At 44.7% G+C, this 288,358-nt stretch overlaps 4 protein-coding genes and 2 long non-coding RNA genes across 13 annotated transcripts; 2 read left to right on the top strand and 4 right to left on the bottom strand.

Annotated features, from left to right (window-relative positions):
• Positions 1-485: 485 nt before the first annotated feature.
• On the bottom strand, positions 486-16,321 carry RANBP1 (RAN binding protein 1). 5 transcript variants are annotated; one of them, XM_079957144.1, is made up of 7 exons: positions 16,055-16,321; positions 13,041-13,177; positions 12,049-12,206; positions 11,084-11,212; positions 9,653-9,715; positions 7,876-8,067; positions 486-2,644 (listed from the first exon to the last, which is right to left on the bottom strand). In XM_079957144.1, the coding sequence occupies exons 1-7, from the start codon at positions 16,067-16,069 to the stop codon at positions 2,526-2,528; spliced, it is 813 nt and encodes a 270-aa protein (XP_079813270.1). In that variant the 5' UTR covers positions 16,070-16,321; the 3' UTR covers positions 486-2,525. The 5 variants fall into 5 exon arrangements, with proteins under 5 accessions (XP_079813270.1, XP_079813269.1, XP_079813271.1 ...); XM_079957143.1 differs by having other exon boundaries at positions 486-2,647; positions 16,055-16,320; XM_079957145.1 differs by having other exon boundaries at positions 486-2,647; positions 7,876-8,058; positions 16,055-16,320.
• Positions 16,322-18,547: 2,226 nt separating this feature from the next.
• Positions 18,548-35,997, top strand: TRMT2A (tRNA methyltransferase 2 homolog A). 2 transcript variants are annotated; one of them, XM_079956669.1, is made up of 12 exons: positions 18,548-18,642; positions 24,335-24,964; positions 25,850-25,958; positions 26,301-26,482; positions 27,439-27,553; positions 27,869-27,984; positions 28,762-28,873; positions 29,307-29,429; positions 30,527-30,602; positions 32,857-32,973; positions 34,457-34,553; positions 34,999-35,997. In XM_079956669.1, the coding sequence occupies exons 2-12, from the start codon at positions 24,336-24,338 to the stop codon at positions 35,261-35,263; spliced, it is 1,941 nt and encodes a 646-aa protein (XP_079812795.1). In that variant the 5' UTR covers positions 18,548-18,642; position 24,335; the 3' UTR covers positions 35,264-35,997. The 2 variants fall into 2 exon arrangements, with proteins under 2 accessions (XP_079812795.1, XP_079812794.1); XM_079956668.1 differs by lacking the exon at positions 18,548-18,642 and adding an exon at positions 23,664-23,980.
• A 175-nt stretch (positions 35,998-36,172) lies between these two features.
• On the bottom strand, positions 36,173-64,160 carry DGCR8 (DGCR8 microprocessor complex subunit). The gene is made up of 14 exons (XM_079956629.1): positions 63,885-64,160; positions 56,350-57,350; positions 55,782-55,941; positions 53,283-53,425; positions 50,731-51,013; positions 49,906-50,103; positions 48,394-48,495; positions 47,671-47,769; positions 46,349-46,431; positions 44,074-44,174; positions 43,198-43,304; positions 41,849-41,976; positions 40,860-40,973; positions 36,173-40,094 (listed from the first exon to the last, which is right to left on the bottom strand). The coding sequence occupies exons 2-14, from the start codon at positions 57,067-57,069 to the stop codon at positions 40,011-40,013; spliced, it is 2,322 nt and encodes a 773-aa protein (XP_079812755.1). The 5' UTR covers positions 57,070-57,350; positions 63,885-64,160; the 3' UTR covers positions 36,173-40,010.
• Positions 64,161-80,461: 16,301 nt separating this feature from the next.
• TANGO2 (transport and golgi organization 2 homolog) lies at positions 80,462-186,131 on the bottom strand (the record flags this gene model as incomplete). Of its 3 annotated transcripts, none has more annotated exons than XM_079957057.1 (10): positions 80,462-84,374; positions 84,848-87,414; positions 88,841-88,945; positions 90,460-90,613; positions 108,511-108,581; positions 128,135-128,249; positions 134,258-134,380; positions 137,730-137,818; positions 149,486-149,608; positions 186,040-186,131. In XM_079957057.1, 9 exons carry the CDS (start codon positions 186,129-186,131, stop codon positions 87,294-87,296), a joined length of 993 nt encoding a protein of 330 aa, XP_079813183.1. In that variant the 3' UTR covers positions 80,462-84,374; positions 84,848-87,293. The 3 variants fall into 3 exon arrangements, with proteins under 3 accessions (XP_079813183.1, XP_079813185.1, XP_079813184.1); XM_079957059.1 differs by having other exon boundaries at positions 134,258-134,377; positions 186,040-186,128; XM_079957058.1 differs by lacking the exon at positions 186,040-186,131 and adding an exon at positions 162,630-162,755.
• Positions 100,039-101,861, bottom strand: LOC307205110. The gene is made up of 2 exons (XR_013833875.1): positions 100,899-101,861; positions 100,039-100,560 (listed from the first exon to the last, which is right to left on the bottom strand). It is a non-coding gene; the product is annotated as an uncharacterized lncRNA (long non-coding RNA).
• On the top strand, positions 103,875-257,714 carry LOC307205152. Its single transcript, XR_013833918.1, has 3 exons — positions 103,875-103,927; positions 104,824-106,092; positions 257,682-257,714. It is a non-coding gene; the product is annotated as an uncharacterized lncRNA (long non-coding RNA).
• Positions 257,715-288,358: the final 30,644 nt, after the last annotated feature.

Below are 288,358 nucleotides of genomic sequence, written 5' to 3'. Positions count from 1 at the left end.
GACAATGTAACCCCCTCCCCCCAAAAAAATCCAGTCTTGGTTCAACACTGGAAACCTCCAGATTTTACACTGGAGGCTCACAAAACTCTTCCTTCTGCGTAGTACCGGTAAGTTAACACACTAACACACACAAGCACACCTTCCTTCCTCTCTGCTATAAAAAACAAAAATGTGAAATACATTTTAACATCCAAAAGGCGCTCCAACCTCAACATGTTTTACAATCAGCAAATGTACCATATAAAAATCATGTCACCTGAATGTTTTAAACAGTTGTAAACAATCACAGGTACAAGTCAGAGGATGTGAAGAAGTATACAAATGTGTCCTGAGACAACATATTTGAAGAAAGGCTTGGTTGCAGCAAAGAGGGTGCCTTAGCATTGAAAAGGTCACATTGCAATATGGCTTGTTGCCATTTTCTGCTTCTGTAACATCAATGTATATCTGATGTTATAAGAACTAAAAAAAAAAAAAAGCAAGAATGATGATTATAGTTAAATTTATTTTGAAGTTAGTTTGGTGAGCAAAATTTCTCCCTTTGACAAGATAAATCAGAATCCACTTATGGTGACTTTTACAGACGGGAGGATCTGAAGAGCAATAGACAATGCCCTTTTAACCTTCAAATGCATTACTATCATATATACTGGCAAGAGTCCTTAATAAGGGATTTGTTGAGGTATTTCTGCAGGTCTTATTCCCACCCCCACATAGAAAAATCCGAAGAAATTCTAGCAGTCTTGACAGACTCAGCCATAAGAATCAAACATGACAAGGGCAAAACGCTACGCAGCTAACAGTATGCACAAAGAACAGGGGGGGAATTAATCATAGAATCAAAATCCAAAACAATTATTGGAAACAGAAAATCCAGGGAATGTTTATAATTGTAGGTAAAGACGAAGAGGACGCATTCTAAATCCATTATATTAAGTGAAAGATTCTGCCACCCAGTTTCACGTGAAAAGGCTTGCGTTTGAAGTGTTGTGCATACCATTACGAATAGGAAAAGCAACGTTTCACATCTACACACATGCACACTCAATATACAGTCGATGTGTACCTGGGAGGCTCAGACCTTTAAAGACTGCATCAGTTATTCTCACCTCTCAAGTACGTTAGACAATCTATGTGTTTTGAGGAGAGCCACACAGTTAACAGAAGTGGGACAGTATAAATGTATAAAAAATGGACTTGGACTGAGACAAGCCCCAATCCAGACACACACACTTGTGCAACAAAGACCTGGATACAGGAATATCATTGGCATTGTCAGCAATCATTGCCTATTTCGCAGTAGAAGTGTAAACTTGTGTGCCAAATGCAGTCAGTCACAAACACCCTTGGCTGTTCACACGTAGAGATCGAAAAGGACTTCCATGTGGAAGTAAGCTTCCACATAAGACTATCCTTGCAGCAAATCCTGCAAGATAACCAGTTTTTATTATCAGTGGCAGAACAAGCGGTAGAACATTTTAGTTTAGGTACATGGCATTGAAGTTTAACGCTACATCTGCCCGAGGTTCTATCCCTATGAGTGATGCAGTCCTTAAATATTGATGCTTTCCCCCAAGGATGCTAAGAGATATTCAACTTTCCCACAGCCTGAAGCCCCATTAAGATTAAGTCAATTCCCCCACCTGCAAAAAGCACTAGGGTATGCTATCATTAAGACAGCAACAAATAACAGGATATGTAATACACTAATCTTAATACCTGTGTTAAATGGATAGCTTAAACTGAAGATTTAAAGAGATCATAGTGAACTGGGCTTCGTGTCCCATCTATTCCACAAACCGCTTGTGATCCTAAAGTTTTCCAGACAGCACATTCTTGTTCTGCATGGAGAAATATTTGAAATGTAGTAAGGTCTTAAGCTTCATGGTTGCCAACCAGCATCACTTTCAGCCATGGCAAATTCAGAACGTATGTTCTGCCATGCTCGGTCAACTACAAAGGACCATTAGAAACCATAAGTATGCTGAAATCCATTGGAGGATTATGACATTATATTCTAAGGGGTACGCCATTTTCCGTAACAAAGTTTCACGAAACACGTACGTTCACTCAAACCCCACTTACAAGGAAAATATAGAGTATCTTGTTTCATTAACAGCTTTCAGTCACAGTATATGAGAAACATCTTTATTACCTGCACTTTTTCTACTGGTATAATTCAGTTATACTACATCTCATCTAAAGATATGCACTGAAAAATATAACCCAAGGTAATAATTGCAGCCACACATCAGAAGCATACAGAAAATTCAGTTCTGTCCTTTGACACCATTTTCAAACTTTTATTCACTCTCTTGGATGACTATAAATAAGTGTTTCCACTATGGAAAAGAAAGTTTAGCACAGTACATTTTCATGACTGGGGAATGGATTTTTTCTGAAGATCTCTTCAAAAAGGGCAAAAAGTTAGAAAAAAAAGTGAATGTTGTAATACAGTTCTTTATAAAGTCCCTTGTAAAAATTAAAAAATTAAGAAAAAAATAATACACAAGGCCCAAGATGATTTATTGCTTTTCTTCAGTTTTCTCCTTGACTTCTTTCTCCGATTCTTTGATCTCCTCCTTTACAGAAAGTTCTTCTAGTTTCTCGGCAACTTTATCAGCACTATCATTTTTTTCTGTTCCTGCTAAAAAATGTTTAAAGATATTATTAGACAGTGCAGTAGGTAATATGGAAACATGTCAAAAAGATCTGAGAGAACAATATAGTATTTTCTATGGTGTAATAATGCAAAACAGTCAGTGTGGCGAATGCTGTGATTTGAACAGATAAACCAGATTCAAAGCTCCGCTTATTGGGACAGCCTTGGGAAAGCTGTTACATTTTTGCTACATTTTTACTGTTGTAACATGCAATAACCCACCCTATGCGTACTGCCCCAAGTTATTTGGAGGAAGCAGGAAAAGGCATTGGTTGGTTCCTGACTTTCCAATTTCTCACAGGCAGGTCCTTATGGCACTCAGATCATAAGCAGCGGAGTTTTTTTAAAAGATACAGTGGTACCTCTGGATGCGAACGGGATCCATTCCGGAGCCCCGTTCACATCCTAAAGGGAACGTAACACGCAACTGCGCGTCGCGTTTCGCCGCTTCCACGCATGGCGTCATTCTGAGCATCTGCACATGTGGCAAAACCCGGAAGTAACGCGCTCTGTTACTTCCGGGTTGCCGCAGAGCGCAACCCGAAAATATTCATCCCGAAGCTACTTCAACCCAAGGTTACATTACAGTGGTGCCCCGCAAGACGAACGCCTCGCAAGACGAAAAACCCGCTAGACGAAAGGGTTTTCCGTTTTGGAGGCGCTTCGCAAAACGAATTTCCCTATGGGCTTGCTTCGCAAGACGAAATGTCTTGCGAGTTTTTCCGACTTTCCCCCCCTTTTTCTAAGCCGCTAAGCGCGCTAATCCGCTAAGCCGTCAATGGGCTTGCTTCGCAAGACGAAAAAACCACTAGACGAAGAGAATCGCGGAACGGATTCTTTTCGTCTTGCGAGGCACCACTGTATTTGAAAAGTAGAAGCTCTCTATTGCAACATGTCTATGTTTTTATGCCTTCAGGATAATCTGCAGGAAAAAGTAATGCTTCATAGTTTGAAAAACCATTAACTCAAAGGGGGAGGGGAGAATTTCCCCTCCTTACTTGAAGATTTTGAATTGCTAACCATTAATACAATTTTAATTACAAAGCAACTAGCTATTCCACTGTAACAAAATGCTGCAAGAAAGAAATAATTTTGGAATGTTCTGCTATATATATATATATATATATATATATATATATATATGAATTTGTATCCATGCAGAGCTATGGCGCAGCTATATGAAAACCAGACACTTCAGTGAGAATAACACTTCACGTCCTGATGAGTACATAAAAAGTCAATTGAATACTAAGAGTCTCTCTTAAAAAATCCCAACATCAAGATTTTTAAAACTGGTAACATTTCTATACCTCAAATTCATCAGTAATAACGAAGCACCTGGAATCATAGAATTGTGGATTGGAAAGGACAAAAAGGGTCATCTGTACCAAGATCAATTGAAACGGACTTCCACAAGTAGGGAAAGTGTTCACAACATCCTGGATTACTCTAGCAGGCCTAAAAAGCACCGTGACTGAATATTGCAGTCAGGTACAGAGTGAGCCTGCTATTAAGCATAAAAATGAAGATTGCTTACCTGTTAATCATGGCCCTGAACACTTGATGTAAGAGCCCTGTGCAATCAGACCAAAGGTCTATCTAGTCTAGCATCCTGTTTTAACAGGGGCCAACCAGATACTTATGAGAGGCTCACAAGCAGGACACAAATCCAACACCACTCCTGCGTAACTCCCCCATTATGACTAACAGCCATTGAGAGCATCCTCTATGACTGCCTGATCCTCTTCTAAAGGCATCCGAGTTGGTGGTGATTATCACATATTGTGGTAATTCGTGGCTACTGAGCTACTTATTGGTTATCTGCCATCAGGCTGCAATCACTCATATCACAACTTCATTTCCTTATCAGCTGCTTGCAGGGCAGAGACATCCAACAAGGTGACAGAGATCCAGGTGTCAAGTAATCCTGTCAATTGTGGCTGAGAGTTCCCTGGTCATAAGAAAACCATGTTTGATAGTGAACGTCCAGTTTGACTAGTGAGTGATGCGCAAGGAACTGAGATCAAGCACTGAAAACCTTTTCTTTAGAAGACTATAGTAAGCCCCACTTGTATCAAATGGAGAAAACAGTGAGTACAGTCGTACGTTGGTTGTCAACCGTAACCTGTTCTGAAAGTCCATTCGACTTCCGAAAACATTCGCAAACCAAGGTGTGGCTTCAGATTGGCTGCACTCAACCGGAAGCTGCGTCGGATGTTCGGCTTCCAAAAACATTTGCAAACCGCAACACTTACTTCCAGGTTTATGGCATTCGGGAGCCAAAATGTACAAGTACCAAGGCTTTCAGGAACCACGGTATGACTGTAACTGAGAAGAGATTCCTTTGCTTCCCCTCTCACATGTCAGAAGCAGAAACAAGGCACAAACACTGAGGGCCATTTGAAAAGCAGAAATCATGTACAGGCAAGCCAAGAGCATCAGAGCACAATGGAATTCCCCTAAGATAAAGAATGCTGTACAAGTCTTTCACTTCACGTGTAACATGCCATGCCAAGGTTATCATATGAAAGACCTGCGATACCCTGGATGATCTGTGATTTGGATGGCTGATGGCTTTAGCACAACTCAAAAAATACGACTAGCTTGTCAGAAAAGCTTATAGGATGCTGGAAATGGGAACTGCTTCAAACATACAGGTCCCCATTGTCTCTTTCAGCTACTGTAGCTAGGGATGTAATTTGCTATGTCTCTGTTTTTAACGCGAAAAGCTATTATCCTGCCTAGGGGTGGTGAAACTACTGGTTGAGAAACTTACTTTTTTGAAATATTCTGAACATAGAAGTCACTGTTTTTAAGAAACCTCAGGCTTTGAGCTGTGCTTAAATTTCAATAAATTTGTTATGTACTAGAATAATTACATGCCTGGCCAAGGGAAAAGGTGCTATCTATAACACATTCCTTAATTATATAGAATTATAGAATGCCATTAGTTGGTCATCCTTTTTCTGGCTTATATATTTAGGAAATGTTTTGTATTCTTCTACTTTTATACCATCATAGAATTTAGTTGGAAGGGATCCAAAGGGCCATCTGCTCCAATCCCCTGCGATGCAGGAATCTCAACGGGATCATACATAACAGAAGGCCATCAAGCCTCTGCTAAAACAACCTCCAAGGAAGAAGAGTCCATCAACTCTCATTGGAGTCTGTTCCACTTTCAAATAGCTCTTATTGTCAGAATTTTCTTCTTTTGTTTAATTGGAATTTCCTCTTGTAACTTGAATCCATTGGTTCGGATCCTAGCCTCTGGAGCAGAAGAAAACAAGCTTGTTCCCTCTTCCATGTGACAGCCCTTTAGGTATTTGAAGATGGCAATCATAACTCCTCTCAGTCTCCTCTTTTCAAAGCTAAACATACCCAATTCTCTCAACCATTTCTCATAAGGCTTGGTTTCCAAACTCCTGATCATCTTGGTTGCCCTCCTCTGCTTGTCAATAACCTTATTAAATTGTGGTGCCCAGAACTGGACTTGGTACTCCAGATGTGTTCTGACCAAGGCAAGACCAACAGAGCAGGATGAATACTTCCTTTGATCAGGACACTATATTTTGCCTTGGGAGATTTGAATTCATTTAAAATAACTAGGTGTTCCCATGCCACCTCTTTTCCTATTGTGGGCTGCAGGCTCCCTCCTTGCAACATTTATTATTCTGTTATCACCAGGTTGGGCACTGCTTTTCTTTTGGGTGAAGACAGAGGCAAAGTAGGTGTTGAGCAGTTCTGCCTTCTCTGTCACCCAATAAAATTTCTCAGTCTTTTCCATGCAGAGGACTCACTACTTGCTTGTTGTTCTTCTTGCTTTGAACATAGCCAAATAAACTTACTTTATTATTTTTAACATCTCTTGCAAACCTGAGCTTTGGCCCACCCGAGCTTCTCCCTGCAACTGCTGGCTACTCTCCTTTGTGATTGCCCCTTTCTTCCATTTCTTATATATGTCTTTCTTAAACCTCAGCTCATCTGTAAGCACCTTATGCAGCTACATCAGTTTCTTTAGAAGTTTCCCACTTTTCTTGTTGGAATGGTCTGCCTTTGTATCTTCAATATTCCACTTTTTTTAAAAAAAACTCTCATTCTTCTTGGACTTCCTTCTCTTTGAGTATTCCTTAAGCTTTTTGAGATCACCCTTCTTAAAAGTCCAGAGCACATGTCTGACTACACTTAGATTTCTCTTGCCTCTGTATCATTTGTCGATCTCTTCCTGGTAAGTAACAGGTCCAAGAGAGATGATCCTCTTGTTGCTTCTTCCACCTTCTTGCAGTTTCCTGCCCTTCAGCAGGTTTCTGGAGCAACACCTCCATTTCCTGTGTGCAAGTGAAGCTGTTATCCTCAGTACCAGGTGTCTCCTTGCAGTCTGCAATGTCCTTTCCCTCTTTCTCAGGGTTTAATTTAAAGCTTTCCTGATCAGGTTCATAAGACTCTTAGCAAAAGCACTCTTGCCAACTGCCATGGGGTACAACCCATCTCTTGCCAGACATCCTTCCTCAAAGAAGAACTGAACATGATCCAAGAAGCTACACCTTTCCTGACATCACCTGTGCCACCAATACTTTACTTCCAGCATTTTCCTCTTCCTGTGCCCCAATCTTCAACAGGAAAGAGTGATGAAAATAACACCTGTGCCCCAAGGCCCTTCAGCTTCCTGCCCAGAGTGTCAACGTCCCTTGCTATTATGCTGAAGACTACATCTAGCAGAATCATTTGTACCCATGAATCAGAAGGGGTTGTCACTGTCAGTGGGCTTTATAAAACTTGGCAACCTGTCTCTCACATAGTGAATTGTTGCGCCTGAAGACAGTTCACCACCCAATACATCCTGTTAAACCTGCACACTGCTGCCTCTGTCCCCCTCAGCAGGGAGTCACCTACCACCAACACACTTCTCTTCCACCTCTGGGGAATGACAGGAATTGTTCTGCACACTGCACCTTCCACCATCACTTCTATGTATTCTGAGGTCTGCAACTACTGTACTTGCTCCTCTAGCCCAGAATTGGTGTCCAAGTTGAGGGCATGGAATTGATTTTGCAGCTCCAGTGTCAAAGCATGGTTCCTGACAGTACTGCTTCTGTCTGTCATGTTCCTCCGGGCATTCGTTTCCTGCAATGGGCAATCTTCCTCCTTCCTAGGGGCACCCCACCTGTGTTGCTGTTCCAAGAGAGTCCACTCTGCTCTAATGAGAAATTCCTCACCTTGCCCAGTAGCCTGAAGTGTGGCTAGGCGGGTCTCAAGTTGCTCTATCTTCTCCTTCAGCAAGGGAATCCGCTTGCACTGCTTGCAGGTGTAGTTTTCCACATTCTCAGGCATGAAGACATACATGGCACAGGTGTTGCAGGTCACTTTAGTAGCTCCCTCGCTGTCCATGTCTCTTGGTCCTATGTACACTATAGCAAGTTAATTTTCTTATATACAGGTGTTAACAGAAAATTCTTTAGCAGTCACTGGCTGTGTTACATGCAACAATAAGTGAATAACCTTGGCTTAATAAATCATACTGTGTACACGATGCGTGCTAGTGCACAGTTCTGCTCCCGCTTCATTCCTCCCCTGACATGAACAGTTAAACAAACTAGAAAAGGAATAATTTAGAACTGTGTCCAAACCAGGCTTGTGGTTTGTTTCTCCTTATGAAAATCTTATCAGTTCTCAGCAATTTATAAAGGTAAAGGGACCCCTGACCATTAGGTCCAGTCATGGCCGACTCTGGGGTTGTGGCGTTCATCTTGCTTTATTGGCCGAGGGAGCCGGCGTACAGCTTCCGGGTCATGTGGCCAGCATGACTAAGCCACTTCTGGCGAACCAGAGCAGCGCACGGAAACGCCGTTTACCTTCCCGCTGGAGCGGTACCTATTTATCTACTTGCACTTTGATGTGCTTTCGAACTGCTAAGTGGGCAGGAGCAGGAAGCAAGCAATGGGCGCTCACCCCGTCGCAGGGATTCGAACCGCTGACCTTCTGATCAGCAAGTCCTAGGCTCTGTGTTTTAACCCACAGCGCCACCCGCGTCCCACAGCGATTTATACTGGCTAATTGGTTTCCGGGTTCAGTTCAAGCCTGAAAACCCTTAATGACTTGGGACCTGGATACCTTAGGAACCACCTTCTTTCGTGTGTCCCTTCTCACACACTCCAATATCATCTAGAACCTGGGGGACAAGACTGGTGTCTGCCAGTAGTAGGGCTTGATTTGTTTAACCATGCATGTGAAACAGATTAAGGTTGAACGCACTAGCACAGAGCTCATACAAGTACAATTTATTAAGTCCAGGCTCTTTGCTTGTTGTGAACACAGTCAATATGGCAAATGAGTTAGTCATCGCTGGATATGTAAACAATGTGTGCTGGACTTCTTATGCAAAGACCATGTATCTTGTTTATATTTCCAATTGTTCTCCAAGATTACATACTGTTTCTTGCAACTGCCATATTTTTAGTACCTTACCTGAAAGCCAGATTGTCTATCCTCAAAACAGCATATAAGTGAGTGCTAACAATGCACAATTTGCTTCTCGCTTTAGCAATAAATAGATTTGAATAAAGTTAACTAAACTTTATTTTGTACAATCAAGTGCCTGCCTACTGTTTCATAAGAAGGATTTCTTAAGTGTCTGAAAGTCAGTTGCTCTGACATGCAAAAACGAGATAGCATGTCACTTTCTGACATTGCTAAGCTGTGGGGTATGATCAAGAAATTCTAAAATTAGGTAAACAGCAAGATGAGACAGTAACGTGAAAGGTTCAGAGATGCATGTTGCTGAAGATAATGGAAAAAGGCAAGACCGCCTCAGTGCAAGCCTCTTTAACTCTTACATTTCTGCTGAAGTAAATGAGGATCTACAAGAGGGTCTAAAACGTGGCATATCGTACATATATAAAATGCTAGTTATTCTGACAGTTCAGGGGTTTTTGCAGAATTGTTTGCAGTCTCCTGACTGCAGTATTCCTTCATCAGAAGAAAACAAATTCTTACCTTTCTTTCCCTTGTCAACCTCATTTCTACATTCTTCAAATTTTGCCTTGAATTTCTGTGCATCTGTTTTAAGGAAATAAAGTATCATAAAATATGTTGCAATGGATCTAGACACAACTTAAAGTAAATAACGTTTTTTTCTCTGGTACCTCAGATTGCATAAACACTCATCCTCTTTGTATCAAGACCAGAGCTTTCCAAACTTTTGATGTTTGCAAGACACTTTTTAGACATGCATCATTTTGGGACACAGTAATTCAGTTTACCAGAAGTTAAACTAACCCATTTCCTGCCCCAGGAGGAACATGGAGAATGTTTGTGTGACACACCCACATACTGCAGCTGACACACTAACGTATCGAGAAACAGTTTGGAAAGCTCTGGTCTTGACAATGCCTATGATCTAGTAAAGCCACATGTACAAATGCAGTCTACAGAGTATCTGAGTTTCTAGAACTGTTTATACATTTCAGTGTAAAATGCACTCTTTGATGTTTTGCAGGACAAGTAAGTGCAGTGGAGATTTGTATCATAAGACCTACCGATTAACTAGATCTTAAACTAGAGTTCATGTACTAGCATCACTGCCAGATTTTTCTTTAATAGAGTTAATATTAGCAAAAAGGATTTCTGATAAAGATAGCATATCAATACTTTCATAACTATAATACAATGGAAGTTGTCAGGTGGTTTACTGTTACACTATATTAGCAAAAATGACCACTTGAGGTCACTGTTGCTCAATGCTAGATAATGAAAAATGTCATTCATCAAAAAAGGCATTTTTATTCCATAGGCCAGAAAACAAGAAACAAAGGCCTGTGTCTGATTTGCTTTCCCCCATCCCCGACTTCAAGTCCGTAAAGCCAATTTCACACTATGCACAGAAAGTAAAGTTGTGCTCCATTTCCCTGGGTTTACTGAATGGCTTACATGCAACAGCTAACTCCCCACTGGCACACCACGAGAAGGAATCAACACAGAACCTGAAGGTTGCTATGGTAGTAAGTCAATACTTTTTATAGAAATAACAGCTACATTTGGCCAGGACATATGAGAGCAGAACACAATAATCTTTGCTTCCACTTGTTAAGAGGCAAGGATTTAAGGACCTCTAAACAACAACAAAAATCCTATCAATCCAAAAAGTAAATCCAGTATACTTAATTTGCTTGCCCACAATTTGCATGTGACCTATAAAATTTTTCTGAAATAGCCCAGACTGCCTACTTTATAGAAGTCATGAGACGTGCTCTTTAGGCCTGTCAACCCTGTTGAAGTATTAACAGAGTACTAGCACAGAGGATAGCCTGTTTCATTACAGAAAAATGTGATGCAATGAAATACAAAACATTCAGTTTACACCCACTTCACGTCTTCATACATACAGAGCAATTTTAAGTGATCAAAGTTATGTTGCTTTTAACTTACTTTCTGCATTTAAAAACCGAATTGCCAGAAGTTCTGGCTTAGGACTCTCATCTGCGAAATCAGCATGTGTATTCCACACCCATGCCCTGTCACTTCCTGCATTGGGCTTCAGCTCCATTACAGGTGTAACTAGAAAGGAAAAGCCGGGGCAGGAAGAGAGAGAAAAAAGTAGCTGGGCACAGGAAGTACTAGAGCAAACAACACAGCCTCCTTAACTGTCTGCCTGAAGATATCTACCTTATCGGCAACATAAAAGATTGTTAAAAATGCATTTAAGTTCTAGTCTAGCCTATTTATCAATGAATGCATGGCTAGATTTTATTCACAATTAAGACTGCATTCCAGAATCTTGACACTACCCTTGACGCTACTAGTTTTCTGAAACCCTACTACATAGTGTGGCATGTTTTTCATGCTATTATTGTTAAGACATGTGAAGGTTTCACTGCCATTTTTGAACTAAAGAAGGTTGGACTATAAGTGACTGGGCCATGCTTAGTTTTCTTCATTTGCACAGCACGGTTCCCCTAGAATCATAGAATTGGAAGGGACCCTGAGGATCATCTAGCCCAACCCCCTGCAATGCAGGAATACGCAGGTGTCCCATACAGGGATCGAACCTGCAACCTTGGCACTGCCTTGCTTAAAGCTATTTGCATGCCTTTGTGAAATATCTCATGTCTGCTTGTGGCACACTGGATTATATTTGGAGGTTGTATCTGAAGGACATTTGCTAAGAGAAGGTAAACTACATAGCTTCTTCATCCTTTTAACCTCCAACATCGCACCAACTGATGATGCAGGCAGAAGCTCACTGTGCAAGTGGCCTTGGGTATAACGCTTCCTTAGTAACCAGAACCAGAAGGACCTTCACCACCTTCTGTCCCTATTATTAATTTCCTTTCTTGCTATTACAGCAAAATAAGTAGTACTGTACAACAAGTGCAGTGTACCAAATCACATACTGTAATGATTTGCACAGATTTTTAGGGTTTTATCTCTCCTCATCAAGAGACGAATGGTCCCCTTCTCTTTGTGCTTCAGAAGCTTTACATCACCAGTGCCTCGTTCTTTCCATTCGGGAAGATCGTTTTCCGATGCGAAGCGGAAGAGTTTTGCTCGCCTTTTGGGGAGGGAGACACAAAATGAAAACAAGGCATAGCTTAGTTTATGCATGGAACTTTTTACCAGATTTTTCACAGAACTGCGATCTCTTAACATGAATGCTCCATATGAATGTACATTTGATATGCTTCCCTCCCCTAGACCATTTGTTTCCCCAATATTTTCTCTCAAAAAACACACACAAGTTGTTGTGGGGGACATACTAATCCTTACTAAAGACAGTAGTACTAGGCTTCTAGTTTACTATAGGTACATTGGGAAGAAATAGCTGTTGGAACAAGCTAGTCTCTCTTTTCATATGTGTATGTATTTTTTTATAGTATTGCTTTATTTTACACTTCAAGTTGCTTTGGGGCATTCTGTTGTGGGATGTGATTCATGAATTCAATCTAACTGGCCTGAAAATTGACATTCCTTATATGATAGAAAACACTAGTTTCTGTCACAGAAAAGGAAACCAACTTTGCACTCCTCGTTTCTAGGTAAGTGGATGACTGTTCAGTAAAAAGAAAGAAAGAAAAAAGATAGCCCTTCTATCTCACCGAGAATTGCTACAGAATAAAGCCTTAAGTTGCTGAATACAGACTACCACGTTAAAAGTTTGGCCATTCGAATATTTACAATGCCATCTAGAAAAAGACAGTTGTACTGACTCAATCCCATATACCAAAGCTTGGACACTATTTTCTGACATTTTGGTGGCCTAATAAAGGCACTGCCCTAGACAACATGTATGCCTTGCCAATGTGCATATGCTGCAACCCATCAGCATATTAATATGCCCCAACCCAAAGTTTGGAAGTTACTGACGCACCATTCTTATTGTACTTACATCTTAAAGAGTTCTTCCTCATCTTCTTCAAGAGTTTTAATCTCTTGCTCAGGAAGAGAAACTATGGGCTCAAACTGAGGGTCATGGTTAGAATCATCTACGTTGTCAGGTGCTAAGTCATGCTCCTCATGTGTGTCCTGTGGAAAAAGTCACATGATGAACCTTAAAACAAAATTGCTAAGAGGCTTGTGATATTTAATTCAAAAAGACCCCCAATAATAAAAATGCAAGATCTTATGAACTTGCACATCTTAGCCATTTAATCCATTTTTTCTATTTTGGTCTGGAAGTGATAGTTGCATCCATTTTACTAATTAATGTAACAAGTATATACATCAGCCAGCCTAGGCAAGCAGGAATTCCATGCTGATGAATGAGCTGGTGGAGGGGGCTCCACCCCTCCTCTAGTCTGCTTGTTAGAGGTGGCTTGCAGCCCACACTTTCATCCTCACCAAAAAAAAAATAATGGGAGCTTTCCCCTCTTTGGAAGCCAGCAACTTTAAGGGCTGAGGACATGGTTCACTCATCCACATGCCTTTTGATACCAATGACAATGCGATGCTCATGGATTAGCTCAGTGTTAAGAACTAGTGGTATTGTTTTAAACTGTTTTTTTTCTATTCAAAGGACCAGTATCAGAGTTGCACTGAGTGACTTGGCCTCCTGCAGGGTGCCATCTTCTCTCCAATGCTGTTTACTTATATGAAGTTGCTTGAAACAGTAATTAGGAAATTGGAGCATAATGTCATCAATAAGCTGATGACAGCCACCTCTATTTCTCAGTAACATCTGAGTCAGGTGAGGCCATACAAGTCCAGAACCAGTGCCTCAATGCAGTGATGGTCTAAAGCTGAATCTGGACAAGGCAGAAGTCCTGTGGGCAGGTGGTTCCCAAGTCAGAGAACTGGAATGCTGGCCTACCCTGGATAGGGCTGCACTCTTCCAAAGGAGCAAGTGTGTAACAATGGGATGTTTTGTCAGCTTTGAACTGAAGGACCTGGTGCGCACAATGGCTAGGAGTACTCCCCCACCCCAGCTTTGGCTAGTGCACTAGCTATTATCATTTATGAACCAGGACAGCCTTGCTACTATGCCTCATGCATCAACCACCTCAAGACTGGATTACTGCAATGTGCTCTTAAGTGGGGCTGTTCTTAGGGTTGGTCTGGAAGCTGCAGCTAGAGCAAAATGCAGTGGCTGGGATGCTGACTGAGACATCCTACCAAGTATATACTATACCACTCTTAAAAGCAGGCATAGGCAAACTCAGCCCTCCAGATGTTTTGGGACTACAACTCCCATCATCCCTGACCACTGGTCCTGTTAGCTAGGGATGATGAGAGTTGTAGTCTCAAAATATCTGGAGGGCTGAGTTTGCCTATGCCTGCTTAAAAGTGTAGCAGTGGCTGCTAATATGCAACTAGAACAGGTTTAATGCTTTGGTCTTTACCTACGAAGCCATAAAAAACCTAGGACTAACTTACCTGAAGGAGCACCTTTCAGAAAATCAACCTGACTGGTCACTAAGATTCTTGGATGAGGAGGCCCTCCTAGTCATGTCACTGTCTACAGAGGCTCTTTAGAAGGTCAGTCTTTTTCAACAGTAGCACCCTCTCTGTGAAACCAGCTCCCTCTGAATACACCTACATTTATACAATTCTAGTGCTTGATGAAAAACCATTTATTTTCTGAAACTTTGGCTGGGCAGTAATGCCAATTTTTAACTTACCTGTTGTTGACCTAGCAGCTGCTGTTTAATCTGAATGCTGCCTGCTTGTTCTTTCATATAAAAAGGCAATATAGAACAACTAGGATGCCAAGGACAGAAGGATCCTCCCAAGGACAGGGGATTGTGGTGTTAAGTTAATGTGTCTATTAGCAATGTGAGGCGTCAGAGAAGGTACAGCAGCCCCAACGTTTTTACTTAGTGATCAAAAGATGGGGGGTAGAAACCAAACCAAGGAAATACAAATATCACTATTTTAAACACAGTTTTCTCTTTGTAGAGCGTGCACAACAAAGTTACTAAATTAAAACCAGTATTGTGGGATTTAAAGCAGTTTTACTGTGCTTAGTAGCTATTTTATCTTCTGGGCCAATTGTCAGATTTTTACTTATGCCCTCCCACTGTTTAGTTTTCTTTTCCTACCCATCCCATTTCTTCTATCATGCCAAATATATAAACGAGCAAATCCGCAACCCTTTTTATATTGTGAAGGCCTACGGCCTTAATGGATTCAACTGCCTCTTCCTCCAGCCAAGCGGGTGAACAGGACTGCATCCCTAGAAATACTTGGGTAAGCAAGGCAAGCAGCAGCAACAGCAGCAGCCACCTTCTGCATCCTGTTTGAAGCCTTATGACCCTGAGCGCGCTTTCAATGCGGGTGTTCTCCCTTATATTTTAAAAATTGAAATACTAACGAGAGGACATCGCAGTGACAAAACCGGGTTCTCTCCGAAGGAGAAGCGGGAATGGGCAGCCGAGCACGTGGGGCGGCCTCCTCCTCCAGCAGGCGGGGAGGGGGGGGAGATCTCAGCACACCCACACACCCCGGGGCTGGAGACAGAGAAGGGCCCAGTACACCCCCACTCCCCCCCCAAAAAAAGAGGGGGGGGAGGTTTATAGAAATTATCACAAACCCAAGGGAACGCCACGTCCCAGCAAGCGTGAATCGCGCGCAGCACGTTGCTGCGGCGGCGGCGGCCCTGCCTGCGCGCCTTGGAGGAGGATAGGAGGCCCCAGGCCTTGTTAAGACCGGGGGGGGGGTGGCGGGGAAAGAGAAACGGCTGCCAGGCAGCGCTGAGGCAGCCCGTGGAAAGCGGGAAGAGAAATAAGGGGCTTCAGCGGGTTAATAAACCTGAGGTGGGGGAGGGGGGATGAGTCAAGAGGGCGGCCTAGTCTCAGGCTTTCTCTCTCTCCAACCCCCCCCCCGCCCCCGGGACCTCCTTTAACTGCTCCCCGCTCTCGATTTCGAGGCTCGCCGGCGCTTTTCGTCAACCCTCTCGAGTCTCACCTTCGTCTCGGCCATGGCGGGGGCTGGCGTGGCGTCGTCTCTTTCCTAAGGCTCGAGTGAGGCGCGTCCCTCGTCAAATGTAGCCGCTGCTTTTCTCTCTCCCGTTTCCCGCCGCGACCTTTCCCTGCCTGGCTTTTCGCCCCGTCCCGTCCGTTCGACCGACCGACCGTGCGCCCGCCTCCCGGCCTACACTTTCTGCCTCGCACGCTCCCTCAGCGCCGCTGCCGCTCCGCCTCCTCCGTCGCTCGCGCTCCCCGCCCCCTCCTTCCGCCCCCCCTTCTTTCCCCTCATTCCCGCAGCCCGCGCCGTTGCCGCAGGGGCTGATGGGAAAACGAGGCTCTTTAGTTCCCTCACGAGGGCTCGTGGCGCCATTGCAATAAGAGAGAGGGAGCGGGTTGGTGTAGCGCGCCAGGCAGGCAAAGGGAGGCGCGCGGGCAAATGAGATGACGGGCTTTTTTTTATTGGTTTTCACAACATTATAAACAAGCACATCAAACAAACAAACAAAAATCATAGCCTTATTAAAAATTACACTTTTTAACATTGTTAAGTGACTTCCTCGCTTCCCCTTGGTTGAATTTCATTGCATGTCCTTTTAACGGTTTTCCAAATCACAGTTCTTAAAAAATAACTTAAACATTAACATCCTTAGATCTTCACATTATGAAATTAAACATATTGATTCATCAGTTAACTTAAATAAAATCCTAAGCCAATTAAATATCTGCAAGCTGTTTTCAGTTAATTTACCTTAATATATTTAACTAAGTGATCATTAAATTTGGAGATGACGGACTCTTTGCTGGGTCAGGCCAATGGCCCACCTATGTCCAGCATCGTATCGGCCAGCCGCCTGTTGTCCTCAAGCAGGACACGAGCGCAGCAGCAGCAGCAGCCCTGTAGAAACAGCCTGCGGGCATCCTGAATGAAATTTCATTTTGTGTAGCCGGAGCCATTACGAAAGATATAAAATACAAAAATACGCACAAAATAAAAACCAGACATTCTGTCAGATAAGAGCTTGGCGGCCGCCCTGCTAAACGCATTAACCATCCCCACAAGGAAAAAAATTATTGTCGCTCTAAAAGCAAAACAGGCCATTTTTCTGAGGCCTAATAAAAAGTGAATCAAATGCCCACTCGATCTCCAAACCAAGAGACCTAAATCTTTGAAAAAAGGCTGGTCAGAAATCCTCGCAGATTGGGCAAAACCAGTAAGTAGTGCGGCAAATCTGGAGGCACGTTTATCTCTACATGAGCAAAGTTCTAAAAGTACCACATTAAAACCCACTCCGTAATAATAATAATTTTATTTATACCCTGCCCACTCTGGGCGGCTTCCAACAAATCATAAAACCTCAGGAAAACATCAAAAAAGTTATGTAGTTCTCCTTGACATCTGGGTTTTCCACAGTGAAAAACGCACCTTCACTATGTTATTTTCAGCGCCTGCTAAAAACGTTCTTGTTTAGGCAAGTCTGCCCAGATATGTAGAAAGCTGAGGTGTGTTTAATCAGGTTGTTTTTTTAAAAGCTTATTGTTTTAAAAGCTTATTAACTATTTGTGAATGTTTTATGGAATTGATAAGCCGCCCTACACCCGGACGTCTCGGGCCGGCTCACGCCACAGATCCTCGGCGGCTCCCGCCCCCTTTACTTAAAATGGCGGCCGCGCGTGGCGAATCCGAGGCGGGGGGGGGGGCGGAGGCGGTTGGAGGAATGAGATGTTGCATGATGGGAAAGAGCGGGAAAAGGGCGGGAAAAGGGCGGGACGGCTCTGGCATCTTCGCTTATAACTTTTTCAATTTTAGGTTTTTATTTATTTTACGGGTGGATGCAATGTATTGAACACAAAAGTGTTCAGCGCATTTATGAGGCTACCCATGGATTCTCTCGGCAACCTACGGTTGTTGTTTTTTTAAAAAAAAGAAAGGCAGAATAAAACAATAAAAATCATGCTTTAATTTTTTTTAACGTGTTTTTTTTTTAAAAAAATTAATAATAAATAATAATGACAAGGTGGAATCGAACCAAAAGGAGGAAGATGGCGTGAGAGGAAATAATATAACCTAAAAACATAAAAACCATAGTTTAATAATATTAAAAAATGCTTCCAGTAGCACCTTAGAGACCTGCTAAGTTTGTTATTGGTATGAGCTTTCGTGTGCATGCACACTTCTTCAGATAGTAAGTTTTGTTTTTAATGTAATGACGATAATTAATAAAACAAGTTTTTGTTTAAGGTAATAATGACGAAAGGGAGAGGGGAAATCGAACCTAAAAAGTGAAAAAAACAAAACAATAAAAAGTGAAAAACACCAAACAATAAAAATAATACTTTAATAATAATAATTTAAAAATGCAACACAGTACAGCAATAATTAATAATGTCAATGACAGAGAAAGGAGGAACCGAACTTCAAACGGGAGAACCAAAGTATTTTTTTAAAACGGACGGCCTCCCGCGCGTGCGCGGCGGTGACGTCACCGGCGCTCTTCGTCGCCCCGCCCCTTTCCTCCACCCCCCCTCCCTCCCTGCTTGGCCGAGTACCGCTGCCCGACGAGGCCTCCTCCTTCGCCGCCGAGAGATGTGAGTAACGGGGGTGAGTGGGGTGGGGAGGGGGATGCGCGGCAGCTCTTACAAAATGGCTTGGCTTGCGCGAGGGGCTGCCTACGCGGGTTCGCACCTCTGCCGGGGGGAGGGGCGGGCGGGCACCGGGGGAATAAGTGGCCTCGTTTCAAGGAGGGGGCGGGGAGGTTTTTATTTTATTTTAAGGGTGGTCGTCTGCTGCGCGCGCACGGCGCGGAGAGCTGCGCTGCTGCATCGCCTCAGCTCGTGGCTCCCCCTGTGGTGGTGGTGGTGTGGTTTGGCGGAGGGCCCCCCCCCCCAAAAAAGCATGGGGTCATTTTCCTTAATCGCCATCATCATAAAAGTCAGTGGTGAGCTAGGACTAAGGTAAAAGGTAAAGGTACCCCTGCCCGTACGGGCCAGTCTTGACAGACTCTGGGGTTGTGCGCCCATCTCACTCAAGAGGCCAGGGGCCAGCGCTGTCCGGAGACACTTCCGTGTCACGTGGCCAGCGTGACATCGCTGCTCTGGCCAGAGCCAGAGCCAGCTCCGCACACGGAAACGCCGTTTACCTTCCCGCTGGTAAGCGGTCCCTATTTATCTACTTGCACCCGGAGGTGCTTTCGAACTGCTAGGTTGGCAGGCGCTGGGACCGAGCAGCGGGAGCGCACCCCGCCGCAGGGATTCGAACCACCGACCTTTCGATCGGTAAGCCCTAGGCGCTGAGGCTTTTACCCACAGCGCCACCTGACTAGGGAGCTGCAATGTTCAAGCACAACCCCCCCCCCAGCTCACTCTCTCAGGCTGACCTATCTGTTATCTCCCGCTTGGACTACTGCAATGCGCTCTACGTGGGGCTACCTTTGAAGGTGACCCGGAAACTACAACTAATCCAGAACGCGGCAGCTAGACTGGTGACTGGGGGCGGCCGCCGAGACCACATAACACCGGTCTTGAAAGACCTACATTGGCTCCCAGTACATTTCCGAGCACAATTCAAAGTGTTGGTGCTGACCTTGAAAGCCCTAAAGGGCCTCGGTCCAGTATAGCTGAAAGAGCGTCTCCACCCCCATCGTTCTGCCCGGACGCTGAGATCCAGCGCTGAGGGCCTTCTGGCAGTTCCTTCATTGCGAGAAGCAAAGCTACAGGGAACCAGGCAGAGGGCCTTCTCGGTAGTGGCGCCCGCCCTGTGGAACGCCCTCCCATCAGATGTCAAAGTGATAAATAACTACCTGACATTCAGAAGACATCTTAAGGCAGCCCTGTTCAGGGAAGTTTTTAATCTGTGATATTTTAGTGTATTTTTGGTTTTTATGGAAGCCGCCCAGAGTGGCTGGGGAAACCCAGCCAGATGGGCGGGGTACAAATAATAAATTATTATTATCATCATTATTATTATTATTATTATTGGGTTGTTGTGAGGGGATGAAAGGAGGGACAAGGGTGAGGGAGAACCATTTATTAGTACTTGTTGTTGTTCAGTCATGTCCGACTCTTCGTGACCCCCTGGACCAGAGCACGCCAGGCACTCCTGTCTTCCACTGCCTCCCGCAGTTTGGTCAAACTCATGCTGGTAGCTTCAAGAACACTGTCCAACCATCTTGTCCTCTGTGGTCCCCTTCTCCTTGTGCCCTCCATCTTTCCCAACATCAGGGTCTTTTCCAGCAAGTCTTCTCTTCTCATGAGGTGGCCAAAGTATTGGAGCCTCAGCTTCAGGATCTGTCCTTCCAGTGAACACTCAGGGCTGAGTTCCTTTTTTTTTTAATTAAAGATTTTCATGTTTTACAGAAGTAAGTGTAATGTCTCTCATATTTTTTCCATGTAACATTTTTACAAATCCGTTTCATTTGTTGAGACATTAGGGGGAGGGGGAAAAAGGGGTGGAGGGAGGGAAGATGGGTGGGGGTGGGGTCAGGTGGCGATGTTTCTGTTATGCTTAATGTATGTAGGGTTTGGGGTCTGCGTTGCTTGTGCTGTTCACTTGTGTTCCTTTGGTGGTTGAGAGAGGTTGGGGTTGGCCCAAGGTGTGGTTGTTTGTTTGTGATTGGCTGTGGTGATCTTTGTTTTCGTGTGTGAGTGGGGTGGGTGGGTGTTTTGGATCAGGTTAGCCATATTGATTTGTATGGTGTTGGTGGATTATTGTCATTGTCTTGTTGGGCTGTGCATGTGATAAAAGGGAGCCATACCAGGGTAAAGGCGTTTTCTTCTGTTTGTCCCCATGTCAGTTTCAGTTTATTGGTTAATTTTTCTAGTAGGGCTGTTTCCCATACTATTTGGTACCATTGGTCCATGCTTACTCCAGACAGGTCTCCAATGTCTGGTTATGGTGTTTCTGGCTGCTGAAAGTAGGTGGGTTATGAGTTCTTTGTGGTGTAAATGGACATTGTTGTCTTGGAAGATGTTTAGTAGGGCCAATTCTGGGGTGATGTCTAATACTTGCTTGGTTATTTTACATATTTCTCGTGTGGCTGTTGCCCAGAATAGTTGGATTTTGGGGCACTCCCACCACATGTGGAGGTATGTGCCTGTGGAGGTGCACCCTCTCCAGCATTTTGGTGAGGTTCCCGGGTGTATTAGCGCTAGTTTTCTTGGTGTTAGATACCACCTGTAAGTGAGTTTCAGAGTGAGTTCTTTTCTTTTCATTGATATGGATTTAAAGGGGGATTTAGACCACATTTTGGTCCATTGAGTGGGGTTAATCTCATAGCCTATGTCATTCTCCCATTGTTTTTTGATTGTGTCTAGGGGGTTTGTGGGATTTTTGAGTAGTATTTTGTATATTGCGGATACCGTCCCTTTACCGTTTCCCTTTGTTGTTAGGAGGAGGTTTTCGAAGGTTGTCAGGGGCCTAGTTGCTGCTGATTTTACTGTTGGGTTGTTTAAGAGGGCATGTAGTTGATGTTGTGTTAACCAGGGCATTTGGGTGTCTTCTAGTTTGTCTTGTATTTCTTGTGTTGACAAAGGTTTGTTATTTTTATAAAAGTCTATTAGGCGATATAAGTCTTTGGTTCGCCAGGTTTTTATCTGGAGGTTTTGTGCTGCACAGTGGAATAATGGGTGGTACGCCAGGGGGATTAGTGGGTATGGGGTTGGGGATAGTTTGCCTATTTCTGTTTTCCATGCTTTGAGCATGGTATGTGTGTACCTGTTAAGTGTTGTGGGAATTTTCTTTAGTTTGTTTGGGAGGAGTGGGTATGCTGTGGTGCAGGTATTTTCAATTGTGTCCCTCTCTAGGTGTACCCATTGTTTTGTCTCATCTTCGAGTATATATGGGCGTATTTGGTTGGCAATGTAATATGCTTCTATGTTGGGGATTCCCCATCCTCCTTCTGAGGTGGGGAGGTGCAGGTATTTGGGGCTTATTCTTGGTTTTTTATGTGAGAAGATAAGGGCTGAGTTCCTTAAGAATGGATAGGTTTGATCTTCTTGCAGTCCATGGGACTCTCAAGAGTCTCCTCCAGCACCATAATTCAAACGTATCAATTCTTCGCTGATCAGCCTTCTTTATGGTCCAGCTCTCACTTCCATACATCACTACTGGGATGTATTAGTGCTTACCACCCTTAAGACAAGCCTAGCCAGGCGCTTAGAAAGCCGACGTAATCTTAGTCTGCCATTTAGTATTTAAACTTTTGAATGTTTTAAAATAGGGTTGCAAATCTTCCTCAATTTTACCGTTTTATCTTTTTGCAAACTCTGTCGAGGCGTATAAACCTAACATAAACAAGCGGCGTATAAATTTAATGGAATGAACAGCGCTATAGACTTGGAAGGGGTCTCTGGTCCAGGGGGGTACCTAGAGGTTGGTTAAGTTGCCCCCTGCCAAGGGCACAGGTTCTGGGGTGGGGTGGGGGGGGCGCACAAAAATCGCTCTTCTCCACTGTCCAGGCCTCCCTGGGCCACTTCTCCGCTGCTCTGGGTGGCCAGACGAGGTGTGCAGGCTTCTCTGGGCGCCTCAACAGAGAGGTGTGGGCCATTGCACAGCCCTGCAGGGCTTCTCCCCAGTTGGCCCTAGTGGAAGAGTTGCAGGGGCGGAAAGGAAGGGAAGGAGGAAGGAGGCAGAAGGGGAAGCAGCAAGTGGAGGGAGGAAAGGAGGCAGGCCAATGGTTCCCCACACCTGCTCTAACACCCTCCAGGTGTTGTTGAATTCGCAGTTCCCATCAAGGCCAGGCAGTGTAGTCAACAGTCAGTGATAATGGAAATTGTAGTATAGCACCATGTTGGTCATCTCTTGTAATCTCTACTCCACATAGGTAAGCCCCACTGTGTTCACTTCTAGATGAGTGTGCTTAGGATTGCAGCCTGTTGGAGTGGGATGCCTCTTGCTTTTGAGACATTAATCATATTATTAATATGACAGATACCTCAGTGCTGCTATGTGTGCTATAACTTATTGTAAAACAAACCTTTGCTTAGACAGTCTCCTCCATCCTCCAATACACTGCTGGGTTGTTAGTGCACCGTGAGAGTTGGTGCTAGTTTTGCTAGTAGTGTTCTTGTGTTTTAACCTGTAACCTGATTATATTTCATCAGTCCAACTTGCCATGAGGCAGCCAAGAGATCTGATCACACTTGGGTATGGCAAGGCTTGCTTTTTAACATGTTAAAAGGTAAAGGTAAAGGGACCCTGACCATTAGGTCCAGTCACAGACGACTCTCGCTTTATTGGCCAAGGGAGCTGGTGTACAGCTTCCTGGCCATGTGGCCAGCATGACTAAGCCGCTTCTGGTGAACCAGAGCAGTGCACGGAAACGCCATTTACCTTCCCGCCAGAGCGGTACCTATTTATCTACTTGCACTTTGACGTACTTTCGAACTGCTAGGTTGGCAGGAGCTGGAACTGAGCAACAGGAGCTCACCCGGTCGTGGGGATTCGAACCGCCGACTGTTAGTTTCTGTTTCTCACTGTGCAGCTGCGTGGAGTCACAGGACTATGTTTACATTCCAGAGACCTTGCAGTCTCACGGGAAAGGGAGATGGGATGTGACGTTAGTGGTTTCATGTTTCCTTTGTTCCTTTGTTCAGTTGCTCTCTGCTTCCATAGAGAGAGGATGTATATTTCTTAGCTGTCTGTGTAGCTTAGAAATAAAAAATGTAGCTCATACTGTCTCATCCTTCCCTGTGCTGTTTTGATGCTCTGCTGGGAGGACGTGCCTTGGAGCCTCATCAAAGGCTTGAGGTCGTTAAACACGTCAGCTGAACGGAGTTCCGACACCGACCTTCTGATCGGCAAGCCCTATGCTCTGTGGTTTAACCCACAGCGCCACCCGCGTCCCTCTTTAACATTTTACCTGTGGATTAAAGCTGCCATATGTACATCACCCTTTAGTTTCTTGAAATTTGATTCTTGGCTGAGCAGGTAAGCATGGAGCCAAGCCTAAATGTGCAGCTAAAATAATAATATTGTTTTTCCCTATGTACCTCTGCCTCCACTTCTCTCCTCTTCCTTTTTTTCTTCTCCAAATTTTAGACTGTAAGATCCTTAAGGGCAGGGACCTGTCCTTATGCACACTGACAGCTTACAGAAGAAATAACTGCTTTGGCTAAACTTAATTCATCTGGAACTTGATAATTTCACCCTTTTGTCAATTCCAACACAGAGGAAAACCTAGTGGGCTTGATTTTTGCCGATGAGGCTTAACTAAACATGATTTGGCTAAGCATTTAACACATTTTGCCCTAGAATAATTAATTCTGTTACTGTTCTCTACAGAATGATGGAAGACATCAGTGGTGCGTGCTTTACTGACACACAAACTGCAGTTCCTCTTGTGGAAACGGAGAGTGCAACTGAAAATCTAACAAAGGAAGATGTGGGAGAAGAAAACAACACGGCGAACACTTCAGATACTTCCAGCATATATAGATATATTAAAGATGGCTTGTTTACGTCAGAGATCTATAAAGTAGAAATTCAAAACCTCCCCAAATATATTGGTTTTAACGAAGTAAAGAAGTTCCTTGCCAAATATGGCCTTATCCCTCACAAGATAAAACTGTTTGCGAGACAGACTTTTGCATTTGTCACCTTTAAGAGTGAGGAGGGTAGGGACAGAGCTATGAAGGTCCTTCATGGGGCCCAGTGGAAGAACCGAAACTTAACTGTGAGACTTGCAAAACCAAAGGCTGATCCCATCATAAAGAAGAGGAAAAGAGAAGTGGAGGAGGGAGAAGAGATGAAAGAGCAGACAGCAGCAAAGTGTTTGGCTTCAAATAATGGCAAAGAAGAGCCTCTGAGTAAGCAGATAGCAGATGTGGTGACCCCTTTGTGGAATATCCCATATGAGGAGCAGCTGGCAAGGAAGAAGGAAGAATGTGAGCAAGTGCTGCTGAAACTGACAAGGTAATTTTTTTGTTTGTAATAAATATTATGATTATCTCCATTTCTCTGTTTAGAATGGCAACACTCGTGTAGCCAGAATGGCACCATCCAGGTACAGGAGGGGACATATCAGCTCCAAGACTTGCAGAAGTGCAATTGGGGAGGGTGTGAATGGAAATGAACGGTGCACTGAGAACCGGGCCTGCTCAATAGGCACAGAATGCTGACTGCCTGCCTGCTTGGGAGAGTGGAAGCAGGAGTACCCTGAACAGGAACACTCCACACTGCAGCACTTTGTTGCAGGTCTCACTTGAATGTATTCAGAAAGCTTTCTGAGACAGCGCAAGCACAGTCCAAGAAACCAAGCTGGTTTTAGCCTCAGCATTAGTGGGAATGAAGCTGATAAATCTAGGTATTCTTCTGCTTCAGTGTGCTGAGATGTGGATTTTCTGGCTTCTATTCTCAAACTGCAGTTTGCATATTTGCAATAAATACTTTAGAAATGTGTGAGGGTTTTTTTGTTTTTATATTTCGTCCTAAAATGCTCTGAGATGCTCTTCTCATCACAGGCTGCCATACATTGTAAGACCAGGCATCCCCAACCTTCAGCCCTCCAGATGTTTTGGACTACAATTCCCATCATCCCTGACCCCTGGTCCTGTTAGCTAGGGATCAAGGGGATTGTAGGCCAAAACATCTGGAGGGCCGCAGGTTGGGGGTGCCTGCTGTAAGACAAAAGGGCTGAGCCTGTTCCATTTTTAGATTTTGGTGCAGCATCTTAATACTTTTAGGTGCTTTATAAATAAACACCAATGGTCAAATTCATCGGTATTTGTGCAGGGGAGGGCATAATGTTCATTGATTCTTTTTGCTCTGATTACCATGAACAATCAAATTGTTTTACAGGGACATAGGGAACAACAACCGAGCTCTTCTACCATGGCTTTTCCTGCAGAAGGAGAAGTGCGGTGGCCTGTGTTGCTCCCTGGAAGGAGTGAAAGCATCACCGTTGCAGGTCATACATCTCAGGAACTGCTTATGAAGTGTGATACTGTGAGGAAATGAATCATAGGCATGGAAGGACAGGGTTAGCCTTACTACTGCACTGTCCATAGTCCATAACCTAAGCTGTGTAATTTTTGGGTGGGCACCTTTAATCTGGTAGCATGTTGCAGTACTGGGCATAAAATTCTGGAATGGATAGCTTATTACCATATATATTATTTTAGTACTCATTTAGCGTAACCTGTTTTAATACTGTAATTTGCAACAAATGTTTATGGATGGAAGTAGCAAGCATGTCAGATTCCAGAGGAGTCGGATAGGCATTCTAAATTTTCCCTTACTTTACATTTAGACTGAGTACCGCAACAAATGTGAATTTTTGATCGGCATAGGCCCGAATCAAGAAGATAAAACTGTGGGCTTTCGCCTTGGCAAATACAAGGGTGGAACATGTGCTGTAGTGGAACCATTTGACACCATTCACATTCCGGCTGTAACCAAAAAGGTAGCAAAGGCTTTTCAAGATTACATAAGGTGAGTCCTCTGTTGGACTGGATGACAGAATCCTAAACACCTTGCCTGTATAAAATTTACCTTTTCTGTGAAACCTTTGGCACAACCTACTAGTTCCTGTGCTATACTGGAACTAAGCCTTTAGTATATGTAAATGAAATAATTGCCTGTTCTTCTCTTGTTTACCCCTGTCTCCATTGCCTTCTCTTCCTGCTGTTGTCTACTGTCAGACATCCTTTGAGACAGGGACCTGCCCTCTTGTGCTTTGCCATATATGTTAATGGCACTATATAGATAAATAAAGCCCAACTTAACCACAAAGCTCAACATTGCCTTTGTGAATTCCTTGAGGGACTGTACCAAAGAAGGCTAAGTGGGAGCCTTTTGATAGACATTAGTTTTTCCAAGGAGAGAAAGAGGGGAACTTCCAGTGTGTGTACATTTGCAGCAGTTAGTACATAGAATCCATTTTTGGTCAAGTGATGTGAGCAGATCACTGTGAAAATTGATGCAATGCAGATACAGTGGTGCCTCGCAAGACGAAAAGAATCCGTTCCACGATTCTCTTAGTCTAGCGGTTTTTTCGTCTTGCAAAGCAAGCCCATTGACGGATTAGCGCTATTAGCGGCTTAGCGGATAAGCAGATAAGCGGCTTAGCGGCTTAGAAAAGGGGGGGAGGGGAAAAAACCCGCAGGAACTCGCAAGACATTTTCGTCTTGTGAAGCAAGCCCATAGGAAATTCGTTTTGCGAAGCACCTCCAAAACGGAAAACTCTTTCGTCTAGCGAGTTTTCTGTCTTGCGAGGCATTCGTCTTGCGGGGCACCACTGTATTTACATGTCATCATCCAAAAAATTATAATGTTCAGGATCAGTCTCCTAGTTTAATGTGGCAGTTTCCTAGCAGAAATAATTTTAGCATTATGTGGTTATGCTTTTTAAAATCCAAGTTTAGTAACCAAGAATTTCAAAATTACAGGTCTACATCCTATGGTGTCTACAGCCCAGAAACCTACAAAGGTCACTGGAAACAGCTAACAGTTCGCACTAGTAGAAATGGCCACATCATGGCAATTGCTTATTTTAATCCACAGGTACTGAATATGATTTATGTAATAAGGGGAAACAAGTGCATGCTTGTAAAGCAGGCATTTCAGAAACTCTTAATGGTTACAGTTTTTCCTGATTCTGGAAATGTATTTTCTGAAACTAACAGTGACACAATGTTTTAAAGGGAAGTGTGTCCTCAGATGTGTTATGGAGGGTGCACTATTTAAATAAGTACAAGCATACATATGCTGTTATCCCATAGTTCTTCACTACACCTGTAATCTGCAGCAACATTTTTCTTTGAAGTTTATAAAATTAAGCACCTTAAGCATTATTATTATTTTTTTTTAAATGTCTAGAAACTAAATGAAAAAGAGCTTGCAGAACTGCAAACTTCTATGGCTAAGTACTTCACAGAAGGCACTGGAAAGGACAGTGGAATAACTTCTCTCTACTTTGTGCAGGAAGGTCAAAGGTGATTGTTGCATCTCAAAAAAGAAACTTAGTATGACTGTGTAATGCATGGTGTACCAGAGTTTTAGAACTTGAGTTGCAGTCTCGGCCATTAAGGCACTTGAATCGATGACAACAGTGGGTGACATCCAATACAAATAATTCTCAGAGTAGACCCATTTAAATCAATGGACCTAAGTTACTTAGCTTGATTGATTTAAATGGTCTACCCTGATAATGACTTGCGTTGGATGATACCCAATAAAAACTGCCATAAAAATAGTAAGATTCAAAACACTAAGCAGCCTATAAATCAGTATCCCAGGATCCATTAAACACTAATGGATATGGTCAAACATAATTCAGTAAAAATTAAAGTCGCCCATAGCAAGGAGCTGTTGTTCCTGGTGATTGTTTTTATGAGCATTAGTGCTGAGAGTCGATATTCCTTGCATGCTGAAAGGTAACTATTTGTATTTTTCTCTTACTGTTTTGTGTTTGCCATTCCTTTGAGTAGCTTTCTTGGATGATGACATCACACAGAGAAAGGGCATGTCAGTTCAGTCATGCATATCTAAATCCCATTAAGACCAGCGTTTTTTGAGCTTGTACAGCTGTGTGTTCCTGCTAAAGAAATACAGAATGAATGCATTCAAAAAAGTCCCTAGATCTTTACAGCTTTTTTGCTTGAATTGGTTATCTATACTATTGCATCTGAATGCACTTTAGAAGATTAGGATGCAAAGGAAGGATAATGATTTAAACACTGTTTCTTGCTCCCTCCCTCTTCTCCCGCAAGAAAATCACCCAATCGTGAAGATTTGACCTTGGAGCATGTTGCTGGTGACAAGTACATATATGAAGATCTTCTTGGGCTAAAGTTCCGGATTTCTCCCCATGCTTTTTTCCAAGTAAGCATTTAAAGCATTGGGCTTAAGTGTTTTGTAGAAGTTGAGATCTCTTGTTGATTGAGTTTTGCTTATAGCGAGGTACTCCATAAACAGTGGGAGAGAGTGGTAGAACCTCCTCATTGTCCTTCTGAAATATCCGGAAAGCCATTTGTGAAATCTGGAGTTCATTGTAAAAAACTCTGGAATCAAAAAATCAGCAGTGGTGTATTTTCAAACACACATTTCATCAACTTGCACACTTTTTAAACAGTAGCGTGTTCAGGCAACAGCACAGTCAGAGGTTTCAAGTGTAATGGCTAATCATGCTCTGACTTTAAAAAAATTAAAAACTTGGGTAAGGAGCAGTATATACTGTAATGCTGTAGAGTAGATTTTAGCCTTTGACATGCTACCTGCCTGCTGAATACTGACACCCTATGTTGAAATTCTGTAGGTAAACACACAGGCTGCTGAGGTTCTGTATTCAGTCATCCAGGAATGGACCCAGGTGAACGAGGAGACGACTGTGATGGATGTTTGCTGTGGAACTGGATCAATTGGTATTTCGCTTGCCAAGGTGAAATGACATATTTCATGGGACATATGCCCTTTGGTATTGCTTTTGTCTCTTAAAAGTACTAATTCAAAGAACAAAGGTCACCCAACAAGTAGTCTCGCCATGTGGGCAGCTAACTGCATGCCCTGTGTTCTGGAAAACTAAAAACTAACTAAATAAGTAATGAAATTATGACTACTATTGCAAAATGAATGATCTTAGAGCCAGCATAGATGTTACTTTAAATGTATGGCTTGTATCCAAAGTAGTGCTAAACCTCTCATTACATTAGCACAAATTTAGGAACAAATGCCTCCTAAATTTGTTCTGGGGGTTTTCACGAACCTTCTGCAGCAGATTTGGGGAGGGTGTATGTGGCCAGGTGGAGAGAGCGGGAGGTTCTATTGTGCAAGCATAAATCCTTGCACAAGTATAAATTGGATACCACTCTGTAATTGCACTCAATATATCTTTTTTCTTTAAACGTAGCAGCTGTGGGGGGGATCAGGGTCAAGAAGGCACATTAACCCCACCCCCAAAAGGTGTCATTAGTTCCAGGAGGGAAACTGCTGATGGTGTCAGTTGCAGATTTGGAGGGGGGCGTTTATTGGTATTGGGATATGAGGGGAAAGGTTTAAATTGTGTGTTGTGGTCCTGACAAGGTCACCCAAGTGTATTTTTCTTTTTGGCCCCTAGGCTCATCTATGATATGGTTTGATAGATTTTGGGGTGCAGTTTTCTTTGTGTTGCTGGGGCCAGGGTAAAGGCAGAACAACCAATCCTTTGCTCTTGCTCCTCCTTCTTTTCCTGGCTTCCTGGCAAACCTAATCTTTTCGTCAGCCTCTCAGGTTTAAAACTGAGACACTCTCTAAGGTCCCTCTAAGCATTAGCTCTGCTTATTTTTGCAACTATTTTTTTGTTTTGAGAGGTTTAGATTAACTGCAAACAGCCCCTCTGTAAACCTGTTTTCAAGTCTAGTTAAACTCTGTGGAGTGGGAACACACAAAAAGGTTGAAGTAGCCTAACAAGATAGCTCCTCAAGTTGCAATATCCATATTTATTTTGCTTGGTACTCAACTAAAAATGTAAAACTGTACATTATTGCTTTCGTTCTACAGAAAGTGAAGAAAGTTATTGGAATTGAACTTTGTCAAGAAGCTATTGAAGATGCCAAAGTGAATGCTGAGCTTAATGGTTGGTAAAAGAAAGCATAATATCTCAGACTTTAAAGACAGCTCTCATTATTAAGCAATTCAGTTTCTAGTCTCTTCTGTCCCAATTCTTTTTTCCTTGACTACTGGAAAGCAGCTTGTCAAGATGTTTTAGACGATTATTATTTGCCAGAACTGAGCTCTGTGTTGACCTTGAATAAATGTCAACTAAGGGATTGGCTCTTCTGGTTAAAATTCAGAAGGGACCTGCAACTAATTAGGAGCACCAGGTTTTCTCTTGGTATCCCCTCTTGAGAGCAGAGCATTTCTCCTTAAGAAATCTGACCAGTTTCCTTAAAAAAAGCATTATTGAGCTGTGTTTCAAGCGATGCCCACTACAGTCTTGGATGGGCACTACAACATACACAGACAGACTTTGTATTTGTGGTCAACCTCAGATGGAAGACCTCCATCATTATCTGTTAGTCTTCCCCTTATGTAGAGACCCAAGAGATCACTTTCTGAAACCTTTGTTCACAAAAGCAGGTACACACCAGCAGAAATGGTCTGGTTTCTGAGCAGGGCCGTCTTTACCCAGGGGTGTGGGGCACCTGGCCATTGAATTCGGGGGGGGGGGGGGCGCCAGGCGCCCAATCTCGCGCCGCCTGCCTGCTAATATTGCTGCAGGGAGAGTTCTCTGGAAAGTCTCGCTCACCAAAGCTGGGAAGAGGGGGAGTGACAGGAAAGAGGGACAGACAGAAAGAGAATGCGCTTATCTAGCAATGGGAGCACGCCTAGGCCCTGGAAGAACTCATATACGCGCTCTTGCAAGGGCCCTCCCAGCTCCTCTAGAAATAAGGTTGCTCCCACAATGAAAGGCTGCTGGAGATGGCTCTCCCACGCATGCACACAATGCCCGCCCATCTCATCTTTCAGACACCTCCCTACGATTGTAAGCACATGCGTGGAGTCTTTACACCGACTTCCAATGTGTTCTTTGTCTTTAGAAAAGTGTGTTAAAAAACACACACAAAAACCTCCCTTTTGGAGCCATGGAAGCATGAGTGCTATTTTATCAAATGGTAATAGTGACGTAAAGGTAAAGGGACCCCTGATCATTAGGTCCAGTCGTGGCCGACTCTGGGGTTGCGGCGCTCATCTCGCTTTATTGGCCGAGAGAGCCGGCGTACAGCTTCCGGGTCATGTGGCCAGCATGACTAAGCCGCTTCTGGCGAACCAGAGCAGCACATGGAAACGCCGTTTACCTTCCCGCCAGAGCGGTACCTATTTATTTACTTGCACTTCGACATGCTTTCGAACTGCTAGGTTGGCAGGAGCAGGGACCGAGCAACGGGAGCTCACCCCGCCGCAGGGATTCGAACCGCCGACCTTCTGATCGGCAAGTCCTAGGCTCTGTGGTTTAACCCACAGCGCTACCTGCGTGACATGTGACATAAGGCATAATAAAAGTTAATTTGGGAGCTAAACTAAATTTGGGGGCGCTGGGCAGCTCTTTGCACCCTGGCGGTGCATATGCTAAAGATGGCCCTGTTTCTGAGTGACAGTAATACCTTAACACAGAGTGGCCCTGTGTTACGAAGGTATTAAAATCACCAATTTTTTACAGGGACTGTCTGGTTACTGTACCCAAGCTGCTTGCAGTTATTTAGTGAGAGTATGCAGGCTAAAGGTAGTAGTTAATAAAGCAGAAGTTATGACCTAAAACTTTTACTGTAAAATATATTAAGATTTTTTGGTTACTAAATAAATCTATAGTCTGACCACTGACCCATCTTGCCAGCACTGTACAGTTTATTCTGACTAGCAACTTCTCTAGGGGAATGGGCAGAGCTTTCCCAACCCCGTTACTTTGGACTTTCTGTGTATCCCATTTTGGAACAGTAGATAGTGCCCCTATAGTTCATGCAGCAATGCATGTAGTTTAAATCAACCACCTGCAATCATGGCCTTAGCCATGTTTCTGACGGAGGTCTCTGTGCCTGAACAAGTTGCCTTCATCGTGAAACTGCATATTGATCCTGAAGTAGGTTACTTTGACTTGTTCAAAAAAATTTTTAATTGAGCGAATGAAACTCTGTATTTTAAGTGAGACTTGTTTTGCACTTAATTGTGGATGAGGTAAACATTTACTTCAGAGGAACTGTATTAATTTTTTTTTCAACCAGCATGGACATAAAAACTGACAGTTCCAAGCATCAGTTATTAAAGGAAATATTGATGGGGCATGTGTAAATAAGCAAATGTGTTATACTGTTTTGGATGTTTTCCCTCTCCAGAGCTGAATAATGTTGAATTCCACTGTGGAAAGGCTGAAGATCTTGTTCCTTACCTTGTTAACTTCCTGGAACTGCAGAATTCTATTACAATTGTAGATCCTCCTCGAGCAGGGCTGCGTGAGTTTTGTTTTGTGACCTTCTTTTAGTGGAATAGTTTGAATAGAGATGGAGGTGTGCAACATAGTGAGAGTAGTGACAAAAGTAAATGGGGAGATGTGCTAGTGGGCAGAATAAAACAAAGGGAAAGTGTTTCTGCTTCTGCAGATCAGCTGTGGAATTCCTTGGGTGCAGAAATACAGCATTAGCTCCTTTCAGGTAGGAAAGATTGGTTGATGACTTCAAAGAATATTGTTAGTTAAAAATAAACCTATTTTTTGCTAGCTAGCAGAGGGCCACATAACCTCTTCTAATTTCAATGTATACTAATTTCAATGTAGACTACATACTTTTCTGATGTCAACTATTCGCCACAGTTTAATAATATGGATCACTTGGGTCCTTTCCCCATTCTTTGTTATGATGGATGGGTTCAGGTTGGAGAAATATGGTTTGTATTGTAACTAGGGCTGTGCTATAAATGGATATATTGTCTGATATCAGGTTTTAGATCAAATTGTGCTAACGGTTTTTTTAAAAAATGACTTTGCAATTTATTGCAGATTGTGTTTGTGGCATTAAAATATCACAATACTGCAAAAACCAGGAAGCCGATGCTTCTTCCTGTGTGTGCAGCCCTTGCTAACTCCACCTCAGACAGCTCTTTCCTGCCTCCTGCAGCAACAATGTATAACACACCCTCTTGTATAAGACGCCCCCTATTTTAGGGGACTCAAACTTAAGAAAATGGGGGGAAGTTGCCCAGAGTTCTGCAAATACAAAAGGCATCTCTATAGCCAGAGAACGCCAAAATGCAAATTTTCCTTGCAAAAGATTAAATTTCATTTAATAATTTTTGTTCTGTAAACTTTTATCCATTCTTTCTGGTTTGGCTTGGTTTATAAAAGAAATGCAGTTTTTCCAGGCAATGAAAATACAAATTTTGTTTATATTTTGTACAGTTAAAATTTATCCATTCCATTCTTTCTGTTTTGGCCTGGTTTAGAAAATAAAATTAACAATCAATTTGGGGTTGTGCGATGTATACATTCAACTAAAATTCAATAGTGAATTATATTTGAACATCTAAAAGTGTGACACTGAATTTGTTTTTTTCTTGTTTAGTAATGTAATTAAATTTTTAGGGAAGGCTACTAATTACTTCCACAGCTTTAATTTTAGAGAAAATGTGCTATTTTTTGGTAAAGTAGTACTATAACATAACAGTTGTAATAAAATGTTAAAGGTAAGTAAAAATCTATCAGTTTTATAGATAGACCCATATGTAGTAGCAGTTGGCAGGACATCATTACATAGCTCCAGCCTTATTTCAGGTATCATGATATATCAAAATATCACAATGTTTAACTGGTGATACATCGTGATGTAGAAAGCCAGATATTGCCCAGCCCTAATTGTAACAGAGTGGAGCTGCTTCATGTCAGACGGTGCTGTCACAGTAAAGAATCTAATTTCAGTTTTTGTCAAAATATTGCCTCTGCAGATTCCAAAGTAATTGTTGCAATCCGAAAAGCAGAACACATAAAGAAGCTTATTTATGTAGCCTGCAATCCTCGAGCTGCCATGAACAACTTTCTGGAGTGAGTTTACAATGGTGCTGGTGGGATGGAGTAATTTTTAAAAAGTGTTGATCCCTTCTTTCCCCCTCCCCAAAAATCAGCATTGATTTTCAATGTTTCAAACAGATTAATAACCCATGGGATTAGGAGGTTAGTTAAATCTCTTACTGAAGTGAGGTGGGAAAGTCAGCCCTGGCACTTAAAAGGACTTTGAACAGAGCAAATGGCCTTTGCCCTTTTCAGCCACATCATCTTTTGGGCAACTTGGAGGGGTGAGCTTAGTGGATGTGGGTCTAGCAGTGGATGTGGCTTCATAGGTTTCTGAACCTATGCATTCCAGGAGGGCTGGCGAGGAATGTGGCCTGGAGTGATAAGATATTTGCCCCCCCCCCCAGGCCTGGTACCCCATTCCTGGCCCAATCAATTATAAAGAAATGTGTAAGACTAATACTGGTTTCTTTGGTAGCCTTTGCCGAGCTCCTTCGAATCGTGTCAAAGGAAGCCCTTTTCGTCCTGTTAAAGCAATAGCCGTGGACCTCTTCCCTCACACTATGCATTGCGAGCTGCTGTTTTTCTTCGAAAGAGTTCAGCATTCAAGTGACAAGCCTTCTGAAGCAGTCCAGAACTCAACTGAAATTCCAGAATTGAAATTGGAAACAGCAGGTTCTACAGAAGAAGGCGATGCAAACCTGCCTAAAGAAGAGGAAACCCCTGACGGTTCCAGCAATTGATATTTATGCCAACTGGCTAGGCTGTGCCTATTTTCATTCTTAAAATTCAAAACAGCTGCTGTACTGTTTAAGAAAATTGAAACATTGGTTGCTGGGACTTTGGAATAGTGGCCAATTATCAAAACTACTTGTACAATGCAATCCTGTATGTGTCTGCTCAGAAGTCCCATTAAGTTTAATAGGACTTACTCCAAGGTAAGTAGGTAAAGGATTGCATCATCATTGTGTAGCTCTAGAGTTGTCAAAAGCTTATAGGAGGCAGAATGTTTGTATATGTGTGTATATACACACAGAGAGAGATGAAATTTAATTTGTTTTTATGCCAAACGGATTTGTTTTTAAATCATGGAACAAGAAAGGTGAGGGATGACTAGGGAAGCTATACTGCTACCTTAGATAGTAAATGATTAACAAAACCAGATATGCCAATGGTGTAACAAGCTTTCTCAATAAATGTTCAAAATATTATTTTAAGATTAGGTGAATGCAAAAGCAAATACTGTACCACAATATCCAGTTCACACAGGTCTGAAGAGGAATTATCTGCAATGCGGAGGGAGACAGGGATTTCTAGCATCCCAATTCTGAGGCCTCAGCAATGCTACATTGCTTATGATATGTCTGTGTGCCTAGGCCACTTCAGCTTTAATGTGGAGTTCTGTCCACATCAACAAGGACTAGTTTGTATGTGCTTAAAATTGCTACTATATAATAAATGAAATAAGTTATTGATTTTTTTTTTACTCATACATTCAATATTAATGGGCTAAAACACAAAGATATTTAGTCAGGTGGCAGACCTACTTTAAAAGGTTACATACTGACAGTTCCATGACTTCCATTGAGAAAGTTATGATTTATAGATCTATTTAATGAAACAATGACCTGCAGCACCAGTTACTCACAGCATCTTATGCAATATCAAACTTTATTGCTCAAAACTAATGTTTGTGGGGGAAACAAGTACTTAAAAGACCTAACACACAGGCTCAACGATAGAGGCTTCATAGTTGTACCAACTGACCACCGGCATTGAGAAACTGCACTCAACATACAATCCATACAGCACCCAATAACATTGAGTTGGTCACATTAACTTTTAAAATACAATATTGTAATTGATCACTGCAAGTTGTTCCAAATGGCTGACTTAATTTGGAACCATTTCTACAACGGCTATTTCCATTTTCTGACCAGAACCAAAGAATTACAGACAAGGGCTAGAAAGGATACTTTTGTTAAGTGTGACAACCATTAGAACAGCATAGATAGATACTTGTTTCCAGCAGCTGGAAAGCCAAGTGCTAAAACAGTTACTAAAGCTTAATTGGATGTTTTAAATGGGTAGTATCCCCCCCCCACTTATGTTAGTAAATTTCCACTCAGTATCAAACATTCAAATAAGAACCAATTTTTATCTTTCAAAAAAAAAAAAACACATTTGTGAAGAAGCACATACTAATATGCAATATGGAAAGCAAAAGCTATCCCTAGAGGATGGAACAGCTATTAGTGAAGACCATCCACAATGATATTGATTTACTGAGAGAAAAAGAGGGCTTGAAACAGTTTTTGCTTTAGGCATTGTTAGGACTGAAACCATTACAGCTGACTAACTAGGAGGAAAAAAATCACACAAGTTACAAAACAATTTCGGATGTGAAATCACGCTGCATAAGTACTCATGCAGAAGCTGAAATTAATGTAATGATTTACCCTCTTATCATAGCAGCTTATGCTCATGTGCAAATGCAAGACTGTTACACTTCAAACAAAATAGTAAACATCATAAATACAATACTTCACAGTGACAACAGTAGTTACATTGTTTGTTCCAGCAGTTATTGCGCTTTGCCTGAACATTTTGCCAAAGAGGCTACAGCACATCAAATACTTTTTTAAAGAAAAATGCATAATTTGTACTAGCCTTTGGTTCACAATGACACATCTGGATGTTTAAGGGCAGTGGTCACCTTTTGCAGGATTCAAATCTTGGCAGACTGAGGTAAGACTAAAGCAAGATGGCCAGCGTGGCAAACACTTAAAAGAATGAGGCATCTATGGATATATATGTTGCAGGTACCCTGCAAAACATTCTGATTTTGGAAAATATATATGCAGAAATTTGTTGAAAAAGTGCAGTCAGAAGTAGGCTTTTTTTAAAAAAGCAAGGAATGCACAGATGTAAACACCTACGTTAAAAGGCATAGAAGAAAGCCTATTTGACTTTTAACAACTTTTTAAAGTACTACATCAGTGATGGACAAAGATGAAGACTAAAGCTAGATTTTCTGTAGAACAGAGGCAGTGCATTTAGAACTATGTCCTACTCATTAAACAAATTGCGACCATTTTCAGATGTGCTGAATAAAGTTCCAAAATAAATTCATTCTGTAGAGAACACAAGGATTCTTTGCATAAAAACATGAATGAAAACACTTAAGCTTGAATAAAGGCTGTATCTCAATGTTAGCATGGGCTCACTACTGCCAAAATTACCAAGGGTAAGCATAACATACTACAATAAGAGGCTTCCAGCTGGGAGCTTTCAAGTAGTCTGCTTCCTCTGGTTCATAAGACAAAACCCTATCAGCTGGGGCACACAGATGTCCAATAACATTTCATCAAGAGGTTTTCAGTATTACCAATTTATGCATCACAGGCTGCCTGCTCTTGGTAACTGGTGGCAAGAAGCTGGGTGAATCAAAATGGCTGTGCCAAGCGGTAATGTACAACACAGGGAGCATTTCAGCATTTTGCAAGAGAATTGGATTAGGATCAGAAAGGTAGCTTTGGTGGAACACTACAGATGAGTTAGCATATAGTACTAGACACCACCCAATTAAGTTACCACCTGGCAAATCTATGTATACCCAATGTCAAACTGAGCTGTGTAACGAATGTATGGCACTAAGAACTGTAGAAAATTTGCATTCCGAGTGGGAAGCAATGAAACTTTACATATAACTGGATCAGGCAACTCAATTTCTGGCACTCTAGAATGCCCTTTCATGGAACCTGTACAACCCATCTCAAGTGTGAGGTGGGACCCTGGGCCTACTTCCTCCTAAAAGGTCTTGGAACAAACCACTACCACTTCCATTTAATTGTCTCCTGCTGCATTATTTTCTTGTGACTGTTGCAGCAGACATCTAAAAATGAGTATAACTTAACAGATATCCACTGTAACATACACAGCAACATACACAGTACTAGGAGATACCTTAGCAAAGGGCCTGAACTGTAGTATTTCTGGAGTGTAAATCTTAAGTGTAGAAGTATTTCTGGACCACACTGTATGTTTTTTTAGGGCCATGTGTTAGCTATTCAGTATCTTGTAGCGGATATTGACAGCTTAAGAAACTATATAAAGACAACAACTTGCATATTCATATTCTTTATTTCAACTCAATACAACTTATGCAGAAGATCTTATTAAAGTCCTCTGATGTAGCCCAATTTACATTCTAATAGTTTCCATGCAGAAACTACTCTGCAAATGCTAAACATTTAATAAAACAAAGCCAGTGACAACTTTTTTTGAAAATGTTAAAACTCTTCCAGTGAAGAATGCTTCCAGTGATTTTCATGACTGCCATTAGTCAATCCACAAAGGAAAGGGTTTTTCATGTTTGTTTAAAGGTAACAGGGTGCATGAGATTGAAGTATCAATTAAATCTAGCTGCATTAAATAAAAATATATATACCATAAAGGGAGATGCAATTAAATCTCTATTTTAATTGTTAGAATTGTCAGTATATTTTCAAACTGTTTTCAAGTGGGGTCTTAAAAATAGAAGGAAATGCAAATTCCCAAGCACCATCACTGCTCACGCTCAGTTCATTCTAATTAATTGTGGAGGACTCTCTCAAGACCAGAATAAAAACAGGCTGCAGAGCACTGGTGCTTAGTCATCCACTCCCAATCACCTGTAATTAATTATGGTAAAAATAATTAGAAGCTATATACTCCTTTCCAGTTGTCTTTTATGTAAACTATTATGGTTTTTCCTATGTTTCCCTATCTTCTTCTTTTTTTTTTTTAAACATTTTAAGTAAATATAGCCAGCAATTTTGAAAACAGAGACACACTGGTGCTCAACACTGCAGGTGCCATTCTTACTGTCTAAAGACCACTGTACCAGGATATTAAAAATATTATGCCTGCCAAAATTCAAAAACAAGCAGCACTGGCCTAATCTTAATGGCATTAAGGAACATTGCTTTCCACTTTTCTTCAATGTAGTTGTCAAAAGTGTCTTATCAGTGCATATTATTTTGTGCTGAAATGCAACAAAGCTCTTTTTGAGAAAACAGTTGTCAGCATGTTCATACAAGAGTGTGTACAGCTGTATTCCTATATTATACATTCACTCCACTCTTTACATAGACATTCTGGATTAATCCTTAAACATATCCATTCAAAGACAGCATAATAGTTTCAAAAGGGGTGGGGGAGTGCTTGCTTCAGCTTATCCTGTGTGAACATGCTTTTCTGCCCACTTCTATACATTGACCCACACAGATTTTTGCTGTCTTGTAGAAATGTGTATCTCAGAGGTTTTAAAAAAAACCCCTCAAAAGTTCAGTACTATTGCCCTGATTATGCAAAAGAACAATGCATATTTGAAGCAGCTTGGATTGTTACATTATTTTGCATTCTGAAGCAAACCAATTATTAATTAAATTGGGTGGGGGGGACTAGCTTTCTTCACATGTTTTATTGCTCCCCAATTATTCTTTCTGATCACACATCAACAGTACACAGAGGCTCGCTGCCAGGTTGAGCAGATTCGACAATTGTCATCTTGGGTTTCTTTCGAGTTTCCTCCTTAAAGATATAAGAAGCCAACCATAATTATAAACAAACTTGTACACATAGACGGTGTCAACATTTTGAAAACATTTCAACAGATCAAAAACCAGAATTTTCTACTTTTAGCCCCATGGCACCCTAATTACTAGAAGGAAGAGATTAGCATCTATATTGTGAAAATGCAGGACACAAAGGCTACTTTTTAGTGCAAGTCTCTATGTTCCCTTTTGCAAAGGGAATCTGAAATTGATCACAGATGAAAATGTGGCAACTCCCCTTTCACACTTAACCCCTGATTTGGTGGGGGAAGATTTTCTTTTAGTGCTTAACAGCAATCAACCTATGCCTACAGAATACTTGCTAACAGAGAACTGAATTACAAAGATTAGAAAAACAAAGAGCAATAGTCTAAGCAAGTTGTTTATACTGATGGGCCGTAAGGGAAAACTGGCATGCCAACCCCCTGTGACAGTCACATTTCCATGCAAGAACAAAGACCAGTCATGAAGAAGAAGAAGTCATCACAGCAAAATTATAAACAGTCACAACACAGGAGATATTTCAAAGTGTTTGCATCCTAGATAACCATAGTGACCTTTGTTTGAACAGTAAGGAATTTGTTAACTGAAAAAGCATCACAGAAGAATAAAAACTAGTTCTTTTAAAATTTAACTTTAAATTTCTGCAATGCGTATGAAGTCAAACTGTCAAATATAAACACAGCTTTCATGCATGTTCTCAGAATTAAACAAATTTTAAAATTAGTAATCATGCACTTACCCTTTCTTGTGCCAACTTCTTCATTTCTTCCTGTAACTTGTTAAGAATGTGCAGATTTGGCTTGTTCTTTTTGGCATACTGCTGAAGCTCTATCACACTTTTATCAGACGTCTCCTGTATCACAAAGTATCAGAAAGACTAAAGAAAGAGCTCCCATTTTCATCTTCAAGAGGAAGGTTATTTTTATAATATATGTTTACTACTAAGGCTGACCAAATTGGCGAGTGCTAGGGACAGGGTTTTTGCAATGATGGCCCCAGTGTTGTGGAATTCCCTCCCCTGGTAACTTCACTTGGACCCCCTTTCTTGTAACCTCTAATTCTTTGAAGACTTTTTATTCTGGCACACTTATTGCTGATCCCCCCCCCAGCCCCTGTATATGCTTTTATCTATTGTTAATTATATTATTTCACAACTGTTTTGTGGTTTTAGCTGTTTTATTGTAAGCCACCTTGTGGTGGTTTGCTTATATATTAAGTAAATAGATAAATATAGGAAAAGAAGCCACGCTGGAGATTTTGTACTTTCATTTTGTAGAATGAAAATATTTTCATAAATAAATGGCAACATGATGGAAGTATGGTATCCCTCAAGTTGCACCAGTTCTTTTACACACAGGTAATGCTGTAAGGGCTCTTCCTCCTGATCTATTCAACCTGCCAAACTGTGCCTAAAACTTTAAGAATGTCAGGACACTAACTGTTGCAGCAGCTCATGTGAGGAACACTTTCTGGGTTGGTGTATGCATGTGGTCCCAGATTATTGCTCAGTGTAAGCATTTGCACTCCCTCATGGGTTTTTGCTGCATAAACTCAACTTATGGATCACATCAGCGTCTTTGCAACACAGCAGTCTCAATGTTAAGGAGTTTGCAACCACGGCATTTAAACAGCATCATTATGGGGAATTGAATTTAAGTATTGCATAGCTTTAATAAGAAGACAAAAAATGATTCAGAAAGTTTACAGAGCAAAGCATACATAACTTACCTGCTTAACCATCTTACTGCTCTCTCTCCCATACATGCGCAATAAGGACCCCCAGTTTTTCACATGCGGATGAAGCAGCTGAAGGATTTTCTGAGATGCCAACTGTTTCCCAACTCTCTTGTTTTTGCCTGCACAATCGCCACAAAACAAAGTTTTGGGAGGAAAAACAGGTCCACATCAGAGCTTTTTTAAACCCTTTGTAGTAATTGCTTCATAATCATTATGGAAAGTCAAGATTAGGTCCCCACTAAGCTGCAATCAGCTCCCATTTAAATAACTGCAACCCAAGACATGACTTTTCATACCAATTTCCACAGAACCTAAGTGTAATTATTTATCTCTCTATTTAAGAAATTTATACTTTTCCGTTATATATCTCAAAGCAGCTCAGTCAGAATGAAATTGAATTTAAAACATCAGAAATAGAAACATTAGAACTGCATTCATAGTGCAAAGATCTCCTGAAATAAAACCATTTTAACCTGGTATTTGAAACCTAACAGGGACTGTGCTTAATGGGAACAAGTTCTATAGAACTTGGCCCACTACATTGAAGGCATGACTCAATAGCAAGAGTCATGCTTCTGGCCCATAGGGGACCACCAAAGCCCTCCAAGCTGATTTAAACTGATCCAACCCAGGAAGATAAAAAATAAAGGTAAAGGTAAAGGTACCCCTGCCCGTACGGGCCAGTCTTGACAGACTCTGGGGTTGTGCGCCCATCTCACTTAAGAGGCCAGGGGCCAGCGCTGTCCGGAGACACTTCCGGGTCACGTGGCCAGCGTGACATCGCTGCTCTGGCCAGAGCCAGAGCCAGAGCCGCACACGGAAACGCCGTTTACCTTCCCGCTGGTAAGCTGTCCCTATTTATCTACTTGCACCCGGAGGTGCTTTCGAACTGCTAGGTTGGCAGGCGCTGGGACCGAGCAGCGGGAGCGCACCCCGCCGCAGGGATTCGAACCGCCGACCTTTCGATCAGCAAGCCCTAGGCGCCCTTAAAAAGGTGTGTGTGTATGGAAATGTCATCTAATCCTGGCAACATTTCACAACAAGATGCCTTTTCTATTCCTAATATTTGTGTATTTCCAATATACAAGTCCCGTATCTCAGGAAGAGCATTTCAGTCTCACAATGCCATGAAATTCCCAGGTGTAGTTCCTAAATACTTAATATCTAGATCCAAATTCCTATCTTAAGTAACAGTGGTGTCAAGGCCGTGAGACTGGTGTATACAAGAACACAGGTAAAGCACAAAGATCAGGAAAATTAGAAACAAATGCTACACAATCAAGCAGAGAATGAAGAGGAATATTCATCTCAAAGGCTTTCAAACCAGCCATCATACTTACACCAGCCACGCACGGTGTGCTTCCCACATGTCATGACATATTCACTCTTCTGATTTTTACCAGGAATCACTTCAAACTTGATGGATGTGTCACCCATTCCATGGTTTCTTACAGAGATGAAATGGTGTTAGCATACCAAACCACAATCTCTACTTATACCACATGTGGCTAACAAAGTTTCAAAAGTAAGAGATCTGGCTAATGAAAAATTATTTTTATTTCTATTTAACCAACAAATCCTGTTTTCTACCCAACATTCTACACATGCTCCTAATATTGAATATTGCTTTTGTGCAAAACAAACAACCGGTCAAAAATGAATGTTTCTTTAACATCTTAAAAAAACCCACAAAAATATTGCCAAAGTTAAGCACATTTGCATTTCTCAAGATTTCACTGGGGGAATTAACATGCTGAATGCTCTTCCATTTTAATTAATGTATCTAAAGTGTGTAATTTGGAAGTATCATGCCAAAACAAATAATTTTACATGCCTGCATTTGAGAGGGCAAGCTAAACGGTTTGGTTCAGAGTCAGAGTCAAACTTTACATCTGCTTTGTGAGCACTATCATTGAAAAGTATAGCAAATGTATAGGGGGCATGAGAGTTTGTGCTGACTTCTAAGCTAATGTTTCCCATCAGATGGTTCCATGGTCCCACTACTGTTGATGAATAGCTGTCACAGGTTAGGGGACTGTCTGTAGCATGAATTCAAGCATGAATTGTGCCATTGTAACATTAACAGAAAACAGAAGAACATATGAACATAATTTTAATTAGTAAAAAGCATCCCCCCTCACAACTGCTCAGGAGATTTGAATGTACAATGGGGTATCCGTAATTCTACTGAACACATTAGCAGTACCCAACCTTACCTTTTAAGGCACTCATGAAGGATTTGATATGGAGACAATAGTCCAGCTTTACTGGTCAGTTCGTATACCCGTGAGTCCTCAATACTGATATGGTTAAAATACTGCAACAAAATTGGTAGATCATCATTACTTAAATGGCAAAAAGGAATTCTGAGCCTTGACTTTAAAGTTTATGCCTGAAGGATGGAACTGCAGTACTAAGCAGAACACTCTGCATAGCATTGTGCCATCAAAATTTATTATTTATGCCATTTTGTGAAGCCTTAAATGAATTCACTGGGAAATAAATGTTTCACTATATAAGAATACCACTTTATGTTGCTTTGGCTCCACTTTAGTTAGCAAGATAATTATGCTTGCCACACACTCCATTTTAAGCTAGCCTAAAAGAACAGCAACAAAGATTACTACAGTTTTGGAAGACTATGAGTAAAGCCCTAGATACATATAATCCTAGCCTTAAAAGATAGTAATATTTGGAAAGAGGGGGAAATGACTGTCATAATCAGTTTATTACAAGTCACACACAGCAGTCAGACAATCTTATCTCAGATGAATAAGCCAAGAAAATGCCCAAGCCTTCTGCCAACCTGCTGCCTCAGCCCAGCACAATAAGCCAGGAACTCTTCAATTAACCATAATCTCTCATTTCATCTGAAGCAGAAAACTATTGCTACCAGATTTGGAAAAGGTCAGCTCATAAACTGGCTCCAAAAAGCTGCTAAAATCCAGTGTTGTTCTAAAACTGGTAACTGTAGATTCCCAACTGGTAAATGGTAAATGTTCAACTGAAGACTTCTATGCATAACTGCAATTTGCTAAGAAGGAAGGAAATAAGCAGTGATGTGCAAGACTCACTCCTATTTCAGCTTATTAAGCAGATCATTTCAGCTTCAAAATTTTGACAAGTTCAATGAAATTTCATATTACCCACTTTCCTCCATATTCTAGATAATCCAGGAAAATATCTAGGTTCATTGCTGAGTATTTCTAGAAGACTTTCAGTGTGAACATTTCCCACTGTCCTTAGGTTGATGTACATCTGATTTAGCATTTATATCTGGCTTACATTTAATAAGACTAAAAATGTTGTATTAATTTTATTTGCTGCACAAACATCTTCACTCTTCTGAAGAGCAAAGAACGACTGGAGCAAAAAATTCAATAAAATGTATTCAGTGTGATTTAAATATTATATTTAAAACAAATTCTAAGCTTTATTTAGAAATAATTTTATTGGACTGGTTGTTAATATTCCAAACCATGACAATTCAACAGCAGACACATACTGTTACATTTTAAGACACTGGAAATAGGTTATCATATGACATTGCTATCCTATGTATGTCTACTCCAAAGTTAAGCCCTTACTGAAATCAATTGAACTTGCCCTCAGGTGTGTATAAGATTGCAATCTAATTTTAGCATGTCTGAACAGCTATACTCATGAATCCATGAATTTATGTGTTGGCAAATGTTAATCACTAGTTTAAAAAAATATTTGACTACTAATGAAACTGGGAGATTTCCAACTAAGTCATACTCATTTAAATAAACTTTAAGTAAATTGATTTCAATGGGTCTACTCTTAAATGATGAGCATTTGGATATAATCCACTATTTCAAAAGTGTCAGTGTAAAACTTTTTGAAACCTTATCCTCAAAGCGCTTCCATACAGTCTACAATGTAAGATAATACAACTAATTATTAAAAGAACTGCAAAATGCTACTGTGTGGGTTAAGCTAAAAATAAAAAGGTAAAGGTAAAGGACCCCTGACAGTTAAGTCCAGTTGCGAACGACTCTGGGGTTGTGGCGTTCATTTCGCTTTACTGGCCAAGGGAGGCGACGTTTGTCCGCAGACAGTTTTTCCGTGTCATGTGGCCAGCAGGACTAAGCCGCTTCTGGCAACACCAGAACAGCGCACGGAAGCGCCGTTTACCTTCCTGCCGCAGCAGTACATATTTATCTACTTGCACTGGCGTGCTTTCGAACTGCTAGGTTGGCAGGAGCTGGGACCGAACAACAGGAGCTCACCCCATCACGGGGATTCAAACCACCGACCTTCCGATCAGCAAGCCCTAGGCTCAGTGGTTTAGACCACAGCACCACCGGCGTCCCTCAAGATAAAAATACACCACCACAAAAAACAACAATAATGTATCACATTCCATTAAAGTTGCAATCCTACACACACTGGGAAGCAATTCCCACTGAATTCAATGGGATTTACTTCCATGTTAAGATGTACAGGATTGCATTGTAAAGTCCATACCTCTAGTTCCTCACTATCTTTGGGCTTTTCCTCAGAGGTCTGTTTAACAAAATCAGGAATGAGGATTTCCAGTGTAGCTCGGGCTATGTAAAATAATAAAAGGGTTAGGGTCTTGCCAAAATCACGTATTGCACAAAATTACATTTCTGACAAATGTTGATGAACATAAAACAAAAATTCCCAACTGTTTTTACAGTAGAAAAAAAGACTTCTATTTTACAATCAACTTGTGTGTCAGGGAAGAGTTAGAAGTTTCCAGTTTATCAGAGGGAGGAAGCATTCCCCAAGGGGGGAAGGAGAGCAGTGAATCTAATAGAAGGGAGCAAGAGGAACAACAGGGAGGGACCGGCTGTTCCCAGGAAAGGCAAGGGTTAAGTTCTAGCTCAGATTCGGAGGGGAGATACAGGCCAACTCTAGCCAGGAGGGTAGAAAAAAGAGCGAGAAAACAATTTTGAGAGTGGCTGGAGAAGCAGAGCTCAGAAGGTATCTGAAAGAAGTGACTCGGAGGAATAATATTTAAGAACCATTTATAAGATTGTTTTGTTAATACACAATAAATAGTTTTATAAAAGAACAACGACCAGGCCTGACATTGTGTGATAAGCACAGGATGTGTTTATACAGCATTTACAGAATCAGTATTAAATACCACAGGCTCAATCCACCAAGCTCTGAGGCTATGAATTCTCCATACATTACATTAGGGCTCCAAGACTGCAGTCCTGCTCATTGTTAGAGACTGCTTGAATACCACCAACTTAAAAACATGAGAAGTAATACTGTACTGCAGCCCCAAGGCTGCATCTTTCCTCATGTGCCACCATCCTTTGCTTCTCCTGTTTAGAAGGTTAAAGGAGTTCTTCTAAATCTATTTAATCCATACATTGTAGAACTAGTACTATAATTGTTTCTTAAATCGCTCAAGAACGTTGTACTCAATATTATCTGTTAAAGAAGGGATTGCTAACCCATGACTCGCATATCCTCTCCAACCTGTCATTTTTTAAAAAATAGTAATTTTAATTTTTTTAAAAAAAAAATGGCTCCCCACTGTGATGTATGAAGCCCAAAGCTTTTTTGGTCCCCCTTCCCAACTGCATTTTAAAAAAAACAAAATTAATCATGCCCTCTTACATGATGCAGCCCCTGGATGAATGAAAAGGTTAGCTACCCCTGTATTAAAAGGTACATACACCCCAAACCTGCATGTATTTATTACGGACAGTAGAGCTGAAATGCATACATTCTTTGGATTGCAACCTTATTGGTACTAGCTATCAAGCAGACATTCAATATATGATATTTAAATATGTTTACATTACCAGCTTTATTCTTTGCAAGTTTCTTGCTGCTTGCTGTACCTGCCCCATAAGTCACTCCATCAATAATAACCGAGGCTCCAAAAGGCTCACTTGGGTTCTCTTTAAAGAGGAGAGAAAATGGGAAGCCACCAAATTCTAAACAAATCCTAAACCTACATGATTTAGGATGTCTTAGAACTACCAATTCTTTTTGTGTAAGATAAACAAAAGTGATTTTGACCAAATACTGCAAACAGGCTGCTTTCATCATAGGTTTACAGAATAAAAACGACAATTTCTTTATGTCATCTGTTTGTGACATATCTACTAAAAAAGAAGTTTTTGAAATGCTAACACAGTACTCAGATGCTATGTTAAAGTTCTAAGATGTAATCTAAAAAGGTTGTACAAGTGCTATCAATATGCAACTCTTAATTTAGTAGTTCTCAGATTCCACATTAGCTGGTCAATGACCTGCTATCTTAAGACTTTGATTTCCATTTGTTGGTGATTGACATTTTGAATGAACAAAACTGGGAATCTGCACATTACAATGAGTCAGTTTTTCCTTCAAAACCAACAAGGGACACTTCTTAATTTACGTTATTCTAGATGCAGTGCGTAGCCTGTCAATGCCTATACTGTTTATTTTCCTGGAATACTTGGCTCAAGCTTAGATCATGTACAGCCCAGAAACTGCAAGGAACTGTTGTCCTACAAAAAAATACTATAGTGAAGACTTACCACATTCAAAGAAATTGTAAACAGGTCGAACCTTTAGGACTCGTTGCATATATTCATGAAGGATGCAAACTTCAGACTTCCCATTGGGATTAATAACAAACTCTATTAAGAAAAACATTTTACAAATGCCTTTAAGGATTTTATTACCAACAGCATAACATATAGATTAGGAGCTCCTGATCATAAAGCAAAAAGTAAAATCAGTATTCTAATTCAGCTTAGACAAGTTTACGTACTACTCAGTTTGCCTGAAAGAGGGGCAGGTACATGCCCTCTTCTACTCCTCTCCAACATAACATTTCTCAAAGTGCAAGAATCACTTGGACATGCCTCTATAACTGAAACACCCACATTACACAATACTTTATGTGTGAGAGGGAAAAGGAGACACATGTCTATCATATGCAAAGTCATTGGCTGGGTGTGTGTGCACTCGCTCCTTAATTTCAGAGTGTTCATGTTGGAGAACACATATAGAGTATCTCCAATAAACAATCCCAATGACAATAACTAAGAAACATTCTATTTCACGTTCAATGATCTGCTTATAGGAAGCTGCTTATAAAGTCAGAGCTCAGTATTGTCTATACCAGCATTTCCCAAACTTGGGTCTCCAGCTGTTTTTGGACTACAGGTCCCAACATCCCTAGCTAGCAAGACCAGTGGTCAGGGATGATGGGAACTGCGACCTGGAAACCAATGGTTGGGAAACACTGGTCTACACAGATTGATAGCAGCTTGGCAAGGTTTCAGACATGCCTCTACCACCCCTTCCTGGAGATGCTCAGGATTGAACCGAGACCTTATGCATACAAAGCAGATGTTCTGCAATAGAGCTCTGGCCCTTCCCATTCAGTTTCCATCACTTCCTGCTCCACAAAGCAAAGTATTTCCGGTAGACCATTCTACACTTGCCAAGTACAGAATTAAGTTCAAGCTACAGAAGTACTTGGGAAAGCTTCCATAAACTGTAAGTCAGATAGCATGGCTTCACTAGCTCTCTGAACCTCTCCTCACATGGTCTTACAGCAAATTGGTTGCTGCACAATCAAACAAGGAAAGTATTATGTCCCATGTCCTTGTAAAAGGAAACATTACCTTATCCAAACGCAATTATCTGTAATGAAGACAAGCAGTTTTAATACTGTCATAGCAAGACATGACAGCTTATAAGCATTCAAAAAAAGTTTTTTGGCAAGAAAGTCAGTTTTATGAAAGGCAGGGAAATCACCAATTGAGCCCTATTAGAACTTGGCAAACCCAAATTTTCATATTTAAAGAGGAACCAGGTGATTGCAAGCAACCTGTTCTGCAGGGAAGCTAGGATCATTTTTACGCATGTATTTTGTTACTTCCAGTACTAATCCAACTCTGACAAAAACTAAGCACTCGTCTAATGAAAAAAGTTAAGAGTTCTTCTTTTCAAGCTCTAAAGTATATGCAAAGAGCCACCTAAAGAGCTACCAACCATAGTATCACAATACAAATGTTAAAATATATAAAACGGCATACCTTTTTTTGTGGGTGCATCTTGCACAGACAAAGTAATAAGTTTTTGATTGGCTGGTAAAATGGGTCGCTCAGATTCTGCTTGTTTCCTCTTCATCTCACGATTGAACTGTCGTCTCTCTGCCCAGGTTCTGAATTTCTTTACAGTTACTTGTTCAAAATCAAAACGCTTTTCAAGATAGTGTCTAAAATCTTCAAGATCTAGGAAAAATATTCAATCCTCATGGTCAATTAAAAGCTACCACCTTTACATTACAAAGACAGTGACAAAATGGTTAGCCTCAAAAGAAGCATTCTGCTGCTGTGCGCAAGCGTGCCCACTCAAATGTCCCCAGTTTGCAAGTGTGCCCACAGGCCTCAAAAGGTTGGCAACCCCTAGTTTTGATGGCTGGCAGGTCCCAGCTATGCTACAATTCTAGCATTTCACTATGCATGATGATGGAATATTTGAAGTAAAAATTTATACATTAGTTTTACTGCACATCCAATTTATTTTAACATGTGCTTCCATTGGAGAACTGAAAAAGGGCTGCAGCATACAACAAACCAACTAAATGCTTATAACTACAACTAAATACAATGGAATACAACTAAATACAATGGAATTGTATTTAAAACACACAAGCAGCAGCAGCATTTCATTACAAATTGAAGAAGAAATGGAATACCGAATTAGCATTTACTGTATTGCAATGGGTATAGTATAGTAATCTCCTAGGCTTGCAGCCCTCTGCGTTCCATAAGCCAAGTGTCATATTATCCACAAGGAAGCCTACATGCTTGAGTTAGATTCTTAGCGCTCAAGAAATCAACATTTTTGACACTTACCTACTGATTCATCTTTGCACACCTCAACCTTGGCCTTAACTTGACCTAAGGCTCCTTGTGCTGAATCTCCCCCGGGTGGGTCTTTCTCATCTAAAGTCCCAGAATCAGCAGCAGTGGAGTCCGGCTCCTCTGTTTGGCAGTCAAATTCTAAAGACTTATCCATGAGTTTTATAGGAGATACTTCCCTATTTGGGGTGATGTCATTACTTTGTTCCCTTTCCTCATTTTCCTTCATTTTCTTATAATGCAAACATGGAATGCTACTCAACGGGGGATCATGTTTCTGCAAATATAATTTTTTAAAGTTAAAATTATGAGAACAAATCTAAAATCCCAGATCTAACATCTTCTAGTAGTGTTCAAAGTTTGCCTCCCCTATCATACACCATGCTTTATATAACCAGCCACAGCATGTCAACCATTTATTTCCTTCAACATCTGAATGGAAGTTGTATGCATGTGAACAAAAGGGAATTGCACTTTGGAGCTATGCAAAGTCATGCTGAATTTATTATTTTATTTGTTAATGCAGTTATTCAATTATTACCAGAGTACCATGTAAACGTAAGTGCAATCCACTGGAACTGCAGTGCTCCTATAAAATGCCCAGTTTAATAAATGAAGATAATGAAGCAACAGCACAATATGATTGTGAAAATACAAAATTTTATAACATTGTTGAATTTGCTGTATGTTTCCAATTACGACTTAGATACAGCCTAGTAAAATTCTAAAATATATTTATACAAATGGCATTAAAAGAGGCAATATTTCCCCATACAATCTACATGATATTATTCAGATACCTTCATATTTAACTTGGTTTCCCAATTACAGATAGGTAGCCGTGTTGGTCTGCCATAGTCAAAACAAAATAAAATAAAAAAATTCCTTCCAGTGGCACCTTAAAGACCAACTAAGTTAGTTCTTGGTATGAGCTTTCGTGTGCATGCACACTTCTTCTTCTGAAGAAGTGTGCATGCACACGAAAGCTCATACCAAGAACTAACTTAAAGGTACCCCTGCCCGTTCGGGCCAGTCTTGCCAGACTCTAGGGTTGTGCGCTCATCTCACTCTATAGGCCAGGAGCCAGCGCTGTCCGCAGACACTTCCGGGTCACGTGGCCAGCGTGACGAAGCTGCTCCAGCGAACCGGCACCAGAGCAGCACACGGAACGCCGTTTACCTTCCCGCTGGTAAGCGGTCCCTATTTATCTACTTGCACCCGGAGGTGCTTTCGAACAGCTAGGTTGGCAGGCGCTGGGACCGAACGACGGGAGCACACCCCGCCACGGGGATTCGAAACTGCCGACCATGTGATCGGCAAATCCTAGGCGCTGAGGTTTTACCCACAGCGCCACCCGCATCCCTAAGAACTAACTTAGTTGGTCTTTAAGGTGCTACTGGAAGGAAGTTTTTTATTTTGGTTTCCCAAGCTACTGTGGAAGCTACCGTATTTTTCGCCCTATAGGACGCACTTTTTCCCCTCCAAAAATGAAGGGGAAATGTGTGTACATCCTATGGGGCGAATGCAGGCTTTCGCTGAAGCCTGGAGAGCGAGAGGGGTCAGTGCGCACTGACCCCTCTCGCTCTCCAGGCTTCAGAAAGCTATCCGCAAGCCTTGCAAGCCTGGCGGGAGGTCCCGCAGGCTCACAAGGCTTGCGGGCAGCAGCCTGCAGCCCACAAGCTCAGGGGACAGCGGAGAGGCGCAGCGCCGCCACCCCGCTATTCCCCGACCTGATCTGGAGGCTGGCGGGGGGGGGGAGAGAAGCAAGCTTGCTTCTTCCCATCGCCAGCCCCACAAGCTCGGGGGATAGCGGGGAGGCGGAACGGCGCCACCCCGCTACTCCCCGACCTGATCTGGAGGCTGGCTGGGGGGAGAAGCAAGCTTGCTTCTCCCCATCGCCAGCCCCACAAGCTCGGGGGATAGTGGGGAGGCGGAGCGCCGCCACCCCGCTATTCCCCGACCTGATCTGGAGGCTGGCGGGGAGGCTGGCCCCACAAGCTGATCTGGAGGCTGGCCCCACAAGCTCGGGGGATAGCGGGGAGGCGGAGCGCCGCCACCCCGCTATTCCCCGACCTGGACTGGAGGCTGGCGGGGGAGGGAGAAGCAAGCTTGCTTCTCCCCATCACCAGCCCCACAAGCTCGGGGGACAGCAGGGCAAGCCGCTGCCCCACGGAGGCTAGAGAAGCTGTCCCTGAAGGCAGAAGAGGGAGACGGAGCGCTCCGTCTCCCTCTTCTAGCTTGGGGATGGCTGCGCAAACCTGGGGGGGAAATAAATTTTTTTTCCTTGATTTCCCCCCCAAAAAACTAGGTGCGTCCTATGGGCCGGTGTGTCCTATAGGGCGAAAAATATGGTAATTCGTAGAAACAAGGCACATTTTTAGAAACAAACTGAACCAGCAAGTAAAACCCAAAGTAGGTCTTTAGGCAACTATATTCAGTAACATTTTGTCAACAGTACTTCTACGAATAATCACAACAACAGGCTACAGATATATTCAAAATCTAATTTCTCTAAATGACCAAATTTATTGAAGTCTGTTCCATACCCTTATGCTTCCTGTTCCTAAGAAGTAAGGTCTGGACCAGGTGACAACTCTGGATTCTCGGTGCAGATATACAGGAATGCCAGAGTTATGGAATGTCATGATCCATCCATCAGGCAAGGGCTCTGTAGGTGGACGGCCACGACCTTCAGAAAAAAGGAGAAACTGCTCAATGCACAAGATGTCTTATCACAACAAAAGTGGTTGGAAGGATACATAAGCAGTCTGAAGTTATATATCAAAGAAATATATCAGTGTAAATGATCAACCAAGAGGAGAGTAAAAGCTGCTGCCACCTCTCCCAACCCGTTTTTGAAGGCCCACAATGACATTCAATCGATGCCCCATACGTCCCGGTAATATTTTGAAGTGGTCAGATTGCATTTACTTCCAACCTGTACACAAAGTTAGCAATTTTCTTTCCAGGGTGAAACAGTATTTTGAACAGCAAGTTGCACATGAAAGCAAAATGGAAGTAAATATGAATATATTGTTTTCTCTCTCTCTCTCATCCTCAGTATTATTCAAGCTGCAACTTGTTTGCTGCACCATATCAACTTTTTAAAACCCTTACAAGCTGTTTACAAAAAGAACAAAATGATTAAATTATCAGTAAAAAACAGCAAAACAACTACTTAAAGCAGAGTTTTCCCAACTTTTCGTGTTGGTGACACATTTTTTAGATGTGCATCATTTCATGACAAGTAATTCAGATTTACTAGCAAACTGGAGGTTAAACTAACCCCTCAGCAGCACAGGGAGCATTCACGTAACACACCTACACACTGCAGCCGACACACTAACATGTTGTCACACAATTTGGAAAGCTGACTTAAAACCTTCCAAAAAATAATTAAAATTGATGATGAACTGAAAGCCAGATTTAAACATGGGTAGACTTCCCTAAAGTATGGCAGTGGGTGCTATCACACTGAAAGATTGATTTCTTACAAATACTGACCGCTGTTCAATATATTTGTTGCAGGCCTCTTTTTGTACCTCTCCTTTTTCATCAGAAAAAGAGCAGGGAATGCAAATCCCTAGGAATATGCACTTGCCCCCTTTTTGTGGCATCAGAAAGGACTGAAAACATTCCATCTTTATTGTAATTTATTAACTTCAAGAGAAGCCATGTGCATTTTTTTTTAAAAATCAAGCAAAAGGCAAAATATTTAATACTCTTTTCCACATCACAACCAGCTTGATTTAGGCTGCAATCCTGAGCACATTTATTTGACAGAAACTACCACTGAACAAAGCAAGACTTATTTCCAAGTATACATGCAATGAATTGGGCTACCAAGTACCACCAGCCTGCAAAACCTATGTGTGGCATTTTAATGAGATGTTATTTTTCCTCTGAGATACTGGTCCTACTGAGAATAAAAACTGCATATTCTCCACAAGTCTAGTACCCCTCGAAGATTTCTAATGAAGGTGTTCAGAGTTTACCTTCACAAACCTCACATTCAACATCTATCTAAAATATTCTCCTTTAGGATTCCACAACACTAATATACAATAAATGTCTATGATAGGGTAGAGCAGACTTAAGGCTTGTGGGATCTACTTTGGATTTTAATAGAGCCTCAAGATCAAAGAAGAGCTAGATCCAAAAGACGCACACTTAGATTTAAGAGTGTGTGATGTCTCTAAGCAGCTGCTGAGTAAATGGTTTTAAGTACCAGAACCAAGCAGAGTTCATCATTCTTCCACACATAAATGTACTTTTGGCACTCCAAGCTTTCCTTGTTTCATCAGTCTAATGGGACATTGGGGGGGGGGGGTCGGGTCACATTGCAGTTGATACTGTTCAGCAATTGAGACTCAGAAACCCTTGCCAATCTACTGCTGATCATCCAGATATCCCAATCTACCTGGGTTACGCAGCCTGTGTGAGCCTCGGGGCCAGCCCACCCATGAGGCAAGATGAAGTGACTGCCTCAGGGGGCAGGATCCACAGAGGCAGTAGATCCAACCCCCAAGGAATGCATTGCCCACTGCTGCCACTGCACCAATGGCAGTGACAGCTGTAGTACACTCTTTGGAAGCCAGATCTGTTACCTCCTCAGCAGCTACGGTAGCCACTGGGCAAATAGGTGCTGCTACTAGTTTCCTTCCACCCTTGCTCCCGATACAGATCTTTATTCTCCCCTCATTCCTGACGTGGCTCTTCACACCCCTTCTTCCCTGGTGGGGGGGGGCATTTTGTGGTTTGCCTCAGGTGCCAAAATGTATTGGGCTGGCCCAGAGGAGCCTACAACTCAGTATTTCTTATCATCTATGGTGGCCAACCAGGAACTTCCTGGTTTTGCTACCTGCTTCAGAAAGAAAAAAGAAGGCTGATATCAAGGAGGCCACAAGACCTGGCCGATGGACTGCTTTTGGACTAATATAACTAATATATTGTGGGTATGTTCAGACCATTACCTCAAAAATATTACTGCAAAAAAGAGTACATAGTAAACATATCTATAGTCATACATAATGTAAATAGCTTACTTTTAAGAACTGTTTTTATTTTGGTCATCATTGGCTGCACAGTTGTCTCTCCATCAGATTGATGGTCACTCTCCCCTGCATATTTCTCATCAATTCTCCTTTTCTTAGGAACAGAAAGGCCTTCTTCCAGCAAAGCATCCACATCATTATCAAATTCATCCTGAAAAACACATTGTGATATACCATGCCCCTATACCTATTCTCCTCCTCAGACAATACTGAAGTCGAAGCAAGAATGATTTGTACAGGGATCCACAAAACCCCATCCCCATCATAAGCCAACTAAGAATTAAAGTGTCATGTTTTAAGTAAATTATTAATAACTTGACACTTTCTTAGCATTCTCTAGAACAAACCTCACAGCCTTCATACTGAAACAAAAAAACAAATCACAACATATCCATTCTCAGTACTGTCTAAATGTATATTTCATACAGTTAAGCAGCTCTTAACACCACTCCTAAATTTAAGCATTTGTTATAAGCTGAATATTACTTGGTACAGAGACCTTTTAGTTAATATATAAAACCTGGAAAAATGTTTGAAATTAGAAACAGAATTTACTTACCTCGTAAGAATAGCTTAAGGTTTCTTCATCCACTTTATCTCTCTGAACGATTGCTTTAGACGTAAACCCTCCTTCTTCATCTATTTCCATCAAATTTTCTGTAAAATCTTCTAAATCATCCAGAACTGCATACTCAACTCGCTTTTCCTGATCTACATCATTTTCATCCTCCTTTTTGTCATCATTTTCACCAGCTACTCGTGTAGCTTGACCATTACTACCCCCACCCAGAGGACAAGCATGCATACCCCCATTAACATTATTAATACCTAAATCTGTATCTGCTTCATAACCATGCTCAGCTCCAGTGTACAGAACTTTTCTGTCTTTACTTTTGCAGCTCTCTGTAAAGCTAACACTAATCTTTACATCTTTAAGCAACTTAAGATCAGGGGTGAACTTTCTAACTGACGGCGCATGACGAGCAGTTCTTGGGCTTTGGTCACTATTAGGATCTACGATAAGACGACTTTTGTAGCATGACGATCCCTTTGTGAGAAGTTGTATTCTGCCGACAGTGTGTGCGTCCCCAGCAGGGGTATCTGACTGTCCATCACCACCAGAGCCAACGTCCATTACCTCTGCGTCACTGGACGTTTGCAGGGGAGGTGGTGGAGGCTGTTCATTAGGCGGCAGTGGTGGGGGACAAGAATGGTTCTCCACATTCGCTTCTGTTGCTGGCTCTTTTGGAAGGGGAGGTGCATTTTCATAATTCTCCATAATTAAAACTTACAAAAAAACAAGGCTTTAAATAAAAGGTATATTGATCTATACTCCTAACATGAAGAAGTCCATCAAGATCGGATTTGTCATGCTCTATTCAATATGCAACACTGATGATTCAATTAAGCTGACTACATTGTTCTTTTCATTAATGTAGACAGCTTTCAGAACCACTGTCTCAATTACTGGAAATCACAATGCATTCAGCTTAAATAGCTGATGTCGAAGTAAAGAGCATCTTCACTGGCCGCATGCAGGTGTCCTTTTCTTCTTTCAACCTACAAAGAGAAAAAAAAAAGAATAATCAGAGAAGCTTTCTTTCTATTGCTCTCTAATTCTAAAGGACAATTCTGCTACACAAAATTCAGAATGACATGTTTTACCTACATGCTGTTAAACAGAAACACAAACAGCAGTTTAATCTAAAAAATAATGCTTATGGTGACTGAACAAGCAGGTGGACTTGAACAAGCAGTTGAAGCATTAAAATGGGGCTATGCAAAAGTACCTATTCTTCTTTAAGTCAACAAACTGCTGAACAGACTACAACACACAGTTACTGGCTCACATGCTATTGAAAGCTAATATTGGCACACAGAAAATACAGTTTTATTTTTAATTCCAAGTTTTTTAAAAAGCAAGCTCCTTTCATATGAAACATTTGACTACCTATTATTAACTAAATGCTAATTCTAGTAAGACAGTAATACCTCATAAATATTAGAGTATTATTATTATTAGGTTTATTGTCTTTATCTAAATTAACAAAATCTGAAACCCAGAGACAACATAAAGGATAACTACAAGGATACTGGAATGATTCCAGTGATGTACACACAGTTACACCAATATGAGCAGTCACAGAATCTTAAGAATGACTTTACACAAGATGGTTCTCATACATGAACATCACTTCTGTGTAGCAATCTGCATGTTATTTTTCTCACACATTTTGACGCAACAAATGCATACATCTGTGCTGCAAGACTAGATAATGACAAGAGCAGGCTAAAAGGAAGATGATGCAGGGTTCAAATCAGCTGAGACAGGCACTCACTGGGTATCTTTAGAGAAGCTTAAGACCACCATAAATAACATATCTGAGGTTGGCATATTTTAGGGACTGCTTCCTTAATAAAATCCTAAATGAGGCTACCTATAAATGATATGTTATTTTAGCTGCACATACACACTTTTAATCTGGGCTTCATATATATCTCTATATCCCTATCTAATATATCTCTATTTAATATTATATATAAATATATAAAATAGTTTGTGTGAGAGAGCAATTTGCGCAGCTGGTAGTAATTAAACCTGTGAATAAAATTCTTATTGCACTGTGGTCTTCTCTTGCACTCGTAGGGTGAAATTCAGAAAACACAATTATCTCTATGTGTCCTACCCACAAGACAGGAGATATTAATCCTGAAGAGCCTCTCCCAAAATATTTTCTACAGCAAACCACCCTTTTACTGGCCATTTTTAAAACCTACATTAAAATCAAAGGTTTTCAAGTACATTATATTTTAAAGACATATATACCATATTTTTCTGTGTATAACACCCCCTGTGTATAAGACATCCCCTATTTTGGGGGACTCAACCAATCACCCAGCCCCACAATGCACGAGCCCCCCCCCCCCTAAAATTATTTTTGAGCAAAAAAACCCTAGTCTTATACACAGAAAAGTACGGTACTTATTTTCACTGCAGTGACCATGGAGAGATAAGATGGGAAATTCTTACCTGTTGCTAATTGATTTCTCCAAGTCCCTCTATATAACCCCCCAAAAAAATCCTACCAGCAGGGAATAAAGGAATTACTCCCACATCCCACAAAACCCAGCTGTTTGGATCAGCTCAATTCAAACTTCAAAGAAAACTAAATACTTCCATGCACTAAGGCTGGGTGATATATCAATATACTGTCCAGAACTGGTTTGATGTCCATATTGTGATATCAGTTTCATAATTTTTGACCTGGCAATATATCACCAATCATAAGGAGTGTGCGCGCATGCTATGCAAAAATATGGGAAAAACCGTGAAGCTAGCCAATGCCTCTGCATAGCTTCATCCTTATTTCAAACATTGTGATATATCACAATGTTTAGCAGGTGATATATTGCAATGGCAAAAAACTGGTATCATCCAGCCCTACCATACACAGTACTTTCAAACATTCACACCCCCAACACACTACATGGGAGATGCTATTTCAACACAACTCCCTCTCCCCATTGCTCCTTCCATGAATTAATAGATTTGCGGGGGGAAAGGGGGGGTGCAAGAGTTTAACTTTCCACATTAAGTTTATCTGAGAGGAGGAAGAGTACATAAATGCAGATGGATGGAAGTCTGGAAGAATACTTCTATTTCTTCTTTAAAAAGTGAGAATAGGAGAACCTAAAAAGGTAAAGGTACCCCTGCCCGTACGGGCCAGTCTTGACAGACTCTGGGGTTGTGCGCCCATCTCACTTAAGAAGCCAGGGGCCAGCGCTGTCCGGAGACACTTCCGGGTCACGTGGCCAACGTGACATCGCTGCTCTGGCGAGCCAGAGCCGCACACGGAAACGCCGTTTACCTTCCCACTGGTAAGCGGTCCCTATTTATCTACTTGCACCCGGAGGTGCTTTCGAACTGCTAGGTTGGCAGGCCCTGTTTGTATAAAATGGAAGGAAGACCCAGCTTACATAAACTTAAAAGGAGCAATGCTGTTTTGATGTGCAGATGTCACAATTCCATAAATGAGTGGTAGATGGTTATAACACAATGACTGTTTCCATGAATATTAAACTTGTTTTCTTCTAAACATCAGGAAGAACAGTAAGAGCTGTTCAACAGTAGAACAGACTCCTTTAGGAGGCTGTGGACCCTCCTTCAGAGGAGGCTTTAAAGCAGAGGTTGGGTGGCAATTTGTCATGGATGCTTTAAGCTGAGATTCCTGCATTGTGGGGGAGTGGACTAGATTACCCTTGGGGTACTTTCTAATTCTACAGTTCTATCATTCCATTCTTCTAGGGTACACATACGATACAGGCAAAGTACACGTTATGATTGTACCAGCAATGTTTCCCGCAGCAAACATATACAGTGCCGAAATTACAAAATACAGTCGTACATCAGAAGTCGAACGAAATCCGTTTCAGAAGTCCGTTTGACTTCTAAAATGTTTGGAAACCGCGGAAGCAGCACCAGGCATTCAGATTCCAAATAACATTCATACACCGGAACACTCACTTCCGGGTTTGCGGTGTTCGGGAGCCAAAACATTTGACTTGCAAGGCATTTGGGATCCAAGGTACGACTGTACAGAAATATCTGTCAAAAATGTATTATCTGGGGAGGAATTTAGACTCATATAAATAACCCTGTTAAAATGCTTTTTTAAAAAAAGTTTGAAAAATATATTGAATATGCCATAGTTCACCATCGCTATCTAGTGTCACAATTGTATAATGCACTTTACAACACACTTAAAACATTTTATTTGCAGCTGTATAACTGAGTCCAAATACACCAGGTTAACATGCAAGTACCATTTACCTATTCAGAAACAAGTTCCTCTGATTTTAGGCTCACAATCATAGTGTAAGTGGGTTTCAACCAGTGTGCCATAGTACCCTGGGGTGCCTTGAATGATGGTCAGGGGTACCACAGGCAACACTACCTCTGTTCCTCTTCCCTTCCTCCTCTGATGCCCTCCTGCATCTTGGCCTCCCAAAGGCTTGCGCAGCTGTTTATTGCAGCAGCCCTGGCTATAAGCTCCACAGTTGAATGGTTTCACTTGGAGGCACCTCTCTTTGGGGTGGGGCAGTTCAGAGACCAGGGAGGACAGCAGCAGCTGCCCAAAGGACTCCCAAGGAGAGCGGAAAGGAGGCTGAGGGAATACTCCACAAGGGAGGGTGAGAGGCAAGAGGTGACATAACTAGGCTCCTGAGCCCCAGGGGTGCCACAGAAAGAGTGTAGTTGGTCAAGGGAGCCATGGTCTCAAAAAGGTTGAAAACCTCTGGTCTAACTGACTGGAATGTGTTAATGTTAGAATGCTGAAATTAATGACCGAATTATTATTGACCAAAGACAGAGAAAATTACCAAAAACTGCAGACAGATCCACTATTCAAACTCTGACAAAGCAAACAGCATAGAGTAGTAACAGATTTTGTAGCTTAGTATGTTATCATTAAAACTTTATTGCAGTCGAAAGACCAACAAAACAATTTCAAATTAGTATGTTTTTGTACTTATCTCCAATATTTAATTAAGTTCCTGAAAATCCACTAAAGTTCATAGTGTGAAAGTGATACCAGAAAATTACAAAATACAACTGGTTCACAGACCCAGGCAAGCTGTCATCACCCCATAACTATGTCTGAAAGAGAAAGTCCCTAGACTTCATAATTTCTTTAGTAGCAAAAGAAGAGACCAAACAACTTCAAGCCTCTCTCAGCTGTCGCATGGATATTCCCAATGATTTTTCCAGTATCCACTCAGGCAATCCCTGAACGTACAAAAATAGCTTATAAAAATCAAAGTTCTATATTATATAGTAAAGCAGCTAAGCCAAATGTATTTTCTGTGCCTACTGGCCTCCCATTTGCAAGAACATGCTCCACTAAGTGACTTTGGCATATATGTTTTGCAATGGAGAAACTAAGCAACTAATTGGCTGATACATACTCCAAACTCCTTTGGGATTCAGAGGTGACAGGTTTTCCCAGCCCAGAGTGGTTCTCAGCCAAGTTGAGCCATATGTAACCTTAGGCAGCCACACTTCCCCCCTCCCCAACATGAAACATGACCCTAATACCAGCCTACCATGCAAAGCTGTTGTAGAAATCAGAGCTTTGAACACCCATAAAACACTATATACCATGTTTATTATTTTCAATTACTATCCAGTTATGAGGCATCAGTGTGCTAGGTGCTGTATACAACAAATAAATAAATCTCTGCCCAGTAGAACACACACTGTGATGCAGAAACTGCAGAATCACTTATGTGATGCTGAGCCACACCTCACCTAAATAAACACTGTCATTTAAATGCTAAGCCAAGGTTTAACAATGGTTAACATGTGGCAACACTTGTGAATACAAGCAAAGTTCTAGGATGGTGCGCTTAATAACAACAAAGAATTGGTCCTGCTACCATACTTTCAACAAACCAAAATCCAACGTCCAATAAACCAAAATCAAGTTGATTAAAGTTTCCCTCCTTCCTTTTATTTATTGGGGCATGAAAGCAGGTAACCCTACTGGAATTTAACAAGCCTGAGTTAAACAATTTCTTCCCTTCCAAACACAACAGCACTTAGATTACATAAGATGTTCTGTAGACTATAGACCATGCAGGATGCAAACATCAGGTGGGGGCTAGATCACAACCACCACACAGTTTTCTGTGTAGGGGCTGTCTAGTGTTACAGAATAAGGTACAAATCCTTTCAAAATGTAGCAAAAAAAGGGCTAAGAACAAGCTCCTCACCACCATCCTTTAAGAGAAGGCTGACCCTTCTTCAAATGCAGTAGGTAACAAATGATAGAATAATGAATGTGTGGGGGGGTGGGAGAGAGGATGATCAAACTGAAGTGGGATGCTGGACTAGAGGAAACTATGGACTGCAGTCTTTGAAGAAACAGGAAACTGCTTCATAAAAAGTCTGAGCAACCATTCTTCAGGATCTTACAAGGATCTTTCCCAGTCCAGCTTCTAGAGATAAGTTTCAAAAGCACAACGAAACCTGATTCTAGGGTGGTAGCAGTGTTAGTCTGTTAAACAATTTTTTTTTAAAAAAAATGAGACTGTCTTGGGCCATGATAAACACTGCTATATCTCCTAATCTTTCCTCTTAATATTGTTGTCTTGAGAAATTTTAGAAAGTAGAATATATGCATTACTTAAATAAATAAATTAAGCAAATAGATTATGGCACTACTTTTTGTTCTCTATGGTGTGGCAAAAGCTTTCCTCAATCAATCTCGACTTATCAAAGGCATAATAAAGCCTCCTTGATCACTTTCTTTGAAGACCAAACTGGCTCTAACCAAGGAAAGCACCTGCAAGTTTTTCAAAGGCCACAAGACCAGGACATTCTTTTTAGTGCTTTTAAAAAACCCCGAAGAAATTAAACCTCCTACCTGCACAACAAGTCATCAAGCCAGTACACTACAGCCCCCAAACTACTACCATAGACAACTGTTCTTAGAAGGCTGGGTGTATCCGTCCCATAATTTCACGACGGTGATAAGTAATAGTATAGCCATCTTCGGCCTCACTTTTGTATCCCGCCCTGCTATCCAATATATTTATTTATTAAATAAAAAAAAACCAAATCTTGAGGCATCGGGGGTAGCACGCGCTGGTCTTACTAAGGTTTCCCTCCCCGCCACCCCCGCCCAAAAAAAAAAAACCCATTTCGCACCCACTTCCATATAATTCCTTTCAACGTGGGGTTTTTGGTTTTTTTTGTTTAAAGGCGGGTGAGAGAGAAAAAGTAATTCGCCTCAGCCGCATCAACAAGGTTCCGCCACCAACCACGGAGCTTCCGCCTCCTCCGGGAACCGCGAGGCCCAAGCCGAATAAAAAGAAGGCCCGGGGGCTCCGCAGGGATGATTCCCCGTTATCATTCCGCGTCTCCACCACCCGCTCCCCCCCCCAGTAGCTGCGCAGGGCCTAGGCCCGGGAATGGGCTCTCTCGCACGCGTGCCGCTCCCGTCCAAGGACGGCGGAGCTGAGGCGGCCAGGCCGCGCCAAGGCCCCGTTCTCTCCTCGCCGCGCCCTGCCGGAGCCCACAGGCCCGGCACCCACCTGGGCCATGCCCGGAGTAGTCCCTGCCGCTCCTCGCTCGAGGGCTCGCGTTGGTGCTTTCTCCTCGCCCCACCTCCAAAGCCAAAGTGAGCGGGGAGAAACCAGCCGGGGTAGGAGGAAGGGGCCGCGCCGGCGTCGTTATCGTTTTTTTCCTTTTTCTTCTCCTCCTCCTCCTCCTCCTCCTCCGTCGCGGGAGCTTCTTTTCTTTCCCTTCCCTCCCACCCCCTCTCAGGGAAACCGCCTTCTCGTTGCCACGGCCGCCATCTTTAAACGTTCTCTCCCTCCCCTCCCCTCGAGGCTTTTTCTTTTTTTTGGCTGAGTCCTCTCTCAACCAATCGCCGTCGAGGGCTGGACGCGTTCTGGCTCCCGCCTTTTCTGCCCATTGGCTGAATGCCGGCTTTTTTGCGCGCGGCGGCCGTCGGCGTAAGAAACAACAGGCGCGAGAAGGGAGGAGGGGCGGGAGCAAGGAGGCGAAAGGCGGTTAGGTTTTAAAAACAACAACGCCAAAAGTGAGGTGTGAGGGAGGAGCCATGGGAGGCTTCCACGAGGCAGGCGGGAAAAGATGGTGGCTGTGAGGCAGCTTTCTGGATAGAATCCTAGAGTTGGAAGGGATTCCCCAGGGATCATCTAGTCCGGGCACCCCCAAACTCGGCCCGCCAGCTGTTTGGGGACTACAGTTCCCATCATCCCTGACCACTGGTCCTCTTAGCTAGGGATGATGGGAGTTGTAGTCCCAAAACAGCTGGAGGGCCGAGTTTAGGGGTGCCAGATTTAGTCCAACCCCCTGCAATCCAAAAAGCATCCCACAGCCATCCCTTGAAAAGCCTTACTGAAATCAGTGTACACTATACCTACAACATTCCACAAAGCCTGCAATTTTATCAAATAAAGAAATAAGATTCGGCAGACATGACTCGTTTTTGGAAAAACCCATGCTGGGTCTTAGTCATCGCAGCATCCTTTCTAAGTGCTCACAGGCGGACCACTGAATCTGTTTCTAGGACTTTTCCTGGTATCAGTCTCCCATTTGCCTGCCTCCAACTGCAGGGATCTTATCTGTTTTCCAAGAATGCTCAAATATAATAAACAAAGATCACATCTGCAAGCTGCTTTAGTACCATTGGGTGCAGCTCATCAGGCCCTGGAGATTTGAATACATTTAAAGTACCTAGGTGTTTCATTAACCACCTCTTTTCCTATCTACAGCTGCAGTTCTGCAATTGCAACATTTATTCTGTGTTCATACTGCTTTCCTTTTTGGTGAAGACAGAGGCAAAGTAGGTGTTGAGTAGTTCTGCCTTCTTGATGTCACCCAAGAGCAGGCACCCCCAAACTTGGCCCTCCAGCTGTCTTGGGACTACAACTCCCATCATCCCTAGCTAACAGGTCAGGTATGATGGGAATTGTAGTCCCAAAACAGCTGGAGGGGCAAGTTTGGGGATGCCTGCCCAAGAGCATTTCTGCACTGCTTTCCTTTTGGGTAAAGACAGAGGCAAAGTACGGTAAGTGTTGAGTAGTTCTGCCTTCTCAATGTCATCCAAGAACATTTCTCCATCCAGAGGACCTACTACTTGCTTGTGACGTAAAAAAGTATGGCGGTTAGCTTTGGCGGAAAAACAAATTAAAGCTTGTGAGGGTTTTGCAGAGAAAGGACATGTTTACAACAGTTTGGTATAGCTTCTTCTTTGGTGATCACTTGTAGCCAAGTAAGATTGTCTTCCATGAGCACGGTCTTAACAGTGAGTCCGTAAGTGACTGTGGAGGCCAATTCTGGATCCTTCCACAGTTGGGACATAGGTTTCTGGGCAGGAGTTGATCATGGTTTGCCAACCATTCCTTACTCATAGCTTGTTTCTCCTTTTTGCCCTGAGTTCGTGCCTCTTCAAAGTCCATGACATCTTTGTTAAAGGCTGTTCTCCAACTGGAGCGCTCGCAGGCCAGTGTTTCCCAGTTATTGGTGCTTATACCATATTTTCCTTGAGAGCATCTTAAACCTCTTTTGTTGTCCACTAGTATTTCACTTTCCATTCTTAAGTTGGGAATAGAGTAGCTGCTTTGGAAGACGATAAACAGGCAATAAAAAAATATCAACAGTTATTAAGCTGTAAAATCAGCCTCGCAAGCCAACAGAGGAGCCTGTACATACTAGTTTCAGATTTTTACTGCCTCTGAGAGGAATTTTGCTACAACTAGTGTAATAGTATCAAACTTATCCTTGACATGAAATAAGTCAGCAATTGCAGGTTGTCCCGTTAGTATTGGATTGATTAGATGCTGTCAAACCTGTTTGTACAGATTACAATGCAGTAAAATGTGTTCCATACATTCAGCATCCTGGGAACAGCCTATCTTGGTATATCTGTATTATTTGTACAACTAAAGAAGAAACGGTGGCTCGTATAACCTGTGACTGGTGTATAACCTGTCAATCATCTGATGCCATCGATTGACAGGTGGATTGTCCTGCCCAGCTGTCAAACGTAGCTCTCTCAGCAAGGAATACAGGAAGCTACCTTAGATCAAATCAGACCCATCTAGTTCAGTATTGTCTACACTGATTGGCAGAGGGTTTCAGACTGGTGACATTCCCAGCCCTATCTGGTAAAGCAGACATGGGGGTAGCCATAAATCAATATAAATCTGAGGTTCTGGCCCCCCCCCAACAAAAATCCTGGCTACAACATGAAAGCAGATGCTCTACTGCACACCAATCTTTCATCCCTGACTGCCTCACATTGCAAACTCGTCTTAAAACTATTACAAACTGTAATCCTAGGTTCTTGATCTTTCCTGGGAACTATTCTGTATTTTAAATTCAGGTGATAAAGAGTCAGAATAATTTTACCAGGCTTTTTTTTCAAACCCAATAGGGATATATTCCCCCGAACTGGCTAATGCAATTTCTTTTTCCTTTATTACCTTTTCTCCCCAACAACTACTTAGAGATTTTAAACAACGAGCCTATCATGTGGCAATGGAAATATCAGATTCCATGTCCTTGCCCACTTGATTGATTGAGGCACTTTGTATAGGGAAAAATAAAGGCAAAATTTGTATGGATGATCCAGCCAGGTTTTTATATTTAATCTCCTCTATAGATTGCATTCTTTTAAAAATTGGTTCTCTCTTGTATGAACCCTTACAAGATATCTTGCCTTTCCATGATAAAACCAACCCCAAAGAGGTAGCCTGGTCTCAGTGTAACACATTTAGCAAAGGAGACAGAAGTGAACCCACTCATTCATCTCCTAAAAGATCCAATGTGGCCCACTTTGTATTTGTCTTCTAGGAAGACAGAATCAATAAGCTATCAGTGGACTGAATTACATGCCAACATCCATGTGGTTTACCCCCAGATAGTCCCAACCCTTGAAGTGACATTCTATTAACTCTCCTCCAGTCCTTTTCAAGACTGCACAGTTCCTTTTTCTCCCACTCCTGTTGAGGCAGAAGAGTCTCTGAAAAATGAAGGCACCGTTGGGAGAAACGCAGCAGCACTTGCAATAAGTTACCTGAACTTGGTGTGTGTGTGTGTTTGTTTGTTTGTGTGTATGTGTGTATGTGTGTGAGATAGACAAGAAGGTGAAATATTCTCCCCTTAATTATTCCTTCTTGAATAGAACTTCCTGTAGATTACTTTTCCTCTCAGTGCTAAAAGACAACTGAAATAGGGAGCAGCCTCAAACAGCACATAATATCCAAGACAAAAGTTAAGGCCAAGAAAGTCCGGATAGATACCCCCCCTCCAACATGCAAGCAGCAAATAAGAGACAGAAACTCAGAACCACCTAATCAGTTTGATTTTGAAGAGTAGCCAGTTTCCTCCAGAGGCAGTAGCTATTTTTCCTTCTTATTCTCAGAGCCTTTGCCCAAGCAGATTAATAACAGAGCCTAATACTCTGCTGTACTGGATGCAAAGGACACTAGATCCATCATGTCCTATAGGCCAGCTGTATGTTGAACAGCAGTAAACAATCATTTGGTAGCAGCTATGTTCACAGGAGCAATCAGGCTTTGTAACTGCATTACAAAGCCAAGGGCAGGCTGTTTATTTTGTTGCATTAAAAAATGGCTCCGGCAATGGAAGGCCACATATAACACCTCTTGCTGCAATGGTCTGTTTAGCACCCACTTAGGCAGAGGAATCAAAAGCAAAGCCAAATAATCTCTAATTGTTAATAAAGTAGCAGAGGACAACACTCAGATTACAGGGGAAGAGGTAAGTGGCTCCTTAATAAAATCTACAAACCTACATAGTTCTGAAAATGTATAAAACTTGCAATGGGGCAGTTTCTCCCCTTGAAGGGCTAAGTTCCCAGCATTTGTAGAACCAGAATATAAGGATTATATTATTATTAATATTAACAATAATTTATGAATTATTGAATTATATATAATCCCATGAGGCTTCCTGAAGTAATTTCCAATACAGTGGTGCCCCGCAAGACGAATACCTCGCAAGACGAAAAACTCGCTAGACGAAAGAGTTTTCCGTCTTTTGAGGTGCTTCGCAAGACGAATTTCCCTATGGGCTTGCTTCGCAAGACGAAACGTCGGGCGAGTTCTTGCGAGTTCCCCCCCCTTTTTCTAAGCCGCTAATAGCCGCTAAGCTGCTAAACCGCTAATAGCGCTAATCCGCTAAGCCGCTAATAGCCGTGCTTCGCAAGACGAAAAAACCGCAAGACGAAGAGACTTGCGGAACGAATTAATTTCGTCTTGCGAGGCACCACTGTACAATAGCATATATAAAACTGTCAAAACAAATCCATATTAAAAACAATTAGAAACATTATAAATATAAAACCAGTTTAAAAGAACAGCAGGACCAACTGTACTAGATATTATAAGCAGCATCAACCGCCTTTAAGCAGTTGTGGCTTCCCCAAAGAATCCTACGAACTGTAGTTTGTTAAAGGTGCTGAGAATTGTTAGAAGAGAGCTGCGGTTCTCAAAGTGGTTTAAAAATCAATCCTGCTACCTGGGGAGCTCTCAGAATTGTAGCTCTGTGAGAAGAGTAAAGGCCTCCCATCCTAACAACTCTCAGCACCCTTAAACTACATTTCCCAGTATACACTGGGGGAAGCCACAGTTTTTTAAAGTGGTATGATGCCACTTAAAATATATAGTGCAGATTGGGCCTGAGTAGCTGTGTCTTGTTCAGTCCATGATGATGATGATGATAATGATAATGATAATAATAATAATAATTTATTTATACCCCACCCTCCCCAGCCAAAGCCGGGCTCAGAGCGGCTAACAACAGTAAAAATAACACAGTTTACATAATAAAATCACAATCAATTAATTGAAATACATTCTAAAATCAGTTCATTTTAAAATTCAGAGTCAGATTAATGGCAACCATTGGGCTAGAGTTCTATGAGGATTACAGAAGGAGGGGGTCAGATTGTGCCTTGGCCAAAGGCCTGGTGGAATGGCTCTGTCTTGCAGGCCCTGCGGAAGGTTGTCAAGTCCCGCAGGGCCCTAGTCTCTTGTGACAGAGCGTTCCATCAGATCGGGGCCACAGCCGAAAAAGCCCTGGCTTTGGTTGAGGCCAGCCTAACCTCCCTGTGGCCCGGGATCTCCAAAATGTTTTTATTTGAAAGCTGTAAGGTTCTCTATGGGACATACCAGGAGAGGCGGTCCTGTAGGTACGAGGGTCCTAGGCCATAGAGGGAGCTGTGCCTTTCCTTGCTTTTCTCCCCGTTTCATGCAGGCACCCTAAATGCTCAAAAAACTTTGTTCCTTGTCCATAGATGCAGTTGCACGGGGGGGGGGGGTAATACATTAAAAAAACAAAAATGAAGCTTCCTTAGTCACAGCAAGCATATCTTCACAGTGATGCAGCTGCCTGACATTGTAATCTGAACAGGTGCCAAGTTCAGGGTTATAAATTTCCCTGGAGCAGAGAATCCAAAGATTCTGTCAGTTCTGATTATTTCCCATTCCAGTCTAGCATCTCTCGCCGACATGAACGAGCCAACCTGAGCCTGCCCATGGAATACCCTGGACGTCTTTCCACTGGGCATGGTGCTTTCATCCAGAAAGACCTCCTCGCTTCTCGAGGTCAGCTGAGGAGACAGTGCTTCAGGTGCCTTGTCACTGCTTTTTCTTTGAGACAAAGGTGACTTCAGCTTTGAAATTGCCCCATGCATTCTGTTGGCGTACGCATAAAACAGAACTGTACTTTCCTTGTGAGTTAATATTTTACATGATTGGAGCAGCACCGTCATATTATGTGAGACAATGGAAGGTGCAGCCATTTCCTCCGTTGTCTGAACGGGAAAGTGTTATAAGGAACAATAAGAAATGCAGTCAAATTATAAAACTTAAATCATGAAAGATCAATGCAACATGTTCCATGTGCTCAAGGGAGAGGGGGAAATTGTTGATTCCTGCTCTGTGATTGCAGTCATGGGATTGTTGTCTATCACATGACAGTGTATATTTTGACTCCACAGTGTGGGAAGTGATGGAGACAGGATGTTTGTGTTACTGTGTTCGGTGAAGTGGGACTATTGTCCTTTGTTCTTTCTCTTTGCTATCTGATGCTAGAGAGAGATGGAGCCATGTTGCCATGCTCCATGTGTGTTTATATGTAAATAAAGCAGATTAGCCAAGTTCCTGAGTTGCTGAGGTCTGTTACGCAAGCTGAGAAGACTCTGCGGATCCCTAAGTGTGCCGATGTCTGTTGGCATCAGTCACTGCAATGTTCAAGCAGAAGAAAGCTTTTGAAGCTCCCGATCAACCAGAAAGGAGAGAACATGCCAGTCGGGCATGTGTCTCTGCCAGGGTCCTACTCAAGAGTAGGACGAGCTCATGACAGAAATGGCTGCTCATCTGGACTAACCACTTCACTTTCATGAAGACACTGGAGGACCTTGAATGCTCAGGGAGGCTAACAAATCTGTTTGCACGTCTCTGTCTGGTAACCCTACTGACCTTGAGCCCCCTCCTTTTTGTGTGCACCCATGTTTTTGCTCTGTGGCGACTGTGGTTAAGGAGCGGAAGTTCCTTGCTGCGGTGGGATGCTTGTGGGCAAAACTTCACTCCACGCAGAGTGAGAGCCTGGATGCTTTGGAGAGCTGGGGAATGCTGAAGGCTGTGAAGTTACTCAAAAGCCACAGAGTAGGGTCCTCTTTGTGTGAGACAGGAACTGTTGCAGTTGTTTAATCTGTTTCCATCTGCTTGACTGTTTTGCTGATTTTACACATGTATTTAGCTATTTAACTTTTGTTGATGCAGATTGGCTTATATGTACCTTATGACAGAATTGTTAAGTTGCTGTCACAGAGCAAGTTGACAGTAAATGACACCATTCAAAGTTGGAGTTCACTATTAGCAAAACCACAGTCTTCAGAGACTTGGCTGAGTGTCAAGCCTAATGAGCACAGCAGCTCATATCCCTGGTAGGTCTTGTCCCACGGATCAGTTGCTGGGACTGAAAGTCTCTGTCTCCTCACAGCTGTCTAAGTCCCCACCCTCTGCAAGGCTTTCTCCAAGCAATGAGAGATTGCACTGTCACTGCTGTTTCAGCCCTCTTCTGGGAGACAGGGGAGAGGGGAAACTTATCACAGCAGGAGGGGAGAGACATCTGTCACTCTTCACCAGCCTGACTCTTCTTTGCCTTTTGGCTGCCCTCTTCCCATTCTCCTGCTTCAGCTTCTGAGTCTGGACTCCTTCTGCCACAGACTCTCCCAGCTCACCAAGCCCTGTTACCTCCTCAGCTTCTCCCGACTCCTCCTCCTCCTCCCTGTCTTCTCCCCCTTCTTCCTCTGACCTCTCATCGTCATCCCACCACCACTCCCCGGGCTCTGAGTCTTCTTTCCTTAGTGGTTCCCCAGCTGGTCCCTCTCACCATTCTGGACGCGGGTGGCGCTGTGGTCTAAACCACTGAGTCTCTTAGGTTTGCTGATCGGAAGGTCAGCAGTTCAAATCTGCATGACAGTGGTGAGCTCCCGTTGCTCTGTCCCAGTTTCTGCCAACCTAGCCGTTCGAAAGCACATCAGTGCAAGTAGACAAGTAGACAAATCCCACTGTGGTGGGAAGGTAAAGGGCGTTTCCGTGCACTCTGGTTTCTGCCACCGTGTTTCGTTGCATCAGAAGCGGTTTAGGCCTGCTGGCCACATGACCTGGAAAGCTGTCTGTGGACAAACGCCAGCCCCCTTGGCCTGAAAAGCAAGATGAACACCCCATAGTCGCCTTTGACTGGACATAACCGTCCAGGGGTCCTTTACCTTACCCACCATTCCTCTGTGTCCAACAAGTCCACCACAGTTGCTAAATTAACCTGTTTATATAAATTTGTAATTTCTGTGAATTCATTTTCCTCTGCTCATTTTTATTACTTTGTTCCCTGCTTTGGAATTTAAAGCATTCAGTGAAAAGCTGGCTAGAAATACTGTGCACATGAAAATAATGAAGAAGCATTCTGAGGAAACACAACACAGTAGAATTTTTCATTTTCTTTTAAAGCCCATCTAGGAACTCCAGAAATTTGTCAGGCGGGTAGCAGGGCTGGACTCTCTGCCCCTTGTTGGTGTCCAAGCAATTGATCTTGCAGCACAAAAATGGCTTCCCCTAATAACTCCTTGGTTGTAGGATCTCTCTTGCCACATATGAAAGAGCTGTTTTTGTTTGGTGGCACAAAGAAAAAACAATTCTGAGATCTGGGATTCCAGTGTGGTGTAGTGGTTAAGAGCGGTAGTCTCGTAATCTGGGGAACTGGGTTTGATTCCCCGCTCCTCCACATGCAGCTGCTGGGTGACCTTGGGCTAATCACACTTCTCTGAAGTCTCTCAGCCCCACTCACCTCAGAGAGTGTTTGTTGTGGGGGAGGAAGGGAAAGGAGAATGTTAGCCGCTTTGAGACTCCTTAAAGGGAGTGAAAGGCGGGATATCAAATCCAAACTCTTCTTCTTCTATTTAGAACTGTTCATGTGATCTGTTCACAACAGGGGTTCTTGCCAGAGCCTCTTCCTTCCTTCTCCTTTCCCTTCCTGCTTCTCCTTCTAATTTGTTCCCTTATGTCTTTATTCCTCCCCCCCCCCCCCGAGCTTTGATTACATATGCCTGTTCTTCTTATTGGTGTTATGAACTGACATGCCGCTTGTTAAACATTATTGAATATGTTCATTACTTACATTGTTACAAAAAAAACCCCTATAAAAACCCTCAATAAACTATGCGTTAAAAAAAAAAAGACCTAGCGAGGAAGATGGCAGACATTTCCATCAACCTTCACAATGCGTGGCTGCCATTCCAGATTAAATGTGTCTCCTGCCCACAGCCTGTAACACTCCCAGTAGCTGCTCAAAACAGATATTACGCCCTTGGCAATAATTTCAGACAGCATTGTAAACAGACAACAAATTCTAGCAGCAATGGCTAACCAGGGCACCATTACAACACACAGATGAAAAACACAACTTGCAGAAAAGGGAACTTTGCCTATCAGAGATGAACAAATGGTGGTGCTATTGCATAAGGAAGCTTCAGGTGAGGTGGTCCAGACCATCACTGTTTTACCGTGAAACAGATTTTGATTCCAAGGTCCTGAAGGGAGGATGAAAGAAATCCAGCATATTATCCTACGAAAAATGGACAGCTGCATAAAACTATTTTTATTTGGGGGTGGGGAGAGAAAACCCTTGAATAAAGTACTGTCATATATATTTCAACCTTCCTTATTGGTAATTCACACCTTCAGGCACTGTGACGCTCACACAATGCCTCTCACAATTTCCTAAGGATGGTTTTGGAGCATCTGGATGACTCGAATGGGATCCAGTCCTGCACCCTCTCACACCACTTCTGGAACTAGCCATTTAGCAACTCCTCTCAATCAGCTGGCATCTATCAGAATATCACTGGGACGTGGCTGTAGCTCAGTGGTAGAGTATCTGCCTTGCATGCAGAATGCCCCACCTCTGGAATATCCAGGTAGGGCTGGAAGAGACAGCTGCCTAAAACCACGGAGAGCCGCTGCCAGTCACTGTAGACCAGTGATGGCGAACCTTTTAGAGACTGAGTGCCCAAAATGCAACCCAAAACCCACTTAAAGGTAAAGGGACCCCTGACCATTAGGTCTAGTTGCGGACGACTCTGGGGTTGCGGCGCTCATCTCGCTTTACTGGCCAAGGGAGCCAGCGTACAGCTTCCGGGTCATGTGGCCAGCATGACTAAGCCACTTCTGGCGAACCAGAGCAGCGCACAGAAACACCATTTACCTTCCTGCCGGAGCGGTACCTATTTGTCTACTTGTACTGCGTGCTTTTGAACTGCTAGGTGGGCAGGAGCTGGGACCGAGCAACGGGAGCTTACCCCGTGGCGGGGATTTGAATGGCCAACCTTCTGATCAGAAAGCCCTAGGCTCTGTGGTTTAACCCACAGCACCACCCACGTCCCCTCAAAGCCCACTTATTTATTGCAAAGTGCCAACATGGCAATTTAACCTGAATACTGAGGTTTTAGTTCAGAAAAAAACAACTCCTACATTAACCTATTTTGGCTTAAAAGAAAAACACAATACCAGAGCTTTCAATGATACAAACAACTTTTTATCGAAAGGTAAAAGTTTGCATTAACTTTGTTTGGGAAATAATGAAAAGGGGAATTACTCCCAGACAACATGGCTGTTTTGATAATTTCCCTTCAAGGAGCTCTCCTTTGGGAGATTTCAAAGCAGAAGCTGAATGGCCATCTGCCATGGATGCTGTAGTTGAGACCCCTGCATTGCCGGGGGGTTGGACTTAGGTGACCCTCGCAGTGGCGTAGCGTGGGGGGTGCAGGGAGGGCCGGCCGCACCGGGCGCACCATCGGGGGGGGGGGGGCGCGCTCGCCGCCTCCGGAGTCGCCAAAGAGCCTCGGGCGCAGGCTGTAGCAGAGCCCTATGTCTCGCGGAACCGATGAGCTGTGCACGTGTCCGGGCTGAAGGCGTCCGGCAGGCAGCGGCTCTCAGCGCTCGCCGCGGTCCCCGTGCGTCAGGGCCGCAGAGGGCGCGCCAGGCAGCCCCTCCTCACAGCCCCGCCACCGCCGCTGCTGCTGCAGCTGCTGGGCCATGTTGCATTTTCCTCGCCTCTCTGCCCTCCTCCTCCGGGCAAGCGGCGTCGTTTGGGTGGCAGCGCCAGCGGCAACTCGCCTCAGATCACCTGACACGGACCCGCCGCCGCCGCCGTGGCTACCTTACCGTAAATACCCCAGCCCAGGCAGCAGCAAGAAGAAGCTGGCAGCGGCGGCAGGTTAGGGGTTAGGGGCACAAATTACTTGCCTTGCCCCATGTGCTGACAACCCACGCTACGCCGCTGGACCCTTGGGTTCCCTTCCAACCCCCCACAATCCTATGGAGAAAACAAAAGAGTCTCCTTTGCCCTCTGCTGTGTGTCCCCTAGCAGGGAGGATCTTGCGCCCATAGCAATGGGAGAGAATTCAGCTTGCTGACCAAGCAGGTGAAAAGGAAAACCTGGAGTGAAGTCCGGAGATGCGCAGCGGTTCAGCGCTCCGCTGCCATTGGTCGCAGCCTGGAAGGGAAGGCGCTCCAGCACAGAGTTCGTAGGGGCGCATGCGCAAGTAGCTGGTTTGCCGCCCATGGGCTACAATTGAAACATGAACGTTCCATTCCGCTGTCTTAAGGCACCTTGGTACAGAACTGCCAGTAAGCCCGGCGGCATTTTGCTCCCTCCCGCAAGAGCGGGCTTTAGAAGCGCAGCCCGGCGAGCTAGCCATCAAATCATAGGATTGTGGGGAGTTGGAAGGGGCGACGGCATGCATGCCCACAGAGAGGGCTCTGAGTGCCCCCTCTGGCGCACGTGCCATAGGTTCGCCACCTCTGCTGTAGACAGATCATGGGTAGGCAAGCTAAGGCCCGGGGGCTGGATCCGGCCCAATTGCCTACTATTTTTTTAAAAAATATTTTTTATTAGGAATTTCAACATAACAATTTGTCAAAAACACATCATCCTCATTCCCCCCCCCCATTTTCCCCTCCCCAAGAAAGACCCCCCCTGCCAGGATTCCCTCAGCTCCTCTCTCTGGTTTTTCAGCACATGTTATTCTCTGCATATTATAAAATTGTAAAGATCCTTAATTTATCTATCTATATGTTACCAATAAAAAATTTGTGTATGTTTATTCAAAACCTGTACTTTGTGAAAGGTTCCCATTCTTTTTTAAAGTCACAGTTGTCCTTATCTCGTAGTTTGTGTGTCAATTTTGCCAATTCCGCATAGTCCATCAGTTTCTCTTGCAACAGTTCTTTGGTTGGGATTTCTTCATTCTTCCATCCTTGTGCTATTAAGACTCTTGCCGCCGTTGTCGCATACATGAAGATGTTTTTCAATTTCCTTGGCAGGTCTTTTCCTACACGGCCCAATTGCCTTTTAAATCCGGCCTGCGGACGGTCCGGGAATCAGCATGTTTTTACATGAGTAGAATGTGTCCTTTTATTTAAAATGCATCTCTGGTTATTTGTGGGCTATGCCCCTGCCCTAAAGTGAAGGCCTTTTGGCCTGCCCTAAAGTGAAGGCCTTTTGGGAAATGATATATAATGAGTTGAAGAAGGTATTTAAGTATACCTTTACTAAGAAACCAGAGGCCTTCCTTCTGGGTATTGTCGGCCAGAAGGTGTTAAAGAAGGACCGAACATTTTTTATGTACGCAACAACGGCAGCAAGGATACTCACTGCTAAGAACTGGAAAACTCAAGACCTACCCACACTGGAAGAGTGGCAGATGCAGCTGATGGACTATATGCAACTGGCCGAGATGACTGGTAGAATCCGAGACCTGGGAGAAGAGAGGGTTGAGGAGGACTGGAGGAAATTCAAGATTTATTTACAAAAATATTGTAAGTTGCTTGAATCTTAAGAAGGATGCTAGATCATAAATAATTGCCCACCACTGAATTAGATCTGATTTTGATGATAAGTGAGATTAAGGAAAATATAAATTTTTTGGAGAATTGTTAGATTTTATTTAAACGAGCGGAGATAAGATTGTAAACCAGTGGGTAATTTGCTTGGAAAATTTTTTTTGTAACGACGTAAGTGGGAGCGGGAGATGCGAGGGAGTCCAAAGAAGCGACGACGAAATTATGTTATGATATAAGAAATGTTGTTTAATATTTACACGTGTATTCAAAAAACCTTAATAAATATGCATTTAAAAAAATATATATTTGTGGGCTATGCCTGGCGTTTTTACATGAGTAGAATGTGTGCTTTTATTTAAAATGCATCTCTGGGTTATTTGTGGGGCATAGGAATTTGTTCATCCCCCCCCCTTCCCAAAATATAGTCCGGCCCCCCACAAGGTCTGAGGGATAGTGGACCAGCCCCCTGCTGAAAAAGTTTGCTGACCCCTGCTGTAGAGAATACTGAGCTATGAGTACCATTGTCTGGCTCAGAATAAGGTAGATTCCTATAGATCAGCTTTCTATATTTCCCACCTGGCTACAGCAAGGAGAGATGACAATACTGAATTAGTGTCAGGGATGGGCTGGATGCAGAGGAATGGTGGGTGGCACCAGTTGGGGAACCCCCAAAGAAAGATCAGAGCCCAGGGATTGGCGGTGTTATGCCCATGAGTGGTTACAGCAAGAAGAGGGAGCAGACTGGGAGGACGTGTCGGAAGCTGAAGAGGTAACAGGGTTGCTTTGGAATTCCTTTGTCGTGCAACATTAAAATTCACCAGTGCACTAGACTAGTGGATGGAGAATGCTGGATCTTCTAGTATTAATTTAAACCTGTTCCACGCCCCCCCCCCAATGCAATAGATGCTGATCTCTACCCTGGGCATTCCCTGCCCTGAAGCCGCTCAGATTATGAGCTCTACTTTTTTAAAAGAGGGTTTGCTGTCTTCCCCTTGTGTGCCAACACCCCCCCCCTTGCTAACAGGGGTAAAAATCAATTATTAAATGCATTCAGCACAAACTGTGTGAAGCGAACTGGCACTGTAGGAATCTTCAGCTTTTAAATAAGCAGATGACACTGATCCCGAGCTCGGGCTGCAGAAGGCTGATTTTAATTTGATAAAAGTGGAAGTTGGTAAGGAATATAATGAAAAGAGGAAGACATGCATACCTCCTCCAGCACACAACTTCCATTAAAAAGAAGAAGAGAAAGAAAGATAGATCACAGTATTTCACATTGGCTCCAACAGCAAGCCTTGCTTAATGGAATCCAGCTGCAGTCTCACTCACTTTTTTGCAGTTTATGGGATGAAATGCTCTACATCATTGCCACTGGAGATAGAGGCCACTTCATATTGAAATATTTTATTTATATGCTAGCTCCCAGACTATGCATTACGAAGGACAAATGAACTACATATGCCTTCTTTGCAACTGTCAGGAGCCAAACTGAGCTGAGAAAGAACTAAACTGGGAATTCAGAAGCATCCAAGTCTTATTTTTTGAGCTTGAGGTCGGAAATCTAAACTTATGCTATGTACTGTCCCATCCTGCCAACCAAAGCATCAACCATCGGTCAATACTACAAGTGTTAATTAATTTAGCAATGCTAAGATGTTATTTTATCACCATTTTTTGCTGTTGTGAATGGTCACTTGCAATGCAAATGGGGGACATTATGATCTGGTGCTAGGGGCGATTGTTTTTATATACAATACAATACAATCTTTATTACGGTCCAGAGACCAAACAAATCATTACAAAGCAATACACAATTCATACAGTGTACCTCCAGGTTAAACAAGCATTTTGTTCAGAATATAGGGATCATTTGTTCTTGCAGCCACTGATAAAAACTTTGCCACTGCTAATCTTCTAGCATTTGTCCGGTCTTCCAGTAGGAACCTGACATAGTGAGCCTCTGATTTTCCCGGGAAAGGTACCAGCAAGGGTAATATCAGTTCAGCCCTGGCTTGCTCATATTTTGCACAGTGCAACAAAATATGTTTTATGGAATCGATGTCTTGAGCACACGAGCAAAGTCTATCCTGGTAGGGAACTCCTCTCAACCTGCCATCCAACACTACAGAAGGGAAGACATTTAGTCTGGCTTTGGTGAAAAGCCTTCGATAGTTTGGTACTGTCAGGTTTTTAGTGTAACTTAAAGACATACCCATATTGTACTCCTACTGCCAGCGGACTACAGACTGCGTGTGACCAAGATCGCAAGTCACTGTGTGCATTATCCCATAATCTTTGCTTTAAAATCTTTTGGGCGCCTTCATAACCCAGGTAATACAGTTGGGGGGGGGGAGACAGACCAATAGAGGTGGCTTTTTAAGCCATGGTTTTCTGCCATTTGCTGACAAATTCCTCACTGGTCAGGTGTTGGTACAAACCCTTCCCTATATTAAACACTGAAATCCTGAGCCAATGTTTTAGAGCAGCCGTGGTTCTTTTTGCTGTTGTGAATGGTCACTTGCAATGCAAACAGGGGCCATTATGATCTGGTGCTAGGGGCGATTGTTGTTATATATTGCTTCATTTATATCTTGGCTGTGTGTGAGTCCTGGAAGACCTTGCTCCCTGCCTTGCTGGAGTTTTCCCACTTGGCCTGGAAGGGCCCTGACTGACTCCAGCTACGAAAGCTGAAGCTGCTGAACAGACTCTTGGCTTGGGGAATTGTTTGGGGGAGAGGTTGTTTCAGGAGGGGGCTGTTGCGGTTATGGATATTCATTTTTGTATCTTTATTTTAGATCTTGTTATGATTTATGTGGAAATTGATTTGGTTGTGTACTTTTTGATGTTTTATTTATTGTTTATGACTTTTGTTATGTTAGTAATTATGTATTTTTCATGTTCTAAGTTGCCTTGAGCATGGTTTGGACTATGGAAAGGTGGCATAGAAGTAAAATTATGTATGTATGTATGTATGTATGTAATATTGACTCCAATCACAAGTTCCCAGGGCAGCTTAGAGAACAAAATACAGAATTAAAGTTCAATGTATTCATTAAAAGCATCAACAAAAAACCCCAATAAATCAAAGGATGAAAACTGCTTTTGTTAAGAGACAAGAGTACTTTTATCATGTATCGGTGTAACAAAACACAAGATTATGCTGAGCCAGATATATGATTGGGAACACGGTAAGAACATCATGCATAAATGTGCTTTTCTTTAATTCTAACATTCTAAACTTAAATAAGTTTAATTTTTTTTGGTTTTTTTATTGTGCAAATGCATCTTTAGTTTGGCAATTTTTGTATTTAAACTAATAAACCATTTGTGGCAGGAACAAATATAACACAGTAAACCATAAAATGCAACCTAAACAATTAAAGCCCAGATTTCATTTGTTTAAAAATGCTAGCCATTTAAAAGACCTGGGTAGACAGTAAGATCCTTTACCTGGTGTTGAAAAGACAATAAAGAATGTGTCTAGGAAAACTATTCCACAGCTGGGTGCCACCACCAAGAAGCCATGCACTCTACCTCTTAGAGGCCTTCTGTAAGTTTCAAGCAAATTCCTTCTGACCCCATACATTCCTCACTACTCAATTTTATAACGTGCCAAATCAGCACAGGTCCACAAAGGATTGGGTCCTCATTAAGATCCACAGAATCCTGTTCTTTAAATGTCACATGGAGACAGTAATGCTACAACACAGTATTGGTCAAACAAGTTTATTGATTGCATTTGGACACAGGTGTAAGTGATAAAATATAAAACAATTTTTAAAAGAAAACAGAAATTATATATTTATATTCTTTTCTTTTTTTAAAAAAAAATCACTCTACTTCAATGGACCAAACAACTTAATCACTTCAGCACACACAAAGTTATGGCTTTTACAAGATCATTCAAAGCCACACCAAACCGCAGCAAGCTTTATTCTTAAGTCTGCCTCTATTTATTTATTTTTAAATACATTACAAAAATAAAGAAATTATTTTTCCTGCAAGTTTTGCCTTGTGACACATTTCTCATTTGCATTTTTTTTTTGGTGCACAGAAAGGAATAAAAATCTTGCATTGATCACACGTCACTTTGCCTCCATTTACTAGGCCCAAGTTCTAAGTAAACCAGGTACGGCTGCAGCTCCTGGTGGTGCAAACGTCAAAGTTTTAATTGTGCCTCCTGCGAAAAACTATTTGCACACTCAAAACCAGGTTTCCGGGGAAATATCCTTTGCTGCAGTCCTGTGTCTGGGCATCACATTTTGAGGGCATTATTAACAAACAAGAATACATCCAGACGAAGGCAACCTGGATGATAAGGTGGTCTGGAAACTAAGGTGATACCCCTAAGTGTCTGATACTCATAAGTGACCCACAGAAATCAATGCTAATAGCTACAAGGAATGGTCAAAAGAGCTGGGTATGTTCTGCCTGGTGAACCTTCACCAAGTTGAGGTGGGGGACACACAACAGCTGTCTTCAAATATCTGATGATTTGTCAAGAAGACGAAGCAGAGCTGAGTCCCGTCTGTGTCGTATCACACCACTTTAAACAGTCATGGCTCCCTCCCACAAATAATCGTGGGAATTGTAGTTTGCCAGTGGCACTGAGAATTGTTAGGAGACCCTGCTATTCCCCTCACAGAGCTACAATTCCCAGTGCTTCCCGGGAAGTGGGTTAAACCACTCAAGACTGTAGCTAGCTCTGCTGTTGGAGGGGATAGAGGTCCCCTAACAACTCCCAGCGCCCTTAACAAACTACAGTTCCCAGGGTTCCTGATACAGGATTGCCTAAACAGTGGTACCTCGGGTTAAGTACTTAATTTGTTCCGGAGGTCCGTTCTTAACCTGAAACTGTTCTTAACCTGAAGCACCACTTTAGCTAAAGGGGCCTCCTGCTGCCGCTGCGCTGCCGGAGCCCGATTTCTGTTCTCATCCTGAAGCAAAGTTCTTAACCCGAGGTACTATTTCTGGGTTAGCAGAGTCTGTAACCTGAAGCGTATGTAACCTGAAGCGTATGTAGCCCGGGGTACCACTGTACAAGATTGCCTCCAGATGGCTTGGGGCGTCGTATAATTCCATACAGTGGTACCTCGGGTTACATACGCTTCAGGTTACATATGCTTCAGGTCACAGACCCAGAAATAGTACCTCGGGTTAAGAACTTTGCTTCAGGATGAGAACAGAAATTGCGTGGCAGCGGGAGGCCCCATTAGCTAAAGTGGTGCTTCAGGTTAAGAACAGTTTCAGGTTAAGAACGGACCTCCGGAACGAATTAAGTACGTAACCAGAGGTACCACTGTACCCTCCAACATCTCTCCAATGAAAATAGGGACGTCTTAAGGGAAAGCGGGACATTCCTGGATCATATCAGAAACCGCAATGGCTTCTCTAAATCAGGAACGTCCCTGGAAAATAGGGACACTTGGAGGGTCTGTTATGGGATTATCCCAAATTACAAGAGGGGGAAGGAGGGGGGAATCCTAGCCACACTCTCCAAAACATGGCTATAAACCTCCATCATTAAGAACATGAGAAGAGCCTGCTGCTCTCAGTGGTCCATCTAGCCTAGTCCTGTTCTCACAGCGGCCAACCAGATTCCTGTGGAAGACCCACAAGCAAGACATAAGCACAGCAGCACCATCCCTGCTTGCCATTTCCAGCAACTGCTACCCAGAAGCATTACTGCCCCTGATCGTGGAGGCATTTAACAGCTGTCAGGGTTAGAAGCCATTGGCAGCCATCTCCTCCATGCTTTGGTCATGCCCCAAGCCCAACGAAAAAGCCCCAAATTATTGAGCTGTACCTTCGCTAAATCTGTGTGTTCATCTGGAGTGCATTCAAGCCTCTATTCGTTCATGGTTTAAAAGCAGGTCACATCTCACGTCCTATAAACCTTCCTTCTCAGTACTGTGTGCTATCAGTAGGCCTCCTACCGACACTTAAGAAATAAAAAGAGCCAACAGCGTCAAGTGCCAATACACAATATTGTACCAATACACCGAGTGATGTTTAAGGAGTGACGAAATACAGAGGTACTAAAGTGGAAACAGCAACAGTAACTGACTGTGTCAGCATTTCCCAAGCAACGCCAGGTGCATACTGCATTAAAAAATTCCAAAGTACATTCAGAAAGATAGCACATGCCTCACACATGGTATGTGTGTCCTTAAAACACACACACACTGCATAACCAACAAGACCCACAAATTCACGAATAAGCTTAATATGTACTTAGTTCTTGTCTTTTCCTGGGAAGAAAAGGGGAATGGCCTGTTTGTGTCATAAAAAATCCAATCTGCATTTCCAAGACTATAGTCTCTTGACAAAAAGGAAACTGATCTGTTAAATGAGTCCTTACCAACCAATGACGAACCAGAGAAAACACTTGGTTACACAAGAACGTTCTGAGAACCTTTCCCAAAGATCCCATATTAATTGTGGCATATTTGAAAAATAATTAATAATCAAATTGGACCTGTAACTGGCTGTTTTATTATTATCATGTATTGTCCTGTTTGTAGTGTTTGCTAACTGAAGTATAAGACGTATAGCCATATATCTGTGGGTCTTGTTTGGGCATGTTATATAGGGACTGTTACTGCACACAGCACTGCATTTTTTAAACAAAAACACCATCGAGATGATCTCCATGTTGTGAAAAATGGGTACACCGTCACTTTGCAAATGTGGAACTTTTTATTTCGGCAGAAGTAATGGCTTGTGAATGCCGGGCGTTTGCCACCCACTCTTCACATTGAGCCTGCATCCTGAAGGTCGGAGTTGCCAAACAACTGAAATCCCCTTATTAACAGTTGCGAGAAGGAAGCTGGAAAGTTAACACTTATTCCCTGAAGTTCACCAAGATGCATAGTCTCCAGGAGCTGAAACACACAAACTGTATGCATGGTTATACACCTGAACTCTGTTCGGGGAGCACATTTGTGAGTCTACCTACACAATATGGTCCAGCTACAGACACCACTGAATATTCAGCATTCAACCCTTTTAACATACCCCGATATTTAAGCAAAAGGGTTTGCTTTTGTTTATTTATTTCAGCTGGCTTTGAACGTACCAGTACCCGCAAAGGAGGGAGACACAACCCAAACCACATGCGAAGGCAACTGTAATGGAGGTGTAGATTTAGCAGGACAATGGGTCACAGCTCAGTGGTTCTGCTTTTTTGCATGCAGAAGGCCACGGGTTCAATCCCCCTCGTCTCCAGACAGGGCTGGGAATTTCCTGGGTCTGAAACCCCCAAAGGGCCACTACTAATCAGCAGACACCACTGAGCTACTGGGAACAACGGTCTGACTCTGTATAAGGCAGCTTCCTAGGTTTCAAACCCCCAGTCCATAAAGCTTGCTTGTAGGAGAGGCTGCTAGTTAAAAACTCTATGGCAGCTTCTTCTTCGCTTCCCCTGAAGTGCTTTTTGGGTTTGTAGGCCATCCAAGGCACACCACTAGTGTTTGCCAAAGCGAGAATCTAACAGACAGTCACCTCCGATGGGTGTGCACATCTTTAAATGATAGCGTCCAGGCATCCCATGCTAGCATTTGAAGATGCAAGTGTGGTGGTCTTTAAGGATGTGCACACCCATGTGTGACATTCTCACATCACCTGTGCATTGTGGAAAATGATGGGGTAATATCAGTGTTCCCTATGGCAGGCCTATGTTCCCTATGTTGAATGGTTTCTTTAAATGTAAAGGTTCATCATTGTTCCACCCCATGTGTATGTCTTTAAGGGGCCAGAGCAAGGGCCAGAGCAAAATAACGAGACCCAGCTTTACAGCTGTGAAACATAGCAGGTGCTGCTGAGTTGTACTGATTAAGGTGTGTCAGCATTTGGGTGTAGTATATAAGGAGCAGCACCTAGCTCTCCCATTACCCTGGGGGATGGGTTGGTGGTTGGGTCTGGTTTGTTGTTGATGTATTTAGTGTAAATGGAGTTTTTGTTTTTGTAATTAAAACCTTGTTTAAGTTATTTTTGAGTCCCTTTTTAATGCATGGTCTCCCCAGCAAGCTCTCTGCAGCGCTACCATACTGCAAATAGCCAACAGTGCACACCCATGTGTGACATTCTCACATCACCTGTGCATTGTGGGAAATGATGGGGTAATATCAGTGTTCCCTATGGCAGGCCTGATGCATGGACCTCCCTGCCCCCACCCCCAGACCAGCCCATCTCTTTTACTCATCACCTTGCAACACAACCCATTCCCACATATACTTCAGTGAGGATTCAGCTGCTGTAGCTCAGTGGAAGAGGATTTGCTTTGTATGTATGAATGCATGCAGAAGGTTCCAGGTTCAACCCCTGGCATCTCCAGGCAGGGCTGGGAATATCCCACGCCTGAAACCCTGAACAGCCACGGCTGGTCAGTATGGACAGAACTGTCCAATGGACCGATGGTTTGCCTTGGGGTAAAGTCGCTTCCTGTGTTCCTATAACTGCTCCTGTCCCAATCTGGGAACAGCACCATGCGATCCTGTCGCCGTTCTCCTAGCCACACATTTCCCAACGCATTACAGGCCATGCTGCAAGAAGCCTCACACCTGAAGTTGCTATCGAAGCCCTCGACACAGAGGCGAAGCGGCTGATGGAATCTGCAGGACGTGTAAGAAAAGCTAAAACTTCAGTCACTTATGCAACCTGCGGAATACTAATGCAGAAATTATATGCTGTACCAAGAGACAGAAGGGAGGGGGGAATGAATAGAAATCCATTCTTACATATAATGCCTTGTCTGCTGATTTAAATGCAGAGAAAACTTAACCGCAGACTTAAGACTCCTTCGCTTAAGTGACTCCTCCAAACTCCTGGTACTGTCTAACTGAAAAGCAATCTAGCATTTGCTCTGGAGGAACTGAGTTCAATGAGCTTCACTCCCTAGAAAGCTCACTCAGGATTGCAGGATTAGCGTAGCCCATTGGGACTGGTAGGGTGGAAGGCAGGGAGGCTGACGGTAGATGGACCCAAAGCCAATGGCAGGTGCAGCCAACTAATTTTGCTTTCGTCTCCATCGTAATTCTGGTATCGTCTCCATCCTTTCCCCTGCCGAGGTCTGCAAGGGGCGACACTGAGACTAAGGGGAGGAAGCTAACAGGTGGCAAGGGGGCTGGATGTCAGCAGGAAGGCAGGCAGGTAGGGGCTGGCTGAGGTTGGTGGGGCATTGCCCCATTCACCCAGCCTCCCACTGAATCCTGTATACACTGACCGGGTAGTAAGTATTCCCAGTGCACATGATTGCACTGGAAAATATGCACAATTAACAGCACTTGAGTGTCTGCCTAGAGGAGACAAGGAGACTATGAAGTTGCAGAATTACGAATGGCAATCGAGAGTCCATTTTTAAAGGCCCTCCCCAGGACCCCGCAAAGCAGGCATTAGCAGTGCCGCACATATGGCTCCATGGGGCTTGCTCCCAGCTAAATGGGTACACTAGAATTGCGGCCCAAGGCTCAACTTCCTGCGTTACATCACTCAGGTGTTAGATGCAAAGCAAAATTCACGTTAACCCCCCCCCCTAGTCTTAGCTTTGTTCTCTTGGAGAGCGTAAGATCGAGAGAGCAATTGCCATTTTGCCTATAATCACACGTATTGCAACACTGAAACATACATATATTCACACATCAAAGGCTGCAAAATTATACATTCAGTTATAGTGAGAAAAGGGGGTTCCAGCTCTCCCCACAACTCTTTTTTTTTTATCTGCCTTAAAAAGCAGACAGGACACAGCTTGATTTCTTTTACAAAGACACGCTTAACTTAGAAATGCTTGACAAAAGAGTTAAAATCAAAGTGTGTTGATTTTAACCTTTCTAGGCTAATTCATTTTAGCAGTCGGGGGGGGGGGGGCAGGGGCTGGCTTACTGAAGAAGTTCCATCAGGATGTCAACATATAGGTAGGGTTTGTGTGGGAGCAGAGACTATCCCATTCACTTCAATGTTAAGGCCAACTCTGAATGCCCAATGGGAAAAGCACACACAGAATGAGAAAATGGGGAGCTCCTGCGAAAGTTGAGCTATGCATGGGCAGGAGTACTTCAATGCCAGTGGACTGAAACTAGCAGGGTATCACCAATTCCGAATTGTCCTTTTTTTTTTTTTTTTACAGATTTGCATTTTAGTTTACCAACTCTGCCTCCCCCTTGATTATTGTCCATGATTATCCACAGTTCCTATTTATCCCCTTCCACACACATGATTCTCAAGTTAAATACTTGCGCCACGTAACTGTTGTGTTACCCAACAGCATCCCTTTCAAAAGTCAAACATGTACACTTGTGCAAAACGTGGTTTGCTTCTTAAATACATCCCAGCTTTTCCTGTTCAGATTTTTCTGTTTTGGATTTTGTGCAAAAAATAATAATAAATGGTTTTGGTGGTCGCTAGGGTGTGCTACGCAGCATCAACAAGCCTTTGCTGTATGAAAGCTGCAGCCAAGGCCTTCCGCACCCCTACAGCTCAATAGACTGCACTTTGCCAACCTCCCCTTCTCCCCTTTTTGGTGTGACCCATTCACGTGGAGAGCTGTCAAATCTGCAGTTTGAACTGGTAGGTGCTCGTTTTCCACTGGTCGACGTCCGCGTTCAGCATGGTGCGCTCAGTGAAGGTGACGTGACCTACCGCATCAATGAGAATAACTGTATTTGTCCTAAAGAGGGAGGAATAAGAACATCAAGAATGCTTCTAGGTAGATGGAGAAATAATACGATGTACTCAATTTTTATTTTTTTAGGTTTGATGTTACTGTATAAATACAGTGGTGCCCCGCAAGACGAATGCCTCGCAAGACAAAAAACCCGCTAGACGAAAGGGTTTTCCGTTTTTCGATGCGCGTCACAAGACAAATTTCCCTATGGGCTTGCTTCGCAAGATGAAAACGTCTTGCGAGTCTTGCAAGTTTTTTTCCGTTTTTCCGCCTTTTTCTAAGCTGCTAAGCCACTAATAGCCGCTAAGCCGCAAATAGGGATGCTTCGCAAGACGAAAAAACTGCAAGACGAAGAGACTCGCGGAACGAATTATTTTCGTCTTGCGAGGCACCACTGTATGTTATTAGTATTTTTTTTTCTTTTAGGAGGTAGCAAAGTGGGTGAAAGGAGAAACAAACCAGAAACAGAATTTGGGGGAAGCCCAGGAGGGGAGGGAGGAAGGAATGCATAGTAAATGTTATGGATATGAAATGTATGTAATGAATGAAAAAGAAAAATTAATAATATATATTTTTTAAAGAATGCTTCTAGGTAACCAACTCCTGGGATTCTAATTCTTCGCTCTTGAAAAAAATAAAAAAATCCCCACCTTGCACAGTGAACCAAGCAGCAAGTTGTTAGGGTCAAAAAGGAAGGAGCGAAACTAATTCAATTTTCTATTGTCACATTGCTAAATTCAGGCTCTTTGCTTTTGCTGCACTGCTAAGCCCACCAATGGTAAAAGTAAAAGTAAATGACCCCTGGACGGTTAAGTCCAGTCAAAGGTGACAATGGGGTTGCGGCACTCGTTTCAGGCCAAGGGAGCCGGCGTTTGTCCACAGACAGCTTTCCAGGTCATGTGGCCAGCAGGACTAAACCGCTTCTGGCGCAATGGAACACTGTGACGGAAGCCAGAGCGCATGGAAACACCATATATCTTCCCGGCGGAGCTGTACCTATTTATCTACTTGCACTTTGACGTGCTTTTGAACTGCTAGGTTGGCAGAAGCTGGGACAGAGCAACGGGAGCCCACCCTGTCGTGGGGATTCAAACCGCCGACCTTCCGATCGGCAAGCCCAAGAGGCTCAGTGGTTTAGACCACAGCACCACCCATTCCCTGTAAAGCCTACCTATACAAAGTGATGGATAAGGAGAATATACCAACCCCCCCAAAAAAAACCCCAAAGAACTCCTTCCTCCCCCAACCCGTTTTGGCATATTAAGGTTTGGGGCAGATTTGTATAAAAAGCCCCCCAAGTCTGAAAATTCACTTCCTGTAGACTCAGTGACTCTATAGCATAACCAATTACTTCTAGAGGGAACCACTAAATCATTTAAACCAAATGCAATGGACGGCCACATTTTCTTGCGCAAGGGTTCTCCCTTACCTGGTTCCATAATCGGGACAGCGAACGCATACAGCTGCATACTTGTTCAAGATGGGGAGGATGTAGTCCTTTCCTTGATCCTCAATTGCGGGATCTGGCAGCTGACTGGAGACAGAAAGCAAACCAAATGGAGGTGGCACAACTTCTGCTCCTTCCAGCACACGTTTCCCACCATAGATAGCGAAACCTCGAGAGCACACAGTAACGTGATAAGCTGTCAAAATACCAACAAGGACAGCCTTCCTGGGCTTGGTGCTCTCCAGATGTTGATGGACGGCAACTCCCATCAGCTGCAAGCCATCATGGCCAATGGTCAGGGGAGATGGGCACCAAGTGGGCAAAGGCGGGCCAAGGGCAAATTACAAGAGATGTCCACCGGGTTTTACTTGAGTGCATACTGACTTCATTGCTTGACTTCTGTTTTACAGTGGTGCCCCACAAGACGAATGCCTCGCAAGACGGAAAACCCGCTAGATGAAAGGGTTTTCCGTTTTGGGGGTGCTTCGCAAAACGAATTTCCTATGGGCTTGCTTCGCAAGACGAAAACCTTCCTGCGGGTTTTTTCCCCTCACCCCTTTTTTCTAAGCCGCTAATAGCCGCTAAAAGCCTCTAAAAGCCGCTAATAGCGCTAATCCGCTAAGCCTTCAATGGGCTTGCATCGCAAGATGAAAAAACCGCTAGACGAAGAGACTCGCGGAACGGATTAATTTCGTCTTGCGAGGCACCACTGTATTTTGATGGTTCTCCTATATAAGATTTGTTGGTTCTTAATATATGAGGTTTTAACGGCTACCTAAAAGGTAGTCTTCTTACTCTCTTACATACCCTACCAATCACTTCGTTCTGCAGGAGAGGGCATCCCGTCAGGAGGCCAATTCTGCATGATGGACAGAATCAGGCCTTTAGTGTGGTAGCAACACTGATGCTTTAGAACTCCCACCCATTACATATCAAAGAGGCACTTTTCCCATTCCCCCCCCTGCTTTTGCTAAAGACAACCCTCTTCCAACAAACCTTTATCCCAGCTGGTATCTATACTGAAGCTAAACTGATTTTATGCATGTGCTGCTGTTACTTTAAACTGTTTTTTTTTCTCTCTCTCTCTCTCTCTCTATATATAATGGTTTCAACTGTTTTTATACATGTAATTGTTTTGAATATGTTTCTGTTATACTATATATTGCTTTGGGATGCCTCATGGGAAGTAGATAATAAATTAAATAAATAAACGCATTGTGACTGCAACCTACTTTGGGAGTCTTTTCTGTAATGAAAAGCCGGCTGGAAATATTGCAAATAAATATTGCAAATAAATAAGTAAATATGCTTTTACACACACAAAAAACCACCCATCCCTGGTGTGGAAGATAATGAGCTAGATGGAACAATTGCCTGGCACCATTCTCAGGAAGCTTCCTATTTTTCTCTCCGCTAATGCAAGCAACCGTGTACATAAGAAGGAATTTAGTTCAATACACTTAAGACTGAAAGCATTAAAAAGCACAAGACGAAAAACCGATCGTTTTCCCACAAGCATTCTTATTTACAGGCAAAGCAAAGGCTTAGAGTTGCCGATCCCTAGGTAATGGCTGTACGTTACAGCCAAGGCACAGACTTACGGGTCTTGGTTATTCATCACTTTAATGAGCTCTTGCACCAGATCTTCCTTCACAAGGTCCTGGCTGTGCCTGATGACATCCGTGAAAAGCTGCTTTCCATATTGAAGCTTCTTCCATGGTGTATCCAGCAAAGAATTGCTCAAGCCATATACCCCTGCATGGGAGGAAAGGTGATAAAAGCTTATGAAAGGTGAACTCTGTATTTGCAAAAAAATTCCTTCCAGTAGCACTTTAAAGACCAACTAAGTTAGTTCTTGGTATGAGCTTTCGTGTGCATGCACACTTCTTCAGATACACTGAAACAGAAGTCACCAGACCCTTCTGTATAGTGAGAAGGTGGGGAGGGGTATTACTCAGAAGGGTGGTGGGATTGGGTGATTGGCAGATAGCTGTGATGAGCCTGTTGACTACTCTTAACGACTGCAATAGGTCTTACAGGAAAAAGCAAGCTCTTTCTCAAGCTCTTTCTCTTTCTCAAGCTCTGGGAGGAAGACCTTTCATTGCCTACAGACAGCCACCCAATCTTAAACAACTCCTAACCCACAATAATACTACAACCAGACTTAACATGGACACTGGCACCAGAGCCTGCAATAAACCCAGATGCCAACTTTGCTGCCACATACACCCGGACAACACCATTACTGGCCCCAACAACATCACACATACCATCTCGGGACTATTTAATTGCTCATCGTCTAACATTGTGTATGCCATCAAATGCCAACAGTGTCTGTCAGGGAACTGACATCAGAGCGAGAAGCGGAGGCAGGGCTCCAGAGCGATGCCGGAGAGGGAACCAGTCTGGGGGAAGGAATTCAGTGTGACACCAATAGAGAGGAGCTGGAGGAATCGGTGTCAGGGCTCCAAGACCCTTCAACCGAAACCAGCGGAGAGAGCGCTGGCACGCCCTTGCCATCCCCTTACTTGCGCAGACGCGTTCCGCGCAGGGAACATAGGCGGAGACTTGGGGTCAAGCAGCTTTTATGCTGGAAGAGATTCAAGAAACGCCCACTGGCAGATTCTGCAAGTGACTAACAGGTCACGGAGGGCGAGCTCTAACCCTGAACATGTTTGAGCAAACCACCTAATCGAAGTGCAGGCAGTTTACGCACGAGTAACCACACAATACCATTACAGCAATCTGCCAGTCCCTTGCTGTTACTTGTGAGTAAGCAGTGGAAACATGAGCCAGACAGGAGGCGCCGGGGCAGCGGAGGCAGCTGCGGGGGCGCAGGACCTGGTGAAGAGGAACCAGGAGCTGGAACGGCATGTAGCACTGCTGATGGCGCGGCTGGACGAGAGGCGCACTCAGGACGCGCAGGTGAGACCCACCCCAGTGGCAAAGAAGGTGCCCGGACTGGTACACAAGTTTGGGGGAAAACCCCAAGAATATAATGGATTCCGGACAGAAATAGAGTACGCACTGCAGCTGCAGCATGATGATTTTGCTGACGAGGCGGCGCAAGTGGCTTACATCGTGGGGCATCTTGAGGGCAGCGCGAGGGAATGGGTTAGACCCCTAATGGCCGCGCATAACCCCGCCATGAAGGACGTCCGGAAGTTTTTTCAGGCGATGGACGCTATGTATTCCAGCCAATTGGGGGAGAGTGTGACCCAACGGGAGCTGATGAGATGTAAGCAGGGGGACCTTTCCGTTAGAGACTATTGGTCCCGCTTTGCGATGCTAATACACAGGCTCGAATGGGATATGGACAGCCCGCCCATACGAATGCTGTTTGAGGAGGGGTTGTCCCCAGCCGTTAAAGATGAGCTCTCCCGCGCGCCCCGCCCGGAGACTATGGATCAGCTGACAAAATCTGCGCTGGCGATAGGCTCTCGCCAGGAAGCGCGCGCTTTGGAAAGGCGGGAAGGGAGAGGGGAGCGTTGCCCTGACTACCGCATTCCTGAGATGCCAAGGCAGCCTTCCAATGACGTGGTGCCAATGGAAATTGATGGGGCGCGCGCACGCGAGGTGCCGAGCGCCCAACAAATAGTCAAAAGGGAAGCAAAGGCTGGGAGAAACTCCAAGAAATGTTTCCTCTGCCAACGGCCAGGACACTTTGCCAGGGTCTGCCCACAAAGAAAGGCTTGGCAAGGGATGGTGGGGGCCGCTGGAAATGAGGGGGAGGGGGCAGAAGACAAGGTGCAGGAAAACGCCAGCGCTTGACTGCCCACAGGGGGGCGCAGCAGCCAAGCGAGCAACTAATTGAAGTGCCCCAACCGGACCCACCCAAGGTTTCTATAGCGATAGAGGTGACGCTAGAACTCCCAAATGGGCACCCAGTCAAGGTGAAGGCAATGTTGGACTCAGGGAGCTCCTGTAATTTTTTTAGTAAGGAGTTTGCGCTGGAGCACCAGATCCACTTGCTGCCACTGGATTTCCCACTCCAAGTCACCACGATAGATGGCAGAGAGTTGCTAGGGGGAGAGGTGACACATCAAACCCCGCCTATGAGAATGAGTGTGTCCAGGCACACAGAAACCATAGCCTTTCATGTGGCCACACTGGCGGGACCCCCAATAATACTGGGGATGAGCTGGCTAGTGCTACATGATCCAGTGGTGGCGTGGCACCAACGCACGGTCACCTTCGGGTCAGCCCACTGTTTGGAACACTGTCTAGGAGGGGAGAAGCCCAGGGTGAGGTTGGCCAGAGCAGCAGCAACCACGCTGGAGCAGAAAGGGAAGGTGCCGCCACAGTACGCAGACTTACAAGAGGTCTTCAGCGAGAGGGAAGCGGACAGGCTGCCGCCACATAGGCCCTTCGACTGCCAAATCAACCTTCTCCCTGGAGCACAGCTGCCGGTGGGTAAGCTGTATGCCATGTCCGACAGAGAGATGCAGGAGTTGCGAGACTTTATAGACAAGAACTTGAAAAGGGGGTTTATAAGAGAATCTAAGGCAGTGGGGGGCAGCCCTGTGTTTTTTGTGGATAAAAAACACACGGATCAGCTGAGGCTCATCGTGGACTTTCGGAGGTTAAACCTGGTATCAGAACCCGTGACCTTCCCAATGCCCAGAATTGATGATATTCTGACCAGGGTAAGGAAGGGTAAGATTTTTACCAAGCTGGACCTTAGGGGGGCCTACAATCTGATTCGAATGAGAGAGGGGGACGAATGGAAAACCACCATGTTCACCCCCCTGGGGGCCTTTGAATATTTGGTTATGCCATTTGGATTACAGTCAGGCTCTGCCTGTTTTCAAAGCTTCATGCACCATGTGCTGGGTCCCCTGCTGTACAAGAACTGCGTAGCATTTCTGGACGACGTACTGATCTATTCGGACAATGAAAAACAGCATGTCCAGGACGTCAGGGAAGTGCTGAAAAGGCTACGAGAGCACCAACTGTGGGTCAAGCTGGAAAAGTGCCAGTTTCACGCCAAGGAAGTGGAATTTCTGGGATACAGGTTGTCAGACAGAGGTCTAGCCATGGACCCCGGCAAGGTGCAGGCAGTGCTGGAATGGAAGGCTCCCAAAACCCGGAAGGATGTGCAGAGGTTCCTAGGGTTCAGCAACTTCTACCGGAAGTTCATCAAGAACTTCGCCCACTTAACCGCACCCATCACGGATTGTCTCAGTAGCAAAAAGAAGTTCGTCTGGACGGAAGGGGCCCAACGTGCCTTCGAGGGGCTAAAGCAGGCGTTCGCCTCGGAGGAACAGCTCCTGCATGTGGATCTGCAGAAACCGATGAGGCTAGAGACCGACGCGTCGGACCGAGCGATAGGAGCGGTGTTGCTCCAGCCGGGACCGGCCCAAGACACATGGAGGCCGTGCGCCTTCTACTCAAGGAAGCTGAACGAATCGGAACAGAACTACACGGTGTACGATCGTGAACTGTTAGCTATTTATGCCGCGTTTCGCCAGTGGAGACATCTCCTGATAGGGGCTCAGCACAAGATCCAGGTTTGCACTGACCACAAGAACTTGGAATACTGGAGGACAGCGCGAGTGCTCAACCAGCGACAGATTCGGTGGGCACAGGAGTTCTCCAAGTTCTTCTTTGAGATCAAGTACGTGCCAGGGCAAGAGAACGTGAGAGCAGACGCGCTTTCACGGAAACCAGAGTACACGGAAGGAGGAAGACCACCGGACGCTCGACATGTGTTCCCTGAGGAACGATGGGTTTGTGGGGGGGCGTTGGTTGGGAAACGAGAACTAACCGAGTTGATTCGCCAGGATGAATTTGCCCAAACCAGAATCAGGGAACTAAGGGAAAATGGGAGAGACCGGGGGGACTTCGAGGTAAGGGAAGGGTTATTGTATTACAAGGGAGCAATGTATGTGCCCGGGGGGGCCTTACGGGAAAGGGTGCTCCGACAACTTCACGACAACCCCACAGCGGGACACTTTGGGCAACACAAGACCATGTTACTGGTCACTAGGGAGTTTTGGTGGCCGAAGGTGAGGGAAGATGTACGAGAGTATGTACGAGGGTGTGACCGCTGCCAAAGAGCCAAGGGGGAGCGGGCAGCCCCGGCAGGGTTACTAGAACCCTTGCCCACGCCGGGGAGACCCTGGGAGGTGGTATCAATAGATTTCATGACAGATTTGCCCAAATCCAGAGGTAAGACAGCAGTCATGGTAGTAGTAGATCTGCTAACCAAGATGTGCCATTTTATATCATGCTCTCATGCGGTGACAGCCGAGGAAACTGCACAACTGTTTGTTACTCACATCTTCAGGTTGCATGGAGCTCCTTCAAGGGTTATCTCTGATCGAGGGAAACAATTTACCTCGAGGTTCTGGAGGAAGCTTATGAGCTTATTGCAGGTGGAGGTGGGATTCTCGACGGCGAGGCACCCGGAAACTAACGGGCAGGCAGAGAGGGCGAACAGCATATTGCAGCAATATCTCCGCTGTTACGTCAACGAGAGGCAGAACGACTGGGTAGATAAGCTAGCACTGGCCGAGTTTGCGTATAACAATGCGGAGCATGTGTCCACGGGGATGAGGCCATTCTTGGCTAATTATGGGTGTCACCCCAGGGCCTTTCCCGGGAGGGGGGAGGAAGAGTGGAGCGTGCCCGCCGCAGAGCAGTTCGTGGAAGAAATGGAAGCACTGCACCAGCAGCTTAAGATGAATCTGGAAAGGGCCAAGGAAGAGTACAAGAGGCAAGCGGATAAACGTCGCCGGGAAGGGGAGACCATTAGGGTGGGGGACCGGGTGTGGTTATCCACTCAAGGATTGCCCTTCAAGGGTGGGTGTAAGAAACTCCGGCCGAAGCGGCTGGGGCCTTTCGAGGTGATACACCAAGTCAACCCGGTGGCATTCAGGCTCAAGTTGCCAGACAACATGAAAATCCACCCGGTATTTCATAGGTCACTGCTCTCGCCATACCGAGGGGAGTGGAGAGTCCGGGAGGTAGGAGGAGAAGGGCTCAGACACCCACCACTGGAAGAGAAGGAACACCACCAGCAGATAATGGAGATCCTGGATTCGCGGTGGCGGGGGCGGCAGGTGGAATATCTAGTAGCGTGGGAGGGGGAGCCCGAGTCAGAAAACACGTGGGTTCCAGAAGGGGAAATAGATGGTGGGTATCTAGTGGAAGAGTTCCACAACAGGTATCCGAGGAAGCCCAAACCTCTGGGGAGATTCTGGGAGGAGCAATTTGCCACCACCGATGATGAGGAGGAGGATTTTGTGGGTTTTCCAGAGTCGCCAGAGGAAGGAGGGGAGTCGTCAGGAGAGGAGGAATCAGATTGGGAAGCCCCTCCCGTCAGAAACCGGGGCGGGTGGGAAGCGGGGTTGGAGTCCTCGGACGATGACGACAGCTCCTTTCGAGGGTTCCCTGCATCGTCGGCTGAAGGTGGGGACAAGGTCACGTCACCGGGTCAGGCCGGGGGTGGAGGGGGTCCTGGGGGGGAGGTGGATGTCAGGGAACTGACATCAGAGCGAGAAGCGGAGGCAGGGCTCCAGAGCGATGCCGGAGAGGGAACCAGTCTGGGGGAAGGAATTCAGTGTGACACCAATAGAGAGGAGCTGGAGGAATCGGTGTCAGGGCTCCAAGACCCTTCAACCGAAACCAGCGGAGAGAGCGCTGGCACGCCCTTGCCATCCCCTTACTTGCGCAGACGCGTTCCGCGCAGGGAACATAGGCGGAGACTTGGGGTCAAGCAGCTTTTATGCTGGAAGAGATTCAAGAAACGCCCACTGGCAGATTCTGCAAGTGACTAACAGGTCACGGAGGGCGAGCTCTAACCCTGAACATGTTTGAGCAAACCACCTAATCGAAGTGCAGGCAGTTTACGCACGAGTAACCACACAATACCATTACAGTGTCCTTCAGCTCTCTATATTGGACAAACAGGCCAAACCTTATGCCAAAGAATAAACGGACATAAATCTGACATCAGGAATCATAAGACAGAGAAACCAGTAAGAGAACACTTCAATCTCCCAGGACATTCTATACAAGATCTCAAAGTAGCTGTTCTATTACAAAGGAATTTCAGAAATAGACTGGAAAGAGAAGCTGCTGAATTGCAACTTATTATCAAACTGAAAACCATGGAGAGACCTGGTCTGAAAAAAGACACTGGATTCTTATCTCATTATACATGACAAAGCCATTTTTCACCTTCTCACCCCTTGCTTTTTCCTGTAAGACCTATTGCAGTCGTTAAGAGTCGTCAACAGGCTCATCACAGCTATCTGCCAATCACCTAATCCCACCACCCTTCTGAGTAATACCCCTCCCCACCTTCTCACTATATAGAAGGGTCTGGTGACTTCTGTTTCAGTGTATCTGAAGAAGTGTGCATGCACACGAAAGCTCATACCAAGAACTAAGTTGGTCTTTAAGGTGCTACTGGAAGGAATTTTTTAATTTTGTTTTGACTATGGCAGACCAACACGGCTACCTATCTGTATCTGTATTTGCAGTCATAGCTCAGCAGTACAGCATCTGAGCTAAGTGCAGGTGGTTTCAGGTCCCGGGCATCTCCTGGTAGGGCTGAGAATGTCCCTTGTCTGAAATCCCAAGGAGCTGCTGCCAGTCACTGGGTTGATGAACCAACGGTCTGTCTTGGTATGTTCCATTTGACAATGAAATGAGGAGCTGACACACCATAGCAAACCACCCCAACTCTCATTCAGTTATTATGCGAGCGGACTGTTCAAAATTGCTGCTTTTGATGACATGCTCTACACACAAAAAAGGCCCACTCTTGAGCAGTACAGTGGTACCTTGGTTCTCAAACGCCTTGGTATTCAAATGCCTTGGTTCCTAAACGCCGAAAATCCGGAAGTAAGTGTTCCGTTTTTCGAACATTTTTCAGAAGCCGAACGTCCAATACAGTTGTCTGCTATTGTTTCTGGGGCGCCTGCACCAATCAGAAGCTGCGCCTTGGTTTTCAAACATTTCGAAAGTCAAATGGACTTCCGGAATGGATTAAGTTTGGCGCTTTTGTTTTTGCTATTTATTCTGCGTTTTTGTTTTCGAGGCTTTTTCGGTTAATTTGTTTTTGTGACTGTGTGGAACCCAGTTCAGCTACTGATTGATTGTGTGACTGTGGAAATGGATAAAAGCCCCCCATCCAAACAACGACTATCATCAGTGCAGGTAAAAAAAAAAAAAAAAAAAAATTAATTTGTATCATCTACAATACTGTCTTATTTATTTTATAGTGCAGTATTATTGCTTTCATTTTACGCATCAATGGTCTGGTTAGATAGTAAAATTCATGTTAAATTGCTGTTTTACGGGTTGTTTTTAAAAGTCTGGAACAGATTAATTCATTTTGCATTACTTTCTATGGGAAAGGGTGCCTTGGTTTTGGAACACTTTGGTTTTGGAACAGACTTCCGGAACGGATTAAGTTTGAGAACCAAGTTACCACTGTGTGTCTGCATATATAAGGCCATCATGGAAGGACTGAGAGCATTGCACTTTATGTTATATAGACAACTCCCCATTTATGCACGTTCAAGGCATGCATGACCGTGCCATCAACCAGGAAGTGGTACGGAAAGGCGCCAAAATGGCCCTAAAAGAGCATGAAAACAGCCAAAATGGCACAAACACAACATCAAGCAACCCCATGAGACTTTACAAGTTGCAATCCCAGGAGTCTTGCACCAACCTTTGAGGCCTTTGGAGAGCCAGAGTTTGAGAAAGGAGGTTTGGAGAGAACAACCGTGGTGGTTTGGTTGGTTTTTAAAAAGGGTTTTCAAGGGTTTCCAGAAGTTTAGGAGGAGTTTAGAGGCTTTTTCAATGGTGTTCCCAATATATACATTGGGAACATAACCCCTGTGTAAATGGGGAGTTGGATGCCTGTGGAAGTTCTTCAAGGAATTCCCCAATTTTGGGTTGTATCCAATGTTAGTTCAACTCAAGAGCAGACCCAATGAAGTTAATAGGCATGACTAACACAGGCCCCTTAGGTTCAGTGGGCCTATTCTGAGTAGATAGATCTTAGTTGGATACAACCCTTTGTTTAGATTTGCTTCCCTTTATAGAAATCAAGAGAGGTCCAGAACCTACAGAGTAGCTATATTTGCTATTATGGTTTGTAAGATGAAACCGGGATGTGGGTGGCGCTGTGGGTTAAACCTCAGAGCCTAGGACTTGCCGATCAGAAGGTCGGTGGTTTGAATCCCCATGACGGGGTGAGCTCCCATTGCTCAGTCCCTGCTCCTGACAACCTAGCAGTTCGAAAGCACGTCAAAGTGCAAGTAGATAAATAGGTACCGCTCCGGCGGGAAGGTAAATGGCGTTTCCGTGTGCTGCTCTGGTTCGCCAGAAGCGGCTTAGTCATGCTGGCCACATGACCCGGAAGCTGTACGCCGGCTCCCTCGGCCTATAAAGCGAGATGAGCACGGCAACCCCAGAGTCGGTCACGACTGGGCCTAATGGTCAGGGGTCCCTTTACCTTTACCTTTAAGATCAAGCATAAGCTGGTGACAGCCAGTTGTTATCCAATCCAAATGTTATGCTTTAAACTAGTGAGTAGGGACATTTTGCTCCACTTTGTTCAGATTGTTCTAAATCATAATTTGTTTCATTGCACCTCTGTCCCACTTTTTTTTTTTTTTAACATATTGGCACTCAGATTGGTTCAAAGGTGGTCTCCCATCTAGGGAGACTGAACAGATCCAAATCTGCAAGGTCAGTGCATCACGTTCCATAGCAATCCAAGCAGCTTACTTGAACTTTGCAATGTGGTACTCTTTTTATCCTGTGTTATGACTTAAACTGGGACGCTGGGACGCAGGTGGCGCTGTGGGTTAAAGCCTCAGCGCCTAGGACTTGCCGATCGAAAGGTCGGCAGTTCGAATCCCTGCGGCGGGGTGCGCTCCCGCTGCTCGGTCCCAGCGCCTGCCAACCTAGCAGTTCGAAAGCACCTCCGGGTGCAAGTAGATAAATAGGGACCGCTTACCAGCGGGAAGGTAAACGGCGTTTCCGTGTGCGGCTCTGGCTCGCCAGAGCAGCGATGTCACGCTGGCCACGTGACCCGGAAGTGTCTCCGGACAGCGCTGGCCCCTGGCCTCTTAAGTGAGATGGGCGCACAACCCCAGAGTCTGTCAAGACTGGCCCCTACGGGCAGGGGTACCTTTACCTTTACCTTTTATGACTTAAACAATAGAATTTGAACTCTGACCAAGTCAGTGTTTGCAACAGAATGCAAATCAAAACCAGGTTAATCACAACCCAGAATTGTGCAATTACCTAGATTTGTTTTCTTTTAGATTTGCATTTCCCTCCCTTACAACCGTCGGCATTAAAGGGGAGGGGAAAAATTAACATATATATTAAATGTTTAATATATAAATATTAGCATATATACCCACCTGATAGCTCTCAGGGCTGTCTATATATGGCATAGGGCAGGTGGTTTTAAAATAGATTCTATATCTGGAAAATCTCATGTTTATTTCATTTGGCCTTTCCCTACCTCCAACCCAACAATGTAATTACTTATTTTATTTTAGCATTTGGAAGGGGTCCTTTTAAGACACTATGAGCCCATAAGGGAAAGGGGGAGATCCACCCTGTCCCTCGACAGTAAAATAAATTGGGGCTGGGGGGACGACAACTTGAGTGCATATTCTAGATACTTAGCACTGTATAATAAAAATCGTCACCATTTCTAAAAGCTCTGTACAGTGGTGCCCCGCAAGACGAATGCCTCGCAAGACGGAAAACTCACTAGACGAAAGAGTTTTCCGTTTTGGAGGTGCTTCGCAAAATGAATTTCCTTTGGGCTTGCTTCGCAAGACGAAAATGTCTTGCGAGTTCCTGCGGGTTTTTTTCCCTTTCCCCCCCTTTTTCTAAGCCGCTAAGCCGCTTATCCGCTAAGCTGATAAGCCGCTAAAAGCCGCTAAGCCGCTAATAGCGCTAATCCGCTAAGCTGTCAATGGGCTTGCTTCGCAAGACGAAAAAAACGCTAGACGAAGAGAATTGCCGAACGGATTCTTTTCGTCTTGCGAGGCACCACTGTCTGTTTGAAACACTTGGTCAAACAAGGTGCACATCTATACACAGCGTGCTTGCTTGAACAACTGACCTGCAGTCTTTTACCAGGGCACAATATTCCTATTTTATGGACACATTTATAGCTGCCTTACCAGACACAGTATTCCTTAGCTGTGTTTTATTGGTTGTTTTCATAAAGGCTGCTGTGACATGCCATGCCCTGAATCGATGGAAATACAGTGGGGTTGGAGAGCCATGTTATTAAATAAAATGCAAACAAGAAAATGGACTTTGACCTGAAAGATGCAGGACCATCTCAGCCTCTACCATAGATGTATTCTTTTACACTGCTATGTAATGGTGAATGGGGCCCATTGGGTACTGGTCAGACAGAAGGCAGGCAGACCTATTTATTATTATTATTATTAAAATTAAAATTTGCATACCGGCCTTTACCCGTAGATCTAAGGGCGGTTCGCAACATAAAGTTACAATATAAAAAACACAAAGTACATAATAAAAACAAGGACAACCCAATAATTGCCCCGTCCACAACACATTTTAAAAGGGCATTAGGTGTCATGTTAAAGATGTTAAAGAGGAATGTTTTCTCTTGGTGTATAATGAAGGCCCCAGATGAACCTCTCTGGGGAGAGCATGCCACATAAAGGGAGCCACCGCAGAAAAGACAATGGCAGGTGGAGCCAGACCCAAGGACAGTTAGAATTTGAGCCAATGACAGGTGGATCCAATTACCTCTGATTTTGTCTCCATCCTCTCTCCTACTGACTTCTACAAGAACAAAACCGAGAGTGAGGAGGAAGCCGACAGGCAGCTGGCTGTAAATGAGATGGCAGGCAGGTGGGGGCTGGCTGGGGAACTGCCCCATTTGCCTTAATGCAGTGGTGGCCAAACTTGGCCCTCCAGCTGTTTTTGGACTACAACTCCCATCATCCCTAGCTAACAGGACCAGTGGTCAGGGATAATGGGAACTGTAGTCCTGAAACAGCTGGATGGCCAAGCTTGGTCACCACTGCCTTAATGGATCAGCCTCCACTGCTGATATGGCTCTGTGTATTTCTAGATATTAACCATACCTGGGCAGTTGTTGGGGATGGGGAATTAATATCGCAACTACCTCTCCACTGGCAAAATGAAAGCCCATTACAAGAGGGTCTTGCTGAAAGGGAGTGCAACAGTGTGCCAAGGGTCACTCTGTAAATTAGTTAAACCATGCCTAAAGAACACTCTAATGAAACTTGCAAAACACCCAACTGATTAGTCTCAATAATTGACTAAATAACTCATCACAGATCTTCTTTTCCTGCAGATTTCAACTGGATCAGTCCCTCGTGAGCCCTCTTCATTAATGAGTCCTCTTCGGTCATTATTAGCCTAAAGACTCATCCGCAGACCCTTATTACCACCATTCAATTAGCTAAAAGGCGATTTAAACATCCTTTTATCTATGGGGAGATGTACATTAAACAGGGTTCAAATGTCTGTTGCTCACTAAAAAAGAACAAGAGGAGGGGGAGAAAAAAGGCCTTTCATAAGCTGGTCCTGGATTGTTCCATTGAGTGACACCACAACTCTTAATTCTTCTTAGAGGGTCCTGAAGCCTTGAAATAGATCAGGGTTTCCCAAGCATGGGTCTCCAGCTATTTTTGGACTACAGCTCCCACCATCCATAGCTAGAAGGACCAGAGGTCAAGGATGATGGGAATTGTAGTCCACAAACATCTGGAGACCCATGCTTGGGAAACCCTGGTATAGATGCTGTAACCAAACCAATAAAACTATTGCTCCATAATGGCCAATCACAGCTAGGAACTGGTTCAGATCCTGGTAAAGAAACAGGAAATGTCCACGTGACGTCCAGAGGGTGGCAACACAAGAATGGGCCTATTCTGCGGTTGTCTGGCACCTTCATATCTTTAGGTGCCAGGCAAAACGTTCCTCTTCTGCCAGGCCTTTGGCTGATAAACATCCGATACACTTTTTAATGTGCTGTGGGAGGGGCGAGGATGATTGGTTTGTTTTTGTTTTTATTATGTATTTTGTGTTTTTTGTATATTGTGTTTTTATGTTGTGCAATGCCCAGGGTTCTATGGATGAAGGGTGGCATGCAAATTTACAGACAGTTCCCCATTTCCGCGGGGGTGTGTGTGTGTTACATTACAAGGCACTGGACGCATACGTGAAATCATGTATATTTGAAACACCATTGAAAAAGCCCCAAAACACCCTCTCCTGCCCCCGCCCCTTTTTATGGCATTTTTGAGTCACTTCCAGGTTCGGGCCGATGCGTGCTTGCATGGTCACACACATACTGAACACGCGTAAATAGGGGGTTATCTGTAATAAATAATAATAACAATAATCGTAAACTCCTCTGCAAGCTTTGCCATCGTGCCAAGTGAGCAAATTTAAGCTACTCTCTCTCATTCTAAACTATCTCACAGGCCTGGCATGAAAAGTGGCTCGGGGGGAGGACAATCTATGTAGCCCTGAAGTGCATACATGGAAAAACATTATATAATCAGCAGCATCTTAGTAATAATAAAGAATATTATTTACAAGAAGAGTGAATGAAATGTATACATTTAGGGCATGGTAGTCAATGTGGTACCCTCCAGATGTTGTGGTACCCTCCAGATGTTGTGATACCCTCCTACCTATCCCAGGCAGCAAGACCAATAATAGACAAGGATGATGGGAATTGTGGTTCTGGAGGGCACCACGTTGGCTACCCCTAGTTTAGGGTAACATCAACGCTGTTGAACGTGCAGGTTGGTTTTATGCTGCTGTAGTCGTTCCCGTCAACATTTGTGGCGGTTTCTGCTCGTAACTTAAAGAAAAAAGCTTGCATCCAAAGCCAGTCCTACTCAAAGTAGACCCATAGAACCAAAGAATTGTAGAGTTGGGACCACGATAGTCCAACCCCCTGCAAAGCTGGAATCTTTTGCCCAGCATGGGGCTTGAAGCCATGACACTGAGATGAAGAGTCTCATGCTCCACTGGAATTGATGGACATGGTTAATTTAGGTTCATTGATTTCAATGGGCCTACTTTGAGTGTAACTTGGTAGGATACAACTGTCAGGGGTTCAGGAGCAGAGGCACAGGGAAGAGAGGAGATGGAGAGCGAAGGGGAATAATCCGAGGGGAGCGTAAGAGAAGAGGACAGTGGACCGAGGGATTCCATGAGCCTCTCCAGCGAATCGGAAGATTCACAGAAGGGGGCGCCAGTGGCCAGGGGTAGGGGGTTCCCAAGGGGAACGCCCCAGGAGCAAGGGGGGAGCAGAGACTCTCAGAGCAGTAGTTGGAAATCAGGACCAGCTTCCCCACGAGAGCAGAGTGGGGGGGAAGAGTCCCAAGGATCGGGGCCAGTGCATTCCCCACCAGGGAGAGAAGATAAGGCAGGGCTGACCACACCTCCATCGGAGAGTCAGACAACGGAGGGGAGGTCAGATCCGGCCAGTATCCCGGAAGAGGGAAGCAGTGACAGAAGTAGTGTAACGGTCAGGAGGAAGGTCACTGGGTTGGCGCGAGAGGCAAGTTCAAATGTACAGGAGCGCGGGACAGCAGAGAATGAGGATTGGGAACCGGGTCCTAAAGCCTGCCGGAGGGAGGGGGAGGAGCTAAGCGACTCAGCATCGGAAGAGTCCAGAAAGGGCAATGCCCCAGTGGGCAGGAGGACCCAGAGGAGGAGAGAGCAGCGTAAAAGGTGGAGCAGGGCTAGGATCTTAAACTGGTGTCATAGGGGAGGAGACTCAGACGGTACTTCGCCGGTCTAGGGTTAAGACGTAGAGCTGCGCGCTGCGGCTTTGAAATGGAAACTGAACCTCAATAAAGGCTTTTGTACATAACGACAGCCTCGCGTTGGTCCTCTGTGAGCTGGGACCTAGGGGCAGCTCTGACAGATGGACATGGTTAATTTAGGTTCATTGATTTCAATGGGCCTACTTTGAGTGTAACTTGGTAGGATACAACTCCAAAGTTCCCTAACTTTCTGGCTTCTCCCCAGGGATAGGATGCAGGATACCGGGGGGAAGCGGCATCTCAGTGGTAGATTGTGGACTGCAGAATGTCTCAGGTTCAATCGCTGGCATCCTCCGGTAGGGCTTGGGAAGACTCCCTGTCCGAAACCATGGAAAGCCCTTGCTATTCAGTGTAGTACAGAACTAGCAGACCTCTCAGTGTGACTTGGTTTAAGGCAGCTTCCTATGTTCTTACACAATGATGACAGCGGACTGGATCTCACTTTCTTCAGACGAAAGATTGCAAGGCATTGGCACGCCGAAAGCGCTGCATAAATGGCTTAATGAAAGGCACTTTATCCCCTTTTAAACGCATACGGCACATCTCTCAAATAGGGTCCTTAACACTGCGCAGCAACACTGGTTGACAGCAGAGATCTCTCTCTAGCACTGCCCTACATTTGCTGGCCATAATCCAGAAGAATAAGCACTAGCTGTGTAATATAATGATCTATCCCGCAACCCTCCAACATCAGCTACTCTCCCCGTGGAGGCCACATTTAGCAGAGAATGAACTCGTCGTTGATGCAGAAAGATCAGGGATGTCAGCGGCAGTACCTCTGGGTACCCAATTCTTGCATTACAGCTTTGTGGCACGGTGTGAATGAGTGATCACTGATCTCTTAATGTAGCATTAAGGCATGCAAAAACAAAGTCAGATGCACTGAGAATTCTCAACATCCCCCTTTTAATTAAAGGGAAGAGACGGGGCTTGAATTCCCTTGCTCTCCCTGGATTTATTTTTAACTTGTGGACTTAAGTAGCCGCCTTGTACTGCGCCTCCTTCTCACACTTCTGGGGGCCCTCGCTGAGGTCTCAGGCTAATGCAGAGACTGAACGTGGTACCTTCCACATGAAAAGCATGTGCTCTGCCACTGAGCTATGCGCAGCCTTTCAAGTCAACGACTAGGTTGCTTCCATTCTGAAAACTCATGCAACAGCCTGGCTAGGAGGGGGGCAGGGTTGGAACCACTGTACAAGAGTGGAAGACAAAAAGGACAACAGATTCAAAATTAAGGTGGCTCTTCCTCTACCAAGAAAGTCACACTGTGGCCATGAATGTAGTTCTAAGTCAAAATTACTACCTTAATAAGCCAGGATATGAGTGATGCCAGGGACACGGGTGGTGCTGTGGGTTAAACCACAGAGCCTAGGGCTTGCTGATCAGAAGGTTGGCGGTTGAGCTCCTGTTGCTTGGTCTCAGCACCTGCCAACCTAGCAGTTCAAAAGCATGCAGTGCAAGTAGATAAATAGGTACTGCTCTGGCGGGATGGTAAACGGTGTTTCCGTGCGCTGCTCTGGTTCGCCAGAAGTGGCTTAGTCATGCTGGCCACATGACCCGGAAGCTGTACACTGGCTCCCTCGGCCAGTAAAATGAGATGAGCGCCGCAACTCCAGAGTTGGTCACAACTGGACCTAATGGTCAGGGATCACTTTACCTTTACCTTAGGAGTGATGCCAGGTTCTTTTGTGATGCCAGTTACAGAGGTGCCACTGTCCGTCCCTCCCTCCCTGTGATTATTGTTTTATTCTCAAATGGTGTATAAATGTAATGAAATAGTAAATGTCAAGCTTCAAAAGAAACCAGGAAAGAAAGCTATGCTTTGAAGCTGGCTTCACACTCTGGCTTGTTCCGAAGCCATTAACCACAGTTTCTGGACTTGCACGCAGTTAACTATGGTTAACTGCCGAGCAATGTGGCTGCAAAGCAGCATCGTGCCTCTGCATACAACTCTTGCATATCCTGGCTTATTATGCCCAGATTTTTTTTGGCTTTCCACTGCATGCAGGTGTGGCCAGTGTCCCCATTTTATTTGCCTACAAACTTTCTAATGCTCTGCTTATACTTTTATATCCCTGTCTGATCACTGAGGTCTTGGGGAGAGTCTCTCATAAGCACGGATGAACAGCTTGTATCCTGCAGGAGCTGTGCATTCAGTATTATGAGCCCAAATTTGTGGAACTCTCTTCCTGTTGAGGTCAGACAGCCCCATCCCTGTCGAACTTCTGCACCTACTGGAGGCTCCCCAATTCCAGAAGACATTTTCAATTGAAGTTTGGCTTTAATCCATTTTAATATTTTATGCATTACGTTTAGTTAAGTAGCATGTTGTTGTTGTTTTTTAAAAAAATAACAGCTTTGTGCAATGCAAGTGAGGGATGGTGGGATATGAACATGCAGAAAGAGCTTATAGGTTTGTTGTTTAGAAGATGGAGCAGACCTTCATCTCTGTTGCTCCAGAGGGCAGGTCTAGAACCAAGGGGTGGAAATGGCAAGGAAGCAGATTCTGGCTGGGCAGGAGGAGAAATTTCCTAATAGTGAGAGCTGCTTGACAGATGGTCTTAAACCAGTGATGCCAAACTTGGCCCTCCAGCTGTTTTGGGACCACAAGTCCCATCATCCCTAGCTAGCAGGACCAGTAGTCAGGGATGATGGGACCTGTAGTCCCAAAACAGCTGGAGGGCCAAGTTTGGCCATCACTGTCTTAAACGGTGGTTGGTTCACTTTTCTCTGGGGACTTGTCAGAGATGCTGGACTCTGCATCTTGCACTGTAGATTCTGCATTGAATGGGGCGGGGTATGGATGAGATCAGGGGTGGGGAACCTTCTGGGCCAGATCTGTATCAGTTTCCACCCTGCAGGCCGGTCTTGACATGCTGACAAGAGTCAATCCCACCAGTCAACCTGACATAAAGCCCCAAGTCATGGATCATGGGATTGATGAGTTGGAAGGGACCACGAGGATCATTCAGTCCAACCCCTGGCAATGCAGGAATATGCAGCTGTCCCATATGGGAATCAAGCTTGCAACCTTGGCATTATTGGCACCATGTTCCAACCAACTGAACTATGGGAGGTTGATGCATGGAAGTGAGGTTCTGCTTTACCAGCAAGTTCCCTGCAGGGAACACACAGGCAAATCAGCACCCAGCAGGACTAAACTCTCCAGCTCATCAGCTGATGGGCAGAAGGTTCAATCCTGCTCGCTGCAGCTTTGCCAGCGCCGAACCCTGCCCCAGTGATGTTGCCGATTGACAGGTGGGTGTGGGTTTTTGCAGGCCAAACAGGTCTCCCTGCCCCGTCCTGAGCCAAGATTGGCCCATGGACTGGAGATTCCCCATCCCTTGACTAGATAGACGTCCAAGGTCCCTTCCAGCACTAGAAGTATCTAGTTCTAAGTTATGTTGAAAGAAGATCCTCCAAAATGATATACTACATCAGCAGTATGCCTCAGCACTACCTGACTCCTGAATTCCCCTGCAAGCTGCTATAGGCAAAGTAATTATTAGACCAAGCCCTCAGGCTACAGCCTTCCATGTTTTAGTTAAGCACCCTACTCATCGGTATTTTAAACAAAATATTATTTGAGATATTTATAAAGCCAGTTTACTCCACATGTAGCCAATGCACCTCCAAACAGAAATGCACTGTTGAATGAGACTCCTCTTACAAAGATCCAGTAGCTCTCTTCCATGGGATTCAACTTTTCAAGAGAAAGACTATGCAAGCACACACACAACACACACACAAACACATGCCACTGCTGTAACATAAACCAACATTCCAACAGTTTTTGATATAACCCACCGGGATTTAAGAAGACAGGTTCTGGGCCGCCTTTGTTTCCGTAATACCAAATTACATCTCCTTTGGTGGTGCTAAAAGATAAAAATAGGGTGAGGGGGGGAAAGAGTTTTCCTTGCAAAATGGCAACTCATATCTTTGATTAAGTTTAAATTCCGTGCAACCCGCCCCACAGTGAGACATCCCCGCCCCCCCTCAGTTCAGGGATCAGTCAATTACTTATTTAAAATAATAAGAATCAAGTCACTATTTAAAAGGCTGTTTAAAGAGGAAAATAAAAAGGAACAGCCCCCCCCCTCAAACTACAAAGAAAGAAAAGAAAGGAATTTTTTTACAAGGTTAATAGGAACTACAAGAGGGAAAAGGAAACAAAGATCTGTATCCAACAGGAGTTTTCATGCTGCATAACAGAGGAATGCAATGCAACAGTTGCACTAGCAGAAACCCACTGTGCATTCTATTGTGCAACAAAGTTACCAGTATGCTGCTTATGCATTCCCTTGCACAACAACAACAACCCACTGGTGCAAAACACTTCACCAGCAGAACCAGCAACCTAGTAAGTTGCTTTTAATTGTCGCAACACTGGATACAACCCCTTGAGTTGTTCAAAAACAAAGCAAAAGCTTGTTATCTAGGGACAATATTCAGAGAGCCACTGCTCATGTGTACCAAAGTGTGCCAGTTTTTGCTGATTCTTTCCCCCAGAGGCATAAGGGGCTGCAGAACCAAGGGTGCAAGGAAGTCTTGCTGTGTGCCTTCAAACTCTACTTGTGCTTTTCTGGATCCAAGTGTGTGTGTGTGTGCGCGCGCGTGCATACTTTGAACAAAGGGAAATACAATAGAGCTTTCCAGCACTTCCTCTCACATTTGATTCAATTCTGAACAACGCCACCCTGTCTTGGATGAGAACCTGGCGAGCTCAGATATGCATCCGAACCACAGTAGTCAGGACTTACGCTGACCCCACTCATGTCTGCCCTGATGAGTCAACAGCAATTTGAGATTGGTTTTCCCCTCTCTTTTTTTACTTCTTCACACACGTTTGTTTCAGCAACAAGCCACAGGACATTTCAAGAGTGAGTTCACATCTAGCCATCACAAAGCAGCCCTCCCGCAACCCACTTCATCTTAGTTATTTCCCATCCACACCATTGCTGCTTTTATTCTACTGGGAAAGTGGTACACAAAGCCCAATTACGTTTTAAATTTTTTTCACAGATGCTGAAAATATGAACCAAAGCGTGGAATGTAATGAAGCCCCCAGGGTACAGCACAGTTCAGCATACACCTACGTGTTGAAGGCAAAACTCAATCTTCACGGCAACAGCACACCATCCAACACTATAATTGTGCATATGTACAAGTTCACAGCGGGACGCAGGTGGCGCTGTGGGTTAAAGCCTCAGCGCCTAGGACTTGCCGATCGAAAGGTCGGCGGTTCGAATCCCTGCGGCGGGGTGCGCTCCCGCTGCTTGGTCCCAGCGCCTGCCAACCTAGCAGTTCGAAAGCACCTCCGGGTGCAAGTAGATAAATAGGGACCGCTTACCAGCGGGAAGGTAAACGGCGTTTCCGTGTGCGGCTCTGGCTCGCCAGAGCAGCGATGTCACGCTGGCCACGTGACCCGGAAGTGTCTCCGGACAGCGCTGGCCCCTGGCCTCTTGAGTGAGATGGGCGCACAACCCCAGAGTCTGTCAAGACTGGCCCGTATGGGCAGGGGTACCTTTACCTTTACCTTACAAGTTCACAGCACAAAATACGCAACTTGTCAGTCCCCAATGAACAAAAGCTTAATTCAGTTTGGGTTTTGTCCAACTTAAGTTCTACTGCCGTGTTCTGGTATGTTGCAGAACCTGCGTGGAAAGGGGCAAGATTGGAGGCATGGCTACTGGACCACTGATGGGTGCAAGTGAGCAACTTGCTCTGATTAAGACTGGGAGCAGCCTGGGCCTCTTGTGTCTGGAGACAACCTCCTCTAGGCTCCACCTCCTTGAGTCCAAATAACTTCAGAGCCTTAAAGAAGCAACCCTCTGGACTGAAGATGTACAAGTCTCCTTTGTTCCATAGCCTCCCCTCCTGGTGGACTTATTGGCACTGCTGGGCTGGTGATGTGCAGTGAGATACATTTGGTTCTTCAAGGAAAGTTGTCTGTGAGGGTCCCGGGTCCCAATAGGCCTTGATGGGACCTGGGAGGTTCCTCTGGGCCTGGGAGGTTCCTCTGGGAATTCTTGTCCAACCGTCTCAAGCCCAACAGCCTCCCTGTCTTCTGCAGTCAGCTCTGATACCTGACCCAGACTAGCTCCCCATCTAGTTCCCCTGCAGCCTTCAACTTTGTGTCCAAATCACTCCTGGATCCAGGGGTCATGGCATTTACTCAGACTGTAATTAAAGGATCTAAGATAGTAATTTCCTTTCCTTTCAGTGCATCCACTCCGAAAATGACTAATGTTGTATACACCTCTAAGTGTGCAGTACTTGGATATCAGAGCAAACAAGCTATCAGTTTTCTAACAAAAAGCCCTGTGTTGAGAAATCAAATTGCTCTCCAATATTTATCGAGCTCAAATATGGTGGGGAAGACATGGACCCTACACCCCTCTAGATTTTGCCAGATAACAATTCACTGGCCATGCGGGCTGGGACCACAATGAGAAATGTTACATAACATGCAGGCCAGCAACCCAAAATAGCATTGATACACTGCTTGTTCCCTCCCTTTCCTCACCAGGAGGGGCAGGTGAACACATGGCATGGTCTCATCTTGTGTTTCACTTCTGTATGTTATGAGCAGGGGACAGTAGAGAAGCCCCAGGCCAGAGCCACATCCTGAATCACGCAGGCACATCCCTAGTTAAAAGGGAAACAACAAGAGTTCTGCTCTTGCAAAAGAAAAAATGAGAAACAGTGCAAGAGTTAGAGGAGAGGAAAAGAATAGGAGAATGTTGGATTTTAAGCTGTCAATCCACAGCATGAACGCTACGGGGAAATTGCAATATAGGTTAAGAACAGAAATGGGAAGTAGCTTAGTAGGAGAGTTCATGCTTTGCATGCCAAAACCCATTAAGTTTTATTTATTTCCCAAGTAGGGCTGGGAAAAATTCTTGGGACCTGGAGGCCCACTTCTTGTCAGATTAGACCACTCTTCCTCACCTGGTGCCTTTCATATGCTTTGGGCTATAACTCCCATCAATTGCAGTCAGCATGACCATGTTGCCTGGTGCACATGGGAGTTGCAGTTGAAAACATCTGGAGGGCACCAGGCTTGAGGCAGGCTGGGGCAGACAAAACAGAGTGAGATGGACCAACTGGGGATGATGAAGGAAGGCAGAGAGACCAAGAGCCAGAGCCAGAATGACCATTTGAATGCTTGTAATGAGGAAGGAGGGACGCGGGTAGCGCTGTGGGTTAAACCACAGTGCCTAGGGCTTGCTGATCAGAAGTTCGGCAGTTCGAATCCCTGCGATAGGGTGAGCTCCCGTTGCTCGGTCCCTGCTAGCAGTTCGAAAGCACATCAAAGTGCAAGTAGATAAATAGATACCACTCCAGCGGGAAGGTAAACGACATTTCCATGCACTGCTCTGGTTCGCCAGAAGCGGCTTAGTCATGCTGGCGACATGACCCGGAAGCTGTACGCCGGCTCCTTTGGCCAATAAAGCAAGATGAGCGCCGCAACCCCAGAGTTGGCCACGACTGGACCTAATGGTCTGGGGCCCCTTTATCCTTTACCTTTAATATGGAAGGAAGGAAGGAAGGAAGGAAGGAAGGGAGGGAGGGAGGGAGGAAGGAAGGAAGGAAGGAAGGGTTCAATATTCCTAATTTTCTCCCAAGTTTTATCCAAGACAATGGTACTGTGAAATTGACTAAACCAGATTACAAAGCAGCTGGCCTAAACAACTTTTCTCCCAAAAGTAGACTTGGCATAAGGCCACTAATGCCAAAAGGTGGATATGTGGATATACAGCAGGCATGAGTTAAACCAACCAACCAACCAACCAACCTACAAACCATTGAGGGAATGGGGCTAAATGAACTTAAGGTTGGGAAAATGAGAAACAAAGTTGACAAGATGCATCTATCTCTACATCAAGGTCTGTGTGATTCGCTTCCTTCAGCTGTTACCAGAGTTGGTGTGGGAGCAGCCATGCCCTTGCCGCTAAGAGATGAACTGGCTTCCAAGCAAGGAAGGCATTTATGGCATTTAGTTTCCTTTCTTGATACGGAGTTTTAGAAATAAGCTAGCAGATGCTGCTAGTAGCATGTCAAACTCGAGTGGACTGAGGAGGAAATTGGACAAGGCAACAGTTTTAAGGATCTCCCCCCCTCTACACACCTTCCCCTTTTTCTTTTACAAAGTAGCAAAGGAAGGATTGCTGAGCTGCCATTAGATGGCTCACTCTCTACATCCTTCAGCCCTTCCTGCCAGCACAGAAAGGCAATTCCTCAAACTGCTCTGGGATTATTAGGCTGGATGTCAGGATGAGATCATATCAGGCAGTATTTCACTCAAGCGATTCACTTATTATTTACAATGGTGGTGGAGGAGAAGCAGTTCTCTAGCGACAAATGAAGTACATCTGTAGTCAAGATTTTAATTCTATCCAAGCTTTCAGAATTGTCTTGTCCCTTTTATGCAGGATTCTCTTCCCCCTGCTCTTTCCCGTTTCAGATAAAAAATGATACACACGCACACAATTCTGTAGGAAATCATATAGATAAGCGCACACACATACATGTATGCACTCACGTACACAAATATATAATCATAGTATGGAGTGTTTGCACAGCAGATGAGCAACCATTTCCCAGAATTTCATTTTGTCCGAGAACAGGGGAGACACACCGATAGGCCCTTGCAAACCGAAAGCAGGCTGGGTACAACCTCATTAAAACTAAATGTAACGCGTTGGGAATTTAAGCTGCCGGTGTATAAATTGGCATCTGGTACAGAAAGTCTAACAAGCAGAAATTGTTCTTTATTCAGCTATTTATAACCTATCCTATACTTTGCAGCTATAACACAAACTGAGATGTGTTGTCCTCCCTTTTTAAAGCAGACAAAGCTCTTAAAACACACTCACACCCACCCCACAACAACTTTCTCCTTATGTAGGGCATCAACAACAGGGTGATTGAGATCAAAACAAGATTAAAAAAAAAAGAAAATGAAAGAAACAGAAGCACTGGATTTACTCGACCTCTTGTGCTCTCCCTCTTTTCTACTTTCAAGGCTTTCTTCAAAAGATGGCTTATGCTACACAGCTCATTGCTATTAGTTAAAAAGCTCCCCCGGAAAAGCAATTGTTAGCTTAGCTAATAGTAAAATGCTGCCTCGGCACGAGGGACAGATCCGACTCAGTTCATGCAGTTTGTGCTTTCCAAAAACAGTATGTGAACTGAAAAACAAGCTGCCACTTTAAAATTCGCACGGCTCCGAATTGTATGGTGTGGCTCTCTGGCCTCCCCTCAAAAATGTACAAAAATTGCTTGCGTTAAGGGAAACACCACAAAAATGAATGTGCTAGTGAAAGCAAATGAAAATGCAATGTATTTGGAGGAATTGCCTTGCAAAAAATAAAAAAAGTGTGTACATTAGGCAAAATTAGATGCAAAAATGTGTGCATTAGATTGTTTATTTATTTCCCACCTTTCCTCCAAGGAGCTCTAGGTGATGTACATGGTTCTGGGGCTGCCCTTGAGACTGACCCAGAAACTCCAGCGGGTGCAGAATGCTGCGGTGAGACTCCTTATGGGGTCCTCACTGCGGTATCACATTCACCCGGTGCTATACCAGCTGCACTGGCTCCAGGTGGAGTACAGGATCAGGTATAAGGTGCTGGTTTTAACCTTTAAAGCCCTATACGGCCTAGGACCCTCGTACCTACGGGACCGTCTCTCCTGGTATGTCCCACGGATGACCTTACGGTCTTCAAACAAAAACATCTTGGAGGTCCCGGGCCACAGAGAGGTTAGACTGGCCTCAACCAGAGCCAGGGCTTTTTCGGCTGTGGCTCCAATCTGGTGGAATGCTCTGTTGCAAGAGAATAGGGCCCTGTGGGACTTGACATCTTTCTGCAGGGCCTGCAAGACAGAGCTGTTCCACCAGGCCTTTGGCCAGGGCACAGCCTGACCCCTCCTCTGGCAATCCTCACAGAACTCTAGCCCAATGGTTGCCATTAATCTGATTTGAACTGATTTTATAATGAACTGATTTTAGAATGTTGTATCATTGTACTGTTGTTAGCTGCTCTGAGCCCGGCTTCGGCTGGGGAGGGGGGATATAAATAAAATTATTATTATTATTATTATTATTATTATTATTATTATTATTCGTCATTTAATCCCCACAACAACCTTGTGAAGCAGGTTAGTGACCAGCCCAGTGAGCTTCGTGGCTGTGTGGTGATTTGAACCCTGCCCTCCTAGGTCCTAGTCCAACACTCAAACCACCACACTAAAAAAAATAAATCATGAACTGATGTGGAAATATCCAAGGCGTTGTTTGGTTTGCCAGTTGCATTCACTGCTGAGTATACAACTCTTCGTTGTCTCTCTTCCCTTGGCAATCACAGGAAAGCTTGGCCCACAGAGTGCATCTCCCATCCCACAATGGAGGAAAATCCACACTGTAAAATATCTGTGTTCAGTTATTTACAACGCTTATATCGTAAGCTGGCTTTTAAAATCAGCTTATTTCTCATATACACAGCCTTTTTAAAAGTCTTTTGAACAACAACAAAAAGAGGTTATCAGACAAGCGCAAGGCTGGCAAACAATGGAAGATAGAGAATGGGACTATATATTATAACCCCGTGGTTTTCGGTCTTCTTGCCTTTAGAGGGCCTTCCCCCCCCCCCCTTGCCTAGGAATCAATGTGCGTGCCAGAGGATTTCAGATCATGTACTAGAGTACGCTCTCAGTTCAGAAGAGGCGACAGCCAACCCCCTTAGATGAAATAAATGTGCCCAACCATGCCTTGCAGCTGTGCATCGCAGGAAAAGATTGTCAACAAGGGACACCATCTGAGAAGAGACGCTTGCCTTACTGATCTTGCAGAGACACCTGATTCAACTGCAGAGGAGCTCCAGGATTTGGAAAACACTGCCTTAAGTCACCTTTCAACAGGCAGCACCTGGCAACTGTACCACTGCCCCCCCAAAAAAAACTAGCTTCCTTTTGTGGAAACCTGTCTGGATGCTCGGATGATTCATCCCATGGGAGCCTGCCCCTGGCGCTTCCGAGCTCTCTCCACTGCCAGCAATTAGGTGGGCGCTACCTTCTGTCATCACATAAAGAGTTTCGAAGCATGGTTGTCAACTGAATCGAGCGCACAAAAATATCTTCATCCGAATGTCATTCAAGCTTTAAAGTAACAGCTAGATGTGAAGTAAAGGGCCATCAATGAAAAGAAACCTCCAACATTTCCCTGTCAACAGAAGTTTGACCATCACAATCCCTATTAGTCGGAACACTGGGGCAGGCCTTCTCTCTTTTCTCTCTTTATTAAACACAAAAATCAATTTTACACAGCAAATTAAACATGAATTAAACCACCGTCTGGTTTGAGCGCAATGTTAAGCCATGCTAATTTTTAGCTTAATGCAAACAAGTGACGTACTGCTGTCCTTGCTTCGCTCTTGAGTTTTTGTTACAATAGTAGACTAATACACTCCACCAGCTTTTTACAACCCGGCGCCATCCAGATGGATTTGGATGCAACTCCACCAGCCCCCCAGTAGTCAGGGATGATCGTCAGTATGACCAACAACCAAAGACAATGAGAGCTGCAGTCCAATGCATCTGGGGTGGGGGGCATACCAGGTTGCTGGAAGGCTGTACTAAGTACTGTGGGTTGTAACCAAAGCAGAACCAGCAGAGTTTTACTTGCACAGCATCACTGTGATGGCCTGGGAATCCGATTCAGAGGCTGAACTGGAGGAACCCCAGCCTGCACAGGAGTCCCCACCTCCAGGGCCAGCTGAGCTGGGGCAGGGCCTGGGATCTGAAGCGCCTGCACCTGTGCCGGATCCTCAGGAGCAGGCACCAGGTGAATCCACTCTGGCTCTGGAGGTGATTGAGGACACATTGCCTACAGGTGCGCCTCTCCCAGCCCTGTCAGGGGAAGGTGAGTCTCCCCCTGGGTCCAGGCTCAGGGCAGAGAGAACTGGTTTCCCCCAGGAGGAGTGCTCGCCTTAAGGCCAGGAGAGGCGGGTCTCCTGGGGGCCGGGACCGCCCCTGGCCTCAGAGAAGATAAAGGCCAGTCAGCCCGGTCCCAGGTTGCGGGAGCAACGTCGTTGGATACCTGCTTCTGCCCATACCCAGACCTGTCCTTCCAGAGTTCCCGACCCCGCCCGGCTTCCTGCTTCAGACCCCGCTTTGCTCTTTGTGAACTGTTTTCAGACTCTTGACCCAGGACTGGACTTTGACCACGCCAACAGTAACCTTCCCCCCGGGACCAGCACAATCATGTTTGTTTCCTCCACTGCCTCTTTGAACCCCCAAAATCTTCTCTGGGGGGGGTCTGTGAACCCTCTGGAGCTGATTTTGAGGGTGAACAGGGGGCTTCAGGTGAGAGGAGAGAGGAGAGGAATAGACAGTTCTGCTACTGCAAGTCCCAGTGGCTCTAATGCAGGGGTCCGCAAACTTTTTCAGCAGGGGGCCGGTCCACTGACCCTCAGACCTTGTGGAGGGCCAGACTATATATGGGGGGTGAACGATTTTCACCCGCCCATAAAGAGGCATGAAGATGCTTCGCTTTACCTGTCCCAGTTGTCGTCCCAATAGCCGCAGTTGGGCTTCTCCAGCCAGCCAGGCGCCGTGGCGGGGCAAGAGGCTGCGTTGGCCGGCAAAGACAGAAGCAGCAGCCCCGGCAGAGGAGCCGTGAACAGACGTAGGGGAACTGGGGTTTCGTTGGAGCTTTTACCCACCACCTGCTGCTGCTTCCTGAGAGGCACCGCGGAGAAGAAGACAGAGCCGCCCGCCAACCCGCAAGCAGCGGCCACAGCTGCTGCAACAACCCGCCTGAACGCCATGGGAGAAATGAGAGAGGGAGGCAGGAAGGCCGGCGGTGAAGAAAGCGCACGAGGAAGTGGCACGGAAAAGGGGCGCGGAGAAGGAAGGAAGGGCAGACTGAAGGAGGGGGAGGAGAAGCCGTAGGAAAAGGCAGTAGCAGTCGACAGCCAGCGTCACATGACCACTTTACAGCACCGCCCTGCTGAGGTGGGCAGGCGGGCGAGCCAACTCCCGTCGTCAACAGCACGTGGCGTGGGACAAGATTGCCCCGGCCCTGAGGAGAAAAGTGCCGCCGTGTGAGGGAGAGGGAGGGAGAGGGGAAGAACGTGTGTGCTGGTGATCCACGCAGCGATTCCTGGAACGTCCGCATGCCGGATCTAGAAGGCAATTGGGCCTGATCTGGCCCGCGGCCCTTAGTTTGACAACCCATGCTCTAATGCCACACATGGAACAGACAGTAAACAACTAAAGCAGCAGGGAATAGTTGTGCCGAACAAATCAACGTCTGTCATTAGAAATGAAGGATTTGCACTCTTTTGCAACCGTTTCGCGGCCCTCATAATTGCATGGCAAATATACACCTCTGATTTATTGCTTTATTTTCTATGAAGGGAGCACCTTTGCACTTGAAATATCTCCCCCTCCCACAAAAGAACCCCAAGTGGATGATGCATCGCCCATTAGTCATGTTGCTATGTTTCATCTTAGATCTTTATCCCCCACCCCTCTCAAAGACATACATTCCAGCAATTCCTTACAAAACCCAAGCTGGTCACACATCGCTAAAAAGCCAAAGTTTTTTGTTTTAAGGAAAGAAAGCAAAATTCAGCAAAAAGAACGAACATATCAGACTCGTTCCCAAGGCAAGTCAATCAGATGTTCTGCTCAATATAAATTCATCTCATGTACTATTCCACAACTCCTCCAGGATAAGAGTTTTGTAGTTTCCAGGCTTCTAGATTTTAACTATGTATTTTGCTGGTTTTTTTTTAAAGAGAGAGACGAGAGAGGAGAAATCTATTAATAAAGATTGTGGCAAGAACTTAACATAATTTCAAGCAACCAAGCAAGTTTCAAATACTGCTATGGGCTTCCACAAATATTTCACGCATTTGCAGTAGTGCACAACAGTTTAATGGAATGTGTGCTAAAACACCAATGGTCATGTGCTTTCCATTTCACCCCCCCGAAAAAAAAGAAATAAAGCAAGAGTCGTGTGTGTAACACCCCAGATACTCATCATTGTCTGAATTGCCCTTGTTAATACTCATTGCTGAAGAGTCTTCTTTGATTTCTGCATGCTATGTTAATTTAATCTGCAACTGCCTTCCTTCCAAGCTATTATGGTGTTTGTTTTTTTCAGCTGAACACACTAGAAAACCACAACTACCTTACAATAGGTTATCAACAATTCAAACTAAGCAGCAGCAGCAGCGGTATGTGAATGTGCAGGCTGTATAATGCAGTGTGTCACTGTGTCCATTCAAATGTGTTGACACTAGACACAATGCACCTACAACTTCAGCATTCTTCAACTCTGGTTCCCACACATTGCTGGACTGCAACTCCCATCAGCCCAAACCAGCTTAGCCAATGGTGACCCAAAGCTGGAGAACACCAAACTACTAGAGATCCCGGTAAGGCAGATGAACCCTAAAGAACAAGTCCTCTAGCAATTCACTTATGTTAAAATGTTTTTCAAGAATCCCTCCCCCCCAAAAAATGCAAAAATGATTAGGCTCAGGTACATGAAAACAAAGACCATTCCTGGTCAAACAGGGATAGTTGCACGCTATACAAAATTCAGGATTTTTCTTAAGTGGAGCTTTAGGTAAAGGTAAAGGTAAAGGTACCCCTGCCCGTACGGGCCAGTCTTGACAGACTCTGGGGTTGTGCGCCCATCTCACTTAAGAGGCCAGGGGCCAGCGCTGTCCGGAGACACTTCCGGGTCACGTGGCCAGCGTGACATCGCTGCTCTGGCGAGCCAGAGCCGCACACGGAAACGCCATTTACCTTCCCACTGGTAAGCGGTCCCTATTTATCTACTTGCACCCGGAGGTGCTTTCGAACTGCTAGGTTGGCAGGCGCTGGGACCGAGCAGCGGGAGCGCACCCCGCCGCAGGGATTCGAACCGCCGACCTTTCGATCGGCAAGTCCTAGGCGCTGAGGCTTTAACCCACAGCGCCACCTGCGAAGTGGAGCTTTAGCTCCTTCCATTTTCAAGCTTCCCTAGGTGCATGGATAGTTGGTTCCAGGACAGCGCTGACTCTGGTTCCAGTACAACATTCTAGCCACAAATAGCACCTGCCTAGGAAGTCTCTATAGAAAATGTCCCAACTTGACCATGTAGATCAACTCCTTGAAAGGCTATACACTCCTAAAGACATAAGCAAAAAGAGCTAAATATGTGGAAAACATCAAGCCTAGTTTGCTATCTGCAGAGTCAGACGTAATATAAACCAGCTTGCTTAAATTCAAACCATTTTATAATCTGAGTTCTGCCCCGTTGCAAACCAAAGTTTGCCAATTTAGACTCATCAAACCAGTTAGGCTCTGTAAACCATGATCTGACTGATGTTTGTGCCAAGCCTGTAAGAAATATATTTAAAAAGCTGTCTTTGAGTGAGTGAGGGGGCACCCTAGAAGCTAATCCAGAGCCAGTTCTTACATGTATCTATTAGCCAAGCATTGCTGCAAAAGACTATCTTGTGCTGATTTAAGTAGTCACCAGAGACTTCCTTTAGTAGCAGACTTGAGTGTGATAGCAACATTAATACTTGCCTTGAAGTTGTGGTTTGAGAATTTCAGCAGTTAAGATTCCTTGGAGTTTAGGGGATTGGGGGCAGGACAATGGGAGATGCATCTGAAGCACAGCCTTGTTAATTCAGGACATCTGTAGCTTATTTCCCCAACATTCCACATTTTCCCAGAAGTACACTCTCCATTCCACATACCTCAAACCGTAACAGATTTGAATAGCAAACAGCTTCAGCAGCTAGAAAACACACACATATACAAGCTGGCATTCACACATTCCAGGAAGGGAATGTTATAACTAGCTCAGGAAAGAAGGGCCACATTCTGTCCTCTAAAACTGGGCTGGCAGGTCAGCTTTTCCCCAAAATACTGCCACACACTCTGATTTTTCATCGCTGTTGCCCATATTAGAATGGTCTTCAAAAATAAGATGCAGTGCCAGACTCAGACATAAGGAATAGGAGCTGCCACCCTCAGGACTGGAGGGGAGCATCCAAAGTTTGTTCTACTCAGAAAAGACCCATTGAAATCAATGGAGACCAATAATAATAATAATAATAATAATAATAATAATAATAATTTATTATTTATACCCTGCCCATCTGGCTGGGTTTCCCCAGCCACTCTGGGCAGCTCCCAACAGAATATTAAAAACATGACAAATTTGGCTCAGTTGATTTCAGCTGGGTCTGCTCTTATCAAAAACAGTTGGACCCAACCCTATATTCCTGCAATAGCTATTATATTGTTGTTAGCTGCCTTGGATATCTTGCATGTCAGAAAGGAAGGATATACGTGCTTTTATTCATATGCGTTTTATTTTAAAAGCAAGAGCTAGCATGAAAGACAAGGTATTTTTTTTTTTGAGAGAGAGAGCTTTCCTTTCCTTTCTTTTCTTTTAATCCTGCCTTTTTAGAAGAATCTGCTCTGCTTGGATCCAGAGAGGCCCTTAGATGGAGAAGTTCTGATGAGCAGCTACTGTTCCACTTTGTGCAAGGGGTAGTGTTGGCGGCAAGTTGTGTAATGCACAGGGGATTCTGCGAAGCTGATCTCTGGTTTCCCAGTCCTTTCTTTCTTGTGCAAGAATCTTGCGCTATGTCAGAAAGGGCCCTTCTGCCCGCAGAAGAAGCCCTTCTGCTGCTCACAGGCAGTTCTGGATCCAGTCCAATATCAACCCTCAGAGAGCCTCTGAAAACAAGTGATGGTAACTTCGCCGCAGACAAACAGCAACATGAGCCAGCCACGGAAATTTATAGCTTCAGCGTAAACTGTTTGGAATTATGTTTCAAGATCAATCTTATTACCAAAGGGAATTCTGAGTGCCTTGCGGGCAACGTAGCCACTAGTATCAAAGCCTAAGGGTGAAATATCCACAAGACATCACCGAAGGCTTTTGCAATTCAGAGATTATTGTATCCAATGTTGGCTGCAGTGAATATTTGGCATATAAGCCAACCACATTGCCTGGATTGTTTTACAGCCATCATAAAAAAACACCCCCAAAAACACAAGGGCAATGGAAGGGAGCAGCACTTTCAGAAGCTGCTCACATATTTCTACCCACTTTTGTCAAATGGTCACAAGCTAATCGGAACAGTCCCTTTATGTTGCGTTTTAAAAATATACCTACTTTGCTGTCTTTCCCTCTTCCCAGAGCAGAGAAAACAGTTGGACATATAAGTGAAGCAAAGGAAAATCTATGAGGACAGGGCCCATCTTGGGCTAGCTGAACCAAACTGGAGTTGGCACACTGCAGAATGGAAAAAGGTAAACTAAAGAAACCAGGAAAGTGAGATCTAACCATGTGCCTCCATGTAATGAGAACTCTACTTATCACTTGTTAGAGTAGTGGGGGGAGAGAAAGTGCAGAATGGACTTCGAAACAGGAGCAAATTAAAAGCAAGAAAGAAAAGAACAGAAGCATTTGAAAGTGGGCAGAAATTTCCTATTTATGGGAGAACAAAGATTAATCCCCATCATCTTCCAGTTTGAAGGATGCCCATTGCCAGGGTGGAAGAAGGGCTTCTGCTCAAAAGAACTGTTGCCAGTTGGAGTAGACAGCATGGCAGGTAGATGGAGCAATGGTTTTGACTCCGTAAATGACAGTTTCAGGTACTCACTGACATCGGGAAAGGCAGGGCAGTAGAAGGGAATTTTCAGAAGCTGTACTGTATTTTTAGAGGCTCTTTAAAAATGCTGTTCTGTTTTGCCATTTCTTTATAAGCCACCTCAAATATTCTTGAATTATAAAAAGGCAAGCTGTTAAAAAAAAAATCCAAAGAAAGAAAGAAGAAGAAGAAAGAGGGACGAAGGAAGACGAAAGAAAGAGGAAGGAAGGAAAGAGAAACAAGACTATTTATTACCCAACCTTGTCCAACAGATTGTGCACAGAGCAGGTATTTGTGGCTTTGTCATTGAGAAGGGACGAGCAGGAGCTAATCGTACCAAGACCACAAAGATCTGGTCAGGGCTGGCTCTGAATGATTGCAACAGAACTAGTAGGGAGAGAAGGCTGCCCCCATTTCTGAACGGTGTCTGCCCTCCCTGCATGTTCTCCCCAGCCCCTGGTTCCAGGAGAGCGTTCATCTTCATTACAGAGAGACCAAGGGCAAATTAGCAAATCACAAAGATGCCCTACAGTAGTTATGATTCCACTGGGATTTGAAGATCATCGCTCTAAGCAAGAGACACTAGGAAATGTTTTAAATGAAAGCTTCTGCCTGACCTACCACGACTTGCGGCAGTCTGCAGCTGAATTCTAATGGTCCACTTTACTTGAAGCAGGGAGGAAGATTCTACTACGGATTGTTCTGACCTTCAAGCTATGACATTTATAAAAAGCATTCTCTCAAACCCATGCTCATGATTAACATGGCTCCATCACAAGCCACAGGTCCAGACAACAGAGTAAGGTTGCCATACGGGAGAGATCAGCACTCCAGAACCAAGGGAGAGGGAATGCAGTGCTAGTCAAACAAACAAAGCCAAGTGCCTTCTGAATATCAAGCTACTACTGGGAAGACAAGGGAGAACAGGCGACATGCCCAAGGATTAAGACTTTCTGGGAGATGATTTATAATGAAATGAAAAAGGTATTTAAATATACCTTTCAGAAGAAACCAGAGGCCTTTCTCCTGGGCATGGTCGGCCAATTGGTGTCAAAGAAGGACAGAACTTTCTTTATGTATGCCACAACAGCAGCAAGAATACTTATTGCAAAGTACTGGAAGACACAAGATTTACCCACCCGGGAAGAATGGCAGATGAAGGTGATGGACTATATGGAACTGGCGGAAATGACTGGCAGAATCCGAGACCAAGGAGAAGAGTTGGTGGAAGAAGATTGGAAGAAATTTAAAGTTTATCTACAGAAACATTGTAAAATTAAGGAATGCTAGAAGGAGGTTGGAATGAAGTAATGTGGTTTTAGCAGAAATGATATAAAGGATTAAGTAAAAATGGATTGTTAATTGGTGAAAGAACAGAACGTTAAATTATAGTATATTAAGATAAATCATTAGGATAGAAATAAAGATGGAAAGGATTTGCTGAAATATCTAATTGAATTAGAATACAAAAAAGGGAGGTGTGAGGAGGTCAAGGAAATAAGCAAAGGAAAGAAAGTTATGTAATGGATTGATTTTTTTTTAATTATCTGCATCTTTTTTCTGTTTTTTTCCCTTTTTCCCTGTTTAAATATGTTCTTTATTTTTTCTTTTTGTAACCTTTAAAATCTCAATAAAAATCTATTGAAGAAAAAAAAAAAGACAAGGGAGAACAGGCATTCCCCACTCCGTCCAAAAGAATGAGTGACTGCTGCTTTCAAGGGGCAGAACCAGAGACTGTCCTTCTAAAGAAAAGAAAACGCACCTGAACTAAGCTACACTTCAAGCCAGGGTTAGCCGACGTGTTGCCATCTGAATGCTGTTGAACTACAGCTGCCACCAACTCCAGCCATCATGGCTAACAGTCAAGGATGATGGGAGTTGCAGTCCAAGAATGTCTGGTGCCACATTGTCTAAGCCAAAGGTTCTCAAGCTGCGATGGTGCAAAAGCTCCATTATCTACAGTAAGGTTGTGGAGCAATTAGAAATATCTGCACTTGGTCTTGCACTCAATTTATTTTTTTCTGATGACAGAAATCAAAACCATTTTGAACAAGGGCCTGTGATTTTCACACACTGGTGCAGTCTACTAATTTCCCCTTAAATGTTTAAAAAAGAGTGCTCCTCAGCAGCCTGGCCCAAGGCCCATGATTTTCATAATATAGTGATGATTGTTGATGTTGATGCTAAAGAAAGAATATGATTGTGGGTTTTTTTGCCTACTTCCATTGCATTATAAGGCACCTTGACAGTTATTCAAATATGAGTTACGTATGTATTTTGATTTGTAGAATAAACAAACAAAAATGTTATTAAGTGGTCTGCCAAGACCACCAGCATTTTTAAAGTTGTCAGTAGAAAACCAGTTATTCTCCTTCCATTTATAAGCCTGGGATTTACTGGTCAACTATCCCACGGCAGGTCACAACACATGCCCACCAACTCAGTTTCACTAGTAATCTTTGTATAGTCAAAGCTCCACTAAATACAGGTGATGCTCAAACACCAACCTATTGATTACTAACAGCTGCAGTATGCATTTACAACACACTGGAACACAAATCATGTTTTATTCAAACATAGGCTCACCCTTGACTTGTGCATTGACTTGCTTGCACAAAACCTACACAGAGGTTAGACTATGCCTGGTCTTTACTGAGTATCTATTCCAATTGGTTGCGTTGCGGGGTGGGGCGGGGGGGGGGTTATACGGTCATGAGCTCGGATCCTGATTTGCTTGTACTCTTCATCGTTCATTCATCCAACACTTTTCAGAGGATTTTCCTAACAGCAAAACATCCATTTATTTTATTTTCTTTAAGTGGGTTTGCCACACCAGGGCAACAGAGCCTTTGAATCCACTGAAATTGCACAAGCCTGAAATTCTGGTATGCACCTGAAATCCTACTGCAAAACACTGAGAGTCCAAAGGCTACCTATTTGAAGGGAAGAACTCTTATAACTACTTCTGAGAAACCAGAGTGCTATTTTGGGGAGGGAGAGCAGGAGGAGGACATGGTTTGTTTGGCATATTCTGAATACCCCCCTCTTTGGCTAGCAGCCATCCATCTTTGATACACTCTATTGAGCTGTCAAGAAATGGATATAGAAAGTAATTACTGCCCAGGGGAAGTTTCCTCGTCTTGTCAAAATACATATAGCGTATTTGAAGTAGTCAGCTATGCGCTGTACACACATAAGAATGAACTGGCAAATGCACAACAGGGGAGCAACTTTGGGGGAGAGGGGGCGCATGCCAGCGGTGGGCAGGGCCAGAGTCAAAAGCAAGTAGAGCAACAAGCGGGACCTTTAACTTTATACAGTGAAAGTTATACACCCATCACTCAATCAGCCATCCATGCAAGCAAGAGGCATTATCACAGTTCAAGAATGCATTCCTGCCATGCAAAAGCACTCAAGGAAGGTGAAAAGCAGGGACAGGGTGTGTGTGGCCTGGGAAATGTCTTGAAGGCCAGACAGAAAGGCCTGGAGGGCTGCATTTGGGCTTTGGACTTGAGGTTCCTCATCCCAGATACAGTGGTACCTCGGGTTACAAACGCTTCAGGTTACAGACGCTTCAGGTTACAGACTCTGCTAACCCAGAAATAGTACCTCGGGTTAAGAACTTTGCTTCAGGATGAGAACAGAAATCGCACGGTGGCGGAATGTCAGCAGCGGGAGGCCCGATTAGCTGAAGTGGTGCTTCAGGTTAAGAACAGTTTCAGGTTAAGTACGGACCTCCAGAACGGATTAAGTTCTTAACCTGAGGTACCACTGTATATACCACAGACTCCTAACTATACCGTTAACAGACAATGCTTTGGTTCCTGAGGAGTTCAACATCTTTGGCATCTTGTTCAAGAAGCATTACAAAATACCGCAGAGGCCTACCTATCCTTCAATGCAACTGGCATAAATGAATAAATAATAATAATAAATTTAATAAAGCCAGTTACTGCATTTGAAAGCTAACCAGAAGGCAGCTCGGCTCGGCTGGGCTGAGGCAGCCCCAGTAGGCAACAGGAATGCTGAAAGCAGAGCTGAACTAAGGGTGGCAGAGCCCCAGAAATAATTGATTTACAGATCGGCAAAGGGCCAAAAGGATCGTCAAGCAGCACACACTTCAGCATCCACTCCCGTTTCTGTATTCCACCACAGGAAAACAGAATGATATGATTTATGTTGGCCTGCACTGTGGGGCAGGGTTGGCAAGCAAAATGAAAACATAATTCACATCAATTTGAAGCTTGCGGCAGCAAAGTCTTAGCAACACCCTCCATTTGGTTCAGCGGCAGGTTAACCCAGTGAGCGGGGAATGACATTAATTATACCATTTTAGAGTTAGAATGAATCTTAGGGGCCACCTAATGCAACCCCACCTGCTCAATGCATGGTGCCACCACAGCATCCCTGATAAATAAATGGTCATCCAGCCTCTGTTGACCCAAGATTTTTGCGCTCTAGCAGTGGATTCTTACATCCCTTTCAGGGCTACACAAACGCCTGGTGGATATCACAGTCCCACCACAACTCTGCACGATTAAGTGTGCCACAAAAGTGTATAGAACAAACAGGGTATATTGATAAGAGGTTTAAACATGTGCTTAGTTTGCTGGATCCAAAAAGCTAAGCAGCTGTACTGTTCATAATATACATCCAAACAATGGGCAATTTCCTTCATTCCTATGATTTTATAGATCCGGGGGACGGGGACGCTTTATGCCTCCTTCTAGAAAGGCTACTTCAAATCCAGGTTGAGGTCACCCTCTTGGGTTAATTAGGGCTCTGCCAGGTACTGCAGAGCTCACTAGCACTCTAGTCTCTGCTTTCTCCCAGAACCGCATTCTATATTCATTATGTGACTAATTCAGAAAGCCCCGCGAAGATCTACAGAACCATATGAAATGACACCTGAAGTGTGCTTGACTTCAGATCCACTCGGATTATTGGCAGTTCCCACTTGACACCTGAGATGTGCCATTTTACATTTCCAGGGAGCGACATCCTTGACTTCATCATTATCACCACATCTGTTTCTGCCTCTCGCTCCTTTCTCATTCAAGTTCTCCCTAGATGCCTGACCAGGTGAACAACGCGAGCAGATTGCAGCCATTAGTTTGTAATAACTGTGAGATGGCACCGCGCTTCCTTCCTTATCCATGCCTACTCCTTTTAGTCATCTATGCAGCTTGCCTGGCAATCCCGTCTCCCTTCTCCACAACAGCAGTGTAGCATGGGTAGGGAACCTCAAGCTCAGAGGGCAAATGTGGCCCTCCAGGCCTCCCTACCTGGCCCTCAGATCTCTCCCCAGGCCACACCTCCCACTGGCTCTGTTTCTAACCCCATAACGTTTTTGCCTGGCTGGACTATGTCCTGATAATGCCTCTGGCGTGCCTGGATGAAGGACAGAATATGGTTTGTGAGGGCATGTAGAAACTAGCCTACTGAATAAAGGTAAAATGTACATTCATTGCCCAGAGTAAACCCATTGAAATTAAGACTGCCATGTCCACCAGTTTCAATGGGGCTGCTATGAGTACAACTCAAGACTGCTACAACCCTAAATTTGTTCCTTAATAAAACAACGACAAGAACACAATTTCTTCATTAAAAGGGGGGTGGGGGAACAGAATAGGCTTTGCTCTGACACATACCCATGCTACAAATATTTAGTGCTATCCATTATATGCACCCAATTGGCCCTTGCTTTTTCCTCCCCCTTTGCTGCCTTAGCTGTGAAGTTTTTATATACTTACTTCAAGTCTGCTGCTATTAAATTAAACCCATTGTAAAGGTGTCCTTCTAAGGCCACTTTCTTCAAGTAAGAGTAACTGTCCAGATCTGAAGTCAAAAAATTTGTCACGAGGGCACCTGCAAAGTGGGAGAAAAGGGGGGGGGGTTAGATGCTGGTAGAATGCTTTCCTTTTTTAAAAAAATAATAATATTTATTACCTTTTCCAACAATTTAGACACTACAGAAAAGAAAAACCATACAATACAATAAAACACTACATTACACTAACAAAACACTAACATTAAACTAACAAAACAAAACAAACACAATTTAAAACACATCAAATACTTTCAATAACTTATCTTTCATTTACTTGTTTCCGCGACCTCCTCACACCTCCCTTTTTGTATTCCACTTCTATTAATTTTTTCAGCAATTCCTTTCCATCTTCCTCTATTTTTAATCTTATAGTTATCTTAACTGGTAGAATGCTTTCCAGTGAGGAAAACGGACATCTCCCCCCTCACTGGGCTAGCTCAACCAAGTAGCAGAAATGAATAAGCTTTCTGACTCACTGCAGTCAAGGACATAGCATGGAAACGGATTAACGTAAGTTTGATCAATTGTGTACCAGGCGCACTGTTAATAAGCGACCTTTATATGATCAATTTTTTTAAAAGGCTTTTCAAATGTTTTATGCCCCCCTCTGAGACAAATTTCACAAATAATACCAACCCCATCAAAGCATGCTACACAATGCAATGCTACACAATTAAGATCGTTGCAAATCTGCTGTAGCAGACCCACCACTTAATACCACCAATTAATAATGTGGTGGATCCTCTCCCGCTAACTGCCCTCAATTAAATATAGTGCACCCACCTCACAGTACACCAATTACATGAATTTCTACAATTTACCACAGATTATCTGGCGGGGGACTTGTGTGAGGGAAAACTTAATGATTTAGAGTCTCAGGCAGGAGCTGATCAAACAAACAAGAAACGTTTTATTAAACAAAAAGAAGTTTATGAAACAAAGCGGGTCAGGAAATGAGTTCTTTCAGGTTGAAGTTAACTTATTTTATTTAATTATGTCTCAGGCTTAAACATAATACTATAGACACAACTGTTCTTCAGTTACTAAAAATCAGGCGTTACACTTCAGATGGTAAATGTTCAGGTTTCTAGAATAGAGGCTAAAATGCTCTATTTCTGTCACTTAGATATTACAGTTAAATACTTTCAGCACCATACAGATTCCTTCACAGCTTAATCCTTTGGTTCATGAGGTCTTCTAAATGGTATCACAGACCCAGGGGATCCCCTCACCCCTTGTTACTGGTTTGGGAGTCTTCAGTACCTAGAAGAACTCTCCCCTCCTGACTCTACTGAGACCCCGGTAGCCTGTATTCCCACAAGATGTACCTCTCCCAGCTCAGACTCAGCCCTCCCTGTATACCTTCCCCAGACCCTCAACCCGGTCTCCCTATCCAAGCTGCGAGGCTCCAGCCTCTCGCTTTGGATAGTCCTCCTCAGTGTGAATGCTTAACTTAAGGCAGCCTTGTTCAGGGAAGTTTTTAATCTGTGATATTTTAGTGTATTTTTGGTTTCCATGGAAGCCGCCCAGAGTGGCTGGGGAAACCCAGCCAGATGGGCGGGGTACAAATAATAAATTATTATTATTATTATTATTATTATTATTATTAACTTCCCTCAGAACCAGTTCTCCTGAACTCACTCCCTAACTCCCAACTCCAACCAAACCCTATTTCTTAACCTGAACCTTTGCCCCTCCTCAGAACCAAGCCTAACTTCTCATCTTAAATCCAGCCTTGTCTACCCCTCTCCCTCAGAAACTCCTTTTATATCCCCCCCCCAAGCGCTGTTCCTCCCCACTCTGTGGCTAGCTGACTCCGTAGCCAAACAGAGAGAGGCTCCAGCCTACTCTGGAGGGGAGACTACATCACCAGACTGTGGTCTGGCTCTACTGTCCATCAGACAGTATTTCAAGCAATGCTGGGAACGCAGAGCTAAACCCAGCTCCCCAGGATGTGGGCAGGCATAATATATGCAGAAATGCTGAGAAACGCAATTAAGATGACATTGGTCATGATATTATGTTTGCAGACTGGGAGCAGTTATGGACCACCGGTGTTAAATTTACGGCATGTAATGCCTTAAAAGAAAACTTAAAGAAAATGATTTATAGGTGGTACATGACCCCAGTCAAGCTCGCAAAAATTTATCATTTGCCCAATAATAATTGCTGGAAGTGTAATGAGACTGAAGGTACTTTCTACCACCTTTGGTGGACCTGCCCGAGGATTAAAGCCTTTTGGGAAATGATCTATAATGAAATTAAGAAAGTCCTAAAGTGGACTTTTCCTAAGAAACCTGAGGCTTTTCTTCTGGGTATGGTTGGCCAATTGGTGCCAAGGAAGGATAGGACGTTTTTTATGTATGCTACTACAGCAGCAAGAATTCTTCTCGCAAAGTATTGGAAGACACAAGAACTACCTACTCTGGAAGAATGGCAGACGAAGGTGATTGAATATATGGGACTGGCAGAGATGACCGGCAGAATTCGTGACCAGGGGAAAGAGACAGCGGAAGAAGATTGGAAGAAATTCAAGATATATCTTAAAAATTATTGCAAAATTGAGGAGTGCTAGATGTCAGGGAATAAGAAACAGAGAATTGCAGCTGTAACTAATAAGTTAAAGAAAAAAGGAGTGTAATGAAAGTGAATTAAATAATTAATTATTGGAGAATTGCTTAAAAAAATGTTAAAAATTAAGGATGCAGTAAAAGGGAGGTATGGGGAAGTCGGAGAAATAAGGGGTATGAAAACAGGATTATGAAATTATACATGTTGTATATGTTTTTGTTTGTGTATGTGAATGTGTTGTTTGTTTTTATTTGTGTTGGAAAATCAATAAAAAAATTATTATTTTTTTTTTTAAAAAAAGAGAAACGCAATTAAGATATGCTCTATTCTCGGTACACATCACATTCTTAACGTGATCTTGCAAAAATTGCAATGGAGAACTGGTGGCTAGAGAAAAGATTTTCTCCCTTTCTCTTAGGAGTAGAACTGGGGGGCGTCTCATGGAGCTGGGTACTGGAAGATTCAGGACAGCCAGGAGTAAGTACCCTTCTCTCCCACAAGACGAAGCGATGGCCACCAACTTGGTTGGCTTTAAAAGATGGTTAGACACATTCATGGAGGGCAAGCCTATCAGTTGCACTCAGGTCCTGCTTTGTGGGCTTCCATTGGGGGCTGGTCACTGTGAGAACAGGTTGATGGACAAGATGGGCCTTTGGCCTGATCCAGCAGCCACTTCCGATGTTAGAAGTTAGAAGCCTTGATATTCTCTAAGTCCTACCACCATGGTTACGTGTGGCAGGAACATTGGAAGCCGGCTAATACCGATCAGTCTATGCGCCAAATTCAACTAAACAGTTGCACTAGTGGGAGCCAGTGCAACCAGACGCATTAATACAATAGGGTTCCCTTCCCTCTTCCTCCTGAGCCCCCCCCAAATCATTTTGGGTGTGTGTGTGTGTCAGAAGCACCCCCAGAGCAGTGCTTGGAGGGAGGAGAGCAGAGATTGTTCCATCTAGGAAGCAGAAAGGTTTGCCCTGATGGAACTGTCACAGTCATGGGACATTGAATTCCATCCTGTATGTCCAACTAAATCAGGGCAGCCCAAATTTTCATACCAAGTGGGCTGCAACTTTGACACAGAATCTGTGGGCCATACACTGCCTTGCCACGTGGTGGAGTGAGGCCAAAATTTGGTTCAGACCTTATGCTGCCCTCCCAAAGCTGGCAAAGGGAGGCGAGAGGCTCTGGATGGCTCCTGGAGCCTTGCCTCCACTTTCCCAGAGCTGGGAAACCACTAACTAGGCTTGGGAAAGGAGACAGAAGGACTCTAGGGCCCTGTCAAAGCCTCACACCTATTTCACAAAGTCCAGCACCTCGCTTACCCAGCTATGGGAAGGCAGAACAAGGGCTTGGAGGGGCACCAAATGTTGCCGAGGGCTGCAAAAGAAGGTCTTGAGGGTTGCATGCAGTGCTTGGGGCATGCTTTGGACCATCCTGACCCAAATCCTACTATTCCCTATTTCTAACTGGCAGTGGTTCTCTAGGAGCTCAGGAAAATGCTTTCCCCATTACCTGGTTTGTAACTGGAAATGCCAGATTCAGAACAGATTCAGTAACACTGAGTTACAGATCCTCCAGCAAAGAAGCAGTTTCTGCCTAGTTTCAAACCTTTTGAACAGGAAACAAAAGTGATACCCACTATACTACCTAAACTGAAGCTTCAATCCTGCTTAAGCTTTAGGTATCCAAATATTGGGATAACCCAGCTTTCCGGAGGCCACTGAATTATTCCAAAACAATGGGTTCCCAAGACAGTTAAATGCTATTAATTGTTCTACCAAAATCCCGGCTGGCTGGAACCTAGCATTATCATCAATAGAAGCAACCTAGCAATTACAAGCCCATCACTTTAATATGTAACACATCTCAGCATTTTCTGGCAACAGTTGGAAACATATGCCTATGGAAATAAAATTATTATTTTCAAAGTAGCAAGCAGGTTTTTAGAGCAGAATTTTTAAAGCAGTTGTGTGTTGTTGTTGTTGTTGTGGCTTGTTGTTGTTGTTTTTAAGAGGAACAGCACCACTTTCAACTAACTTGATGTAACCCTGGGAGCTGATGCATGCCATTTCCAAACATGAAATATGTATATCCTAGTATTAGTAGTAGTAGTATATTGCCTTTCATCTATAGATTTCAGTGCAGCTTGCAACATAAAAATGCAAGCAGATATTGGAATGTGACTTTGTAAACCCTGCAAAGACTGAACAAAGGAAGATAAGAATTAACTCTCCCAGCACACCTGGTCGGAGACAATAATGATTATGAAGGACTACACAAGTGAAATGGATTTTATATTTTTAAGAAATAACTGAGGCACTGTTGGTAAGGAGGCAATGATGGTCAGCTGTAAGAATGGACAACAACCAGTGAAGGATGAAATGGATATTAATGAAGAGATGATGTGGATACAGGAGGAAAAGATGGACATATGTTTGCAACAGAAGCGGAGAACCTGATTTTTTTTTTTTTTTTAAATTGTATTCAATTAAAGTAATTCGGTTTGATTTGTAAAAAAACATTGGAAAACTAATAAAAATAATGGGGGGGGGGGACAACCATAAAATGCAAGCTAAAAACGCATAAGAAAAACAACTTTTCACTGCAAGCTAGCCAGTGGCGTAGCGTGGAGGGTGCAGGGGGGGACGGCCGCACTGGGCGCAACATCTGGGGGTTAGGGTTAGGGGGCGCAAATCCATGGGTTAGGGGGCGCAAATTACTTGCCTTGCCCCGGGTGCTGACAACCCACGCTACGCCACTGAAGCTAGCCCATAATGCCTGTGGCAGCAATACTGCATGAGTGCATTCCTATAATCAGTGATGGGAGTACTCCAAACACACTGGAAGATGGAGGGAAAGAAGAACTGAGTTTGAAGTGAGCATATGAACCAGTGGTACAGAGCACATGCTCTGCATGCATCAGCTTCCAGGTGCAATTTCTATCATCTCCAGTTAAGACACCCCTGGCAAGGGAGACCTGGGAAAGATCTCCGCCCCAGACTCTGGAGAGTTGCTACCGACATTGACAGTGAGTAGGGCCAGCTAGACCAACAATCTGTCTCCATACAAAGAGATCTTCTGGATCTATACTGGAGGGGCAGGGGTTGAAAGAGAAGATTCTGGTTTGGTAAGGGAGAGGGAACACAGGAAGCTGCCTTACACAGAATCCATTCAGCTCAATAGTGTTGACTCTGACTGGCAGCAACTCTTCAGGATTTAATTGGGGGCTCTCTCCCAGTCTAATCGGGAGATGCTGGGACCTTCTGTGTGCAAAGCAGGTGTTCTACCACTGAGTCATGGCTGTTCTAGGTTTGGAAACACCGCAACAGAATATATGACTGTAGTAAGGGCAGTGCTGCTGCAGTTTGTGTGATTCACTTTTGACTGCAGGATTTACAGCTGAAGAATCTGCATATTAAGGGAACTTCCAGGAATGTTCATGTAACCCAGTCCCCTCTCGTTTCCATATACATACCTCTTCCTTTTGCATTCTTGTCTATCTTTGGCTGCATGTAGTTCGTCAGGGCTGCCAATTTACCTTTCTTGCTGATTCCAAGCCACGTCCCGCCTTCTTTTCCTTCCTCCATATCCAAACCTGCTAAAAACATTTTTTTTGTTTAGACAAACCTACCCAAATACTTAGAATGGTTAATGTGTGTTTTAATCTGTTTTCAGTTTGCCACCGATTTTAATTTTTTGAATGCTTCAACTTACTGTTTTTCATTGCTTTTATTGAACATTTTATCATTTCATCTTTTTCGTAGATCGTGTTGCGGTTTGCTTGTTTGTTTTCCATTCAAGCAGTGTGTAAATTTTATGAAATTTTAAAAATGCACAGTAACAACAGTAATAAAGTAAGTAGCATTGTTTAAAAAATCTAAAAGGTGTCTGTGGTCTCTGTTCAAGAGTTTCATACTTTCATATCCTCCAACATTTCAGATGTGAGAACATGAGGGACATGCCCAGTTCCAGGGTTGAGTGTGTTCCTTGGAAGAATACTGCCTGATTTGGCTCTCAGTGGGTTTTAAAGTGTCCCAGGAGGTGGGTTAGGGCTGAAAAGTAGTGACTGGCCCAAAGTTACCTAGTGAAGAGTAATGGATGAGCAGAGATCTGAACCTGAGTTTTTCCCAGCCTTAGTCTGATACTCTAAGCCAGCCTTTCTCAACCGTGGATTCCCATATAGTGTTGGACTACAACTCCCTAGCTTCACTGCCCACTGGTTCTGCTAGATATGGATGATGGGAGTTTTAGTCCAACAACATCTGGGGACCCAGGGTTGAGAAAGGCTGCTCTAATCCAAGGGTGAGGAACCCCAGGCCTGGGGACCAAATGCAGCCTTCAAGGCCTCTCTGTCTGGCCTTTCTCTGTCTGGCCCTTCTTAGGCCACACCTCCTCCCCCCAAGCCATACCCCTCACTTCCTCTGCTTTCAGCCCTCCTTGAGTTCTGCCTTTTCCCAAACATCTCCCATTATCCTGGACCACTGGTTATGCTGACTGGGTGCGATGGGTGTTCATGGAATCAAATAACTGTGGGAAGGGACACCAAGAGTTCTCTAGCCCAACCCGCTTGCAATGCAGGAATCTCAACTAAAGCGTCAACGACAGATGGCCACCCAACCTCTGCTTAAAAACCTCCAATAAAAGAGAGCCCACCACTTCTGGAAGGAGTTGGGTTCCACTGTTGAACAGCTCTTATTGTCAGAAATTTCTTCCTGATGTTTAGTCGGAATCTCCTTTCTTGTAGTTTGAATCCACCGGTTTGGGTCCTACCCTCTAGATATTTGAGAATAGCTATCGAAGGCTGATCACCAAAAAATTGATGCTTTTGAATTACGGTGCTGGAGGAGACTCTTGAGAGTCCCATGGACTGCAAGAAGATCAAACCTCTCCATTCTGAAGGAAATCAGCCCTGAGTGCTCACTGGAAGGACAGATCCTGAAGCTAAGGCTCCAATACTTTGGCCACCTCATGAGAAGAGAAGACTCCCTGGGAAAGACCCTGATGTTCAGAAAGATGGAGGGCACAAAGAGAAGGGGACGACAGAGGACGAGATGGTTGGACAGTGTTCTCGAAGCTACCAACATGCGTTTGACCAAGCTGCGGGAGGCAGTGGAAAACAGGAGTGCCTGGCATGCTCTGGTCCATGGGGTCACCGTGACTAAATGACTAAACAACAACAACAATTCCTGTCTCCTCTCAGTCTCTTCTTTTCCAGGCTAAACATACCCCAGCTCCTTCAACCATTCCTCATAAGGTTTGGTTTCCAGGCCCTTGATCACCTTAGCTGCCCTCCGCTGCACACATTCCAGATAGTCAATATCCGTTTTAAATTGTGGCGCCCAGAAACAGCAACATCCAGACACCCAATGGTTTCCCATCCCAGTGGTAGAGGAAGGTCAGAATGATCTTCCCCTCTGCCCTCTGCCAGCCGGCTGCATTTCCATGCTGGTTGTGGAGGAAAGTGTGTTTCCCCCATAGAATGATCCATTCTTCCTTCCTTCCTCTGTCAGCTCCGCTCATTCATCCGCATGGAGTTCCCTGTTGCCTATGGGCTACCAGGCACGTAAATACAAGGCTGCGTAAAGGCAAAAATGATGCAAAACCATTTTACTGCACTTATTTTCCACGCCGGCCCCCCACCGGCCCAGTATGTCTGGTTTTATTTGAGACAAAAAAAGGCAGGTGTTATTAATTCAAAGGGTGTTATTCACACAAGAAATGAAACCTAGACCACTAACACCCTTGAGAATATTTCAAGGCACTATTGCCTTGAAAATGAAGAAAAAAGAAAAAGAAAAATAGGCAGGGAAAAGCTTAAACAGGGACAACAACAACACATCAAAAAGTGGGTTCAGCATCTCCCCACTTTGCTACAGCCTGGTGCCTGGTTAAAATTCAGATTTCAGCATCAAAGTGTACCACTCCACACACACACCCTTTGCATTTGTATAAAAATGGGGGTGGGGAAGTTTGCAGCATACCCTGCAAGAATTTGGAATGAGTGAGAGACTTTCAGAAAGTAAAAGGAACTGCAGTGCAGAGAGAGTGATTTATCCTTACAATTCTTCCTGCCAATGACAACAACATCAAGCATAAAAGAAAAATCTTTGCACCGTCAAAAGATTTTAAAGCTATGCTTTGCCTGCCTGTGTCTCATTTTTATTTATGTGCCTAGCGAGGCTTATGCTTCAGTTTGGCTAGGCAGAGAAAAGATGTTTTTGGTTTTCTTTGAAAGAGAGGCCGAGCATTAAGTGAACAAAAAGGTTGGTTAACTTTTTAAAAAGTCACCAGGTAGAAGGTTGGTAGAGTCGCTTTCAGTAAATTGCAAACTGACAAAAGGCAAAGAACAACACACTTTCTCTTTAACCCCAAGCTATTAAACTATTTTTGAAGGCACTTGTCCCCTGGCCAAAACTGCAAGCTTGAAAAATGGGATATCGGACCACATTTATGGGAGAGCAAAATGCATTTCTGTTACGATTTAACTATGGCTCAAATCACTCGATTTCAGGTGTCAAATTAAAACACTGTTGTGAAAGTTGTAAAAACAAAGACAAACCACCACAACCACAACCACCAGCAATAAAAGCAACATTTCAGAAGACCTCGCCTGTAATAAGATTGCAGGGGTCTTTGAGAGGCATCTGAAATATCACATCACAGCCCAACTTACAGATGATAGGTGCCCATTCCAAAACCCACTTCACATAGATTTACAGTCAAAAGCAAAGAGAGAAAAATTAGCATCAGCATGGTTTAGTGATTAAAGTTTTGGGCTAGAACCTGGGAGACCTGGGTTCAAATCTCCCAGCTCAGCCTTGAAACTCACTGAGTGATCTTGGGACAGTCACCATCTCTTAGCTTTGCTGTGAGGATGAAAGGGGAGAGGGAAGACCATGTACATAAATGCAATATATGAAAAATTACTCAAGGAGAGTGTTACGTACCGCTGAGGATCTCATTGCTGCCGTCCCAGAAGTCAGCTGATTTTGACGGTCTGTGATAAAATTCATCTCTGTTAGCTGCTAAGATAAGCCTGGAGGACAAGAACAGGAAAGCATGGTTGCCATGGATAATGTAAATAATGTTAGACATAGGAGCATTGTTGGCCCACCTAGAGGATCCTTCAACAATTCAGTGGTACCTTGGTTCTCAAACGCCTTGGTACTCAAACAACCTGGACCACAAACACTGCAAACCCAGAAGCAAGTGTTTCCAGTTTGCGAACTTTTTTTGGAAACCGAACATGGTCCGTTTTGAGTGTTACGCTTCTGATTTGAGTGCCACACTTCCGCTTTGAGTGTTATGCTGAGGTCTGTCTGTTTTTGCCATTTATTTTGCGTTTTTGTTTTTGCGGCTCTTTTTTTTTGTTTTTGTGACTGTGTGGAACCCAGTTCAGCTACTGATTGATTGATTGATTGTGAGACTGCAGTACATTGATTATTGCTTTCATTTTATGCATCAATGGTCTGGTTAGATAGTAAAATTCATGTTAAATTGCTGTTTTAGGGGTTGTTTTTGAAAGTCTGGAACGGAGTAACCCATTTTGCATTACCTTCTATGGGAAAATGCGCCTTGGTTTTGGAACACTTTGGTTTTGGAACGGACTTCCGGAATGGATTAAGTTTGAGAACCAAGGCACCATTGTGCAAAATAAACAACAAACCCCCCCCCACTGCATTTCCATCTAAAGACACTGCACATGGCAATGGCCCAACAGCTTCTTATGAGAGGGAAACACTGCTGACCCATAAAGTCAGTCTATCATGGAGGAAGGACAGGACAACATGGACTACCTCACATGCAATGCTAAACCATGGCTTAGTGCTATGCAGACAAGCCTTAGTGAGACCCAGCAAAGAAAACCGTAGGCACAAATACAAGATGGGTGACACCTGGCTTGAGAGCAGTACACGTGAAAAGGATCTAGGAGTCTTGGTTGACCACAAACTTGACATGAGCCAACAGTGTGACGCGGCAGCTAAAAAAGCCAATGCAATTCTGGGCTGCATCAATAGGAGTATAGCATCTAGATCAAGGGAAGTAATAGTGCCACTGTATTCTGCTCTGGTCAGACCTCACCTGGAGTACTGTGTCCAGTTCTGGGCACCACAGTTCAAGAAGGACACTGACAAACTGGAATGTGTCCAGAGGAGGGCAACCAAAATGGTCAAAGGCCTGGAAACGATGCCTTATGAGGAACGGCTAAGGGAGCTGGGCCTGTTTAGCCTGGAGAAGAGGAGGTTAAGGGGTGATATGATAGCCATGTTCAAATATATAAAAGGATGTCACATAGAGGAGGGAGAAAGGTTGTTTTCTGCTGCTCCAGAGAAGCGGACATGGAGCAATGGATCCAAACTACAAGAAAGAAGATTCCACCTAAACAGTAGGAAGAACTTCCTGACAGTAAGAGCTGTTCAACAGTGGAATTTGCTGCCAAGGAGTGTGGTGGAGTCTCCTTCTTTGGAGGTCTTTAAGCAGAGGCTTGACAACCATATGTCAGGAGTGCTCTGATGGTGTTTCCTGCTTGGCAGGGGTTGGACTCGATGGCCCTTGTGGTCTCTTCCAACTCTATGATTCTATGATTCTATGAAGCTGGCTTGCTCAATCAAACAAACAAACATGTTGTATGCCAGGATGCCGGGTTTGCACTAATGTTAAGCCCAGTTTCTTTGAAATGGCAAAGGAACTTGGTAGAAATTCTCCTCCTCCTGGGGAAGGGAGAGCACATACCTGATGCTTAGCTTGAGCTCAGGAAGGCTCATCCATGATACACTCAACTATGGCCTAGTGCTACATGCGAACTAGTCCTGTCCTTCCTGCTGGGCTCTTTAAGGTATGCTCACACAGTCTGCTGCATTGACAACTGGCTGACCTGGATTGCAGGTAGTCTTTGTAAACAAAAGCCAAGCTATACTTGAACCCGTACAGCCTAGATGAAAGAGCTCTTACTGCTGCAAATCAACATTATCCAATATCCTAAGAGTCATCAATCATGGACCACAGATGTTTTGATGATGGAGACAGAGGCAACACTTGAGGAAGACGGGGTGGTGGGTGGGGAGAAGTTGCCCCTTGGTTTGTGTGTCAAGTCTCCAGGTGTAATACAAGTGGGCGGGTGCAGGGGGACAGAGCCAATTTTGCTTTGTGGTTTACTGGTTTGATTGTCAGATTTTACCACTTTTGAATTTTATAGGAAGAGCAATATACAGTGGTACCTCGGGTTACAGACGCTTCAGGTTACAGACGCTTCAGGTTACAGACTCCGCTAACCCAGAAATAGTACCTCGGGTTAAGAACTTTGCTTCGGGATGAAAACAGAAATCGTGCTCCGGCAGCAGGAGGCCCCATTAGCTAAAGTGGTGCTTCAGGTTAAGAACAGTTTCAAGTTAAGAATGGACCTCCAGAATTATGTTCTTAACCCGAGGTACCACTGTATAAATAAGTGATTATTCTTTAGGAACACGTTTATCATCCTCTGGCTAGCTGATGGTTCTACACAATGAATGATTATTCCTGTTAACAAACAAAATGGCCTGTGTCCAATGGATAAGTATCAAAAGGCAGGTGCGAACACACACACACACACACACACACACACACAGACAAGAGACAGACAGAGAAAAGATAGCATTTATTTGAAAGACAGGCATTCCAACTAGCTGCTTCAGGTGGGAAGCAGCAAAGCCATCTATTCAGCTAGGATCTGTTGCTGTTTGGCTCCTCTCCTCCCAGAACTGCCATCTCCCCATGCTATTCTACTAGCTCATTATGGGCTCGTTCACACATTAACATGGAACACAGGTGCAAGCTCTCTCCACACATGTACACACGTGAAAGGCTGTGTGCACTGGTTGATTTGTACAAATGCTGAATGTTGCCTCTATTCAACCAAACAAGTGTGCAGTTCAACTACCCACATACACAGATTGAACGCTTGCTGAATGTACCATATGAGCACCCATTATGCAGTTTCCCTACAGAACAAGAAATGAAGCAAGAGAGGTATCAACAAGGGCAGTCTTCTCCAACTTGGTGACCTCCAGATGTTCTCCATCAGTCCTAGCCTGCATGACCACCCGGTGGTCCATGGATGATGAGAGCTCTGCCCAACAGCATCTGGAGAACCATGGGTTCCCCATCTCTGCATTAGGGGCTTGGAGGATGTGACATAAGCAGGCACAACACCGCTCCTAAGCACTTGGTGAATAAAAGGAGGTCTTTTAATAGGAGGAGAGCCTGGAAGAGGTCGTGTGGCAATTCAATATGCAGCTGAACCCATAAGACATCTAGAGTCAGGCAGAAGGGTCATTTCTCTTGAAGACATACAGAAACACAATTTTTTGAATTCAGAAACCAAGGAAGAGGATAGCATAAGAGCAGTCGATATGGGCAGCAATCCTCCAAGGAGCACAGAATCCATATATTTCAGCTCTTTGAGCTCCAAGTTTCACTCAACTACTAAAGCAAAGAAGGATGCTTTGGGTATTTGCTTTTGGAGTTCATTCTAATGCCCACTGGAAGAGCAGTCAGCTTCTCACCGTTATTGATGGAGCAGATCTAAAAAGTTCAGGAAGCCACAAGCCACTCCTTTGAATAAAGGCACAAAATATAATAAAAAGTCCTTACAATCTCATTTAAAGAGTTTTCAGAAGTCTCTCTCTCTCTCCCGTGTGTGTGTGTGTGTGTGTGTGTGTGTAGTCTACCACCAAAATCTCACAGCCCATCCACAGTGATTTTGCCTTGTATAAATATATACAGATAAGCCTCAAGCATAATGGAAATATGTATCATGTTGCTCAATATTAGCAGTTAATCAGAACCAACCATCAAGGTCTTCTAAATATATTATGCACAAACAGATACAGCTTTGGCTTGTAGTTAGGGAACTGTTCTTAGCTATCAACATAATTCAGTGTGCCAGGAACGGCAGCAGCCTGATGACAGAAAGTTTTCATAATGTGCCATGATGAGCATGTAGCTCATGGATTTACTTCCTGTGTATCATCTCCCAATCTAGCCACAGCCATGCAAAGGCACCCATAGCCCAGTCTTAGGAACACCCATGACCATAACTAGCAACTCACCTTCTGGTCTTTCTTCCCCAAATGGTTATCAGTCCTTGCTTGGAGCTGATGGCCAGGCCTATCAGAACTACAGAAGCTCCTACCAAGATGGAGGACTGGCCCTATCATTGGGCAAATTGGAACAGCCACCACATTCAACAGATGTGTGTGTTGGGTGGTGGTGGCGGCTGTACCAACAGCTCTCTCCCTCCTCCACAAGGTCATTCTTTTTAAGTCTCCCCAACACAGACAGATCAGGCACCAAAAGTACTTACTTATAGGTAGATGCAGCCAAAAAAGCGGGGAAGAGTGTGTAAACCCAGTCTCTGCCCCACCTCAGTTATTTGGGTTTGGGGAGTTTGTATCTAAAAGGTAAAAGGTAAAGGACCCCTGGACAGTTAAGTCCAGTCAAAGGTGACTATGGGGTTGCGGCACTCGTTTCAGGCCAAGGGAGCCGGCGTTTGTCCACAGACAGCTTTCCAGGTCATGTGGCCGCTGGAGTGGTACCTATTTATCTACTTGAACTTTGACGTACTTTCGAACTGCTAGGTTGGCAGAAGCTGGGACAGAGCAACTGGAGCCCACCCTGTCGTGGGGATTCAAACCGCCGACCTTCCGATCGGCAAGCCCAAGAGGCTCAGTGGTTTAGACCACAGCACCACCCACGTCAGAGTCTGCTCCTTGGAAATGGCAGCATGGATTTTGCAATGCCAAAAACCAGTGGTGTAATACAAGCGTTGGGAACTGCATCTGACAACAATAAGAAAAAAGTTCCTCACCCATCTTGCAAAGGTAACATAGTCTCTCGTCCTCCCTAGGAAATTTACTTTAATTAGCACCACCCATGTCCCAGTTTGTATCTAAGGTCCTTTGGGAAGAGAAGGCAGACTGCAAAGTAATGAGGATTCTGTTTGCTCCATCTACTGATATGAAATTAAAAGGAGGGATAGGGAGCCTGCAGTCTTCCTGTTGGATTAGTTTTCATCTTTCCCTCACTATTGACCATGCTGGCTGGGGCTGATGGAAGTTGGGAGTCCAACAGCCTCTGGTGGGTCTCAAGTTTCCCACCCCACCCCTTTTAAAGCCAATTCTGTGAATGTTCAGGGGGTATTATGCACCTTTTGCTGCTCTCACTTAGGTAGCAAAGTGTCTCAAGTCAGCTCTGTAAAGGTGGGAGGACTGCTTGGCTGAAAACCAGAGCACCATTCATGTAATTGGAGAAGTGGATAGCAGTTATTGCCCACTCCCAGTTTTACGACCAAGTGGTAACATTCATTTTTATTTTTCATTTAAATATGCAATATTTTATCCTGTGTAGGAAGGTTTCAGGATTGCAATTTTCCTGAAAGACACAGTAGGTTGTATCCAGATTACATTATCTGAAATGAATGGGACAAGTTAGGAATGACTGGGTCTTTCTCTGTGCCATGAATTTAAAACTCTACTATGCCACTAAAAATTGTTGCTTCCCTCCAAGTGTCCTGGGAACTTGAGCTTGTTAAGGGTCCTGTTGGGAGACCCCCTATTCCCCTCACAGAGTGGTTAATCAGACAATCCCTCTTCCCAGGGAACTATGGGAATTCTAGTTCCACAAGGGGAATAGGGGTGTCCTAACAACTCTCAGCATCTAAAGGGGATAAAATGGTATAGCGGTGCTTTAAATATAATGGTGTGGATGTGGCCCAAGGGATTTCAATGGGGACTAACTTAAGTCTTTCTCCAACACAATGTTCCAATGGAACACACTGGCTGGGTGCTAAATGAGAGGAAAAATCCTTCTTTCATCCACTTGAGCAATGAAGCATACATTAAAAAGGTATTCAGATTTAATGCAAGAAGTTAGTCAAGAAACACCAACATTTAAGGGTGACCTCTGAAGAAGTCTGCTTTCTTAAGCCAATTAGTTATAATATATTTGGTCATTATGAAGTAATTTTGATGATCTAGAAGGGACTATAAAAGCTGACATTAATTCATAGGAAGAGAGGGCTTTGGCTACAATGGCTACACACTTCTAATCAATGATCTAAACTAGTTTTATGTTCAGTGGAGTATCTTTAATCTCAATTACTGCTTGGTTTCATAATGCACACATCACAGACTCAAGGGCTACTGCAGTTTCGCATCCCCCAAGCATTACATCCAAAGGGAAATGTTTTTTTTTTTTGGGGGGGGGGGTTCTGACTGATATGAGTTTGTCTTTCACTATAGAGAAAGGGAGAAACCCGCCCACAGGCACTGCTCACGAGTGGTCATTATAGAATTAGCAAGATTTGTCCACCTATGTTTTGGTGGAATGGAAAACTGGAGAAAACTGCTTATGCAAGTGAAGCAAAATTCCAAGTACAGGCAACATGCACAAGATGTTTGCTGGTGCTTCAGACTGGCACTGAGATTTGCCAGGTTCATTAGAACACTTCAATATACAGTTGTACCTTGGAAGCTGAATGCCTCGCCAGTCGAACGTTTTGGCTCCCAAACGCCACAAACCCGGAAGTGAGTGTTCCGGTTTGCAAACGTTCTTTGCAACCTGAATGTCCGACGTGACTTCCACAGCTTCCGATTGGCTTCAGGACCTTCCTACAGCCAATCGGAAGTTGCGCCTTGGTTTCTGAACGTCTTGGAAGTCGAATGGACTTCCGGAATGGATTCCTTTTGACTTCTGAGATACTACTGTACAAGGCCACACCTACCTTTGCATACTGGTGGGCGGGCACCCTGCACCTCTTTGGAATCACCTGAAATTCCACTTGTTTATTATATGTAATGGCACGGTTCAGGCATCAGGGCCAAGTTGTTATGAATAAGCTTTATGCTTGCATGTTCCTTCTCCTTCCCTCCTTTCATCCAGTTCACTCGCTCATTTCCTGGACTGAGCAAACAACAGTTTGTGGCAATGGCCAAATCGGACGAACTTTGGTTTGAGCAACCCTGAATTAGAACCCCATTTCAAACCGTGGCTTCTAATACTGGTTCAAAAGCAAACAGGAGGTAAGTGAGCAAATTAAAGTAGGCAAGGGAAGGGAACCCATGAGCCTGAAGCTCAAAGACCACAGTCAAAACAGGACTGTTATATCTGCAGTGGGGCTGGGTTTAATTCCTGAATGTCTGCTAGCCACAATGCAACCTAGAAACTAAACTTCTTAAATTGGGTGTGTGAATGCAAGGTTCTAAATTCATACTTTATTAGAATACCTTACTTCTTTCTTTCAAAGTCTCCATATTGGAGAACAGCAGCAGAAGTGCTCTTCTCCAAATAAATTATACAAGACCCTAAAAATAGCTACATAACCTCAACTGTGTTAAGATTTATGTAACTTCTTAATGTGGGGGCAGAGAGAGATGGAAGCATGAGAAATCATTCCATTGAAGCAATTTCCTGTGATATAATTCAGTTCCATAAAAAGATTATGAGATTATGGCTCTGAAAGCTAAAACCTGTATTTACAAAAGTAGCAATTTGTATCTCAAAAATGAGATTTATAAATCTTTATATGTATGTGAGAGTGAGTGAGTGAGAGAGAGAGAGAGATGTGTGTTTAAATGGAAAACATTTATACACAATATGGAAGAAGTATATTGGAAAAACCTGGTTTTGGAGGAATCTCATGCCTAAACCCTAGCTACAAGACATAGCCAGCTGTCCACTACCACAAACTCCAGCTATCTGCATGGTCTCTCACTGCCCTGATTTTTGCCTTTTGGGTGGGGACTTTCTAATATTGCATTAGTATGAGATGCTGGCATGGTCATCATAGAAACACAGGAGGTTATCGTCAAAGAAACACAGGAAGTCAGACCACTGGTCTATGTAGCTCAGCAACACCTAAGGTGACTGGCAGTAGCACTCCAGAGTTTCCAACAGGGGTCTTTTCCAGCCCTACCTGGTTTGTCAGAGACTGAACCAGAGACCTTTGGCATGCAAAGGTTGTGTCCTACCACTGGGCCATATATATGGCCCTATGCCCAAATAAGATTCTGGCTCCAAAGGTTCAATCTCATAGCAGGTTAGTACTTGCATCTGATTTCTATCACACGCAGCCTCTATAGATCCTGACCATAGTAAATGGTCTTGCAAACCAGTGTGTTCTAAGATGATGTGCCAATACATTTTATCCCATAGGCTTCTTTTACAACTGAGCAGTAAGTGAAAGAAAAATGGTACTCTGTGCTCAGAGTCTATTTTTACAGGTGGTACACACTTTTTGTGTGCAAGTTTTAGATCTAGTGAATATGATGATAAACCCAGGTAGTATAAACAAACAAACAAACAAACAAACAAACAAACAAATAAAGAGATGTTCACGTTACACGTTATTTTGCAAACTGTATTATTCTGCCCCTTTGGTTTGTTCTCCCCCTGTGATTTATCATGCTGGTGTAGCCTTGACCAAGTTTCTTTCTATTCTGCAAATTCAGGATTTGCTTGTACATTTGTCGTTTTTCTTGCTGTCTGTTATTTAGTATTTATTATTCTCGTATGGTTCCCAAGTATTTCATCCTTCATTAATCTTACAAGTTTTGTTTACAATGCCAGTATCTTTTTTTTCTTTCCTATGTGCATGACAAATTGATGAAGGATGCTGCTCAATACTTTTATTTATTTATTTTAACAACAACAACAACAAAATGCAGCTTAACATTAAAATACTAAGGCAGTGGGCAAAAAGGGGGTGGTGGAAATAATGTTGTGGTTACTGCTGGGAGGTGGAGAGAATGGGGAGGAGACTGTGGCTCAATGGGGCAGGGCATCTAGCTCCTCCTCCTTTGTGGGAAAGGAAGCCAACACAGGCTAATTTAATTTCACATATATGCTCATGGGGTCTGAACTAGCGGTGACGGACTAGGAATGAGACCTTGGGTTTGTAGCAGATGTCGACCCAGTGTGTTGCAGCAATGGAAAAGGCAAAGTCCATGCTAGGGAGGATTATTAGGAAAGGAACCGGAAACGAAACTGCCAGTATCACAATACTGTTACACAGATCTATGGTGCCAAAGCATCTAGGATACTGTTGACAGTCCTGGTCACCGTCACCTCGAAAAGAATATTGTAGAGTCAGGAAAGTGTTAAGAAAGGGGCAATGCTCAAGAGGATGGAGCAATTCTGCTATGAGGAAAGATTACAGTGTTTGGGACTTTTTAGTTTAGGAAAAAAATTCAGGTAAGAGGGGATATGGAAATAGAGGGCTTTTAAAGAAGGTTAGACAAATTAATGGAAGGGAGGGTTCTATTGAAGGCTACTAGCCATGGGGGTGGCGCTGTGAGTTAAACCACAGAGCCTAGGACTTGCCGATCAGAAGGTTGGGGGTTCGAATCCCCGCGACGGGGTGAGCTCCCATTGCTCGGTCCCTGCTCCTGCCAACCTAGCAGTTCGAAAGAACGTCAAAGTGCAAGTAGATAAACAGGTACTGCTCCGGCAGGAAGGTAAACGGCATTTCCATGCGCAGCTCTGGCTCGCCAGAAGCAGCTTAGTCATGTTGGCCATGTGACCCAGAAGCTGTATGCCAGCTCCCTTGGCTAATAAAGCAAGATGAGTGCCGCAACCCCAGAGTCGGCCACGACTGGACCTAATGGTCAGGGGTCCTTTAAAGAAGGTTAGACAAATTAATGGAAGGAAGGGATCTACTGAAGGCTACTAATCATGGGGGCTATGCTCTGCCTCCACCATTAGAGGCAATAATGCTTCTGAATACTAGTTGCTGAAAAAACACAGGAAGGTTTCTTGGGTCCCGCTTGCGGGTTTCCCATAGGAATCTGGTTAGCCACTGTGAGAACAGGATGCTGGACTAGATGAGCCATTGGCCCAAACCAGCAGCTTTGCTTATGCAGGGAGGCAGCAGGATTGTGCCCACCCCCTCTAGGCCAGCTCCCCCTCTTGCATAAGACTTATGGGGAACAGTACAACAGGTCTGGCGCTGCGGGGGCAAATGAGGATCGGATGGTGACAAACGATCCTATGACAGGAGCCCTAAATGCATTGGGCTTTGCAGCCGCTACATGTGACATTTGGCATGTGAAGGCTCAGGAGTCATCAGGCAGAGGTGAGTGGGTGCAATCCTGCTGACCCACCGAGGCACTGAGCATATGCACGTTAAATTTGTGAAGAGGACTCTAGATCTACCTCCTAACTAGGTGTTAATGGAGAAATCCGAGGGCTCCCTTGGACAAAGAACAAGGACGCCAGCCAGGAATATCATATCAGAGCATATGACAGCAGCCAGTAACTTCGTCTTTATTGAAGACTGTCACGACAGGACTCCTACCTGCCACAAGGTGAAACAAGATGGAAGCCCCGTACAAAAGAGAACCCAAACTTTTATTAGCTGCTAATCCCCATGTTACACTCCCCCAAACTACATCACTAATACATTATGGTTACATCATGAAAGGAGAGGTCTGGTGGCAGTAATCTGAGCATCCTGGATCCTGCCCCATTCATCCCCTTGCCCTCCAAAACACCCATCAAGTGGAACAAAAGAGATATTTACATTTCCCTGTTTCCCAGCCAAGTTAATCACACCCTTTTGTCTTCATCTAGGTTTGTTATTTCTGGAATGGCTACCTCTCTGGCACTCAGGTATCAGGAAGCCAGGGATTATTACTCAGGCAGAGGGGCTGCTGAGTAGCTGAGCTCACATGTCTATACGAATTTATGAAGTTTTCCCAGTGAGCCAATACATAGATACATTTATTAGTGAAATGTTACATTTGGTATTGTGCAGCAGAGGCCCTTTGAATACAGTCATAGCTCGGGTTACAGACGCTTTGGGTTGTGTGATTGCGGGTTGCGCTCCGCGCCGAACCCAGAAGTACTGGAACGGGTTACTTCCGGGTTTCGGCACTTGCGCATGCACAGAAGTGCCGAATCGCGACCCGCACATGAGCAGACGTGGCGTTGCGGGTTGCGGACGTGCTTCCCACACAGATCACGTTCGCAACCTGAGCGTCCACTGTAAATAGGAAGAAACTGTGATGAAGTGTTTTGTGGGGACAAGTCACAAAAGTCACAAAAGTGATTGTGCTGATTTTGGTACTGGGATGCATGTGCATGTGCATGATATCTGCTGGAGGGGCAACCCCCCCAACCTATACAGTGGTACCTCGGGTTAAGTACTTAATTCATTCCGGAGGTCCGTTCTTAACCTGAAACTGTTCTTAACCTGAAGCACCACTTTAGCTAATGGGGCCTCCTGCTGCCGCCGCGCCGCCGGAGCCCAATTTCTGTTCTTATCCTGAAGCAAAGTTCTTAACCTAAAGCACTATTTCTGAGTTAGTCAAGTGTGTAACCTGAAGCGTATGTAACCTGAAGCGTATGTAACCCGAGGTACCACTGTACATAAATTCCTGCAACATAGGAAATATGAAAACAGGTGCAAACGACAATGTTCTGCTGATTCAATTCTACCTTTTCCTAGGTGCCAGGAAAAAAAAGGGAGAGGGGGAGGCGGATGGAGGGGGAGTTTTCTTTACGGCATTGGTTTTCCATTTAGGAGACAAATAGGAGGTTAGATTAAGGTCACAAACAGCACAGCAAAGCCAGCACAGCGAGCAATCCCATGAATAGTGTTACATATCCCAGCAGCTATGGCAGCAAAACATTTAGATAAGAGACTAATATAACCAGAGTTGAAAATTACCTGTATGCATTTTTGGAAACAGGTCGCGGGTCAAACTTAAAGAAGAGAATGCACATGAGTAACTGAGGGGGAGAAGTTGTGCTTCTTCCGGAGAGGGTCAGTGAAGGGTCATACTGCAGCAGCCTGCAAATGAAACATATGCAATGAAGGACCAATTCGACTTGGAAATTTACAAAGAGACAGCCCTCGGTTCTCAGCTGGAGTTCAGAGTTCCCACTGTTCTCATTAGCAGTGCTCCTTTCTGAAATTAAGAGGGCTGCGGAGGTGCATATCTTTTCCCCGTCTTAGTGACTCGTGTATAAAGCATGCCTCTGAAAAGACGGGTCTTTGGCACTGCCTAGGTTTAAAATGGGACGCAGGTGGCGCTGTGGGTTAAAGCCTCAACGCCTAGGACTTGCCGATTGAAAGGTCGGCAGTTCGAATCCCTGCGGCGGGGTGTGCTCCCGCTGCTCGGTCCCAGCGCCTGCCAACCTAGCAGTTCGAAAGCACCTCCGGGTGCAAGTAGATAAATAGGGACCGCTTACCAGTGGGAAGGTAAACGGCGTTTCCGTGTGCGGCTCTGGCTCGCCAGAGCAGCGATGTCACGCTGGCCACGTGACCCGAAAGTGTCTCCGGACAGCGCTGGCCCCTGGCCTCTTAAGTGAGATGGGCGCACAACCCCAGAGTCTGTCAAGACTGGCCCATACGGGCAGGGGTACCTTTACCTTTACCTTTAGGTTTAAAATGGGAATTTAAAGTTCAGAGGAGGAAAGCTTGCAGACGGTTACTATTTTGGGCTGGGATGCAATCCCATACAGGCAAATTCCAGTCACACAATTGTAGTTGACTGGGAGGTCTGGTGCAACAAACCTGCTCCCCCCCAAAAATTGGGCTTTTTAAAATAATTGAGGGCAGGGCAAAATGCACCCAGAGGTAAGGCTTGCTTTGGTGCAACACCATCTAACCTCCTTGCAAACCTATCAGAACAAATGTTCAATAGGCGTCCGCAATGTAGTGATACACCTAGAAGCAACTAGATTCAAAGGCTTGGTTTAGACCAGATTTCTCTAAGCTGGTGCCTTCTGGTTCTTTCCAAAAACAGTCATCATTCCTGGCCGTTGGCCATGCTGGCCGGGGCTAATGGGAGTCGCAAGCCCAAAGCACGGGGAAAGCACCAGAATTCTGGAAGGCTGGTTTAGTTAATCATCCAAGACGTATTTTGGAACGCACTCTTTTGTCCACTGGCATGTTCCAAATCCCTCCCCCTTTTCTAATTTTGTTCAAGCCATGGTTTACTTCCAAACCGAAACGGAAAACTCAGATCAAGCCACGGTTTCCAATTCTGCCCTAGAGAAAATGGATAGCTTGCCCGATTCAAGCGTCTTGACAAACTGCATCTCTTGAAACTACGAAGAATGGGAGCAAATCACCTTGTGCAAAGAGGAATGGGAGCCTGAGGTTCGTTCTGGCTCCTCCGAACCATGGAGGACCAGGCAGCTGTACCAGTTGGGAATGATGGGAGTTGTAGTCTAAAACCCCAGACTGTGGAATGCTCTCCCCAGAGAGGCTTGTCTGGCACCATCACTACATGTTTTTATACGCCAGGGTAAAACATTCCTCTTTACCCAGGCCTATGGCTATTAAATAATCTACAACCTGTGAAAGTGTGGGGGACTATTATGATGATGATTATTATTTTACTATTAGGCTGTCTGCCATTATGTTTTTTATTATGTTTCTTTCACTGATGTTCCGTAATGTGTTTTCTTAATGTTGTACAATGCCCAGGGATCTTCTGATAAAGAGCGGTATATAAATTGAATAAATAAACAAAACATCTGGAGGACATCAGGTTGATGAAACATAGGGGTATGTGAGAGCACAAGAGGAGGAGGCCATAGCTCAGTGGTAAGGGACACGCTTTGCATACAGACAAACTATATAGGTTCAACACCTGGCATTTCCATTTTAAGAGGATAAGATATAAGACAGTGGTTGCCAACGTGCCATCTGGAGGCCCAATGATGCCCTTGAGGTCTTCCTCACCTGTGAAGCTTCTGTGCCCCTCCCCCAATCTGTTACCTTTTTCTCCCTTGAGAAGCACACAGAATGGCCCAGGACTAATAATAATAATAATATCTTTATTGTCATTGTACAACCTGTGTACAATGAAATTAAACAAGCCTCACTCCCCACCCCCAACACTCAATCTCTTATCAAACAACATACCACCTTGCAAGTCAATTTCGCTATGCTATTTTCCATTCAACAGCCTAACAGCCCACGGACAGAAGCTATTTTTTAGCCTGTTGGTACGGCTGATTATACTTCTATATCTCCTGCCCGAGGGTAGAAGATTAAAGAGGTGATGGCCGGGGTGTGAGTCATCGCTGAGCATTTTTCTCACTCTCCTAAAGCAAAAATCCCAAGGGACAGCCCATGATATCATGTGCTGTATTCAATACCCTCTGTAGAGACTTTCTGTCCATGGCTGTCAGGCCAGCATACCACACTGTGATACAATATGAAAGGACACTTTCTATTGTGGACTGGTAAAAGGTTGTTGTTTAACATTATTCTTTCGCAAGACCCTGAGGAAATGGAGTCTCTGTTGGGCCTTTCTGACCACCTGAATTATGTGGAAAATGACTGTTGTTGGGGAAAAAATTGAAGATATGATATTGAGATGTACAAGTTTTGATGGACTTACTGAACGAAAGGTATTGTTCCTGTACTCAAGAGTCGATGCCAGGCCAAGACAGAAGGAAGAAGCCTCCGCCAAAGAAGAAGATTGGCAAAATAAACTTTTGAACTATGCAGGATAAATTAGATAACTTGAAACCCAAGAAAGGACTTCGAATTTTAAAAAGGGGGTAAATATTTAATGCATATCCTTTGAGCTTTGTGTACAGATTTTTACACTAGTATAACTTTTAAATGTCACTTGTATTAAGATGAAGAAGGTTTAAAATTGGATCATGAAGAATACTTATAAGGTTTTATGGACGTGCATGAATAAGTATTAAACAATCAAACCAAGAGGGGGAGGGGAGGGAAGTCAAGCAAAATTTACTTATGATTTTTTTTCTGTTTTTATTTTACTTCAATTTTTAATTTTTAATTTTAAAAAGATTGCTGTTATTATTTTTCATTCTTTTATGCTATTTTTGGAAAATCAATAAATTGTTATCAAAAAAAAAAAAAAGGAAAAAAGAGAAGCACACGGAATCAAAGAAGAAGAAGAGTTTGGATTTGATATCCTGCTTTATCACTACCCGAAGGAGTCCCAAAGCGGCTAACATTCTCCTTTCCCTTCCTCCCCCACAACAAACACTCTGTGAGATGAGTGGGGCTGAGACTTCAGAGAAGTGTGACTGGCCCAAGGTCACCCAGCAGCTGCATGTGGAGGAGCGGGGAATCGAACCCGGTTCCCCAGATTACGAGTCAACCGCTCTTAACCGCCACACCACACTGGCTCTCTAGGAGGAAGTTACTAGAGTGACACTCTATCTCACTTCCTCTTTCAGCTCTATGTGCTTGTCAAGGGTCAGATTCAATTTGACTTTTACCCAGATCCCTTGGTGTGTGTGTGTGGGGGGGGAGTATGTGTGCATATGTGTTTCTGCACTCTTTCTCTCACTTTCTTGAGGGGAGGGGGCAGTTTGATGAAAGGGAGGAGGGAAGTGAGGTGGTGGCATGCACAACACTTGCTCAAAAATCCAGATGTGTCCATGGGTATAAAAAGGTTGCCGACCCCTGCAATAAGGTGACGGGGAAGATCATCTCCCCAAGACCATGAAGAACTGCTGCTGCAAGGGCAAAGCAGACAAAATATGGGGCTTAATGGACAAATCGTCTGACCTGGTTTAAGGCAGAACGCTATTTGCTTCGTGTGCATTTCCTAACACAAAATCCCTACATTTGCAGCCTGCTTAAAGATTTCAGCCACATTTGGATGGCTCGAAAAACATTCTTTTACCTTTTCAAATATTTTCTAGAAAGTCCCACTTTGGGGACCGTGTCTGGTAATGAAACCGCAATGTAGCCTTACCCCCCCCCCCCGCACTGAAAACAGTGATTACAATGGCAGTAGCTGAACTCCCAAATGTTTCACTGCTACAGACAGCCTGCATGTATTAAGGGTTTTCCAGAATGTGGAGATGGCGGTACAGCAGAAAGGCAGATCAATACCTGAACTCTATAACGGCGCTGAATAATTAACTTAACCTTGCCCCAGTGAGTGATGACCAAGGGGTTTTTATTGAAAACAAATTAAATTATTTTTTATGAGCCCAGGAACATTGTTCAAGATAAAGTGATCTTTTCTCATTTCCACGCTACGCTCTGCTTCTAATTCAAGCCCTACATTTCACAGTACCTCGCCAAACCCTCCCACAATATCCCACATTCTTAATTCCAACAGAAGGAAGCCATTTTCTGCAGCATTTCACACTGGGTCCCCCCCTCCTTTTTTGCTCTTTACCACTAAAAACAGAGTTGCATGTGCAGTGTTCATATGAAATCTTAAAACTAATTCATGCCTGCCAAACCAGCAGCTTGCTGCTGTCAAGCCACAGATCACCTCAATACTGATAGAAGTCCACTACCCACGGTCAAGGTTCCATAATGTTCAATTGCCAAAAATTTGATTTTGTTCAACAATATTTACATACCGCTTAATCAAGAAAAACTTCTAAGGAGGTTTACATAAAACAAAACATTTGTTTGAAAAATGACAATACGGTCGTATCTTGGATCCCGAACGCCTTGTGAGTTGAACAGTTTGGCTCCCGAACGCGGCAAACCCAGAAGTGTGTGTTCCGGTTTGTGAATGTTCTTTGGAACCCGAATATCCGACGCAGCTTCTGATTGGCTGCAGGAGCTCCTGCAGCCAATCGGAAGCCGCACCTTGGTTTCCGAACGTTTTGGAAGTCGAACGGACTTCCGGAACAGATTCGGTTCGACTTCCGAGTTACCACTGTAAAACCAAACACTAAGAACAAAACATAAAAAATATATGAAGTCAGCTTCCCTCTGTCATACAGTGGTGTCTCGCAAGACGAAATTAATCCGTTCCGTGAGGCTCTTCGTACAGCGGTTTTTTCGTCTTGCGAAGCAAGCCCATTGACAGCTTAGCGGATTAGCGCTATTAGCGGTTTAGCGGCTTTTAGCGGATCAGCTGATAAGCGGCTTAGGGCTTAGGAAAAGGGGGGGGAGGGAAAAAACCCCGCAGGAACTCGCAAGACATTTTCGTCTTGCGAAGCAAGCCCATAGGGAAATTCGTTTTGCGAAGCGCCTCCAAAACGGAAAACCCTTTCATCTAGCGGGTTTTCCGTCTTGTGAGGTGTTCGTCTTGCAGGGCACCACTGTATTTCTAATCTAGTCATTATTGGGCCACCAAAATGATCAAGGGGATTGGAGCAGCTCCTCTATGAGGAAAGGCTACAACATTTGAGACTTGTAAGTTTACAGAAAAGATGAGCAAGAGGTGCTATGATGGAAGTTATAAAATTATGCACAGCGTGGGGGCAGAGAAAATATTTCTCCCTCTCTCATGAGACTAGTACTCAAGAAAAACATCCAATGGGGCTGAATGTTGGAAGATTCAGGACAGATAAAAGAAAGCAATTCTTCAGGCAGCAGATACTTAAAGTATGAAACTCAAGAACAGTGATGGCATCCAATTAGGATAGCTTTAGAGGATTTTAGACAAACTGATAAAGCATAAGGCTATCAGAAAATGAAGATCATGGCCACTGGTCCCATTACCTCCTGGCAAATAGAAGTGAAAGAAATGGAGGCAGTGAAAGATTTTACTTTCTTGGGCTCCATGATCACTGCAGATGGTGACAGCAGCCATGAAATTAAAAGACGCCTGCTTCTTGGGAGAAAAGCGATGACAAACCTAGACAGCATCTTAAAAAGCAGACACATTACCTTGCCAACAAAGGTCCGTATAGTTACAGCTATGGTTTTCCCAGTAGTGATGTATGGAAGTGAGAGCTTTGGCTACCTCATGAGAAGAGCAGAGTCCCTGGAAAACACCCTGATGTTGGGAAAGATGGAGGGCGCAAGGAGAAGGGGACGACAGAGGACGAGATGGTTGGACAGTGTTCTCGAAGCTACCAGCATGAGTTTGACCAAACTGCGGGAGGCAGTGGAAGACAGGAGTGCCTGGCATGCTCTGGTCCAGGGGGTCACGAAGAGGCGGACTCGACTAAACAACTAAACAGCAAAAGGCTATCAATGGCTACCAGCTATAATGACTATGCTCTGCCTCCACAGTCTGAGGCAGTAATGAATACCAGTTGCTAGAAAAACCATAAGAAGGGAAGGAGCTCTTGTCTTCAGGGTCCTGCTTGCAGGTTTCCCCTACAGGATCTGACTAGCTGCTGTGAGCACAGGATGCTGGGCTGGATGAGACTTTGGCCAGATTCAGAAGCTCTTCTCGTGTTCTTAAGGGCTCTTCAAGTTGCCAGGCCCCCTTCCCACTGCTCGTCTATCAGCTCCATCTGGTACACAGGCTGAGACCCTACCTACCTGCAGACTGTCTCGCATGCTCTAGTTACGCTTGGACTACTGCAATGTGCTCTACGTGAGGCTACCTTTGAAGGTGACTCAGAAACTGCAATTAATCCAGAATGTGGCACCTAGACTGGTGACTGGAAGTGGCTGCCGAGGACACAGGTCTGAAAGACCTACATTGGCTCCCAGAACATTTCCAGGCACAATTGGTGCTGACCTTTAAAGTCCTAAACGGCCTTGGCCCAGTATACCTGAAAGAGCATCTCCACCCCATCATTCTGCCCAGACACTGAGGTCCAGCTCTGAGAGCCTTCTGGTTGTTCCCTCACTGAGAGAAGCAAAGTTACAGGGAACCAGGCAAGGGGCCTTCTCGGTAGTGGCGCCCGCCCTGTGGAACGCCCTCTCGTCAGATGTCATGGAAATAAACAACTATCTGACTTTTAGAAGACATCTGAAGACAGTCTTGTTTAGGGAAGTTTTTAATGTTTGAAGTTTTATTCTGTTTTTAATGCTCTGTTGAAAGCTGCCCAGAGTGCCTGGGAAACCCAGCCAGATGGGTGGGGTATAAATAATAAACTCTTCTTCTTCTTCTCCTCTGTTGTGAACATTCCCTGCAGCACATCCTACCCAGGACTCATGGATGACAGTTCATGCATTTCTATTTTTCTGTTTAATCATCTGGTATATTGCTTCACTTCACATTGCAACTTGTAAACAAATAATGAAATATTTTCTGCCATTAAAAATCTTAAAAACATGAAGTCATTTGCTATAAAGAGAGGATGTGAGAAATAATTTTAAATACAGGCTGGAAGTCTTGAGGCACTTTGCGAGAAAGTTCTCCTTTTTTGCCACTTTTGACAGCAAAAGGCACTTCTGGGCCTTGCTTCTGCCAAAATGCAGCAGATAACAAGCATCTGCAAACTACTGCCCTCTACTGTCAAGTGCCACGATTTCTTTTATCAAACGGCCTTTGAGAATACGCTGGGGAGCCATGAAGCAAAAATGCTCAACTGCTGGGTAAGGTGGTGTCAGTGTGAAAACTAAAGAGGACTTTGTTCTCTTGCTAATTGACATGTTCCAACAGAAGACAACAGTCAATGAAGCAGCCTATTCTTTCCTACTGGAAACAAAAGAATCCTCATCAGAGGAGGATTTAGGGGAGAGCAACCGGTGTGGAGCCTCTGGGGTGCCGAAAATATGATTTACAACGCGGCGTGAAAGGCGGAGGGGAACCGAATTTTGGCATCACACAGGGCTCTGCTGAAATTTGAGGCCCCAATATCAGCCACTGTCCCCATTTACATGGGAGACTTGCTGGTCTCAAGGCAGAAACTGAGCCAAATCATTGGTCCATTTAGTTCAGTATTTCTACACTGATTTGCAGCGGTTTTCCAGGATTTCGGGTAGGCAGCCTTTTCCAGCCCTACCTGGAAATATACTGGAAATTTAACCCAGGTATTTCTACATGAAAAGCAGGTGCTGTACCACTAAGCTATGGCCACATCAGACTCAGAACTCAATGGCCGAAATGCTGGACCTGAAGCATTTACCCCCCCCCAAAAAAAAGCACTTACACTTGATCTTAGCCAATAGCTATTATTTCACAAAAAGTATCAGCTGACTCTTTAATACAGTGGAGACTTGTACTAAAGTTGAACAGAAGCTCCTCGGGCAGTTAATAAAATCAGCATAAATATCACATCATAGTAATTGGATATAGCAAATTTAAAAAACAACTAAGGACAGACAGGTCAGGAACTGCTCAGCTACTGGTAAGTCTGAAATCTGAACATTAGCATTCTAATCGGCTGAAAGCCATCTTGGGGCAAGGGGGAAGGTATTTTTTTTTTTTTTTTGCGAGTCTAAAAGCTGAGTTTCTTTGGGCAAGTGCCACGTGCGAGAAGGTCCTGGATCTCAGATTCACCTGCTGTGCCTTAAATGGAACAAGTTTTCCTTGAAAGATCTTAAGAGACAAGAGAAGAGGCATTTTTTAAGTGAACACCAGAATCCTGAGGATGTTAGTTAGTGTTTTGCAAGTGACAGAGGCTGTGTACCCACGACCACTTAATCTGGCTTCATCATGCTCCCATTGCTGGTTTTAAGCTGAGGACACAATCCATAGGATCCCTGTAGCTTCTTGAGAAATACTCCAGTCTGGTGCACTTTCCCTCAAACCAGCTTCCATCTGATTTGAAAGAGCTGCAGGTAAGCTGCGGCATGTACATGGGACAGCCATTGGACATGCTCAGATGACAGCTTTGATGAATTGGAGTTTGGCATGTGGAAACAAATCAGGTGATGGGCATTGTGTGAAGACATCTCTCTGGCCCCTACCTGGTCCGTGCAGCGATGGTAAGACTGCAATGTGCAACACAGCAGAGGGAAATTACCTTGCCATGTTTCAAGCCCCGAAAGTGTAAATACTACACAAACAATACACACAGCACAGTATTAAATATCTGATGACTTGCCATGCAGAAAATGTGTTCATTGCATACCCCCAGCCGATGAATGACACAAGGCATGAAGCATTAAGAAAATATCTTAACAGAACGGCATTCTGCAATGTGAATACACATGGGTCTTGTTTTAGTGTTCCAAAATTAAGAACCATGGTTTCATCACTCTCACCCCTTGGAAGCCAGCCAAGGAAGCATCCATGACAAGTCATTCCCCTGCTTCTCTCCAAACTCCTATAAACATGCATCTCGAAAAGGCATCAAAACAAAATTTACAATTCCAAAGCAAGTTACAGCCCTCTCTGGTTGAAGCATGGCATGCTGAGAGGTTAACATTTAACAGATTTCCAGAGAGATTAGCAATGTTGCAGCAAAAACAGCCAAAGAGTCTTGTGGCACCTTAAAGACAAATTTACTGTGGCACAAGTTTTTGCAGACTCAATTCCACTTAAAGAGACAAAAGTTTCTTAATCATTCCACACATGTTAATTAGTTTACCAATGCCAGGCTATCTGTGATATCTATGACTGTTTCTTCAAAATGGTTCATTGCCCCACTATAAATATTAGTAATACAATCATCTCAGCAATTGTCACCCATCTGCTACTGTAAAGGTGGCTATTTAACACACATTTAAACTCTAATAATCACTGATTTCAGTATCTCCTGGCAATTCAACTCTCACCTTACAATTTTCTGCTGTATATATCGTATTTTTCGCTCTATAAGACGCACCAGACCATAAGACGCACCTAGTTTTTGGAGGAGGAAAACAATAAAAAAATTATTCTGAATCTCAGAAGCCAGAACAACAAGAGGGATTGCTGTGCAGCCTGCATTCACTCCATAAGATACACACACATTTCCCCTTACTTTTTAGGAAGGAAAAAGTGAGTCTTATAGAGCAAAAAATACGGTACCTGCCAACTAAGATTTCACCACATGCTTCTGTCAAAGGGGGGCTCAAGACCACAAAAACTTACGCCACAACAAATTTGTTAGCCTACTTCCGTAAGACATCTTGATTAAAATTAGCAGGAAATTCCAGAGGCCTGTATGGAACGCTCCCTCCCAACACTAACCCCCCGCCCCAATATTCCACCAAAGGAAGTGGATGTAACAAGTTTAAGGACAGATGTCAGATAACTATAAGCAGCAACAGCATTTTGTTGGGAACCCTGCCAGCAAATTAATTGGATTACTCAATCAAAAGAAACTGTTGACAGTTAATGGCTTGCAAAGACTCATGAGGGTTGCTTTACGGGAGATTTTCGTCTCCGTTTGCCGATTAAAATGCACTACTGAGTGGCGAAGTAAACTTCGGCAAGTAGAAGTTAATTTGGTTCCAGTATTAAAGCCAAAGCAGCTGTTTGCATCAAGCTGGTGCCTGCCGCAAGGCTCCGAGAAAAGCTGCTTGGCACAAACTGAGGATTTCAAGAGCTCAAAACAAGAGCGAGACTCTTACTCCCTGCAAAGTTTGTACTGCTGGGATACCGGAGATTGCTTTTCAGCTTTTTGGTGTTGATGCTTTCATAACCACTGGTGGTGGATCATGCAAAAGATTCTCCTGGTGGGTGTTCTTAGGCCTGGACCAACACCCTCCCCCACAACCAACGGCCCACTGGAGATCCTTTGGTGTTGGGGATCCTAGATAATTGCTGGGCAGGGTAAAAGCCAACCCTGTCAGGTAGCACTGCTTCCATCCCTACTATCCCCCAACCTGAGCTAGGGCAAACTCAGATTGTTCTCTGGGTGTCCTTGGAATTCACAAAGACAAGAGCCAAATAAACCACTCACTGTCTTTTGAGCCCCAAGTCTACACTTTATTTGGCAGCACAGAACCAAGCAGCCAGGTATCAGATTCGGAGCCACACTTACTTAAGAAGCCACACCAGGATAAATGCAATGCTTTAAGGAAGTTATAAATACAAGCATTTATAATAGAAGACAGTTAAGAAAAGACTTAAACAGCATAGACATAGCTTTGGGAATCTGAGTGCGAAAGAGAAAATAACAAAGCTAGCCATTAGAGTCGTAGACCCAGGGGCAGAGGCATCCTGTTTCACCACTCGAGGCGAAATGGGAAGTGCCACGCTGTCCTGCCGTTGCTTCTGCCACCACCGATCTGCTTCTGCCGCCACTGTGTGCCCTGCCATATCCACTGCTGGCAGAGAAGCTGTGCCACCCTTGGCGCCGATTTCAGGAAAGATTGTGCTGATTTGGGGGAAAACCTCTTGCACTCTGCAAAATCTGGTGCCAGCTTCTCTGTCAGAGGTGGCAGGGCATCCACAGGTGTGCCACCTGGGGCAGTGGCCTCGCCCTGCCTAAGGGCTGGATCAGCTCTGCACGGACCCCACCAAACCGGCAAGCTGCATCCAGGCATACACAGGTGTTGCAATTCACAATCCTCATGCAACTGGGATCTGGCTGTGCTCACGACCTCAGAGCCTGATCGCCTGTTCAAACCCTCCTACAGTAGTCTGCATCCTTCTCACCGCTTTTTAAGTTTACCTTTTTGCCCCCCAATCTTTCCCCCTTTCATTTCATTAAATATTTGCACTGATTCAGTACTGTCCTGCCATATACAGACGGTGACCCCACCAGCAGCACGAAGGCTGCACCTGTGTGGTCCTGTTCACACACTATTCCATATCCTGACACACACACACAGAGAGACACACACACACAGAGTATATTCAAATAAGTCAGCAAAGCATCCAGCAGAAAATAGATCGCATGGTGTTTGGGCACTGGGGCATATAATGATGGTTTGGCACAGAGAATGATGAATGAGGCACAACCAGCAGCCAACCAGCACAGAAGAAAGCAGACGAAAGCAGAGGAAAGGGGATGAAGTGGAGAGGTGGGTGGGAAATTGTTCTACCCAAAGGTGTCATTTGCAACTTTATCAGAAAAGAACAGGCAGATTTCAAGAGTGGTGTTGCACAAAGTGGAGGAAGAACCCAGAAAGGAAGATCTGGTTTGGGGTGGGGAATAAAATATACATAGGAAGTTAAAGGTAAAGGTAAAGGTACCCCTGCCCGTACGGGCCAGTCTTGACAGACTCTGGGGTTGTGCGCCCATCTCACTTAAGAGGCCAGGGGCCAGCGCTGTCCGGAGACACTTCTGGGTCACGTGGCCAGCGTGACAAAGCTGCATCTGGCGAGCCAGAGCCGCACACGGAAACGCCGTTTACCTTCCCGCTGGTAAGCGGTCCCTATTTATCTACTTGCACCCGGAGGTGCTTTCGAACTGCTAGGTTGGCAGGCGCTGGGACCGAGCAGCGGGAGCGCACCCCGCCGCAGGGATTCGAACCGCCGACCTTTCGATTGGCAAGTCCTAGGCGCTGAGGCTTTAACCCACAGCGCCACCTGCGTCCCTATATAGGAAGTTATCTTATACCAAGTCAGACCATTTGGTCCATCTAACTCAGCATTGCCTACACATTTCCTGCCATACCTGGAGATGCTGGGGGTTAAAACCAGGCGCTCTGAGCACAAGTGGATGCTCTAGCACTGAACTACCTCTAATATGAAGCTGTCTTGCATCAAGCAACACCAGCTTGCTTAGTAGTGCTGCTACGAGATGACCCTTCTGACTGCAGGGGCCAGGGATTGAACCTGGGGCCTTCTATGCACAAAGCAAATGACCAACCACTCACAGAGCTACAGCTATTCCACCTCCACCTGCACAAGGCAACACAATGCAACAGGATCACCATAGGCTGATTACAAGAGCAGATGGTGAAAGGGTCACTGTGAGCAAACCCAAACTCATTTGCACTCCCACTACCACTCTATATCTTAATCTTGGTAGCTATAGGAAATCAAATGCAAAAATGCCTTGGTGCTGAATGAAAACAACAACAACAACTCAAGTATATGGTGGATCTATAGGAAGAGGATGCAGCCCATAATTTTAGCTGCAGTTTTCAGCCAATCCACATCAAAGAGAAGGGGGGGGAAAAACAGATTTCTGTTGCCTTTCACTACAGGACTTTTGATCTGGCAGTACTCTAGCCGTTGAAAACTCTGCCCGAAGGAATAGATGGTTTAAATATTTCAGATACGCAGATAGCAGTCCAACTGAGTTTTAATAGCTAGCGGGGACACATTTCACCACTTTTTTTTTTATGTATCCAAAATCATTCCAGCCACATCTCTCCTTTTTTCACTTACCAGTTGGGGATTCAGAAACCACAGGTCATTCGTACAGCCCTCAAGCAGTGACCCAGCCTGTTTGACTCCAAAGAGTGAAGAGAGACAGTTGCAGAGAGACAGTCAAACTCCTAGAAAGAGAAACCGGATGTCTTGTTCCCAAAGAAATCACAATTTTTGTTGACAAAAGAAAAAGCTGGCTCGAAGGATGGGGTGGGGAGAGAAAGGAAACTAGGTCAAAAGTACAAGCAGCTTTTTTACTTGTTTTGACGAATGCAGCTATTTTTTCACTCTTTATCTAAAGCAATGGAAGAAAGCATCAAAATACCAGTCTCTCTCTCTCTCTCTGAAGGACCATGAACACAATGGTAGTTCATATGCTTCTTTGTATGCAGAAGGATCCAACTTCAATCCCTGGTATTTTCAGGTAGGACTAGGAGGGTACCTCTACCCGAGGCCCTGGAATGCTGCTGCGATTCAGGACAGGCGATATCAGGCTTTAGATAGACCAATTGTCTGGTTTGGTATAAGACAGCTTCCTATGTTCTTCTAACATCAAGCAGATTGGTGCCTGAGCAAAGGAAGTACAGGAGAATCTCAGGTCTATTGATAAACTGCACCACTCAACATGAGGAGGCCCTCTGCCTGGTTCCCTGTAGCTTCAATTCTAACAGTGAGGGAACTGCCAGAAGGCCCTCGGGGCTGGATGTGTGTCGGGCTGAACGATGGGGGTGGAGACACTCCTTCAGGTATACAGGGCTGAGGCCGTTTAGGGCTTCAAAGGTTGGCACCAACACTTTGAATTCTGCTCGGAAACGTGCCAGGAGCCAATGTAGGTCTTTCAGGACCGGTGTGATAATGGTCCCTGTGGCTGCTCCCAGTCACTAGTCTAGCTGCCGCATTCTGGATTAGTAGTAGTTTCCAAGTCAACTTCCTATGGGATGATGATAGTCGTAGTTCAAGATCACCTGGAGATCACCAGGTTGATTAACCCTGCTCTAGAGCTTTGCACGAGAAAATGTGAAAATCCAGAGGCAGTGCTCTGCTTGCAAGAGGGTGAGCATCCGAAGAGCACTATGCAAACTATTGTGTTACTGAAAACAGCCCTTGCATCTGTGTTCCTTCTGTTCATGGTCCCTTGGATCCAATCCATGATTACAGTTATAAACTTGCAGCTTTCGAATTCTGGGGCTGCGGAGATGGCAATGGTGTACACAGTAACCATATTGCTCTCCAATATGTTTGCTCCCCAAGGAGCAAACACGTTCTCCAGGGCGCAGTATTTTATGAAGGGCAAAAGCCAGGCCAGAAGCTTCACAATGGCTGGCACTTATATTCCACTGCGGTGCGTAAGGGTACCAGGCGGAATGATCGTAATAGGAATCACTTGCCTTACAGCACTAAAATAATGGATTGAATTCTTCACAGGACAAATTGCAACTTATCAAGCCCAAGTCATTACACATTCCACCGCTTGTCTTCTTTAAGAATTCATGCTGCTTTATGCAAACATACATTTTTCATAAAGCCACCATCACAACTCGCACAAGGGAAGAAAACTGTAGTCTGTTCTCAACACCAAAAATCTGTGGTGAGTATCTTTTGTTAGTTAATAGTCCCAGCACAGGTCTTTAATGTGCTTTGAACAGAGAGAGCAGCAGAAGCCAAAGACTTAATGTTTAACCAATTAGGTTATTTGAAGGCTTCGTCATCATTGCAGGCAGGTCAAAAATGCACATACTAAGAAACAGAGCAGCATTCTGAGTAAAAACAGGTAGGCAAGAGTGAAAGCTGGCAGTCTATACAGTCGTATCTCGGAAGTTGAACGGAATCCATTCTGGAAGTTGTTTGACTTCCAAAACATTCAGAAACCAAGGCACAGCTTCCAATTGGATGCAGGAAGCTCCTGGAGCCAATCAGAAGCCATGGAACCCACGTCGGACGTTCCTGATCCAAAGAACATTCGCAAACCAGAATACTCACTTCTGGGTTTGTGGCATTTGGGAGCCAAAACGTTTGACTCACAAGGTGTTCAACTTCCGAGGTATAGCTACATATTTAAAGGTGAATTTTAAAACACTTTTTTTTTTTTTTACAGTTTACATGTGCCATGTATAGGGATGGGCGTATCTCTCAAATCTGGGTTCTTTCAGTTTCTAGTTGTTCTTCTCTTAAATTCAGTTTCCGCATTAGCTTGTGAACCGTTTCCCCCCACCCCCACCCCAAGTCCTCACAAAAATTCATCGGCATTTTAATCCGATTTTACCTTGATATTCACAAGTTTATATGCAATTTTGCCTAATATACATTTTTTTCACAGCAATTTTCCCGAATATAATGCATTTCTGTATATGACTTTCACTAATACATGCCTCTTCATGTATACCGTATTTTTCGTCCCATAGGACGCTCCGTCCCATAGGACGCACCTAGTTTTTTTGGGGGGAAATAAAGGGGGGGAAATTCCCTTTATTTCCCCCCCAAAATCAGGTCGGGGAAACTGAACCAGGTCGAGGAACAGCGGGATGGCGGCGCTGCGCCTCCCTGCTGTCCCCCGAGCTTGTGGGGCTGGCCGATGTCTGCCCGGCGCGCGGGGCGCTCTGCTTCAGGGTGCTCTGCGCGCCGGGCGGCAGGCTGCTATCCACACCATGGGGAGCCCTGCGGGGAACTCCTGCAAGGCTCCCCACGCTGCAGGTGTCTGCCTGGCGCGAGGGGTGCTCTGCTTCAGGGCGGCAGGAACTCCTGCAGGGCTCCCCACGCTGCGGATGTCTGCCCGGCGCGAGGGGCGCTCTGCTTCAGGGCGTCCATCGCACCGGGCGGCAGGCTGCTATCCGCAGCCTAGACAGCCCTGCGGGAACTCCCACAGGGTTGTCTAGGCTGCGGATGCGTTCCCGAAGCGCCGGGCGCTCTGCTTTCAGCGCGCCCGGCGCTCCGGGAAGCAACCTGCTATCCGCAGCCTAGACAGCCCTGCGGGAACTCCCGCAGGGCTGCCTAGGCTGCGGATGTCTTCCTGAAGCCTGGAGAGCGAGAGGGGTTGGTGCACACCGACCCCTCTCGCTCTCCAAGCTTCAGCGAAAGCCTGCATTCGCCCCATAGGACGCACCCAGATTTCCCCTTCATTTTTGGAGGGGAAAAAGTGCGTCCTATAGGGCAAAAAATACGGTACTTTACCTTAATATATGCATTTTTACACACATTACTTGGCTGGATGACTTCATTGCAAAATTTGGAGAAGTGCAAATTTCTAAAGATGCCAATGGTATTTTCACCATTAAATGTGAGCTGAATATAATTTCTCCCCCCTCCCTAGTTATGTGTGTGCCATATTCAACACACAGAAGCACACAAATGAGAAGGATGCAAACACATGGTCCTACTGTCACAGCATATATCCAAAATGCACAGGCCTTGACAGTCCATCAACAAACTAGCCTTCAAGCAATTAGCTAAAGTCTTTTTGTGCATCTCGAACTGCAGCAGAGAAACAAGCAATATCGACGTAGACTGACAACCTGTTACCAGGGTCAGGGGCCTGCAGTCCTGCAGGTGTCACTGGACTCCCATCAAGTCAGGCAAGCATAGCCAACGGTCAGGGATGATTGGAGATGTAGTTCACAAACACCTGGAGGGCCCTGGATTCCCCACCACTGCTCTATTAGTTTACCGGAGTGTCTAGATCCTGATCATTACTGCCTTTTACCCCCTTATAATTTGATATGGAACGGCGTCATCTCACTCACCTCTGCAAGCCGCTGCAATTTGCTGAATATTACTACAAACCTCTAAACTCATTATTAATGAAGCTCCCTCCACAGCAGTAGCTACAGAGAGACCAGAGTAGAATGAGATATAAATCATAAAGTGATGGGCACATTAAAGCTGACATTTCCAATATTTTGCCTGTCTCACATCGCTGCTTCTCGTTATCACCCTTTGTTCCATATTTTATTTATTCTATGTGATTAACTTTATATGGATCTGTTAAAAACATGACAGCTTAACATTGTTATAATAATTGAAATCTATTTCAGAGCCTTGATTTGCCAGTTTGTTGTTCAACAACAACAAATACTCACTTAGCGGCCTTTGAATAAAGAAGTGCATTGGTAAGCTTGTGTTAAAAGCAAAGAACAAGTTTGCATTTGATTTTTAAGATGCAACGAGAAAATAAAGGGGATGGGGAGGGATGCACACAACTGCGTCTTTACTAACACAATCAAAGGAAGGCAATGAAATATTTTTTAAATATTTTGCTCCCCATACTTACTAAAATGAATACTTGAAACAAAGAAAACTACTTCAACTCTTTTGAGTATACCAGAGGGACATGGACCAAGGAGAGTTCATGTGATTAAAAGAACCATCCCAGATAGCTCAGTTGTGCAAAATCAATATTGAAGAATCATTTATTGTTAAATGATATGGTCAGTTGAATGAGTTCCTACTTTAACAAGCACAGCTTGGATATCCAGGTACCTTTTGGCTTTTACCTGAAATCTGTTTTCCCCATTCCTGGTAGTTTCTACTGCACAATTACAGTGGTACCTCGGGTTAAGTACTTAATTTGTTCCGGAAACTGTTCTTAACCTGAAGCACCACTTTAGCTAATGGGGCCTCCTGCTGCTACCGCGCCGCCGGAGCACGATTTCTGTTCTCATCCCGAAGCAAAGTTCTTAACCTGAAGCACTATTTCTGGGTTAGCAGATTCTGTAACCTGAAGCGTATGTAACCTGAGGTACCACTGTACAAAGATCAAATTTGTGTATACCTTTCCATGAACTGGTTTGTTGCAGTTCCTTATCTACATCCCAATGGAGAAATATGCTTTCTCCTTGAAAGAAATTATTTTCAATCAGATTGAGGGCTGCAAAATTTGTTCTGGAATGTAAGGAATTCTGATCTCAGCATTTAAGAGACACTGAGATGTTTTGATTTTGATAACTCACTTGATATGAAAAGCACAAGGCTGCAATCCTAACCCCCACTTACCTGAGAGTAAGCACTACTGAATGCAGTAGGACTTACTTCTTAGTTGGCTTGCTCTGTCAGGAGTACACCTCAGTATATCTATTTCTTGACATGGTAATGGTAACTAATGATATGGTAATGGTAACTAATGACTAATAAATGACTAAATATTGCTATTTCTTGACTTTATGTGATGTACATTCCTAAGAATTTGGGTTGGGGTCCAGGACAACTTTGTAAGCACATCAAGGGGTCAATGAACTTAGAGGTTTGGGAAACTCTGCTTTAAACAGTGATTTCTGAACCTTATGTACACAACTGTGGCATGGAGCCCACACACTGGAACATACAGGAATGCCTTTCACAAGCTATGATAAAGGGAGCTTGGGAAGAGAAGGCTATGGCAACAGTGAAATCTGTGGGATTGAGGGATCAACAGCCAAGACTGAGCCATTTCCCTGTCTGTGGAGGTGAGTGGGTTGAGAGAGAAAGCGATGAATATATGGGCATGAAAAAAGAACGTGTGCCAAAGACGGCAGAGAGACATACATTGAGGGAGATGTAATAGGGACAGGGACTGAGGGTCTTGGCAACACTTTTCATCCCCTTTGCCAGTCCCAAAAATTGGCTTCTAGTGTCGTTCACGGCAATTAAAATGAGATACAAGGAACAATATAAAACACTGCTGGGGGGGGTGGTTCTTGGCTATGTCCACACATGATGGAAGGACGCCTGGACAAAGCCTCTGCTCATTCTGACAGCCATAGCGTCTGTGACAAACACTGCAGATGATCCAAAGAATACCACAAATTCTCAACATGCCAATTGGTTCTGTGCAAACATTATAGGCAAGAAATTAAGATGCAGCAAATCCAGAGCTGGGGAATCTAAGGGTCTCCAGCTGTCGCTGAACTACAACGCCCATCATCCATGACAACCGACTGTGCTGGTTAGGGCTGATGGGAGCTGGGAGCCTAACAATCTATGGAGGTGGGATGCAACTTCATCCTTGCATTAAGCAAAGCAAGATCTAACTGCAAAACCCGGTATGTATACAGCTATTAGGCCTGGTCAGGATACGGCACTTGTACATGAAATGGAAGTGCTTGCGCACTCAATGCCGCCACCACCATCAACCTGGTGCTTCCCTTGCTGCCCTCTGCCTTGCTACATCCTCACTCCAGCACATGGCAGCAGTCCACCTAGTGCACTGTGACCGAGGTATGGACCTTCATAACATTGGTGTTCAACCCTCAGCCAAATCGTACAATACCCTATTGGTTAATTATTATTTTTTTAGAAGAGAAGGTGAAAAGGGGAAGAGCCTACAGCCTATTGGTAGAAGACATGCTCTGCACGCAGAAATCCAAGGTTGACTTGGCATGTCCAACTAAAAGCAGGGTTTCTCAAACTTGGGACTCCAGCTGTTTTTGGCCTACAACTCCCATCATCCCTAGCTAGCAGGTCCAGTGGTCAGGGATGATGGGGACTGTAGTCTAAAAACAGCTGGAGACACAGGTTTGGGAAACCCTGAGCTAAAAGGATAGCATATGATGGAAATGACCTCTGCTCAAGACCCTGGAGAGCTACTGCCAGTCACAGCAGAGAATACTGAGCTTAGGTCCACCTTCCCAGCCTGGTATCTTCCAGATGTCTAGGTCTACTGCTCCCATCAACCCTGGTCAGCATGACTAATAGTCAGGGATGATAGGATGGGTAGTTCAAAACATCAGGAGGGCACCAGGTTGGGGAAGGCCATGCTTGAAGCAGAATTGGTCTAACTTGGTATAAGGCAGCTTCCTGAGCTTTTATGCTTCTTCTTATGTTGCAGGAAACACTTGGGAATGAGTCTTTGATCTACTCCAGCATATAGTGGTACCTCGGGTTAAGTACTTAATTCGTTCCAGAGGTCCATTCTTAACCTGAAACTGTTCTTAACCTGAAGCACCACTTTAGCCAATGGGGCCTCCTGCTGCTGCCGTGCCGCCAGAGCACGATTTCTGTTCTCATCCTGAAGCAAAGTTCTTAACCCGAGGTACTATTTCTGGGTTAGTGGAGTCTGTAACCTGAAGCGTATGTAACCCGAGGTACCACTGTATTCTCAAGACAGCAGTCCTCAAACTTGTGATAAGATATAAGTGTTTGTAGAAGGGATCACAACTCAGCAGTGAGCACATACTTCCCATACATTTGATGCCAGGATCAATCCCCGGTATTTCCAGTTGCAAGGACCCAAAGCTGTGGTCCTTTCTTGGAAACAGGGGTCAAGTAGCTGCTGATAGGAAAGACCCCTACCTGAGACCCCGGTGAGGCAGTAGAAAACACAGAGGCAGAAGGGCAAATAGTCTGCTACAAGGGGGCTTCCTGTATCGCTAAGGAGACTGTAGGAATTAAGACCTTTTGTCTTTGAAAATAGTGGATCTCAATGTGACACGCTAAAATTGAAGACGGGCCCTATGTTTAATCAGGTTGAAGTCTATAGGTTTAAAGTATTCTAATGCTACTCCAGAATTCAACTACAAATTAATTGCAGTGGTACCTCGGGTTACGAACTTAAGGTCCGTTCTTAACCTGAAACCGTTCTTAACCTGAGGTGCACTTTCACTAATCGGGCCTCCTGCTGCTGCCGCACCACCAGCACGTGATTTCCGTTCTCTTTTTTTATTTTATTTTTTACAAATAATTTTTATAAATTTTCCGACACAAATATACAATTTTATCGAAATTTCCACAAATTTAGTTCTTTTTGGACTTCCTTCAGCTTCTCTGGCAACCATCCATATTTACCTCTCAATCACGCATTTCTCTGTTTATATTGCCATTAAACTTCCCTCCCACTCCTATTTCTTTTTAACAATATATCTCAGCTTTCACAGTGCTTTTTGAAACCCCGCCAGCGTTGTTTGCACATCACATATTCTTTTCAGATATTCAACAAATTTCCCCCAGTCCTCGATGAACTTTTGGTCTCAAAGATATCTAATTTTTCCGGTTAGTCTGTCCAGTTCTGAATAGTCTGTCAGCTTCAGTCTCCATTCTTCTATTATCGGTATTTCCTCTTGTTTCCATTTCTGGGCCAGTAGAATTCTTGCTGCTGTAACTACATATTGAAAAAGTTTACAGTCTTTTCTTCTTATTTCATTCCCTGTAATTCCTAAAAGAAAGGTCTGTGGTTTCTTTACAAATGTATATTTTAACATCTTTTTCATTTCATTGTAGATCATCTCCCAGAAACCCTTCACTTTCTTACACTCCCACCACATGTGATAAAACGTACCTTCTTTTTCTTTACATTTCCAACACTTATTGCACGTCTTATACATTTTTGCCAACTTTACCGGTGTAATATACCATCTGTAAAACATTTTCATAACATTTTCTTTAAGTACCGTACAAGCAGTAAATCTTAAATTCTCTTTCCACAGTTTTTCCCAGTCCTTAAACTGTATATTGTAACCGAAATCTCTGGCCCATTGTATCATTACCGATTTGACTTCTTCATCTTTTGTATTCCATTCCAACAATATTTTATACATTTTTGACAAAATTTTACAATTATTATTTATCACATCTGTCTGGAACTTTGAATCTTTTTCTGCATAACCACTTTCTTTAATGTCCTTTTTAAACATTTCATTAACCTGAAAATAATGCAACCAATCATATACATGTTCTTTGACTTGTTCATATGGCTTTAATTTCCATTTTCCTCCTTCTCTGGTTATCCATTCACCATATGTAATCCAATTACTTCTCATATTTATTTTCTTTACACTCATAACCTCTAGTGGAGACAACCAGTGTGGAACTTTTGGTTCCAAGAGGTTTTTGTACCTATCCCATATTTCAATTAATGAGCTCCGGAATATGTGGTTCCCAAAGCCTTTATGAATTTTCTTCTTTTAACACCATAGATACGTGTGCCATCCAAATCTGTTATCAAATCCTTCTAAATCTAATAACTCTTTGTTCTCTAATTTTATCCATTCTCTCAACCAGCAAAGACATGCTGCTTCGTAGTACAGTTTCAAGTCCGGCAGGGTGAAGCCTCCTCTTTCCTTTACATCTGTTAATAACTTAAATTTAATTCTCGGCTTCTTGCCCTGCTAGATATACTGTATTTTTCGCTCTATTGGACGCAGTTTTTCCCCTCCAAAAATTGAGGAGAAATGTGTGTGCGTCCTATGGAGCGAATGCAGGCTTCTGCCATAGCCGCGCGCAACCCCTCCGGCAGGGAGAGGCTCCACGGGCTATGGCTTCTTTAGCCCTGCGCAGCGTCTCCTCTCCCGCAAGGAGAGGCTGCACGGAGCTATGGATTCTTTAGCCCCACGCAGGGTCTCCCGGGAGGCAGAGGCTGCACGGGGCTAAAGGGGAAGCCAAAGCAGCGAGCGGGATCCATCCCGCCCCCTGCCTTGGCTTGCTCCATAGCTGCGTGCAACCCCTCCGCAAGGAGAGGCTGCACGGAGCTATGGATTCTTTAGCCCCACGCAGGGTCTCCCAGGAGGGAGAGGCTGCACGGGGCTAAGGGGGAAGCCAAAGCAGCGAGCGGGATCCATCCCGCTCGCTGCCTTGCCTTCTTCCATAGCTGCGTGCAACCCCTCTGGCAGGGAGAGGTTGTGTGCAGCCTGTACGCTGCTCTTTGGGGCTGGGGGAGAAAAATATTTTTTTCCTTGATTCCCCCCCCCCCTAAAAACTGGGTGCGCCCTATGGTCCGGTGCGCCCTATGGTGCGAAAAATACGGTACCTTGAAAGCACTCTTTGCCACTCTTTGAAAATTGCTACCCCCTTTAATATGGGGATAGTTTGAAACAAAAATAACATCTTTGGAAGGACACTCATTTTTATCGTAGATATTCTACCCCAAAAAGATAATTTCATTCTTCCCCACACCTCTAGATCTTTCTTTATCCCATTCCAGACATAGTTGTTCTGAAACAAGTCAATATTTTTGGGAGTTAACCAAATTCCTAAATATTTGAGCTTTTTCACCACCTCTATCTCTGTTCTTTGTTGCATTATTTCTATTATACTTTGATCCATATTTTTTGTAATTATTTTGGTTTTCTTCTTATTTAGTCTGAACCCGGCCACACTTCCAAATTTCTCAATCTCATCCAAGACTTCTTTTACACTTTCTAATGGTTCTTCAATCATAATTACCAGATCATCTGCAAAGGCTTTTACTTTATATTCATTCTGACCAACTGTTACCCCTTTTATTAGTTCATTTTGTCTCATCGACCTCAAGAAAACCTCTAGGACCATTATAAATAGTAATGGCGAGAGTGGACATCACTGTCTAGTTCGTTATTTTTATATCTTCTGTAGTCACATTATTTACAATTAGCTTTGCTTTCTGCTCTGTATAAATTGCCCTTATCCCATTAAAGAACTCAGTCCCCACATCCATAAACTCTAAATTCTTCAACATAAAGGCCTTTTCTGCATCAACAAACATTAATATGGCTTGTTTCTCATTCCTAGCAGTCAGATATTCCAAAATATTAATTACATTTCTTATATTATCTTTCATCTATGTGATTTCCGTTCTCATCCTGGGGCAAAGTTCTTAACCTGGTTACTTCCAGGTTAGCAGAGTTTGACACCCAAAGTGTTTGTAACCCGAGGTGTTTGTAACCCGAGGTACCACTGTACAATTGACAACTAGTCCTGCTTACATTTTAGTATATGGCATAACATCAACATTTTAAAGTGGTTCTGAAAACACAAAAAAATGGATATTTCAACAACAAAACTTAGTGGTGTTGTTTTTTGCACAATACTCCTGGTTGAGAAATGACCACATATGCTTTCTGTGTGGTATAAATATTGCACAATGGTTGGGGGGATGCTTAAGAGCAGCTCTATTATGCAATGCCAAAAACAGATGGCCAGAAGAAGAGTTATGCTTGAGAATTGTGGAGGGGGTGGGGAATCATAGCAGCAGTCATGAGTATTTATCGCTTTTCACAGTTACCAGGTAAAACATTGATCAATTCTCTCAGCTGTTACCCAACAGTATTAATTTCTTGCTTTTGTACTAAATAAGAAAGCCATTTATTAAGCCCTAAAGATGTGTAGCAATTCATTTACAACTCCAAATCCAGTCACACCTGTAAAGTACTGCTGCTTGTATAGTTCTACAGCTTGGGAAACAAATTAAACTTTGGCACATAGTACTTAAATTTTAACGTGCATTTGATTCACTTGCTTGTTTTTATGAGCACACAACACGTGCGCTTCCACTTGGCTTAAGCTTACCGCAAAATTCCTATCTTCTAAATATACAAAACATGGATTGAATAAATATAGGAGCCAGAGAAACTGGAATAATCTAATTTTGAATACTATCTGAGAAACACCTTGTCACAGTTCCAAGTCCAATTCACTGAAATAAACAGGGATTATGCCTTAGCCTAGTGCTGTTCTTTGACAATTCCCCTATATTTCAACTGAGATTAAAGATACTTCTGATGGGTTGTGCTATTTATGAAGGCTGGTGTGGTATAATGCATTACACTGGGAACTACTATATTTAAACTACGTCAACAAAAAAGTAATATAACATCTACAACAGTGTAAGAGGATTCACTTATTTTTACTAGAATCCTAATACCATATAAAGCATATACATTCACTTTTAAAGTGATTTTCAATATCCACCCCGTTTCACTCAATGCCCAGGTGAGTTTACTTATAACAGATGTATCATGTAGTTTAATGTGCCATTTTCTTAATGCAGTCATTTGAAAATTCCTCAGGTATTGTTAAATCTTGGTGTTGCAATGATGTAAAACATAATCCATTCTTTTACTTCCGGTACAGTCCATTTTAATATTTAAAATATTGAATACTTTTTAAGGTAGAAACTTAACTTTCCAAAAGCACGTATTTGCCTTCAGAATCCTCTAGCACTGCCATAAGATCACAACCAATGAACAAAGTCCCTTCCCTCTTGTATACATTTCAGAAATTTCCAATCATTTTTATATTATAATTAGCTCTTGATATCACTGCAATATCATTTTTTAAAATTATGTTCATTTAATCATATTTGATATTGTAATAGGGTTGCAATACCATTGATATCATTTTAAAACTATTTTCATGTAATACAGAAGCTACTTTATTCATTTACTTCTTAATTACTGTGACATGTGTCATTACTACCAATTTTATTTATTACATTTATACCTCACCTCTTTCTCCACAACAACCCTGTGTGGTAAAAGGTAAAGGACCTCTGGACGGTTATGTCCAGTCAAAGGCGACTATGGGGTTGCAGCGCTCATCTTGCTTTCAGGCTGAGGGAGCCAGCGTTTGTCTGCAGACAGTTTTCTGGGTTATGTGGACAGCATGACTAAACCGCTTCTGGTGCAATGGAACACCATGACGGATACCAGGGCACACAGAAATGCCGTATACTTTCCCACCACAGCGCTGCTTTCAAACTGCTAGATTAGCAGGAGCTGGGAAAGAGCAACGGGAGCTCACTCTGTCTCAGGGATTCGAATCACCGGTTCTGATCGGCAAGCCCAAGAAGCTCAGTGGTTTAGACCACAGTGCCACCCATATCCCGTGTGGTAGATTAGCCTGAAAGACAGTGACTGACCCAAGGACCAAGTGGGGAACCCTGGTCTCCCAGGTCCCTAGTCTGACACTTTTAACCACTACAGCACACTGGCTTTAAGGCGATTGTGATGGCACAATGAAGTCCAATACAGCTTGGTACTCAGTTACTTAAAGGATCATCTGTCCCTTTTTCAGCTTAAAGGTAAAGGTAAAGGGAGCCCTGACCATTAGGTCCAATTGTAGCCGACTCTGGGGTTGCGGTGCTCATCTTGCTTTATTGGCTGAGGGAACCGGCGTACAGCTTCCGGGTCATGTGGCCAGCATAACTAAGCCGCTTCTGGCGAACCAGAGCAGCGCACAGAAACGCCATTTACCTTCCCGCCGGAGTGGTACCTATTTATCTACTTGCACTTTTGGGTGTGTTTTCAAACTGCTAGGTTGGCAGGAGCAGGGACTGAGTAATGGGAGCTCACCCCGTCACGGGGATTCGAACCGCCGACCTTCTAATCGGCAAGTCCTAGGCTCTGTGGTTTAATCCACAGCGCCACCCGCATCCCATACTTTATCAGCTTACCTGTCTGAAAACCATCAGTGGATACCCTTCTTTGTGCTACATGGCCTGGTGAGATTTGTTATGCTGAGACATGGGAGAGTGATTTCTCTGAGCTGGCACCCAATTTATGGAGTGCCTTCCTCTCTATGATCTACCGGGAGCTGACTTTTTGCTTTCCAGTGCCAGGTGTTGATAATATGTTACTCCCTGGACTGCGTGCTAAAATGTAGTTGGCTGTGTTCCATAGACCAGTGGTTCCCAATTGGTGCTCCGCGGACCCCTGGAGGTCCAAGGCACCATTCATGTAACAAAAAACTACCATAGAGGTATCAAAATTTTCAAAAGTAGGGGGTCCATGGCTTGACTTTTGAAAAGGAGGGGGTCTGCAATACTTAAGTTAATTGGGAACCACGGGCTATAGACTGTTAAGAGGCTGATTTGCTTTATCTGTCCTCATTTTATTGTATAATTCTATATATTACAGTGGTGCCCCACAAGACGAATGCCTCGCAAGACGAAAGAGTTTTCCGTTTTGGAGGCGCTTCGCAAAACGAATTTCCTATGGGCTTGCTTCGCAAGACGAAAATGTCTTGCGAGTTCCTGCAGGTTTTTTCCCCTCCCCCCCTTTTTCTAAGCTGCTGTCAGGGAACTGACATCAGAGCGAGAGGCAGAGGCAGGGCTCCAGAGCGATGCCGGAGAGGGGACCAGCAGGGGGGAAGGAATTCAGCGTAACACCAGTAGAGAAGAGAGGGAGATGGAGGAAGTGGAGACAGCTCTCCAAGACCCTTCACCAGAGACTAGTGGAGAGAGTGCTGACACGCCCCTGCCTTCCCCATACTTGCGCAGACAAGTTCCGCGCAGGGAAAGTAGGAGGAGACTAGGCGTAAAACAGCTCTTATGCTGGAAGAGGTTCAAGAAACACCCACTGACGGATTCTGCAAGTGACTGACCGGTCACGGAGTGTGAGCTGTCAGACAAAGCATGGTTGGCCAGGCAATATAACTAAAACTGAAGGCAACTTACGCACAAGTAACCCCCTTACAGCCATTACAGCCGCTAAGCCGCTTATCCGATAAGCCGATAAGCCGCTAAACCGCTAATAGCGCTAATCCGATAAGCCGTCAATGGGCTTGCTTCGCAAGACGAAAAAACTGCTAGACAAAGAGACTCGCGGAACAGATGTTGGTTGGGGGGGGGGGTTATTGCTGATTGCATCCCACCCCCACCCACCCTGGGATGGCTTGCAATGAAAGGCATGTCACACATATTTTAAATAAATTAAAATATTATTGTTATTTAAGGGTCACATACTCCACATGGCCAAGAATATACAAAAAGGCTGCAGCAAGAGTTAAACACTAGCCTCACAGAAAAGACTCTCCACTGGATGACACCAGCAGCTATTTGAATACACTTTACCAAGAATACCAGAAGGCTGGATGCTGCTGGAATATCTAGTCAGTTTTCACAACCAGCCAGCATCCGGGGCAGACCTCACCATAAAGTAAGTGTGAAAATAGTTAGATGATAGATTCCAGATTTCCATGCCTCCGGTCTCCATTTCCGTATGTCACAAAAAGGCTCAATGGGTCATTATTTTGCTTCAGAAGCAAAGTATCTCTTAAGGCCAGCTCTGACAGCATGTACAGTTGTATTGTCAGACAATGATCATCACAAGTACATCAGCAGAAAATCGCTACCTCTAAAGCTGTCGCACGCAGCACCCAAGGCTGACTGAAGACATTTATTCTTTAACTCTCACTGTAGTCAAAGGTTACTTACAACCGGCAGATGGAAACTGACTTCAAAAGAGCTTTGAAGAATCAAGGTCAGAGAGCTAATGCCCTGAGGATTTATAGCAGTCACGAAAAGGCATTGGCACATACAACTAATTATACACATTGGTTGGTGGCTATTAGCTATGACACCCATGTTCGCGTAGCCTAATATATATAAAATATGTAGATACTTATTGATAAATGGCTAGCAAAAAGTGGTATGCAACACGCTTAAAAAATGAAGGTCAAAATACAATCAATAGAGCAAAACAAGTAATAATCAAATATATGCTGAGCAGCAAAAATGAGATACCAAGCCATATTGCTATTTCCCAAAGGTTTATTTAAAAAGAAATGTTTTTAACATGCGTCAGAAACCACAGATAGACTCATGTTGAATGTCCACAGGGAGTGTGTTCCAGAGTGTAGGCACCATTATGGAAAATGATCTCTTCTGAGTAACTGCCAGGTGGAGCTCATGAACGTGCAACCGTACCAGGAGGGCCTCTTTGAATGACCATCATGACCAGGAACAATAAGGGAGAAGGTGGTCTCTCACATAAACATGTTCTGTACTAAGGGAACTCTGGGAGAGGTGAGTGAGGGGAAGTTCTGTTGTGCAGCCAGCTAGGACTGCTCAACCTAGTGGAACTGTTTAGTTTCACATTGCCTGTTATTATTTTTGGAGAGGGTTGTTTGAGATAGTGTAGAATACTGCCTTCCAGTGTTTAAAAACTGTGCTCACAATCAGTTGCACTCAGCTAAGTCCTACTCATAAGGAAACCTATTAGCTTCAATGGGTCTACTCTGAGTAGGAGTAGCATACACTACCCATTAACAATATTTTATATGAAAAACAGTAAGAGAGGAACTAATATTGCAAACTAAGTGAGCAACTCTATATGCACTTATGTGGATAAGCAACCATGGAGTGAATGAGATTTAATTTATTCTGAGTTGACATGCACAGGAAGAAGTGGATAACTCAGTTGGTTAGAGCATAATGCCAAGGTTGCAGGTTTAATCCCCATATGAGACAGCTGCATATTCTTGCATTGCAGGAGTTGGGTCCCATCCAACTCTACAATTCTATGATGCTATGATTGCCCTGTAAAACAGTGGGGTCTGCTGCTAAAACCCTAACCAGGTTTAGAAGAGAAATTTCTTAACTTATCAGTGAAAAGGGAGGAGGGGGTCCAGGCAGATATGCCAAGGAAGAAGCTGCAAGGTTTTTGAATGAAGACTCTCTCACATATCCCAACACACTTTTGCCTGAATAACTGTTAGAAGAGAATCTTCATCAGATCATAGGGGACTGGCACTATGATACAAGAGCTAGTGGTCCTTTAGATAGGCAGGACTTAAGCAATTTAGGGCTTTAAACGTGACCACAAACATCTTGAACTGTGCCTGGAAACTAAATGGTAACAAACACTCCTGCAAGCATGGGAATCCACAGGAATGTTTTGGGGGAGGTGCTGAGAGGAGGTAACAGGTCAATTTCTTACAATAAAAGGAGTAGTGTCTGTACATTTGGTCTCATATCTCAGGTTTTACAAATGGTAGAAATGCAATGTTCTTTTAATGAAAGCTAGAAATTATGGTTGTGGGAGAGCTTGCCCCCACCATGGCCTCCCATGGCTATAAGTATGCTTCCACCATGAACCTAGCTGCCACATTCTGGACCAACTACAGTTTCCAGAGACTTCACAGAGGCTGCACCCATAACAGAGCATATTACAAATCCAATCAAGGTAGGATTAGTCTAACCATTGCTAGGGGCATCCTGCTCAAGGATGCTAACTGGTTGTTATATCAATTAAGCTGGTATCTCTGTAAAATTCATCTGATTTCCCTTCTACTACTCACAAAACCAGATTACTCCAATATCATAAAAGAGAATTGTTCAAGGATTTTCAATTACCATCATTTGCTTACAATAAAATAAAGCCATTTTGCATTTAGTAAATTAACATTTAAAAGCTTATTTCTGAATATAGTCAACACTGACCATTTTGCATTCACCTTAATGCTTTCCTCGGGAGTACTGTTGAGTATTGTACTTAACAGCTTTCAATTGCCTTCTGCAGGGTGAAATGGCCAGGTGCTAACAACATTATACATAGTTCTACACATATTTAGCAAAAAGAAAACATTTTAGAACAGAAGTCACCAAGGAAAAACACAAGCCTGTTCTTAAGAGTGCAGAATCTCCACTGGTTTGGTTTGCAGTACTAGAACACAACACCTTCAATCAATTATTTCCTAAAGGGCTGCTGATTTTGGCAAGAGCAGCAGGAAAGACAGCGCTCTATCAATCACTGGTTTTGGAACAGACATGGTATCATAACCTATTCCACTACAATATTCTGAAATAGGGGAGAATGCAGGCAACACAGATTTGCTCAAGGAACATGTGTGGAACCTGTGGCCCTCCAAATGTTGGATTACAGCTCCTATCCCTGACCATTGGCAATGCTGGCTGGGGCTGATGGGAGTTGGAATCTAGCAACATCTGGAGGGCTACAGTTCTCCACCTCGGGCCTAAGGCTTTTTAAAAATGTGTGATAGTGTATCAGAGCAATAAACTGAGCACTGTTTTCTTGCACAGACTTTTGAGGGAGATGCCACGCTAGAAACCTGGGTTCTGATACACTTGAATACCAAACTCTCATATTTTTTAAAAGGCAAGATAAAAAGGTATAACATACAAACAAATCAGTCCTTTGCTGACAGGTAGTCCTGAGTACAGAGCTTCCATCCACAGAGTTCCCACGCATATCATGAAAAGCTCACTCATTACAGAACTGTAAAGCGCTGGGGATAGTTTGGGGTTTTGGTAACACAACTTCATTTTCAGAACTTAAGTTTCTGAACCTCACAGTTGCAGAAAAATAAACACACAATGCTACTATGCACCCTGAAAAGTCATTTCGCCCAATGTAAAAGAATAAAAAGGATTGCCGTTCCTTTCTTGCTTTTCTACACCAACCCTCCTCCTGTGCATTTAATGTGCAGCTCAACATGGAAATAGTAGATGTTTCTCTTATACCAAGGTATAAGGTAAGCCCCATTGAACTCAAAGGTGAGTAGACAGGATTGTCTAGCAGAGTATAAGGATTGTGATTAAGCTTTCCCCATTACTTTACCTCAAAGCAAGGAACAACTTCTTTGCCAACTTTATTTTCTCATGCCAGGCTTCTGCGTAAAGATGCAGGCCCAGTAAAGAATTAAAGAAAGGTTTGCAGCTGCGGTTGTGGTGGGGGTGGAGTGGGAATCCTAATCTCCTCTTCTGCTCTTATTTGGTATGCAGAATCAGCAGGTGGACAGTTTCAAGGACTTGAAGACAAACACTATTACCTGATTGCTACTGACCAAATAGCTGCTAAAGGTGCTGCTAAATTCAAAAGTTGATTACACTCGTGACAGACTTAAAAGAAAATGTGTGGAGTTATCATTGTTTAAAGATACTTGCCTGATCTCCTGCACAAGCCCACGTTGGAATCCACTCAGTTGTGCAAATTTAAGCATAGACTTTCCTTAGGGCCAACCATATGTTATGATGGAGATCCATGGTTACATTTTAAAAGAATAAATTGAAAGGGGTCTCCATAGAGGGGTCTCAATTTGTCCACAATGGCAGCACTATTGTGATGCTGTTTTGCTGATCAAAATTACTCCCCCAGCTGCTATTTGCCCTGTGAGGGTCTTGGACTGAAATAAAGTGACAACTCCCTCCCTCTTGCATTTTTCATTTTTAAAATAAATAAATAAACAAACCACAAAATACAAGGACAGTTCTTCTACATCAGGCATCCCAAACTCAGCCCTCCGGCTGTTTTGGGACTACAATTCCCATCATCCCTGACCACTGTTCCTGTTAGCTAGAGATGATGGGAGTTGTTAGTCCCAAAACCGCTGGAGGGCCGAGTTTGTGGATGCCTGTTCTACATAATGGCCCACACTAATAGAGAAAGCCTAAGGGACGCAGGTGGCGCTGTGGGTTAAAGCCTCAGTGCCTAGGACTTGCCGATCGAAAGGTCGGCGGTTCGAATCCCTGCGGCGGGGTGCGCTCCTGCTGCTCGGTCCCAGCGCCTGCCAACCTAGCAGTTTGAAAGCACCTCCGGGTGCAAGTAGATAAATAGGGACCGCTTACCAGCGGGAAGGTAAACGGCGTTTCCGTGTGCGGCTCTGGCTTGCCAGAGCAGCGATGTCACGCTGGCCACGTGACCTGGAAGTGTCTCCGGACAGCGCTGGCCCCTGGCCTCTTAAGTGAGATGGGCGCACAACCCCAGAGTCTGTCAAGACTGGCCCGTACGGGCAGGGGTACCTTTACCTTTACCTTTAAGGTGTACTGCTTCAAAATGAGGTCAAGAACTAAAAAAAATATTTATGTAACATCACTATCACATCTTTTCCTATGGAATTCAAGGCAGCACACATGAAGTTCCCAGCAGACGTCAAAAGGGTTATCATTAGCAAGGATTGCTAAACTTGTATCACTTTGTTACAACTGAAGTTCCCCCTTTCCTCCCAGGAAATCAAAGTTACATATGTGGTGTGTGGCCCTTCAGTTTTATCCTCACTACAACCCTGAGAGGTGCTTTGGGCTAAAAGACGGTGATTGGGCCAAAATTAGAGTGAATTTCCGTACTAAGCAACGATTGACCCTGGATCTTCCAAGTCATGTGACTATCCCCAAATCAGAAAAACAGCACGACGTTTTTCCATACCTCAAGCAGAACTCCTGGGAATAAACACCTGTGTTTCCAATGGTTGTTTTCAGAACTGTAGTTTGTATTTTTTTCTGCTTCCTTCCCCAACCCATATTTCTTGTTTGCCATGTCTTTTCAATTGTAAGGGTAAGAAATATCTTACTACAGGTTTTCATAAGCTGCTCTGGCCACCTTTTTGGCTAATCAGCAGGGACAAAAGTGCTTCAAATCAATAAAACAATTTACGACTCTTTTTTTTCAATACAGAGAAAATACAAATTGAAACAAGTCAATACACACAAGGGTGGGGGGAGAAGAACGCATGAGAGAGAGAAAGTCCACAACTCTTTCCCCAAAAAGGTTACTTTTCAACAGACAGGGGGATCTGTTACATTTGTTCGATGCCGAACAAGACTCCCTCAGATGAGCCTCCATCTGTAATCTGTGAAGTCCAACACCTCACTGAGGACTATGCATTGTTGTACACTAATCAAGAAAGTGTAAAATCCTTGCTATTTTGCTTTACTGTGTAAGTTGCTTTGAGGCACTTGAATGCAAAAGTGAAACAAAAATAATAATTCTCAGAGAGGTGGTCTCATTGGCATAAATAGACCTAACAACTGGATAAGCTCAGTTGGTAAAGCATGAAATACCGTATTTTTCGCTCTATATGACGCACCAGACCACAAGACGCACCTAGTTTTTGGAGGAGGAAAACAAGAAAAAAAATATTCTGAATCTCAGAAGCCAGAACAGCAAGAGGGATCGCTGCGCAGTGAAAGCAGCAATCCCTCTTGCTGTTCTGGCTTCTGGGATAGCTGCGCAGCCTGCATTCGCTCCATAACACACACACACATTTCCCCTTACTTTTTAGGAGGGGAAAAGTGTGTCTTATAGAGCAAAAAATATGGTACTTGATCTCAGGGTTGTGGGTATAAGCCCCACATTGGGCTATAGTTTCCTGCATTGTAGGAGGTTGGACTAAATGACCCTAGCGGTCCCATCCAACTCTACAATCCTACGATTCCAATTTAGTTGTGACCATTCATTTCATTTTGCTCCCTAAGTCGCTTTGAGGCACTGGAGTGCAAGAGGGCAACTAATAAATAATGATGATATTCAAGAATTGGTCCCATTGGAATGGAGCAAGCAAGTTTTCTCCTGCTCCGGGGGCAGGACTTGAACCAAGTTACAAAAACGGAGATTCCAACTGAACATACGGGGAAACTTTCTGATGTTAAGAGCTGTTCGACAGTGCAACGGACTTCCTCGGGAGGTGGTGGACTCTCCTTCCTTGGAGGTTTTAAAGCAGAGGTTGGATGGCCATCTGTCATTGGATGCTTTAGCCCCATGGTTCCCAACGTGGGACACACGCCCCACAGGGGGAGCAATTTGAGTTTTAAGTGGGGCAATTCAAGAATGAGTTATTAACAGTTAATGGCCTTTTAGGCTTCCTCCACGGAGTTCACTTTCCGAATAATAAGAATTATATGTCACGTGGGGGGAGGGCACACGAGGATTTTAGAGATGCTTAGGGGGCAAAGGGACGCGGGTGGCGCTGTGGGTTAAACCACAGAGCCTAGGGCTTGCCGATCAGAAGATCGGCGGTTCGAATCCCCGCGTCGGGGTGAGCTCCCGTTGCTCAGTCCCAGCTCCTGCCAACCTAGCAGTTCAAAAGCACATCAAAGTGAAGTAAATAGGTACTGCTCTGGCGGGAAGGTAAGCAGCTTAGTCATGCTGGCCACATGACCCGGAAGCTGTACGCCGGCTCCCTCGGCCAATAAAGCGAGATGAGCGCCGCAACCCCAGAGTCGGCCACGACTGGACCTAATGGTTAGGGGTCCCTTTACCTTTACGTGGGCAAAAAAAAGGTTGGGAACCGCTGATCTACAGCAAAAGGAAAGAGCCTCACAGCTTAGATAGGGAGACTGGGCTGAGGGTCTGCAGAAGGTACACAGACAGGAGTTAACTGGAGCATGAGCTTAGCCAAGGTGGGGAGGCAGTCGCTCCCCACCCTCAGCCAAGCTTGGGAACCACTGCTTTAGCCGAATATATCCTGCATTTCAGGGGGTTGGACTAGAAGACCCTTGGCACCTCTTCCAATCCTATGAATCTATTTCTGAAGGAGCATCTCCACCCACATTGTTCTACCCAGACACTGAGGTCCAGCACCGAGGGCCTTCTGGCGGTTCCCTCACTGCAAGAATCCAAGTTACAGGGAACCAGGCAGAGGGCCTTCTCAGCAGTGGCACCTGCCCTGTGGAACACCCTCCCACCAGATGTCAAAGAGAACAACAACTACCAGACTTTTAGAAGACATTTGAAGGCAGCCCTGTTTAGGGAAGCTTTTAATGTTTGGTGCATTACTCTATTTTAATATTTTGTTGGAAGCCGCCCAACAAATATTATTATTTATGAATGTACCCAAGTTTGTCAAGGGACGGGGGTGGCGCTGTGGGTTAAACCACAGAGCCTAGGACTTGCCGATCAGAAGGTCGGCAGTTCGAATCCCCGTGACAGGGTGAGCTCCCGTTGCTTGGTCCCTGCTCCTGCCAACCTAGCAATTTGAAAGCGCATTAAAGTGCAAGTAGATAAATAGGTACCGCTCTGGCGGGAAGGTAAACGGCGTTTCTGTGCGCTGCTCTGGTTCACCAGAAGCGGCTTAGTCATGCTGGCCACATGACTCGGAAGCTGTACGCCGGCTCCCTCGGCCAATAAAGCAAGATGAGCGCCGCAACCCCAGAGTCGTCCGTGACTGGACCTAATGGTCAGGGGTCCCTTTACCTTGATGATGATGATGATGATGATGATGATAATAATAATAATAATAATAATAATTTTTTATTTATACCCTGCCCTCCCCAGCCAAGGCCGGGCTCAGAGCGGCTTACAAACAATAATAAAAACAAGAAGAATGATTACAACTTAAAAACAAAAATAAAATACAACATTAAAATAATAGAACATTAAAATATTAAAATGTAGCCTCATCGCAGGAGAAGGAAAGGAAAAAAGAAAGAGAGGGAGGGAATCAAATTGGCTCCAAGCCAAAAGGCAGGTGGAACAACTCTGTCTTACAGGCCCTGCGGAAAGAAATCAGATCCTGCAGGGCCCTGGTCTCATGGGACAGAGCGTTCCACCAGGCCGGAGCCAGGGTTGAAAAGGCCCTGGCTCTGGTTGAAGCCAATCTAACTTCCTTAGGGCCTGGGACCAATAGGGTGTTGCTATTTATGGACCTTGAGGCTCTCCGTGGGGCATACCAGGAGAGGCGGTCCCGTAGGTACGAGGGTCCTAGGCTGTGAAGGGCTTTAAAGGTCAAAAGCAGCACCTTAAATCTGACCCTGTACTCCACCGGGAGCCAGTGCAGCTTGAAAAGCACTGGATGAATATGCTCCCATGGCAGAGACCCCATGAGGAGCCTCGCTGCAGCATTCTGCACCCACTGGAGTTTCTGGGTCAGCTTCAAGGGCAGCCCCACGTAGAGCGAATTACAGTAGTCAAGCCTGGAGGTGACCGTCGCATGATGAATGAATGGACCCAAGTTTGTCCCGCCCCTTCATTCCAACGGGTCTGCTCCGAGGGCCGCCAAGACCCAAGGCAGCCCTAAGTCAAGAGCCCTCCATCCCTCCGCGGAGAAGGGAAGCCGCGCCCCACCCATCCAAACGTCAACAGCCGCTTCCCAGCATTGGAAGCGGGAACTGAACGGAGGGAAGAGCCGCTTCTTTCCTCGCCCTCGGGCCAGGGCGCCGCCGGGCCCCGCCCTCAGCCGCCCGGTTCGCCTCCCGGCGCCAAACCGCCCTCAGCCGCCCTCAGCCGCCCTCAGCCGCCTCTCCTCTTCCACTTACCCCCTCAGAAGACTAAGCGCGCAAGAACCGCCGAGCTCCCTTCGACCCGCTTCCGGGAACACAGCCCACCTCGCAACAACGGCCGCGCTCATTCGCCTCTCGGGTCTGACCACGCCCGGCGCCCGCTCATTGGCCAGCTTTGAACGCACCTCGCGCCGGCCCCTCCCTCGAACCCGCCTCCTCCTTCCTTCTTTTTTTGCTCCTCGCTGATTGGCTGGCTTCGCCAAGAGCAGCTGAAAGCCTCTCAGGCTTCTAGAAGAGGCGTGGCTTTTTCCTTTAGGTAGGGAATGTTTTCCCTGGCTGTTCCCTCCTCCTGCTCGGCCCTTTCTCTCCCTTTCAAATAAATTTTATTTATTTATTTATTATTCTTTCTGTAAATGTCTTTTTTTGGGGGTGGGGGAGAAAATATATACAGTATATATAACGTTTTTGATTTTGCATGCACAGAAAATAGCGTTTTTGGAAAAAAATATTATGCAAATATAAGAGGGAAATAAGTCATAAGTTTAATAGAAATAGATAAAAGCAGTACCGGTACTTTTTTCTGGGGGGGACTCAGGGGTACACACACCCCTAAACATTTTGTGAATCTTTGTACTTTTGTCCATTTACTGTATTTGTTTTTCCCAATCTTAACTATAAAATGGTGATTTTCTTGAGTCAAAATGAGAGTTACCCTAAATTTTTTTTTAAGGGGAAAAAAGCACTTGCCGATCAGAAGGTCGACGGTTCGAATCCCCGCAACACGGTGAGCTCCCGTTGCTCGGCCCCTGCTCCTGCCAACCTAGCAGTTCGAAAGCACGTCAAAGTGCAAATAGATGAATAGGTACTGCTGCGGTGGGAAGGTAAACGGCATTTCCGTGCACTGCTCTGGTTCGCCAGAAGCGGCTTAGTCATGCTGGCCACATGACCCGGAAGCTGTACGCCGGCTCCCTCAGCCAATAAAGCGAGATGAGTGCCGCAACCCCAGAGTCATCCATGACTGGACTTAACGGTCAGGGGTCCCTTTACCTTTATCTTTACAATAGGATAGGTAGAGAGTTATACAGTGGGTTGAAGACAATGGAATACAGAAAAGAATAGGAGGGAGGAGAAGACACACAACATAATTAGGTGTATAAGATTGAATGCACCAAAATTCTGTTACATGCTGGATGCAGACTTAGGTTGTGTGCATATTTTATTTTTGCTTTTTATATCATACCTTTCCTCCCAAGGCTCAGGGTGGTGCACAAAGCTCCTCCCTTCTCTATATTATTCGCTTAACAACCTTGTGAAGTAGGTTAGGGCTGAGAGATGGTGACTAACCCAGTGAGCTTCATGGTTTTCAGTTTGGCATAGTGGGCAGTTTAGGTTTTCTTTCTCTCTTTTAAACCCAATACATTAGAGTTTGAGGGGGAGGAGATGCTATTGTGACCCACTTATCTGAAATTGCATTTCAATAAATTCATGCATGCTATTACCATTCACCAGTTGTGGATGCTGAGACAATGAAAATTAAGGCCCATAAACAATTTTCTGGGGGTAAGTCCCACTGAATACAGTGGGACTTACCTTCTGGGTATTACACACATATTTTTTAAGTCTCATAAAGTCGTCATCTCCCCCCTCCCAAAAAAAAAAAATCTAAATGCTTTACAGATATGAGGCTAGGATTGCCATCTTTCAAAAAGTAAAAACCAGGACGTCCTGAAAGTTGTTGAGGTTTTCTTTCCCTGATTGACTTGCGTAAGATCCAGGACAAAGTGCCACCTTTGAAATCCCAATAATGTCTGCGGAAATCTGGACGTATGGCATTCCTATTGAGGCCAGATCTCACAAAGAAAGCAGTGAGTCAAAGGTTGCAGACCAAGTGAACAACTTGTTCACATAAAGTTGGGAGCATACTGAGGTCTTTTTTCTGGCTATATTCACACCATACTCGTAAAGCACCACTTTAAATGTTCATGGTTTCCTTCAATGTATTCTGGGAGCTGTAGTTTGTTAAATGTGCTGAGAGTCCTTAGGAGACCCTATTCCTTTCACAGAGCTACAGTTTCCGCATAAGAAGAACTGACTGTTAAACCACTCTGAAGATTGTAACTCTCTGAGGGTAATGAGATGGGGTGTCTCTCTCAGCATCCTTGACAAACCACAGCTTACAAAATTATTTGAGGGCAGCCATGCCTGTTTAAAGTGGTATCATAATGATTTAAATGGTTTGTGCAAATGTGGTCTAACCCTTCATCTCCCGACTATCTCCTCAGGCTCCACCCACTTGTAGAGGCCATCAAAATCTTAAAGGACCACTTCATTAGCTTAAATGCAGGACTGATGAATGCAGTGGTTCCTCAAGCTCAGTATAAGGCAGTGTTTCCCAACCTTGTGCCTCCAGCTGTTTTTGGACTACAATTCCCATCATCCCTTGCCACTGGTCTTGCTAGTCAGGGATGATGGAAGTTGTAGTTCAAAAACAGCTGGAGGCACAAGGTTGGGAAACACTGGTATAAGGCACCCATGAGGGTCCAGGCTCTGGTCCTGGCAGACTGAGAGGTTCTTGTCTGACAGCTTCAGTCACAATCAGTTCAAAGCCTTGAACTTGATCAGTCTCCTTAGCTGCTGCATCAGATTCTGTGTCTGGTTTGCTTCTGCATTCAGGTGTCATGCCACAACCTGTGGTTCTCCAGATGTTGTGGAACTATAAAGGTAAAGGTAAAGGTACCCCTGCCCGTACGAGCCAGTCTTGACAGACTCTGGGGTTGTGCGCCCATCTCACTTAAGAGGCCAGGGGCCAGCGCTGTCCGGAGACACTTCCAGGTCACGTGGCCAGCGTGACATCGCTGCTCTGGCCAGAGCCAGAGCCAGAGCCAGAGCCAGAGCCGCACACGGAAACGCCGTTTACCTTCCCGCTGGTAAGCGGTCCCTATTTATCTACTTGCACCCGGAGGTGCTTTCGAACTGCTAGGTTGGCAGGCGCTGGGACCGAGCAGCAGGAGCGCACCCCGCCGCAGGGATTCGAACCGCCGACCTTTCGATCGGCAAGCCCTAGGCGCTGAGGCTTTAACCCACAGCGCCACCTGCGTCCCGTTTTGTGGAACTATAGCTCCCATTAAATAAAATGATCAAGTCTTTGAAACTCTCCCAAAGGCATTGAATGGACTAAGTCTTCCATCATATCCCATGGAGAAAAAGGCATGGCTCATCAGGAAATGCAGGACCACGGAGAGCTCCAATTGAGCAACTTTTTCCACAAAGGTTTTCAGGCTCCACTCCACTTCTGTTTCATAACCTCTCTTTCGATGTGCTTCCTGCTCCACTGGATGCCTTCCATTTTATAGCCTCCCTCCTGGAGTGTTCATTGTGCCCACGGGACTGGTGATTTGTGGGGGGAAGCTTCTTGTTCCTCGGAGGAAGGTGCTTGAGAGAGTCTGGGTTCTGGCTCTACAGGCCCTGGTGGTCTAAGGGTTTCCTCTGGGAGCTTCTACCCAACAGTCTTTGATGCAAGGACCTCCCTATCGTGGATTTTTTAAATAAAGGTGGGTTTTTTTTTGGACTTTTGCAAATATTTCCTCTGATTCTGTGGATACCTCCCTCTTGTTCAAATCAGTGCCATTTTGGGAAAAAAACTGGGAAATGTTATAGTGTATCTAAAGTCAGTACTATTGTTCTTTAAAGAAAATAAACTATTCACCAGCTATGGGTTCCTCCTCCTTAATGGTCTGACAGTTTGGCTAGCAAGATTAAATTAGTCTATTAAGCTCATGCAAATATTATGCAGATTGAGTGGGAAAATCCAAACCTGCTGGAGTTCTCCTTTGCATAATACATTCTAATTGTGACTGCAGAACAATTTACCTGCTCTGGATTTTAAGGCTGTTTTGTTACTGTGGTTGGAAGAATTATATTGTTATGATGGCCTCTGTTGTACACATCACGCACCAATTGCAAAACAGTAGCCGGAATAAACACACAGGCAGCATTTCAGTGTGAAATTGGTTTCCAAGGCGCAACAGCTCTGATCAAGTCAAGCTGCAGTATCTATTAGTACACACGGAGCTACAATTGATTATTTAATGTATGTGCAGTACTTTGAGGCAGAGAACACTCATCGTTTCTCAGAGATGACTCGGTAACTTACTATATTGAGACCAGCAGATAATTTTGATGTTAAGCAGAAGAGATTACATTGGGAAGCAGTGCCTCAGAAAATGCTTTTGAATGGTTGATTAGAGTATAGCGAAACATGTCATAAGCTATCACTCAAGAGCCCAGCAAAATGAGGTTGTTTACTGCAGGTGGATTTGGATTAAAGGTGGTGTAGAATTGTTCTGAGATAGCTTAAGGTAGTCTCTTGGAATATTCAGATTTGCATTACTGAGGCAGCCTTGGTGATAAATGCCAGTGAGTGGCGGGAGCAATTTGCTTTAAAAAATAAATAAATCATGTTTTGCACCTGTCATCACAATTTTTGTTATGGGGAGGCGACTGCGCCTTTAATCACAAAAAAAGGAAAAAACAAGATGGTATGCAACATAATCTGATTTATGTTTTTACCTGGAAAGTAAGCCTAGTTGTATTCAAGGAGATTACTCTCTGGTAAGAGAATACATAGGAGTGCAGCCATCTAACCTGTGCATGTTTACTTGGGACCCTGAAATTTGCAATGTTTACAGAAAATGTTTATGGTGGGAATCATATGTGGAGAGTGGAATCTTTCCAAAAACAGCCCAATGAGGACTGAAGATGCTTAGCAGCCACAATATACTGACAGACTGGACTGGAGTATCCTGGAGAAGGCACACCAGGGTGGAACAATGGACTCTGCACTGCAACTTTTTGTTGCAAGTCCTACTTGTAAGGACTGGATTATTGTGCTCCTATAATGAATTTAAAATAATATACTGTTTGTAAGATGTACACAAACACATACACAATTGTTATGTTGTGTTGTTGTTGTTATTTGGATTTGTTGGTAGTTTTATCTTGCCCAGGGCAACCCAAAGTGATTTACAAACAACCAAATAAATAGACAAAACCCCCACATAGATACATTAAAACGAAGAGGAAAAATAAATACATCAAAAACGTCTCACTAATAGGCCACTAATAGTTACAACATCAAAGGTCTGGTTTTAGAGGAAAGTTTTTGCCTGGCACATTATGTATACAAGGCCTTCCTTCTAGTGATGTCAGGTGAAAATTCAAGCACTTGCCAAAATTATAATAACACAGGTATCTTCTTAGCATCAGTTTGTCCAACTGACACACAATGAACACAATGAACATCATGGGAGCTTTTATTATCAATGTTGAGGGCAAGTGAATGGATTTTTATTGATAACCAAGGGTGTGGAGTGTGTCTATCTCCATGAGTGTGTGCTAATGTATGTGCATTTAGCTATTGAAAAATGTATTGGCCAGAAAACACAGTTCACAACAGATCCATCAAAGTTTTGATCTGGTTCTTCACAAACTTTTAAGGCATTGGAGTTTCGTGCAGGAAACAGGGAGATGAGTTTACAACCCATCTCAGCCATCAAAGTCTTATTTTATCTAGATGACTATGTGGACTCCATTACTTGATTTTAAACATGGTGAGTTGGTCCAAAAGGAGGGGTATGAATGAATGGAATATTTACTGCTAAAAGCTATAAGCCGTCACAATTGGGAAAGGAAGGGTAGCATTGGTATATAGGTGATAACTCTGTAGGAATGGGATCATGTCAGGTTTCGTTTTGCTGTTGAAAAAAATATGCCCGGTGTTTCACTGCAGGAGGTAGGAAGTCCACAGCCCACAAAGAACACAAATGGGTTCCTGAAGCAGTGTTGTTAGCAGAGGCAAAAGCCTTGCTGGCATTTGCAACTTTAGAAAAACAACTCAGTTTACTGTTGCCGCATGATTTGTGTTAACAGCAAGGATGTACCCATGACCTATACATGAAAGTTGTATTATTATCTTTTCAAGTTACCTTAGCTATAATCATTAATCAGTGCTGGATTTATGTATAAGCTAAACAAGCTATAGCTTAGGGCCCCACTTTCTTGGGGGCCCCCAGAAAATTTAAAGGAAAAAAACAACCTGGGTCACATTTCCTAAATATAAGATAAAAAAACAAATAAAACAAAACCTACATACAGCAACAGTGTTTTGTAGGCTCCTATGTGGTAAGTAATGGCCCCTGACTGCTAGCCTGCTCCCTAAAATATCACTGGTTTCCTCATTAATTGTATTTCAGTTCAACAATTACTTTGATAAAATACATATTTTGTTATGTGCAAATGGCTTTAGATACCTATTATGTCCATAAATTACCATATAGCATATATTCAACACAAAAAACACCAACAATTTGTTGTTGGCAAAAGACAGCTGGAGATATAAAGGGCCCCATATAAAGGGTGGCGCTGTGGGTTAAACCACAGAGCCTAGGGCTTGCCGATCAGAAGGTTGGCAGTTTGAATCCCCGCGACAGGGTGAGCTCCCATTGCTCAGTCCCTGCTCCTGCCAACCTAGCAGTTCGAAAGCACATTAAAGTGCAAGTAGATAAATAGGTACTGCTCCAGCGAGAAGGTAAATGGCGTTTCTGTGTGCTGCTCTGGTTCGCCAGAAGTGGCTTAGTCATGCTGTACGCCGGCTCCCTCGGCCAATAAACCGAGATGAGCGCTGCAACCCTAGAGTCAGTCACGACTGGACCTAATGGTCAGGGGCCCCTATACCTTTACCTTCCGTAGCTTAGGGCCTCATCATACCTAAATCCGGCCTTGATCATCACCACCATCAACTACATCACATGCATGGAATAGGAAGGGTTGAAATGGGTGTGTGCCATCTCTGACCAACAATGCCACAGATACTGATAAGCATCAATGTTGCCCATGCCACCAAATTTCACACTGTACTCGCTAGTGCAGGCATGGAAATCCATGTAACCTTCCTGGTGGTGCTAGACTACAACTGCCATCATCCCTGGCCATTGGCCATGCTTGCCACGGCTGATGGGAATTGGAGTTCAATAGCATCGGGAGGATCATATATTTCCCAGTGTTGCACTTCCACAATGGAAATACACATGTGTGATATTCAATAGTGTATTTGGGCAGGGAGGTGATTTTGCAGCTCCCTAAGCATTTAGGTGAGAGACGCGGGTGGTGCTGTGGGTTAAACCACAGAGCCTAGGGCTTGCCGATCAGAAGGTTGGCGGTTCAAATCCCCACGACGTGGTGAGCTCCCATTGCTCGGTCCATGCTCCTGCCAACCTAGCAGTTTGAAAGCATGAAGTGCAAGTAGATAAATAGGTACTGCCCCAGCAGGAAGGTAAACTGTGTTTCTGTGCGCTGCTCTTGTTCGGCAGAAGCAGCTTAGTCATGCTGGCCACATGACCCGGAAGCTGTACACTGGCTCCCTCGGCCAATAAAGCGAGATGAGCGCTGCAACCCCAGAGTCGTCCGCGACTGGACCTAATGGTCAGGGGTCCCTTTACCTTTACCTTTAAGCATTTAGGTGAGGGCTGTTTGTGCCGTGACAATTGCAGTGATCCCGTCACATTTGTTGCCAGTATTGAAAATAACTTCTAGAAAGGGCAACATACATCAGATGGCCAGGCAGGCTTGAACAAATTGCACCATCAGCCTCGGTTCCTGGATTGTACAATAGGAATAACAGTGCCCCCTCTCTCACAGTGTTGTTTTTGTGGCTGCCTCTTTTGAAAGCGGAGGGTGACAGCCTACATTACAAAGCTGTTTGAACCCACATCCTAGCTGAGCTTCTGACACCATTCAAGGCATCACATGCTTACTCTGGATTTTTCCCTGGGAAGCCTGCAAATGTCAACAAATGGACTCTAGTACCTGCGAGGATGAGAAGATTCATTGTCTACTGAAATCAAATGACCCTTTCTGGAGAGGTTTAGTCAGGGGTTATTAGCTGTTCTTCCCATTTCCCAGATTGGTGAGCTGTTCCAGTGTAGCTTCTGTAGCTGATGCACAAACACAGGATAAAATGTGTCTGGGGAAGCCCATCCAGGGACCTAGAATACGGAGTTGTGGGGAGGAGATGGAGAGAAAGAATGAGCCACCGACTGACTGAAACTGCTTTGACAAACAATCGGATTACCCAACACAAAGAGAGCAGCAGCCACAAGGGCGTCCGGCAAGACAGATCCCACCAATCGGGTGGTGGTCGCTGGGTATAAGAGAACCAATCCACAGACACAGCTGTAAAAACTGGGACGGTGAGTGGGGAGTCTGTCTGTGGCTCCCTCTGCTTGAAGCCACAAATGCAAGTGAGAATACTTAAGAAGGAGCCCCATGGTGTTCAGTGGAGTGGGGGCTGTGAGCCTAACTTTTACTTACACGGGAGTAAATCCCCGTGGAATTCCATAGGACCAGGGCTGGATTTAGGTTTGATGAGGCCCTAAACTACTGAGGGTAATGGGGCCCTTTATATGTCCAGCTGTCCTTTGTCAACAACAAATTGTCGCTGTTTTTTGTGTGTGTTGAATATATGCTCTATGGTAATTTATGGATCTAATAGGTATCTAAAGCCATTTGCACATGCAGAATGTAAAAAGATAAAGGTAAAGGACCCCTGACAGTTAAGTCAGGTCACAAATGACTATGGGGTTGCGGCGCTCATCTCACTTTACTGGCAGAGGGAACCGACGTTTGTCCACAGACAGTTTTTCTGGGTCATGTGGTCAGCATGACTAAGCCGCTTCTGGCAAAAACAGAGCAGTGTATGGAAATGCCGTTTACCTTCCCGCTGGAGGGGTACCTATTTATCTACTTGCACTTTTGGATGTGCTTTCGAACTGCTAGGTTGGCAGGAGCAGGGACCGAGCAACGGGAGCTCACCCCGTCGTGGGGATTCAAACTGCCAACCTTCCAACTGGCAAGCCCTAGGCTCAGTGGTTTAGACCACTGTAGATAAATAGGTACTGCTCCGGTGGGAAGGTAAACGGCGTTTTTGTGCGCTGCTCTGGTTTGCCAGAAGTGGCTTAGTCATGCTGGCCACATGACCTGGTAGTTGTACGCTGGCTCCCTCAGCCACTAAAAGCGAGATGAGCACCACAACCCCAGAGTCGTCCGCAACTGGACCTAATGGTCAGGGGTCCCTTTACCTTTAAGTCCCTTGGAACAAATAGGAACTTGCTGGGATCAGACTGGGGCAGGGAACGAGGGAAGAAGGAAATGAAATAAAAAAGCATTGCTTGGCAGAATATCTAGCAATAGCACGTTGACTCATGCTCATTGGGGCTTACTCCCAGGTAAGCGTTCAGGGGATTGCAACTGGTTTAAAGCCAAACTAGTTTCAAATTGTACCCAGTTTGAAAACGAAGCCTTTTCAGTGCGGTGTTGCGTTGCAGTTGTGGAGAGCCTCACACCAGGGTTCAAATCGCCCCCTCCCAGCCACGAAGCTCATTGGGTGACCTTGGGCCAGGCAGTTTCTTAGCCTAACCCACCTCACAGGGTTGTTGTGTGAGGGTAAAACGAACATGGGGGGCGGGAGGAGAACCATGAACACCACCTCCAGCTCCTTCCTTGGAGGAAAGCTGGAATATCAACGAATTAATTATTATTATTATTATTATTATTATTATTATTGCAACCTTTCTATTGTGGGGAGGGGATCTTTTGTGTTTGTTTGTGGCGAGTGGGGGAGGGAAGTCGGAAGGACGAAAAGTAGGATCTGGTGCATCCCCGATCCTAAGCACGTGGCCTTGCAAGTAAGCCCCCCGCCCCGGCCAGCTTCGCCCTAAAATGTGCAGGGAATGGCAGCTCAGGATTTTGGAAAGTAATAATAATAATAATAATTCAAACCTCCCCCCTTAATATAATGAAGATCTGTGCATGCTGGCCTATTAAAATTATATTTGGAGGGCTAGAGAAGAGATCCAGACTTTCCCTCCCTCTCGGCGCTGCTCGTGGGGTCGTCGGCGTGTTCCCCTTTTGCTCCCTCTGCGGGCAGCGAGGCAGCTGTGTGTGACTCTCTCTCCGATGCGCCCAGGCTGTTGGGCTAGACGAGGAAAGCTTTGCAGGGCCGGGAGAGGGCAGCTGGGAACGGGAGGCAATTCGGCTCGTCCCTGATGCACCTCCTGCGCGTGTTGTGGGTCTGTCTGTCTGTCTTCCTCCTCCTCCTCCTCTAGAGCCAGGCGAGAGAAATCTGCAAGGGGAGGAGGCGCCTTTGCAGGCGCACTTGGCAGCTCCGGCAAGAGCGAGGGCGCAAAGCTGGAGAGCGAGATGCCGTGTGCGCGCGTGTGAAGCTTTGACCTTCTTGCTCTGCTGATCAATTGCTGAGTATTTGATTTGAAGGCGGCTCCTCCCCCTTCCTTCCTCCCAGCCCGCCTCCTCTGCGATCGTGTGAAGCGAGGAGGAATCTCTCCCATGACTATGATCATCCTCAAGCTGAAGGCGGAGACGCAGCAGAAGGCGGCGAGATGGTGAGCTGATCTGGGTCACTGGGGTGCTGATGGAGGGAGACCACGAGCATGCATCTTTTTTGGGGGGTGGAGGGGGGTGTATCTGATCTCGTGCAAAGAGAGAGCGCACCTTACCTCCCCCCCCCCCCGCCCTCCTTTCCACGCTAACCTTTGTTTTGCCCACAAAGGTTGCGGCTTCGTAGGCGCCTTCCCCTCCTCCATTGGAAGGGTGGTTGTTTTTTTTGGAGTGGGGGGGGGGGAAAGAGAAGCTAATCATATTAGGGATAATCGCCCACGTTTCGTGTGCTCGCTCATTGTTTCGGAGCGGTGGGGGAGCAGCGCGTGTGCTGGATTGCTATGGGAATGGGTTAAAGGAAGAAGAGGAGAAGAAAGAAACGCATATGCAAAAAAGGCTAAACAAACCGGCATTGTGCCGTGTGGGAACGCTGCATTGCAAAAGGAAGCCTTTGCTCTTGTCAGGGTAGGAAATCGGCGCCTCCTCCCCCCCCCCCCTTCTGCGTGGTTTGCATTGTGAACAGTCCAGATCCAGGGCTTAAACCACGCTGCCCTTTCCCTCCCCAATCGGTAGATGATTGTGCACCCTGTGTCCCCCCCAAAAAAACTAGCTTGCCCCTTAAACTTTCCTCTGTTGCCTGAAGAATTCTTTCCTGGGGCTGCAAAGAACTTGAGAGAACTCCTGCTTCTTATTCCTCCTCCTCCTTCCTTTTCAAAATCAGTGCCACCATGGTGATGAAATTGGATAAATAGACTTGGCTGTCTGCAATGTGCTAATTCTCTGGGGAGAAAGCTGCAGCCCTGGGCAGGCTTCCCTGGGAGGAAGCCCCACCGAGCACAGTGGGGTTTACTTCTGAGTAAGCATGCCTGCAGGAGTGCACGGTTGCAAATTCCTTTTAGCTGCTTTGGGTAGCATCGCAGTGGGTGCCACCCCCCCCTTTCCCCTTCACACTGCAGAGCCTCTCATAGTCTCCCCCCCCCCGTTGCCCCTCCCCCTGCTTTTGAGATGTTTCCAGGCGCCACTTATATATGTCAAAGCAGCGACTTGCTTGCAGATAAATATGTATTTTCTTCCAGGGAGCGCGGATAAGGTTTATTTCTGTGCTGTTTTAAAGAGAGAGAGTTCTAGTCCCAAGTGACAGAATATTGACATCTGCTGATTGTATCTTAGCCAAGATGACATGCTGCAGTCTCGGCTTTAAGCGGGTTGCCAAGTTTGAGTTTCCAGAGAGATTGGAATGGATACTCCTAAACTTACAAAATTGTAGGAACGGCGAAGCTGAGCGTTTGCTTTCCCACACAACCCTCAAGGGCACACAAATCAAGAGGGAAGCAGTGTTGCTGTACTGAGCTGTGTGTGTGTGTGTAAAAAGTATATCTAAAACAGCATATGGCAGGGTAGCAGGTACACTACTTGCAAACCAGGAAGGTTGGTTCCTTCCTAGAAGAAAGCAGGTCTGTGCTGTGAGCCAGGGCATTGCTGGGTGTTTGTCCTCCACTCGCTGTTTCCGTAAATGTATGAAATGTTTATATGATGTACTTCATTAGGCAAATTGTTTGCTTGTTTTTTCCTCAAACAAACCGGCTAAGTAAGGCTTAAGAATGCGAGAGAGTTCATGTTCTTTCAAGCATCCTGGCTTGGAAGATATTAGTGATTCCCCCTCCCCTTTTGTTCTTTTCTTTCATTAAAGGATTTTTTCATATGAAAAACACACACACACATAATCAACAGCATGGAAACCAAACCAACATAAATATACCAGCTGCTGTTGTTGTTGTTTTTTTTTGTTTTGTTTTTTTTTTTTAAAACTGTTTCCTATGTAATATATTTGGTTGGACAATTACTTGAGGCTAGTTACTAGGGGTGGGTGAATCTGTCAGTTTCAGTTTCTCAGTTTTTGCCTCTTCAATTCAGTTCTCCATATTTCCATATAAGTTTGTGATTTATTTATTTTTAAATAAAGGGGAAGTCCTCATGAAAATTCATCCGCAGTTTGGTGCAAATTTCTCCTAATGCACACTTTTCTTTTAGTTCAAAGCAATTTCCTCATATGTAATGCATCTGTGCATGTTTCACAAAAGCATGCACTTTTATGCACACTAATGCACATTTTTGTGCCCATCACTTGGCCTTGTGAAACTGGCAGAAGTGTGGGTTTCCTAAAGGACTGCTTTGTTTCTGTTTGCTAATTTTTCCAGCAAGTGCGAATTAGGTGTGTTTGCCTTTAAATGCAAATTTAATCCTATTTCTCCCCGCTCCCTAATCTGAGTTCAAGGAAACATTCCAGCCAGGCAAAAGCAGTCAAGTGTAATGGAGCAGAGCTTGGGAGAGGAGATGTGGCCTGAGATGTGGTCCCAAGGGCTACAGTGAGAGGCCTGGAATACTGCATTTGGCCCACAAGGAGGTGTGATTTCCCAGAATGCCTCACTACTCTGACCAGCGCCCCTGTTCAGTGTCTTGAACTTAAGAATGGGCTGCCATATTGCACAGTCGGTCCCGAAGCCAGAGGTTCGCCACCATTTGACTCATGGAATCGGTTGACTGCTGAAGGTTACCTTGATAATGCACGGGTTCCAAAATTGTGGTGGTCACTGGCATGCCCGTATTAAATATCCGTAATTGGTTTCTTAATTGCATGTTTATTGCTTCTTCTGTTTCTGATCCATTGCAATCTGGAATCTACAGAGTTGTAATTTGCGATATACAATAAAATATAAGAAATAAAAACCGTGCAGCATCTAGCACAGTGCATTACAACTGCTACAACAGGCCATAAAATTTTAAGTGGTTTGTGAAGACCATCAGCAATTTTCAAGTGGTTCATAGGGGGGGAAAGCTTAGGCTGTGTTTGCTTCGTGTATCATTTTGGAAGGTGTCAAATATAGTAGTAGCTCTGGTTACGAACTTAATTTGTTCCAGAGGTCCATTCTTAATCTGAAACCGTTCTTAACCTGAGGCACCACTTTAGCTAATGGGGCCTCCTGCTGCTGCCGCGCCGCCACGTGCAATTTCTGTTCTCATCCTGGGCAAAGTTCTTAACCCAAGGTACTACTTCCGGGTTAGCGGAGTCTGTAACCCAAAGTGTTTGTAACCCGAGGTGTTTGTAACCCAAGGTACCACTGTACTTAAGTTGATGGAATATGAACTGAAACACTGAAATGTGATCTGAGTCAGATTCCTTCCTCCAACCCTACTTGTTAACACCAATACAAGACCCACCTGTTCTATGTTTTCAATAAATGCCTTGTCAAGTTGCCTGCTTTCCCTCACCTGTGCATTCTTAGTTAGCTTTACTATATGGGCTATCTCCCAGTCTGTTATTAGTCGATTAAAAATACATATACACAAGTTGCTATATAGGCAGTTGCTAGCAAGTACCATATATTACCAGTTTCATATCTACTTTTAAGGCGGACATATCCTTACATATGCGAACAGTGAGACCAATGGATCTATCAGCAAATCATATCCTGTTGTTAGCTTTATAACATTTTCCAAAATATTTTTATTTTGGGTCAGCACCAGAAAATAGGAAGCACAACCGCATTTACTGGATACTGGTGAATTTATTATCAGTGCGTTCCTTTATCAAACAAAAATTTGGTTTTCTCTCCCAGTGGTTGTTGGTAATATCAATAACTAGTTCTGTTATTGAGCCAAAAGTAGTGGCTGCTGTTGGCTTCCATTTGGTCGTTTGGGATTCCCTTGCAAAGGGTTCTAAAAATGCATTTGGCTCTTTGTTGGAAGGACTGGCATAAGGTTAGCAAAATGCGGTGTTGCTGTCTCTATGTGAGTGCACACACACACAGGATAGCTTTGTATTGGCACCAGATTCTTCCCTTTTGCATGTTCGTGAACGCTACATATTCTGTCATAACTCTACTTAAAAAAACAATAATACACCTCTTGACATTTATCTAGGCCATCATGTGTATGCAGACATATCACAGTTATAGGAATCTTAGCTGGTGCATCTTATTTTCTTCGGTGCAATTTGCAAGAGCATTGCAAATGCCTCTGGAGGGTATATATAACTTCGGAAATGAGGGGGAAAAAATCTATCAGGAAACTCGTTAGAGCTGTTGTAACATCGGATCTATAATATGCTGCTCTTAATATTTTATTGTGTGGGTATAAATCATTGACATGGATGCTGTAAAGAAATCCCTTTTATAGCTATGGAGGAAAAAAATGCTGGGGTTTGTTTCTCCCTTTTGAACTGAAGTGTAGTGTGACAACACTTAGGCCATTGGTTATTGTAATCTCTTTTGCAATCAGTTACTGCCCCTCCTCTCTTGTCTAGTTTTCTATTTACTTGATTCCCACAGGTTGTTCCTTTCTGAGGTCCCACCCACCAGCCATTTCTTTCTGTTGCCTCTTAGCCTTTACTGAGCTCCCTAATGTGGCTTGCTGCCTTGAGTGTTGTGCAGGATGCTGTTCAATTCACTAGTGTTGAAGTAGGATTCAGCTTCTACACATGGAATGAGGAGGGGCGCCATCTTGGTTCTTTGCCTTAGGGCACCAACATGTCTTGGGATAGCCCTGCATGAGCCCCAAATCCAGCAGCTGATGATGATCATTGGGACAGTTGGGGCAGTAGGCAGGGAGCCCAAAGAGCAGGTTGTACTACACAGCCAGGTAAAGTAAAGGTAAAGGGCCATTAGGTCCAGTTGTGGCTGACTCTGGGGTTGCGGCGCTCATCTCGCTTTATTGGCCGAGGGAGCCGGCGTACAGCTTCCGGGTCATGTGGCCAGCATGACTGAGTCGCTTCTGGCAAACCAGAGCAGCACACGGAAACACCGTATACCTTCCTGCTGGAGTGGTACCTATTTATCTACTTGCACTTTGACGTGCTTTCGAACTGCTAGGTTGGCAGGAGCAGGGACCGAACAATGGGAGCTCACCCCGTCACAGGGATTCGAACCGCTGACCATGCGATCGGCAAGTCCTAGACGCTGAGGTTTTTACCCACAGCGCCACCCAGGTAGAGCCACCTAATTCTGACCTTGTCCCCATCTTCCTCTCTTCTGAGTCCTACAAGGGCAACACTAAGGCTAAGGAGAGGAAACTGATAGCCAGGACAGGCAGGTGGGGGCTGCTTGAGGACAGACTGAGGCTGGTAGGGCAGTGTCCGATTTGCCTTAATGCACCAGCTTCCACTACTTTGATGCCTGGGCTGTGTTTTGTTTATGTATTGTTTCAGAAAGTGTGAATGGCTTAAGTTGACTGAATGTGAACCGAATCACTGAAAAGTTATTCAAATCAAATTTCTTCCCGGATGCCACTTAACACAAATACATGACCCACCTGCTCCAGGTTTTCAATAAGTGCATCCTCAAGTTGCCTGCTTTCCCTCACCTGTGCATTGTTAGTTAGTTTTACTATATGGGCTGTCTTCCAGGCTATCATTATCTGGTGTCCTGATGTGGAAGTGACCATTCCCACCCCCCAAAATTGCATATAACATGTCACATGGAGTGTAGGGTTTTATAAGAACCCAATATGAGCTCTGCTGGATCGTCACCATCAGTTTATTTGTATATAGTCGTGCCTTGGTTTTCGAACAGCTTAGTTCTCAAACGTTTTGGCTGCCAAACGCCGCAAACCCAGAAGTGAGTATTCTGGTTTCCGAACTATTTTTGGAAGCCAAACGTCTGACAGAGTTTCTGTGCCTTCTGATTGGCTGCAGGAGCTTCCTGCAGTCAATCAGAAGCCGCGCTTTGGTTTCCGAATGTTTCGGAAGTCGAATGGACTTCCGGAACGGATTCCGTTCGACTTCCAAGGTATGACTGTGCTACCTTTCCAAGAAAAAGAATTCCGCTCAAAACGGCTTAGAACAACTACAGAAAAAAGGAGAACACTTCAAAACCTGCCGTTGCAAGGGCGATTTTGTAACGATGTAATGAGCCACCAACATAATATCAAATACAGCAATGAAAGAAAAAACAACATTTTGGTGCCATAAATATAACAAGGCTACATTATAGCATCACACCTCCTGGCAGCAAGAGAAATAGCAAGGGAGCTGCATAGTTTCACCTTGGCCCCAGGAACACCTGACATGTAATGTTTGCTGACAGTTCTTCTCCTGCAGCAACTTGCAAGTACAGCGGGTGGGATCAGCCCCACATCCCTTCTAGTCGAGCATCCTGTTTTCACAGTGGCCAACTGGAAGCATGTGGGAATCTTGCAAGCAGGACCCGAATACAGTGGTACCTTGGGTTAAGTACTTAATTCGTTCCGGAGGTCTGTTCTTAACGTGAAACTGTTCTTAACCTGAAGCACCACTTTAGCTAATGGGGCCTCCTGCTGCCGGAGCATGATTTCTGTTCTCATCCTGAAGCAAAGTTCTTAACCTGAAGCACTATTTCTGGGTTAGCGGATTCTGTAACCTGAAGCGCATGTAACCTGAAGCGTATGTAACCTATCACTGTATAACATCACTCTCCCCATTTGCAACGGGTATTCAGAGACTTCTTTGCCCCTAGGATTCAACAAAGCACTCTCTTTTGCCTAATTTTTCTCTCACCTGCACCATCAATTCTATTTCACCTATGCTTGACACTGACTGCTCAGAGTTATCAGTACCTGAATAAAATATATAAACTTGCAGATTTGCATTATTTATATTGTGCCATGCTTTTCTTTCATAACAGGAATTCAAAGTGGACCGAAGGATGGATAGATTAGTATTCCATAGCAATTTCACAGACGCAGATGTCTGTTGAGCCTCATTAGCACATTAATCTGTGACTTTAAAAGCCAGTATGAAAAAATTGTTAAATACGTATTTAAATATCCCGCTGTACATATTTCTAAAACATTTTATTCCTAAAATAATGTTTGTCGATGCATTGGGCTACAACGGCTTTTTTCTTTCCGTGAGCCAAGGGCTGTGTCATGCAGAATCGGAAAGATAATTACATTCCAATTGTGAACTGGTCCAGGAGATGCGAATTAGATTAAAAAGTCTGCTTAAAAATGCAGACTTAACAAAAATCTTCTTCTATCCTTGAGGACTAATTTATTCTTCTTTGCAAATTTAACCCTAGAGAGAAGGAAGCGGTGCGAGGCCTGAACTTCGAGTAAAAATTGAAAGCCTCTGTTAGCTATGATTTTCAGTGAGCTCGGATGTTTGTCGTTCTAGGCCTTGCATTTCTCTGATGAAAACTCTCTATACCTTGAATAGAAGTTAGAATGGGAGAACCAGTTCAGTTTTAGGCTGGAAGTGCCAGTAAAGTCTCCAGCATTGGATCTAGACTTTTTCTTTCTATGAACATGAATGCCTTGTTCAAGTCTGCCTTCTACAAGGTGTGACCAGAAAGTTCGGTGAATTTCTCGGACAGCGAGAAATATTCAAACATAGATGCCTCACAGGCCTTCAAAGGAGGCCACCTCTGATACAATGCACCATTGACAATGTTCGTAGAACTGTTGGAAGCTTCTGGAGAAGTCCTCTTTTTGTAATGCTTTCAGTTCCCTCGTCACAGCAGCTTGGATATGTGAAATGTTGGGAAATCTGTGCCCTTTCAGTGCAGAGTTCAGTTCTGGAAAAATAAAGAAATCCGGTGGGGTCAGATTGGGAGAATATGGAGGGTGGGACAACTCAGTAACCTCAGTAAGGATTTCACGTGGAATGTCCAATTCTTCCGCCATCATTCAGACGGACAAATGCCGATCCCGCAGTGATAACTCACAAACTCTGTTGACGTTTGCCGCCGTTCTGCTCGTCAACGGTCTACCAGACAATGGTCATCTTCGATTGTTTGCCGTCCTTCACAGAAACGCTTAAACCACTCATACGCTGTCTTTTGAGTTATAGCTTCATCTCCATACACAATTGTGTGCATTTTGTGGGTTTCCGATGCTGATTATATGTTGAAATGTTTCTTGCGGTCCGATTTATGTGACCATTCACTGAACTTTCCAGTCATACCTTGTGTTTTTACCCTCTTTTGAATCTTACTTACTTTCCTTGTCACTTCCTACCTTTCTCTGTAGCTTTTTCAAATGTTCATTTCCTTCCTCATAAGCACCTCATCTTCCTTCCTTCCTTCCTCCCCCCCCCTCTCTCTCTGTGTGTGTGTGTGTGTAAACATTTTGTTTTTGCTATTGGGAACTGTGGCTGATGTGGGAGTGGTGGGCCTGCTGTAATAGAAGAAAAATAAGAAATAGAACTATACCCACCATATTACTGACATGAGTACTTATTTGCTTCCATGGTTCTGTGTGAGGGGAAATGGTTCTGCAGGTGATTGGCTGTAATCCTCCCTTCTATGACATGCTACAAAATGGGTTATGCTTTTTAATATGCAATAAAATGTAATATAAAAATAAGATGCCAAATGAGCAGATAAAACTCATGAACATTCATGCTGTAACTTTTTTAAAAAGCATAATCTTGTTGCTGTAATCCGTTCTGGGGATGAGGGAGGGCGGGCTGCAACTGTTGGCCAATCAGTGCTGTGTACAGGCAAAGCTGTAGCAAAATTTGTCAGAGGTTGCTCATTTCACCACACTAACGGGAGGTGGGGGTGGGAGGGGAGAGATAAGGTCTAATATTTATGGAGGGACGCGGGTGGTGCTGTAGTCTAAGCCACTGAGCCTAGGACATGCCGATCAGAAGGCTGGTGGTTCGAATCCCCAAGACGGGGTGAGCTCCCGTTGTTCGGTCCGAGCTCCTGCCAACCTAGCAGTTCGAAAGCACAAAGTGCAAGTAGATAAATAGGTACCACTCCGGTGGGAAGGTAAACAGTGTTTCCGTGCGCTGCTTTGGTTTGCCAGAAGCGGCTTAGTCATGCTGGCCACATGACCCGGATGCTGTCTGCGGACAAACACCAGCTCCCTCGGCCAGTAAAGCGAGATGAGCACCACAACCCCAGAGTCGTCCGTGACTGGACTTAACTGTCAGGGGTCCCTTTACCATTAATATTTACTGGTGCATAATGCAAGCATATTTGTACCAAGCTGATAATTAATTAATTTGTACCAACTTGATAATTAAGGGGAAAACTGTTGTGTGCACATCCTTGGATATCGCAGCTCAGATCTACAATCCTCGATTGCAAAACTTAAGAGGCCTGGTTCATTTGTAACAACCCTAGTTTATTAGAGAGAAAATAAGTGCTGTGAACATGGCAGCCTCCCTTCCCTTTAAGACTTCAGGGTTTTTGCTAAACCTTAGTTAAACCAAGAAACTCTGATTTGCTTTGCTTAGTAATGAAGATGTTGAACTAAGATCTGGCGGTGGTGTCATACCAGGTTTCTAGTGCTTTAAAAAACCTGGAAATAATTGAATTTCCACACAAAGAAGAGAGCGGAAATTGGAACAAGTGGGCACAACTCTTGGTTTATTTGGCTGGCTATTGTGTTTGAACTGAGCCAGAGAATAATCAGAAATAGTGACAATTAATACTATAGTATGCCAGGCAGTTATGGTGATGACTGAGTCTGGATGGGCAAGCTCTCAGCTCATCAGAAAAGGAAACAATGATAGGAAATACAATTTGGTATGTTCCATGCCTCTGAGAATAAATTATATTCCAACTCAGACCTTGGGAAGCGTGTCACAAGCATTCTCTGTTGCTGTCATGGGTAGAGGAGAACACCACGGTTTTCAGAAAATCAAAATACTTTTCGTGGGGGGATTAAGGAAGTGATCTTGGAATGCTGGCTAACTGTTGAGAGGAAAGCCCTCCCCTGGAAAAAAAAAACCTGGAGTGAAATAGAACAGAGGCCATGGCTGACTCCCAAAACAGCAGCACTATGCTGCAACATTTTGTTGCAGGTTCCACTAGAATGGGTTACAATTTCATAATAATAATAATAATTTATTATTTATACCCCGCCCATCTGGCTGGGCCTCCCCAGCCACTCTGGGCAGCTTCCCAAAATTTTTTTAAAATACTGTAATACATCAAACATTAAAAGCTTCCCTAAATAGGGCGGCCTTCAGATGTCTTCTAAATGTCAGGCAGTTGTTTATTTCCTTGACATCTGATGGGAGGGCGTTCCACAGGGAGGGCACCACTACCGAGAAGGCCCTCTGCCTGGTTCCCTGTAACTTTGAGCCCTCTTAGTAATTAAATTATAATTATCTTGAGTTTGGGCAGTGGGGAAGTTGGTGCGGAGAAAATGTAGTAATATAATCATACTTCTGTCATGGGATGGGTACAAAACACCCCCAATCTCAATGGGCATGGTGAGGGGAGGATCTGTAGCTTAGTGACAGAGGCCATTTTTGCACGGAGAAGGTTGCAAGTTCAATCTCAGTACTGAGGACCAACTGGGTTGCCGGAGGCTAGGTGGGTCAAACAGTCCGACCCAATATAAAACAGCTTTGTTTTATTATTCTCATCCAGTGGTTGTTGCCCTCATGTGTGAGAGAAAACCAGTGGCTTTACGATTCTGTATGAGTATGTGTGGGGATCTCTTAAATCAGGCACGGGGAACCTGTGACCTTCCAGATCTTGCTGAATCGTGATTCCCATGATCTCTAACTCTAGGCCATTCTTGCCTGGGCTGATGGCAGCTGCCATTCAGCAAAGTCTGGAGAGCCTAAGATTCCTTAATTGAACCAAACATACGAGTACTACATATGCAGCTAGTATCCCCTCCTTCTTTAAAGGTCAGGACCTCAATACCTTAAGGACCGTCTCCCATCATACGAACCGACCCGGACCCTGCGTTTGTCATCCGAGGCCCTTCTTTATGTCCCCTAGCCCTGGGAGGTTTGGAGGGTGGCAACAGGAGACCGGGCCTTTTCTGTGGTGGCTCCCTGTCTGTGGAATGCTCTCTCCAAATGGACTCACCTGGCACTTTCATTCCGTATCTTTAGGTGCCAGGCAAAAGCATTCCTCTGTACCCAGGCCTTTGGCCATTAAATAATATATGGCCTGTTAAAGCTGTGAGGGGAGGGAATGTTATTACGATTATTATTTAAATTATGCTGATTGTTATGGTGCTTTTTATTATTTTGCTCCATAAAATGTGTTATTCTTGCATACCACTCTGAGATCTTTTGATAAAGGGTGGTATAATAATAATAGTAGTAGTAATAATAATAAAAAAGTTCAACAAGAGAATAATAAAATCTAGAATTGTAGAGTTGGAAGAGACTACAAGGGTCCTCTAGTCCAATTTCCTACAATGCAGAAATGTTTTACCCAACATGGGGCTCGAACCTACAACCTTGAGATTAAGTGTCTCCTGCTTTACTGACTGAGCTATCTTTTCTTAGAATATTTCTGAGCAGTGGAGGACATAACCAGCTCTCCTATACTGTGCCTGAAGGCAAAGCCATTGATTTATGACACGTTTATATCCTTTCCTCCAAACAACTCAGGTCCATGGCTCTCCCTCCCTTGTTTTTTCCTTGAAACAATCCTGTGAAGCAGGTCCGTCTAAGATCTCTAGGTGGCTCAAGGTTACCTGGTGAACTTTGAACCCTGGTCTCCCAGGTCCTGGTTCTGCAGCCTAGAACCACACCACACTTGCTTTCAAATGGTGTTTTCCCATCTACCGTATTTTTCACTCTATAAGACTCACTTTTCCCCCCCCAAAAAATTAAGGGGAAATGTGTGTGCGTCTTATGGAGTGAATGCAGGCTCCATGGCTTCAGCGATAGCAACGCGAAGGCTCCGAAGCGCAGTGGGAGCGCTCCCGCTGCACTCCGGTGGCTTCACGTTGCTTTCGTTGAAGCCAGGAGAGCAAGAGGGATCGGTGTGCACCGATCCCTCTTGATCTCCTGGCTTTGCTTCGCTGGAGAGGTGCTGCACAGCTTTCCCTCTCTGCGCAGCGGCCCCTTCAGCGAAGCGGGAGGAAAAATGGAAGGGGCTCCGTTTCTCCTGCCGCTTCGCTGAAGGGGCGCCGCGCAGAGAGGGAGAGATTTTTTTTTTCTTGTTCTCCCCCTCTAAAACTAGGTGCGTCCTATAGTCGGGTGCGTCCTATAGAGCGAAAAATACAGTACCTCTTTTAAAGGAAGAAATTCAGAGGGGGTTTATTCTTCTCTTGCAAACATCCTAGAATGCTCTTGGAGTAAGCGGAAAACACTGGAGACCCCGTTGCTCCCCAGATGTTGCTGAGCGCCAGCGCCCATCATTTCTTGCAGTGTGGTCCAAGGTAAAGAGTGATGGGAGGAACCATGTATAGAGGGCCACAGATTTTCTATCCCTGCACCCATTAAGCTCATGCAAGCAGGTTTCGAAGGCAGCGGTGTAGCGTGGGTTGTCAGCACCTGGGGCAAGGCAAGTAATTTGTGCCCCCTAACCCGGGGCAAGGCAAGTAATTTGCGCCCCCTAACCCGTGGATTTGCGCCCCCTAACCCTAACCCCCAGATGTTGCGCCCGGTGCGGCCGGCCCCCCCTGGACCCCCCACGCTACGCCACTGTTCAAAGGTGATATTTCGCTATCCTTCCTCCAAACAACGGCCAGAGTTCCATTTGTAACTGTTGCAGCTTATAGCTTGTCAATGGACTTATCTCCATGACTCCCCCCCCCCAATCCTTTTAAATAGAAAAGCTGTGTAAATGAAATCTGGCTTTCTCAATACTCCAGCAAAAAACTGTTTGTGTGGTGGGTGATTAGGGAGGCAGATGTTGTCCACACTTTAGCCTCTGAGCATTGCAAAAAAAGAGAAAAAGAAAATAGTTTTGTTTAAAAGAAGTGAGCATCAGTTAAGCTATTTTTAAGCATGAGGTTAATAGGGGGAAAAACTGATGCGGAGCGGTTGAGATCCAGCTTGTAGTTCAAAGCGCGCGCACACACTTCTGATCAAATCTATTGTGAGTCTCCTAATTGGAAGGAGGCTCAGCTAGCCTTTCGGTTGTGGAAAGATCTCCCATGTTATATTCAGTTTTTCCACAGCAGCGAATTAGGAGAGACTGAATGCCTTTTTTGAGAAAGGGGGAGAGGGGAAAAAAAGACCAGTATGAAGGATAATCCTTTGCCAAAAAGCAAGCCTCGGGTTTAGTTTGGCAAAAGGGTAGTAAGGTCCTGGTGATTAGTTTTGAAACCTTTTGATGAGGTTTAGAGGGAGTACAAAAACACATTCCTTCTCTCTCTGCTTTCTTCACTATAAGGACACAATGGAAGCAGTTCTTTGTATGGCAAAGGGATGTGTGTGTGTGTGTGTGTGTGGAAAATGAAATATACATTCTCTTATCGCTGCAATAATACTGCTGCTATGTAATTTCATTTGTTTCGCTGTTGAACAAGTGAGCTAAACCCAGTAACCCACCCCCCCGGCAAATCGCTGAATTATTTGTTTTAACACTTTGTTCCTCAGCTCTTATGGCAGTATAATTTTGGTCACACATGACTTGAGAGCATATCATTGTCACGCCTCCATTGCATTTTACTCATTATAGTTAAGCAAAACCTGTTTTCATCCAGGTTATGCAGTGATAAAGTGCCTGGCTCCCCCCGCCCATTGCCAATCCCCCCCCCCAGCCTTTCCATTTTATTTTGCTGTTTTGATCACTGAGGTTGGGTCCATGGAATTAATCTCATCCTAGACAGCACTAAAACAGCTCGTCTAGATTATAATTAGATTATCATTATGGCGGGTGGACTTAAAACGCAGCGTGATTAAACAGCGGTGTCTGCTGCCGCCGGATAAATGGTGGCTTGTCACGCAGGTGAGCATGTTCAGTTAGGGATGTTTTGAAAAGGCTCTTTGAGCATTCAGACTGATGGAACACTGGGTTGGAATGGGTGGGAGATTCGAGGAGGGGATTTTGTTTATCCTAGGCCAGTGGTGGCCAAACTTGGCCCTCCAGCTGTTTTGGGACTACAATTTCCATCATCCCTGACCACTGGTCCTGTTAGGTAATGATGTTGGGAGTTGTAGTCCAAAAACAGCTAGAGGGCCAAGTTTGGCCACCACTGCCCTAGGCTGTTTGGAGTCTACTAAGTTGACCTAGGGACGCAGGTGGCGCTGTGGGTTAAAGCCTCAGCGCCTAGGGCTTGCCGATCGAAAGGTCGGCGGTTCGAATCCCTGCGGCGGGGTGCGCTCCCGCTGCTCGGTCCCAGCGCCTGCCAACCTAGCAGTTCGAAAGCACCTCCGGGTGCAAGTAGATAAATAGGGACCGCTTACCAGCGGGAAGGTAAACGGCGTTTCCGTGTGCGGCTCTGGCTCTGGCCAGAGCAGCGATGTCACGCTGGCCACGTGACCCGGAAGTGTCTCCGGACAGCGCTGGCCCCTGGCCTCTTAAGTGAGATGGGCGCACAACCCCAGAGTCTGTCAAGACTGGCCCGTACGGGCAGGGGTACCTTTACCTTTACCTTTAAGTTGACCTAGGGATGGTCAGTTCTGCCAATTTCAGTTTCTCTCTTTTTCTAGTCTTATGTTCAGTTCAGTCTTATGGACAATGTCCACCTATATCATAATAAGATCTGAAAATAAAGATGCAAAAATTAGTATCAACAACTCCCCCTAAACAATTCCAACATCCTAAGCACACTAGAAGCCTTGCAGGTGAACCAAGCCGCTATATCAAGCAATGCTATAAAGTTCCATGAAGTCATCAAGGCCGTGATGATGAATCTTGAATTTGGTTGCTTTTCCACACGGGGGAGCATGTTACTATATGAAAGGTTGGGGGACCTGCAGCCCTCCAGATGCGCTGGACTACACTTCCCACCATCTCATACCTGCCAAGTGTCCTGGGAAAAATGGAACATCTCATTTTTCTGTGCACGATCACAGCGGCCATCTTGGGTGCCATGTGACACCTCACCCTGGGTCACGTGTCTCGTCTGGGAGCGTGTCCTGGGTTTTGAAATGAAAACGTTGGACAGTATGCCATCCTTTACAGTTGGCTGTGCTATCTGGGCCTGAAGTCCAGTTGTTGGCCACACTCGCTGTGCTTGGAGTCCAACAACATCTGGAGAGCTGTAGGTTCCCCCTCCCTGCGTTACAGCTGTGCTGTCTCATCAGCTGAGGACCAGAGGTCTGGATTCGCACTCTCAGCAGCTGGTTGCCCATCCTACTGCTATGTATTGAGCCCAAATTTTTTTAGGCCTTGAAGGCGAAAGTGGGCTGACTCTACCCATCCTTGATATATTGTCATTGAATAGATTTGTTCTGTGCCACATTCTGCCGGTATGTCAGTAATATGCACACAGAGAGGTGTTAAAATAATTTTACTGTAGATAAGGGTCATAAATTTAAAAGCTTTCTGCTGTGTTTCAGTTGTAAGTCTTTCCCTCTGGCTGGATGAGTACAATATCTGACTTTATTTTCTCAGTGTAATGTCAAGTGGAGTATTGAAGATGAATCTTGCCTGAAACTGGCAGCGTTCTGCTTCCTGTCCTGTCATCATGGCATAACTTCATTTTTTAGAAAAAACTCCTCTTCTACTTTAATACAGTGCGACAACACAAGAAGTGAGTTATTGACAGCGGCTGAGGTTGAGACTATTATAACCATAATCAATAACATGCCTGCCGGAATAATAACCACTACCAGGAATGCATTTTTTTTGGTGGTATTGATCTCAAAATTATGTCTCCTCTTCTCTCCCCCCCCAAAAAGATTGCTTTGTTACTTTTGATTTATATGACGAAATGTTTTACTTTGGACAGATAGCAGCGTCTCTTAAATATTAAGGAAGGATGATGGCATCTCAAGGTGTAGCAGAGCCGCACTGAAAGCTGCCTTATAGAGAGTCAGACTGTTGGTCCACCTACTATTGTCTACACTGACTGGCAGCATCTCTCCAGGATTTCAGACAAGGGTATCTGCCAGCCCTGCCTGGAGCTGCTGGGGATAGATAGAACATGGGACATGAAGCAGGGAGTTGTTGTCGTTTAGTCGTGTCCAACTCTTTGTGACCCCATGGACCAGAGCACGCCAGGCACTTCTGTCTTCCACTGCCTCCCGCAGTTTGGTCAAACTCATGCTAGTAGCTTCGAGAACACTTTCCAACCATCTCGTCCTCTGTCGTCCCCTTCTCCTTCTGCCCTCCATCTTTCCCAACATCAGGGTCTTTTCCAGGGAATCTTCTCTTCTCATGAGGTGGCCAAAGTATTGGCTTCAGGATCTGTCCTTCCAGTGAGCACTCAGGGCTGATTTCCTTCAGAATGGAGAGGTTTGATCTTCATTGGCTGGATCCAGCAAGCTCTTATGTACTAGGTGAACAGTGAAAATTCTCTTTCGAGTTGGTTTTTATAGTTCTCCCAGTAAATGCTGATAATTTCCCTTGTTTTCTTGGGTGGTGGTTTTTTTTTTTTTTTTTTTTTTTTTTTTAAAATGCTCTATGTTGTATTTTATTGGTTTTCTAAAGACTGGTACATTAATACAATCCAATACAAATTTTGTTATATGGTCGCAGGCCCATTAAGACTTCTGTATTAGGATGCTTTTAGTTTGTGTGTTAGTATGCTGCCTTGAGCACTGATTTTTGGAAAGGCAGGACTGAAATATTATCTATCTATCTATCTATCTATCTATCTATCTATCTATCTATCTATCTGTCTCTATTAAAGGGCATCCCTGGTGCACCCGTGTCCTAGCAAATATATTCTGGCTCCCTTAGCTCTTTTGTAGCACCATTTAACTGGCATGGGGCTCAATGCCAGGTGTTATTTTTGACCTATAAAGCCTTAGGCAGCTCAGGACCCCAGTACCTCAAGGACCACCTCTTTCCTCATGAAATGACTTGAATCCTGTTACCATCACCTAAGGCCCTTCCCTGTGTGCCTCCTCCATGGGAGGTTCAGAGGGTGGCAAGATGAAATCAGGACTTTTCAGTGTTCTCCCCCTTTGTGGAATGATCTCCCTAGGCGCCATTTTGATTTTTTTAGGTGCTAGGCAAATACTGTTTTCTTTACTCAGGCTTTTGGCCCTTAGATGACATTGAGCCTCATCTAGGGAGGTGGAATCTGTAAATCCTGCCATATTTTATATTTTTACTGGATGTCCTTGAACGATTTCAACATAAGGCATTTTGGGTCCTGATGTGAGAAAAGCGACTTAGAATCATAGAATCATTGAGTTGGAAGAGACCACAAGGGCCATCGAGTCCAACCCCCTGCCAAGCAGGAAACACCATCAGAGCACTCCTGACATATGGTTGTCAAGCCTCTGCTTAAAGACCTCCAAAGAAGGAGACTCCACCACACTCCTTGGCAGCAAATTCTACTGTCCAACAGCTCTTACTGTCAGGAAGTTCTTCCTAATGTTTAGGTGGAATCTTCTTTCTTGTAGTTTGGAACCATTGCTCTGTGTCCGCTTCTCTGGAGCAGCAGAAAACAACCTTTCTCCCTCCTCTATGTGACATCCTTTTATATATTTGAACATGGCTATCATATCACCCCTTAACCTCCTCTTCTCCAGGCTAAACATGCCCCGCTCCCCTAGCCGTTCCTCATAAGGCATCGTTTCCAGGCCTTTGACCATTTTGGTTGCCCTCCTCTGGACACGTTCCAGTTTGTCAGTGTCCTTCTTGAACTGTGGTGCCCAGAACTGGACACAGTACTCCAGGTGAGGTCTGACCAGAGCAGAATACAGTGGCACTATTACTTCCCTTGATCTAGATGCTATACTCCTATTGATGCAGCCCAGAATTGCATTTGCTTTTTTAGCTGCCGCGTCACACTGTTGGCTCATGTCAAGTTTGTGGTCAACCAAGACTCCTAGATCCTTTTCACATGTCCTTTTCACCCATCTTGTATTTGTGCCTCTCATTTTTTTTGCCCAAGTGCAATACTTTACATTTCTCCCTGTTAAGATTCATCTTGTTTGTTTTGGCCGAATTCTCTAATCTGTCAAGGTCGTTTTGAAGTGTGATCCTGTCCTCTGGGGTGTTAGCCACCCCTCCCAGTTTGGTGTCATCTGCAAATTTGATCAGGATGCCCTTGAGTCCATCATCCAAGTCGTTGATAAAGATGTTGAATAAGACCGGGCCCAAGACAGAACCCTGTGGCACCCCACTAGTCACTCTTCTTGTGAACAATAATGAGAACAGTAATGTTCCATTTGAACAGGGATGGGGAACCTCATTTCCAGGGCTCAATAGCAGCCTCTCTCTTAGGCCCTCAGGACTCTCTTCAGGCCACGCCCCCTCTCTCAGGCCACGCCCTTTGCTGGTCCTGGATTGCACTTTCCTTGGCTGCTTTTGCCTGAGCTCTGATAATGCCTCTTGCTTGCTTGTACAGACAGCGGTGTAGCTAGCCGCTTGGGTGCCTGGTGTGGGGGCATGTCCTGCAGCCGGGGGCAGGGCGATCCATGCCCATGGGGGAGGGGCGAGTCTCTCTCTCTTTTTTTGTAAATATTTTTTATTAATTAATTTCCACATAACAAATGTTCAAACCACATACATTATTTCCCCCCCTTTAATCCCCCCAAGGACTTCCCTCAGCTCCTCCCCCTGATTTCTCTTCACATATTTTCTCTGCATATTATAAAATTGTGCATATCCGTACATGTCTAGCCATCATGTTATCAACCAATAAATTTGTGTATGTTTATTCAAAACTGCCAAGAAGTCCATTTCATTTTGTTGTCTTTTTAAATAGTTTGTAAAAAGTTCCCATTCCTCCTTAAAATCACAGTTGTCCTTTTCTCGCAGTTTATATGTCAGTTTAGCCAGTTCTGCATAATTCATCAATTTTTCCTGCTACAGTTCTTTCATCGGGGTTTCCTCATTCTTCCATCCTTGTGCTATCAAGACTCTTGCCGCTGTTGCAGTGTACATAAATAAATTCTATATTTTCCTTGGCAGGTCTTGTCCTACAATCTCTAACAAAAATGCTTCTGGTTTTTTTTTTTTTTTTTACAAATGTCATTTTAAACATTTTCTTCAATTCATTATATATCAGTTCCCTTTTTTTTAAAACTTCTCTACATACGTGGGGCGAGCCTTTCTGACGCTTTGAGCGTCTCTGCTGCCGCCCCCTGAGCTGTAGGATGGTTGAGGGAGAGGCATGCTGCCGTTTCAGGCAGTGCGGAACCTGCAGGCTCTTAAGCCATTTCATCACTCCTAAAAAGTTTTGTGAACCCAATTTTTTAAAAAACTCATTTGTCACCCCACCCCCAGTGATGACACCCGTGGTGAACTGCACCCCCTGCTCCCCCCTTCTTCCACCCCTGTGTACAGACGGGTGTGTGAGAGTTTGCATACTAGCCTAATGTCCAAAGGCACTTGTTGCTTCGTTCACTTTTGCACTGACCCAGTCCACTTAGGCCTCTGGCGTAACCAGGGTTGCCACCCTTGGTCTGGCAAAATACAGGGACAGGATGGGGTGGGGGATTGCATACAGTGGTACATTGGGTTAAGATTTTTTATTTTTTAAAAAATCATTTTTATTAAGTTTCCCATTTTAACAATCCAGTCAAATCACATTGAATGTTCCAAATTATACAAATACATATCAAATAGTCCAAATATTCTGCCTAAATTATAATTTTTTTGTTGGGACTTCCCATCTTTCAAGTTCGGGTTAAGAATTTAATTCGTTCCGGAGGTCCGTTCTTAACCTGAGGTACCACTTTAGCTAATGGGGCCTCCTGCTGCTGCAACGCTGCCGCTGCGCGATTTCTGTTCCCATCCTGAAGCAAAGTTCTTAACCCGAGGTACTATTTCTGGGTTAGCAGAATCTGTAACCTGAAGCGTCTGTAACCTGAAGCGCATGTAACCCGAGGTACCACTGTACCCCACAAGTGTACTGGGGCATCCCGGTTTTTTTTATTGCGAGAGCATAATGACCATTTTGGTTGCCGTGATCTCCTGCGATTTTGCGGTGCAATTCCCCTCCCCTCACAAAAATGCTTTTTCGGGGCTTGATTTTGCACAGTGCCCTTTCTGGGCGCTGTGTGTGAAAAAACACTTTTTTTGGGGGGGGGGGAGGAGAGAAACGCAGGGTGAAATTGCGTGTGATCATCAAAATGGCCGCCATGCTCTCATGAGAAAAAACAGCAAGAGGGCGGCCGGAAAGATGGCGTCCCAGATTTTGGCTTCCAAGTATTGGAGGGTATGGGGGAGGGAGGGAGAGAGAGATTTAGGAAGATGGAAATATAGGGCAAACTGCATCCTGTGTATTGAATCAATACAGGACATAGCATTTTACACTGAAATATGGGACAATCTTGTATTATACAGGACAGGTGGCAACCCTAGGCACATCCCAACACTGGCATCTGGTCCCTGGAAGGTTGTACAGTAGAGAATTTGGCCATCAGCTTGAAAAAACCGCTTCCCATCCCCGCTTCAGAAGATAAACATAGTACAGCAAGCATCTTGGTTAAAGGCAGAGCATTTAAGTATAGGATTTACTGGAATCTCTCCCCCTTTTCAGGCACTAATCTACCTGGTCAGGGAAGACCAGCCTTTCCTCCTAGTTGAAATTGAGGCTTTGGTCACGCTTCAAAGCAGAGGTTTATCCCTTTGGTGCTTCTCGTTGTCAGAGGCATGTTGCTTGGGCCTGAAATCTTATCCACCCTCACCTGGGAGAGCATCCCGATGGACTCTGTAGGGCTTGTTTCTGAGCAGAAATTGATGGGCTTGCTCTGTAAATGTCATCATCGTCTAAAACAGCCTTTTCCCCAGGTAGTACCCTCCAGATGTTTCAGACAATAACTTTAATCACCCCTGATCATTGACCAAGCTGGCTGAGGCCAATGGTGGTTAAACTGAAATTGAAATTGAAATTGAAAAATTGAAATTGAAATACAGTGATACCTCAGGTTACATACGCTTCAGGTTACAGACACTTCGGGTTACAGACTCAGCTAACCCAGAAATAGTACCTCAGGTTAAGAAGTTTGCTTCAGGATGAGAACAAAAATTGTGGTCCGGCCCCACGGCGGCAGCAGGAGGCCCCATTAGCTAAAGTGGTGCTTCAGGTGGTGCTTCAGGTTAAGAACAGTTTCAGGTTAAGAACGGACCAATTAAGTTTTTAACCCGAGGTACCACTGTATACTTTATTGTCACTTGTACAACTTGTATACAGTGAGATTACACAAGAACCTCCCACTCAGCTCTCTTAAGTCTTAATTCCCTATTAATTCCATCATTTTATAATATTTTTAAATAATAATAATAATAATAATAATAATAATAATAATAATAATAATCCATAACATCTGGAGGGCACCAGGTTGGGGAAGACTGGTTCACTGAAATCCTGTGTGTTATGTGACCATGAAAACGGAAGCAAGAAAATATTGGAAAGGACAAAATCAGGGTTTGGAAAACTGAGGGAAGAGAGACTAGTTTTAAACAGTGAGAGGAACAGTGAATACTGAAATTGAAATTAGAGCTAGTTTATTTTTTTAATTAAACCAAACTTCTATAGCTCAGTTGGTTAGAGTGTGTGCTGGCAACACCAAGGTTGCAAGTTTGATCCCCGTAAGGGACAGCTGCATATTCCCCCATTGCAGAGGGTTGGACTAGATGATCCTCAGGGTCCCTTCCGACTCTATTGATTCTTTGTCACCAAAATATCTGGAGGACTGTCACACAGAAGAAGCAACAAGCTTGTTTTCCACTGGCCCTGAGGGTAGGACCCGAACCAGTGGATTCAAATTACAAGAAAGGAGATTCCGACTAAACATCAGGAAGAGCTTTCCTGACAGTAAGAGTTGTTTGAAAGTGGAACAGACTAGATAAGCCTTTGGGTACCTTCCAAATCCACAATTTCCTGAATTCACAGCTGTACAGGGTGGATAAAAATCAATGATTTACAAACAAACAAACAAAAAAACCCCCACCACATTGCTTTTATATAAATTTGATTTTTTTAAATTTTAAATCATTTTTTTAAATTTAAATCATTTTTTTTTAATTTAAATTGGATTTTTTTAAATAAAATGCTTTTGGAAGAAATAATCTTTCTAAAGGTAGTTTTCTATTTAAGTTACATTATAGTCCAAAGGCCATCAAGAAATAAGGATTTGTTTTAAGTTTTTCATGCGTGCTGAAACTCAGTCTAAGTTTTTTTTTTTTAATGTTTAACCACATCAGTTAACAAACATGGATACATATGCTATAATGTTACTGTTTTAGTTAAATAAATTGTTTAAATTGTTATTACGGAAATGATTATTTTTCTCCTTCCAATAAAGTACAGCAGGAAAGTTGTCCAAATATAAACAGTTAATTTACAGTATTAAACCTCACAATAATTTCATAATTATCTGTCTATGTATTTCTAATAGTACTTTAGTACCTCTGTTTAGGGACGCAGGTGGCGCTGTGGGTTAAAGCCTCAGCGCCTAGGACTTGCCGATCGAAAGGTCGGCGGTTCGAATCCCTGCGGCGGGGTGCGCTCCCGCTGCTCGGTCCCAGCGCCTGCCAACCTAGCAGTTCAAAAGCACCTCCGGGTGCAAGTAGATAAATAGGGACCGCTTACCAGCGGGAAGGTAAACGGCGTTTCCGTGTGCGACTCTGGCTCGCCAGAGCAGCGATGTCACGCTGGCCACGTGACCCGGAAGTGTCTCCGGACAGCGCTGGCCCCTGGCCTCTTAAGTGAGATGGGCGCACAACCCCAGAGTCTGTCAAGACTGGCCCGTACGGGCAGGGGTACCTTTACCTTTACCTTTACCTCTGTTTAAGAACAGTCCTGTTTACGAACAATTTGGTTTATGAACTCCGCAGAACCGGAAGTTGTGTCCCGGTTTGCGAACTTTACCTCGGTCTAAGAACGGAAGCCGAATGGTGGAAGGGCACTGGTGGCGCGAGGCCTCATTAGGGAAAGCACGCCTCAGTTTAAGAACAGACTTCCGGAATGGGTTAAGTTCTTAAACCGAGGTACCACTGTATAACCAAAATCAGTATTTTTTGATATAACTGCAAAAACTACTCTGAAAATTTATTATTCTAAAAATGAAACCTTCATCTGGTTGTAAATATTAAGATTATACCAGCAGGAATACCTTTCTGTAAAAAGAAGAAGATTTAAATCAAGTCTGACTGACTAGTGATTTAAATCCGTTATTTAAATCGATTTGATTTAAAACAAACCCACCCTGCAGCTGTAGGAATAGGGTGGGTTCCAAAACACACACATTTCAGGTGTCAAAGGCCAGGCTAAACAGGTGCCTTTTCAGCAGTGTGTTAACCTCGGGTTAAAGTCGTTTCAGGTGAAATCTTTTCAGGTTGCGTCCTGGGTTACTTCCGGGTTTCGCCGCTCGTGCATGCGCAGGTGCTCAGAATGACATCACGCGCATGCGCAGATGCGGCGAATTGTGACCTGCGCATGCGCAGATGCGGGTTGCGTTCTGCTCAGGATGTGAATGGGGCTCCAGAATGGATCCTATTCACATCCAGAGATACCACTGTACCTGAAAGCTGTACAGGGAAGGTACCAGGCACGTTGCTATGGGGAGAGAATTCCACGGTTTAGGGGCTGACACAGGGAATGCCCACTCCTGGTCCAGCACCACTTGAATTTCTGGTGGCAGCAGACCTGCCAAGAAGGCTCCCACTGCTGATCTCAATACCCAAGAGGGAAGGAGTTGGTCTCTTAGATATTTGGGGCCTAAGTCGTCTGCATGTCTTCCCATTAGTCATTTGTCCACCCCACATATTTCAATGCATTTCGCCGTCACGTTCCAAAACGCAAAAAAACCCCCACATTCATAGTGTGTTTGTGTGTTTTAAAAGCGTTGGTTTGTTGTGCCAAGGCGACAGAGCCCTTTAATCCACTTTAAATGTGCAGTTATGGCATGTGATTGAATGCAGACTGTTTGCAGGCGCCTGAAGCTTTTGGGAACTCTGAAAAGGTGGTCCGTGGATGTTTCAGCAGCTGCTTAGTTGAAAGTTGTTTTCAGTTTAATAGATTTAACAATGCCGATGTCCCAGATAAAATGCTGTGCAAAGCTTTCCCCCCCCCCCCCACTATTTAATCCCTCCCTTTTGTCCTCGAAAGGCCTCTGCTTTTGTCAATGTCAAATTAGTTTTTGTGGCCTCAATATGGATAGGAAGTGGACTTGACGCTAAATGGGACAGGAATCCTGACAAAATATTTTTTGTTCCTCTGGACTCTTTATGTCTGTTTCTTTCTCTCTCTGTGACTTGTTTCTCAAAATCAAAGAATGCTTCCTTTGCGGGGGGTGGGGGTGGGTATGGGAGGCATTCAACCAAAACTGGAAATGATCACACAATGAAGATTAGAAACACCACCAGCTGCTGCTGCTGCTGCTTCTTCTTCTTCTTCTTCTTCTTCTTCTTCTTTTCTCTCTCCGTCTCTCTCTCTCTCTCTCTCTCTCTCTCTCTCTCTCTCTCTCTCTCTCCCCTCCCCCTTCTCCTCCTCCATTGCTTATTATCAAAGTCTCCAAGAGATATACCTTTCAAAACATGAACATATTGCACCATTAAAATCTTTGTGAAGCATTAAGGTTCTCATACAAACGTACTGGGATAGCTCAGTCAGTAGACCAGGAGAATCTTAATCTCAGGGTCATTGGGCAAAAGATTTGCAGGGGGCTGGACTAGATGACCCCAGTGGTGGTCCCTTCCAACTGTACAGTTCTATGAAACACCTTGAAATATACTTGGAGTCCTGTACCGATTTCAAACTCTTTATTACAGCTTGTAAAACAGTGATTGAATTGCCCCCCAAACCTCAGGCTTTTACATACAATATTTACACAATGAGTCCCATCTGATTGGCTGATTTGGCTTCCCTCCTGGAGCCTGATTGGTCTTCTCCTGCAGGCCAATCAATTGTTGCATTCTGGGATCCTACCAGCCTAATAGGCTGATTAACTTCCTCCTGGAGCCTGATTGGTCTTTTCCTGCAAGCCAATCAGTTGTTGCGTTCTAGGATCCTACTTGCCTATTGTTCTAGGATCCAAGCTTAGTACATGGCACACCTACACATATAAATACCCCCACATATCCCAGAGTGGTTCAGCAGTCGTTCCTCTCTGCAGGGAACTCTGGAATTGTAGCTCTGTGAGGAAAATAGGGGTCTCCTAACAACCCTCCTAACAACAGCATCTTAAAAAGCAGAGACATCACCTTGCCAACAAAGGTCCGTATAGTAAAAGCTATGGTTTTCCCAGTAGTTATGTATGGAAGTGAGAGCTGGACCATAAAGAAGGCTGATCGCCAAAGAATTGATGCTTTTGAATTATGGTGCTGGAGGAGACTCTTGAGAGTCCCATGGACTGCAAGAAGATCAAACCTCTCCATTCTGAAGGAAATCAGCCCTGAGTGCTCACTAGAAGGACAGATCCTGAAGCTGAGGCTCCAATATTTTGGCCACCTCATGAGAAGAGAAGACTCCCTGGAAAAGACCCTGATGTTGGGAAAGATGGTGGGCACAAGGAGAAGGGGACGACAGAGGATGAGATGGTTGGGCAGTGTTCTCAAAGCTACCAGCATGAGTTTGACCAAACTGCGAGAGGCAGTGGAAGACAGGAGTGCCTGGCGTGCTCTGGTACATGGGGTCACAAAGAGTCGGACACGGCTAAACGACTAAAGAACAACAACCCCAACCCCCAACACCTTTAACTACAATTCCCAGAGTTCTTTGGGGGGAAGCCATTACAGTTTAAAGTGGTTTCATAGTGCTTTACATACATAGTGCTTTACATGACATTTTAGTGTATTTTTCATCTTTGTTGGAAGCCGCCCAGAGTGGCTGGGGAAACCCAGCCAGATGGGCGGGGTACAAATAATAAATTATTATTACTTTAAATGTATGGCACAGATATGGCCCACGTAGCTCAGTAAGCTCCACACTGACTGGCATTGGGTCTCCAGGGTTTTAGACAGCCCTTAGCCCTACCTGGAGATGCCAGTGATTGAACCTGGGACTTTGTGCATGCAAATAAATCTCCCACTTCACCCCCTCCCAGGGCTGGATTTAGGTTTGATGAGGCCCTAAGCTACTGAAGGTAATGGGGCCCTTTATATGTCTACCTGTCCTTTGTCAACAACAAATTGTCGCTGTTTTTTGTGTGTTGAATATATGCTATAAGGTAATTTATGGACCTAATAAGTATCTAAGGGATGCGGGTGTCGCTGTGGTCTAAACCACAGAGCCTAGGACTTGCCGATCAGAAGGTCGGCGGTTCAAATCCCCGCGACAGGGTGAGCTCCCGTTGCTTGGTCCCTGCTCCTGCTCACCTAGCAGTTCGAAAGCACGTCAAAGTGCAAGTAGATAAATAGGTACCACTCCGGCGGGAAGGTAAACGGCGTTTCCGTGTGCTGCTCTGGTTCGCCAGAAGCTTCTTAGTCCTGCTGGCCACATGACCTGGAAGCTGTCTGCGGACAAATGCCAGCTCCCTTGGCCAGTAAAGCGAGATGAGCGCTACAACCCCAGAGTTGTCTGTGACTGGATCTAACGGTCAGGGGTCCCTTTACCTTTAATAGGTATCTAAAGCTATTTGCACATAACAAAATAAGTATTTTATCAAAGTAATTGATACAGAAATGAGCAAACCAGTGATATTTTAGGGAGCAGGCTAGCAGGCGGGGCCCATTACTTACATCATAGGAGCCTACACAACACAAAACACTGTTGCTCTATGTAGGTTTTATTGTATTTGTTTTTTATCTTATATTTTGGAAATATACATCCAGTTTTTTTCTCTTTAATTATTTTGGGGGCCCTCAAGAGAGTGTGGCCCTAAGCTATAGCTTGTTTAGCTTATACATAAATCCAGCACTGCCCCCTCCTATAATGCAGCCCTCTGATTAATATGTTTCCACAGTGGTCCTCGAATCTGAATCATACGATTCCTCAATAACATGGTGACTTTCATAGATGCAGTTCCCTCTGATTTCCCTAAGCCTACATTATATCCCCCTCCTTTTAATTAGAAATCATCCTTCCCCCTTTTAAGACCAGGTGCATTCTCTTTTATCCTCTTAGCTCAGATTAGGGGGGGACGGACATGCTCTTTCTTCTCTGGATTCCAGAAGGGCAATGCAGCTGTTTGAATGGAAGTAGAAATATTCCGGGACGCGGGTGGCGCTGTGGGTAAAACCTCAGTGCCTAGGACTTGCTGATCGCATGGTCGGCGGTTCGAATCCCCGCGGCGGGGTGCGCTCCCGTCATTCGGTCCCAGTGCCTGCCAACCTAGCAGTTTGAAAGCACCCCCGGGTGCAAGTAGATAAATAGGGACCGCTTACCAGCGGGAAGGTAAACGGCGTTCCGTGTGCTGCGCTGGCTCGCCAGATGCAGCTTGTCACGCTGGCCACGTGACCCGGAAGTGTCTGTGGACAGCGCTGGCTCCCGGCCTCTAGAGTGAGATGAGCGCACAACCCTAGAGTCTGGCAAGACTGGCCCGTACGGGCAGGGGTACCTTTACCTTTACCTTTAGAAATATTCCACATCTTCTTGAATGGTGACGGTGAGTGATGGAAGCGATCAAACCTTCTGGGGTCAAGTTCAATTGATGTCACAGGCTCCCTATCATTCATATATACCAGACATGTCCAACTCCCAAGAGACTGTGATCTACTCCCAGTATAAAAAAACTGGCAGTGATCTACCCAGAGCTGTTGAGCTTTTTTGGGGGAGCATTGCCAAGAGCAGCTGAGCTTTTTTTTAGGGGGGGAGTGCCAACAAGAGTTCTTTTTTGGGGGGGATTGCAAAAAACCGCTCACCCAGCTGTCCATTGCCCTCTGCCCCCAGCGGCGATGGGATCTAGCGCCAGGGGTGGCGACATTTCTTGCCCACTTTATTTAATCCCGTGATCAATCAGGATCACCCTGGCTATCTACCTGCCGATCGTGGTCAAACGGTTGAACATGTCTGATACAGTCATACCTCGGGTTGAAGTCGCTTCAGGTTAAGCCTTTTCAGGTTGTGCTTCACAGCGACCCGGAAGTAACGGAGCGTGTTACTTCCGGGTTTCGCCGCTTGCGCATGCGCAGACGCTCAAAATGACATCATGCGCATGCGTGGAAGCGGAGAATCGCGGCACGTGCAGATGCGGGTTGCGTTCGCTTCAGGATGCGAACGGGGCTCTGGAACGGATCCCGTTCGCATCCAGAGGTACCACTGTATCTACCTAGTGGACTCTTGTAAATAAAACAGTTCTTAGAAGTCTGCGGAAAAGGTTCCTTAAAGGGCAACCAAGATGTTCAAGGGGCCAGAGCGATTCCCTGGTGTTGCAAACTTACAACATTGGGGGCCTTTTAAAATCAAGCAAGGGCCGGAGGGATGGACGGGACTTGACAGAGGTGTGTAAGATAATGCATGGGGTGGAGCAAGTGGATAACACAGCAGTGTGGAAGGAACATTAAAAACCAGGGCAGAAGGTATTTTTATATGCAACGGCTACAACTCGGACTTGGGTGGCAAAGGGGTGGAAGGAAGAAGTCCCGACAATAACGGATTGGCATAACAAGCTACAAGAATTTGCTGAAATGGTGAAGTTGACAAATAGCCTGAGAGGCAATTCAAAACAAAAATTTATGTAAAAGTGGGATCGATATATGTTCAAAAATACAGTAAAGGTTCGCTATCTATGCTAGCATTCAACTGACGTTGGAGAGAGACTGAGTTGAGAAATAAGACCAAGGGTACATATTGATATAGGAATGTATTAGATAAAATGTAAAGAAATATACAATAACAAGAGTACATTCATTTGTAAAAAAGGAATTTAGACAGGAAGTCCAAAGTGTTGGTACATATATGATTTTGGAATAGTTTTTCGTACTTGTTTTTCCCCCCTTTAGGTATATAAACTTTGTTTATAAACTTTGTATACATGCTGAAAATTATATTATAATAAGCCTTGTGATGTAATATGATAATGTTTACCGATGTAAAATAAGAACGTTAATAGCGCTTATTAATTTTCTAATAAAAGCATCTAATTGACATATCAAATAAAATCCAATAAAAATAAAAAACTAAAATAAAAAAGTCCAATTGTCTTCCAAATTGTAATAATTTTTGTTTTGGCTTCCCACGGTCTGAATTCTGAAGCGCTTTCAACATCATTGTCCTGCCTCTCAGCATCATCAATGGTTTTTCCCCTCCACGTTTTGACTCTGGTTCTGTGATCCTCATTCATGTCAGAAAACAGATACTTTTTTTTCTATGGAGTTCAGATTTGTCCGTATATTGTACTCTTTCAGCTGTTTTTGTTTTTTCATCGCACATAAGAACGTAATAAATAAATAAAACTCAAAACAACAATAAAAACAACAACCAGGGCAGAAGCATAAACAGGAAAGTTGGCATGAGAATTGTAGAAACTGGGTGGGACCCTGTGGGGTCATCTAGCTCAACCCCCCTGCAATGCCGGAATCTCAACTAAAGCATCCATGTGCAGACAGCCATCTGGGCTCTGCTTAAAAACCTTGGAGGAAAGGAGAGTCCACAACTTTCCAAGGTAGCCCATTCTACTGTTGAACAGCTCTTACCGTCAGAAAGTTCTTCCTGAGGTTTAGTCGGAATCTGCTTTCTTGTAATAATAATAATAATAATAATAATAATAATAATAATAATAATTTATTTATTTATTTATACCCCACCCATCTGGCTGAGTCTCCCCAGCCACTCTGGGCAGCTCCCAATCAAGTATTAAAAACAATACAGCGTTAAATATTAAAAACTTCCCTGAACAGGGCTGCCTTCAGATGTCTTTTAAAGATAGGATAGCTACTTATTTCCTTCACATCTGAAGGGAGGGTGTTCCACAGGGTGGGTGCCACTACCAAGAAGGCCCTCTATCTGGTTCCCTGTAACCTTACTTCTCACAGTGAGGGAACCGCCAGAAGGCCCTCGGCGCTGGATCTCAGTGTCCGCGCTGTAACTTGAAGCCACGTCTGAATGCACCACCATTCCGTTTATTGCAGAATTCCAAATAGCGGAAATGCTGCTATGCCTGCAGGAGGAGACCATGCCAGGCTTTTTACCCTCTTTCTGCCAGTTCCCAAGTTTGAGTACTGCATTCAGTTCCGCCCCCTAAAAAAAAAATTAAGTGGCTTCCTCAGGGGCTCAAAACGGCAATGATTTCCCACCTCTAAATACAATAATTGGCCAATTCGTCCCTTCCAATGAAATAATTCATTTCATGTCCATAAGAGAAGAAAGACCATGTAATGTATGTATGTTCTTCTCCTCAGGAGGTTTTTGACATTTCCTTGCTTGTTACTTTTGCCCTTCTTGGAGCAAATGTCACTTGAGACCCTTTAACAACAGCCAAAAAGGAAAAAAGAATTGTGTTTATTTTGGACCACTTGTGTCATTTCAGATGACATCAAGAGGCTGACTTACGGGAAGTCAAAATGTCATGTTCGTGGAGGCTCGCTGCTTCCCTTGTTATTATAACTTTCACGTTGTTCGTACAAGGAATCTCGGAGCCCAAAATCATATGTGGGGTTTCTTAAAAATGGTTGCATAAAAAAAAAAACCAGAGGGAAAAGGTCCTGTCCTGTGAATGTCATGACATAACCTGGCATGGTCTGCAAGGTCCCAGCAGGAGTTCCACCACAGGGAATTCTACAGGAACGGAACGAGAGATAATTGTGTTGGTTTTCCTCATTATAATCCTAGCTCTTCGGTCCTGGTTTCTAACATTCCCTTTGCTTGTTACGTTATGGAATTGTGGCTTTTTGATTGACATGCCACCATGTTGCACTGAATTTCATTCGTGCCGGTGTTTCTGGCTAGCTGGAACTTGTCCTTCAACTCTTACAATGCCTCTTCCTTTTCTGGAAGAAGGGTCAAGACTGTGTGTAGAAACTAGCCTTCTGTGGAAGGATAAAATTCACATACTGTATTTTCCCATGTATAACATGCCCCCGTGTATAAGATGCCCCCTATTTTTGGGGACTCAAATTTAAGAAAATAGGGGGAGATGGCCCAGAGTTGTTCTTTTCTTTTCTTTTTTTTTTTTTGAGGGGGTGGATTGCCCAGGGTTGTTGAGCTTTTTTGGGTGGAGAATGCGGAAAATCACTAACCTGACTAACAAACGCTGACAATCTCTCCCTCCTGAGCACTATCCGTGTATAAGACAACCTGCCTTTTTAAACATTATTTTAGAGTAAAAAAAAGCTTGTCTTATACACAGAAAAGTACAGCAAATTGTTCTGTCCACTGTTGCCTCTCGAGCCGCCCACCACAAGCTTCCCACAAGTGGCCCTCTGGCTGGAAAAGTTTCACCTCCCCTGGGGCAGTAGTATTATTTTTAAACCCCCACCGATTCATGGAGGTAATGGCCTTTTGCATGGCCACTACTAAGCATTAGGAATAACTTTCTGATGGTAAGAACTGCTTGACGGTGGAATGGACTACGTCAGAAATTGGTGGAGTCTCCTTCATTGGAGGATATTAGGCAGAGATTGGACGGCCTCTTTAGCAATAATAATAATAATTTATTATATATACCCCGCCCTTCTGGCCGGGCTTCCCCAGCCACTCTGGGCGGCTTCCAACAAAATATTAAAATACCATAATGCATCAAACATTAAAAGCTTCCCTAAACAGGGCTGCCTTCAGATGTCTTCTAAAAGTCTGGTAGTTGTTGTTCTCTTTGACATCTGGTGGGAGGGCGTTCCACAGAGCAGGCGCCACTACCGAGAAGGCCCTCTGCCTTGTTCCCTGTAAGCTCACTTTTCACAGTGAGGGAACCATCAGAAGGCCCTCGGAAGTGGACCTCAGTGTCCAGGCAGAACGATGGGGGTGGAGACACTTCTTCAGGTATACTGGGCCAAGGCTGTTTAGGGCTTTAAAGGTCAGCACCAGCACTTTGAATTGTGCTCGGAAACGTACTGGGAGCCAATGTAGGTCTTTCAAGACAGGTGTTATGTGGTCTCAGCAGCCGCTCCCAGTCACCAGTCTAGCTGCCGCATTCTGGATTCGTTGTAGTTTCCGGGTCACCTTCAAAGGTAGCCCCATGTAGAGTGCATTGCAGTAGTCCAAGCGGGAGATAACCAGAGCATGCACCACTCTGGTGAAGCAGTCCGCGGGTAGATAGGGTCTCCGCCTGCATACCAGATGGAGCTGATAAACAGCTGTCATGGACACAGCTATTATTGGTAAAACCTATTGGGAGTTTGGCAACCTTCTGACTAGTTGCAGGACCTTAGCCAGACCTAGCAGAGTACACGCAGAATCCACGGATGCAATTGGCAACTTGGCTACAGACAGGATAGACGAAGCAGGAACCAGGAACTTATAGTTAGGTGTTTATTATATACAGTGGGCTATTTGCAGGAACAGAACACGGATTTTTTGCTAGCTCTCTCATACACGACTCACAACTCCTACACTGACACAGAACTCTGAACTCAAAAGTGAACTAACACATGCCAGTTAGTAGGCCATTAATTACCACTCCTTTGAGAGAGCTTGACCAATCAGGGAATGGTCTCCATGTCTCTGTTATCACCAGGCAGACTTACTCCTTCAGATTGCCTTCCGGCTGTCTGCCAAACCTTAATTGACTCTGTGTGAGTAGCTGCATGTACACAGTTTCCCAACAGCTATGATTCCTGCACTGCAGGGGGTTGGACTGAATGACCCTTGCGGGCCCCTTCCTACCCTAAAATTATTTGATTCTTCTAGCCATAGTGGCTCTGCTCTGCTTCCATGGTTGCAGGCTATATGGTTCTGAATACCCATGGCTGGAAAATGCAGGAGGGGAGAGGGCTCTGGTACTCAGGCCCTGCTTGCAGCTTTTGTACAGGGGCTGGTTGGCCACTGTGAGAGCAGGTTCCTGGATTAGGTGGGCCATTGGCCTGATCCTGCAGGCTCTCCTTTTGTTCTTAAAGATGTGCTTAGATTCTCTCCAAACATCGCTAACATTACATTTTGCTAATGAAGCAACCTAGGTAAGCAATGTGCATCCTCATTTGGTATCTGTAGGAAGGAACTGCCTAAATATATATATATATATATATATATATATATATATATATATTACTCCGCCCTCTCCGGCTACAGCCGGGCTCAGGGTGGCTAACACCAGCAAAATCACAATGAAAACATAATAGGGGAGGGGGGAAAAACAATTTAAAATACAGTGGTAACTTGGGTTAAGTACGTAATTCATTCCGGAGGTCCGTTCTTAACCTGAAACTGTTCTTAACCTGAAGCACCACTTTAGCTAATGGGGCCTCCTGCTGCTGCCGTGCCGCCAGAGCACGATTTCTGTTCGCATCCTGAAGCAAAGCTCTTAACCTGAAGCACTATTTCTGGGTTAGCAGAGTCTGTAACCTGAAGCGTCTGTAACCTGAAGCGTCTGTAACCTGAAGCATATGTAACCCGAGGTACCACTGTACAGGTTAAAATGCAATTTAAAATGCAGCCTCATTTTTAATAGTAGCCCATAGATCAAAACCATAAGGGGAGGGAAACATAAGGGTCAGACTGAGTCCAAACCAAAGGCCAGGCGGAACAGCTCTGTCTTGCAGGCCCTGCTGAAAGATGTCAAGTCCCGCAGGGCCCTAGTCTCTTGTGCCAGAGTGTTCCACCAAGTCGGGGCCAGTACTGAAAAGGCCCTGGCCCTAGCTGAGACCAATCTAACCACCTTGCGACTTGGGACCTCCAAAGTGTTGTCATTTATGGACCTTAAGGTCCTCCGCGGGGCAAACCAGGAGAGGTGGTCTTGTAGGTACGTGGGTCCTAGGCTGCACGAGTACCAATTAGATCTGTTGCCTCTGCACCAAACAGCTGCTTCCAGTCGTGTCACTAGGTCCAGTCCTAATGGGAATCACAGAATTATAGAATTCTAGAGCTGGAAGGGACCTTGGGGGTCATCTAGTCAACCCCCTGCGATGCAGGAATCTTTTGCCCAACGCAGGGCTTGAACCCAAGATTCTGGGATTAGGAATCTCATGCTACTGACTGAGCTACCTCAGGTTTAAGTTGTGCCTTTGTCATCCTACAGGGCTGCAGGGTGGTGGAAGGAAAATCCCTGAACTGTGCTGGTTTTTTTTTTTTTTTAGCTCTTAAAACAGAAAGAAAGGGAGGGCTTTTACTCTGGGGTGTGGTTGGAGGGGAGGGAGAAAGGTGTCACGGGAAACCCTTTTGCATATTTTAGAACTCATTAAGCAAATTCTCTCCGCTGCTCAAAGAATGTAACTCATTAGTCTGTGCTATAAATGCTGCGCTAGACATTTGTTAGAGCTTGTGATAGTCGATTAGATTAAGTGCTCTCCCCCCCCCATCATTAACGATGTTAAGCTATATTAGTTGTATATATGGCGAGTTAAAACTGCATTTCCCTTTTATGCTGCCGCTTGTAGTTTCTTGGGCATTGTACTTCGCTGGCCCTTTGGGAGCTAATGTTTGGCAGATGAAACATTCAGATATAAAAATATGACATGCTGTGGCTCCCTCCCTTCGGCTGTGAGCATTATGTATTTCCATAAACAAATTCTGATGCATGTGTTGGTTTTGATTTATTTTGATTTATTACATTTCTATCTCCCTGTTTCTATCTATGGGACGCGGGTGGTGCTGCGGGTTAAACCACAGAGCCTAGGGCTTGCCGATCAGAAGGTTGGCGGTTCAAATCCCCACGACGGGATGAGCTCCCGTTGCTCGGTCCCTGCTCCTGCCCACCTAGCAGTTCAAAAGCACGTCAAAGTGCAAGTAGATAAATAGGTACCACTCTGGCGGGAAGGTAAACGGAGTTTCCGTGTGCTGCTCTGGTTCGCCAGAAGCGGCTTAGTCATGCTGGCCACATGACCCGGAAGCTGTATGCTGGCTCCCTCGGCCAATAAAGCAAGATGAGTGCCACAACCCCAGAGTCGGTCATGACTAGACTTAAATGGTCAGGGGTCCCTCTCACTCTCCAGGCTTCAGGAAGCTATCTGCAAGCCTGGGGAGCCCGCGGGAGTTCCCGCCGGGCTCCCTAGGCTTGCAGATAGCAGCCTGCACCCTGAAGCCTGGGGCGCGCTGAGCAGCGCGCCCCGGGCTTCGGACAGATATCCACAAGCCTGGGGGGCCCGGCGGGAACTCCCGCTGGGCTCCCCAGGCCTGTGGATAGCAGCCTGTTCTGGGGGCTGGGGTTGGGGGAAGCTCGGGCTTCCCCCGCCCCAGTCCTGCACCGGGGGGGGGGGGGAAATGATTTTTTTTCTTTATTCCCCCCCAAAAAAAACTAGGTGTGCCCTATGGGCCGGTGTGCCCTATAGGGCGAAAAATATGGTATATATATTTTTCATTTTTACATATAATTTCCAAAAATCATATAACATATTTTCTTATACAATGTTTTGGACTTCCATCAACTACATCTGAAGATTTTTCAGTCTTTATCACTTAGTCGGCATTTCATTAATTTCACTATTACTTAATAGTTCTTCACTAAAACTTCTCTTCATATTTTTTTCTGCAATATTTCGCATAGTCCTCCTTACAAAACTTCTTGCAATTCTACTAGCGAAATCTGTTGATTACAACTGCTTTTCAGATAATTCACATATTTACTCCAGTTCTCTGAGAATCTCTGATCCCGCAGGTTACAAATCCTTCCTGTCATCTTATCCAATTCTGCATAGTCCATTAATTTCATCTGCCATTCTTCTTTCGTCAGTAGATCTTCTTGTTTCCATTTCTGTGCCAACAATACTCGTGCTGCCTTTGTTGCATATAAATACAGTTTATTGTCCTGTCTATTAATATCCTCACCTACAATGCCAAGTAAAAATGCTTCTGGTTTTTTTTATAAATGTATATTTCAACATCTTTTTCATCTCATTATATATCATTTCCCAGAAGCTTTTCACTTTCTTACATTCCCACCACATGTGATAAAAAGATCCTTCCTTTTTCTTTACATTTCCAACATTTATTACTTGTTTTATACATTGTAGCTAATTTCACTGGTGTAATATACCATCTGTACATCATTTTCATCATATTTTCTTTCAGAGCATTGCATGCTGTAAATTTTATTCCTTCATTCCACAGTTTTTCAATCCTCAGGGTCCTTTCTAACTCAACAATTCTATGATACTATGAAGTTACCTTGGTTAAAAAAAAAGAGACCAATATGTTTACTTTTATTATTAGGCTGATAAACTGTGACTGGCCCAGGGTCTCCTAGTGAGCTTAATGACTGAGTGAGGTTTGGAACCCTGGTCTCCCTCCCAGGCCCTAGTCCAAAAACCACAACATTGCACTCTAATTTTTTTGCAGTGTTTGGAATTACCTGCACAAGGACGTAACACATAGAAGCAGGTTTTGTTATTATCTGCACATGTTCTAGAGTACATGCTTTGCAGGTATGGTCTGTGGTGTGTCTGTGTGGAGCTGGGAAAGATCCTCTGCCTTGGAACCCTAATGAGTCCCTGCCAATATTTGGTGCCCTCTAGGTGGTTTAATGTGATATATGGAAGTGAGAGCTGGACCATAAGGAAGGCTGATCGCTGAAGAATGGATGCTTTTGAATTATGGTGCTGGAGGAGACTCTTGAGAGTCCCATGGACTGCAAGAAGACCAAACCTATCCATTCTGAAGGAAATCAGCTCAACAACTTTGCCTGGCAACGACAATGGGTAGATCACAGCCAGTATTTTTATACTGTGAGTAGATCACAGTCTCTCTGGAGTTGGACGTGCCTGAGAAATACTAATAAATCACAATGTCTGAAATAAGGTTGGACCTATGTAGAGGCATTGGCCAGCTGGCTTCACAGTTTCCCCCCACATTGTGATTTTTGCACAGCGCACACACATATCATGATTCACAACACATTGCCAGGTCAAAAGCTATGAAACTGATACCACAATATGGTCTTCAAACTGGTTTTGGACGATATATCTTCCAGCCTTGATCACTCCTGGAGGTGCACTCCATTGTCTCTAGAGACAGATGTATATGAACTCTCAACTATACTTGGAAGACCATAGGTTTGCCCTACCTGCCCTATGGCAAGTAAATTGCATGGGTGCCATGTTCTAACTGCCAACTTTTCACCTGGCAATTGATGGGCACCCCAGCTGTTCACTATGCAAATTGGGCAAAACAAGTGTGGCATCAGAGGGTTTATTGTGATGAGAACCTAATCGTGCTTCTATAGTTGTGTTTTGGTTTTTTGCTATTAAAATGCAATGAAGAAAGAGTATGCGGTGGAGAAAGATTGATGCCTAATTATTGTAATAGCTCCTCTATTATGTTACATGGCTGCTTCATTCTCCAGAGTGGAACAACGCTAACATGAATGATCGTTTCTGCAAAACAACTCGCCCCCTTACTCATTTTAAAGAATGCTTGCTGCTGGGTTGTTGGTTTTTTTTCCAGTTCCAAAATTCCTGTCTTGCTCTCGAACGTGTATTTCTTGCAGTGGAAGGCAAGAAATACTGAGAAAACTGTCCTTAAGTGTGGGCAGAGCTCTTGAAATACGAATGGTCTGTAAAATACTGTGGATTGGAAGGAACCCTCATTGCAGGATAAGTCCTTCTCTGTATGCACCCACAGATTCTGTTCCAGGAGTCATCTCTTCTACGCAGAATGCTGCATAGAAGCTGACCTTTTGCGTTGAGCAGCTGACATTAACAAGTGTGATAATTAAACATTGCTATTGGCTTTATTATCTCTTGGCAACCTCAATACTGGGGGTGGGAGGTTTGATTCTGATGTAACTTACTTTCGCCCATGGAATGCTTGCCCTCTCTCTTTTTAAGTTATGCTGGAACAGATAGGAGTCGATTGGATTTTGCTTGAAGAAAGAGTGGATGCTGATCTGGCCTCTGGCTTGTGAGTCTTTTTGGGAAAAGTGAACAAGATTTTGTATTCCAAATCTTAGGGTGCGCCCCAAAGTAGTGGAGGAGGAGGACAGGCCGAGGGATTTTGTGAGGACAGGTATGGGAGGTTTTATGATTCCCTGGCCTATAGAGCGAGATGAGCGCGCAACCCCAGAGTCGTTCACGACTGGACTTAACGGTCAGGGGTCCCTTTATCTTTTACCCTTCTCAATGGGATGCGTGTGGCGCTGTGGTCCAAACAACTGAGCCTCTTGGGCTTGCCGATCAGGAGGTCAGCGGTTCGAATCCCTGCAATGGGGTGAGCTGCTTTTGCTCGGTCCCTGTTCCTGCCAACCTAGGAGTTTGAAAGCACACCAAAAAGTGCAAGTAGATAAATAGGTACCACTCCAGTGGGAAGGTAAATGGCGTTTCCACGCGCTGCTCTGGTTTCGGTGTTCCGTTGCGCCAGAAGCGGCTTAGTCATGCTGGCCACATGACCTGGAAAAACTGTCTGCGGACAAACGCTGGCTCCCTCGGCCTGTAAAGCGAGATGAGCGCCGCGAATCCTGGAGTCGTCTGTGACTGGACTTAACTGTCAGGGGTCCTTTACCATTACCTTTACCCTTCTCAATGACCCAGAGCTCTAAAACCAAGTGTCACACTTGTTCCAGGGATGCTTAATTTGTATTAGACCATGGGTACAGAGCCCCAGACCTGGAGGACAAATGAAACAGCTCAGTTGGTAGAGTGTAAGATTCTCTATCTCAGGGTCATAAGTCTGAGACTTGTGTTGGGCAAAAGGATTCTTGCATTTCAGGGGGTTGTCCTAGATCAGTGTTTCCCAACCTTGGGCCTCCAGCTGTTTTTGAACTACAATTCCCATCATCCCTGACCACTGGTCTTGCTAGCTAGGGATGATGGGAGTTGTAGGCCAAAAACATCTGGAGGCCCAAGGTTGGGAAACACTGGCCTAGATGACCAGTCCCTTCCCACTCTACAATTCTATGATTTTATGTGGTTCTCCAGGCCTTATTATTATTACCATTATCCTCCGCATCATGGATTCAGTAATCACCTTCTAATCTCAAGGTGATTTATACCTAAGATAAATAAAAAACACACCAAATCCCTGGGCAGAGGAATTGAATTTTAAACCAATATGGAAATTGTAGCTCTACGAGGGGAATAGGGTCGCTTTAACAATTCTTGGCACCCTTAAGAAATTACACTGCCCAGGATTCTTTGAGGGGACGTGGTTAATTAAAGCGGCATGATACTGCTTTAAATGTACATTCGTACCTTGGTTTTCAAATGGAATCCATTCCGGAAGTCCGTTCGACTTCCGAAAACTTTCAAAAACCAAGGCGTGGCTTCCGATTGGCTGCAGGAGCTTCCATTTGGCTTCCAAAAAAAGTTCGCAAACTGGAACACTTACTTCCGGGTTTGCGGCGTTCGGGAGCCAAAATGCTTGAGTCTCAAGGCGTTCAAGAACCGAGGTACGACTATGCAGTGTAAATGGAGCCGTAGAATAGTGAGTTTTCTGGGAAATGTTGAACTGGAATATTTTTTCCTGTGAATTAGGTTAATTTTGATTCCCCCCCCCCCTGATGTCCTAGAACAGAGTTGGGGAGCCTCTGTCTGGCAGACCGAATTAGGCCAATCAGCTCTCCCCATTTATTCCACCTACCTGCGCTATACCGGATGCCCGGTAAGGGCAGTCCTTCATGATCAAGGTGTCTCCCCTGCCAGGTAAGGGCAGTTAGCACAGAGCCTGGCCAAAGGGGATGATTGACAATGTCTGCAAAAGCCCTTGGGCAGCCCTTCCCATGGCCTGATAATCAATTGTTTGTCAGGCACTTTGGAAGCATTTTGCAAGTCCTTGGAACTCCCTCTGCCATGAGCTAGCTTTGACAGCGTATTTATAACATCAGATGATTGACAGATATCACCTGTCAAAGTTGTCCCACAAGAGGGAGGGATAAGAATCTGGCCCACACGCCGCAAAAGATTCCCTTCTCCTCTCCTCGAAAACTTTTTTCGGCAGGGGGCCAGTCCACTCCCTCGGACCTTGTGGGAGGTGGACTATATTTTGGGGAAAAAAAATGTACGAATTCCTATGCCCCACAAATAACCCAGAGATGCATTTTAAATAAAAGGACACATTCTATTCATGTAAAAGCATACCGGTACTGATTCCTGGACTGTCTGCGGGCCAGATTTAGAAGGCAATTGGGACGGATCCAGACCCCGGGCCTTTGTTTGCCTACCCATGTTTTACTGGCATTAGGAAACAGAACTAAATAGAAAAAGAAGAAGTATTTAGCCTGGAATATTTTAGAGGGGGAAATGAAACTGCACTTAATGCACTTTTAAACTTTATATTATTTAGGTATGTTTATTATGATCCTTGTAAACGTTTATAGTTGTGTACTTCCTGTACATTGTTTATTGTTTATTTTTTAAAAGGAGAGATGCTGGAAATTGTTGACACGCTAATAGGTTTTAGCAGCCCAGTGAACTGTGCATGATGTGCTGACTCACAGACTTCCTAGTGATAATCACCTGAAAGACATTAATTACAATGTTAAAACTGCCATGCTTGCCTAATACTGTATCCTTGCTACTAATGAACTTACGAAATTGCAACTTTTCTGTGGAAAATGAAAGCAGCAGAAATTTTTCCGTCCCACTTTCTGTTCACTCTGATTTTTAAGCTTTTTTCTTTTTTAAATCAGTTGCTCCTGTTCTTGTTGTTTTTCTTCTCATTTTAATTGGTACTGATATTGTAAGACTGGTTTCTTGGCTGTATTATCATTGAATCCTTTCCCCTGTTTTTAGTGGTCTCAGTGGACCAGTTTAGAAAGATGGCTTGTAAATTTAAATAATAAATAATCTTGACAATGACCTTGTGAGGGAGGCTCAGTGAGGCCTTACTGACTTGGCAATGTGGTGTAGTGGTTAGAGTGTTAGGCTAGGTTGTGGGAGGCTGAGTTCAAATTCCCACTCAGCCATGAAGACTCACTGTGTGGTTTGGGGCACATTGCCTCTCTCTGCTTAGCCTACCTCACATGGTTGTTATGAGGATAATACGGAGTAGGGAAGTTTTGGGAAATGATATACAATGAATTGAAAAAAATGTTTAATATGACATTTGTAAAAAACCTAGAAGCATTTTTGTTAGGGATTCTAGGACAAGACCTGCCAAGAAAAACAAAGAATCTATTTATATATTGTCAGGGAACTGCCATCGGAGCCAGAGGGAGAGGGAGGGCTCCAGAGGGATTACGGAGAGCGTCCCAGGAGGGAGAGAAGCAGCCCATCTTTTGGGGAGGGAAATCAGCGTAGCACCAGTGGAGAAGGGGGGCAGATGGGGGAATCGGCGAGGGGGCTCCATGACTCCTCGCCGGAGACCAGCGGGGAGAGCACGGGTCCTCCGCTGCCCACATCCTCCCTGCGCAGAAGGCTTCCGCGCAGGGAGAGTAGGCGGAGACTAGGCGTCAAAGAGCTTCTTTGCTGGAAGAAGTTCAAGAAACGCCCACTGACGGATTCTGCCAGCGACTGAGACAGCCACGGGTGAGTGGCTGTCCAGACAGAATAGGGTTCACCCAGGTAACTCAGCCAGGTGTGGCGACGACTTACGCACGAGCAACCCCTAGAACCATTACATATATGCTACAACACTGGCAAGAGTCTTGATAGCACAAGGATGGAAGAATGAGGAAATCCCAACAAAAGAACAGTGGCAAGAAAAATTGATGAGTTATGCAGAACTGGCTAAAGTGATGTACAAATTGCAGGACAAGGACAACTGTGACTTTAAGGAAGAACGGGAACTTTTTACAAATTATCTAAAAAGACAACAAAATGAACTGGACTCCTTGGCAGGTTTTTAATAAACATACACAAATTTATTGGTTGATAACATGATAAATAGACAATGCAAGGCTATGCATAATTTTATAACATGCAGAGAATAATATATGCAGAGAAATCAGAGAGAGGAGCTGAGGGAAGTCCCTGGTGGGTGGGGGGATGGAGGGATAGAAGGGGGGGGGAGGAAAAAAAATAATGTATGTGATTTGATTATATGATTTGATAATTTGTTATGTCAAAATTGCTGAATAAAAACATTTTTAAGAAAATATGGAGCAGGGAAGAATGATGTACACCACCTTAAGCTTCTTGGAGGAAAGGCGGGATATAAAATCATAGAATTGTAGAGTTGCAGAATTGTAGAGTTCAAAGAGACCACAAGGGTTGTTATGTATTCAGTGGTCTGTGTTTGCCTGAGCTTGAGTCTGGACTAAGGATTCTGAGCCCCTGTGTTCTGATTCAATACATGGTATCCAATCACAGAGCATTTCAGGATTTTGGCCACTGCCATTGGCCCTTAAACTCTTGAGTTATGATTCGCAGCTTGGGAGTTTAGACAGCCAATCACGTTGACAGTGGGAGTGGCCCAGTCCTTCAGAAATGTATATAAGTAGTTGGTTTGCCCCTGTTGTCCCATTCTGTTAGTTCAGGCTTCCTCAACCTCGGCCCTCCAATTCCCATCATCCCTGACCACTGGTCCTGCTAGCTAGGGGTCATGGGAGTTGTAGGCCAAAAAGATCTGGAGGGCTGACCTTGAGGAAGCCTGTGTTAGTTCAATAAAGGTTCTTGCTGTTATTACTGTGTCTTGCTTTGCGGGAACCCACTTACACTTCAAGAGTCACCTAGTCCAGCCCTCTGCAATGTGGGAATCTCTTGCCCAGCGTGGGCAAAATCAATCAATAAAAGTGAATCAGTAGCTGTCACCCAGTGAGCTTTGTGGCTGATCAGGAATCTGAGCCCCAGTCCAATCCTATGCATGCTTCACTGCAATCTCCGCATGAACGGTAGAATTTCTATGTTCCTATTACTGAGTTGGCTCCCCGTGAGCTCGAGATACTATTTGCTCCTCTGTTAGACAGATTATGTGAGGCATGATAGTTTGCCTTAGTCCTATAAACCATGGGCTTTCCTGGGGTCCTTCCCAACTCTACAGTTACCGTATTTTTTGCTCTATAAGATTCACTTTTTCTCTCCTAAAAAGTAAGGGGAAATGTGTGTGCGTCTTATGGAGCGAATGCAGGCTGCACAGCTATCCCAGAAGCCAGAACAGTAAGAGGGACTGCTGCTTTCACTGCGCAGCGATCCCTCTTGCTGTTCTGGCTTCTGAGATTCAGAATATTTTTTTTTCTTGTTTTCCTCCTCCAAAAACTAGGTGCGTCTTGTGGTCTGGTGCGTCTTATAGAGCAAAAAATACAGTATATAATTCTAAGAGTATCTGTCTTTACGATGGAGTTCTTCTCTGTTCCTTTTTCTAACAAAATGGAAGACGAAAATATTGCCATTACAGGCTCTTGACGTATGAGAGGCCTTATTAACATCGTCTCTCATAAAGCAATCATGTTCTAACATATATGCTCCATTTCAGAGTAATTTAAACTATTGATCTTTCTGCCTACCCCTCCTTCCATGCCCCTTCATTTCCCGTGAAGGAGGCAGTTTTGTTTTGAATTCTTCCTTGTCCCCTTTTACCTGACTGAGTTACTCATCTGCCTCCCCCCTTCATTTGGACTTAATTGCATTCAGAAGCGAGTTTCTCCCAGGTTATGCTATTTCGTTACTTCAGGGCACGCCTCATGTGAGTTTCCATTGGTTCCTCAGAACAAGCATTGTAATCACTCTGCTCAAGAGTCCATCCCCCCCACTCCACCCCGGGACTTCGAAAATAGCTTTTCTGATTGCAAGGCAGGCTGGTATATATGAAAATACATTTCGTTTACTCATAGCCTCTGAATAGATGATTGAGGGCTGGAAGGAATGCATGTTTGGGCAGAAAATAGCAAGTGAGTTAATTGCAAACAAGACCTCTTTGGAAGGCTGGGGGGGGGCACAGGGCAAACTTTAAAAGGCATACGCGATCCTGTTGATTGGATTGCGCCCCCCTCAGTCGGCGATGCCCTGAAGTGGTGCTCCTCAGCTAGCTGGCATGGTGAATTTTCAGGGCTGGGCCAAGAGACAGAGGTGAGTGTCCTTTCCTTTGAAATCGCTTCGCTGGCCTTTCGTTACGCTTCTAGAAAATTGCTGTGCCTCTTTTAAAGAAAGCGGTTTCACATAGTAACATACAGGGCAATAACAGCAACGCAGGCCACATCTGCATTCCATGTTTAAAGCAGCATCATACCGCTTTAATGGTCACCCGCGACTTCCCCCAAAGAATTCTGGGAGCTGTAGTATGTTAAGAGCGCTGGGTGGTGTTAGATTCAGGTAGGTAGCTGTGTTGGTCTGGCACAATAGAAATATACAGTGGTACCTTGGGATGTGAATGGGATCCGTTCTGGAGCTCCGTTCGCATCCTGAATAGAATGTAAGACGGGACGGCGTGTCTGTGCATGCGCGGGTCACGTTTTGCCGCTTCCGCGCATGCGCGTGATGTCATTTTGAGCGTCTGCACAAGCGGCGAAACCCGGAAGTAACGCGCTCCGTTACTTCTGGGTTGCCGTGGAGTGCAACCCGAAAGCGCTCAACCTGAAGCACATTCAACCTGAGGTATGACTGTATATAAAAAATAAAAATGTCCAGTAGCACCTTAGGGACCAGCTAAGCTTGTTCTTAGTATAGCTTTTGTGTGCATGCACACTTCTTCAGATACACTGAGACAGAAGTCACCAGACCTTTATATATAGTGAGAGGGTGGTGAACGGTATTACTCAGAAGGGTGGTGGGAATGGGTGATTGGCTGACAGGTGTGGTAGACCTGTTGACGACTGCTAACAACTGCAATTGGTCTTAGAGGAAAAAGCAAGGGATGAGATGGCCAAAAATAGCTTTATCATGTATAATGAGATAAGACTCCGATGCCTCTATTCAGACCAGGTCTCTCCATGGTTTTAAGTTTGATAATAAGTTGTAATTCAGCAACTTCTCTTTCCAGTCTATTTCTGAAATTCTTTCGTAATATGACAGCTACTTTGAGATCTTGTATAGAATGTCCTGGGAGATTGAAGTGTTCTCCTACTGGTTTCTCTGTCTTGTGATTCCTGATGTCAGATTTATGTCCATTTGTCCTTTGGCGTAGGGTTTGGGTGGTGTTAGGAGACCCTCCTCTCTTCCCCTCACAGAGCTACAATTCCCACAGTTCCCTGGGAAGAGGGACTGGTTGTTAAACCACTCTGGGAACTGTTGCTCTGTGAGGGGAAATTAGGATTCATAGTTCTTTGCACCATTGAAGTAAAACACGATAGGTGAACAGAACGGACAGGTGAACGATAGATAGCCTGGCTGATGTGGTTTGTGCTTTGGGAATCCTGGTGCAGTTTAAGGAGGGACACAAAGCCTCAGGGGAGGTACCAGTCAACTGAAGAAGAAGAAGAGTTTGGATTTGATATCCCACTTTATCACTACCCTAAGGAGTCTCAAAGCGGCTAACATTCTCCTTTCCCTTCCTCCCCCACAACAAACACTCTGTGAGGTGGGTGAGGCTGAGAGACTTCAGAGAAGTGTGACTAGCCCAAGGTCACCCAGCAGCTGCATGTGGAGGAGCGGGGGTGCAAACCCGGTTCACCAGATTATGAGTCCACTGCTCTTAACCACCACCCCATGCTGGTTTCAACACCCCCTCTTGCACCCATCCCTGCCCTCCATCCAGACAAGTAAGAGCAGAGGTGGATTTAAGGGAGTGTGGCTGGTTTGCCTGCACAGGGAGCTGAGCCGAGAGGGCACCACAGCCATGAGGAACAAGGGAAGGCAAGGGGCAGAGGGAGGTCTGGACTTTGGCGTCACACAGGGAACTGCTGAAATTTGAAAGCTCCAAGTGTGCCACTGGTAAAAGCAGGGGTCAGCAAACTTTTTCATCAGGGGGCTGGTCCACTGTCCCTCAGACTTTGTGGGGGGCCGGACTATATTTTTTTTTTTTGGGGGGGGAAATGAATGAATTCCTATGCCCCACAAATAACGCAGAGATGCATTTTAAATAAAAGCACACATTCTACTCATGTAAAAACACGCTGATTCCTGGACCATCCACTGGCCGGATTGAGAAGGCGATTGGGCTGGATCTGGCCCCCGGGCCTTCGTTTGCCTACCCATGGGTAAGGGGCATCATCGGAGTTCAAGGACGCATTTCATCCAGGCAAAAACCTTGGTGTGCAAAACAAGATCAGTGAGGAGTGTGGCCTAGGGAGAGGAGATGTGGCCTGGAAGGAGCTCCAAGAACCAGATGAAGAGGCCTAGTGGGGCCGCATTTGGCCCCTGGACCTGAGATTCCCTACCCTTGTTATAAAACGTTTCTGTGTTTTTAAAATAATGTGTTGGGACCCTCTGCTTGGATTGCAGGAGGGAAATAGTAGTCTTCTCATGTCACATTTCTGCCAACGATGGCCTTGCTTGTGGAATAAGAAGAAGGTCTCATTGATGTCCGTGGGAGTCTCCCCCCCCAAAAAAGAAGCATAGGCATGATGATTTTCATCAAGAATGCAGCTTGGAAGGGAAGAGTTGAACCTCCCGCCCCCACGGAAATCTCCTCCTGCACCTGCTATTATAATAAAACAGCAGCCTTGACATGCTTTCGGGTAACTGCTTGGAATTGCCTCGCGTTTGCCTCCCCCTAAGTACTGTCATTTGCTGTGCTTGCAGTTTTCTTTTCCCCTTTGGATCTGGGTAGGTGTGCTTATTTTTAGGAAATGAGTTAGCAGGGAACAACTGGATCTAAAATAATGCCAAGATCTTGCCTCCTTGACTTTCTGAGCGTGGATTTGCTCAGCAGGTAAGAAATTACAATTGGTAATTGCAAGATGTGAGTTGGGGGAGAAATCTTTTGCACCAATATTGGATATGCTTATGCGTGACTCACGGCTTCTATCCTTACCACCCTGCATCAGCTCCTACAGCATTGTAACCCTCTTAAGTCAATTGACTCCTTAATTATTATTTTTTTGATAAGCAGAATTTCTTCAGTATGTGCTTGACTTGCCACTATGTTTCTTCCATTTCCGAGGACATTTCGCTTCCTGACCTGCTCATGTGAGCACAATGCCAAGCAAACAAAGTGTTTTTCAACAGTTATTGCTGTACAAATGATCACAATCAAGCAGCTTCCTTTGCATTCAGGCACAAGTTGTCCTGTTAAGAAAAGCTGCACTGTTTTCTACCTGTGCAGTGACTAATTGTGAAACAACAGATTGCCTGGAGCTTACTGGCTTAATGGGCAAATCTTGAGTTCAGATCTTGTTTCTGCACCAGGCATGTGTAGTACCTGTGTAGAGTTGAGGGGGTGTGTGAGTGGGCCTTACCCCCTCATTCTGTGGTCATTCTACATTATTCTGTTTGCGCCAGGGTTCAAAGGGTTAAGCCAGCACACACACACACACACACACACACACACACACACATTTGGGTTCCTGCAAGTGGTCTTTGCAACCTCTTAGGAATCAAGAAGTCATTAAACGAAACAAACATCTGGTTTGGGCATAACCTACCTTGTTCTGTAGAGAGCTTGAGTCTCAGGAGAAGTCCATCAGTGTCAATAGTCTTGAGTCAGGAATCCATGGCACCCCAAGCATTTTCAGGACCTTGGAGAGCTCCCAGAGTCTGCAGCAGTATTATAGAGGGCTCTGCAAGCACCTATATCCATCTGAAGCCTTGTATCAAGGCTGGGGGAGCTTATTTTAGCCAGTGGGCCAGATCTTTATCTCCCTACCCCCTAGAAGTCCAGATTTGAGAGCTGCGCCAAGTCACAGTGATGTCAAGTGATGCTCCAACTCTTGGGACTTCAAAGCACGGTGAGGGGGCTTTTTTTGAAAAGCTTTTTGCAGAAAGCCCTAGGCTTATCTTTGCACCTCTGAAAACCAGAAAGGTAAAGAACAGCATGGCGTTGTTTGCAAAAGGGCTTTCAAATAGCCCCACACTGTGCTGGGGGTTCAACATGGGGTCTTCTGCATGCAGCGCAGGTGCTCTTCCACTGAGCTATGGCCCTTCCTTTTGCGAACTTGGCTTGGATCTTCGTATGTTATTGCTTGTCTTTTTTCAGAGGTGTTTATGGGTTTATCTAGTTATGTGAAGCCAATAGCAGATTTCTACCAGCTGGCCAACAGGGGGAAGAGTTGTTATTTCTTATCCACAAAGCAGGCAGACATGAATTAGATGTGCAGACATGAATCCTGGACAGAGGCGCCGTCTTGTGCCCAAGATTGGGGGGGGGGACCCTGTTGCAGGCATGTGACATCATGCGCCAAGCACTTGTTGCACATGTGTGACTGTGATGGCCTGGGATTTGGACTCAGAGGCTGAACCTGAGGAATCCCAGCCTGCACAGGATTCCCCAGCTCCAGAACCAGCTGAGCCGGGGCTGGGGCTTGAGCCTGAAGGGTCCTCACCTGTGCTGGGTCCTCAGATGCAGGCACCAGCTGAGTCTGCTCTGGCTCCTGAGGTGATGGAGGACCCATTGCCTGCAGGTGCTCCACTCTCAGCCCCGTCAGGGGAGGCTGAGGTTGCCTCTGGGTCCAATAACCCTCTAGCCTCTCCTGAGCTGCACAGAGGCTCAGGGCAGAGAGGCGGAGGGAACTAAGTTCCCACAGGAGGAGTGCATGCCTCCAGGCCAGGAGAGGTGATCAGGGCCCTGTGGATCAGGGCTGCCCTATGCCTCGGGGCAGATAAAAGCCAGCCAGCCCCAGTCCCAAGTTGCAGGAACAACATTGTTGGTTTCCAGTTCCTGCCTGAACCCTGTCCTGCCGGAGCTCCTGACCTCACCTGACTCCCTGCCTTGGACCCAGCTTCAGCTTTGACGGACAGCTTCAATACAGCACCCACGACCTCGGACTGGACTCGGACCTCACCTCACGGTTAACCCACAGGACCAGCACAGTGACATCATGTGCATGCGATGTTGCATCATTTGGGAGGAGGTTGACCATTGAGCTCAGTGCTGTGCATCATCTTCTCCTGCTCTCAGGAGGAGCCAGCTACTGAACCACACCATGTTCAGCCTCCTCTGCCCCCTCAAGGTTGTGGGGGCCTGGCCCCGTGCCAGCAGATATTGAGGCGGCTGAATACACCTCCACCCCTAGGAGTTGGTGTGCCTGCTGGCTGAATGTAAAAGTTTCTATCATAAGTCATTTAGAGCCTTCCTGACCTTTGCTGTTCCAAGATCTCTTAAAAGTTTCTGCTCCTTTTGACCAGAAGTTGTTCCCTGTTATACTGAGTTCAACTTTTGGAAATTACTTGTAGTGACCTTTTTTTGTCAAATAACAAGACAGATGAGTTTCAATGGCAGGCTTGGAGTTTTGTACCAGCTTTCTGGGATTTAATGAAGAACACCAGAGAAAACAAATGCCTGGCTTGGAAAACAGTTGCTTGGGTTCTCAAAGAGCTGTTTTCAGTTAAGTGTAGATTATTTATCTATTTTATTTGCATCCTCGCTCCCAAGAGTCTCAAGGAAGTGTGCATGGCCCTCTCGCCATTCATTTACACAGCAACCCTGTGAGGTAGGCTAGGCTAGCAGCTGATGACAGGATCAAGGTTCATGGAAGATAAGTCTATCCATGGCTGCTGGGCCTGATGGTTATGTTCTGCATCCCATGTCAGAGCCAGTAATGCTTCTCTGGAAACCACAAGGAGGGGAGAACGCTCCTGTGCTCAGGTCCTGCTTCTCAGTTTCCCAGAGGTATCTGGTTGGCCTCTCTGAGAATGGGATTCTCATCTAGATGGGACCGAATCCAGTAGGCCATTCTTGGCTTCTTATGGTATCTACCGAGCTTCATGGACAAGTGGGAATTTGAACCCAGGTCCCCACCCCATCCTAGTTCAATACTCTAACCGCTTTAGTCTGCTACTCTAGCCATTATATCACTGGGCTAGTAACTGAAATTGAAACTGAAATACCGTATTTTTTGCCCTATAGGACACATTCTTTCCCCTCCAAAAATGAAGGGGAAATGTGTGTGCGTCCTATGGGGCGAATGCAGGCTTTTGCTGAAGCCTGGAGAGCGAGAGGGGTCAGTGCGCACCGATCCCTCTCACTCTCCAGGCAGCTATCTGCAAGCCTTGGGAGCCCGCGGGAGTTCCTGCCGGGCCCCCAAGGCTTGCGGACAGCAGCCCGCAGCCTGAAATCCAGGGAGCGCAGCGGAGCGCGCCCCAGGCTTCGGGCAGATATCCGCAAGCCTGGGGAGACCGGCGGAAGTTCCTGCCGGGCTCCCAAGGCTTGCGGATAGCAGCCTGTTCTGGGGGCTGGGGTCGGGGGAAGCTCGGGCTTCCCCCGCCCCAGCCCCGCGCCTGGGGGGGAAATTTTTTTTTCTTTATCCCCCCCCCCAAACTAGCCCTGTGGGGCGAAAAATACGGTACTTTATTGTCACTTGTAGAACTTGTATACAGTAAGATTACACGAGCACCCCCCACTCAGCTCTCTTAGTCTTAATTCCCCTCGTTTACTGATGCACATCCACCAAACCCGAAAGTCAGTTGCCCTGTAGTTATCTTTTCGTTCAGCAGCCTAACAGCCTATGGATAGAAGCTGTTCTTTACCCTGTTGGTGCGACTAATCGTGCTTCTATATCTTCTGCCTGAGGGCAAGAGATCAAGAAAGTGCTGGCCAGGGTGTGAATCATCCCTGAGAATTTTCCTCACTCTCCTAAGGCAACGTTCTTCGCTATTTCATCCAGCGGATTCATGGGACAGACCATAATATCTTGCGCTGTATTCACCACCCTTTGTAGGCACTTCCTATCAGATGATGTCAAACCAGCATACCGCACCATGATGCAGTATGAAAGGACACTTTCTATTGTGGACCGGTAGAAGGAGATCATCAAATGTTGATTGACATCGTTCTCCTGCAATACTCTGAGGAGATGGAGTCTCTGTTGGGCTTTCTTAACCACCTGGGTTGTATTTATTTTCCAAGTAAGGTCTTCACTGAGATAAACTCCTAGGAATTTAAAGGAAGAGACTCTCTCCACACAGCCCTCCCCAATGTAGTAGGGAGTAGGGAGGGAGCTGCCTTTGGTCTTTTTTTCATTTTAAACTAGAATCCCGATGTTACACCAAAGGTATTTGTAAGTCTTAAAGCAAGATCTTTATAATGATCTTGGGAGAGTAGCTCAGTTGCACGGTAGATGCTTCAATCAAATTGCTTCCCCTTACGGCTGCATGACCTCTGCTGGTCAATGTAGAGAGCACTGATCTAAGTGCTTGGTGAGATAAACTCAAGTTGTGACTATAAGGAGCATTATAGGTAACCCTTTAGGGCATGATAAGCAGACTTGGGGATTGCTGGGGGTTTTTTTTTGCTCATGCTGGGAGTGCCTTTGGTCCCATGCATGGTGGTGGAGTCCAGGATGTGCTTCTTTTCAGCTCTGCCATTCTAGGGCACCTGTCAGTTGAAACAGAGTTTTCTTTCTCCTTTGGCCAACGGATGGAGCCAGCCTGATCTCCCCTCACCCCCGCCATGCTGCTTGCCCAAGGAGGCAGGCATGCGGTTCCTCCATGGCCATCTGAGTGCAGATCTCAAAAGAGGTTCCTACGCAAGGAGGGAAATATTGAGCTGTGTTGGTCTTCAGGCAGCTGAGGGCTTTAAATGGCAAAGCCAACACCGAGGGTCGAGTCTGGAAATAAATTGGGAGCCAGTGTAGCTGGAATAGGAAAGATTCCATCAACGGTGTCTCCAAAATTTCTAACACATCACTTGGGAAGACAGGTGAACTAATACTAGTGTCCTGGAAGAAGCAAAGATCACCAGTGTTGAAGTAATGATTCTTCAACATCAACTTCGTTGGACTGGTCATGTTGTGTGGATGCCTGATGATCGTCTTCCAAAGCAACTACTCTATTCCAAACTTAAAAATGGAAAGCGTAATGCTGGTGGTCAACAAAAGAGGTTTAAAGACTGTCTCAAGGCAAATCTTAAAAAAATGTAGTACAAACACTGACAACTGGGAAACTCTGGCCTGCGAGTGCTCCAGTTGGAGAACAGCCCTTACCAAAGGTGTCATGGACTTTGAAGACGCTCGAGCTCAGGACGCAAGGGAGAAACGTGCTAAGAGGAAGGCACGCCTGGCAAATCCACACTGTGATCAACTCCTGCCCGGAAACCAATGTCCCCACTGTTGAAGGACGTGTGAATCCAGAAGAAGAAGGAGGCTGAAATGATCTGCCTGTCTTCAAGAATCTGAACTTTTTGGTCTTCTTGGACATTCCTTGAGGGCAGCCCTAGGTGGAGTGGGTTATAATAATCCAATGATTAAAACATGCCTATAAGTATTAGTGCTATCTATTTGCAAGGCACAATATGTGATTTATATTAGTATGAGATGCACCCCCCCCCAACGCACTGGATATATGAGGTGGGAGGGGCTTCAGCTCCCTCAATATTTTGAGGCAGGGGGCACTGCTGCCAACCAATTTTGAGGGGGCTGCCATCCCCCACTACCCCTGGCACCCTCTGTGGCACCTGCTGCAATCTCTTGAGTGCTAGGCTGGGCAGGAGATTTGGAGGGCAATTTTCACTTCCTGCACTGCCCAGCGGGATCACCAGAGTGCATCCCTGCAGGTGTAGCCAACATGGTGCCCTCAAGACGTTGTGGGACTCTTAACTCCCATCAGCCCCAGTCAGCGTGGCCAATGACCAGGGTTGATGGGAGTTGTAGTCCAGGAGCATGCTGGTCAATAATCACACAGTTCAAGTTGGAGTTAACTCTTTATTAGCTAAAACACGATCTTCACAGACTTGGCTGAGTGTCAGGCCTAATGAGGAGAGCAGTTCATTCCTGGTGGTCTTACTCCGTGGAAAACAGTTGCCGAGACTGAAAGTCCCCACCTCCCCACAGCAGTCTAAGTCCCCTCCTTTCCAGGGCTTTCCCCAATCAATTGGAGACTGTGCTTGCATGAAGCCTGCTGCAGCTCCACTCGTTTCAGCCCTTTTCTGGTTCTAGGAGATGGGGGGGGGGAGAGAGGATCTTGTCGCAGCAGGAGGGGGAGACACTTGTGACTCTTCATTAGGCCGACTCATCTTTGCCTCTTGACCTCCCTCCTCCCATTCTCCTGCTTCTGCCTCTGATTCTGGACTGATTCTGCCACAAGCTCTGTTACCTTTTCTGCTTCCAACACCTCTTCGCCATTCTTCTCCCTCTTCTCCCTCTGGCCACTCCTCATTGTCCCACCACTTCCCCCCAGGTTCTGCGCCTTCTTCCCTTGGTGGTTCCCCAGCTGGTTCCTCACGCCATTCGTCTGTGTCCAACAAGTCCATGACATCCTGCAGCACCTGGAGTCCACTACCTTGGCTTCACCTGATTTATATGGTGCATTTAGGATCCAATATAATACAGCTTTGAGAGTTGCCTTGAGCATGAGCAAAGAGTAGAAGAAACACTTTGCCTGAGAGTGCTGATAAATAAATTCTTAATGTTCATTGTAATGTTTCTGAAGTGTTGTTGTCTTGGCAACAAGACCTCTCTCTTGTTAAAAAGAAATCTACCTCTTAGCCAGCTATATTTTCATTGCATTTTTAAACAACAAAGGTTCCAACTTATACGGATAAACTAATAACAATACAACAAATTAGTGACAGTGCAGGGTGTTCTACATTGCCATTAAACTTACTATACCAGAGCATCGCAAAAATACAGCCATCTCTCTATAAACGCGTTAGCTTGATTATTATCATGTTTATCACCTGCTAATTGTACCGGGTTTGGGGTCACAGCTATCTTTTCAGGTTAGGACTTCGGATGATCCACCTTTTGTGGATGGTAAAGGGACCCCTGACCGTTAGGTCCAGTCGTGGACGACTCTGGGGTTGCGGCGCTCATCTTGCTTTATTGGTCGAGGGAGCCAGCGTACAGCTTCCAAGTCATGTGACCAGCATGATTAAGCCACTTCTGGTGAACCAGAGCAGCGTATGGAAACGGCATTTACCTTCCTGCTGGAGCGGTACCTATTTATCTACTTGCACTTTGAGCTTTTGAACTGCTAGGTGGGCAGGAGCAGGGAGCTCACCCCATCACGGGGATTCGAACTGCCGACCTTCTGATCAGCAAGTCCGAGGCTCTGTGGTTTAACCCACAGTGCCACCCATGTTCCTTTTGTGGATGTTACTCAGGTTTAATTTTTCATGCAGATAACTGTGGTTTTAGAAGGCACATGCTAGAATGTGAATAGAATATCTCTTGTGAAAGAAGTGTGTTTGTGTGATTGGCTCCTTGAACCGTACAGTAGATGAGACCAAGGAGTTATCATTTTCCAAAACTGGGTAATTGTTGCCCTCTGCAAAACAAAAGTTTTTGAATACTACTGAGATCTTGGGAGCAAGGCAGGAAGCTCAGCTGTTAGCAGTCTAAATTATAGGCTGCGGATGTGTTTGTGTCGCGAGACATCCTGTTATTGCTTTGCACTATTCCCTCTGTACTTGGGGACTCGCTGGCGTTAATACACCGAAATAAAGAGCAGCAAAATTAGGATCATTACAAAATATCTCCCCCCACCATCTCCTATCCCAAGAGATTGCAACTTGGGCTATGTGATTTGCTTCTTTCAAGACTTAGATGTGCTCTATCCCTTTCTGCGAAATATGTGTCAGCTTTAATAAAGGCAGTGAAATGTTTTCTGAATGGCTGTGCTACCCGAGTTCATTGTGGGGCACTGCCTGCTGTGTTGGTGTATCATCCATTTTTCTTTTGCAAAATTTGGGCCTGGGTTGTGTTCCGGTCTAGAAAGAGCCTTTGTTTTAGAAAGGTGATTTTTAAGAGATTTGCTTTGCATTTGTCGGGTGGTGTGTGTGTTTGTGTGTGTTGCCTGTTTCTCTAGCAGCAGGTGGTAGAATTTGCATTGCATTGAAGTGGGTGTAGTGGCAAGGATTGCAAAAATAAAGATTAGATCTCTGCTTCTCAATAATATAACAAACAGTGCAATCCTACACACACACACACACACACACACACACACACACAGTTAGAAACTCAGATATATAAGCTAGGCGCCAAATGGCTTCTTAAACCAAGCTTACAGTTGCCAAAATGGAATGTCTAGTTGCCATTTTGGAGTGAGATGGTTCCGAAGTCTTTGTTTTCAAATAACGGACTGACCGTGTTGGATTCACAGTTAAACATCTGGCTAGTTCAGATGAAACCTTGAGCTCAGTTAAGAGTTTTGAGAACTTAAAGAAGAAAAGTCCCTTGATCCAGGGACCGTCCACATATATATTGGCCTCTTCCTACCTCCTTTTGTTAATGGTGACATGGACCATTTGGAATGTAAGACTATTCTTCGCAACTGTGAGCAGGGCAGTGGGGTGGGGTAAATGAAGACAAGCTATGACAATTAATTATAACATTGCTCACCGCTCCTGCTCAGGCTGCACAGGAAAAAAGCATTTTTGTTCCAGAAAATCATTCCAATTGTGCAGATGAAATATAACTGATAGACTTCTACAGAATGGGGTAATAGTGTGTGAAAATGGTCCAGATCCAGAGATCCCCAGGCATGCACCTCCAGATGGTGGAGATGTCAGGCACTATCCTGGGGCCCAGACATCTTCACTTGGTCATAGGTGGTTGAAAGCACCCCCCCCCCACAGTCTTTCTTGGTTCTTTGGGGTTTACTCCAAGCTCAGTATCTATAGGATTGCAGTGCAAGTGCAGGCTCCCTGGGAGGGCATTCAGGGGGAAGAGCATGGATGGGGAACCTTATGCTCAGGGGCCAAATATGGCCCTCAAGACCTCTGTGACTGCCTTTGGGACTCCCCCCAAGCCACACTCCCCACAACCCCTCGATGGAGTAAAGGCAGGGGAGAGAGTGCACATAGTAACTGTAGGGATGCAGGTGGTGCTGTGGTCTAAACCACTGAGCCTTTTGGGCTTGCTGATCAGAAGGTCGGTGGTTCGAATCCCCGCGATGGGGTGTGCTCCTGTTGCTCGGTCCCTGCTCCTGCCAACCTAGCAGTTTGAAAGCACGTCAAAGTGCAAGTAGATAAATAGGTGGGAAGGTAAACGGCATTTCCGTGCACTTCTCTGGTTCGCCAGAAGCGGCTTAATCATGCTTCATGAGTGTTTTGATATATATCAGTGCTGGATTTATGTATAAGCTAAATTTTTGGGGCCCCAAAAAATTTTAAAGGAAAAAACCCTGGATGTACATTTCCAAAATATAAGATAAAAAACAAATAAAATAAAACCTACATACAGCAACAGTGTTTTGTGTTGTGTTGGCTCCTATGATGTAAGTAATGGGTCCCGCCTGGTAGCCTGCTCCCTAAAATATTGCTGGTTTGCTTGTTTCTATATGTGCCAGGTGGCGCTGTGGGTTAAACCACAGAGCCTAGGGCTTGCTGATCAGAAGGTTGGCGGTTCGAATCCCTGCGACGGGGTGAGCTTCCGTTGCTCGGTCCCTGCTCCTGCCAACCTAGCAGTTCGAAAGCACATCAAAGTGCAAGTAGATAAATAGGTACCGCTCCGGTGGGAAGGTAAACGGCGTTTCCGTGTGCTGCTCTGGTTCGCCAGAAGCGGCTTAGTCATGCTGGCCACATGACCCGGAAGCTGTACGCCGGCTCCCTCGGCCAATAAAGCGAGATGAACGTCGCAACCCCAGAGTCAGTCACGACTGGACCTAATGGTCAGGGGTCCCTTTACCTTTACTTTTACATTCTGCATGGACTGGTTGCATGGCAACATGTGCAAATGGCTTAGGTCCATAAGTTACCATAGAGCATATATTCTACACAAAAAACAGTGACAATTTGTTCTTGACGAAGGGCAGCTGGACATATAAAGGGCCCCATTACCTTCAGTAGCTTAGGGCCTCATCAAACCTAAATCTGGCCCTGTATATGATATGCTTCCTGCCCCCCTTTGTCTCTGGCTGCACCCACCAATGTCATGTGGCCCCTGAGAGGTTGCGCAGGGAGAAAAGTGGCCCCCGGGATTAAAAGCATTCTCCAGGCCTAATCTATCAGAAGACGCAATGGAAATCAGAAGCAACAGAAATGCACAAAAAGTTCTTTAATACTTAGGCTTGTGTCATGCTGGGATAAATACCACATTTTTCGCTCTATAACACGCACCCGACCATAACACGCACATAGTTTTTAGAGGAGGAAAATCCGTAGGCATGCTATCCGTAGGCATTCCCTCCATAACACGCACAGACATTTCCCTTTACTTTCTAGGAGGAAAAAAGTGAGTGTTATGGTGCAAAAAATACGGTATTTGCCAGGCTTTCTTTTTTCACCCCCTCCAGGAAGGAGCTGCTGGATGGAAGACAGTTGGCCTGATGATTAATGTAAAAGTATGGAACTGTGAATGTCCACTCAACCGCTGTGCGTGTTGATAGGCGAGTGGAATATTCTTTTGGAATGAGAGCAGGGGGAACGTGATGGCGGGAGCAAAACACAGGGAGTCTCTCCTCCCTTCTCTGAGGATTATTATCCTTGCAGCGTGCTGTATAATAATTTGTGCCAACATGGAGAGTGAAAGATTAAGGGGATTCTGCAAAGTGATTTGAATATCCTCCTAGTTTTAGAAGCCACTTTTCAATCTCAAAGTCCCTCAAAGTGCTGTAAGTTAGGACAAATATGAAGGATAAGAAATGAGAAAGGCTTCTTTGTGTTGATGAGCAGGTGAGAGTTTGTTTGTCTCAAATCAGACCTAATATAAATGAGCTCAAGCTCACACCTCTCACTGAGTCTGTATACGTTCTTAAGGTGCATATGAAAGAGAAGAAGAAGAAGAAGAAAGAAGAGTTTGGATTTGATATCCTGCTTTATCACTACCCGAAGGAGTCTCAAAGTGGCTCACAATCTCCTTTCTCTTCCTCCCCCACAACAAACACTCTGTGAGGTGAGTGGGGCTGAGAGACTTCAGAGAAGTGTGACTAGCCCAAGGTCACCCAGCAGCTGCATGTGGAGGAGTGGAGACGCGAACCCGGTTCCCCAGATTACGAGTCCACTGCTCTTAACCACTAGACCACACTGGCTCTCAGAGGTTCGTTTATAATTATATTTTGAGTATAATTCATGTTCTCATGTAGAGGCATTGTTTTATACTTTCTGGGTGTCCCTTGATCCTATTATAAAGTGGTTATGTTCTATGTTTCTTTTCATTTCCCAGTGTATTTCTTATCAATAAAAAATTGGGCATGGCACGAGCAAGTTTTTAATTCTGAAAGTTTGAGAACCACTCTTTAAATGTATGGTGCTGGGGAAAGCCATGTGCTTTAATGGAAGAGGGTCCTCTACAGCTGTGAACTCTTAGGTGGAATCAACACACAAATAGAAAACCGTTCTGAAAATGCTGTTTTTAAAAAAGCATTTTTAAAAATACAGTGGTACCTCGGGTTACAGACGCTTCAGGTTACAGACTCCTCTAACCCAGAAATAGTACCTCGGGTTAAGAACTTTGCTTCGGGATGAGAGCAGAAATTGCGCAGTGGCGGCGTGGCAGCAGCGGGAGACCCCATTAGCTAAAGTGGTACCTCAGGTTAAGAATGGTTTCAGGTTAAGAACGGACCTCCAGAACGAATTAAGTTCTTAACCCGAGGTACCACTGTACATTGAATTTTCCATAAAGCACACCATCTACTGTCACATTGTATATTCTACTTGAAACATTTTATTTGCAGCTGTATAGCTGAGTCCTTAGGCTCTCACCTAGAACCTTATGACTGTTGAAATCAAGGTGTGTGTAGAATCTTAGAGTTGGAAGGGACTGTGAGGATCATCTAATCCAGGGCTTGGCAACCTAAGGCCCATTTAACCAACCCATGGACCCCCATTGCCCGCTTGGTTGGCTCCTGTGCGCTGCGCTAAACCGGCGCAGAGCAGGGACCGTCTTCCGCGATGCTGGCAAGCTTCCCATTGGCTGCAGGAAGCTCCTGCAGCCAATGGGAAGCTGTGCATGCCTCCTCTGCGCTGGAAGGAGCACTGGAAATATATATTTTTTTAAATGATATTTTATTAAAAAATTTTAACAAAGAGAACAAAAAGTTACAATACAGTAAAAAAAAAGAATAAAAACAAGTACACAAGAGAAATACAAAAACCAAAATTTAACATAAAAAAATAAAAATAAAAAATAAAAATCCCTCTTTTTAATTTCTCACCGTTCATTAACTTATTTTCCTGACTTCCTCACACCTCCCTTTTTTGTATTCCATTTAAAAATTGGTTCAGCAAATTCTTACACTCTTAATTTACCCTTAATTATGTATCCTCATATATTATGTCTTCAAGTTTTCATCTAATATCAATCCATTCTTACATATTCTTATTTTGCGTTATTACTAGTACCACTTCATTTCATTTCAACGTCATCAACATTCAAAAATTTTACAGTGTTTCTGTAAATAAATTTTAAATTTCTTCCAATCTTCTTCCACCAACTCTTCTCCCTGGTCTCGGATTCTGCCAGTCATTTCCGCCATTTCCATATAGTCCATTACTTTCATCTGCCACTCTTCCAGGGTGGGTAGATCTTGTGTCTTCCAATGCTTTGCGATGAGTATTCTTGCTGCTGCTATAGCATACATAAAGAAAGTTCTATCCTTCTTTGACACCAATTGGCCGACCAAGCCCAGGAGAAAGGCCTCTGGTTTCTTCAGTGGAAATAGCTTTTGCACTGTGGCGTCTGAGGGACTGTGAACCGGCCCAAGCCATAAAAACTTTGCCAACCCTTGATCTAATCCAACCCCCCATGCAATGTAGGAATATGCAGCTGCCCCATAGAGAGATCAAACCTGCAACATTGATGATATGAGCAACATGCTATGGAACCTTTGCTCTGTTACTCCTCAAATGAATGACACCAGGGGAACAGTTCTTCCGCGGCTTGCTTTTATGGGCAGACACCAAGGGACATGGGTGGCGCTGTGGTCTAAACCACAGAGCCTAGGGCTTGCCAATCAGAAGGTCGGCGGTTCAAATCCCCACGACGGGGTGAGCTCCCATTGCTCTGTCCCTGCTCCTGCCAACCTAGCAGTTCGAAAGCACGTCAAAGTGCAAGTAGATAAATAGGTACTGCTCCGGCGGGAAGGTAAATGGCGTTTCTGTGCACTGCTCTGGTTCGCCAGAAGCGGCTTAGTCATGCTGGCCACATGAACCGGAAGCTGTACGCCTGCTCCCTTGGCCAGTAAAGTGAGATGAGTGCCGCAACCCCAGAGTTGTCTGCGACTGGACCTAATGGTCAGGGGTCCCTTTAGTTTTACCAAGGTCTCTTGGACCTTCCTAAGGCTGCCCACAACTATGTTGCCTTCAGCAATCAGCTGCGCTCCCAAGTCCAGGCTGCAGCAGAACTTAGTCAGTTTCCCAGAGGCCAGCAAATGAGGCTGGTCTTTCTCTCGTTTCCGGTTTCTCAAGGGTTCTTGGGGAAATTGGTTGCTGCGTTCTCCCCCGTAGCTTTCCCTGACTCCCAGCGAGTTTCTCGAAAGGAGAGCCGGGCTTCGTTAAGAACCTTGGCTCCACTGTTTCCTCTCCAGGGCGCGGGGGCTTTCAGCTGATTCTACAACATTGCTTTGGATGGCTGCCACCAACATTGGTATTGCTCAATTATTCATTTTCCAAGGATGCATTATTTATTGGCTCAAGCAGTGCCAGGGAGCCAGATCTGAAGCTCCGTTCGCCCTGTTAATGTTTTGGGGGGTACCTCACCAACGCTTGAGACAAAGGATGCTCTCACATGGTGAGGAAATCTGCCCAGCATCTTGAGACCATTTGTATAACTTGCAAAACAGTAGATAAATCTTAGATCAAAGCAGGGGCTTTATTCTGCCCCCCCCCCCAATAAAGATGCACAAGTGCTTTCCCTCTTGTGTTGTCAGTTTGTCCCCACTAGGGGGAGATGTGTGTGTCAATGGCTTGATAATACTCTTTTTTTGAGGCAATGTGGTGTAGTGGTTAGAGCAGTGTTTTCCAAACTTGGGTCCCCTGCTGTTGTTGGACTACAACTCCCATCACCCCTAGCTAGCAGGACTGGTGAGTCATGGATGATGGGAGTTATCATCATAATGTAGCAGACTCACCCTGCTAGGCCCTTTCAACTAATTTCTACAATTTACCACAGGCTATGTGGTTGGGGCTTTGTGTGAGGGAACAGTTAGTGATTTAAAGTCTCAGGCAGGAGCTGATCAAACCAGAAAAGCTTTATTTACAAAAGGAAAAAGTTTGTGAGACAAAGTTGGGTCAGGAAATGTGTTCTTTCAGGTAGAAGTTGACTTATTACTTAAACTTAATATAAAGATATCACAGTAGCATATGCACAGCTTTCCTTAAACTTTGTGTGCTAAAAATCAGTTGGTACACTTCAGGTGGATGTTGAGGTTTCTAGAATAGGTGGTAAAATGCTTTACTCAGTTTCTGTTACTTCCCATCCATTCATTCATTCATTCCCTTACTTAGTTATTACAGTTAATTACTTTTAACACAGCAGTTTCCTTCATTGTCTAATATAGGGGTGCCAAACTTTTTTCAAAGAGGGCGGGATTTGATGAAGTGAACATGTGTGAGGGCCGACCAAGGTTGTTGACCTTTTTTTTTTACAATTTTACCCGAAGTTGTTGACCTTTTTAAAGATTTAAGTTGTTGAGCTTTTTGTACAGAGCCTAGGACTTGCCGATCAGAAGGTTGGCAGTTCGAATCCCCACGACGGGGTGAGCTCCTGTTGCTCGGTCCCTGCTCCTGCCAACCTAGCAGTTCAAAAGCATGTCAAAGTTCAAGTAGATAAATAGGTACCGCTCTGGCGGGAAGGTAAACAGCTTTTTTGTGCGTTGCTCTGGTTCGCCAGAAGCGGCTTAGTCATGCTGGCCACATGCTGTACGCCAGCTCCCTTGGCCAATAAAGCGAGATGAGCTGGCCACGACTGGACCTAATGGTCAGGGGTCCCTTTACCTTTACCCCAGGAGATAGACAGCTACAGATGCTGGATTAAGATTGGCAGGGCTGGATTAAGTCCCCAAAACGGATTTTGGACATGCCTGGTCTAATACTTTGGTTCATGAGCAAGGGGCACTTTTCATCTGTTACCCATTCCCTTAACAGTCCCACTCCTGAGATATTCCAGTTAGTATAACAGACCTTTGCCCCTTGTTACTGGTTTGGGAGTCTTCTTCACTTAGAAGAGCTCTCCGCTCCTGGCTACAATGGTTCCCAGGGAGTCTGTATTCCCACAGCTTCTTTCTCTTCTGGCTCAGACCCAGCCCTGCAGTTCATGGGCATAGCCAGGATTTTTTGGGGGGGGGGCATCCAAAGTTTTTTTTAGGGGATCTGCAGGAATTGCTGAGCTTTTGGGGGGAGACCATCCCCTTAAGGTGTTGAGCTTTTTATTTAAAAAAAATCATAGGTAAAAATACCCCCCAGGACATTATGGGGGCAGGCTTTGGTTGGGGGGCAGGCTTCTGCTACGTGGGGCAGAACCTCAGTTTACTGAAAACTTTCAATGCTTTTCAATACTTGTACAGTGGTACCTCGGGTTACATACGCTTCAGGTTACAGACTCCACTAACTCAGAAATAGTGCTTCAGGTTAAGAACTTTGCTTCAGGATGAGAACAGAAATCGTGCTCCGGCGGCACGGCGGCAGCAGGAGGCCCCATTAGCTAAAGTGGTGCTTCAGGTTAAGAACGGACCTCCGGAATGAATTAAGTACTTAACCCGAGGTACCACTGTATTTGTTTTGTCTTAACCCTTGCCCACTTGGGCCCCCTCAATGGAATATTTCTGGTTTGGGGCCTGTCTACCATCAGGCCATTGTTGTAGTTATTTCTATTATCTGCTATTTTATTGATTTAATGGTTATAGTTGTTTCTACTTTACATTATGGAAAGTTCTCTGTCTACTTGCCTTTCATTTGGATACCTCTTAATCACGTTTTCCATGATGTTTCCTGAGATCCAGGAGCAGGTTTTTAATCAAGATATGGTGAGAGTTGGGTGCCATTTTGAATCAAGATGGTGGACTGAACCTTTTAAAACTGAACTGCTTTGAACCACTGATTTCAAAATTGAACTGATTTCTTTTTTGGGGTCTCTTCTAAAATTCCTGAGCAATACTTGGGTATGAGGCAGCGAGTAAATTTAATAAATATCTCTTAGAATGTTACCGGAAATAACAATTGCGGGTAAAATAAGAATTTAGTTGGGTGGGGATAGCAACAGCCTGCCTCTGAGGTAATAGCAACTACTATTGTGATGAACATTGCAACATTATGGTGTATGTCCTTCAGTTAAAGACTGGAATCTCAGTTAAGATAATTGAAATGCTTCCATTGTAGATTTATTTCTTAAGGGATACACACACACAGGTCTTTTTCCTTCCTTTTATGGCTCGCAATAAAGAAAAAACACCTCTAAGTTAATTACAGAATTGCTTCGAAAGGGTCAGCTCTTTTCCAGTAACATCTTTAATCAGTAAATTGTTAGGAAGAGTCAGGTTAAATGAGCTTGCCATTAATTCTTATTCTGCCCAGTGGAACTAGCTCTATTGTCTTTAATTTGGAGGAAGCGATAATCTTGAAATAGAATCCCTGTAGGTAAGGCTTGGACAGAGGAATATTGCAGTATTAATGACTATTGACACGCATTCTCCCACTTTCTCTGTTGTAGTGGACAAGCTTGACTATTATCAAAGTGGGCCTGCATTTAATGGTCAGAACCACAGATGGCAATGGGAAGCTATGGTTGGCTCTCCCACAGGTAGCCTTTGGACATCACACTAAACCGTGGTTTATGTGGAATGAGCCTTGCCTTCTCCTGTCAGTGTACTTCTTTTCCTCTCTTTAAAAATATATATATATTGCGTATATAGGTAAAGGTAAAGGTACCCCTGCCCGTACGGGCCAGTCTTGACAGACTCTGGGGTTGTGCGCCCATCTCACTTAAGAGGCCAGGGGCCAGCGCTGTCCGGAGACACTTCCGGGTCACGTGGCCAGCGTGACATCGCTGCTCTGGCGAGCCAGAGCCGCACACGGAAACGCTGTTTACCTTCCCGCTGGTAAGCGGTCCCTATTTATCTACTTGCACCCGGAGGTGCTTTCGAACTGCTAGGTTGGCAGGCGCTGGGACCGAGCAGCGGGAGCGCACCCCGCCGCAGGGATTCGAACCGCCGACCTTTCGATCGGCAAGCCCTAGGCGCTGAGGCTTTAACCCACAGCGCCACCTGCGTCCCAATATTGCGTATATACACACATCAAATATACAAAAAAGAGAAAAAGGGAAACACAAACGCATACATACATACCGAAAAAAAACAGAAACAAAAACAAAAGAGAACCGGAAAAAAATATACAGTGAATAACCTTCAAGACAAACATTTTCAAATACGCTTCTACGTAGGGAGTACAAGCTGTCTTTTTACAACTACTGGCTCGACACCTTGATTTATAACATGGCTTCCCGCTACTCATGAACGTTACTTAATAATTCCTTTTCTAAATATCTGTGATTGGTTGTTAAGTCTGTGGAGAAACAATCTAATTCTCCTTCTCCTGTCAGTGTGGCTGTGAGGAGCAATTTGTATGTTATTTATTTACCCTGGCTTATTGTGTTGTTTGAACATGACAAACCGCGGTTTGTTTGCAACAAGCCAACTTCAAGCAGTGGGTTGTGGGTTTGCACATAACACCAAATTGTAGTGTAGAGAGCCAGTGTGGTGTAGAGGTTAAGAGCGGTAGACTCATAATCTGGTGAACCAGGTTCGCTTCCCCGCTCCTCCACATGCAGCTGCTGGGTGACCTTGGGCCAGTCACACTTCTCTGAAGTCTCTCAGCCCCACTCACCTCACAGAGTGTTTGTTGTGGGGGAGGAAGGGAAAGGAGAATGTTAGCCGCTTTGAGACTCCTTCGGGTAGTGATAAAGCGGGATATCAAATCCAAACTCCTCTTCTTCTCTTCTTCTAGTTAATCTAAAGCAGAAGCTGTTTACCTTTTCTTCATGGTCAAGCAGGAGGAGGGGATAAGGGAAGCGTATCAGCTCAAGGACAGACTCAGTCCTGCTACATAAACCATGGCTAATTGTGTATCTGAAGAAGTGTGCATGCACACGAAAGCTCATACCAACTTAGTTGGTCTTTAAGGTGCTACTGGAAGGAATTTTTTTTTTATTTTGTTTTGACTATGGCAGACCAACACGGCTACCTATCTGTAACATGGCTAATTGTGATGTCTAAATGTAGCCAATCTCTTCTTTAAAAATTCCTCCCCACTTTGGATACGAACGTAGGTGGAGAGTTAATGCTTTCTCTCCCCTGCACATGATTATAAATACTTCAGTAAATAAATAACACGTTCACTGTGGCATAAGGTTTCATGAACTTGAATCCTTTTCATCAAGGGATATCGTTAGTTGACTGATTTGTATGCAGTGGTGTAAAGGAAATAAAAATGAAAGTGTTGTAAACAGGAGCTTTGGAATTATAGCATTTAACCTTGATGAGTTGCATTTCTCTGAACATTCATAGAGGTTTCTTGCATGCTCCTGCAATGTGGATGCAGGTCTCTGGATGTGATAAAGATGCTTGAGACCTGAACAAAGAAACAATTCTTCACTATGGAAATGAACCTGGGTTAGCCCATCACTTACACACCTTCCTTTTCCTCCAGTAGGACTGCAAGGAAGTGATTTGAAGATTTTACCCCCCAATTTACTGCAGATACTTGTTTCTTCCAAACCATGAATCATAGTTAGTGTTAACTATGGTTTAGAGCAGGGTTCCCCAAACTTGGGCTTTCAGCTGTTTTTGGACTACAACTCCCATCATCTGTAGCTAGCAGGACCAGTGGTCAGGGATGATGGGAACTGTAGTCCAAAACCAGCTGGAGGCTGAAGTTTGGGAAACGCTGGCTTAGAGCTGTGATATGGACCCTGTAGCCCAACAGATGTTGTGGGACTACAACTCCCATAATCCCTGACCATTGGCCATGCTTGTGTGGCTGGTGGAAGTTGTAACCCAACAACATCTGGAAGTTGAAAGGTTCTCCATCCTTGGTTCAGGGAATCAAGCCATGCTTGTAGATCATGGTTTGAAGTTTGCTTGTTTCCCAAAACCAGCCTCTCACAACCTGGTCTGCTCCAAATGTTGGATATCAACCCCCATCAGCCTGAGCCGTTCTGCAGTCTGATGGTCAGAAATGATGAGAGCTGTGATACAGCAACATCTGGAGGGCCACCAGCTCATCACCCCTGCACTAAACTGCAGTTTACTGTTACATGTGAACCATGACCACTCTAGAACTGCAAGTCTTCTGAGCAGGAGAGAGTGTTGCATCCATGCTGCTGGTGCTAAAGCATGCAAGATGAAGAAGATGAAGAGAAGAAGAGTTTGGACTTGATATCCCGCCTTTTACTCCCCTTAAGGAGTCTCAAAGTGGCTAACAATCTCCTTTCCCTTCCTCACCCACAACAAACACTCTGTGAGGTGAGTGGGGCTGAGAGACTTCAGAGAAGAGTGACTAGCCCAAGGTCACCCAGCAGCTGCATGTGGAGGAGCGGGGAAGCGAACCCCGTTCACCAGATTACGAGTCCACCGTTCTTAACCACTACACCACGCTGGCTTAGCGCCATGGTGGTAAGGCAGGGGCAGCTTGAGAAGAAATGTAGTAGGAAAAGTGACTGCTCTGGCCATCTCAAATTTATTTTCCCACCATTTCAGCCAGTTGGATTCCGGCTTGCTTTACAAGGTTCGACTGCTGTGCCGCAATACGTAAGGCTCACGGTGGGGTGGAAAGCAGTAATTAACTCGCAGCAGGGCTGTGCGATGTTTTTGGGGAAAGGAGGCAGTGAGTGCGTGCCAACTGGAAAGTGCAGTGAGAAAGCAATTTACCCGGAGTGGAATTTGTGAAACAATCCTTCTCTGGCAGGGCTCGCCATTGGGATTATTGACGCTTACAAATGGTCATGAACTGCGATAGATGTTGGCAGACTAAGGCTTGTAGCATTTACTCTTGGGGTTAATGAGTTTCATGTAGAGCTGCAATTAATCGGTAGATGAATCAACTAAAGCTTGGGTTGATTAATTAGAGGAGGCTAATCGGAAGGTGGGTTTGATAGAAGAAGGTCTGGTAAGGTAAATTTGTGAAATTGCAAACCACCTTGCACTCCCTTCTCTTCCTCAATAAGGCACCTACATTGTATTGAGGTTCTAGCAATAGCCACATTGATACGCTTCCTTTATAATGAGCGTGATTGCTTGCCTATGAACTTTGGAAGCTCTGCTTGGCTGTCAAATATCAGTTGCTGTGGCTTATGTAGTAAGAAGGTGACAGCAGCCACGAAATTAAAAGACGCCTGCTTCTTGGGAGAAAAGCAATGACAAACCTAGACAGCATCTTAAAAAGCAGAGACATCACCTTGCCAACAAAGGTCCATATAGTTAAAGCTATGGTTTTCCCAGTAGTGATGTATGGAAGTGAAAGCTGGACCATAAAGAAGGCTGATCGCCAAAGAATTGATGCTTTTGAATTATGGTGCTGGAGGAGACTCTTGAGAGTCCCATGGACTGCAAGAAGAACAAACCTCTCCATTCTGAAGGAAATCAGCCCTGAGTGCTCACTGGAAGGACAGATCCTGAAGCTGAGGCTCCAATACTTTGTTTGGCCACTTCATGAGAAGAGAAGATTCCCTGGAAAAGACCCTGATGTTGGGAAAGATCAAGGAGAAGGGGACGACAGAGGACGAGATGGTTGGATAGTGTTCTCGAAGCTACCAGCATGAGTTTGACTAAACTGCGGGAGGCAGTGGAAGACAGAAGTGCCTGGCGTGCTCTGTGAGGTGATCCATGGGGTCACGAAGAGTTGGACATGACTAAACGACTAAACAACAACAACAAAATGTAGCAAGAAAAGGGCTATTGCCTTTGTGCCCCACTCAGGGGCTTTTTAGAGGCATCTGAGTGGCCACACTGGAAATGGGTTGCTGGAATGGATGGACATTTAATCCGGTTCAGACTTCCCCAAACTGCTGCCCTCCCAAACTGTGATACGTAGGTGGAACTGGTCCTGAGGTTCTGTTGAATCCCGTCCATGGCCTATCATCCCAGCTGTGTTCTTTGAAGCCAACAGGGCTACTCAGGAGCAAGCAGTTCACAGCTGGAAGGTCCGTCTGTACTGATAGGAACGTCTCGCTCTATAGGTGCAAGAAAGGATTTACCCCCCCCCCATTGTATGTGCCTCTTAAATGGAAGAAAGGTCATTCAAGGAAAGCAATTTTTAATGAGAATGAGCGAGGAAGCTGCTTGCTCCCTTCTTGCTCTCTCTTTCTTCATGGATAACAATGTGCTCGGATTAATCCTCATTTTTATGTCCCAAAGCTAATCAAAATTTGTTATGTAAACACTCATGATTTCTGCTTAATAGGCACTTTTGGGAACAAGAGAGGGTGGGGGAATCATCCCCCCCTTGATGTTTCAAGGCGACGGGCATGTTGAGTTTGCCCTCCCTCTTTTAAATAGCTTTTTCAAGAAAGTTGCTCTGATATCGTGAATTTAAGGTTCAGCAGGATCAGAAGCTATCGGATAAAATGTGATAATGAAATATGATTGCAGCTTTTAGAGCTGCAAATAAATTTTTTAAAGTGTTTCAGTGTGATTTATTTTTTCCCAAAGAAGATGTACTATGCTTAAAGGCACACACTCAGCAATTATGTTTCTTTACCTTGTTCACTGAAGTTGGAAGCTTATTGGATTTTTTTTATTAAAAAAATGGGGAAGGCAGTTCTGTGTGTGATATATTTTTGCCTTCTGGTTTTTGCATCTGTCTGTGTGTTTGTGCACGGCTGTGTTTTCAAAATGCTTTGATTGGGTTCTTCGGAGAGGATAAATGTAAGGTTATCTTGTTAGACTAGAACAGTAGAATTTTGTTGTCTTTGGCCTGTTCTAAACATGCAGATGGGACGCAGGTGGCGCTGTGGGTTAAACCACTGAGCCTAGGGCTTGCCGATCAGAAGGTCGGCGGTTCGAATCCCCGCGACAGGGTGAGCTCCCGTTGCTCGGTCCCAGCTCCTGCCAACCTAGCAGTTCGAAAGCACGTCAAAGTGCAAGTAGATAAATAGGTACAGCTCCAGTGGGAAGGTAAATGGCATTTCCGTGTGCTGTTCTGGTTCGCCAGAAGCGGCTTAAGTCATGCTGGCCACATGACCTGGAAGCTGTACGCCGGCTCCCTCGGCCAATAAAGTGAGATGAGCACCACAACCCCAGAGTAGGCCATGACTGGACCTAATGGTCAGGGGTCCCTTTACCTTTACTTTAAACATGCAGAAGAAAAAATGACTGAGGAACCTTTTTCAGCTTAAAAGCACACCAGTCGCAAAAGTGGGCTACTGAACAAATGTAAATCTTCCCTGCGAATAGTAGGTTAAGTAAGTTTCAACACAAAGACACACACCAAACTCTATCCAGACAAGCAAAGGGCATTACCACCATTCAAGGACACATTCCAGCCAGGCAAAAAGATTCAAGGTGTTATGAGGGGCCATTGTGAGGTATGGCTCCTGGAGAGTCCCAAGGATCAGATACAGAGACCTGGAGGGCCACATTTGGCCCCTGGGTTTGACATGCCTTAAAGGGACGTGGGTGGCGCTGTGGGTTAAACCACAGAGTCTAGGATTTGCTGATCAGAAGGTCGGCGGTTCGAATCCCCGCGATGGGGTGAGCTCCCATTGCTCGGTCCCTGCTCCTGCCAACCTAGCAGTTCGAAAGCACGTCAAAGTGCAAGTAGATAAGTAGGTACTGCTCTGGCGGGAAGGTAAACGGTGTTTCCGTGCGCTGCTCTGGTTTTGCCAGAAGCGGCTTAGTCATGCTGGCCACATGACCCAGAAGCTGTACGCCGGCTCCCTCGGCCAATAAAGTGAGATGAGCGCCGCAACCCCAGAGTCGGCCACGACTGGACCTAATGGTCAGGCGTCCCTTTACCTTTACCTTTACCTTACCCCTGCAGTAGAAGGAGTCAACAGAACGACCGTTTCTAAATAATTTGCTACAGGAAAGCTGAGGAGCATCCAGTTTGGGACAAATAACCCCCCTGTCATGATTTATGGCTGTGGAGATCACACAGGGTCCCCGGACGTTTGACGGTCTATTGATCCCTGTGCCACCACTGCAATTGCTTCCCCGCTGCCACCAACCCGTTTCTCTCGGGTACACACCAGACAGTTGTTAACATTAATCCAAATAAACAAGTTTATTTGACAAGCTTTAACAAGTTTATGGTTTCAGATTATTTTTCTTGTCAGTTTTTGATCTTAGTTTCTTTACCGGCCTATACCTTCCTAATAACAACTATCCCAGCTGTCTGATTCCTCTTAACAGATTCTCCCACTCTCTCACATCAAACTAGACCAACCCACAGACTTATCCTCCCTCTCTCTTCTCTAACACCCAACTGACTCCCCAACAACTCCTCCCCTTGGGTTCCCACTGGCCAATCACTTCACACTCATTTAACACTTTCCTTATGACCCAGCATGATGTCACCTAGGAGGGCAAACGCCACAATGGCCATCCAAGTAGAAGAGAGGATAGAGCTAAAGAGCACATCCTGGCAGTAATGGAAGGTGGCCAAAGCACATCTGACATATTTGTAGAGAGATGCTGCTAGATGCTGCTGAGCCAAGATGGGCGAGCTGATGTTCTTGGTCTTAAAGGAAAGCACAGAAACAGTGGAGAAGAATGCAGAGCAGGTAGACTGGAGAGAACCAGTGGGATGCAGGTGGCTCTGGACATGAACTCTGTAACTCTGAAGCCAATACAGTGGTGCCTCGCAAGATGAAAAGAATCCGTTCCGCGAGTCTCTTCGTCTTGTGGTTTTTTCGTCTTGCGAAGCAAGCCCATTAGCGGATTAGCGGATCAGCTGATAAGCGGCTTAGCGGCTTAGCAGCTTAGCGGATCAGCTGATAAGCAGCTTAGCGGATCAGCTGAAAAGCGGCTTAGCGGATCAGCTGTTAAGCGGCTTAGCGGGTCAGCTGATAAGCGGCTTAGCGGCTTAGAAAAAGGGGGTGGGGAGGAAAAAAACCCCGCAGGAACTCGCAAGACATTTTCGTCTTGCGAAGCAAGCCCATAGGAAATTCGTTTTGCGAAGCGCCTCCAAAAGGGAAAACCCTTTCGTCTAGCGGGTTTTCCGTCTTGCGAGGCACTCGTCTTGTGGGACACCACTGTACTGCTTGGGAACCCCACTGTTCAGTCGGACCAAAGGCTCATCTAGTCCTGGTACATAACCCCAGTACAGTTAGCAAGAATGTATAAAACTGGCTCAAATACATGTTGGGAATGTAAGGAAAAACAAGGGACTTTTTATCACATGTGGTGGGATTGCAGAGAAATTAATTTTTTTGGGGAAATGATATATAATGAGCTGAAGAAAATGTTTAAATTAACATTTGTAAAAAAAAAAAGCCAGAAGCATTTCTGTTAGGGATTGTAGGAAAAGACCTGCCAAGGAAAGTGAATAACACATTTGTGTATGCGACAACTGCGGCAAGAGTCTTAATAGCACAAGGATGGAAGAATGAAAAAATCCCGACAAAAGAACAATGGCAAGAGAAGTTGATGGACTATGTGGAATTGGCTAAACTAACATACAAATTGTGTGAGAAGGACAACTGTGACTACAAAGAAGAATGGAAACTTTTTACAAAATGTTTAAAGAAACAACAGAATGAACTGGACTCCCTGGCAGGTTTTGAATAAACGTACACAAATTTATTTGTTAATATAATAGATGGATAATTCAGGGATCTTTATATTTTTATAACATGCAGAGAATAATATGTGTTAATAAATCAGAAAGAGGAACAGAGGGAAGTCGTAGGGGGGAGGAAAGGGTATGAGGGGGAGATGGGAGGGAAAAAATTGGGGGGAAATACAATTGTTGGAATAATTGGAAATGTGAAAATAATCAATATTATTATTTTTTTTTAAAAGGCTTGTCTAGTCCAACTTCCTATTTTCATGATGGCCAACCAGATGCCCTTTATGGGAAGCTTCCAAGTGGGACCTGATGGCCACAGCAACTCTGCCCACTTGTAGTTTCTAGCAACTGGTATTAAAAAATATACTGCCTCCCACATTGGATGTAAAATGGGCAGCATTTGAAATTCGCCAGGTGCAACCAAGTGAAGGTGGTTGGGTGCCAGGATGGCACCTGACATCTCCACCTTCAGGAGGTACATGCCTGGGCATCCTTGGATCTTGCCCATTTTCATTCTCTAACAGCACATCCTTTCGAATTCTACCCATGATGTTTTATCTGCACAATCAGAATGAATTTCAGGCTTAAGGGCTGCTGCATCATGTGACCTTCAAACCACGTGACCTTCAGATTTATCAAAGTCTTGTGTGTGTAGGCGGTCCTATAGGAATCTGTGTGGGCTTGTTGTTTTCTGCAAAGTCATTTGCAAGGCTGAATCAATTTTCTTTTGATTTTTTCTCTTCCCACACCCCAGGTTTGAAATATTAGAGATAGCCACAACCGTTAAAAACAAAAGGGGGGGGGCGTGATTCATGGAGGACTTGCAATAGGAAGCAAGAGCTCTTGTTATCTTGGGAATTGATCTGGCTTTATTTGCTTGAATTTACAGCTTGGCTTGTCCCGAAGATGTGGAGCAAGGTTATTGATTAGAAAAAGAAGCCGCAAATATAAAATATCCCATTAAAATTCAATTAAAAGTTCATTAGGTTAAAAAAGTAACAGGTGCAGATTCGACTCTAGCGTCACCAGGATGAGCCATGCCTGCATCAAAAATGGCAGCTTTTGGAGGGTTCCATTGAAGGACATCTAAATGATTGATTAAAGCCGTAGTCTTAAGCTTGCTTGCTAGGAAGTAAGTCTCAATGAAGTCATTGTGATTTACTTCTGGAAAATTGCATGGGACAGGGATGCAAGCTGATTATATAGAGATGGTGGAGGGGAGAGGATTTTGTTCCTCAGGAGTGAAAAATATCTAGGCAAAATCCCAAAGTTTTTACTAGTTTAAACCACAGGGTGGGGGGACATATTTTGACCCCGGGAGACACTATATTTTATGGGAAACCTTTGGGGAGCTGCATACTAGAGCAGGCTTCCTCAACCTCGACCCTCCAGATGTTTTGAGACTACAAGTCCCATCATCCCTGACCACTGGTCCTGCTAGTTAGGGATCATGGGAGTTGTAGGCCAAAAACATCTGAAGGGCCAAGGTTGAGGAAGCCTGTACGAGAGACAAAAGTAGGTGGCACGATGGATGTGACTCTTAAATGATTTGTTTTTTTACTTAATAAAACTTGCAAAAGTTAAAATACTGAAACAGATTAAAATTGCCTCGACTTTCTGAGCATCTGGGTAGGCTCGTCTAAACAAGAACGTTTTCAGGGCTCGACTACAAAAATCTGGTTGTGTTTAGAATAATCTTGTGCGTAATATAAAAAATACAACGTGAAACATTAAGGAAATCCAAAGGGAAAATATGAAGAGCAGAGGTTCTGGCGAACGGATTATTAAAATGCGTGAGGTAAACGGTGGAAGTCTTTTTTTTAAAAAAAACACTTTATTTAAGGTAGATGAGAACAAGATGAAATTATACAATTGAATATAAATATAGATGGGAAACGGCTATGTATTGTGAGTACTTATCTACTTTTAAAAATTTCCACCTATGATCTTTTTCTTTTACTTCTTTATTTTTTCTTTGTTCTTTTTCTCTTTTTTTCTGATACCCTATCTTTCATTTGACTGCTTTATTGTGAATAGCATTTTATGGAGGTATAAATAATTGTAAATATGAAAAGAGACAAAATATTCTCTATTTTTTCCCCCTTGGTTAGATGTGTTTTCTTTTTCTTTTGTATTTTCTTTTGTTGTGAATATGTATGTTTTCTAATTTGTACTTAATAAAAATATTAATAAAAAAACAAAAAAACAATGTTTTCAGCATGCACTGAAAAGAGTGCAGTGAAGGCGCCTCTTTGATCTCTTGAGGCAAGAAGTTCCAAATCGTAGGTATTTCCACACTAAATGATCAAGTTCTTACAAATGCAGAACAGGTATTATGTGGTACCTATAGCAGTGCCAGTTCAATAAATCAAAGTGAAGTGGGTGGGCACATGTATTCATGCAGTAGGCGTACAATTCAGCCTTGCAAAAGCCAGGCGTTTCTTCCCAACCACCCCCCTCTATCTGTCCTGGCAAGTGAGAGCCATTCTAGTAGTTCAAGGACATGTTCAAGCTATAGCACCCAATGAGGGTACAGGATGGGCCCTGGGAAGAGTTTTGAGAGCCACACAGAGAGTCTTGGAGGAGCACAGTTATTATTTTCCACACATTCGCTTTTTTAGCAAGAATTGTGTTGAAATAAGACGCAAGGCTATATTCTTATCCATGTATCAATCCAGAAGGTGTGAGTTAGGTGGACTGAACAATATTGTCTTCCATCCCGGGTTCTCCCCAGCGAGAATCATTTTCCACTGTGGTGATTAGAGTAAGCCCTGTGTGATCATTTTTAATAGATATGTGTAAGCTTGCTGGTGGTGGTTTACATTTTGAAATTTGCATCCATTTGCATGAATTGGCTCATGGAAATGATAAGACTCCTATCATGTAAACTAGGGTTGTGGGCATTACCGTATTTTTCGTCCTATAGGGCGCACTGGCCCATAGGACGCACCTCGGTTTTTTTTTTTGGGAGGGGGGATGAATAAAAAAAATTTATTTCCCCCCCCAGCCGCGGCTGCTGCCCCAAGCCTTGCGCACACCTGCCCGAAGCACGGGGCGCCCTCTGGAGGGCTCCCTGTGCTTTGGGCTGCAGGCTGTCGCCCCAAGCCTCGCGCGCCCGGCGGGACCTCCCGCCGTGCGCCTAAGGCTTGCGGACACCCGCCCGAAGCACGGGGCACCCTCCGGAGGGCTCCCCGTGCTTCGGGCTGCAGGCTGCTGCCCGCAAGCCTTGTGAGCCCGCGGGAACTCCCGCCGGGCTTGCAAGGCTTGCGGATAGCTTCCTGAAGCCTGGAGAGCGAGAGGGGTCGGTGCGCACCGATGCCTTTCGCTCTCCAGGCTTCAGCGAAAGCCTGCATTCGCCCCATAGGACGCACACACATTTCCCCTTCATTTTTGGAGGGGGAAAATTGTGTCCTATGGGGCGAAAAATACGGTAAATATTTTGCAAACGCTGTGCTTGTCACTTATTGGTTATGGAACTTGGGGAACAGAGTTCAGAATCCAATTTAATCACCCCTTCATGCCCTCCTCATTACCATATGAGTGATATGTGTTTAAAAACATAAGAAAGACCCTACTGCTAATATTCTTCCTCATGAATATCGCTACAATGGGGAAATGCTGATTGTCTCCTGTGACATATTTCATGCCCTGCTTTCCTTTCTTGCAAGGTTTAAAGAATTCTCCCTCTGCCAATCACCGTGGCCATATCTGCTCCAAACACTGAAAGTACAGTCGTACCTTGGAAGTTGAATGGAATCCATTCTGGAAGTCTGTTCAACTTCCAAAACATTCAGGAAGCAAGGTGCAGCTTCCGATTGGCTGCAGGAAGCTCCTGCAGCCAATCGGAAGCTATGGAACCTGTGTTAGATGTTTGGGTTCCAAAGAATAGCCATGGCTGCCCCCAAAGGATTCTGGGAACTGTAGTTTGTGAAGGGTGCCGAGAGTTGCTAGGAGACCCCATTCCCTTCACAGAGCAGCAGTCCCCTGAGTGGTTTATCAATCAATCCCTCTTCCCAGGGAACTCTGGGTATTGTTGCTCTGTGAATGGAATGGGTGCGGTCTCCTAACAATTCTCTCTCTCTCTCTCTCTCTCTTTAATATACATTTTATTATTTTCAACGAAAAATAAAAATAAAAAATACAAGAAGCAAAAACATACATTCACAGAAATAAGAAAGATATTAAAAAACAAAATACATTTGTGGGATTCCTGAAATCCCTTGACTTCCCTCTAATCCCTTCCTTGGTTCTATTGTTTATCAATTTACCTCATGTCCATTGTTATATTTATATCGTATTTGAATCACCTACTATCCATTCATGATAGAATTACAAGTAATCTTAAAACCCTTCTAATGTATTAACCTGTGTACATTGCTTCTGTATGTATACAATAAACATACAGTGGAACCTCCGGATTTGAACTTAATTTGTTCTGGGAGTCCGTTCGCACCCTAAAAATTACATAAGCAGAGGCGCGCTTCTGTGCATGTGCGTGGCGCGATTGAGCGCTTCTGCGCATGTGCACGTGGCGAAACCCGGAAATATACACTTCTGGGTTTGCCGTGGCCATAACCCAAAGATTCCGTATCCAGAGGGATACATAAGTAGAGGTACGACTGTATTCCATTCTTTCATGAATTCATTGTCATCTCTTCCTCTCAGTTTCATCATCAATTTTGCCATTCAGCGTATTCCATCAGTTTAACTTGCCAGTCTTCTTTAGATGGGACACCTTCTTCTTTCCAATGTTGTGCTAAGAAAGTCCGTGCAGCCGTTGTTGCAATTCTCAACACCCTTACAAAACCACAGTTCCCAGGATGCTGTGGGGGAAGCAATGGCTGTTAAGTGGTATCACAGTGCCATTCATGTTGGCCGCCATCACTGCCTCTTGTGGCAGTGAATTGTGCTCTGTTAAACTGATAAGAGGGTTTCCTTTTTTTCTATCCCTGAATCTTCCAGCGTTGGTTAGCTGCTGGACAACATAACTTGGGCATGGCCAAACTTGGCCCTCCAGATGTTTTGGGACTACAACTCCCACCATCCCTAGCTAACAGGACCAGTGGTCAGGGATGATGGGAACTGTAGTCCCAAGACATCTGGAGGGCCATGTTTGACCATACCTGACATAACTGAACAGGAGCCAAGGCCACCTGGTCCCCATTCCGGTAAGATGCAGTGGATTTCCGTTAACTTCTGTTAATTATTTCTATGTGTGCATCTATCGCCATAGAATATACACAGTCAAACACTTTTGTGCTTCTGTCGACAAACCTATCGAGCCAGGGAGCAGAGGGGTTGTGTGTGACGACTGTCGTTGAATGGTTGCTTTTCAAAATATTTCCACATACCTCTGAAGGTATAATTATGGCATTCGTTCTGCCGCAAGTGTAATTACTGCTCTCTGAATTGCACCCCACCCCCTCGAGTAATAAGAAGGAAGCAAAGGATTCATTTGCAACTGTTATACTGCCTTGTTTTGTGAAACGGTTGGCTGTTACAGTTTCGCTCTTTCTCTGGAGCAGCTTCCCTTTCGAAGGATAGAAACTCCCTGTTTTATAAGCCACTGTGTAAGTTAGCTGACGCGTGGCTTTTGGCAGGAGGACACAAGCAGTCGGATAATCTCCAGTCAGCTGTTGCAATTATTTCCAAGCTTCTGTAGTATGTATTCTGTCCTGAGCCACTTAAGGCTGGCTAGGCTCCATTATTCAGCAGCCTTGTCCAGAAACGCTGGCTTCTGGGACTGATTGCAGAGGCGAAAAATCAGGTGGCCATTGAACGTGGGTTTTATGCCCCTGAAGATCTGGACCAGGGCTGGCTCTAGACCAGGCACAGGCAAACTCTGGCCCTCCAGATGTTTGGGACTGCAATTCCCATCATCCCTGACCACTGGTCCTGTTAGCTAGGGATGATGGGAATTGTAGTCCCAAACATCTGGAGGGCCAGAGTTTGCCTATGCCTGCCCTAGACCTATAGGCCTCCAGCTGTTGCTGGATCGTGCCTCCCATCCAGTGTTCAAAACTCCCATTGTTCTAGGAGCATTTTGCGACGGGGAATTTCATTAATGCGAGCAGTTTCTGAGCTCTGGGAGCAGTACTGCGCCTAAGATTTCAGATTAAAACTGCCACTGCTGGAACGAAATTTCATGAAGTTTGTGAAAACAATGCGATTCAGGATTTAGTACAGTGGTACCTCGCAAGACGAATGCCTCGTAAGACGAAAAACTCGCAAGACGAAAGAGTTTTTCATTTTTTTAGTTGCTTCGCAAGACGGATTTCCCTATGGGCTTGCTTCGCAAGACGGAAACGTCTTGCAAGTTTGTTTCCTTTGTCTTACAAGTTTGTTTCCTTTTTCTTGAAACCGTGCATTCAGGGGGTGCAGTTGTGACTTGACTTCGAGGAGCAACTCATAGCACGCGGTGTGGTAGCCTTTTTTTGAGGTTTTTGAAGACTTTGGTGATTTTTGAAGCTTTTCCAAAATCCGTGCTTCTCAAGACGAAAAAACTCGCAGAACGAATTAATTTCGTCTTGCGAGGTACCACTGTATGTCTATGCATGTAGTGCATAGTATTTCACGAAGTTTGTGAAAACAATGCGATTCAAGATTTAGTATTTCTATGCATGCACGACCCTAGTACAGCGGTACCTCCAGTTGCGGATGGGATCCGTTACGGAGCTCCGGTCGGATCCCAAGGTTTTTGCAACCAGAGGTGCCTGTTCTGCGCATGTGCACAGTGCGGTAGAGCACTCATGCACACAGCGCGGTAGAGGACTTCTTTGCATGCATGCGGCGAAACCCAGAAAAATACTTCTGGGTTTGCTGCTTGCGTATCCCGAAGGATATGTAACCCGAGGTACCACTATATATGCGTTTTGTGGCATTACTTGGCTAGACAACAGCATTGCATAAATTGGCGGAGTGTGAATTCCAAATGATAGCCACCTTTTCTTTTTGCGTATTGATTTGGAAGGCAAATGCATCGGATTTCCCCTCTCTGTCCTCGGATATGTGCAATGCTTTGCAACCATGTCTCCTTTCCACAGCCTCCCCCCCCCCCCCCGTTCTCTCTCCCACTCCTCTCTTCCTCTTCAGAAAAGGAACCAAAGATGCATTGGTGTGGCTGGCACACCCTCCCGCTGCCTCCCCGTGTCCCCTGCAGTGCTGAGGATGCTTGTTTTTAATGCTGAGGACGAGGCAGCCCTGTTGCGCTCCATGCTCTGCAGCGGCACACTAGCTGCACACAGAGCGAGGCAAGAGTAGCAGGCTGGAGCTCCCGCGGGCATCTGTGCGCCGTTATTGGCTCCCTGCATGCTCCCGTCTGCCGCGAAGGAGGCTGAAGGGGAAGCAGGCAGAACGCATGCAGGGAACGGTGGTCTTGGGCCCACAGCTTTCCTCCCATTTCCCGCAGCGCCCGGCTGCTGTGAAAAGCCATCTTCCATCATCGTCAGCATTGATTAAATTTTGATCCATCCCGGGAGCGCTAGAGCCTCATTCGGCCGCATTGTCTCCGAGAGCCCAGCTCCTTGACCTGATTGCAGAGGAGAGAAGCAGGGGGCAATTTCTGCAAATGGTTTCTTCGTGGCACTGGATCTGGAAAAACAAAGCCCTCCTCCCTCGGGTTGTGTGTTGGGTTGCGCTAGTGCAGTGTTGCGGTTCGTAAAATCTTGCGCCCTTCTTCCTGTCTGCCATAGACTGGTTGGACACAGAGGAGTAAGTTGGGAGAGTCTGAGTCAGAGAGAAGTCCAAAATTGGAGGCAGAAGCTGAAGCAGGCGAGTGGGATGAAGGAGGCAGAGATGAGATGGTTTAGTCATTTAGTCGTATCCGACTCTTCGTGACCCCATGGACCAGAGCACGCCAGGCACTCCTGTCTTCCACTGCCTCCTGCAGTTTGGTCAAACTCATGTTAGCAGCTTCGAGAACACTGTCCAACCATCTTGTCCTCTGTCATCCCCTTCTCCTTGTGCCCTCAATCTTTCTCAACATCAGGGTCTTTTCCAGGGAGTCTTCTCTTCTCATGAGGTGGCCAAAGTATTGGAGCCTCAGCTTCAGGATCTGTCCTTCCAGTGAGCGCTCAGGGCTGATTTTCTTAAGAATGGATTGTTAAGGGCTTTCTATGTTGTTAAGTTGTTAAGGGCTTTCTATGCTGATATTAACACCTTGAACTTGACCTGGTAACAAATGACCATGGCTGATCTCTGAACACAGGTGTTAATATGCTGACAAGGCTTCACTCCTGTCAGCAACTGTGCTGCAGCATAATAAAGAGGATTGGCAGAAATCATCTCCCTTTTTGTGTTTACCTCAAGTCTTTGGGGACACCACACTCCAGTTTAAGACACTGCACTGGTCAATAGGAGACCCCTTCATTTGCAGATTCTCTTATCAGGGTATTTTTCTTAACTAAGCCAGAAAGCAGTTTCCTCCTCCCTGTGGTTTCCTCCTTCAGAGATGGTTCGGATGCATTCCTTGCTATTGCCTAGCAACCGCATCACTGCTTTCTGCCACATGCTAGATCCAAGATGGTCCTCCTCGGATGAAGAAATGCAAATGATCTTAAGAACTTGTGCACACCTCCGGTCCAGAAAGGTCTGCTCAGATTCTGTACTGTTTGTACTTCGTTTGTTCCTATTTAGTGGGCCCGATTTTCCTTTGCTCTCCTTTCCAGAATAGGAATAGGTTGACTCCCTGTGAGTCAGCTAGCTCAATATACCATACTTTTCCATGTATAAGACTAGGGTTATTTTATTTTTTTACTTTAAAATAAGGTTAATAATAATAATAAATAATATTTTTTTATTTATATCCCGCCCTCCCCAGCTGAAGCCGGGCTCAGGGCGGCTAACAACAATAAAATAATACAACATTCTAAAATCATTTCATTATAAAATTAATTCAAATCAAATTGATGGCAACCATTGGGCTAGAGTTCTGTGAAGTTTGCCAAAGGAGAGAGTCAGGCTGCGCCCTGACCAAAGGCCTGGTGGAACAGCTCTGTCTTGCAGGCCCTGCGGAAAGATGTCAAGTCCCGCAGGGCCCTAGTCTCTTGTGACAGAGCGTTCCACCAGATTGGAGCCACAGCCGAAAAAGCCCTGGCTCTGGTTGAGGCCAGCCTAACCTCTCTGTGGCCTGGGACCTCCAAGATGTTTTTGTTTGAAGACCGTAAGTTCCTTTGTGGGACATACCAGGAGAGGCGGTCCCATAGATACGAGGGTCCTAGGCCGTATAGGGCTTTAAAGGTTAAAACCAGCACCTTAAACTTGATCCTGTATTCCACTGGGAGCCAGTGCAGCTGGTATAGCACCGGGTGAATGTGATCCCGCGGCATGGACCCCGTCCGGAGTCTCGCTGCGGCATTCTGCACCTGCTGGAGTTTCTGGGTCAGTCTCAAGGGCAGCCCCACATAGAGCGAGTTACAATAATCCAGTCTGGAGGTGACCGTCACGTGGATCACAGTGGCTAGGTCAGGGCGAGAGAGATAAGGAGCCAACTGCTGGAGACAAAATCTGGGGGCGTCTTATACACGGATAGTGCATATGCCCATTTTCTAAATTTGGGGTCCCCAAAAGTAGGGGTCGTCTTATACATGGGGGCGTCTTATACACAGGAAAATACAGTAGTTATCCTTGTCTAGCAGCATCTCTGCAGGGATTCAAATCAAGTTTCTTTCCCATCTCTACCTGGAGATGCCGTCGATCAGACCGGAAACCTTCTGCATGCACCAGTGGTCTCACTCTGCATAAAATAGCATTTCCTGTTCACTCGGGACCCTTGATTCGTTCTGGGGTTATGTAATTACACATTGTAGATCATCTTTATTGATGGAAATGTTAAAGATTTGTTTCTTTGTTTTTATTATACGCGGCTGAATTTGTCCAATTATGTTCTTCTGAGGCCCTGCTGTGAATGCTGCTCTCATTTGGGATTTGCTGGGCTATTTTGTCCAGGTGGAGAAATCGAAGTTGGAAACAGAATTGTTAGAGCCAAAAACTAAGGTTTTATCAAGAATGTATAACTTGCTGCTGAAATGGAATACACAAGACGAAATGGTTAAATCGGTTATGATAAAGTGGGCTCAGGATATTGGGCATAATATTATGTTTGAGGACTGGGAAAGGTTGTGGACCACTGGGCTGAACTTCACTGCATGTAATGCTTTGAAGGAAAATGTAATGAAAATGATATATAGATGGTACATGACCCCAGTTAAACTTGCCAAAATATACCATTTGTCTGATAATAAATGTTGGAAATGTAAAGAACATGAAGGAACATTCTTTCACCTCTGGTGGACTTGCCCTAGAGTGAAGGCCTTCTGGGAAATGATTTATAATGAGTTGAAAAAGGTATTTAAGTATACCTTTACTAAGAAACCAGAGGCCTTCCTTCTGGGCATTGTCGGCCAGAAGGTGTTAAAGAAGGACCGAACATTTTTTATGTACGCAACAACGGCAGCAAGGATACTCATCGCCAAGAGCTGGAAAATTCAAGATCTACCCACACTGGAAGAATGGCAGATGCAGCTGATGGACTATATGCAACTGGCCGAGATGACTGGCAGAATCCGAGACCTGGGAGAAGAGAGGGTTGAAGAAGACTGGAAGAAATTCAAGATTTATCTACAAAAGTATTGTAATTTGGTTGAATGCTAAGAAGGATGCTAGATCATAAATAATTGCCTACCATTGAATTAGATTGAACTTGACGATAAGTGAGACTGAGGGAAACATAAAATTTGTGGAGAATAGATTAAATTAACTGAACAAAATTTAAGAATATAAACAAGATGATAAATTGCTGGAAAAAATTTATAACGATGTAAGTGGGAGTGGGAGACGCGAGGGAGTCCAAAGAAGTTCTGAAAAATGTGTTATGATCCATGTTATATTGTTTATTATTTTTGCATTTTGTATTTTAAAAAAAATCTTAATAAATATTTATAAAAAAAAAAAATATTTTGGTTGTGCCCCCCTGTATTTATAAATATTGTAAATGTATAGAGTCATAATACATATGATATAAATTTATAGATTATATGCATGCGATTTCATGCAAGCGTGCAATGACCCTGTGCAAATCAGGGGTTGCCTGTATACAGTGTGTATATTAAGAAGGCTTTGATCGAGATGTGACCCAGTTATTTATGGAATATCAGTTTTACATCTGAAGAAAACTGCTTTGCTGTTTTTTAGAGTTTGTTTGGATGCTTTTATTATTAGAGTTTCTTGAACTGATTTTTTTTTAAGTGTGTGTTTTTCTGATTTATTTTGCTTTTAGCATGTATACTGTTTCCATGACTTTATGCTCCAAAGCAGTCTATAAATTTGTATAATAATAATAATAATAATAATAATAATAATAATAATAATAATATTGGGTCGCGGGTGGCGCTGTGGGTTAAACCACAGAGCCTAGGACTTGCCGATCAGAAGGTTGGTGGTTCGAATCCCTGTGACGTGGTGAGCTCCCGTTGCTCGGTCCCTGCTCCTGTCAACCTAGCAGTTCGAAAGCACGTCAAAGTGCAAGTAGATAAATACTGGTAGGTACCGCTCCGGCGGGAAGGTAAACAGCATTTCCGTGCACTGCTCTGGTTTACCAGAAGCGGCTTAGTCATGCTGGCCACATGACCCGGAAGCTGTATGCCGGCTTCCTCGGCCAATAAAGCGAGGTGAGCGCTGCAACCCCAGAGTTGGCCACGACTGGATCTAGCGGTCAGGGGTCCCTTTACCTAATAATAATAATAATTTATTTCATTTATTTCATAAAATTTATATAATACTTGATTGTAAAGAAACCCTCAAAATGGTTTGCGAAAGGATAAAACAATAAAACTGAGACAAATTCACAACTGTACTTTAAAACATATAAAGGTTAAAATGCTGAAACAGATTAAAAGAATAATGTAGCAGCATCTGTGTGCATTGGGCTTTATGGTGTACAAGATGGCAGGCCCCTGCCCCAAAGAGTTTACAATCTAAAATTTAGCACAGAAAAGACAGGTGCAGGGGGGAGGCAGGAGGAAATAGCTGTAGGCCAATTGTTCCTGTATCTTTGCTTAGGTTGCATTCACACAGCAATTTATTCCATTTCAGCGATGTTTCCCTAACTGTTTATTTCTGCAATATATTTGAGCTTTCACCTAATGTGAAAGGTGCTTCCAAAAAGACCTAATGGAATATAGTGCATGTTCAGCGCTCATTTCCATGCTGTTCGATTCCAGAAAAAGATCCATTTGCAGCCCGCCTAACCTGGAAAATGGTCGGAGTCAAATGATGAAATTTGGAGTGTTGTCTACAATTCTTTCCTGCTCTTTTCACGGGGTGTACTGGGCCCGGGGGTAACCCATGAAACACAGTCCAGGACCAGTCCAGAATCCGAAGGTTCTGCTAGGAGTCAGTCCCACAGGGCCAAGGCAGGACACGAGGCAAGAAACCAGGCAGGGCCAGGTACAGGATCTCAGGCAGGATCTAGCATACAGCATTGTTGCTCCCGCAACCTGGAGTGGGGTCCGACAGCCTTTTATCTTTGTTGGGGTAATGGCCGGCCCTGATCCCCCGGCGACTCACCTCCCTGTTTCGCCCGAAGGCGAGCACTCCTCCTGTGAGTACTCAGGTCTCTCCTTCTTTCAGACCTCAGTCTCTGCAGCTTGGGAGACGTTGGTGGGTTACTAGCCCCAAGGGCCGCCTCAGTCTCCCCTGACCCAACCGGTAGTGCAGCAGCTGTAAGTGATGGCCCAGCTGAAGGCAAAGAGGTAATCCCCACATCTGGAGCCAGGGCAGGCTCAGGCCCCTGACTCGGCCCAGCTGGAACCTGTGCAGACTGGGACTCTTCAGGATCAGGCCCCAGACTTGGTTCAGATGATGCCTGAGGCAAAGGATCCGGTGCAGACTGAGTCTCCTCTGGTTCTGGGTCCAAGCTGGAGTCCCAGGCCATCACAGGAGGGAACAGAAGCACAAATGTGCAGAAAGGTTGGGGGAGCCGTGACATTGCCCAGTAATGTTCACTGTTGTGTCACACCATTCCTGCTGGTGCGAATGAAATCAACACAGTCAGTTTCCATAACACCACAGGAACGGCAGTGTGGAAGGAACACTGGAAAACGGGATGGAAGCACAGCTCAGCTGGTTAGAGCATGGTGCTTGTAACGCCAAGGTTGCAAGTTTGATCCCCATATGGGATGGCTGCATAGTCTTGCATTCCTGGGGGCTGGACTAGATGACTCTTAGGGTCCCTTCCAACGCTACAAGTCTATGATCCCATTGGGAAGACTAGCACAGTTTTGTCCTTGTCCGAATGCACCCTTAGTTATGAGCTGAATGACTATAGCCCAAGGAGAGGAAACCTCAGCCCCAGGAGCCAAATGTGGCCCTCTAGGGCTCTCTATCTAGCCCTTGGGTTATTTCCATGCCACACCCCCTCATTGGCCCTTCATGCCCCCTCCCTGAGTGTTTTTGCCTTGCTGGCATGCAGCCTTGAACTCCAGTAATGCCTCTTCCTTGCTCGGATGTGTGCACAGATTTGTCTACTGTTGTTATTTAGTCGTGTCGGACTCTTCGTGACCCCATGGACCAGAGCACCCCAGGCACTCCTGTCTTCCACTGCCTCCCACATTTTGGTCAAACTCATGCTGGTGGCTTCAAGAACACTGTCCAACCATCTCATCCTCTGTCGTCCCCTTCTCTTTGTGCCCTCCATCTTTCCCAACATCAGGGTATTTCCCAGGGAGTCTTCTCTTCTCATGAGGTGGCCAAAGTATTCAGCTTCAGGATTTGTCCTTCCAGTGAGCACTCAGGGCTGATTTCCTTCAGAATGGAGAGGTTTGATCTTCTTGCAGTCCATGGGACTCTCAAGAGTCTCCTCCAGCACCATAATTCAGAAGCATCAATTCTTCGGCAAGCAGCCTTCTTTATGGTCCAGCTCTCACTTCCATACATCACTACTGGGAAAACCATAGCTTTAACTCTACGGGTCTTTGTCGGCAAGGTGATGTCTCTGCTTTTTAATGGCATCCAGCCACCCACCTGCCTTTGCCTCTGGCCACACCCAACACTGGCATGTGGCCCCCAGAAGCTTGCCCAGAAGGGAATGTGGTCCTTGGAATCACAAAGCCTCCCTACCTATGAATTGGAAAACTCCAAAAAAAGAAAAAGAAAAAGAAAATAAAGAATAGCAATGTGGGCAGAACGCCTGGGAGCATTCCAGAGTTATGAAGTGCTTACAATTCCAGAATATACCTTTTTGAGAACTGAGGGTTAGGATTTATCTCTAGCTTAATGGAGCTTATGCCCTTTACAGTTTTGTGCTAAGTCTTTTTTATGTACTGAGGGGTTTTTTCTTTCTTTCTTTTTTCTTTTTCAAGAAAAAGAACCTGGCAGGTAGAGTGCTTTAAAATTATGAGGCTGGACTTTGAAGTGTACGGTTTCACGTTACAGGTTTGATGTGCTCTGTGAGTCTTAAAACGTCTGCAAAGATGCCGCAGAGAATTGAGGAGGAAATGAATAGGGCATTTAAGGGAACTCCTTACCTGCCCAACCGGAATCTTGAGTTTCACTTGACTTGTGGCTTGCCTTTTGCCTGGATGATCTGGATTTCATTCCAGAATGTCAATCGGAAATTTTTGTGCTTTCAGTCCCAAAGCATCAGAATTCCGTCTCATTGGGTGGCTGCCTCATAAGCCTGGCAGGGACGACTTTCGAGTCTTTTCCTTGCTGTGGATTCATGCAGTGGCATAGCAAGGTCAGGTGGTACCCGGGGCGAAAAATTTCTCATCACCACCCCCATTGAAATTATTAAAAGAAGGAAAAATAAGATACTTACAGTTGCAAGTGTTGTTTTCTGGTTTATTTACTTAACATTGTGAGCATAAGCACTTAAAACCTTTTTTTGTGTGATGGGAATTTCTTGGGAATGAATTTTCTTTTACTTAATTTCACTATTTTGCAGCTTTGACTTAACATACAAATACAAACAAATAGCATGCATCAGAATGTTTACGTTACTTACCAAACTCAGGATCATAGAAAAGAGGATGATCACAATGAATCAATGAACTAACAAATGTAATAAAAATAAATTCAGCACGGCACTTACTAGCTTCTGGTATTAAAGCACAACTAACTCAACAGAATGACATCGGGTGACTGACTGGCGCTGCAGTGGATAGGATTGGTTGCGGGTTGAGTGATGATGAATCACTGATTGCTGACGTCTTGCTCGAGTACAAACTGCAGAGACAGACTTTGGCGAATTGGCGGGAAGAAACACCCTCTCCCCTTTCTTATCCATGTGCTGTCCAGTACACAGCGTCGAGTTCAGCTGCGTTTCGTTGTGTTTGTTGACTGAACTAAAAAGTTTCAATGCGTATTATGTTGACTTGTTGAGGTTAATTCATTGTCAGATGAAGTTAGTAAACTCATTTTAAATAACATTATTGTTTCAAAAAAGGTGTTGTGAGCCCCAATCTTTTTACAGTGGTACCTTGGTTCTCAAACTTAATCTGTTCCAGAAATCCATTCCAAAACCAAAGCGTTCCAAAACCTTTCCTATAGAAAGTAATGCAAAATGGTCGAGGGAGCCGGCATACAACTTCTGGGTCAAGTGGCCAGCATGACTGAGCCACTTCTGGTGAACCACAGCAGCGCATGGAAACGCCGTTTACCTTCCCGCCGGAGTAGTACCTATTTAAGGGAACTTACCAGGAACCTAGGGACGCGGGTGGCACTATGGGTTAAACCACAGAGCCTAGGACTTGCCAATCAGAAGGTTGATGGTTCGAATTCCCGTGACGGGGTGAATTCCCGTTGCTCGGTCCCTTTTCCTGCCAACCTAGCGGTTCGAAAGCATGTCAAAGTGCAAGTAGATAAATAGGGACCGCTCAGGCGGGAAGGTAAACGGCGTTTCCGTGTGCTGCTCTGGTTTGCCAGAAGTGGCTTAGTCATGGTGGCCACATGACCCGGAAGTTGTACGCCCGATCCCTCGGCCTATAAACCGAGATAAGTGCCACAACCCCAGAGTCGGTCATGACTGGACCTAATGGTCAGGGATCCCTTTACCTTTTACCAGGAACCTAATAGTGAGAGGCTTACACAAGCCTGCAACCAGCTACCCACTGTGCATTTAAAAGGGGAACGTGAAACTCTGCTAAGTAAAGGAAATTGCTAGCGCAAGTTAGGGAGGATATTACAGCCATACCTCATGTTACGTTTGCTTCAGGTTGAACGTTTTCAGGTTGTGCCCCGCAGTGACCCGGAAGTACTGGAAAGGGTTACTTCCGGGTTTCGCTGCTTGCGCATGCGCAGACGCGCAAAATGACATCATGCGCATGTGCAGAAGCGGTGAATCGCGACCCGCTTGTGTGCAGACGCGCAGACGCAAGTTGTGTTCTTTTCAGGTTGCGAACGGGCCTCCGGAGCGGATCCTGTTCGCAACCAGTGGTACCACTGTAATAAACAATATATCCTCTCCTGCCTCCCTGAACATGTTTTACTTATGCGATCACAGCTTTGCGTGGGTGGGGGAAAATAAAGAAAGAAACGGAGAGTGGAGGAAAGCTATTCTACATTTATTTGTTCCCCCCTGACATCAGTGGAATGCTGTGATTGCTGGCTTTATGCATGTTTGCGCTTACCTGTGCACCCCTGGAACCAAACTCTCATGTAAGCTGCAAGTTACCTGTAAGTGCTTTTTGAGAGGGTTGAATTTAAAAATGAGGTGCCAGTACTTCTATCTTGCTAAAAGTGCCATGGGTGCCAGCACACAATGGATGCCATGGGCAACGGAAAACAACGCGATGTTCCTCTGTACTAGCGAAAGCTGTCACAAAAAGAAGCACTGATAATAATATATAAAAGGAGGTTCTCATTGTGTTTCCCTCTGCTGCTACAGAGGTTTAGGTAGGGTGGTTTTGCATCCCGTTTTGCTGACAGTCAAACAGGGGACCTTTTATCTGAAGGGATGTCAGATTGACAGAGGGACTGTCTGGTCCAAATCCATTTTAAAGATGAAGAACCATGGAAAAGGGAGACGAGGGGCACTGAAATTGCCCAACAACCATTAGCACCAGGTGAGGAGGTGCACAGGTGCTCTGTTCCCCACTGTGGCACGACACACTTGATTTCAACTTAAGTTCTAGCAGTTGCTACCGAACTGGTATACTAGGCACGTCCAACTCCCAAGACACTGTGATCTACTCCCAGTATAAAAAAAACTGGCAGTGATCTATCCATTGTCATTGGAGGGAGGAGGAGCGTGCATGGGGGGTGGGGTGGAAGGAGAGGATTGCCCACAGTAGTTGAGCTTTTTTTGTGGGGAGGGGTAGGCAAAGGTTGCTGAGCTTTTTTTGGAGGGGAAAGGCCAAAGTTGCTGAGCTTTTTTTTAGGGTGCCGATTAGGATCCCGCAATCGGCCGCAGTTACCTGGGGAACTACCTGTCAATCGCAGTCGACCAGTTGGACATTGCTGGTGTATACAAATTGGCAAAGATGCAAATCTGGGTAATCTTTTGACCCCTTTTTTGTTGATGATGAATTCCTTCCTTTTTGATGATTCGTAAGAGGCTCCTCTAAGCTAGGGGTCAGCAAACTTTTTCAGCAGGGGGCTGGTCCACTGTCACTCAGACCTTGCGCGGGGGGGCAGACTATATTTTGAAAAAAATATATGAACAAATTCCTATGCCCCACAAATAACCCAGAGATGCGTTTTAAATAAAAGCACTCATTCTACTCATGTAAAAACACCAGTCAGGCCCCACAAATAACCCAGAGATGCATTTGAAATAAAAGGACACATTCTACTCATGTAAAAACATGCTGATTTGCATGTTTCAGTCCGTGGGCTGAAGGGGATTGGGCCGCATCTGGCCCCCGGGCCTTAGTTTGCCTACCCCTGCTCTAAGCTATACAGCAAACAACATTTTTTTTTTTTTGGGGGGGGGTGTCTCAGGGCGGTTCACAACATGGTTCACAACACAAAGTTGCAATATAAATGCACAAAATACATAATAAAAATAATAAAACTAATAACAATACTAATGTATAAAAAGTAATAAAAAATACACTCCCCAATAAAAGCCCCTAAACAACCCCCAGGCCACAAATCCAAATACAAAAATCCAAAGTAACAAATAGCATTTAAAAACAATTTAAAACAACCCCACTCCTTAAATAAAACAGCACCCACCCAGGTTAAAACCCCATCTCTGTTAAAACAATAATTTTATTTCCTGGGCGTATTAGTCATTGCCACTGAAGTGACTTGCATTAAAAATAGAAACATATTATGCCATAAAAGAAAGGAGAGAGGAGAAAAGTGATATGAAACTTGAATTTTTTTTAATGTAATTCAAAACAACCCTTCCTAACCTTGGAAGCATCTTGTAAAAAGCACAGATCAATTTATTGGTGGGACTGATCCTAAACAGCTTTTGTATATGGTTAGAGAAAGGTGTTGCCTATTTCTGTTCATGTTATGACATGCAGCTTCCAGTGGGATGGGGAACCTCAAGCTGAGGGGCCAAATGTTGGTCTCCAGGCATCACCGTCTGGCCCTCAGAACCCCTTCCTAGGGTTCAACCCACTTCCCAGGCCACACTCTTCATTGGCCCTGTTGTGTCTCCTCCTTGAGTGCTTTGCCTGGTTGGAAGCTGTCCTTGAACTGAGACAATGCCTCTTGCATGGCAAGTTTTTGCATGGCTGGAATGTAGCCTACTATACAAAGCTGAGAGTTGCAGCCAATAACTTTGGCCCCTGACCCCATCCACCAATGGCATGTGGCCCTCACACTGCAAAAAAGTTGGTGGCAGACAGAAGAGCCTCTCCTGATGTTGCTGGACTACAGTTCCCATCAACCCTGACCATTGACCATGCTCATTGGGGCTGATAGAATTGTAGTCCACCTGCAGCATCTAGACCAGCGTTTCCCAAACTTGTGTCTCCATCTGTTTTTGGCCTACAACTCTCATGATCCCTAGCTAGCAGGACCAGTGGTCAGGGATGATGGGAATTGCAGTCCAAAAATAGCTGGGGACCCAAGTTTGGGAAACCCTGATCTATGAGGGTCACAGTCCCCTGCTGCCGCAGTCCACAAGGCCTAGCAACTTACGAGCTGGGCTTTTGGAATAGTCGCCGTGTGGCCGATGAATCTCAGGTGTGCTGATGCAGCACACCTGGTTGTTTTGGGAGGCCTACTGCCAGCAAAACAGAATCAGCAGAACGGGATTATTTTTCTACGGAAATGCAGAGTCACCGTTTTATTAAGTAAAGAAATGCAAGATTGTAGGCACAAAAGTGCTGTCGCTGCAGCCATGCCTGTGAAGTTACAGCACACGCAGCCAAGAAGCCAGAAGGATAGAAGCAAAACCTTGTTAGGTGTGCTTTCCTGGCCCGGTGTGGTCGGGAATTGCCCATTTTTAATTTAGAAGCTTTTGGGTCTAAACCGACTGTAAGAGGTATAGGTTGGTTCCTCGAGAGCAATCAGGCGATATGCTTCAATAGTCTGTTTTAAAGCTTTCTTATCGGTGATAAAAACCTTTGGAATGCAGTGCGCCTCTATTCCGTGTCTTGCTCATTCACTGGCAGAATCTGAGAGTGGGCGGTCCTTAAACCTTCCCCAGCAGAGTAGTTTCTGGACGCCCAGTCTGCGCCTCCCCTCTCTGCGCGGAAGCCTACTGCTCAAGGAAGGCGTGGGTAACGGAGGACCTCTCTTCTCCCCGCTTTGCTCAGGCAAGGTGTCCTGGCACTGCCTTGCATCCTCCGAGCCCTGCATCTCCTCTCCGCTAGAGGCATGGCTATTCTCCGCTGAGGAGGTGCTGCTTCCCACGATCTTTGGGGCCTCTCTGTAATCCATCCGGCTTTTCCCCCCTCGCCCCTGAGCCGATGGCAGTTCCCTGACACCGACAAATCATGAGAACGGATAGTGTCTCATCCCTCATATACCAAATTGATTGCTGGGGTCTGCAGGAGAAGACTTCTCAGGAGGCCTGTGCCATACAGTATAGGAATTGAGCCTTTCGCTTGGCACCAGCCATCCTCTGGAATTCCCTCTCTTTACATCTTAGCCAGGTGCCATCTGTTGTCTTTTTGACACCTGGTGACAATCTCTTCCTCCTCCAGCAAGCTTTTTAAGCAGAGATTGTTCCCAGTCCGTGTCTGTGTTTTATCGTTTGTGTGTTTGACACCCCGGGCTCCTTTGGGAGGAGCAGCCTGACACCAGTTCAATCATGGACTACCTCAGCAGGTTATGAACTCTTGCTTCGCTGGAGGTTTTTAAGCAGAAGTTGGATGCAGTGTTTGAAATTTGCCAGGCACCAGGCACATTTTGCACCTGGCTATCAGCCACGGGTGGCGCTGGTGGCGCTGTGGGTAAAACCTCAGTGCCTAGGACTTGCTGATCGTAAGGTCGGCGGTTCGAATCCCCACGGCGGGGTGAGCTCCCGTCGTTTGGTCCCAGCTCCTGCCCACCTAGCAGTTCGAAAGCACCCCTAAGTGCAAATGGATAAATAGGTACCGCTTTATAGCGGGAAGGTAAACTGCGTTTCCGTGTGTGGCATTGGTGCTGGCTCGCCAGTTGCAGCTTTGTCATGCTGGCCGCGTGACCCAGAAGTGTCTTCGGACGGCGCCGGCTCCCAGCCTCTTGA

Source organism: Podarcis cretensis (assembly GCF_951804945.1).
Source record: "Podarcis cretensis genome assembly, chromosome: 16".
NCBI classification, from domain to species: Eukaryota; Metazoa; Chordata; class Lepidosauria; order Squamata; family Lacertidae; genus Podarcis; species Podarcis cretensis.
The sequence above is the reverse complement of the archived record's forward strand: the minus strand, read 5'-3'. Positions and strand labels throughout refer to the sequence as shown.

Coding starts and splice junctions, on each gene's coding strand:
- DGCR8 (XM_079956629.1), bottom strand. CDS start 57,069: ATGGAGAATTATGAAAATGCACCTCCCCTTCCAAAAGAGCCAGCAACA. Junction 48,496..49,905: donor AGATGCACCCACAAAAAAAG/GTATGCCGTTTT, acceptor TTTTCTTAATAG/AGTTTGTTATTAATCCCAAT. Junction 40,974..41,848: donor GCAGTAAGATGGTTAAGCAG/GTAAGTTATGTA, acceptor TTTGTGATACAG/GAGACGTCTGATAAAAGTGT.
- RANBP1 (XM_079957143.1), bottom strand. Junction 11,213..12,048: donor AATCTGTGCAAATCATTACA/GTATGTGATTTG, acceptor TTTCCTTTCTAG/TTACACCTGTAATGGAGCTG. Junction 9,716..11,083: donor TCGGTTTTTAAATGCAGAAA/GTAAGTTAAAAG, acceptor TCCTTAAAACAG/ATGCACAGAAATTCAAGGCA.
- TRMT2A (XM_079956668.1), top strand. CDS start 23,754: ATGCTCTGCTGGGAGGACGTGCCTTGGAGCCTCATCAAAGGCTTGAGG. Junction 27,554..27,868: donor TTGCTTATTTTAATCCACAG/GTACTGAATATG, acceptor TTAAATGTCTAG/AAACTAAATGAAAAAGAGCT. Junction 27,985..28,761: donor TTTGTGCAGGAAGGTCAAAG/GTGATTGTTGCA, acceptor TTCTCCCGCAAG/AAAATCACCCAATCGTGAAG.